The sequence below is a fragment of the Pongo abelii genome, chromosome Y, assembly GCF_028885655.2.
Source record: "Pongo abelii isolate AG06213 chromosome Y, NHGRI_mPonAbe1-v2.0_pri, whole genome shotgun sequence".
NCBI lineage: Eukaryota > Metazoa > Chordata > Mammalia > Primates > Hominidae > Pongo > Pongo abelii.
The window spans coordinates 30873389-31161746 of NC_072009.2; positions in this window are offsets into that span (position 1 = coordinate 30873389).

Sequence of the window (288358 nt, forward strand, 5' to 3'; positions counted from 1 at the left end):
AATTCCATTTCATTCCATTGGATTCCATTCCACTCCACTCCGTTCCATTCCACTCCACTCCGTTCCATTCCACTCCACTCCGTTCCTTTCCTCTTCATTCCATTCCACTCCATTCCACTCTCCTCCACGACACTCCACTCCATTTCACTCCACACCACTACACTCCTCTCCATTCCATTCCATTCCATTCCATTCCATTCCATTCCATTCCATTCCATTCCATTCCAATCCTTTTTTTCCACAGGATTTCATTCCGTCACAAAGGCTGGAGTGCAGTGGAACAATAACAGCTCACATTTCCTTTCAGCAGTCCATTGCATTCCATTCCAACCCATTGCATTCCATTCTATTTCACTCCACGATACTCCACTCCACTCCGTTCCATTCCACTCCGTCCCATTCCATTCGTCTCCATTCGACTCCACTCCACTCCACTCCACTCCATTCCATTCAATTCCATTCCACTCCATTCCCTTTCACTCTATTGCATTCCATTCCTTTCTATCCACAGGATATAACGTGTCACCCAGTCTGGAGTGCAGTGGCACAATCTCAGCTCACACTACATCTCAACTTTCCATTGTATTATATTCTATTACAATGGATTCCATTCCATTCCATTACATTCCACTACTGTCCACTCAATTCTAGGGGATTCAACTCCGTTCAACTCCACTGCACTCCATTCCACTCCATCCCATTCCTTTCCACCCCATTCCACTATAATCCATTCCAACCCACACCACTCCAATTCATGCCATTACGTTCCATTTCATTCCATTCCTCCACATTCCACTCCACTAATGTCCACTCTGTTCCATTCCATTCCACTGCGTTCCATTCCATTCCTTTCTTTTGAGAGTATGACACTCAGTCACCCTGCCTAGAGCACACTGGTAAAATCGCAGCTCCCATTCCATTCCATCCCATTCCATTCCACTCCACTCCAGTCCACTCCATTCTGCTCTGCTCCATTCCAGTCCATTACACTGCACTCCATTCCCTTCCACTACACTCCAATCCACTCCACTCCACTCCACTTCTATCCATTCCATTCCACTCCATTCCATGCCATTCCACTCCACTCCATTCCATTCCTTTCCTCTCCGCTCCACTCAATTCCATTCCACTCCACTTCACTCCAATCCATTCCACTCCTCTCCACTCCACTCCATTCCATTCTATTCCTTTCCATTCCATTCTATTCCATTCCACTCCACTCCATTCCATTCCATTCCACTCCATTCCATTCCATTCCATTTAACTCCATTCCAATCCAGTCCACTAAATTCAATTTCACTCCGTTCCACTCCTTTCCACTTCATTCCATTCCACTCCATTCCACTCCAATCCATAAGACTCCATCCCACTCCTTTCCATTCCTTTCCACTCCACTCCACTCCAATCAACTGCGTTTCTCTCCACTCCATTCCATTTCATTTAATTCCACTCCTATTCACTCCATTCACTTCCACTCCACTCCACACCACGATATTCCATTCAACTGCACTCCACTTCACTCAATTCCATTCCACTCCACTCCCCTCCTCTCCACTCCATTCCATTCCATTCCACTCCACTCTACTCCAATGCATTCCATTCCACTCCACTTATCGCCACTGCATTCCGTTATACTCTACTCCATTCCATTCTATTCCATTCCATTCCACTCCACTACATTCCACTCCAATCCACTTCTTATCATTCCATTCCATTCCACTCCGTTCCATTCCATTGTACTCCATTGAAGTACATTCAGCTCCATTCCACTCCACTCCACACCACTCTACTCCACTCTACTCCTTTCTATTCCTTTCCAATCCACTCCATTGCATTCAATTACACTCCATTCTATGCCAGTCCATTCCATTCCACTCCATTCCACTCTACTTCTTTCCACTCCATGCCATTACAGTCCACTGCATTCCATTTCATTCCACTCCACCCCACTCCACTCCACTGCATTCGCTTCCATTCCACTCCATTCCCTTCCACTCCACTCCATTCCATTTTTTTCCATTCCATTTCACTAAATTGCATTCCATTCACTTCTTACGACAGGATATCACTATGTCACCCTGGCTGGAGTGCAGTGTCACAATCTCAGCTCATATTACATGTCAACTATACATTCCATTGCATTCTATTCCATTGCATTCCATTGCATTCTTTTAATTCCGTTCCATTCAATTCTATTCCTTTCCATTCCATTCCATTCCATTCCATTCCATTCCATTCCATTCCTCTCAATTCCATTCCATTCCACTCCATTTCAGTCCATTCCACTAAATTCCACTACACTACACTCAATTCTAGTCTATTGCACTCCATTCCATTCCACTTGGTTCCATTCCACTCCATTTGATTCCATTCCACTCCACTCCATTCCGCTGCACTCCATTCCATTCTGCTCCATTCCCCTCCTCTCCATTCTATCACATTCCACTCCACTCCACTCCATTCCATTCCACTCCATTTCACTCCACTCCACTACATTTCATTCCACTCCGTTCCTTTCCATTCCATTCCATTCCATTCTATTCCACTCCATTCCTTTCCATTGCATTCCATTCCATTCCACCCTGGCCCACTCCATTCCACTCCACTTCTCTACGTTCCATTACATCCAATTCCATTCCACTGCATTCCTAACCTCTCCTCTCCAGTGCACTCCACTCCTGCCCATTCCACTCCTTTCCATTCCATTCTGCTCCATTCCACTGCAATGCACTCCACTGCACTCCACTGCATTTCATTCAATTCCCTTCCATCCCATTGCATTCTTCATTCCACTCTGCTCCAACTCACTCCATTCCACTCCACTCCACTCCGTTCCATTCCATTCTATGGCATTCCATTCCATTCCTTTATTTCGAGAATATCTCACTCAGTCAGCCAGCCTGGAGTGCAGTGGCCCCATCCCACCTCCCGCTCCATTCCATTCCACTCCGCTCCACTCCTTTCCTATCCGTTCCATCCACTCCACTACTTTCCATTACTTCCGATTCCATTCCACTCCATTGCACTCCTTTTCACTCTACTGCACTCCTCCCTACTCCATTTCACTGCATCTAATTCCATTTCGCTCCATTCCATTGAACTCAACTCCACCACACTCCAGTCCACTTCATTCCATTCCATTCCGTTCCATTCCTCTCCATTCCACTCCAATCCACTTCACTTCATTCCACTCCACTCCAATGCACCCCATTGCATTCCATTCCATTCCACTGCATTCCATTCCATTCCTTTCTTTCGAGAGTATCTCACACTGTCACCCATCCTGGAGCGCAGTGGTACAATCTCAGCTTCCATTGCGTTCCATTCCATTCCATGAGACTCCTCTGCACTCCACTCCATTCCATTCCACTTCACCCATCGTCACTCCACTCCACCCCTTTCCAATCCACTCCACTCCATTGCATTCCACTGTGCTCCATTCCATGCCACTCCGTTCTATTCCTCACCACTCCAATCGACTAGACTCCACTGCATTCCACTACCCTCCATTCCATTCAATTCCATGCCATTCCGATGTATTTCACTCCACTCCACTCCACTCAATTCCTGTCCATTACCCTCCTCTCAAATACATTCCATTTCAGTAAACTCCATTCGATTAAATTCCACTCCAGTCCACTCCACTCCTCTCCATTCCACTACATTCCATTCCATTTCATTCCATTCCACTCCCCTCCCTTCCATTCGTTTCCACACCATTCCACTCCACTCCATTCCATTCCAATCCACTCTAATCCACTCTACTCCACTCCTTTCCACTTCTTTCGATTCCTCTACTTTCAACTCCACTCCACTCCCTTCCACTCCAATCCAATCCAATCCATTCCATTCCATATAATTACACTCCCTTCCACTCTACTCCATCCGCTGTATTCCAATCCACTGCTGTTAACTCCACTCTGCTCCCCTCCATTCCAATCCACTCCATACTACTCTACTTCTCTCCATTCCATTCCTTTCCACTTCATTCCAATCTTCTCCATTGCATTCCACTCCACTCCATTCCACTCCTTTCACACATTTCCACTCCATTCCATTCCTCTCCACTCCACTCCACTCCATTCCACTCAATTCCATTGCATTCCATTCCCCTCCATTCCACTCTACTCCATTCCATGCCATTCCTTTCCAAACTATTCCACGTCACTCCATTCCATTGCATTCCAATCCATTCTACTCCACTCCACTCCCTTTCCAATCCACTCCATTCCTTTCCATTCCTTTCCATTCCATTCCATTCTACTCCATTCCTCTTCCCTCCACTCCACTCCACTCCATTCTATTCCACTCCATTCCACTGCACTCCAATCTTTCCCACTCCAATCCATTCCATTCTATTCCATTCCATTCCGTTCCACTCCATTCCATTCTACTCCTTTCCACTCCACTCCATTCTTTGCATTCCATTCCCTTCCACTGCTTTCCATTCCATTACTTTCAATTCTATTCTATTCTCCTCCGTTCCACTCAACTCTACTCCACTCCACTACATTCCATTACATCCAAATCCATTCCACTCCATTCCACTCCTCCACTTTGCTGCAATGCTCTCCTCTCAATTCCACTCCTTCTCATTCCATCCCGCTCCATTCCACTGCTATCCTCTCCACCTCAATCAACTCCGGTTCATTCCATTCCATTCCATCCCATTCCATCTCTCTCCATTCCATTCCACTCCACTCCACTTCACTCCAATCCACTCCATTCCATTCCATTCTACTCCATTCTATTCCATTCCATTCCATTCCATTCCATGCCGTTCTGTTGTACTCCATTGCATTCTTTTCCTTTCTTTCGAGAGTATCTCACTCTGTCACTCAGCATGGAGTGCAGTGGCACAGTCTCAGCTCCCGTTCTGTTCTGTTCCTTTTCTTTCCGTTCCACTCCATTCAGCTCTGCTAGGCTCTGCTCCGTTCCATTTCCTTCCATTCTACTCCAGTCCACTCCACTACATTGCGTTACATCCAATTGCATTCCACTGCTTTACACTCCTCTACACTTAACGGCATTCCACTCCACTCCATTTCACGCCATCCCCTTGCATTCATCTCCATTGCACTGTATTCCCCTCCCCCTCACTCCGCTCCATTTCAATCCATTCCATTCCATCTCATTCCAGTTCTCTCCATTCCAGGCCACTCCACTTCACTCCACTCTGTTCCCATGCAGTCCACTCCATTCCATTCCATTCCATTCCTTTCTTTCAATGTTATCTCACTCTGTCACATAGCCTGGAGCACAGTCGCACTATCTCCGCTTCTGTTCCATTCCATTCCATGCCATTCCATTCCATTCCACTACACTCCATTCCACTAAAATCTACTCCACTGCATTCCACTCCACTCCACTCCATTCTATTGCACTTCAATCCACTCCATTCAATTCCATTCAATTCCATTCCTTTCCACTTCACTCCACTCCACTACATGCCACTCCATTCCTCTCCATTCCATTCTGTTCCATTCCTTTCCACCCCACTCCACACCGTTCCACTCCACTCCATTCCATTCCATTTCGGTCCACTACACTCATCTCCACTCCAGTCCACTCCATTCCACTGCACTATACTCCATTTTATTCCACTCCCCGCCATTCCACTGCACTCCAATCCTTTCCATTTAATTTCAATCCACTCCATTCCATTCCTTTCCACTACATTCCATTCCATTCCCTTCCATTCCACTCCATTCCACTCCTCTGCAACCCACTCCATTCTACTCCACTCCATTCCACTCCATTCCATTCCACTCCATTCCAATCCACTCCTTTTCATTCCACTCCATTACCTTCCACTCCATTCCACTCCACTTAACTCCATTCCATGCCATTCCATTCCTTTCCTCTCGACTCCACATCACTCCACTCCTTTCATCTCCACTCCCCTCCACACAATTGCACTTCCCTCCTTTCGATTCCATTCCATTCTCTTCCTCTTACTCCCCTCCATTCCACTCCACTCCACTCCATTCCTCTCCATTCCACTCCATTCCATTTTATTCCATTACATTCCACTCCATTGCATTCCCTTCCACTTCATTCCATTCCATGCCACTCCACTCCACTCCACTCCAATCTGCTTCATTCAATTCCTATCCACTTGTCTCCATTCCCTTCCATTCCACTCCATTCCATTCATTTCCACTCCATTCCACTCCACTCCACTCCTCTCCATTTCACTCCATTCAATTCCATTGCAGTCCATTCCGTTCCACTTCATTCCATCCCTCTCCATTCCAGTTCATTCCAATCCAATCCACTCCACTCCATTCCATTCCTCTCCATTCCACTCATCTCCCTTCCTTCCACTCCACTCTACTCCACTCCATTCCGTGCCATTCCATTCCATTTGGTTCCATTCCATTCCACTCCACTAGACTCCACTCCACTCCTTTAGATTCCATAGTTCTCCATTTCACTGCTTTCCAATCCACACCACTGCGTTCCGTTGCATTCCCTTCCATTCCATTCCACTCCTCTCCATTCCACTCCACTCCACTCCACTCCATTCCAATCCATTGGATTCCATTTCACTCCATTCCATTCCATTCCACTCCATGCCACTCCACTCACCTCCACTCCCCTCCACTCCACTGCATTCTGTTCCATTCTATTCCATTCCAGTCCACTCTACTCCTTCCACTCCTGTCCACTCCATTCCATTCCACTCCACTGCACTCCACTACATTCCATTGCATTCCACTCCCTTCCACTCCACTCCACTCCATTGCAGTGCACTCCTCTCTATTCCACTCCACTCCATTCCATTCCATTCCATTGCATTCCACTCCATTCTATTCTGTATCACTCCATTCCACTCTACTCCACTGTACTACATTCCCTTCCATTCCACTCCTTTGAAATCAGTTCTTTCCTTCCACAGAATCTCTCTCGGTCACTAAGGCTGGAGTGTAGTCACACAATCTAAGCTCACATTTCTCTTCTCCATTCCATTACATTCCATTCCATCTCATTCCATTTCTTTCTATTTCACTCCACTCCACTGCATTCCATTCCACTGCATCCCAATCCATTCCACTCTGTTCCTCTTCACTCCACTCCATTCTCCTCCTGTCCACTACATTCCATTCCATTTCACACCACTGCATTCCACTCCATTCTTTCGACACGATATCACTGTGTCAAACAGCCTGGAGAGCTTAGGCACAATCTCAGCTCACATTACATGTCAACTCTCTATTGAACTGCATTCTATTGCATTAAATTCCATTGCATCGCATTCCATTCCTTTGCTTTCCATTACATTCAATTCCATTCCATTCCACTCCTTTCCACTCCACTCCACTCCAGTACGTTCCTTTACATCCGATTCCATTCCACGCCATTGCACTCCTCTCCACTCCACTGCACTGCACTCCACTCCACACCATCCCATTACTTTCTGCTCCATTCCACAGCACTACACTCCTCACCACTCCACTCCACATCACTCCATTCCTTTACATCCGATTCCATTCCATTCCATTCCTCTCCATTCCACTGCACTCTACTTCAGTCCACTCGAATCCACCCAATTAAAAATTCTTTCCATTCCATTTCTTTCTTTCAAGAGTATCTCACTCTGTCACCCAGCGTGGAGTGCAGTGGCACAATCTCAGCTCACATATCATTTCATCATTCCATTACATTCCATTGCATTCCATTCCATTCCAGTGCACTCCACTCCACTCAATTCCACTCCACTCCACTCCAATACGTTCCATTCCATTCCATTCCAATCCCTTCCATTCCACTCTGTTTTATCGACAGGATCTCCCTCTGTCACGCAGGCTCCAGCGCAGTGGCCAAATCACTGCACATATTTCTTCATTCCATTCGATTCAATTCCATTTCATTCCATTGGATTCCATTCCACTCCACTCCGTTCCATTCCACTCCACTCCGTTCCATTCCACTCCACTCCGTTCCTTTCCTCTTCATTCCATTCCACTCCATTCCACTCTCCTCCACGACACTCCACTCCATTTCACTCCACACCACTACACTCCTCTCCATTCCATTCCATTCCATTCCATTCCATTCCATTCCATTCCATTCCAATCCTTTTTTTCCACAGGATTTCATTCCGTCACAAAGGCTGGAGTGCAGTGGAACAATAACAGCTCACATTTCCTTTCAGCAGTCCATTGCATTCCATTCCAACCCATTGCATTCCATTCTATTTCACTCCACGATACTCCACTCCACTCCGTTCCATTCCACTCCGTCCCATTCCATTCGTCTCCATTCGACTCCACTCCACTCCACTCCACTCCATTCCATTCAATTCCATTCCACTCCATTCCATTTCACTCTATTGCATTCCATTCCTTTCTATCCACAGGATATAACGTGTCACCCAGTCTGGAGTGCAGTGGCACAATCTCAGCTCACACTACATCTCAACTTTCCATTGTATTATATTCTATTACAATGGATTTCATTCCATTCCATTACATTCCACTACTGTCCACTCAATTCTAGGCCATTCAACTCCGTTCAACTCCACTGCACTCCATTCCACTCCATCCCATTCCTTTCCACCCCATTCCACTATAATCCATTCCAACCCACACCACTCCAATTCATGCCATTACGTTCCATTTCATTCCATTCCTCCACATTCCACTCCACTAATGTCCACTCTGTTCCATTCCATTCCACTGCGTTCCATTCCATTCCTTTCTTTTGAGAGTATGACACTCAGTCACCCTGCTTAGAGCACACTGGTAAAATCGCAGCTCCCATTCCATTCCATCCCATTCCATTCCACTCCACTCCAGTCCACTCCATTCTGCTCTGCTCCATTCCAGTCCATTACACTGCACTCCATTCCCTTGCACTACACTCCAATCCACTCCACTCCACTCCACTTCTATCCATTCCATTCCACTCCATTCCATGCCATTCCACTCCACTCCATTCCATTCCTTTCCTCTCCGCTCCACTCAATTCCATTCCACTCCACTTCACTCCAATCCATTCCACTCCTCTCCACTCCACTCCATTCCATTCTATTCCATTCCATTCCATTCTATTCCATTCCACTCCACTCCATTCCATTCCATTCCACTCCATTCCATTCCATTCCATTTAACTCCATTCCACTCCAGTCCACTAAATTCAATTTCACTCCGTTCCACTCCTTTCCACTTCATTCCATTCCACTCCATTCCACTCCAATCCATAAGACTCCATCCCACTCCTTTCCATTCCTTTCCACTCCACTCCACTCCAATCAACTGCGTTTCTCTCCACTCCATTCCATTTCATTTAATTCCACTCCTATTCACTCCATTCACTTCCACTCCACTCCACACCACGATATTCCATTCAACTGCACTCCACTTCACTCAATTCCATTCCACTCCACTCCCCTCCTCTCCACTCCATTCCATTCCATTCCACTCCACTCTACTCCAATGCATTCCATTCCACTCCACTTATCGCCACTGCATTCCGTTACACTCTACTCCATTCCATTCTATTCCATTCCATTCCACTCCACTACATTCCACTCCAATCCACCTCATATCATTCCATTCCATTCCACTCCGTTCCATTCCATTGTACTCCATTGAAGTACATTCAGCTCCATTCCACTCCACTCCACACCACTCTACTCCACTCTACTCCTTTCTATTCCTTTCCAATCCACTCCATTGCATTCAATTACACTCCATTCTATGCCAGTCCATTCCATTCCACTCCATTCCACTCTACTTCTTTCCACTCCATGCCATTACAGTCCACTGCATTCCATTTCATTCCACTCCACCCCGCTCCACTCCACTGCATTCGCTTCCATTCCACTCCATTCCCTTCCACTCCACTCCATTCCATTTCTTTCCATTCCATTTCACTCCATTGCATTCCATTCACTTCTTACGACAGGATATCACTATGTCACCCTGGCTGGAGTGCAGTGTCACAATCTCAGCTCATATTACATGTCAACTATACATTCCATTGCATTCTATTCCATTGCATTCCATTGCATTCTTTTAATTCCGTTCCATTCAATTCTATTCCTTTCCATTCCATTCCATTCCATTCCACTCAATTTCAGTCCATTCCACTAAATTCCACTACACTACACTCAATTCTAGTCTATTGCACTCCATTCCATTCCACTTGGTTCCATTCCACTCCAATTGATTCCATTCCACTCCACTCCATTCCGCTGCACTCCATTCCATTCTGCTCCATTCCCCTCCTCTCCATTCTATCACATTCCACTCCACTCCACTCCATTCCATTCCACTCCATTTCACTCCACTCCACTACATTTCATTCCACTCCGTTCCTTTCCATTCCATTCCATTCCATTCTATTCCACTCCATTCCTTTCCATTGCATTCCATTCCATTCCACCCTGGCCCACTCCATTCCACTCCACTTCTCTACGTTCCATTACATCCAATTCCATTCCACTGCATTCCTAACCTCTCCTCTCCAGTGCACTCCACTCCTGCCCATTCCACTCCTTTCCATTCCATTCTGCTCCATTCCACTGCAATGCACTCCACTGCACTCCACTGCATTTCATTCAATTCCCTTCCATCCCATTGCATTCTTCATTCCACTCTGCTCCAACTCACTCCATTCCACTCCACTCCACTCCGTTCCATTCCATTCTATGGCATTCCATTCCATTCCTTTATTTCGAGAATATCTCACTCAGTCAGCCAGCCTGGAGTGCAGTGGCCCCATCCCACCTCCCGCTCCATTCCATTCCACTCCGCTCCACTCCTTTCCTATCCGTTCCATCCACTCCACTACTTTCCATTACTTCCGATTCCATTCCACTCCATTGCACTCCTTTTCACTCTACTGCACTCCTCCCTACTCCATTTCACTGCATCTGATTCCATTTCGCTCCATTCCATTGAACTCAACTCCACCCCACTCCAGTCCACTTCATTCCATTCCATTCCGTTCCATTCCTCTCCATTCCACTCCAATCCACTTCACTTCATTCCACTCCACTCCAATGCACCCCATTGCATTCCATTCCATTCCACTGCATTCCATTCCATTCCTTTCTTTCGAGAGTATCACACACTGTCACCCATCCTGGAGCGCAGTGGTACAATCTCAGCTTCCATTGCGTTCCATTCCATTCCATGAGACTCCTCTGCACTCCACTCCATTCCATTCCACTTCACCCATCGTCACTCCACTCCACCCCTTTCCAATCCACTCCACTCCATTGCATTCCACTGTGCTCCATTCCATGCCACTCCGTTCTATTCCTCACCACTCCAATCGACTAGACTCCACTGCATTCCACTACCCTCCATTCCATTCAATTCCATGCCATTCCGATGTATTTCACTCCACTCCACTCCACTCAATTCCTGTCCATTACCCTCCTCTCAAATACATTCCACTTCAGTAAACTCCATTCGATTAAATTCCACTCCAGTCCACTCCACTCCTCTCCATTCCACTACATTCCATTCCATTTCGTTCCATTCCACTCCCCTCCCTTCCATTCGTTTCCACACCATTCCACTCCACTCCATTCCATTCCAATCCACTCTAATCCACTCTACTCCACTCCTTTCCACTTCTTTCGATTCCTCTACTTTCAACTCCACTCCACTCCCTTCCACTCCAATCCAATCCAATCCATTCCATTCCATATAATTACACTCCCTTCCACTCTACTCCATCCGCTGTATTCCAATCCACTGCTGTTAACTCCACTCTGCTCCCCTCCATTCCAATCCACTCCATACTACTCTACTTCTCTCCATTCCATTCCTTTCCACTTCATTCCAATCTACTCCATTGCATTCCACTCCACTCCATTCCACTCCTTTCACACATTTCCACTCCATTCCATTCCTCTCCACTCCACTCCACTCCACTCCATTCCACTCAATTCCATTGCATTCCATTCCCCTCCATTCCACTCTACTCCATTCCATGCCATTCCTTTCCAAACTATTCCACGTCACTCCATTCCATTGCATTCCAATCCATTCTACTCCACTCCACTCCCTTTCCAATCCACTCCATTCCTTTCCATTCCTTTCCATTCCATTCCATTCTACTCCATTCCTCTTCCCTCCACTCCACTCCACTCCATTCTATTCCACTCCATTCCACTGCACTCCAATCTTTCCCACTCCAATCCATTCCATTCTATTCCATTCCATTCCGTTCCACTCCATTCCATTCTACTCCTTTCCACTCCACTCCATTCTTTGCATTCCATTCCCTTCCACTGCTTTCCATTCCATTACTTTCAATTCTATTCTATTCTCCTCCGTTCCACTCAACTCTACTCCACTCCACTACATTCCATTACATCCAAATCCATTCCACTCCATTCCACTCCTCCACTTTGCTGCAATGCTCTCCTCTCAATTCCACTCCTTCTCATTCCATTCCGCTCCATTCCACTGCTATCCTCTCCACCTCAATCAACTCCGGTTCATTCCATTCCATTCCATCCCATTCCATTTCTCTCCATTCCATTCCACTCCACTCCACTTCACTCCAATCCACTCCATTCCATTCCATTCTACTCCATTCTATTCCATTCCATTCCATTCCATTCCATGCCGTTCTGTTGTACTCCATTGCATTCTTTTCCTTTCTTTCGAGAGTATCTCACTCTGTCACTCAGCATGGAGTGCAGTGGCACAGTCTCAGCTCCCGTTCTGTTCTGTTCCTTTTCTTTCCGTTCCACTCCATTCAGCTCTGCTAGGCTCTGCTCCGTTCCATTTCCTTCCATTCTACTCCAGTCCACTCCACTACATTGCGTTACATCCAATTGCATTCCACTGCTTTACACTCCTCTACACTTAACGGCATTCCACTCCACTCCATTTCACGCCATCCCCTTGCATTCATCTCCATTGCACTGTATTCCCCGCCCCCTCACTCCGCTCCATTTCAATCCATTCCATTACATCTCATTCCAGTTCTCTCCATTCCAGGCCACTCCACTTCACTCCACTCTGTTCCCATGCAGTCCACTCCATTCCATTCCATTCCATTCCTTTCTTTCAATGTTATCTCACTCTGTCACATAGCCTGGAGCACAGTCGCACTATCTCCGCTTCTGTTCCATTCCATTCCATGCCATTCCATTCCATTCCACTACACTCCATTCCACTAAAATCTACTCCACTGCATTCCACTCCACTCCACTCCATTCTATTGCACTTCAATCCACTCCATTCAATTCCATTCAATTCCATTCCTTTCCACTTCACTCCACTCCACTACATGCCACTCCATTCCTCTCCATTCCATTCTGTTCCATTCCTTTCCACCCCACTCCACACCGTTCCACTCCACTCCATTCCATTCCATTTCGGTCCACTACACTCATCTCCACTCCAGTCCACTCCATTCCACTGCACTATACTCCATTTTATTCCACTCCCCTCCATTCCACTGCACTCCAATCCTTTCCATTTAATTTCAATCCACTCCATTCCATTCCTTTCCACTACATTCCATTCCATTCCCTTCCATTCCACTCCATTCCACTCCTCTGCAACCCACTCCATTCTACTCCACTCCATTCCACTCCATTCCATTCCACTCCATTCCAATCCACTCCTTTTCATTCCACTCCATTACCTTCCACTCCATTCCACTCCACTTAACTCCATTCCATGCCATTCCATTCCTTTCCTCTCGACTCCACATCACTCCACTCCTTTCATCTCCACTCCCCTCCACACAATTGCACATCCCTCCTTTCGATTCCATTCCATTCTCTTCCTCTTACTCCCCTCCATTCCACTCCACTCCACTCCATTCCTCTCCATTCCACTCCATTCCATTTTATTCCATTACATTCCACTCCATTGCTTTCCCTTCCACTTCATTCCATTCCATGCCACTCCACTCCACTCCACTCCAATCTGCTTCATTCAATTCCTATCCACTTGTCTCCATTCCCTTCCATTCCACTCCATTCCATTCATTTCCACTCCATTCCACTCCACTCCACTCCTCTCCATTTCACTCCATTCAATTCCATTGCAGTCCATTCCGTTCCACTTCATTCCATCCCTCTCCATTCCAGTTCATTCCAATCCAATCCACTCCACTCCATTCCATTCCTCTCCATTCCACTCATCTCCCTTCCTTCCACTCCACTCTACTCCACTCCATTCCGTGCCATTCCATTCCATTTGGTTCCATTCCATTCCACTCCACTAGACTCCACTCCACTCCTTTAGATTCCATAGTACTCCATTTCACTGCTTTCCAATCCACACCACTGCGTTCCGTTGCATTCCCTTCCATTCCATTCCACTCCTCTCCATTCCACTCCACTCCACTCCACTCCATTCCAATCCATTGGATTCCATTTCACTCCATTCCATTCCATTCCACTCCATGCCACTCCACTCACCTCCACTCCCCTCCACTACACTGCATTCTGTTCCATTCTATTCCATTCCAGTCCACTCTACACCTTCCAATCCTGTCCACTCCATTCCATTCCACTCCACTGCACTCCACTACATTCCATTGCATTCCACTCCCTTCCACTCCACTCCACTCCATTGCAGTGCACTCCTCTCTATTCCACTCCACTCCATTCCATTCCATTCCATTGCATTCCACTCCATTCTATTCTGTATCACTCCATTCCACTCTACTCCACTGTACTACATTCCCTTCCATTCCACTCCTTTGAAATCAGTTCTTTCCTTCCACAGAATCTCTCTCGGTCACTAAGGCTGGAGTGTAGTCACACAATCTCAGCTCACATTTCTCTTCTCCATTCCATTGCATTCCATTCCATCCCATTCCATTTCTTTCTATTTCACTCCACTCCACTGCATTCCATTCCACTGCATCCCATTCCATTCCACTCTGTTCCTCTTCACTCCACTCCATTCTCCTCCTGTCCACTACATTCCATTCCATTTCACACCACTGCATTCCACTCCATTCTTTCGACACGATATCACTGTGTCAAACAGCCTGGAGAGCTTAGGCACAATCTCAGCTCACATTACATGTCAACTCTCTATTGAACTGCATTCTATTGCATTAAATTCCATTGCATCGCATTCCATTCCTTTGCTTTCCATTACATTCAATTCCATTCCATTCCACTCCTTTCCACTCCACTCCACTCCAGTACGTTCCTTTACATCCGATTCCATTCCACGCCATTGCACTCCTCTCCACTCCACTGCACTGCACTCCACTCCACACCATCCCATTACTTTCTGCTCCATTCCACAGCACTACACTCCTCACCACTCCACTCCACATCACTCCATTCCTTTACATCCGATTCCATTCCATTCCATTCCTCTCCATTCCACTGCACTCTACTTCAGTCCACTCGAATCCACCCAATTAAAAATTCTTTCCATTCCATTTCTTTCTTTCAAGAGTATCTCACTCTGTCACCCAGCGTGGAGTGCAGTGGCACAATCTCAGCTCACATATCATTTCATCATTCCATTACATTCCATTGCATTCCATTCCATTCCAGTGCACTCCACTCCACTCAATTCCACTCCACTCCACTCCAATACGTTCCATTCCATTCCATTCCAATCCCTTCCATTCCACTCTGTTTTATCGACAGGATCTCCCTCTGTCACGCAGGCTCCAGCGCAGTGGCCAAATCACTGCACATATTTCTTCATTCCATTCGATTCAATTCCATTTCATTCCATTGGATTCCATTCCACTCCACTCCGTTCCATTCCACTCCACTCCGTTCCATTCCACTCCACTCCGTTCCTTTCCTCTTCATTCCATTCCACTCCATTCCACTCTCCTCCACGACACTCCACTCCATTTCACTCCACACCACTACACTCCTCTCCATTCCATTCCATTCCATTCCATTCCATTCCATTCCATTCCATTCCAATCCTTTTTTTCCACAGGATTTCATTCCGTCACAAAGGCTGGAGTGCAGTGGAACAATAACAGCTCACATTTCCTTTCAGCAGTCCATTGCATTCCATTCCAACCCATTGCATTCCATTCTATTTCACTCCACGATACTCCACTCCACTCCGTTCCATTCCACTCCGTCCCATTCCATTCGTCTCCATTCGACTCCACTCCACTCCACTCCACTCCATTCCATTCAATTCCATTCCACTCCATTCCCTTTCACTCTATTGCATTCCATTCCTTTCTATCCACAGGATATAACGTGTCACCCAGTCTGGAGTGCAGTGGCACAATCTCAGCTCACACTACATCTCAACTTTCCATTGTATTATATTCTATTACAATGGATTCCATTCCATTCCATTACATTCCACTACTGTCCACTCAATTCTAGGCCATTCAACTCCGTTCAACTCCACTGCACTCCATTCCACTCCATCCCATTCCTTTCCACCCCATTCCACTATAATCCATTCCAACCCACACCACTCCAATTCATGCCATTACGTTCCATTTCATTCCATTCCTCCACATTCCACTCCACTAATGTCCACTCTGTTCCATTCCATTCCACTGCGTTCCATTCCATTCCTTTCTTTTGAGAGTATGACACTCAGTCACCCTGCTTAGAGCACACTGGTAAAATCGCAGCTCCCATTCCATTCCATCCCATTCCATTCCACTCCACTCCAGTCCACTCCATTCTGCTCTGCTCCATTCCAGTCCATTACACTGCACTCCATTCCCTTGCACTACACTCCAATCCACTCCACTCCACTCCACTTCTATCCATTCCATTCCACTCCATTCCATGCCATTCCACTCCACTCCATTCCATTCCTTTCCTCTCCGCTCCACTCAATTCCATTCCACTCCACTTCACTCCAATCCATTCCACTCCTCTCCACTCCACTCCATTCCATTCTATTCCATTCCATTCCATTCTATTCCATTCCACTCCACTCCATTCCATTCCATTCCACTCCATTCCATTCCATTCCACTCCATTCCATTCCATTCCATTTAACTCCATTCCACTCCAGTCCACTAAATTCAATTTCACTCCGTTCCACTCCTTTCCACTTCATTCCATTCCACTCCATTCCACTCCAATCCATAAGACTCCATCCCACTCCTTTCCATTCCTTTCCACTCCACTCCACTCCAATCAACTGCGTTTCTCTCCACTCCATTCCATTTCATTTAATTCCACTCCTATTCACTCCATTCACTTCCACTCCACTCCACACCACGATATTCCATTCAACTGCACTCCACTTCACTCAATTCCATTCCACTCCACTCCCCTCCTCTCCACTCCATTCCATTCCATTCCACTCCACTCTACTCCAATGCATTCCATTCCACTCCACTTATCGCCACTGCATTCCGTTACACTCTACTCCATTCCATTCTATTCCATTCCATTCCACTCCACTACATTCCACTCCAATCCACCTCATATCATTCCGTTCCATTCCACTCCGTTCCATTCCATTGTACTCCATTGAAGTACATTCAGCTCCATTCCACTCCACTCCACACCACTCTACTCCACTCTACTCCTTTCTATTCCTTTCCAATCCACTCCATTGCATTCAATTACACTCCATTCTATGCCAGTCCATTCCATTCCACTCCATTCCACTCTACTTCTTTCCACTCCATGCCATTACAGTCCACTGCATTCCATTTCATTCCACTCCACCCCGCTCCACTCCACTGCATTCGCTTCCATTCCACTCCATTCCCTTCCACTCCACTCCATTCCATTTCTTTCCATTCCATTTCACTCCATTGCATTCCATTCACTTCTTACGACAGGATATCACTATGTCACCCTGGCTGGAGTGCAGTGTCACAATCTCAGCTCATATTACATGTCAACTATACATTCCATTGCATTCTATTCCATTGCATTCCATTGCATTCTTTTAATTCCGTTCCATTCAATTCTATTCCTTTCCATTCCATTCCATTCCATTCCATTCCTCTCAATTCCATTCCATTCCACTCCATTTCAGTCCATTCCACTAAATTCCACTACACTACACTCAATTCTAGTCTATTGCACTCCATTCCATTCCACTTGGTTCCATTCCACTCCATTTGATTCCATTCCACTCCACTCCATTCCGCTGCACTCCATTCCATTCTGCTCCATTCCCCTCCTCTCCATTCTATCACATTCCACTCCACTCCACTCCATTCCATTCCACTGCATTTCACTGCACTCCACTACATTTCATTCCACTCCGTTCCTTTCCATTCCATTCCATTCCATTCTATTCCACTCCATTCCTTTCCATTGCATTCCATTCCATTCCACTCTGGCCCACTCCATTCCACTCCACTTCCCTACGTTCCATTACATCCAATTCCATTCCACTGCATTCCTAACCTCTCCTCTCCAGTGCACTCCACTCCTGCCCATTCCACTCCTTTCCATTCAATTCTGCTCCATTCCACTGCAATGCACTCCACTGCATTTCATTCAATTCCCTTCCATCCCATTGCATTCTTCATTCCACTCTGCTCCAACTCACTCCATTCCACTCCACTCCACTTCGTTCCATTCCATTCTATGGCATTCCATTCCATTCCTTTATTTCGAGAATGTCTCACTCAGTCAGCCAGCCTGGAGTGCAGTGGCCCCATCCCACCTCCCGCTCCATTCCATTCCACTCCGCTCCACTCCTTTCCTATCCGTTCCATCCACTCCACTACTTTCCATTACTTCCGATTCCATTCCACTCCATTGCACTCCTTTTCACTCTACTGCACTCCTCCCTACTCCATTTCACTGCATCTGATTCCATTTCGCTCCATTCCATTGAACTCAACTCCACCCCACTCCAGTCCACTTCATTCCATTCCATTCCGTTCCATTCCTCTCCATTCCACTCCAATCCACTTCACTTCATTCCACTCCACTCCAATGCACCCCATTGCATTCCATTCCATTCCACTGCATTCCATTCCATTCCTTTCTTTCGAGAGTATCACACTCTGTCACCCATCCTGGAGCGCAGTGGTACAATCTCAGCTTCCATTGCGTTCCATTCCATTCCATGAGACTCCTCTGCACTCCACTCCATTCCATTCCACTTCACCCATCGTCACTCCACTCCACCCCTTTCCAATCCACTCCACTCCATTGCATTCCACTGTGCTCCATTCCATGCCACTCCGTTCTATTCCTCACCACTCCAATCGACTAGACTCCACTGCATTCCACTACCCTCCATTCCATTCAATTCCATGCCATTCCGATGTATTTCACTCCACTCCACTCCACTCAATTCCTGTCCATTACCCTCCTCTCAAATACATTCCACTTCAGTAAACTCCATTCGATTAAATTCCACTCCAGTCCACTCCACTCCTCTCCATTCCACTACATTCCATTCCATTTCGTTCCATTCCACTCCCCTCCCTTTCATTCGTTTCCACACCATTCCACTCCACTCCATTCCATTCCAATCCACTCTAATCCACTCTACTCCACTCCTTTCCACTTCTTTCGATTCCTCTACTTTCAACTCCACTCCACTCCCTTCCACTCCAATCCAATCCAATCCATTCCATTCCATATAATTACACTCCCTTCCACTCTACTCCATCCGCTGTATTCCAATCCACTGCTGTTAACTCCACTCTGCTCCCCTCCATTCCAATCCACTCCATTCTACTCTACTTCTCTCCATTCCATTCCTTTCCACTTCATTCCAATCTACTCCATTGCATTCCACTCCACTCCATTCCACTCCTTTCACACCTTTCCACTCCATTCCATTCCTCTCCACTCCACTCCACTCCACTCCATTCCACTCAATTCCATTGCATTCCATTCCCCTCCATTCCACTCTACTCCATTCCATGCCATTCCTTTCCAAACTATTCCACGTCACTCCATTCCATTGCATTCCAATCCATTCTACTCCACTCCACTCCCTTTCCAATCCACTCCATTCCTTTCCATTCCTTTCCATTCCATTCCATTCTACTCCATTCCTCTTCCCTCCACTCCACTCCACTCCATTCTATTCCACTCCATTCCACTGCACTCCAATCTTTCCCACTCCAATCCATTCCATTCTATTCCATTCCATTCCGTTCCACTCCATTCCATTCTACTCCTTTCCACTCCACTCCATTCTTTGCATTCCATTCCCTTCCACTGCTTTCCATTCCATTACTTTCAATTCTATTCTATTCTCCTCCGTTCCACTCAACTCTACTCCACTCCACTACATTCCATTACATCCAAATCCATTCCACTCCATTCCACTCCTCCACTTTGCTGCAATGCTCTCCTCTCAATTCCACTCCTTCTCATTCCATTCCGCTCCATTCCACTGCTATCCTCTCCACCTCAATCAACTCCGGTTCATTCCATTCCATTCCATCCCATTCCATTTCTCTCCATTCCATTCCACTCCACTCCACTTCACTCCAATCCACTCCATTCCATTCCATTCTACTCCATTCTATTCCATTCCATTCCATTCCATTCCATGCCGTTCTGTTGTACTCCATTGCATTCTTTTCCTTTCTTTCGAGAGTATCTCACTCTGTCACTCAGCATGGAGTGCAGTGGCACAGTCTCAGCTCCCGTTCTGTTCTGTTCCTTTTCTTTCCGTTCCACTCCATTCAGCTCTGCTAGGCTCTGCTCCGTTCCATTTCCTTCCATTCTACTCCAGTCCACTCCACTACATTGCGTTACATCCAATTGCATTCCACTGCTTTACACTCCTCTACACTTAACGGCATTCCACTCCACTCCATTTCACGCCATCCCCTTGCATTCATCTCCATTGCACTGTATTCCCCTCCCCCTCACTCCGCTCCATTTCAATCCATTCCATTCCATCTCATTCCAGTTCTCTCCATTCCAGGCCACTCCACTTCACTCCACTCTGTTCCCATGCAGTCCACTCCATTCCATTCCATTCCATTCCTTTCTTTCAATGTTATCTCACTCTGTCACATAGCCTGGAGCACAGTCGCACTATCTCCGCTTCTGTTCCATTCCATTCCATGCCATTCCATGCCATTCCACTACACTCCATTCCACTAAAATCTACTCCACTGCATTCCACTCCACTCCACTCCATTCTATTGCACTTCAATCCACTCCATTCAATTCCATTCAATTCCATTCCTTTCCACTTCACTCCACTCCACTACATGCCACTCCATTCCTCTCCATTCCATTCTGTTCCATTCCTTTCCACCCCACTCCACACCGTTCCACTCCACTCCATTCCATTCCATTTCGGTCCACTACACTCATCTCCACTCCAGTCCACTCCATTCTACTGCACTATACTCCATTTTATTCCACTCCCCTCCATTCCACTGCACTCCAATCCTTTCCATTTAATTTCAATCCACTCCATTCCATTCCTTTCCACTACATTCCATTCCATTCCCTTCCATTCCACTCCATTCAACTCCTCTGCAACCCACTCCATTCTACTCCACTCCATTCCACTCCATTCCATTCCACTCCATTCCAATCCACTCCTTTTCATTCCACTCCATTACCTTCCACTCCATTCCACTCCACTTAACTACATTCCATGCCATTCCATTCCTTTCCTCTCGACTCCACATCACTCCACTCCTTTCATCTCCACTCCCCTCCACACAATTGCACATCCCTCCTTTCGATTCCATTCCATTCTCTTCCTCTTACTCCCCTCCATTCCACTCCACTCCACTCCATTCCTCTCCATTCCACTCCATTCCATTTTATTCCATTACATTCCACTCCATTGCATTCCCTTCCACTTCATTCCATTCCATGCCACTCCACTCCACTCCACTCCAATCTGCTTCATTCAATTCCTATCCACTTGTCTCCATTCCCTTCCATTCCACTCCATTCCATTCATTTCCACTCCATTCCACTCCACTCCACTCCTCTCCATTTCACTCCATTCAATTCCATTGCAGTCCATTCCGTTCCACGGCATTCCATCCCTCTCCATTCCAGTTAATTCCTATCCAATCCTCTCCACTCCATTCCATTCCTCTCCATTTTACTCATCTCCCTTCCTTCCCACTCCACTCTACTCCACTCCATTCCGTGCCATTCCATTCCATTTGGTTCCATTCCATTCCACTCCACTAGACTCCACTCCACTCCTTTAGATTCCATAGTACTCCATTTCACTGCTTTCCAATCCACACCACTGCGTTCCGTTGCATTCCCTTCCATTCCATTCCACTCCTCTCCATTCCACTCCACTCCACTCCACTCCATTCCAATCCATTGGACTCCATTTCACTCCATTCCATTCCATTCCACTCCATGCCACTCCACTCACCTCCACTCCCCTCCACTCCACTGCATTCTGTTCCATTCTATTCCATTCCAGTCCACTCTACACCTTCCAATCCTGTCCACTCCATTCCATTCCACTCCACTGCACTCCACTACATTCCATTGCATTCCACTCCCTTCCACTCCACTCCACTCCATTGCAGTGCACTCCTCTCTATTCCACTCCACTCCATTCCATTCCATTCCATTGCATTCCACTCCATTCTATTCTGTTTCACTCCATTCCACTCTACTCCACTGTACTACATTCCCTTCCATTCCACTCCTTTGAAATCAGTTCTTTCCTTCCACAGAATCTCTCTCGGTCACTAAGGCTGGAGTGTAGTCACACAATCTAAGCTCACATTTCTCTTCTCCATTCCATTACATTCCATTCCATCCCATTCCATTTCTTTCTATTTCACTCCACTCCACTGCATTCCATTCCACTGCATCCCATTCCATTCCACTCTGTTCCTCTTCACTCCACTCCATTCTCCTCCTGTCCACTACATTCCATTCCATTTCACACCACTGCATTCCACTCCATTCTTTCGACACGATATCACTGTGTCAAACAGCCTGGAGAGCTTAGGCACAATCTCAGCTCACATTACATGTCAACTCTCTATTGAACTGCATTCTATTGCATTAAATTCCATTGCATCGCATTCCATTCCTTTGCTTTGCATTACATTCAATTCCATTCCATTCCACTCCTTTCCACTCCACCCCACTCCAGTACGTTCCTTTACATCCGATTCCATTCCACGCCATTGCACTCCTCTCCACTCCACTGCACTGCACTCCACTCCACACCATCCCATTACTTTCTGCTCCATTCCACAGCACTACACTCCTCACCACTCCACTCCACATCACTCCATTCCTTTACATCCGATTCCATTCCATTCCATTCCTCTCCATTCCACTGCACTCTACTTCAGTCCACTCGAATCCACCCAATTAAAAATTCTTTCCATTCCATTTCTTTCTTTCAAGAGTATCTCACTCTGTCACCCAGCGTGGAGTGCAGTGGCACAATCTCAGCTCACATATCATTTCATCATTCCATTACATTCCTTTGCATTCCATTCCATTCCAGTGCACTCCACTCAACTCAATTCCACTCCACTCCACTCCAATACGTTCCATTCCATTCCATTGCAATCCCTTCCATTCCACTCTGTTTTATCGACAGGATCTCCCTCTGTCACGCAGGCTCCAGCGCAGTGGCCAAATCACTGCACATATTTCTTCATTCCATTCGATTCAATTCCATTTCATTCCATTGGATTCCATTCCACTCCACTCCGTTCCATTCCACTCCACTCCGTTCCATTCCACTCCACTCCGTTCCTTTCCTCTTCATTCCATTCCACTCCATTCCACTCTCCTCCACGACACTCCACTCCATTTCACTCCACACCACTACACTCCTCTCCATTCCATTCCATTCCATTCCATTCCATTCCATTCCATTCCATTCCATTCCATTCCATTCCATTCCAATCCTTTTTTTCCACAGGATTTCATTCCGTCACAAAGGCTGGAGTGCAGTGGAACAATAACAGCTCACATTTCCTTTCAGCAGTCCATTGCATTCCATTCCAACCCATTGCATTCCATTCTATTTCACTCCACGATACTCCACTCCACTCCGTTCCATTCCACTCCGTCCCATTCCATTCGTCTCAATTCGACTCCACTCCACTCCACTCCACTCCATTCCATTCAATTCCATTCCACTCCATTTGATTTCACTCTATTGCATTCCATTCCTTTCTATCCACAGGATATAACGTGTCACCCAGTCTGGAGTGCAGTGGCACAATCTCAGCTCACACTACATCTCAACTTTCCATTGTATTATATTCTATTACAATGGATTCCATTCCATTCCATTACATTCCACTACTGTCCACTCAATTCTAGGCCATTCAACTCCGTTCAACTCCACTGCACTCCATTCCACTCCATCCCATTCCTTTCCACCCCATTCCACTATAATCCATTCCAACCCACACCACTCCAATTCATGCCATTACGTTCCATTTCATTCCATTCCTCCACATTCCACTCCACTAATGTCCACTCTGTTCCATTCCATTCCACTGCGTTCCATTCCATTCTTTTCTTTTGAGAGTATGACACTCAGTCACCCTGCTTAGAGCACACTGGTAAAATCGCAGCTCCCATTCCATTCCATCCCATTCCATTCCACTCCACTCCAGTCCACTCCATTCTGCTCTGCTCCATTCCAGTCCATTACACTGCACTCCATTCCCTTGCACTACACTCCAATCCACTCCACTCCACTCCACTTCTATCCATTCCATTCCACTCCATTCCATGCCATTCCACTCCACTCCATTCCATTCCTTTCCTCTCCGCTCCACTCAATTCCATTCCACTCCACTTCACTCCAATCCATTCCACTCCTCTCCACTCCACTCCATTCCATTCTATTCCATTCCATTCCATTCTATTCCATTCCACTCCACTCCATTCCATTCCATTCCACTCCATTCCATTCCATTCCATTTAACTCCATTCCACTCCAGTCCACTAAATTCAATTTCACTCCGTTCCACTCCTTTCCACTTCATTCCATTCCACTCCATTCCACTCCAATCCATAAGACTCCATCCCACTCCTTTCCATTCCTTTCCACTCCACTCCACTCCAATCAACTGCGTTTCTCTCCACTCCATTCCATTTCATTTAATTCCACTCCTATTCACTCCATTCACTTCCACTCCACTCCACACCACGATATTCCATTCAACTGCACTCCACTTCACTCAATTCCATTCCACTCCACTCCCCTCCTCTCCACTCCATTCCATTCCATTCCACTCCACTCTACTCCAATGCATTCCATTCCACTCCACTTATCGCCACTGCATTCCGTTACACTCTACTCCATTCCATTCTATTCCATTCCATTCCACTCCACTACATTCCACTCCAATCCACCTCATATCATTCCATTCCATTCCACTCCGTTCCATTCCATTGTACTCCATTGAAGTACATTCAGCTCCATTCCACTCCACTCCACACCACTCTACTCCACTCTACTCCTTTCTATTCCTTTCCAATCCACTCCATTGCATTCAATTACACTCCATTCTATGCCAGTCCATTCCATTCCACTCCATTCCACTCTACTTCTTTCCACTCCATGCCATTACAGTCCACTGCATTCCATTTCATTCCACTCCACCCCGCTCCACTCCACTGCATTCGCTTCCATTCCACTCCATTCCCTTCCACTCCACTCCATTCCATTTCTTTCCATTCCATTTCACTCCATTGCATTCCATTCACTTCTTACGACAGGATATCACTATGTCACCCTGGCTGGAGTGCAGTGTCACAATCTCAGCTCATATTACATGTCAACTATACATTCCATTGCATTCTATTCCATTGCATTCCATTGCATTCTTTTAATTCCGTTCCATTCAATTCTATTCCTTTCCATTCCATTCCATTCCATTCCACTCAATTTCAGTCCATTCCACTAAATTCCACTACACTACACTCAATTCTAGTCTATTGCACTCCATTCCATTCCACTTGGTTCCATTCCACTCCATTTGATTCCATTCCACTCCACTCCATTCCGCTGCACTCCATTCCATTCTGCTCCATTCCCCTCCTCTCCATTCTATCACATTCCACTCCACTCCACTCCATTCCATTCCACTCCATTTCACTCCACTCCACTACATTTCATTCCACTCCGTTCCTTTCCATTCCATTCCATTCCATTCTATTCCACTCCATTCCTTTCCATTGCATTCCATTCCATTCCACCCTGGCCCACTCCATTCCACTCCACTTCTCTACGTTCCATTACATCCAATTCCATTCCACTGCATTCCTAACCTCTCCTCTCCAGTGCACTCCACTCCTGCCCATTCCACTCCTTTCCATTCCATTCTGCTCCATTCCACTGCAATGCACTCCACTGCACTCCACTGCATTTCATTCAATTCCCTTCCATCCCATTGCATTCTTCATTCCACTCTGCTCCAACTCACTCCATTCCACTCCACTCCACTCCGTTCCATTCCATTCTATGGCATTCCATTCCATTCCTTTATTTCGAGAATATCTCACTCAGTCAGCCAGCCTGGAGTGCAGTGGCCCCATCCCACCTCCCGCTCCATTCCATTCCACTCCGCTCCACTCCTTTCCTATCCGTTCCATCCACTCCACTACTTTCCATTACTTCCGATTCCATTCCACTCCATTGCACTCCTTTTCACTCTACTGCACTCCTCCCTACTCCATTTCACTGCATCTGATTCCATTTCGCTCCATTCCATTGAACTCAACTCCACCCCACTCCAGTCCACTTCATTCCATTCCATTCCGTTCCATTCCTCTCCATTCCACTCCAATCCACTTCACTTCATTCCACTCCACTCCAATGCACCCCATTGCATTCCATTCCATTCCACTGCATTCCATTCCATTCCTTTCTTTCGAGAGTATCACACTCTGTCACCCATCCTGGAGCGCAGTGGTACAATCTCAGCTTCCATTGCGTTCCATTCCATTCCATGAGACTCCTCTGCACTCCACTCCATTCCATTCCACTTCACCCATCGTCACTCCAATCCACCCCTTTCCAATCCACTCCACTCCATTGCATTCCACTGTGCTCCATTCCATGCCACTCCGTTCTATTCCTCACCACTCCAATCGACTAGACTCCACTGCATTCCACTACCCTCCATTCCATTCAATTCCATGCCATTCCGATGTATTTCACTCCACTCCACTCCACTCAATTCCTGTCCATTACCCTCCTCTCAAATACATTCCACTTCAGTAAACTCCATTCGATTAAATTCCACTCCAGTCCACTCCACTCCTCTCCATTCCACTACATTCCATTCCATTTCGTTCCATTCCACTCCCCTCCCTTCCATTCGTTTCCACACCATTCCACTCCACTCCATTCCATTCCAATCCACTCTAATCCACTCTACTCCACTCCTTTCCACTTCTTTCGATTCCTCTACTTTCAACTCCACTCCACTCCCTTCCACTCCAATCCAATCCAATCCATTCCATTCCATATAATTACACTCCCTTCCACTCTACTCCATCCGCTGTATTCCAATCCACTGCTGTTAACTCCACTCTGCTCCCCTCCATTCCAATCCACTCCATTCTACTCTACTTCTCTCCATTCCATTCCTTTCCACTTCATTCCAATCTACTCCATTGCATTCCACTCCACTCCATTCCACTCCTTTCACACCTTTCCACTCCATTCCATTCCTCTCCACTCCACTCCACTCCACTCCATTCCACTCAATTCCATTGCATTCCATTCCCCTCCATTCCACTCTACTCCATTCCATGCCATTCCTTTCCAAACTATTCCACGTCACTCCATTCCATTGCATTCCAATCCATTCTACTCCACTCCACTCCCTTTCCAATCCACTCCATTCCTTTCCATTCCTTTCCATTCCATTCCATTCTACTCCATTCCTCTTCCCTCCACTCCACTCCACTCCATTCTATTCCACTCCATTCCACTGCACTCCAATCTTTCCCACTCCAATCCATTCCATTCTATTCCATTCCATTCCGTTCCACTCCATTCCATTCTACTCCTTTCCACTCCACTCCATTCTTTGCATTCCATTCCCTTCCACTGCTTTCCATTCCATTACTTTCAATTCTATTCTATTCTCCTCCGTTCCACTCAACTCTACTCCACTCCACTACATTCCATTACATCCAAATCCATTCCACTCCATTCCACTCCTCCACTTTGCTGCAATGCTCTCCTCTCAATTCCACTCCTTCTCATTCCATTCCGCTCCATTCCACTGCTATCCTCTCCACCTCAATCAACTCCGGTTCATTCCATTCCATTCCATCCCATTCCATTTCTCTCCATTCCATTCCACTCCACTCCACTTCACTCCAATCCACTCCATTCCATTCCATTCTACTCCATTCTATTCCATTCCATTCCATTCCATTCCATGCCGTTCTGTTGTACTCCATTGCATTCTTTTCCTTTCTTTCGAGAGTATCTCACTCTGTCACTCAGCATGGAGTGCAGTGGCACAGTCTCAGCTCCCGTTCTGTTCTGTTCCTTTTCTTTCCGTTCCACTCCATTCAGCTCTGCTAGGCTCTGCTCCGTTCCATTTCCTTCCATTCTACTCCAGTCCACTCCACTACATTGCGTTACATCCAATTGCATTCCACTGCTTTACACTCCTCTACACTTAACGGCATTCCACTCCACTCCATTTCACGCCATCCCCTTGCATTCATCTCCATTGCACTGTATTCCGCTCCACCTCACTCCGCTCCATTTCAATCCATTCCATTCCATCTCATTCCAGTTCTCTCCATTCCAGGCCACTCCACTTGACTCCACTCTGTTCCCATGCAGTCCACTCCATTCCATTCCATTCCATTCCTTTCTTTCAATGTTATCTCACTCTGTCACATAGCCTGGAGCACAGTCGCACTATCTCCGCTTCTGTTCCATTCCATTCCATGCCATTCCATTCCATTCCACTACACTCCATTCCACTAAAATCTACTCCACTGCATTCCACTCCACTCCACTCCATTCTATTGCACTCCAATCCACTCCATTCAATTCCATTCAATTCCATTCCTTTCCACTTCACTCCACTCCACTACATGCCACTCCATTCCTCTCCATTCCATTCTGTTCCATTCCTTTCCACCCCACTCCACACCGTTCCACTCCACTCCATTCCATTCCATTTCGGTCCACTACACTCATCTCCACTCCAGTCCACTCCATTCCACTGCACTATACTCCATTTTATTCCACTACCCTCCATTCCACTGCACTCCAATCCTTTCCATTTAATTTCAATCCACTCCATTCCATTCCTTTCCACTACATTCCATTCCATTCCCTACCATTCCACTCCATTCCACTCCTCTGCAACCCACTCCATTCTACTCCACTCCATTCCACTCCATTCCATTCCACTCCATTCCAATCCACTCCTTTTCATTCCACTCCATTACCTTCCACTCCATTCCACTCCACTTAACTCCATTCCATGCCATTCCATTCCTTTCCTCTCGACTCCACATCACTCCACTCCTTTCATCTCCACTCCACTCCACACAATTGCACTTCCCTCCTTTCGATTCCATTCCATTCTCTTCCTCTTACTCCCCTCCATTCCACTCCACTCCACTCCATTCCTCTCCATTCCACTCCATTCCATTTTATTCCATTACATTCCACTCCATTGCATTCCCTTCCACTTCATTCCATTCCATGCCACTCCACTCCACTCCACTCCAATCTGCTTCATTCAATTCCTATCCACTTGTCTCCATTCCCTTCCATTCCACTCCATTCCATTCATTTCCACTCCATTCCACTCCACTCCACTCCTCTCCATTTCACTCCATTCAATTCCATTGCAGTCCATTCCGTTCCACTTCATTCCATCCCTCTCCATTCCAGTTCATTCCAATCCAATCCACTCCACTCCATTCCATTCCTCTCCATTCCACTCATCTCACTTCCTTCCCACTCCACTCTACTCCACTCCATTCCGTGCCATTCCATTCCATTTGGTTCCATTCCATTCCACTCCACTAGACTCCACTCCACTCCTTTAGATTCCATAGTACTCCATTTCACTGCTTTCCAATCCACACCACTGCGTTCCGTTGCATTCCCTTCCATTCCATTCGACTCCTCTCCATTACACTCCACTCCATTCCACTCCATTCCAATCCATTGGATTCCATTTCTCTCCATTCCATTCCATTCCACTCCATGCCACTCCACTCACCTCCACTCCCCTCCACTACACTGCATTCTGTTCCATTCTATTCCATTCCAGTCCACCCTACACCTTCCAATCCTGTCCACTCCATTCCATTCCACTCCACTGCACTCCACTACATTCCATTGCATTCCACTCCCTTCCACTCCACTCCACTCCATTGCAGTGCACTCCTCTCTATTCCACTCCACTCCATTCCATTCCATTCCATTGCATTCCACTCCATTCTATTCTGTTTCACTCCATTCCACTCTACTCCACTGTACTACATTCCCTTCCATTCCACTCCTTTGAAATCAGTTCTTTCCTTCCACAGAATCTCTCTCGGTCACTAAGGCTGGAGTGTAGTCACACAATCTCAGCTCACATTTCTCTTCTCCATTCCATTGCATTCCATTCCATCCCATTCCATTTCTTTCTATTTCACTCCACTCCACTGCATTCCATTCCACTGCATCCCATTCCATTCCACTCTGTTCCTCTTCACTCCACTCCATTCTCCTCCTGTCCACTACATTCCATTCCATTTCACACCACTGCATTCCACTCCATTCTTTCGACACGATATCACTGTGTCAAACAGCCTGGAGAGCTTAGGCACAATCTCAGCTCACATTACATGTCAACTCTCTATTGAACTGCATTCTATTGCATTAAATTCCATTGCATCGCATTCCATTCCTTTGCTTTGCATTACATTCAATTCCATTCCATTCCACTCCTTTCCACTCCACTCCACTCCAGTACGTTCCTTTACATCCGATTCCATTCCACGCCATTGCACTCCTCTCCACTCCACTGCACTGCACTCCACTCCACACCATCCCATTACTTTCTGCTCCATTCCACAGCACTACACTCCTCACCACTCCACTCCACATCACTCCATTCCTTTACATCCGATTCCATTCCATTCCATTCCTCTCCATTCCACTGCACTCTACTTCAGTCCACTCGAATCCACCCAATTAAAAATTCTTTCCATTCCATTTCTTTCTTTCAAGAGTATCTCACTCTGTCACCCAGCGTGGAGTGCAGTGGCACAATCTCAGCTCACATATCATTTCATCATTCCATTACATTCCATTGCATTCCATTCCATTCCAGTGCACTCCACTCCACTCAATTCCACTCCACTCCACTCCAATACGTTCCATTCCATTCCATTCCAATCCCTTCCATTCCACTCTGTTTTATCGACAGGATCTCCCTCTGTCACGCAGGCTCCAGCGCAGTGGCCAAATCACTGCACATATTTCTTCATTCCATTCGATTCAATTCCATTTCATTCCATTGGATTCCATTCCACTCCACTCCGTTCCATTCCACTCCACTCCGTTCCATTCCACTCCACTCCGTTCCTTTCCTCTTCATTCCATTCCACTCCATTCCACTCTCCTCCACGACACTCCACTCCATTTTACTCCACACCACTACACTCCTCTCCATTCCATTCCATTCCATTCCATTCCATTCCATTCCATTCCATTCCATTCCATTCCATTCCAATCCTTTTTTTCCACAGGATTTCATTCCGTCACAAAGGCTGGAGTGCAGTGGAACAATAACAGCTCACATTTCCTTTCAGCAGTCCATTGCATTCCATTCCAACCCATTGCATTCCATTCTATTTCACTCCACGATACTCCACTCCACTCCGTTCCATTCCACTCCGTCCCATTCCATTCGTCTCCATTCGACTCCACTCCACTCCACTCCACTCCATTCCATTCAATTCCATTCCACTCCATTCCCTTTCACTCTATTGCATTCCATTCCTTTCTATCCACAGGATATAACGTGTCACCCAGTCTGGAGTGCAGTGGCACAATCTCAGCTCACACTACATCTCAACTTTCCATTGTATTATATTCTATTACAATGGATTCCATTCCATTCCATTACATTCCACTACTGTCCACTCAATTCTAGGGGATTCAACTCCGTTCAACTCCACTGCACTCCATTCCACTCCATCCCATTCCTTTCCACCCCATTCCACTATAATCCATTCCAACCCACACCACTCCAATTCATGCCATTACGTTCCATTTCATTCCATTCCTCCACATTCCACTCCACTAATGTCCACTCTGTTCCATTCCATTCCACTGCGTTCCATTCCATTCCTTTCTTTTGAGAGTACGACACTCAGTCACCCTGCCTAGAGCACACTGGTAAAATCGCAGCTCCCATTCCATTCCATCCCATTCCATTCCACTCCACTACAGTCCACTCCATTCTGCTCTGCTCCATTCCAGTCCATTACACTGCACTCCATTCCCTTCCACTACACTCCAATCCACTCCACTCCACTCCACTTCTATCCATTCCATTCCACTCCATTCCATGCCATTCCACTCCACTCCATTCCATTCCTTTCCTCTCCGCTCCACTCAATTCCATTCCACTCCACTTCACTCCAATCCATTCCACTCCTCTCCACTCCACTCCATTCCATTCTATTCCTTTCCATTCCATTCTATTCCATTCCACTCCACTCCATTCCATTCCATTCCACTCCATTCCATTCCATTCCATTCCATTTAACTCCATTCCACTCCAGTCCACTAAATTCAATTTCACTCCGTTCCACTCCTTTCCACTTCATTCCATTCCACTCCATTCCACTCCAATCCATAAGACTCCATCCCACTCCTTTCCATTCCTTTCCACTCCACTCCACTCCAATCAACTGCGTTTCTCTCCACTCCATTCCATTTCATTTAATTCCACTCCTATTCACTCCATTCACTTCCACTCCACTCCACACCACGATATTCCATTCAACTGCACTCCACTTCACTCAATTCCATTCCACTCCACTCCCCTCCTCTCCACTCCATTCCATTCCATTCCACTCCTCTCTACTCCAATGCATTCCATTCCACTCCACTTATCGCCACTGCATTCCGTTATACTCTACTCCATTCCATTCTATTCCATTCCATTCCACTCCACTACATTCCACTCCAATCCACTTCTTATCATTCCATTCCATTCCACTCCGTTCCATTCCATTGTACTCCATTGAAGTACATTCAGCTCCATTCCACTCCACTCCACACCACTCTACTCCACTCTACTCCTTTCTATTCCTTTCCAATCCACTCCATTGCATTCAATTACACTCCATTCTATGCCAGTCCATTCCATTCCACTCCATTCCACTCTACTTCTTTCCACTCCATGCCATTACAGTCCACTGCATTCCATTTCATTCCACTCCACCCCACTCCACTCCACTGCATTCGCTTCCATTCCACTCCATTCCCTTCCACTCCACTCCATTCCATTTTTTTCCATTCCATTTCACTAAATTGCATTCCATTCACTTCTTACGACAGGATATCACTATGTCACCCTGGCTGGAGTGCAGTGTCACAATCTCAGCTCATATTACATGTCAACTATACATTCCATTGCATTCTATTCCATTGCATTCCATTGCATTCTTTTAATTCCGTTCCATTCAATTCTATTCCTTTCCATTCCATTCCATTCCATTCCATTCCATTCCATTCCTCTCAATTCCATTCCATTCCACTCCATTTCAGTCCATTCCACTAAATTCCACTACACTACACTCAATTCTAGTCTATTGCACTCCATTCCATTCCACTTGGTTCCATTCCACTCCATTTGATTCCATTCCACTCCACTCCATTCCGCTGCACTCCATTCCATTCTGCTCCATTCCCCTCCTCTCCATTCTATCACATTCCACTCCACTCCACTCCATTCCATTCCACTCCATTTCACTCCACTCCACTACATTTCATTCCACTCCGTTCCTTTCCATTCCATTCCATTCCATTCTATTCCACTCCATTCCTTTCCATTGCATTCCATTCCATTCCACCCTGGCCCACTCCATTCCACTCCACTTCTCTACGTTCCATTACATCCAATTCCATTCCACTGCATTCCTAACCTCTCCTCTCCAGTGCACTCCAGTCCTGCCCATTCCAATCCTTTCCATTCCATTCTGCTCCATTCCACTGCAATGCACTCCACTGCACTCCACTGCATTTCATTCAATTCCCTTCCATCCCATTGCATTCTTCATTCCACTCTGCTCCAACTCACTCCATTCCACTCCACTCCACTCCGTTCCATTCCATTCTATGGCATTCCATTCCATTCCTTTATTTCGAGAATATCTCACTCAGTCAGCCAGCCTGGAGTGCAGTGGCCCCATCCCACCTCCCGCTCCATTCCATTCCACTCCGCTCCACTCCTTTCCTATCCGTTCCATCCACTCCACTACTTTCCATTACTTCCGATTCCATTCCACTCCATTGCACTCCTTTTCACTCTACTGCACTCCTCCCTACTCCATTTCACTGCATCTGATTCCATTTCGCTCCATTCCATTGAACTCAACTCCACCCCACTCCAGTCCACTTCATTCCATTCCATTCCGTTCCATTCCTCTCCATTCCACTCCAATCCACTTCACTTCATTCCACTCCACTCCAATGCACCCCATTGCATTCCATTCCATTCCACTGCATTCCATTCCATTCCTTTCTTTCGAGAGTATCACACACTGTCACCCATCCTGGAGCGCAGTGGTACAATCTCAGCTTCCATTGCGTTCCATTCCATTCCATGAGACTCCTCTGCACTCCACTCCATTCCATTCCACTTCACCCATCGTCACTCCACTCCACCCCTTTCCAATCCACTCCACTCCATTGCATTCCACTGTGCTCCATTCCATGCCACTCCGTTCTATTCCTCACCACTCCAATCGACTAGACTCCACTGCATTCCACTACCCTCCATTCCATTCAATTCCATGCCATTCCGATGTATTTCACTCCACTCCACTCCACTCAATTCCTGTCCATTACCCTCCTCTCAAATACATTCCACTTCAGTAAACTCCATTCGATTAAATTCCACTCCAGTCCACTCCACTCCTCTCCATTCCACTACATTCCATTCCATTTCGTTCCATTCCACTCCCCTCCCTTCCATTCATTTCCACACCATTCCACTCCACTCCATTCCATTCCAATCCACTCTAATCCACTCTACTCCACTCCTTTCCACTTCTTTCGATTCCTCTACTTTCAACTCCACTCCACTCCCTTCCACTCCAATCCAATCCAATCCATTCCATTCCATATAATTACACTCCCTTCCACTCTACTCCATCCGCTGTATTCCAATCCACTGCTGTTAACTCCACTCTGCTCCCCTCCATTCCAATCCACTCCATTCTACTCTACTTCTCTCCATTCCATTCCTTTCCACTTCATTCCAATCTACTCCATTGCATTCCACTCCACTCCATTCCACTCCTTTCACACATTTCCACTCCATTCCATTCCTCTCCACTCCACTCCACTCCACTCCATTCCACTCAATTCCATTGCATTCCATTCCCCTCCATTCCACTCTACTCCATTCCATGCCATTCCTTTCCAAACTATTCCACGTCACTCCATTCCATTGCATTCCAATCCATTCTACTCCACTCCACTCCCTTTCCAATCCACTCCATTCCTTTCCATTCCTTTCCATTCCATTCCATTCTACTCCATTCCTCTTCCCTCCACTCCACTCCACTCCATTCTATTCCACTCCATTCCACTGCACTCCAATCTTTCCCACTCCAATCCATTCCATTCTATTCCATTCCATTCCGTTCCACTCCATTCCATTCTACTCCTTTCCACTCCACTCCATTCTTTGCATTCCATTCCCTTCCACTGCTTTCCATTCCATTACTTTCAATTCTATTCTATTCTCCTCCGTTCCACTCAACTCTACTCCACTCCACTACATTCCATTACATCCAAATCCATTCCACTCCATTCCACTCCTCCACTTTGCTGCAATGCTCTCCTTTCAATTCCACTCCTTCTCATTCCATTCCGCTCCATTCCACTGCTATCCTCTCCACCTCAATCAACTCCGGTTCATTCCATTCCATTCCATCCCATTCCATTTCTCTCCATTCCATTCCACTCCACTCCACTTCACTCCAATCCACTCCATTCCATTCCATTCTACTCCATTCTATTCCATTCCATTCCATTCCATTCCATGCCGTTCTGTTGTACTCCATTGCATTCTTTTCCTTTCTTTCGAGAGTATCTCACTCTGTCACTCAGCATGGAGTGCAGTGGCACAGTCTCAGCTCCCGTTCTGTTCTGTTCCTTTTCTTTCCGTTCCACTCCATTCAGCTCTGCTAGGCTCTGCTCCGTTCCATTCCCTTCCATTCTACTCCAGTCCACTCCACTACATTGCGTTACATCCAATTGCATTCCACTGCTTTACACTCGTCTACACTTAACGGCATTCCACTCCACTCCATTTCACGCCATCCCCTTGCATTCATCTCCATTGCACTGTATTCCCCTCCCCCTCACTCCGCTCCATTTCAATCCATTCCATTACATCTCATTCCAGTTCTCTCCATTCCAGGCCACTCCACTTCACTCCACTCTGTTCCCATGCAGTCCACTCCATTCCATTCCATTCCATTCCTTTCTTTCAATGTTATCTCACTCTGTCACATAGCCTGGAGCACAGTCGCACTATCTCCGCTTCTGTTCCATTCCATTCCATGCCATTCCATTCCATTCCACTACACTCCATTCCACTAAAATCTACTCCACTGCATTCCACTCCACTCCACTCCATTCTATTGCACTTCAATCCACTCCATTCAATTCCATTCAATTCCATTCCTTTCCACTTCACTCCACTCCACTACATGCCACTCCATTCCTCTCCATTCCATTCTGTTCCATTCCTTTCCACCCCACTCCACACCGTTCCACTCCACTCCATTCCATTCCATTTCGGTCCACTACACTCATCTCCACTCCAGTCCACTCCATTCCACTGCACTATACTCCATTTTATTCCACTCCCCTCCATTCCACTGCACTCCAATCCTTTCCATTTAATTTCAATCCACTCCATTCCATTCCTTTCCACTACATTCTTTTCCGTTCCCTTCCATTCCACTCCATTCCACTCCTCTGCAACCCACTCCATTCTACTCCACTCCATTCCACTCCATTCCATTCCACTCCATTCCAATCCACTCCTTTTCATTCCACTCCATTACCTTCCACTCCATTCCACTCCACTTAACTCCATTCCATGCCATTCCATTCCTTTCCTCTCGACTCCACATCACTCCACTCCTTTCATCTCCACTCCCCTCCACACAATTGCACATCCCTCCTTTCGATTCCATTCCATTCTCTTCCTCTTACTCCCCTCCATTCCACTCCACTCCACTCCATTCCTCTCCATTCCACTCCATTCCATTTTATTCCATTACATTCCACTCCATTGCATTCCCTTCCACTTCATTCCATTCCATGCCACTCCACTCCACTCCACTCCAATCTGCTTCATTCAATTCCTATCCACTTGTCTCCATTCCCTTCCATTCCACTCCATTCCATTCATTTCCACTCCATTCCACTCCACTCCACTCCTCTCCATTTCACTCCATTCAATTCCATTGCAGTCCATTCCGTTCCACTTCATTCCATCCCTCTCCATTCCAGTTCATTCCAATCCAATCCACTCCACTCCATTCCATTCCTCTCCATTCCACTCATCTCCCTTCCTTCCACTCCACTCTACTCCACTCCATTCCGTGCCATTCCATTCCATTTGGTTCCATTCCATTCCACTCCACTAGACTCCACTCCACTCCTTTAGATTCCATAGTACTCCATTTCACTGCTTTCCAATCCACACCACTGCGTTCCGTTGCATTCCCTTCCATTCCATTCCACTCCTCTCCATTCCACTCCACTCCACTCCACTCCATTCCAATCCATTGGATTCCATTTCACTCCATTCCATTCCATTCCACTCCATGCCACTCCACTCACCTCCACTCCCCTCCACTACACTGCATTCTGTTCCATTCTATTCCATTCCAGTCCACTCTACACCTTCCAATCCTGTCCACTCCATTCCATTCCACTCCACTGCACTCCACTACATTCCATTGCATTCCACTCCCTTCCACTCCACTCCACTCCATTGCAGTGCACTCCTCTCTATTCCACTCCACTCCATTCCATTCCATTCCATTGCATTCCACTCCATTCTATTCTGTATCACTCCATTCCACTCTACTCCACTGTACTACATTCCCTTCCATTCCACTCCTTTGAAATCAGTTCTTTCCTTCCACAGAATCTCTCTCGGTCACTAAGGCTGGAGTGTAGTCACACAATCTAAGCTCACATTTCTCTTCTCCATTCCATTCCATTCCATTCCATCCCATTCCATTTCTTTCTATTTCACTCCACTCCACTGCATTCCATTCCACTGCATCCCATTCCATTCCACTCTGTTCCTCTTCACTCCACTCCATTCTCCTCCTGTCCACTACATTCCATTCCATTTCACACCACTGCATTCCACTCCATTCTTTCGACACGATATCACTGTGTCAAAGAGCCTGGAGAGCTTAGGCACAATCTCAGCTCACATTACATGTCAACTCTCTATTGAACTGCATTCTATTGCATTAAATTCCATTGCATCGCATTCCATTCCTTTGCTTTCCATTACATTCAATTCCATTCCATTCCACTCCTTTCCACTCCACTCCACTCCAGTACGTTCCTTTACATCAGATTCCATTCCACGCCATTGCACTCCTCTCCACTCCACTGCACTGCACTCCACTCCACACCATCCCATTACTTTCTGCTCCATTCCACAGCACTACACTCCTCACCACTCCACTCCACATCACTCCATTCCTTTACATCCGATTCCATTCCATTCCATTCCTCTCCATTCCACTGCACTCTACTTCAGTCCACTCGAATCCACCCAATTAAAAATTCTTTCCATTCCATTTCTTTCTTTCAAGCGTATCTCACTCTGTCACCCAGCGTGGAGTGCAGTGGCACAATCTCAGCTCACATATCATTTCATCATTCCATTACATTCCATTGCATTCCATTCCATTCCAGTGCACTCCACTCCACTCAATTCCACTCCACTCCACTCCAATACGTTCCATTCCATTCCATTCCAATCCCTTCCATTCCACTCTGTTTTATCGACAGGATCTCCCTCTGTCACGCAGGCTCCAGCGCAGTGGCCAAATCACTGCACATATTTCTTCATTCCATTCGATTCAATTCCATTTCATTCCATTGGATTCCATTCCACTCCACTCCGTTCCATTCCACTCCACTCCGTTCCATTCCACTCCACTCCGTTCCTTTCCTCTTCATTCCATTCCACTCCATTCCACTCTCCTCCACGACACTCCACTCCATTTCACTCCACACCACTACACTCCTCTCCATTCCATTCCATTCCATTCCATTCCATTCCATTCCATTCCAATCCTTTTTTTCCACAGGATTTCATTCCGTCACAAAGGCTGGAGTGCAGTGGAACAATAACAGCTCACATTTCCTTTCAGCAGTCCATTGCATTCCATTCCAACCCATTGCATTCCATTCTATTTCACTCCACGATACTCCACTCCACTCCGTTCCATTCCACTCCGTCCCATTCCATTCGTCTCCATTCGACTCCACTCCACTCCACTCCACTCCATTCCATTCAATTCCATTCCACTCCATTCCATTTCACTCTATTGCATTCCATTCCTTTCTATCCACAGGATATAACGTGTCACCCAGTCTGGAGTGCAGTGGCACAATCTCAGCTCACACTACATCTCAACTTTCCATTGTATTATATTCTATTACAATGGATTCCATTCCATTCCATTACATTCCACTACTGTCCACTCAATTCTAGGCCATTCAAATCCGTTCAACTCCACTGCACTCCATTCCACTCCATCCCATTCCTTTCCACCCCATTCCACTATAATCCATTCCAACCCACATCACTCCAATTCATGCCATTACGTTCCATTTCATTCCATTCCTCCACATTCCACTCCACTAATGTCCACTCTGTTCCATTCCATTCCACTGCGTTCCATTCCATTCCTTTCTTTTGAGAGTATGACACTCAGTTACACTGCCTAGAGCACACTGCTAAAATCGCAGCTCCCATTCCATTCTATCCCATTCCATTCCACTCCACTCCAGTCCACTCCATTCTGCTCTGCTCCATTCCAGTCCATTACACTGCACTCCATTCCCTTCCACTACACTCCAATCCACTCCACTCCACTCCACTTCTATCCATTCCATTCCACTCCATTCCATGCCATTCCACTCCACTCCATTCCATTCCTTTCCTCTCCGCTCCACTCTATTCCATTCCACTCCACTTCACTCCAATCCATTCCACTCCTCTCCACTCCACTCCATTCCATTCTATTCCATTCCATTCCATTCTATTCCATTCCACTCCACTCCATTCCATTCCATTCCACTCCACTCCATTCCATTCCATTCCACTCCATTCCATTCCATTCCATTTAACTCCATTCCACTCCAGTCCACTAAATTCAATTTCACTCCGTTCCACTCCTTTCCACTTCATTCCATTCCACTCCATTCCACTCCAATCCATAAGACTCCATCCCACTCCTTTCCATTCCTTTCCACTCCACTCCACTCCAATCAACTGCGTTTCTCTCCACTGCATTCCATTTCATTTAATTCCACTCCTATTCACTCCATTCACTTCCACTCCACTCCACACCACGATATTCCATTCAACTGCACTGCACTTCACTCAATTCCATTCCACTCCACTCCCCTCCTCTCCACTCCATTCCATTCCATTCCACTCCACTCTACTCCAATGCATTCCATTCCACTCCACTTATCGCCACTGCATTCCGTTACACTCTACTCCATTCCATTCTATTCCATTCCATTCCACTCCACTACATTCCACTCCAATCCACCTCATATCATTCCATTCCATTCCACTCCGTTCCATTCCATTGTACTCCATTGAAGTACATTCAGCTCCATTCCACTCCACTCCACACCACTCTACTCCACTCTACTCCTTTCTATTCCTTTCCAATCCACTCCATTGCATTCAATTACACTCCATTCTATGCCAGTCCATTCCATTCCACTCCATTCCACTCTACTTCTTTCCACTCCATGCCATTACAGTCCACTGCATTCCATTTCATTCCACTCCACCCCGCTCCACTCCACTGCATTCGCTTCCATTCCACTCCATTCCCTTCCACTCCACTCCATTCCATTTCTTTCCATTCCATTTCACTCCATTGCATTCCATTCACTTCTTACGACAGGATATCACTATGTCACCCTGGCTGGAGTGCAGTGTCCCAATCTCAGCTCATATTACATGTCAACTATACATTCCATTGCATTCTATTCCATTGCATTCCATTGCATTCTTTTAATTCCGTTCCATTCAATTCTATTCCTTTCCATTCCATTCCATTCCATTCCATTCCTCTCAATTCCATTCCATTCCACTCCATTTCAGTCCATTCCACTAAATTCCACTACACTACACTCAATTCTAGTCTATTGCACTCCATTCCATTCCACTTGGTTCCATTCCACTCCATTTGATTCCATTCCACTCCACTCCATTCCGCTGCACTCCATTCCATTCTGCTCCATTCCCCTCCTCTCCATTCTATCACATTCCACTCCACTCCACTCCATTCCATTCCACTGCATTTCACTGCACTCCACTACATTTCATTCCACTCCGTTCCTTTCCATTCCATTCCATTCCATTCTATTCCACTCCATTCCTTTCCATTGCATTCCATTCCATTCCACTCTGGCCCACTCCATTCCACTCCACTTCTCTACGTTCCATTACATCCAATTCCATTCCACTGCATTCCTAACCTCTCCTCTCCAGTGCACTCCACTCCTGCCCATTCCACTCCTTTCCATTCAATTCTGCTCCATTCCACTGCAATGCACTCCACTGCATTTCATTCAATTCCCTTCCATCCCATTGCATTCTTCATTCCACTCTGCTCCAACTCACTCCATTCCACTCCACTCCACTTCGTTCCATTCCATTCTATGGCATTCCATTCCATTCCTTTATTTCGAGAATGTCTCACTCAGTCAGCCAGCCTGGAGTGCAGTGGCCCCATCCCACCTCCCGCTCCATTCCATTCCACTCCGCTCCACTCCTTTCCTATCCGTTCCATCCACTCCACTACTTTCCATTACTTCCGATTCCATTCCACTCCATTGCACTCCTTTTCACTCTACTGCACTCCTCCCTACTCCATTTCACTGCATCTGATTCCATTTCGCTCCATTCCATTGAACTCAACTCCACCCCACTCCAGTCCACTTCATTCCATTCCATTCCGTTCCATTCCTCTCCATTCCACTCCAATCCACTTCACTTCATTCCACTCCACTCCAATGCACCCCATTGCATTCCATTCCATTCCACTGCATTCCATTCCATTCCTTTCTTTCGAGAGTATCACACTCTGTCACCCATCCTGGAGCGCAGTGGTACAATCTCAGCTTCCATTGCGTTCCATTCCATTCCATGAGACTCCTCTGCACTCCACTCCATTCCATTCCACTTCACCCATCGTCACTCCACTCCACCCCTTTCCAATCCACTCCACTCCATTGCATTCCACTGTGCTCCATTCCATGCCACTCCGTTCTATTCCTCACCACTCCAATCGACTAGACTCCACTGCATTCCACTACCCTCCATTCCATTCAATTCCATGCCATTCCGATGTATTTCACTCCACTCCACTCCACTCAATTCCTGTCCATTACCCTCCTCTCAAATACATTCCACTTCAGTAAACTCCATTCGATTAAATTCCACTCCAGTCCACTCCACTCCTCTCCATTCCACTACATTCCATTCCATTTCGTTCCATTCCACTCCCCTCCCTTCCATTCGTTTCCACACCATTCCACTCCACTCCATTCCATTCCAATCCACTCTAATCCACTCTACTCCACTCCTTTCCACTTCTTTCGATTCCTCTACTTTCAACTCCACTCCACTCCCTTCCACTCCAATCCAATCCAATCCATTCCATTCCATATAATTACACTCCCTTCCACTCTACTCCATCCGCTGTATTCCAATCCACTGCTGTTAACTCCACTCTGCTCCCCTCCATTCCAATCCACTCCATTCTACTCTACTTCTCTCCATTCCATTCCTTTCCACTTCATTCCAATCTACTCCATTGCATTCCACTCCACTCCATTCCACTCCTTTCACACCTTTCCACTCCATTCCATTCCTCTCCACTCCACTCCACTCCACTCCATTCCACTCAATTCCATTGCATTCCATTCCCCTCCATTCCACTCTACTCCATTCCATGCCATTCCTTTCCAAACTATTCCACGTCACTCCATTCCATTGCATTCCAATCCATTCTACTCCACTCCACTCCCTTTCCAATCCACTCCATTCCTTTCCATTCCTTTCCATTCCATTCCATTCTACTCCATTCCTCTTCCCTCCACTCCACTCCACTCCATTCTATTCCACTCCATTCCACTGCACTCCAATCTTTCCCACTCCAATCCATTCCATTCTATTCCATTCCATTCCGTTCCACTCCATTCCATTCTACTCCTTTCCACTCCACTCCATTCTTTGCATTCCATTCCCTTCCACTGCTTTCCATTCCATTACTTTCAATTCTATTCTATTCTCCTCCGTTCCACTCAACTCTACTCCACTCCACTACATTCCATTACATCCAAATCCATTCCACTCCATTCCACTCCTCCACTTTGCTGCAATGCTCTCCTCTCAATTCCACTCCTTCTCATTCCATCCCGCTCCATTCCACTGCTATCCTCTCCACCTCAATCAACTCCGGTTCATTCCATTCCATTCCATCCCATTCCATCTCTCTCCATTCCATTCCACTCCACTCCACTTCACTCCAATCCACTCCATTCCATTCCATTCTACTCCATTCTATTCCATTCCATTCCATTCCATTCCATGCCGTTCTGTTGTACTCCATTGCATTCTTTTCCTTTCTTTCGAGAGTATCTCACTCTGTCACTCAGCATGGAGTGCAGTGGCACAGTCTCAGCTCCCGTTCTGTTCTGTTCCTTTTCTTTCCGTTCCACTCCATTCAGCTCTGCTAGGCTCTGCTCCGTTCCATTTCCTTCCATTCTACTCCAGTCCACTCCACTACATTGCGTTACATCCAATTGCATTCCACTGCTTTACACTCCTCTACACTTAACGGCATTCCACTCCACTCCATTTCACGCCATCCCCTTGCATTCATCTCCATTGCACTGTATTCCCCTCCCCCTCACTCCGCTCCATTTCAATCCATTCCATTACATCTCATTCCAGTTCTCTCCATTCCAGGCCACTCCACTTCACTCCACTCTGTTCCCATGCAGTCCACTCCATTCCATTCCATTCCATTCCTTTCTTTCAATGTTATCTCACTCTGTCACATAGCCTGGAGCACAGTCGCACTATCTCCGCTTCTGTTCCATTCCATTCCATGCCATTCCATTCCATTCCACTACACTCCATTCCACTAAAATCTACTCCACTGCATTCCACTCCACTCCACTCCATTCTATTGCACTTCAATCCACTCCATTCAATTCCATTCAATTCCATTCCTTTCCACTTCACTCCACTCCACTACATGCCACTCCATTCCTCTCCATTCCATTCTGTTCCATTCCTTTCCACCCCACTCCACACCGTTCCACTCCACTCCATTCCATTCCATTTCGGTCCACTACACTCATCTCCACTCCAGTCCACTCCATTCCACTGCACTATACTCCATTTTATTCCACTCCCCGCCATTCCACTGCACTCCAATCCTTTCCATTTAATTTCAATCCACTCCATTCCATTCCTTTCCACTACATTCCATTCCATTCCCTTCCATTCCACTCCATTCCACTCCTCTGCAACCCACTCCATTCTACTCCACTCCATTCCACTCCATTCCATTCCACTCCATTCCAATCCACTCCTTTTCATTCCACTCCATTACCTTCCACTCCATTCCACTCCACTTAACTCCATTCCATGCCATTCCATTCCTTTCCTCTCGACTCCACATCACTCCACTCCTTTCATCTCCACTCCCCTCCACACAATTGCACTTCCCTCCTTTCGATTCCATTCCATTCTCTTCCTCTTACTCCCCTCCATTCCACTCCACTCCACTCCATTCCTCTCCATTCCACTCCATTCCATTTTATTCCATTACATTCCACTCCATTGCATTCCCTTCCACTTCATTCCATTCCATGCCACTCCACTCCACTCCACTCCAATCTGCTTCATTCAATTCCTATCCACTTGTCTCCATTCCCTTCCATTCCACTCCATTCCATTCATTTCCACTCCATTCCACTCCACTCCACTCCTCTCCATTTCACTCCATTCAATTCCATTGCAGTCCATTCCGTTCCACTTCATTCCATCCCTCTCCATTCCAGTTCATTCCAATCCAATCCACTCCACTCCATTCCATTCCTCTCCATTCCACTCATCTCCCTTCCTTCCACTCCACTGTACTCCACTCCATTCCGTGCCATTCCATTCCATTTGGTTCCATTCCATTCCACTCCACTAGACTCCACTCCACTCCTTTAGATTCCATAGTTCTCCATTTCACTGCTTTCCAATCCACACCACTGCGTTCCGTTGCATTCCCTTCCATTCCATTCCACTCCTCTCCATTCCACTCCACTCCACTCCACTCCATTCCAATCCATTGGATTCCATTTCACTCCATTCCATTCCATTCCACTCCATGCCACTCCACTCACCTCCACTCCCCTCCACTCCACTGCATTCTGTTCCATTCTATTCCATTCCAGTCCACTCTACTCCTTCCACTCCTGTCCACTCCATTCCATTCCACTCCACTGCACTCCACTACATTCCATTGCATTCCACTCCCTTCCACTCCACTCCACTCCATTGCAGTGCACTCCTCTCTATTCCACTCCACTCCATTCCATTCCATTCCATTGCATTCCACTCCATTCTATTCTGTATCACTCCATTCCACTCTACTCCACTGTACTACATTCCCTTCCATTCCACTCCTTTGAAATCAGTTCTTTCCTTCCACAGAATCTCTCTCGGTCACTAAGGCTGGAGTGTAGTCACACAATCTAAGCTCACATTTCTCTTCTCCATTCCATTACATTCCATTCCATCTCATTCCATTTCTTTCTATTTCACTCCACTCCACTGCATTCCATTCCACTGCATCCCATTCCATTCCACTCTGTTCCTCTTCACTCCACTCCATTCTCCTCCTGTCCACTACATTCCATTCCATTTCACACCACTGCATTCCACTCCATTCTTTCGACACGATATCACTGTGTCAAACAGCCTGGAGAGCTTAGGCACAATCTCAGCTCACATTACATGTCAACTCTCTATTGAACTGCATTCTATTGCATTAAATTCCATTGCATCGCATTCCATTCCTTTGCTTTCCATTACATTCAATTCCATTCCATTCCACTCCTTTCCACTCCACTCCACTCCAGTACGTTCCTTTACATCCGATTCCATTCCACGCCATTGCACTCCTCTCCACTCCACTGCACTGCACTCCACTCCACACCATCCCATTACTTTCTGCTCCATTCCACAGCACTACACTCCTCACCACTCCACTCCACATCACTCCATTCCTTTACATCCGATTCCATTCCATTCCATTCCTCTCCATTCCACTGCACTCTACTTCAGTCCACTCGAATCCACCCAATTAAAAATTCTTTCCATTCCATTTCTTTCTTTCAAGAGTATCTCACTCTGTCACCCAGCGTGGAGTGCAGTGGCACAATCTCAGCTCACATATCATTTCATCATTCCATTACATTCCATTGCATTCCATTCCATTCCAGTGCACTCCACTCCACTCAATTCCACTCCACTCCACTCCAATACGTTCCATTCCATTCCATTCCAATCCCTTCCATTCCACTCTGTTTTATCGACAGGATCTCCCTCTGTCACGCAGGCTCCAGCGCAGTGGCCAAATCACTGCACATATTTCTTCATTCCATTCGATTCAATTCCATTTCATTCCATTGGATTCCATTCCACTCCACTCCGTTCCATTCCACTCCACTCCGTTCCATTCCACTCCACTCCGTTCCTTTCCTCTTCATTCCATTCCACTCCATTCCACTCTCCTCCACGACACTCCACTCCATTTCACTCCACACCACTACACTCCTCTCCATTCCATTCCATTCCATTCCATTCCATTCCATTCCATTCCATTCCAATCCTTTTTTTCCACAGGATTTCATTCCGTCACAAAGGCTGGAGTGCAGTGGAACAATAACAGCTCACATTTCCTTTCAGCAGTCCATTGCATTCCATTCCAACCCATTGCATTCCATTCTATTTCACTCCACGATACTCCACTCCACTCCGTTCCATTCCACTCCGTCCCATTCCATTCGTCTCCATTCGACTCCACTCCACTCCACTCCACTCCATTCCATTCAATTCCATTCCACTCCATTCCATTTCACTCTATTGCATTCCATTCCTTTCTATCCACAGGATATAACGTGTCACCCAGTCTGGAGTGCAGTGGCACAATCTCAGCTCACACTACATCTCAACTTTCCATTGTATTATATTCTATTACAATGGATTTCATTCCATTCCATTACATTCCACTACTGTCCACTCAATTCTAGGCCATTCAACTCCGTTCAACTCCACTGCACTCCATTCCACTCCATCCCATTCCTTTCCACCCCATTCCACTATAATCCATTCCAACCCACACCACTCCAATTCATGCCATTACGTTCCATTTCATTCCATTCCTCCACATTCCACTCCACTAATGTCCACTCTGTTCCATTCCATTCCACTGCGTTCCATTCCATTCCTTTCTTTTGAGAGTATGACACTCAGTCACCCTGCTTAGAGCACACTGGTAAAATCGCAGCTCCCATTCCATTCCATCCCATTCCATTCCACTCCACTCCAGTCCACTCCATTCTGCTCTGCTCCATTCCAGTCCATTACACTGCACTCCATTCCCTTGCACTACACTCCAATCCACTCCACTCCACTCCACTTCTATCCATTCCATTCCACTCCATTCCATGCCATTCCACTCCACTCCATTCCATTCCTTTCCTCTCCGCTCCACTCAATTCCATTCCACTCCACTTCACTCCAATCCATTCCACTCCTCTCCACTCCACTCCATTCCATTCTATTCCATTCCATTCCATTCTATTCCATTCCACTCCACTCCATTCCATTCCATTCCACTCCATTCCATTCCATTCCATTTAACTCCATTCCACTCCAGTCCACTAAATTCAATTTCACTCCGTTCCACTCCTTTCCACTTCATTCCATTCCACTCCATTCCACTCCAATCCATAAGACTCCATCCCACTCCTTTCCATTCCTTTCCACTCCACTCCACTCCAATCAACTGCGTTTCTCTCCACTCCATTCCATTTCATTTAATTCCACTCCTATTCACTCCATTCACTTCCACTCCACTCCACACCACGATATTCCATTCAACTGCACTCCACTTCACTCAATTCCATTCCACTCCACTCCCCTCCTCTCCACTCCATTCCATTCCATTCCACTCCACTCTACTCCAATGCATTCCATTCCACTCCACTTATCGCCACTGCATTCCGTTACACTCTACTCCATTCCATTCTATTCCATTCCATTCCACTCCACTACATTCCACTCCAATCCACCTCATATCATTCCATTCCATTCCACTCCGTTCCATTCCATTGTACTCCATTGAAGTACATTCAGCTCCATTCCACTCCACTCCACACCACTCTACTCCACTCTACTCCTTTCTATTCCTTTCCAATCCACTCCATTGCATTCAATTACACTCCATTCTATGCCAGTCCATTCCATTCCACTCCATTCCACTCTACTTCTTTCCACTCCATGCCATTACAGTCCACTGCATTCCATTTCATTCCACTCCACCCCGCTCCACTCCACTGCATTCGCTTCCATTCCACTCCATTCCCTTCCACTCCACTCCATTCCATTTCTTTCCATTCCATTTCACTCCATTGCATTCCATTCACTTCTTACGACAGGATATCACTATGTCACCCTGGCTGGAGTGCAGTGTCACAATCTCAGCTCATATTACATGTCAACTATACATTCCATTGCATTCTATTCCATTGCATTCCATTGCATTCTTTTAATTCCGTTCCATTCAATTCTATTCCTTTCCATTCCATTCCATTCCATTCCACTCAATTTCAGTCCATTCCACTAAATTCCACTACACTACACTCAATTCTAGTCTATTGCACTCCATTCCATTCCACTTGGTTCCATTCCACTCCAATTGATTCCATTCCACTCCACTCCATTCCGCTGCACTCCATTCCATTCTGCTCCATTCCCCTCCTCTCCATTCTATCACATTCCACTCCACTCCACTCCATTCCATTCCACTCCATTTCACTCCACTCCACTACATTTCATTCCACTCCGTTCCTTTCCATTCCATTCCATTCCATTCTATTCCACTCCATTCCTTTCCATTGCATTCCATTCCATTCCACCCTGGCCCACTCCATTCCACTCCACTTCTCTACGTTCCATTACATCCAATTCCATTCCACTGCATTCCTAACCTCTCCTCTCCAGTGCACTCCACTCCTGCCCATTCCACTCCTTTCCATTCCATTCTGCTCCATTCCACTGCAATGCACTCCACTGCACTCCACTGCATTTCATTCAATTCCCTTCCATCCCATTGCATTCTTCATTCCACTCTGCTCCAACTCACTCCATTCCACTCCACTCCACTCCGTTCCATTCCATTCTATGGCATTCCATTCCATTCCTTTATTTCGAGAATATCTCACTCAGTCAGCCAGCCTGGAGTGCAGTGGCCCCATCCCACCTCCCGCTCCATTCCATTCCACTCCGCTCCACTCCTTTCCTATCCGTTCCATCCACTCCACTACTTTCCATTACTTCCGATTCCATTCCACTCCATTGCACTCCTTTTCACTCTACTGCACTCCTCCCTACTCCATTTCACTCCATCTGATTCCATTTCGCTCCATTCCATTGAACTCAACTCCACCCCACTCCAGTCCACTTCATTCCATTCCATTCCGTTCCATTCCTCTCCATTCCACTCCAATCCACTTCACTTCATTCCACTCCACTCCAATGCACCCCATTGCATTCCATTCCATTCCACTGCATTCCATTCCATTCCTTTCTTTCGAGAGTATCACACACTGTCACCCATCCTGGAGCGCAGTGGTACAATCTCAGCTTCCATTGCGTTCCATTCCATTCCATGAGACTCCTCTGCACTCCACTCCATTCCATTCCACTTCACCCATCGTCACTCCACTCCACCCCTTTCCAATCCACTCCACTCCATTGCATTCCACTGTGCTCCATTCCATGCCACTCCGTTCTATTCCTCACCACTCCAATCGACTAGACTCCACTGCATTCCACTACCCTCCATTCCATTCAATTCCATGCCATTCCGATGTATTTCACTCCACTCCACTCCACTCAATTCCTGTCCATTACCCTCCTCTCAAATACATTCCACTTCAGTAAACTCCATTCGATTAAATTCCACTCCAGTCCACTCCACTCCTCTCCATTCCACTACATTCCATTCCATTTCGTTCCATTCCACTCCCCTCCCTTCCATTCGTTTCCACACCATTCCACTCCACTCCATTCCATTCCAATCCACTCTAATCCACTCTACTCCACTCCTTTCCACTTCTTTCGATTCCTCTACTTTCAACTCCACTCCACTCCCTTCCACTCCAATCCAATCCAATCCATTCCATTCCATATAATTACACTCCCTTCCACTCTACTCCATCCGCTGTATTCCAATCCACTGCTGTTAACTCCACTCTGCTCCCCTCCATTCCAATCCACTCCATACTACTCTACTTCTCTCCATTCCATTCCTTTCCACTTCATTCCAATCTACTCCATTGCATTCCACTCCACTCCATTCCACTCCTTTCACACATTTCCACTCCATTCCATTCCTCTCCACTCCACTCCACTCCACTCCATTCCACTCAATTCCATTGCATTCCATTCCCCTCCATTCCACTCTACTCCATTCCATGCCATTCCTTTCCAAACTATTCCACGTCACTCCATTCCATTGCATTCCAATCCATTCTACTCCACTCCACTCCCTTTCCAATCCACTCCATTCCTTTCCATTCCTTTCCATTCCATTCCATTCTACTCCATTCCTCTTCCCTCCACTCCACTCCACTCCATTCTATTCCACTCCATTCCACTGCACTCCAATCTTTCCCACTCCAATCCATTCCATTCTATTCCATTCCATTCCGTTCCACTCCATTCCATTCTACTCCTTTCCACTCCACTCCATTCTTTGCATTCCATTCCCTTCCACTGCTTTCCATTCCATTACTTTCAATTCTATTCTATTCTCCTCCGTTCCACTCAACTCTACTCCACTCCACTACATTCCATTACATCCAAATCCATTCCACTCCATTCCACTCCTCCACTTTGCTGCAATGCTCTCCTCTCAATTCCACTCCTTCTCATTCCATTCCGCTCCATTCCACTGCTATCCTCTCCACCTCAATCAACTCCGGTTCATTCCATTCCATTCCATCCCATTCCATTTCTCTCCATTCCATTCCACTCCACTCCACTTCACTCCAATCCACTCCATTCCATTCCATTCTACTCCATTCTATTCCATTCCATTCCATTCCATTCCATGCCGTTCTGTTGTACTCCATTGCATTCTTTTCCTTTCTTTCGAGAGTATCTCACTCTGTCACTCAGCATGGAGTGCAGTGGCACAGTCTCAGCTCTCGTTCTGTTCTGTTCCTTTTCTTTCCGTTCCACTCCATTCAGCTCTGCTAGGCTCTGCTCCGTTCCATTTCCTTCCATTCTACTCCAGTCCACTCCACTACATTGCGTTACATCCAATTGCATTCCACTGCTTTACACTCCTCTACACTTAACGGCATTCCACTCCACTCCATTTCACGCCATCCCCTTGCATTCATCTCCATTGCACTGTATTCCCCTCCCCCTCACTCCGCTCCATTTCAATCCATTCCATTACATCTCATTCCAGTTCTCTCCATTCCAGGCCACTCCACTTCACTCCACTCTGTTCCCATGCAGTCCACTCCATTCCATTCCATTCCATTCCTTTCTTTCAATGTTATCTCACTCTGTCACATAGCCTGGAGCACAGTCGCACTATCTCCGCTTCTGTTCCATTCCATTCCATGCCATTCCATTCCATTCCACTACACTCCATTCCACTAAAATCTACTCCACTGCATTCCACTCCACTCCACTCCATTCTATTGCACTTCAATCCACTCCATTCAATTCCATTCAATTCCATTCCTTTCCACTTCACTCCACTCCACTACATGCCACTCCATTCCTCTCCATTCCATTCTGTTCCATTCCTTTCCACCCCACTCCACACCGTTCCACTCCACTCCATTCCATTCCATTTCGGTCCACTACACTCATCTCCACTCCAGTCCACTCCATTCCACTGCACTATACTCCATTTTATTCCACTCCCCTCCATTCCACTGCACTCCAATCCTTTCCATTTAATTTCAATCCACTCCATTCCATTCCTTTCCACTACATTCCATTCCATTCCCTTCCATTCCACTCCATTCCACTCCTCTGCAACCCACTCCATTCTACTCCACTCCATTCCACTCCATTCCATTCCACTCCATTCCAATCCACTCCTTTTCATTCCACTCCATTACCTTCCACTCCATTCCACTCCACTTAACTCCATTCCATGCCATTCCATTCCTTTCCTCTCGACTCCACATCACTCCACTCCTTTCATCTCCACTCCCCTCCACACAATTGCACATCCCTCCTTTCGATTCCATTCCATTCTCTTCCTCTTACTCCCCTCCATTCCACTCCACTCCACTCCATTCCTCTCCATTCCACTCCATTCCATTTTATTCCATTACATTCCACTCCATTGCATTCCCTTCCACTTCATTCCATTCCATGCCACTCCACTCCACTCCACTCCAATCTGCTTCATTCAATTCCTATCCACTTGTCTCCATTCCCTTCCATTCCACTCCATTCCATTCATTTCCACTCCATTCCACTCCACTCCACTCCTCTCCATTTCACTCCATTCAATTCCATTGCAGTCCATTCCGTTCCACTTCATTCCATCCCTCTCCATTCCAGTTCATTCCAATCCAATCCACTCCACTCCATTCCATTCCTCTCCATTCCACTCATCTCCCTTCCTTCCACTCCACTCTACTCCACTCCATTCCGTGCCATTCCATTCCATTTGGTTCCATTCCATTCCACTCCACTAGACTCCACTCCACTCCTTTAGATTCCATAGTACTCCATTTCACTGCTTTCTAATCCACACCACTGCGTTCCGTTGCATTCCCTTCCATTCCATTCCACTCCTCTCCATTCCACTCCACTCCACTCCACTCCATTCCAATCCATTGGATTCCATTTCACTCCATTCCATTCCATTCCACTCCATGCCACTCCACTCACCTCCACTCCCCTCCACTACACTGCATTCTGTTCCATTCTATTCCATTCCAGTCCACTCTACACCTTCCAATCCTGTCCACTCCATTCCATTCCACTCCACTGCACTCCACTACATTCCATTGCATTCCACTCCCTTCCACTCCACTCCACTCCATTGCAGTGCACTCCTCTCTATTCCACTCCACTCCATTCCATTCCATTCCATTGCATTCCACTCCATTCTATTCTGTATCACTCCATTCCACTCTACTCCACTGTACTACATTCCCTTCCATTCCACTCCTTTGAAATCAGTTCTTTCCTTCCACAGAATCTCTCTCGGTCACTAAGGCTGGAGTGTAGTCACACAATCTCAGCTCACATTTCTCTTCTCCATTCCATTGCATTCCATTCCATCCCATTCCATTTCTTTCTATTTCACTCCACTCCACTGCATTCCATTCCACTGCATCCCATTCCATTCCACTCTGTTCCTCTTCACTCCACTCCATTCTCCTCCTGTCCACTACATTCCATTCCATTTCACACCACTGCATTCCACTCCATTCTTTCGACACGATATCACTGTGTCAAACAGCCTGGAGAGCTTAGGCACAATCTCAGCTCACATTACATGTCAACTCTCTATTGAACTGCATTCTATTGCATTAAATTCCATTGCATCGCATTCCATTCCTTTGCTTTCCATTACATTCAATTCCATTCCATTCCACTCCTTTCCACTCCACTCCACTCCAGTACGTTCCTTTACATCCGATTCCATTCCACGCCATTGCACTCCTCTCCACTCCACTGCACTGCACTCCACTCCACACCATCCCATTACTTTCTGCTCCATTCCACAGCACTACACTCCTCACCACTCCACTCCACATCACTCCATTCCTTTACATCCGATTCCATTCCATTCCATTCCTCTCCATTCCACTGCACTCTACTTCAGTCCACTCGAATCCACCCAATTAAAAATTCTTTCCATTCCATTTCTTTCTTTCAAGAGTATCTCACTCTGTCACCCAGCGTGGAGTGCAGTGGCACAATCTCAGCTCACATATCATTTCATCATTCCATTACATTCCATTGCATTCCATTCCATTCCAGTGCACTCCACTCCACTCAATTCCACTCCACTCCACTCCAATACGTTCCATTCCATTCCATTCCAATCCCTTCCATTCCACTCTGTTTTATCGACAGGATCTCCCTCTGTCACGCAGGCTCCAGCGCAGTGGCCAAATCACTGCACATATTTCTTCATTCCATTCGATTCAATTCCATTTCATTCCATTGGATTCCATTCCACTCCACTCCGTTCCATTCCACTCCACTCCGTTCCATTCCACTCCACTCCGTTCCTTTCCTCTTCATTCCATTCCACTCCATTCCACTCTCCTCCACGACACTCCACTCCATTTCACTCCACACCACTACACTCCTCTCCATTCCATTCCATTCCATTCCATTCCATTCCATTCCATTCCATTCCAATCCTTTTTTTCCACAGGATTTCATTCCGTCACAAAGGCTGGAGTGCAGTGGAACAATAACAGCTCACATTTCCTTTCAGCAGTCCATTGCATTCCATTCCAACCCATTGCATTCCATTCTATTTCACTCCACGATACTCCACTCCACTCCGTTCCATTCCACTCCGTCCCATTCCATTCGTCTCCATTCGACTCCACTCCACTCCACTCCACTCCATTCCATTCAATTCCATTCCACTCCATTCCATTTCACTCTATTGCATTCCATTCCTTTCTATCCACAGGATATAACGTGTCACCCAGTCTGGAGTGCAGTGGCACAATCTCAGCTCACACTACATCTCAACTTTCCATTGTATTATATTCTATTACAATGGATTCCATTCCATTCCATTACATTCCACTACTGTCCACTCAATTCTAGGCCATTCAACTCCGTTCAACTCCACTGCACTCCATTCCACTCCATCCCATTCCTTTCCACCCCATTCCACTATAATCCATTCCAACCCACACCACTCCAATTCATGCCATTACGTTCCATTTCATTCCATTCCTCCACATTCCACTCCACTAATGTCCACTCTGTTCCATTCCATTCCACTGCGTTCCATTCCATTCCTTTCTTTTGAGAGTATGACACTCAGTCACCCTGCTTAGAGCACACTGGTAAAATCGCAGCTCCCATTCCATTCCATCCCATTCCATTCCACTCCACTCCAGTCCACTCCATTCTGCTCTGCTCCATTCCAGTCCATTACACTGCACTCCATTCCCTTGCACTACACTCCAATCCACTCCACTCCACTCCACTTCTATCCATTCCATTCCACTCCATTCCATGCCATTCCACTCCACTCCATTCCATTCCTTTCCTCTCCGCTCCACTCAATTCCATTCCACTCCACTTCACTCCAATCCATTCCACTCCTCTCCACTCCACTCCATTCCATTCTATTCCATTCCATTCCATTCTATTCCATTCCACTCCACTCCATTCCATTCCATTCCACTCCATTCCATTCCATTCCATTTAACTCCATTCCACTCCAGTCCACTAAATTCAATTTCACTCCGTTCCACTCCTTTCCACTTCATTCCATTCCACTCCATTCCACTCCAATCCATAAGACTCCATCCCACTCCTTTCCATTCCTTTCCACTCCACTCCACTCCAATCAACTGCGTTTCTCTCCACTCCATTCCATTTCATTTAATTCCACTCCTATTCACTCCATTCACTTCCACTCCACTCCACACCACGATATTCCATTCAACTGCACTCCACTTCACTCAATTCCATTCCACTCCACTCCCCTCCTCTCCACTCCATTCCATTCCATTCCACTCCACTCTACTCCAATGCATTCCATTCCACTCCACTTATCGCCACTGCATTCCGTTACACTCTACTCCATTCCATTCTATTCCATTCCATTCCACTCCACTACATTCCACTCCAATCCACCTCATATCATTCCATTCCATTCCACTCCGTTCCATTCCATTGTACTCCATTGAAGTACATTCAGCTCCATTCCACTCCACTCCACACCACTCTACTCCACTCTACTCCTTTCTATTCCTTTCCAATCCACTCCATTGCATTCAATTACACTCCATTCTATGCCAGTCCATTCCATTCCACTCCATTCCACTCTACTTCTTTCCACTCCATGCCATTACAGTCCACTGCATTCCATTTCATTCCACTCCACCCCGCTCCACTCCACTGCATTCGCTTCCATTCCACTCCATTCCCTTCCACTCCACTCCATTCCATTTCTTTCCATTCCATTTCACTCCATTGCATTCCATTCACTTCTTACGACAGGATATCACTATGTCACCCTGGCTGGAGTGCAGTGTCACAATCTCAGCTCATATTACATGTCAACTATACATTCCATTGCATTCTATTCCATTGCATTCCATTGCATTCTTTTAATTCCGTTCCATTCAATTCTATTCCTTTCCATTCCATTCCATTCCATTCCATTCCTCTCAATTCCATTCCATTCCACTCCATTTCAGTCCATTCCACTAAATTCCACTACACTACACTCAATTCTAGTCTATTGCACTCCATTCCATTCCACTTGGTTCCATTCCACTCCATTTGATTCCATTCCACTCCACTCCATTCCGCTGCACTCCATTCCATTCTGCTCCATTCCCCTCCTCTCCATTCTATCACATTCCACTCCACTCCACTCCATTCCATTCCACTGCATTTCACTGCACTCCACTACATTTCATTCCACTCCGTTCCTTTCCATTCCATTCCATTCCATTCTATTCCACTCCATTCCTTTCCTTTGCATTCCATTCCATTCCACTCTGGCCCACTCCATTCCACTCCACTTCTCTACGTTCCATTACATCCAATTCCATTCCACTGCATTCCTAACCTCTCCTCTCCAGTGCACTCCACTCCTGCCCATTCCACTCCTTTCCATTCAATTCTGCTCCATTCCACTGCAATGCACTCCACTGCATTTCATTCAATTCCCTTCCATCCCATTGCATTCTTCATTCCACTCTGCTCCAACTCACTCCATTCCACTCCACTCCACTTCGTTCCATTCCATTCTATGGCATTCCATTCCATTCCTTTATTTCGAGAATGTCTCACTCAGTCAGCCAGCCTGGAGTGCAGTGGCCCCATCCCACCTCCCGCTCCATTCCATTCCACTCCGCTCCACTCCTTTCCTATCCGTTCCATCCACTCCACTACTTTCCATTACTTCCGATTCCATTCCACTCCATTGCACTCCTTTTCACTCTACTGCACTCCTCCCTACTCCATTTCACTGCATCTGATTCCATTTCGCTCCATTCCATTGAACTCAACTCCACCCCACTCCAGTCCACTTCATTCCATTCCATTCCGTTCCATTCCTCTCCATTCCACTCCAATCCACTTCACTTCATTCCACTCCACTCCAATGCACCCCATTGCATTCCATTCCATTCCACTGCATTCCATTCCATTCCTTTCTTTCGAGAGTATCACACTCTGTCACCCATCCTGGAGCGCAGTGGTACAATCTCAGCTTCCATTGCGTTCCATTCCATTCCATGAGACTCCTCTGCACTCCACTCCATTCCATTCCACTTCACCCATCGTCACTCCACTCCACCCCTTTCCAATCCACTCCACTCCATTGCATTCCACTGTGCTCCATTCCATGCCACTCCGTTCTATTCCTCACCACTCCAATCGACTAGACTCCACTGCATTCCACTACCCTCCATTCCATTCAATTCCATGCCATTCCGATGTATTTCACTCCACTCCACTCCACTCAATTCCTGTCCATTACCCTCCTCTCAAATACATTCCACTTCAGTAAACTCCATTCGATTAAATTCCACTCCAGTCCACTCCACTCCTCTCCATTCCACTACATTCCATTCCATTTCGTTCCATTCCACTCCCCTCCCTTTCATTCGTTTCCACACCATTCCACTCCACTCCATTCCATTCCAATCCACTCTAATCCACTCTACTCCACTCCTTTCCACTTCTTTCGATTCCTCTACTTTCAACTCCACTCCACTCCCTTCCACTCCAATCCAATCCAATCCATTCCATTCCATATAATTACACTCCCTTCCACTCTACTCCATCCGCTGTATTCCAATCCACTGCTGTTAACTCCACTCTGCTCCCCTCCATTCCAATCCACTCCATTCTACTCTACTTCTCTCCATTCCATTCCTTTCCACTTCATTCCAATCTACTCCATTGCATTCCACTCCACTCCATTCCACTCCTTTCACACCTTTCCACTCCATTCCATTCCTCTCCACTCCACTCCACTCCACTCCATTCCACTCAATTCCATTGCATTCCATTCCCCTCCATTCCACTCTACTCCATTCCATGCCATTCCTTTCCAAACTATTCCACGTCACTCCATTCCATTGCATTCCAATCCATTCTACTCCACTCCACTCCCTTTCCAATCCACTCCATTCCTTTCCATTCCTTTCCATTCCATTCCATTCTACTCCATTCCTCTTCCCTCCACTCCACTCCACTCCATTCTATTCCACTCCATTCCACTGCACTCCAATCTTTCCCACTCCAATCCATTCCATTCTATTCCATTCCATTCCGTTCCACTCCATTCCATTCTACTCCTTTCCACTCCACTCCATTCTTTGCATTCCATTCCCTTCCACTGCTTTCCATTCCATTACTTTCAATTCTATTCTATTCTCCTCCGTTCCACTCAACTCTACTCCACTCCACTACATTCCATTACATCCAAATCCATTCCACTCCATTCCACTCCTCCACTTTGCTGCAATGCTCTCCTCTCAATTCCACTCCTTCTCATTCCATTCCGCTCCATTCCACTGCTATCCTCTCCACCTCAATCAACTCCGGTTCATTCCATTCCATTCCATCCCATTCCATTTCTCTCCATTCCATTCCACTCCACTCCACTTCACTCCAATCCACTCCATTCCATTCCATTCTACTCCATTCTATTCCATTCCATTCCATTCCATTCCATGCCGTTCTGTTGTACTCCATTGCATTCTTTTCCTTTCTTTCGAGAGTATCTCACTCTGTCACTCAGCATGGAGTGCAGTGGCACAGTCTCAGCTCCCGTTCTGTTCTGTTCCTTTTCTTTCCGTTCCACTCCATTCAGCTCTGCTAGGCTCTGCTCCGTTCCATTTCCTTCCATTCTACTCCAGTCCACTCCACTACATTGCGTTACATCCAATTGCATTCCACTGCTTTACACTCCTCTACACTTAACGGCATTCCACTCCACTCCATTTCACGCCATCCCCTTGCATTCATCTCCATTGCACTGTATTCCCCTCCCCCTCACTCCGCTCCATTTCAATCCATTCCATTCCATCTCATTCCAGTTCTCTCCATTCCAGGCCACTCCACTTCACTCCACTCTGTTCCCATGCAGTCCACTCCATTCCATTCCATTCCATTCCTTTCTTTCAATGTTATCTCACTCTGTCACATAGCCTGGAGCACAGTCGCACTATCTCCGCTTCTGTTCCATTCCATTCCATGCCATTCCATTCCATTCCACTACACTCCATTCCACTAAAATCTACTCCACTGCATTCCACTCCACTCCACTCCATTCTATTGCACTTCAATCCACTCCATTCAATTCCATTCAATTCCATTCCTTTCCACTTCACTCCACTCCACTACATGCCACTCCATTCCTCTCCATTCCATTCTGTTCCATTCCTTTCCACCTCACTCCACACCGTTCCACTCCACTCCATTCCATTCCATTTCGGTCCACTACACTCATCTCCACTCCAGTCCACTCCATTCTACTGCACTATACTCCATTTTATTCCACTCCCCTCCATTCCACTGCACTCCAATCCTTTCCATTTAATTTCAATCCACTCCATTCCATTCCTTTCCACTACATTCCATTCCATTCCCTTCCATTCCACTCCATTCAACTCCTCTGCAACCCACTCCATTCTACTCCACTCCATTCCACTCCATTCCATTCCACTCCATTCCAATCCACTCCTTTTCATTCCACTCCATTACCTTCCACTCCATTCCACTCCACTTAACTACATTCCATGCCATTCCATTCCTTTCCTCTCGACTCCACATCACTCCACTCCTTTCATCTCCACTCCCCTCCACACAATTGCACATCCCTCCTTTCGATTCCATTCCATTCTCTTCCTCTTACTCCCCTCCATTCCACTCCACTCCACTCCATTCCTCTCCATTCCACTCCATTCCATTTTATTCCATTACATTCCACTCCATTGCATTCCCTTCCACTTCATTCCATTCCATGCCACTCCACTCCACTCCACTCCAATCTGCTTCATTCAATTCCTATCCACTTGTCTCCATTCCCTTCCATTCCACTCCATTCCATTCATTTCCACTCCATTCCACTCCACTCCACTCCTCTCCATTTCACTCCATTCAATTCCATTGCAGTCCATTCCGTTCCACGGCATTCCATCCCTCTCCATTCCAGTTAATTCCAATCCAATCCTCTCCACTCCATTCCATTCCTCTCCATTTTACTCATCTCCCTTCCTTCCCACTCCACTCTACTCCACTCCATTCCGTGCCATTCCATTCCATTTGGTTCCATTCCATTCCACTCCACTAGACTCCACTCCACTCCTTTAGATTCCATAGTACTCCATTTCACTGCTTTCCAATCCACACCACTGCGTTCCGTTGCATTCCCTTCCATTCCATTCCACTCCTCTCCATTCCACTCCACTCCACTCCACTCCATTCCAATCCATTGGACTCCATTTCACTCCATTCCATTCCATTCCACTCCATGCCACTCCACTCACCTCCACTCCCCTCCACTCCACTGCATTCTGTTCCATTCTATTCCATTCCAGTCCACTCTACACCTTCCAATCCTGTCCACTCCATTCCATTCCACTCCACTGCACTCCACTACATTCCATTGCATTCCACTCCCTTCCACTCCACTCCACTCCATTGCAGTGCACTCCTCTCTATTCCACTCCACTCCATTCCATTCCATTCCATTGCATTCCACTCCATTCTATTCTGTTTCACTCCATTCCACTCTACTCCACTGTACTACATTCCCTTCCATTCCACTCCTTTGAAATCAGTTCTTTCCTTCCACAGAATCTCTCTCGGTCACTAAGGCTGGAGTGTAGTCACACAATCTAAGCTCACATTTCTCTTCTCCATTCCATTACATTCCATTCCATCCCATTCCATTTCTTTCTATTTCACTCCACTCCACTGCATTCCATTCCACTGCATCCCATTCCATTCCACTCTGTTCCTCTTCACTCCACTCCATTCTCCTCCTGTCCACTACATTCCATTCCATTTCACACCACTGCATTCCACTCCATTCTTTCGACACGATATCACTGTGTCAAACAGCCTGGAGAGCTTAGGCACAATCTCAGCTCACATTACATGTCAACTCTCTATTGAACTGCATTCTATTGCATTAAATTCCATTGCATCGCATTCCATTCCTTTGCTTTGCATTACATTCAATTCCATTCCATTCCACTCCTTTCCACTCCACCCCACTCCAGTACGTTCCTTTACATCCGATTCCATTCCACGCCATTGCACTCCTCTCCACTCCACTGCACTGCACTCCACTCCACACCATCCCATTACTTTCTGCTCCATTCCACAGCACTACACTCCTCACCACTCCACTCCACATCACTCCATTCCTTTACATCCGATTCCATTCCATTCCATTCCTCTCCATTCCACTGCACTCTACTTCAGTCCACTCGAATCCACCCAATTAAAAATTCTTTCCATTCCATTTCTTTCTTTCAAGAGTATCTCACTCTGTCACCCAGCGTGGAGTGCAGTGGCACAATCTCAGCTCACATATCATTTCATCATTCCATTACATTCCTTTGCATTCCATTCCATTCCAGTGCACTCCACTCAACTCAATTCCACTCCACTCCACTCCAATACGTTCCATTCCATTCCATTCCAATCCCTTCCATTCCACTCTGTTTTATCGACAGGATCTCCCTCTGTCACGCAGGCTCCAGCGCAGTGGCCAAATCACTGCACATATTTCTTCATTCCATTCGATTCAATTCCATTTCATTCCATTGGATTCCATTCCACTCCACTCCGTTCCATTCCACTCCACTCCGTTCCATTCCACTCCACTCCGTTCCTTTCCTCTTCATTCCATTCCACTCCATTCCACTCTCCTCCACGACACTCCACTCCATTTCACTCCACACCACTACACTCCTCTCCATTCCATTCCATTCCATTCCATTCCATTCCATTCCATTCCATTCCATTCCATTCCATTCCATTCCAATCCTTTTTTTCCACAGGATTTCATTCCGTCACAAAGGCTGGAGTGCAGTGGAACAATAACAGCTCACATTTCCTTTCAGCAGTCCATTGCATTCCATTCCAACCCATTGCATTCCATTCTATTTCACTCCACGATACTCCACTCCACTCCGTTCCATTCCACTCCGTCCCATTCCATTCGTCTCAATTCGACTCCACTCCACTCCACTCCACTCCATTCCATTCAATTCCATTCCACTCCATTTGATTTCACTCTATTGCATTCCATTCCTTTCTATCCACAGGATATAACGTGTCACCCAGTCTGGAGTGCAGTGGCACAATCTCAGCTCACACTACATCTCAACTTTCCATTGTATTATATTCTATTACAATGGATTCCATTCCATTCCATTACATTCCACTACTGTCCACTCAATTCTAGGCCATTCAACTCCGTTCAACTCCACTGCACTCCATTCCACTCCATCCCATTCCTTTCCACCCCATTCCACTATAATCCATTCCAACCCACACCACTCCAATTCATGCCATTACGTTCCATTTCATTCCATTCCTCCACATTCCACTCCACTAATGTCCACTCTGTTCCATTCCATTCCACTGCGTTCCATTCCATTCTTTTCTTTTGAGAGTATGACACTCAGTCACCCTGCTTAGAGCACACTGGTAAAATCGCAGCTCCCATTCCATTCCATCCCATTCCATTCCACTCCACTCCAGTCCACTCCATTCTGCTCTGCTCCATTCCAGTCCATTACACTGCACTCCATTCCCTTGCACTACACTCCAATCCACTCCACTCCACTCCACTTCTATCCATTCCATTCCACTCCATTCCATGCCATTCCACTCCACTCCATTCCATTCCTTTCCTCTCCGCTCCACTCAATTCCATTCCACTCCACTTCACTCCAATCCATTCCACTCCTCTCCACTCCACTCCATTCCATTCTATTCCATTCCATTCCATTCTATTCCATTCCACTCCACTCCATTCCATTCCATTCCACTCCATTCCATTCCATTCCATTTAACTCCATTCCACTCCAGTCCACTAAATTCAATTTCACTCCGTTCCACTCCTTTCCACTTCATTCCATTCCACTCCATTCCACTCCAATCCATAAGACTCCATCCCACTCCTTTCCATTCCTTTCCACTCCACTCCACTCCAATCAACTGCGTTTCTCTCCACTGCATTCCATTTCATTTAATTCCACTCCTATTCACTCCATTCACTTCCACTCCACTCCACACCACGATATTCCATTCAACTGCACTCCACTTCACTCAATTCCATTCCACTCCACTCCCCTCCTCTCCACTCCATTCCATTCCATTCCACTCCACTCTACTCCAATGCATTCCATTCCACTCCACTTATCGCCACTGCATTCCGTTACACTCTACTCCATTCCATTCTATTCCATTCCATTCCACTCCACTACATTCCACTCCAATCCACTTCTTATCATTCCATTCCATTCCACTCCGTTCCATTCCATTGTACTCCATTGAAGTACATTCAGCTCCATTCCACTCCACTCCACACCACTCTACTCCACTCTACTCCTTTCTATTCCTTTCCAATCCACTCCATTGCATTCAATTACACTCCATTCTATGCCAGTCCATTCCATTCCACTCCATTCCACTCTACTTCTTTCCACTCCATGCCATTACAGTCCACTGCATTCCATTTCATTCCACTCCACCCCACTCCACTCCACTGCATTCGCTTCCATTCCACTCCATTCCCTTCCACTCCACTCCATTCCATTTTTTTCCATTCCATTTCACTAAATTGCATTCCATTCACTTCTTACGACAGGATATCACTATGTCACCCTGGCTGGAGTGCAGTGTCACAATCTCAGCTCATATTACATGTCAACTATACATTCCATTGCATTCTATTCCATTGCATTCCATTGCATTCTTTTAATTCCGTTCCATTCAATTCTATTCCTTTCCATTCCATTCCATTCCATTCCATTCCATTCCATTCCTCTCAATTCCATTCCATTCCACTCCATTTCAGTCCATTCCACTAAATTCCACTACACTACACTCAATTCTAGTCTATTGCACTCCATTCCATTCCACTTGGTTCCATTCCACTCCATTTGATTCCATTCCACTCCACTCCATTCCGCTGCACTCCATTCCATTCTGCTCCATTCCCCTCCTCTCCATTCTATCACATTCCACTCCACTCCACTCCATTCCATTCCACTCCATTTCACTCCACTCCACTACATTTCATTCCACTCCGTTCCTTTCCATTCCATTCCATTCCATTCTATTCCACTCCATTCCTTTCCATTGCATTCCATTCCATTCCACCCTGGCCCACTCCATTCCACTCCACTTCTCTACGTTCCATTACATCCAATTCCATTCCACTGCATTCCTAACCTCTCCTCTCCAGTGCACTCCAGTCCTGCCCATTCCAATCCTTTCCATTCCATTCTGCTCCATTCCACTGCAATGCACTCCACTGCACTCCACTGCATTTCATTCAATTCCCTTCCATCCCATTGCATTCTTCATTCCACTCTGCTCCAACTCACTCCATTCCACTCCACTCCACTCCGTTCCATTCCATTCTATGGCATTCCATTCCATTCCTTTATTTCGAGAATATCTCACTCAGTCAGCCAGCCTGGAGTGCAGTGGCCCCATCCCACCTCCCGCTCCATTCCATTCCACTCCGCTCCACTCCTTTCCTATCCGTTCCATCCACTCCACTACTTTCCATTACTTCCGATTCCATTCCACTCCATTGCACTCCTTTTCACTCTACTGCACTCCTCCCTACTCCATTTCACTGCATCTGATTCCATTTCGCTCCATTCCATTGAACTCAACTCCACCCCACTCCAGTCCACTTCATTCCATTCCATTCCGTTCCATTCCTCTCCATTCCACTCCAATCCACTTCACTTCATTCCACTCCACTCCAATGCACCCCATTGCATTCCATTCCATTCCACTGCATTCCATTCCATTCCTTTCTTTCGAGAGTATCACACACTGTCACCCATCCTGGAGCGCAGTGGTACAATCTCAGCTTCCATTGCGTTCCATTCCATTCCATGAGACTCCTCTGCACTCCACTCCATTCCATTCCACTTCACCCATCGTCACTCCACTCCACCCCTTTCCAATCCACTCCACTCCATTGCATTCCACTGTGCTCCATTCCATGCCACTCCGTTCTATTCCTCACCACTCCAATCGACTAGACTCCACTGCATTCCACTACCCTCCATTCCATTCAATTCCATGCCATTCCGATGTATTTCACTCCACTCCACTCCACTCAATTCCTGTCCATTACCCTCCTCTCAAATACATTCCACTTCAGTAAACTCCATTCGATTAAATTCCACTCCAGTCCACTCCACTCCTCTCCATTCCACTACATTCCATTCCATTTCGTTCCATTCCACTCCCCTCCCTTCCATTCATTTCCACACCATTCCACTCCACTCCATTCCATTCCAATCCACTCTAATCCACTCTACTCCACTCCTTTCCACTTCTTTCGATTCCTCTACTTTCAACTCCACTCCACTCCCTTCCACTCCAATCCAATCCAATCCATTCCATTCCATATAATTACACTCCCTTCCACTCTACTCCATCCGCTGTATTCCAATCCACTGCTGTTAACTCCACTCTGCTCCCCTCCATTCCAATCCACTCCATTCTACTCTACTTCTCTCCATTCCATTCCTTTCCACTTCATTCCAATCTACTCCATTGCATTCCACTCCACTCCATTCCACTCCTTTCACACATTTCCACTCCATTCCATTCCTCTCCACTCCACTCCACTCCACTCCATTCCACTCAATTCCATTGCATTCCATTCCCCTCCATTCCACTCTACTCCATTCCATGCCATTCCTTTCCAAACTATTCCACGTCACTCCATTCCATTGCATTCCAATCCATTCTACTCCACTCCACTCCCTTTCCAATCCACTCCATTCCTTTCCATTCCTTTCCATTCCATTCCATTCTACTCCATTCCTCTTCCCTCCACTCCACTCCACTCCATTCTATTCCACTCCATTCCACTGCACTCCAATCTTTCCCACTCCAATCCATTCCATTCTATTCCATTCCATTCCGTTCCACTCCATTCCATTCTACTCCTTTCCACTCCACTCCATTCTTTGCATTCCATTCCCTTCCACCGCTTTCCATTCCATTACTTTCAATTCTATTCTATTCTCCTCCGTTCCACTCAACTCTACTCCACTCCACTACATTCCATTACATCCAAATCCATTCCACTCCATTCCACTCCTCCACTTTGCTGCAATGCTCTCCTTTCAATTCCACTCCTTCTCATTCCATTCCGCTCCATTCCACTGCTATCCTCTCCACCTCAATCAACTCCGGTTCATTCCATTCCATTCCATCCCATTCCATTTCTCTCCATTCCATTCCACTCCACTCCACTTCACTCCAATCCACTCCATTCCATTCCATTCTACTCCATTCTATTCCATTCCATTCCATTCCATTCCATGCCGTTCTGTTGTACTCCATTGCATTCTTTTCCTTTCTTTCGAGAGTATCTCACTCTGTCACTCAGCATGGAGTGCAGTGGCACAGTCTCAGCTCCCGTTCTGTTCTGTTCCTTTTCTTTCCGTTCCACTCCATTCAGCTCTGCTAGGCTCTGCTCCGTTCCATTCCCTTCCATTCTACTCCAGTCCACTCCACTACATTGCGTTACATCCAATTGCATTCCACTGCTTTACACTCGTCTACACTTAACGGCATTCCACTCCACTCCATTTCACGCCATCCCCTTGCATTCATCTCCATTGCACTGTATTCCCCTCCCCCTCACTCCGCTCCATTTCAATCCATTCCATTACATCTCATTCCAGTTCTCTCCATTCCAGGCCACTCCACTTCACTCCACTCTGTTCCCATGCAGTCCACTCCATCCCATTCCATTCCATTCCTTTCTTTCAATGTTATCTCACTCTGTCACATAGCCTGGAGCACAGTCGCACTATCTCCGCTTCTGTTCCATTCCATTCCATGCCATTCCATTCCATTCCACTACACTCCATTCCACTAAAATCTACTCCACTGCATTCCACTCCACTCCACTCCATTCTATTGCACTTCAATCCACTCCATTCAATTCCATTCAATTCCATTCCTTTCCACTTCACTCCACTCCACTACATGCCACTCCATTCCTCTCCATTCCATTCTGTTCCATTCCTTTCCACCCCACTCCACACCGTTCCACTCCACTCCATTCCATTCCATTTCGGTCCACTACACTCATCTCCACTCCAGTCCACTCCATTCCACTGCACTATACTCCATTTTATTCCACTCCCCTCCATTCCACTGCACTCCAATCCTTTCCATTTAATTTCAATCCACTCCATTCCATTCCTTTCCACTACATTCTTTTCCGTTCCCTTCCATTCCACTCCATTCCACTCCTCTGCAACCCACTCCATTCTACTCCACTCCATTCCACTCCATTCCATTCCACTCCATTCCAATCCACTCCTTTTCATTCCACTCCATTACCTTCCACTCCATTCCACTCCACTTAACTCCATTCCATGCCATTCCATTCCTTTCCTCTCGACTCCACATCACTCCACTCCTTTCATCTCCACTCCCCTCCACACAATTGCACATCCCTCCTTTCGATTCCATTCCATTCTCTTCCTCTTACTCCCCTCCATTCCACTCCACTCCACTCCATTCCTCTCCATTCCACTCCATTCCATTTTATTCCATTACATTCCACTCCATTGCATTCCCTTCCACTTCATTCCATTCCATGCCACTCCACTCCACTCCACTCCAATCTGCTTCATTCAATTCCTATCCACTTGTCTCCATTCCCTTCCATTCCACTCCATTCCATTCATTTCCACTCCATTCCACTCCACTCCACTCCTCTCCATTTCACTCCATTCAATTCCATTGCAGTCCATTCCGTTCCACTTCATTCCATCCCTCTCCATTCCAGTTCATTCCAATCCAATCCACTCCACTCCATTCCATTCCTCTCCATTCCACTCATCTCCCTTCCTTCCACTCCACTCTACTCCACTCCATTCCGTGCCATTCCATTCCATTTGGTTCCATTCCATTCCACTCCACTAGACTCCACTCCACTCCTTTAGATTCCATAGTACTCCATTTCACTGCTTTCCAATCCACACCACTGCGTTCCGTTGCATTCCCTTCCATTCCATTCCACTCCTCTCCATTCCACTCCACTCCACTCCACTCCATTCCAATCCATTGGATTCCATTTCACTCCATTTCATTCCATTCCACTCCATGCCACTCCACTCACCTCCACTCCCCTCCACTACACTGCATTCTGTTCCATTCTATTCCATTCCAGTCCACTCTACACCTTCCAATCCTGTCCACTCCATTCCATTCCACTCCACTGCACTCCACTACATTCCATTGCATTCCACTCCCTTCCACTCCACTCCACTCCATTGCAGTGCACTCCTCTCTATTCCACTCCACTCCATTCCATTCCATTCCATTGCATTCCACTCCATTCTATTCTGTATCACTCCATTCCACTCTACTCCACTGTACTACATTCCCTTCCATTCCACTCCTTTGAAATCAGTTCTTTCCTTCCACAGAATCTCTCTCGGTCACTAAGGCTGGAGTGTAGTCACACAATCTAAGCTCACATTTCTCTTCTCCATTCCATTCCATTCCATTCCATCCCATTCCATTTCTTTCTATTTCACTCCACTCCACTGCATTCCATTCCACTGCATCCCATTCCATTCCACTCTGTTCCTCTTCACTCCACTCCATTCTCCTCCTGTCCACTACATTCCATTCCATTTCACACCACTGCATTCCACTCCATTCTTTCGACACGATATCACTGTGTCAAACAGCCTGGAGAGCTTAGGCACAATCTCAGCTCACATTACATGTCAACTCTCTATTGAACTGCATTCTATTGCATTAAATTCCATTGCATCGCATTCCATTCCTTTGCTTTCCATTACATTCAATTCCATTCCATTCCACTCCTTTCCACTCCACTCCACTCCAGTACGTTCCTTTACATCCGATTCCATTCCACGCCATTGCACTCCTCTCCACTCCACTGCACTGCACTCCACTCCACACCATCCCATTACTTTCTGCTCCATTCCACAGCACTACACTCCTCACCACTCCACTCCACATCACTCCATTCCTTTACATCCGATTCCATTCCATTCCATTCCTCTCCATTCCACTGCACTCTACTTCAGTCCACTCGAATCCACCCAATTAAAAATTCTTTCCATTCCATTTCTTTCTTTCAAGAGTATCTCACTCTGTCACCCAGCGTGGAGTGCAGTGGCACAATCTCAGCTCACATATCATTTCATCATTCCATTACATTCCATTGCATTCCATTCCATTCCAGTGCACTCCACTCCACTCAATTCCACTCCACTCCACTCCAATACGTTCCATTCCATTCCATTCCAATCCCTTCCATTCCACTCTGTTTTATCGACAGGATCTCCCTCTGTCACGCAGGCTCCAGCGCAGTGGCCAAATCACTGCACATATTTCTTCATTCCATTCGATTCAATTCCATTTCATTCCATTGGATTCCATTCCACTCCACTCCGTTCCATTCCACTCCACTCCGTTCCATTCCACTCCACTCCGTTCCTTTCCTCTTCATTCCATTCCACTCCATTCCACTCTCCTCCACGACACTCCACTCCATTTCACTCCACACCACTACACTCCTCTCCATTCCATTCCATTCCATTCCATTCCATTCCATTCCATTCCAATCCTTTTTTTCCACAGGATTTCATTCCGTCACAAAGGCTGGAGTGCAGTGGAACAATAACAGCTCACATTTCCTTTCAGCAGTCCATTGCATTCCATTCCAACCCATTGCATTCCATTCTATTTCACTCCACGATACTCCACTCCACTCCGTTCCATTCCACTCCGTCCCATTCCATTCGTCTCCATTCGACTCCACTCCACTCCACTCCACTCCATTCCATTCAATTCCATTCCACTCCATTCCATTTCACTCTATTGCATTCCATTCCTTTCTATCCACATGATATAACGTGTCACCCAGTCTGGAGTGCAGTGGCACAATCTCAGCTCACACTACATCTCAACTTTCCATTGTATTATATTCTATTACAATGGATTCCATTCCATTCCATTACATTCCACTACTGTCCACTCAATTCTAGGCCATTCAAATCCGTTCAACTCCACTGCACTCCATTCCACTCCATCCCATTCCTTTCCACCCCATTCCACTATAATCCATTCCAACCCACATCACTCCAATTCATGCCATTACGTTCCATTTCATTCCATTCCTCCACATTCCACTCCACTAATGTCCACTCTGTTCCATTCCATTCCACTGCGTTCCATTCCATTCCTTTCTTTTGAGAGTATGACACTCAGTTACACTGCCTAGAGCACACTGCTAAAATCGCAGCTCCCATTCCATTCTATCCCATTCCATTCCACTCCACTCCAGTCCACTCCATTCTGCTCTGCTCCATTCCAGTCCATTACACTGCACTCCATTCCCTTCCACTACACTCCAATCCACTCCACTCCACTCCACTTCTATCCATTCCATTCCACTCCATTCCATGCCATTCCACTCCACTCCATTCCATTCCTTTCCTCTCCGCTCCACTCTATTCCATTCCACTCCACTTCACTCCAATCCATTCCACTCCTCTCCACTCCACTCCATTCCATTCTATTCCATTCCATTCCATTCTATTCCATTCCACTCCACTCCATTCCATTCCATTCCACTCCACTCCATTCCATTCCATTCCACTCCATTCCATTCCATTCCATTTAACTCCATTCCACTCCAGTCCACTAAATTCAATTTCACTCCGTTCCACTCCTTTCCACTTCATTCCATTCCACTCCATTCCACTCCAATCCATAAGACTCCATCCCACTCCTTTCCATTCCTTTCCACTCCACTCCACTCCAATCAACTGCGTTTCTCTCCACTGCATTCCATTTCATTTAATTCCACTCCTATTCACTCCATTCACTTCCACTCCACTCCACACCACGATATTCCATTCAACTGCACTGCACTTCACTCAATTCCATTCCACTCCACTCCCCTCCTCTCCACTCCATTCCATTCCATTCCACTCCACTCTACTCCAATGCATTCCATTCCACTCCACTTATCGCCACTGCATTCCGTTACACTCTACTCCATTCCATTCTATTCCATTCCATTCCACTCCACTACATTCCACTCCAATCCACCTCATATCATTCCATTCCATTCCACTCCGTTCCATTCCATTGTACTCCATTGAAGTACATTCAGCTCCATTCCACTCCACTCCACACCACTCTACTCCACTCTACTCCTTTCTATTCCTTTCCAATCCACTCCATTGCATTCAATTACACTCCATTCTATGCCAGTCCATTCCATTCCACTCCATTCCACTCTACTTCTTTCCACTCCATGCCATTACAGTCCACTGCATTCCATTTCATTCCACTCCACCCCGCTCCACTCCACTGCATTCGCTTCCATTCCACTCCATTCCCTTCCACTCCACTCCATTCCATTTCTTTCCATTCCATTTCACTCCATTGCATTCCATTCACTTCTTACGACAGGATATCACTATGTCACCCTGGCTGGAGTGCAGTGTCCCAATCTCAGCTCATATTACATGTCAACTATACATTCCATTGCATTCTATTCCATTGCATTCCATTGCATTCTTTTAATTCCGTTCCATTCAATTCTATTCCTTTCCATTCCATTCCATTCCATTCCATTCCTCTCAATTCCATTCCATTCCACTCCATTTCAGTCCATTCCACTAAATTCCACTACACTACACTCAATTCTAGTCTATTGCACTCCATTCCATTCCACTTGGTTCCATTCCACTCCATTTGATTCCATTCCACTCCACTCCATTCCGCTGCACTCCATTCCATTCTGCTCCATTCCCCTCCTCTCCATTCTATCACATTCCACTCCACTCCACTCCATTCCATTCCACTGCATTTCACTGCACTCCACTACATTTCATTCCACTCCGTTCCTTTCCATTCCATTCCATTCCATTCTATTCCACTCCATTCCTTTCCATTGCATTCCATTCCATTCCACTCTGGCCCACTCCATTCCACTCCACTTCTCTACGTTCCATTACATCCAATTCCATTCCACTGCATTCCTAACCTCTCCTCTCCAGTGCACTCCACTCCTGCCCATTCCACTCCTTTCCATTCAATTCTGCTCCATTCCACTGCAATGCACTCCACTGCATTTCATTCAATTCCCTTCCATCCCATTGCATTCTTCATTCCACTCTGCTCCAACTCACTCCATTCCACTCCACTCCACTTCGTTCCATTCCATTCTATGGCATTCCATTCCATTCCTTTATTTCGAGAATGTCTCACTCAGTCAGCCAGCCTGGAGTGCAGTGGCCCCATCCCACCTCCCGCTCCATTCCATTCCACTCCGCTCCACTCCTTTCCTATCCGTTCCATCCACTCCACTACTTTCCATTACTTCCGATTCCATTCCACTCCATTGCACTCCTTTTCACTCTACTGCACTCCTCCCTACTCCATTTCACTGCATCTGATTCCATTTCGCTCCATTCCATTGAACTCAACTCCACCCCACTCCAGTCCACTTCATTCCATTCCATTCCGTTCCATTCCTCTCCATTCCACTCCAATCCACTTCACTTCATTCCACTCCACTCCAATGCACCCCATTGCATTCCATTCCATTCCACTGCATTCCATTCCATTCCTTTCTTTCGAGAGTATCACACTCTGTCACCCATCCTGGAGCGCAGTGGTACAATCTCAGCTTCCATTGCGTTCCATTCCATTCCATGAGACTCCTCTGCACTCCACTCCATTCCATTCCACTTCACCCATCGTCACTCCACTCCACCCCTTTCCAATCCACTCCACTCCATTGCATTCCACTGTGCTCCATTCCATGCCACTCCGTTCTATTCCTCACCACTCCAATCGACTAGACTCCACTGCATTCCACTACCCTCCATTCCATTCAATTCCATGCCATTCCGATGTATTTCACTCCACTCCACTCCACTCAATTCCTGTCCATTACCCTCCTCTCAAATACATTCCACTTCAGTAAACTCCATTCGATTAAATTCCACTCCAGTCCACTCCACTCCTCTCCATTCCACTACATTCCATTCCATTTCGTTCCATTCCACTCCCCTCCCTTCCATTCGTTTCCACACCATTCCACTCCACTCCATTCCATTCCAATCCACTCTAATCCACTCTACTCCACTCCTTTCCACTTCTTTCGATTCCTCTACTTTCAACTCCACTCCACTCCCTTCCACTCCAATCCAATCCAATCCATTCCATTCCATATAATTACACTCCCTTCCACTCTACTCCATCCGCTGTATTCCAATCCACTGCTGTTAACTCCACTCTGCTCCCCTCCATTCCAATCCACTCCATTCTACTCTACTTCTCTCCATTCCATTCCTTTCCACTTCATTCCAATCTACTCCATTGCATTCCACTCCACTCCATTCCACTCCTTTCACACCTTTCCACTCCATTCCATTCCTCTCCACTCCACTCCACTCCACTCCATTCCACTCAATTCCATTGCATTCCATTCCCCTCCATTCCACTCTACTCCATTCCATGCCATTCCTTTCCAAACTATTCCACGTCACTCCATTCCATTGCATTCCAATCCATTCTACTCCACTCCACTCCCTTTCCAATCCACTCCATTCCTTTCCATTCCTTTCCATTCCATTCCATTCTACTCCATTCCTCTTCCCTCCACTCCACTCCACTCCATTCTATTCCACTCCATTCCACTGCACTCCAATCTTTCCCACTCCAATCCATTCCATTCTATTCCATTCCATTCCGTTCCACTCCATTCCATTCTACTCCTTTCCACTCCACTCCATTCTTTGCATTCCATTCCCTTCCACTGCTTTCCATTCCATTACTTTCAATTCTATTCTATTCTCCTCCGTTCCACTCAACTCTACTCCACTCCACTACATTCCATTACATCCAAATCCATTCCACTCCATTCCACTCCTCCACTTTGCTGCAATGCTCTCCTCTCAATTCCACTCCTTCTCATTCCATTCCGCTCCATTCCACTGCTATCCTCTCCACCTCAATCAACTCCGGTTCATTCCATTCCATTCCATCCCATTCCATTTCTCTCCATTCCATTCCACTCCACTCCACTTCACTCCAATCCACTCCATTCCATTCCATTCTACTCCATTCTATTCCATTCCATTCCATTCCATTCCATGCCGTTCTGTTGTACTCCATTGCATTCTTTTCCTTTCTTTCGAGAGTATCTCACTCTGTCACTCAGCATGGAGTGCAGTGGCACAGTCTCAGCTCCCGTTCTGTTCTGTTCCTTTTCTTTCCGTTCCACTCCATTCAGCTCTGCTAGGCTCTGCTCCGTTCCATTTCCTTCCATTCTACTCCAGTCCACTCCACTACATTGCGTTACATCCAATTGCATTCCACTGCTTTACACTCCTCTACACTTAACGGCATTCCACTCCACTCCATTTCACGCCATCCCCTTGCATTCATCTCCATTGCACTGTATTCCCCTCCCCCTCACTCCGCTCCATTTCAATCCATTCCATTCCATCTCATTTCAGTTCTCTCCATTCCAGGCCACTCCACTTCACTCCACTCTGTTCCCATGCAGTCCACTCCATTCCATTCCATTCCATTCCTTTCTTTCAATGTTATCTCACTCTGTCACATAGCCTGGAGCACAGTCGCACTATCTCCGCTTCTGTTCCATTCCATTCCATGCCATTCCATTCCATTCCACTACACTCCATTCCACTAAAATCTACTCCACTGCATTCCACTCCACTCCACTCCATTCTATTGCACTCCAATCCACTCCATTCAATTCCATTCAATTCCATTCCTTTCCACTTCACTCCACTCCACTACATGCCACTCCATTCCTCTCCATTCCATTCTGTTCCATTCCTTTCCACCCCACTCCACACCGTTCCACTGCACTCCATTCCATTCCATTTCGGTCCACTACACTCATCTCCACTCCAGTCCACTCCATTCCACTGCACTATACTCCATTTTATTCCACTCCCCTCCATTCCACTGCACTCCAATCCTTTCCATTTAATTTCAATCCACTCCATTCCATTCCTTTCCACTACATTCCATTCCATTCCCTTCCATTCCACTCCATTCCACTCCTCTGCAACCCACTCCATTCTACTCCACTCCATTCCACTCCATTCCATTCCACTCCATTCCAATCCACTCCTTTTCATTCCACTCCATTACCTTCCACTCCATTCCACTCCACTTAACTCCATTCCATGCCATTCCATTCCTTTCCTCTCGACTCCACATCACTCCACTCCTTTCATCTCCACTCCCCTCCACACAATTGCACATCCCTCCTTTCGATTCCATTCCATTCTCTTCCTCTTACTCCCCTCCATTCCACTCCACTCCACTCCATTCCTCTCCATTCCACTCCATTCCATTTTATTCCATTACATTCCACTCCATTGCATTCCCTTCCACTTCATTCCATTCCATGCCACTCCACTCCACTCCACTCCAATCTGCTTCATTCAATTCCTATCCACTTGTCTCCATTCCCTTCCATTCCACTCCATTCCATTCATTTCCACCCCATTCCACTCCACTCCACTCCTCTCCATTTCACTCCATTCAATTCCATTGCAGTCCATTCCGTTCCACGGCATTCCATCCCTCTCCATTCCAGTTCATTCCAATCCAATCCACTCCACTCCATTCCATTCCTCTCCATTTTACTCATCTCCCTTCCTTCCCACTCCACTCTACTCCACTCCATTCCGTGCCATTCCATTCCATTTGGTTCCATTCCATTCCACTCCACTAGACTCCACTCCACTCCTTTAGATTCCATAGTACTCCATTTCACTGCTTTCCAATCCACACCACTGCGTTCCGTTGCATTCCCTTCCATTCCATTCCACTCCTCTCCATTCCACTCCACTCCACTCCACTCCATTCCAATCCATTGGACTCCATTTCACTCCATTCCATTCCATTCCACTCCATGCCACTCCACTCACCTCCACTCCCCTCCACTCCACTGCATTCTGTTCCATTCTATTCCATTCCAGTCCACTCTACACCTTCCAATCCTGTCCACTCCATTCCATTCCACTCCACTGCACTCCACTACATTCCATTGCATTCCACTCCTTTCCACTCCACTCCACTCCATTGCAGTGCACTCCTCTCTATTCCACTCCACTCCATTCCATTCCATTCCATTGCATTCCACTCCATTCTATTCTGTTTCACTCCATTCCACTCTACTCCACTGTACTACATTCCCTTCCATTCCACTCCTTTGAAATCAGTTCTTTCCTTCCACAGAATCTCTCTCGGTCACTAAGGCTGGAGTGTAGTCACACAATCTAAGCTCACATTTCTCTTCTCCATTCCATTACATTCCATTCCATCCCATTCCATTTCTTTCTATTTCACTCCACTCCACTGCATTCCATTCCACTGCATCCCATTCCATTCCACTCTGTTCCTCTTCACTCCACTCCATTCTACTCCTGTCCACTACATTCCATTCCATTTCACACCACTGCATTCCACTCCATTCTTTCGACACGATATCACTGTGTCAAACAGCCTGGAGAGCTTAGGCACAATCTCAGCTCACATTACATGTCAACTCTCTATTGAACTGCATTCTATTGCATTAAATTCCATTGCATCGCATTCCATTCCTTTGCTTTCCATTACATTCAATTCCATTCCATTCCACTCCTTTCCACTCCACTCCACTCCAGTACGTTCCTTTACATCCGATTCCATTCCACGCCATTGCACTCCTCTCCACTCCACTGCACTGCACTCCACTCCACACCATCCCATTACTTTCTGCTCCATTCCACAGCACTACACTCCTCACCACTCCACTCCACATCACTCCATTCCTTTACATCCGATTCCATTCCATTCCATTCCTCTCCATTCCACTGCACTCTACTTCAGTCCACTCGAATCCACCCAATTAAAAATTCTTTCCATTCCATTTCTTTCTTTCAAGAGTATCTCACTCTGTCACCCAGCGTGGAGTGCAGTGGCACAATCTCAGCTCACATATCATTTCATCATTCCATTACATTCCATTGCATTCCATTCCATTCCAGTGCACTCCACTCCACTCAATTCCACTCCACTCCACTCCAATACGTTCCATTCCATTCCATTCCAATCCCTTCCATTCCACTCTGTTTTATCGACAGGATCTCCCTCTGTCACGCAGGCTCCAGCGCAGTGGCCAAATCACTGCACATATTTCTTCATTCCATTCGATTCAATTCCATTTCATTCCATTGGATTCCATTCCACTCCACTCCGTTCCATTCCACTCCACTCCGTTCCATTCCACTCCACTCCGTTCCTTTCCTCTTCATTCCATTCCACTCCATTCCACTCTCCTCCACGACACTCCACTCCATTTTACTCCACACCACTACACTCCTCTCCATTCCATTCCATTCCATTCCATTCCATTCCATTCCATTCCATTCCATTCCATTCCAATCCTTTTTTTCCACAGGATTTCATTCCGTCACAAAGGCTGGAGTGCAGTGGAACAATAACAGCTCACATTTCCTTTCAGCAGTCCATTGCATTCCATTCCAACCCATTGCATTCCATTCTATTTCACTCCACGATACTCCACTCCACTCCGTTCCATTCCACTCCGTCCCATTCCATTCGTCTCCATTCGACTCCACTCCACTCCACTCCACTCCATTCCATTCAATTCCATTCCACTCCATTCCCTTTCACTCTATTGCATTCCATTCCTTTCTATCCACAGGATATAACGTGTCACCCAGTCTGGAGTGCAGTGGCACAATCTCAGCTCACACTACATCTCAACTTTCCATTGTATTATATTCTATTACAATGGATTCCATTCCATTCCATTACATTCCACTACTGTCCACTCAATTCTAGGGGATTCAACTCCGTTCAACTCCACTGCACTCCATTCCACTCCATCCCATTCCTTTCCACCCCATTCCACTATAATCCATTCCAACCCACACCACTCCAATTCATGCCATTACGTTCCATTTCATTCCATTCCTCCACATTCCACTCCACTAATGTCCACTCTGTTCCATTCCATTCCACTGCGTTCCATTCCATTCCTTTCTTTTGAGAGTACGACACTCAGTCACCCTGCCTAGAGCACACTGGTAAAATCGCAGCTCCCATTCCATTCCATCCCATTCCATTCCACTCCACTACAGTCCACTCCATTCTGCTCTGCTCCATTCCAGTCCATTACACTGCACTCCATTCCCTTCCACTACACTCCAATCCACTCCACTCCACTCCACTTCTATCCATTCCATTCCACTCCATTCCATGCCATTCCACTCCACTCCATTCCATTCCTTTCCTCTCCGCTCCACTCAATTCCATTCCACTCCACTTCACTCCAATCCATTCCACTCCTCTCCACTCCACTCCATTCCATTCTATTCCTTTCCATTCCATTCTATTCCATTCCACTCCACTCCATTCCATTCCATTCCACTCCATTCCATTCCATTCCATTCCATTTAACTCCATTCCACTCCAGTCCACTAAATTCAATTTCACTCCGTTCCACTCCTTTCCACTTCATTCCATTCCACTCCATTCCACTCCAATCCATAAGACTCCATCCCACTCCTTTCCATTCCTTTCCACTCCACTCCACTCCAATCAACTGCGTTTCTCTCCACTCCATTCCATTTCATTTAATTCCACTCCTATTCACTCCATTCACTTCCACTCCACTCCACACCACGATATTCCATTCAACTGCACTCCACTTCACTCAATTCCATTCCACTCCACTCCCCTCCTCTCCACTCCATTCCATTCCATTCCACTCCTCTCTACTCCAATGCATTCCATTCCACTCCACTTATCGCCACTGCATTCCGTTATACTCTACTCCATTCCATTCTATTCCATTCCATTCCACTCCACTACATTCCACTCCAATCCACTTCTTATCATTCCATTCCATTCCACTCCGTTCCATTCCATTGTACTCCATTGAAGTACATTCAGCTCCATTCCACTCCACTCCACACCACTCTACTCCACTCTACTCCTTTCTATTCCTTTCCAATCCACTCCATTGCATTCAATTACACTCCATTCTATGCCAGTCCATTCCATTCCACTCCATTCCACTCTACTTCTTTCCACTCCATGCCATTACAGTCCACTGCATTCCATTTCATTCCACTCCACCGCACTCCACTCCACTGCATTCGCTTCCATTCCACTCCATTCCCTTCCACTCCACTCCATTCCATTTTTTTCCATTCCATTTCACTAAATTGCATTCCATTCACTTCTTACGACAGGATATCACTATGTCACCCTGGCTGGAGTGCAGTGTCACAATCTCAGCTCATATTACATGTCAACTATACATTCCATTGCATTCTATTCCATTGCATTCCATTGCATTCTTTTAATTCCGTTCCATTCAATTCTATTCCTTTCCATTCCATTCCATTCCATTCCATTCCATTCCATTCCTCTCAATTCCATTCCATTCCACTCCATTTCAGTCCATTCCACTAAATTCCACTACACTACACTCAATTCTAGTCTATTGCACTCCATTCCATTCCACTTGGTTCCATTCCACTCCATTTGATTCCATTCCACTCCACTCCATTCCGCTGCACTCCATTCCATTCTGCTCCATTCCCCTCCTCTCCATTCTATCACATTCCACTCCACTCCACTCCATTCCATTCCACTCCATTTCACTCCACTCCACTACATTTCATTCCACTCCGTTCCTTTCCATTCCATTCCATTCCATTCTATTCCACTCCATTCCTTTCCATTGCATTCCATTCCATTCCACCCTGGCCCACTCCATTCCACTCCACTTCTCTACGTTCCATTACATCCAATTCCATTCCACTGCATTCCTAACCTCTCCTCTCCAGTGCACTCCAGTCCTGCCCATTCCAATCCTTTCCATTCCATTCTGCTCCATTCCACTGCAATGCACTCCACTGCACTCCACTGCATTTCATTCAATTCCCTTCCATCCCATTGCATTCTTCATTCCACTCTGCTCCAACTCACTCCATTCCACTCCACTCCACTCCGTTCCATTCCATTCTATGGCATTCCATTCCATTCCTTTATTTCGAGAATATCTCACTCAGTCAGCCAGCCTGGAGTGCAGTGGCCCCATCCCACCTCCCGCTCCATTCCATTCCACTCCGCTCCACTCCTTTCCTATCCGTTCCATCCACTCCACTACTTTCCATTACTTCCGATTCCATTCCACTCCATTGCACTCCTTTTCACTCTACTGCACTCCTCCCTACTCCATTTCACTGCATCTGATTCCATTTCGCTCCATTCCATTGAACTCAACTCCACCCCACTCCAGTCCACTTCATTCCATTCCATTCCGTTCCATTCCTCTCCATTCCACTCCAATCCACTTCACTTCATTCCACTCCACTCCAATGCACCCCATTGCATTCCATTCCATTCCACTGCATTCCATTCCATTCCTTTCTTTCGAGAGTATCACACACTGTCACCCATCCTGGAGCGCAGTGGTACAATCTCAGCTTCCATTGCGTTCCATTCCATTCCATGAGACTCCTCTGCACTCCACTCCATTCCATTCCACTTCACCCATCGTCACTCCACTCCACCCCTTTCCAATCCACTCCACTCCATTGCATTCCACTGTGCTCCATTCCATGCCACTCCGTTCTATTCCTCACCACTCCAATCGACTAGACTCCACTGCATTCCACTACCCTCCATTCCATTCAATTCCATGCCATTCCGATGTATTTCACTCCACTCCACTCCACTCAATTCCTGTCCATTACCCTCCTCTCAAATACATTCCACTTCAGTAAACTCCATTCGATTAAATTCCACTCCAGTCCACTCCACTCCTCTCCATTCCACTACATTCCATTCCATTTCGTTCCATTCCACTCCCCTCCCTTCCATTCATTTCCACACCATTCCACTCCACTCCATTCCATTCCAATCCACTCTAATCCACTCTACTCCACTCCTTTCCACTTCTTTCGATTCCTCTACTTTCAACTCCACTCCACTCCCTTCCACTCCAATCCAATCCAATCCATTCCATTCCATATAATTACACTCCCTTCCACTCTACTCCATCCGCTGTATTCCAATCCACTGCTGTTAACTCCACTCTGCTCCCCTCCATTCCAATCCACTCCATTCTACTCTACTTCTCTCCATTCCATTCCTTTCCACTTCATTCCAATCTACTCCATTGCATTCCACTCCACTCCATTCCACTCCTTTCACACATTTCCACTCCATTCCATTCCTCTCCACTCCACTCCACTCCACTCCATTCCACTCAATTCCATTGCATTCCATTCCCCTCCATTCCACTCTACTCCATTCCATGCCATTCCTTTCCAAACTATTCCACGTCACTCCATTCCATTGCATTCCAATCCATTCTACTCCACTCCACTCCCTTTCCAATCCACTCCATTCCTTTCCATTCCTTTCCATTCCATTCCATTCTACTCCATTCCTCTTCCCTCCACTCCACTCCACTCCATTCTATTCCACTCCATTCCACTGCACTCCAATCTTTCCCACTCCAATCCATTCCATTCTATTCCATTCCATTCCGTTCCACTCCATTCCATTCTACTCCTTTCCACTCCACTCCATTCTTTGCATTCCATTCCCTTCCACTGCTTTCCATTCCATTACTTTCAATTCTATTCTATTCTCCTCCGTTCCACTCAACTCTACTCCACTCCACTACATTCCATTACATCCAAATCCATTCCACTCCATTCCACTCCTCCACTTTGCTGCAATGCTCTCCTTTCAATTCCACTCCTTCTCATTCCATTCCGCTCCATTCCACTGCTATCCTCTCCACCTCAATCAACTCCGGTTCATTCCATTCCATTCCATCCCATTCCATTTCTCTCCATTCCATTCCACTCCACTCCACTTCACTCCAATCCACTCCATTCCATTCCATTCTACTCCATTCTATTCCATTCCATTCCATTCCATTCCATGCCGTTCTGTTGTACTCCATTGCATTCTTTTCCTTTCTTTCGAGAGTATCTCACTCTGTCACTCAGCATGGAGTGCAGTGGCACAGTCTCAGCTCCCGTTCTGTTCTGTTCCTTTTCTTTCCGTTCCACTCCATTCAGCTCTGCTAGGCTCTGCTCCGTTCCATTCCCTTCCATTCTACTCCAGTCCACTCCACTACATTGCGTTACATCCAATTGCATTCCACTGCTTTACACTCGTCTACACTTAACGGCATTCCACTCCACTCCATTTCACGCCATCCCCTTGCATTCATCTCCATTGCACTGTATTCCCCTCCCCCTCACTCCGCTCCATTTCAATCCATTCCATTACATCTCATTCCAGTTCTCTCCATTCCAGGCCACTCCACTTCACTCCACTCTGTTCCCATGCAGTCCACTCCATTCCATTCCATTCCATTCCTTTCTTTCAATGTTATCTCACTCTGTCACATAGCCTGGAGCACAGTCGCACTATCTCCGCTTCTGTTCCATTCCATTCCATGCCATTCCATTCCATTCCACTACACTCCATTCCACTAAAATCTACTCCACTGCATTCCACTCCACTCCACTCCATTCTATTGCACTTCAATCCACTCCATTCAATTCCATTCAATTCCATTCCTTTCCACTTCACTCCACTCCACTACATGCCACTCCATTCCTCTCCATTCCATTCTGTTCCATTCCTTTCCACCCCACTCCACACCGTTCCACTCCACTCCATTCCATTCCATTTCGGTCCACTACACTCATCTCCACTCCAGTCCACTCCATTCCACTGCACTATACTCCATTTTATTCCACTCCCCTCCATTCCACTGCACTCCAATCCTTTCCATTTAATTTCAATCCACTCCATTCCATTCCTTTCCACTACATTCTTTTCCGTTCCCTTCCATTCCACTCCATTCCACTCCTCTGCAACCCACTCCATTCTACTCCACTCCATTCCACTCCATTCCATTCCACTCCATTCCAATCCACTCCTTTTCATTCCACTCCATTACCTTCCACTCCATTCCACTCCACTTAACTCCATTCCATGCCATTCCATTCCTTTCCTCTCGACTCCACATCACTCCACTCCTTTCATCTCCACTCCCCTCCACACAATTGCACATCCCTCCTTTCGATTCCATTCCATTCTCTTCCTCTTACTCCCCTCCATTCCACTCCACTCCACTCCATTCCTCTCCATTCCACTCCATTCCATTTTATTCCATTACATTCCACTCCATTGCATTCCCTTCCACTTCATTCCATTCCATGCCACTCCACTCCACTCCACTCCAATCTGCTTCATTCAATTCCTATCCACTTGTCTCCATTCCCTTCCATTCCACTCCATTCCATTCATTTCCACTCCATTCCACTCCACTCCACTCCTCTCCATTTCACTCCATTCAATTCCATTGCAGTCCATTCCGTTCCACTTCATTCCATCCCTCTCCATTCCAGTTCATTCCAATCCAATCCACTCCACTCCATTCCATTCCTCTCCATTCCACTCATCTCCCTTCCTTCCACTCCACTCTACTCCACTCCATTCCGTGCCATTCCATTCCATTTGGTTCCATTCCATTCCACTCCACTAGACTCCACTCCACTCCTTTAGATTCCATAGTACTCCATTTCACTGCTTTCCAATCCACACCACTGCGTTCCGTTGCATTCCCTTCCATTCCATTCCACTCCTCTCCATTCCACTCCACTCCACTCCACTCCATTCCAATCCATTGGATTCCATTTCACTCCATTCCATTCCATTCCACTCCATGCCACTCCACTCACCTCCACTCCCCTCCACTACACTGCATTCTGTTCCATTCTATTCCATTCCAGTCCACTCTACACCTTCCAATCCTGTCCACTCCATTCCATTCCACTCCACTGCACTCCACTACATTCCATTGCATTCCACTCCCTTCCACTCCACTCCACTCCATTGCAGTGCACTCCTCTCTATTCCACTCCACTCCATTCCATTCCATTCCATTGCATTCCACTCCATTCTATTCTGTATCACTCCATTCCACTCTACTCCACTGTACTACATTCCCTTCCATTCCACTCCTTTGAAATCAGTTCTTTCCTTCCACAGAATCTCTCTCGGTCACTAAGGCTGGAGTGTAGTCACACAATCTAAGCTCACATTTCTCTTCTCCATTCCATTCCATTCCATTCCATCCCATTCCATTTCTTTCTATTTCACTCCACTCCACTGCATTCCATTCCACTGCATCCCATTCCATTCCACTCTGTTCCTCTTCACTCCACTCCATTCTCCTCCTGTCCACTACATTCCATTCCATTTCACACCACTGCATTCCACTCCATTCTTTCGACACGATATCACTGTGTCAAACAGCCTGGAGAGCTTAGGCACAATCTCAGCTCACATTACATGTCAACTCTCTATTGAACTGCATTCTATTGCATTAAATTCCATTGCATCGCATTCCATTCCTTTGCTTTCCATTACATTCAATTCCATTCCATTCCACTCCTTTCCACTCCACTCCACTCCAGTACGTTCCTTTACATCCGATTCCATTCCACGCCATTGCACTCCTCTCCACTCCACTGCACTGCACTCCACTCCACACCATCCCATTACTTTCTGCTCCATTCCACAGCACTACACTCCTCACCACTCCACTCCACATCACTCCATTCCTTTACATCCGATTCCATTCCATTCCATTCCTCTCCATTCCACTGCACTCTACTTCAGTCCACTCGAATCCACCCAATTAAAAATTCTTTCCATTCCATTTCTTTCTTTCAAGAGTATCTCACTCTGTCACCCAGCGTGGAGTGCAGTGGCACAATCTCAGCTCACATATCATTTCATCATTCCATTACATTCCATTGCATTCCATTCCATTCCAGTGCACTCCACTCCACTCAATTCCACTCCACTCCACTCAAATACGTTCCATTCCATTCCATTCCAATCCCTTCCATTCCACTCTGTTTTATCGACAGGATCTCCCTCTGTCACGCAGGCTCCAGCGCAGTGGCCAAATCACTGCACATATTTCTTCATTCCATTCGATTCAATTCCATTTCATTCCATTGGATTCCATTCCACTCCACTCCGTTCCATTCCACTCCACTCCGTTCCATTCCACTCCACTCCGTTCCTTTCCTCTTCATTCCATTCCACTCCATTCCACTCTCCTCCACGACACTCCACTCCATTTCACTCCACACCACTACACTCCTCTCCATTCCATTCCATTCCATTCCATTCCATTCCATTCCATTCCAATCCTTTTTTTCCACAGGATTTCATTCCGTCACAAAGGCTGGAGTGCAGTGGAACAATAACAGCTCACATTTCCTTTCAGCAGTCCATTGCATTCCATTCCAACCCATTGCATTCCATTCTATTTCACTCCACGATACTCCACTCCACTCCGTTCCATTCCACTCCGTCCCATTCCATTCGTCTCCATTCGACTCCACTCCACTCCACTCCACTCCATTCCATTCAATTCCATTCCACTCCATTCCATTTCACTCTATTGCATTCCATTCCTTTCTATCCACAGGATATAACGTGTCACCCAGTCTGGAGTGCAGTGGCACAATCTCAGCTCACACTACATCTCAACTTTCCATTGTATTATATTCTATTACAATGGATTCCATTCCATTCCATTACATTCCACTACTGTCCACTCAATTCTAGGCCATTCAAATCCGTTCAACTCCACTGCACTCCATTCCACTCCATCCCATTCCTTTCCACCCCATTCCACTATAATCCATTCCAACCCACATCACTCCAATTCATGCCATTACGTTCCATTTCATTCCATTCCTCCACATTCCACTCCACTAATGTCCACTCTGTTCCATTCCATTCCACTGCGTTCCATTCCATTCCTTTCTTTTGAGAGTATGACACTCAGTTACACTGCCTAGAGCACACTGCTAAAATCGCAGCTCCCATTCCATTCTATCCCATTCCATTCCACTCCACTCCAGTCCACTCCATTCTGCTCTGCTCCATTCCAGTCCATTACACTGCACTCCATTCCCTTCCACTACACTCCAATCCACTCCACTCCACTCCACTTCTATCCATTCCATTCCACTCCATTCCATGCCATTCCACTCCACTCCATTCCATTCCTTTCCTCTCCGCTCCACTCTATTCCATTCCACTCCACTTCACTCCAATCCATTCCACTCCTCTCCACTCCACTCCATTCCATTCTATTCCATTCCATTCCATTCTATTCCATTCCACTCCACTCCATTCCATTCCATTCCACTCCACTCCATTCCATTCCATTCCACTCCATTCCATTCCATTCCATTTAACTCCATTCCACTCCAGTCCACTAAATTCAATTTCACTCCGTTCCACTCCTTTCCACTTCATTCCATTCCACTCCATTCCACTCCAATCCATAAGACTCCATCCCACTCCTTTCCATTCCTTTCCACTCCACTCCACTCCAATCAACTGCGTTTCTCTCCACTGCATTCCATTTCATTTAATTCCACTCCTATTCACTCCATTCACTTCCACTCCACTCCACACCACGATATTCCATTCAACTGCACTGCACTTCACTCAATTCCATTCCACTCCACTCCCCTCCTCTCCACTCCATTCCATTCCATTCCACTCCACTCTACTCCAATGCATTCCATTCCACTCCACTTATCGCCACTGCATTCCGTTACACTCTACTCCATTCCATTCTATTCCATTCCATTCCACTCCACTACATTCCACTCCAATCCACCTCATATCATTCCATTCCATTCCACTCCGTTCCATTCCATTGTACTCCATTGAAGTACATTCAGCTCCATTCCACTCCACTCCACACCACTCTACTCCACTCTACTCCTTTCTATTCCTTTCCAATCCACTCCATTGCATTCAATTACACTCCATTCTATGCCAGTCCATTCCATTCCACTCCATTCCACTCTACTTCTTTCCACTCCATGCCATTACAGTCCACTGCATTCCATTTCATTCCACTCCACCCCGCTCCACTCCACTGCATTCGCTTCCATTCCACTCCATTCCCTTCCACTCCACTCCATTCCATTTCTTTCCATTCCATTTCACTCCATTGCATTCCATTCACTTCTTACGACAGGATATCACTATGTCACCCTGGCTGGAGTGCAGTGTCCCAATCTCAGCTCATATTACATGTCAACTATACATTCCATTGCATTCTATTCCATTGCATTCCATTGCATTCTTTTAATTCCGTTCCATTCAATTCTATTCCTTTCCATTCCATTCCATTCCATTCCATTCCTCTCAATTCCATTCCATTCCACTCCATTTCAGTCCATTCCACTAAATTCCACTACACTACACTCAATTCTAGTCTATTGCACTCCATTCCATTCCACTTGGTTCCATTCCACTCCATTTGATTCCATTCCACTCCACTCCATTCCGCTGCACTCCATTCCATTCTGCTCCATTCCCCTCCTCTCCATTCTATCACATTCCACTCCACTCCACTCCATTCCATTCCACTGCATTTCACTGCACTCCACTACATTTCATTCCACTCCGTTCCTTTCCATTCCATTCCATTCCATTCTATTCCACTCCATTCCTTTCCATTGCATTCCATTCCATTCCACTCTGGCCCACTCCATTCCACTCCACTTCTCTACGTTCCATTACATCCAATTCCATTCCACTGCATTCCTAACCTCTCCTCTCCAGTGCACTCCACTCCTGCCCATTCCACTCCTTTCCATTCAATTCTGCTCCATTCCACTGCAATGCACTCCACTGCATTTCATTCAATTCCCTTCCATCCCATTGCATTCTTCATTCCACTCTGCTCCAACTCACTCCATTCCACTCCACTCCACTTCGTTCCATTCCATTCTATGGCATTCCATTCCATTCCTTTATTTCGAGAATGTCTCACTCAGTCAGCCAGCCTGGAGTGCAGTGGCCCCATCCCACCTCCCGCTCCATTCCATTCCACTCCGCTCCACTCCTTTCCTATCCGTTCCATCCACTCCACTACTTTCCATTACTTCCGATTCCATTCCACTCCATTGCACTCCTTTTCACTCTACTGCACTCCTCCCTACTCCATTTCACTGCATCTGATTCCATTTCGCTCCATTCCATTGAACTCAACTCCACCCCACTCCAGTCCACTTCATTCCATTCCATTCCGTTCCATTCCTCTCCATTCCACTCCAATCCACTTCACTTCATTCCACTCCACTCCAATGCACCCCATTGCATTCCATTCCATTCCACTGCATTCCATTCCATTCCTTTCTTTCGAGAGTATCACACTCTGTCACCCATCCTGGAGCGCAGTGGTACAATCTCAGCTTCCATTGCGTTCCATTCCATTCCATGAGACTCCTCTGCACTCCACTCCATTCCATTCCACTTCACCCATCGTCACTCCACTCCACCCCTTTCCAATCCACTCCACTCCATTGCATTCCACTGTGCTCCATTCCATGCCACTCCGTTCTATTCCTCACCACTCCAATCGACTAGACTCCACTGCATTCCACTACCCTCCATTCCATTCAATTCCATGCCATTCCGATGTATTTCACTCCACTCCACTCCACTCAATTCCTGTCCATTACCCTCCTCTCAAATACATTCCACTTCAGTAAACTCCATTCGATTAAATTCCACTCCAGTCCACTCCACTCCTCTCCATTCCACTACATTCCATTCCATTTCGTTCCATTCCACTCCCCTCCCTTCCATTCGTTTCCACACCATTCCACTCCACTCCATTCCATTCCAATCCACTCTAATCCACTCTACTCCACTCCTTTCCACTTCTTTCGATTCCTCTACTTTCAACTCCACTCCACTCCCTTCCACTCCAATCCAATCCAATCCATTCCATTCCATATAATTACACTCCCTTCCACTCTACTCCATCCGCTGTATTCCAATCCACTGCTGTTAACTCCACTCTGCTCCCCTCCATTCCAATCCACTCCATTCTACTCTACTTCTCTCCATTCCATTCCTTTCCACTTCATTCCAATCTACTCCATTGCATTCCACTCCACTCCATTCCACTCCTTTCACACCTTTCCACTCCATTCCATTCCTCTCCACTCCACTCCACTCCACTCCATTCCACTCAATTCCATTGCATTCCATTCCCCTCCATTCCACTCTACTCCATTCCATGCCATTCCTTTCCAAACTATTCCACGTCACTCCATTCCATTGCATTCCAATCCATTCTACTCCACTCCACTCCCTTTCCAATCCACTCCATTCCTTTCCATTCCTTTCCATTCCATTCCATTCTACTCCATTCCTCTTCCCTCCACTCCACTCCACTCCATTCTATTCCACTCCATTCCACTGCACTCCAATCTTTCCCACTCCAATCCATTCCATTCTATTCCATTCCATTCCGTTCCACTCCATTCCATTCTACTCCTTTCCACTCCACTCCATTCTTTGCATTCCATTCCCTTCCACTGCTTTCCATTCCATTACTTTCAATTCTATTCTATTCTCCTCCGTTCCACTCAACTCTACTCCACTCCACTACATTCCATTACATCCAAATCCATTCCACTCCATTCCACTCCTCCACTTTGCTGCAATGCTCTCCTCTCAATTCCACTCCTTCTCATTCCATTCCGCTCCATTCCACTGCTATCCTCTCCACCTCAATCAACTCCGGTTCATTCCATTCCATTCCATCCCATTCCATTTCTCTCCATTCCATTCCACTCCACTCCACTTCACTCCAATCCACTCCATTCCATTCCATTCTACTCCATTCTATTCCATTCCATTCCATTCCATTCCATGCCGTTCTGTTGTACTCCATTGCATTCTTTTCCTTTCTTTCGAGAGTATCTCACTCTGTCACTCAGCATGGAGTGCAGTGGCACAGTCTCAGCTCCCGTTCTGTTCTGTTCCTTTTCTTTCCGTTCCACTCCATTCAGCTCTGCTAGGCTCTGCTCCGTTCCATTTCCTTCCATTCTACTCCAGTCCACTCCACTACATTGCGTTACATCCAATTGCATTCCACTGCTTTACACTCCTCTACACTTAACGGCATTCCACTCCACTCCATTTCACGCCATCCCCTTGCATTCATCTCCATTGCACTGTATTCCCCTCCCCCTCACTCCGCTCCATTTCAATCCATTCCATTCCATCTCATTTCAGTTCTCTCCATTCCAGGCCACTCCACTTCACTCCACTCTGTTCCCATGCAGTCCACTCCATTCCATTCCATTCCATTCCTTTCTTTCAATGTTATCTCACTCTGTCACATAGCCTGGAGCACAGTCGCACTATCTCCGCTTCTGTTCCATTCCATTCCATGCCATTCCATTCCATTCCACTACACTCCATTCCACTAAAATCTACTCCACTGCATTCCACTCCACTCCACTCCATTCTATTGCACTCCAATCCACTCCATTCAATTCCATTCAATTCCATTCCTTTCCACTTCACTCCACTCCACTACATGCCACTCCATTCCTCTCCATTCCATTCTGTTCCATTCCTTTCCACCCCACTCCACACCGTTCCACTGCACTCCATTCCATTCCATTTCGGTCCACTACACTCATCTCCACTCCAGTCCACTCCATTCCACTGCACTATACTCCATTTTATTCCACTCCCCTCCATTCCACTGCACTCCAATCCTTTCCATTTAATTTCAATCCACTCCATTCCATTCCTTTCCACTACATTCCATTCCATTCCCTTCCATTCCACTCCATTCCACTCCTCTGCAACCCACTCCATTCTACTCCACTCCATTCCACTCCATTCCATTCCACTCCATTCCAATCCACTCCTTTTCATTCCACTCCATTACCTTCCACTCCATTCCACTCCACTTAACTCCATTCCATGCCATTCCATTCCTTTCCTCTCGACTCCACATCACTCCACTCCTTTCATCTCCACTCCCCTCCACACAATTGCACATCCCTCCTTTCGATTCCATTCCATTCTCTTCCTCTTACTCCCCTCCATTCCACTCCACTCCACTCCATTCCTCTCCATTCCACTCCATTCCATTTTATTCCATTACATTCCACTCCATTGCATTCCCTTCCACTTCATTCCATTCCATGCCACTCCACTCCACTCCACTCCAATCTGCTTCATTCAATTCCTATCCACTTGTCTCCATTCCCTTCCATTCCACTCCATTCCATTCATTTCCACCCCATTCCACTCCACTCCACTCCTCTCCATTTCACTCCATTCAATTCCATTGCAGTCCATTCCGTTCCACGGCATTCCATCCCTCTCCATTCCAGTTCATTCCAATCCAATCCACTCCACTCCATTCCATTCCTCTCCATTTTACTCATCTCCCTTCCTTCCCACTCCACTCTACTCCACTCCATTCCGTGCCATTCCATTCCATTTGGTTCCATTCCATTCCACTCCACTAGACTCCACTCCACTCCTTTAGATTCCATAGTACTCCATTTCACTGCTTTCCAATCCACACCACTGCGTTCCGTTGCATTCCCTTCCATTCCATTCCACTCCTCTCCATTCCACTCCACTCCACTCCACTCCATTCCAATCCATTGGACTCCATTTCACTCCATTCCATTCCATTCCACTCCATGCCACTCCACTCACCTCCACTCCCCTCCACTCCACTGCATTCTGTTCCATTCTATTCCATTCCAGTCCACTCTACACCTTCCAATCCTGTCCACTCCATTCCATTCCACTCCACTGCACTCCACTACATTCCATTGCATTCCACTCCTTTCCACTCCACTCCACTCCATTGCAGTGCACTCCTCTCTATTCCACTCCACTCCATTCCATTCCATTCCATTGCATTCCACTCCATTCTATTCTGTTTCACTCCATTCCACTCTACTCCACTGTACTACATTCCCTTCCATTCCACTCCTTTGAAATCAGTTCTTTCCTTCCACAGAATCTCTCTCGGTCACTAAGGCTGGAGTGTAGTCACACAATCTAAGCTCACATTTCTCTTCTCCATTCCATTACATTCCATTCCATCCCATTCCATTTCTTTCTATTTCACTCCACTCCACTGCATTCCATTCCACTGCATCCCATTCCATTCCACTCTGTTCCTCTTCACTCCACTCCATTCTACTCCTGTCCACTACATTCCATTCCATTTCACACCACTGCATTCCACTCCATTCTTTCGACACGATATCACTGTGTCAAACAGCCTGGAGAGCTTAGGCACAATCTCAGCTCACATTACATGTCAACTCTCTATTGAACTGCATTCTATTGCATTAAATTCCATTGCATCGCATTCCATTCCTTTGCTTTCCATTACATTCAATTCCATTCCATTCCACTCCTTTCCACTCCACTCCACTCCAGTACGTTCCTTTACATCCGATTCCATTCCACGCCATTGCACTCCTCTCCACTCCACTGCACTGCACTCCACTCCACACCATCCCATTACTTTCTGCTCCATTCCACAGCACTACACTCCTCACCACTCCACTCCACATCACTCCATTCCTTTACATCCGATTCCATTCCATTCCATTCCTCTCCATTCCACTGCACTCTACTTCAGTCCACTCGAATCCACCCAATTAAAAATTCTTTCCATTCCATTTCTTTCTTTCAAGAGTATCTCACTCTGTCACCCAGCGTGGAGTGCAGTGGCACAATCTCAGCTCACATATCATTTCATCATTCCATTACATTCCATTGCATTCCATTCCATTCCAGTGCACTCCACTCCACTCAATTCCACTCCACTCCACTCCAATACGTTCCATTCCATTCCATTCCAATCCCTTCCATTCCACTCTGTTTTATCGACAGGATCTCCCTCTGTCACGCAGGCTCCAGCGCAGTGGCCAAATCACTGCACATATTTCTTCATTCCATTCGATTCAATTCCATTTCATTCCATTGGATTCCATTCCACTCCACTCCGTTCCATTCCACTCCACTCCGTTCCATTCCACTCCACTCCGTTCCTTTCCTCTTCATTCCATTCCACTCCATTCCACTCTCCTCCACGACACTCCACTCCATTTCACTCCACACCACTACACTCCTCTCCATTCCATTCCATTCCATTCCATTCCATTCCATTCCATTCCAATCCTTTTTTTCCACAGGATTTCATTCCGTCACAAAGGCTGGAGTGCAGTGGAACAATAACAGCTCACATTTCCTTTCAGCAGTCCATTGCATTCCATTCCAACCCATGCATTCCATTCTATTTCACTCCACGATACTCCACTCCACTCCGTTCCATTCCACTCCGTCCCATTCCATTCGTCTCCATTCGACTCCACTCCACTCCACTCCACTCCATTCCATTCAATTCCATTCCACTCCATTCCATTTCACTCTATTGCATTCCATTCCTTTCTATCCACAGGATATAACGTGTCACCCAGTCTGGAGTGCAGTGGCACAATCTCAGCTCACACTACATCTCAACTTTCCATTGTATTATATTCTATTACAATGGATTCCATTCCATTCCATTACATTCCACTACTGTCCACTCAATTCTAGGCCATTCAACTCCGTTCAACTCCACTGCACTCCATTCCACTCCATCCCATTCCTTTCCACCCCATTCCACTATAATCCATTCCAACCCACACCACTCCAATTCATGCCATTACGTTCCATTTCATTCCATTCCTCCACATTCCACTCCACTAATGTCCACTCTGTTCCATTCCATTCCACTGCGTTCCATTCCATTCCTTTCTTTTGAGAGTATGACACTCAGTTACACTGCCTAGAGCACACTGCTAAAATCGCAGCTCCCATTCCATTCTATCCCATTCCATTCCACTCCACTCCAGTCCACTCCATTCTGCTCTGCTCCATTCCAGTCCATTACACTGCACTCCATTCCCTTCCACTACACTCCAATCCACTCCACTCCACTCCACTTCTATCCATTCCATTCCACTCCATTCCATGCCATTCCACTCCACTCCATTCCATTCCTTTCCTCTCCGCTCCACTCTATTCCATTCCACTCCACTTCACTCCAATCCATTCCACTCCTCTCCACTCCACTCCATTCCATTCTATTCCATTCCATTCCATTCCATTCCACTCCACTCCATTCCATTCCATTCCACTCCACTCCATTCCATTCCATTCCACTCCATTCCATTCCATTCCATTTAACTCCATTCCACTCCAGTCCACTAAATTCAATTTCACTCCGTTCCACTCCTTTCCACTTCATTCCATTCCACTCCATTCCACTCCAATCCATAAGACTCCATCCCACTCCTTTCCATTCCTTTCCACTCCACTCCACTCCAATCAACTGCGTTTCTCTCCACTGCATTCCATTTCATTTAATTCCACTCCTATTCACTCCATTCATTTCCACTCCACTCCACACCACGATATTCCATTCAACTGCACTGCACTTCACTCAATTCCATTCCACTCCACTCCCCTCCTCTCCACTCCATTCCATTCCATTCCACTCCTCTCTACTCCAATGCATTCCATTCCACTCCACTTATCGCCACTGCATTCCGTTACACTCTACTCCATTCCATTCTATTCCATTCCATTCCACTCCACTACATTCCACTCCAATCCACCTCATATCATTCCATTCCATTCCACTCCGTTCCATTCCATTGTACTCCATTGAAGTACATTCAGCTCCATTCCACTCCACTCCACACCACCCTACTCCACTCTACTCCTTTCTATTCCTTTCCAATCCACTCCATTGCATTCATTTACACTCCATTCTATGCCAGTCCATTCCATTCCACTCCATTCCACTCTACTTCTTTCCACTCCATGCCATTACAGTCCACTGCATTCCATTTCATTCCACTCCACCCCGCTCCACTCCACTGCATTCGCTTCCATTCCACTCCATTCCCTTCCACTCCACTCCATTCCATTTCTTTCCATTCCATTTCACTCCATTGCATTCCATTCACTTCTTACGACAGGATATCACTATGTCACCCTGGCTGGAGTGCAGTGTCCCAATCTCAGCTCATATTACATGTCAACTATACATTCCATTGCATTCTATTCCATTGCATTCCATTGCATTCTTTTAATTCCGTTCCATTCAATTCTATTCCTTTCCATTCCATTCCATTCCATTCCATTCCTCTCAATTCCATTCCATTCCACTCCATTTCAGTCCATTCCACTAAATTCCACTACACTACACTCAATTCTAGTCTATTGCACTCCATTCCATTCCACTTGGTTCCATTCCACTCCATTTGATTCCATTCCACTCCACTCCATTCCGCTGCACTCCATTCCATTCTGCTCCATTCCCCTCCTCTCCATTCTATCACATTCCACTCCACTCCACTCCATTCCATTCCACTGCATTTCACTGCACTCCACTACATTTCATTCCACTCCGTTCCTTTCCATTCCATTCCATTCCATTCTATTCCACTCCATTCCTTTCCATTGCATTCCATTCCATTCCACTCTGGCCCACTCCATTCCACTCCAGTTCTCTACGTTCCATTACATCCAATTCCATTCCACTGCATTCCTAACCTCTCCTCTCCAGTGCACTCCACTCCTGCCCATTCCACTCCTTTCCATTCAATTCTGCTCCATTCCACTGCAATGCACTCCACTGCATTTCATTCAATTCCCTTCCATCCCATTGCATTCTTCATTCCACTCTGCTCCAACTCACTCCATTCCACTCCACTCCACTTCGTTCCATTCCATTCTATGGCATTCCATTCCATTCCTTTATTTCGAGAATGTCTCACTCAGTCAGCCAGCCTGGAGTGCAGTGGCCCCATCCCACCTCCCGCTCCATTCCATTCCACTCCGCTCCACTCCTTTCCTATCCGTTCCATCCACTCCACTACTTTCCATTACTTCCGATTCCATTACACTCCATTGCACTCCTTTTCACTCTACTGCACTCCTCCCTACTCCATTTCACTGCATCTGATTCCATTTCGCTCCATTCCATTGAACTCAACTCCACCCCACTCCAGTCCACTTCATTCTATTCCATTCCGTTCCATTCCTCTCCATTCCACTCCAATCCACTTCACTTCATTCCACTCCACTCCAATGCACCCCATTGCATTCCATTCCATTCCACTGCATTCCATTCCATTCCTTTCTTTCGAGAGTATCACACTCTGTCACCCATCCTGGAGCGCAGTGGTACAATCTCAGCTTCCATTGCGTTCCATTCCATTCCATGAGACTCCTCTGCACTCCACTCCATTCCATTCCACTTCACCCATCGTCACTCCACTCCACCCCTTTCCAATCCACTCCACTCCATTGCATTCCACTGTGCTCCATTCCATGCCACTCCGTTCTATTCCTCACCACTCCAATCGACTAGACTCCACTGCATTCCACTACCCTCCATTCCATTCAATTCCATGCCATTCCGATGTATTTCACTCCACTCCACTCCACTCAATTCCTGTCCATTACCCTCCTCTCAAATACATTCCACTTCAGTAAACTCCATTCGATTAAATTCCACTCCAGTCCACTCCACTCCTCTCCATTCCACTACATTCCATTCCATTTCGTTCCATTCCACTCCCCTCCCTTCCATTCGTTTCCACACCATTCCACTCCACTCCATTCCATTCCAATCCACTCTAATCCACTCTACTCCACTCCTTTCCACTTCTTTCGATTCCTCTACTTTCAACTCCACTCCACTCCCTTCCACTCCAATCCAATCCAATCCATTCCATTCCATATAATTACACTCCCTTCCACTCTACTCCATCCGCTGTATTCCAATCCACTGCTGTTAACTCCACTCTGCTCCCCTCCATTCCAATCCACTCCATTCTACTCTACTTCTCTCCATTCCATTCCTTTCCACTTCATTCCAATCTACTCCATTGCATTCCACTCCACTCCATTCCACTCCTTTCACACCTTTCCACTCCATTCCATTCCTCTCCACTCCACTCCACTCCACTCCATTCCACTCAATTCCATTGCATTCCATTCCCCTCCATTCCACTCTACTCCATTCCATGCCATTCCTTTCCAAACTATTCCACGTCACTCCATTCCATTGCATTCCAATCCATTCTACTCCACTCCACTCCCTTTCCAATCCACTCCATTCCTTTCCATTCCTTTCCATTCCATTCCATTCTACTCCATTCCTCTTCCCTCCACTCCACTCCACTCCATTCTATTCCACTCCATTCCACTGCACTCCAATCTTTCCCACTCCAATCCATTCCATTCTATTCCATTCCATTCCGTTCCACTCCATTCCATTCTACTCCTTTCCACTCCACTCCATTCTTTGCATTCCATTCCCTTCCACTGCTTTCCATTCCATTACTTTCAATTCTATTCTATTCTCCTCCGTTCCACTCAACTCTACTCCACTCCACTACATTCCATTACATCCAAATCCATTCCACTCCATTCCACTCCTCCACTTTGCTGCAATGCTCTCCTCTCAATTCCACTCCTTCTCATTCCATTCCGCTCCATTCCACTGCTATCCTCTCCACCTCAATCAACTCCGGTTCATTCCATTCCATTCCATCCCATTCCATTTCTCTCCATTCCATTCCACTCCACTCCACTTCACTCCAATCCACTCCATTCCATTCCATTCTACTCCATTCTATTCCATTCCATTCCATTCCATTCCATGCCGTTCTGTTGTACTCCATTGCATTCTTTTCCTTTCTTTCGAGAGTATCTCACTCTGTCACTCAGCATGGAGTGCAGTGGCACAGTCTCAGCTCCCGTTCTGTTCTGTTCCTTTTCTTTCCGTTCCACTCCATTCAGCTCTGCTAGGCTCTGCTCCGTTCCATTTCCTTCCATTCTACTCCAGTCCACTCCACTACATTGCGTTACATCCAATTGCATTCCACTGCTTTACACTCCTCTACACTTAACGGCATTCCACTCCACTCCATTTCACGCCATCCCCTTGCATTCATCTCCATTGCACTGTATTCCCCTCCCCCTCACTCCGCTCCATTTCAATCCATTCCATTCCATCTCATTCCAGTTCTCTCCATTCCAGGCCACTCCACTTCACTCCACTCTGTTCCCATGCAGTCCACTCCATTCCATTCCATTCCATTCCTTTCTTTCAATGTTATCTCACTCTGTCACATAGCCTGGAGCACAGTCGCACTATCTCCGCTTCTGTTCCATTCCATTCCATGCCATTCCATTCCATTCCACTACACTCCATTCCACTAAAATCTACTCCACTGCATTCCACTCCACTCCACTCCATTCTATTGCACTTCAATCCACTCCATTCAATTCCATTCAATTCCATTCCTTTCCACTTCACTCCACTCCACTACATGCCACTCCATTCCTCTCCATTCCATTCTGTTCCATTCCTTTCCACCCCACTCCACACCGTTCCACTCCACTCCATTCCATTCCATTTCGGTCCACTACACTCATCTCCACTCCAGTCCACTCCATTCCACTGCACTATACTCCATTTTATTCCACTCCCCTCCATTCCACTGCACTCCAATCCTTTCCAGTTAATTTCAATCCACTCCATTCCATTCCTTTCCACTACATTCCATTCCATTCCCTTCCATTCCACTCCATTCCACTCCTCTGCAACACACTCCATTCTACTCCACTCCATTCCACTCCATTCCATTCCACTCCATTCCAATCCACTCCTTTTCATTCCACTCCATTACCTTCCACTCCATTCCACTCCACTTAACTCCATTCCATGCCATTCCATTCCTTTCCTCTCGACTCCACATCACTCCACTCCTTTCATCTCCACTCCCCTCCACACAATTGCACATCCCTCCTTTCGATTCCATTCCATTCTCTTCCTCTTACTCCCCTCCATTCCACTCCACTCCACTCCATTCCTCTCCATTCCACTCCATTCCATTTTATTCCATTACATTCCACTCCATTGCATTCCCTTCCACTTCATTCCATTCCATGCCACTCCACTCCACTCCACTCCAATCTGCTTCATTCAATTCCTATCCACTTGTCTCCATTCCCTTCCATTCCACTCCATTCCATTCATTTCCACTCCATTCCACTCCACTCCACTCCTCTCCATTTCACTCCATTCAATTCCATTGCAGTCCATTCCGTTCCACGTCATTCCATCCCTCTCCATTCCAGTTCATTCCAATCCAATCCACTCCACTCCATTCCATTCCTCTCCATTCCACTCATCTCCCTTCCTTCCCACTCCACTCTACTCCACTCCATTCCGTGCCATTCCATTCCATTTGGTTCCATTCCATTCCACTCCACTAGACTCCACTCCACTCCTTTAGATTCCATAGTACTCCATTTCACTGCTTTCCAATCCACACCACTGCGTTCCGTTGCATTCCCTTCCATTCCATTCGACTCCTCTCCATTCCACTCCACTCCACTCCACTCCATTCCAATCCATTGGACTCCATTTCACTCCATTCCATTCCATTCCACTCCATGCCACTCCACTCACCTCCACTCCCCTCCACTCCACTGCATTCTGTTCCATTCTATTCCATTCCAGTCCACTCTACACCTTCCAATCCTGTCCACTCCATTCCATTCCACTCCACTGCACTCCACTACATTCCATTGCATTCCACTCCCTTCCACTCCACTCCACTCCATTGCAGTGCCCTCCTCTCTATTCCACTCCACTCCATTCCATTCCATTCCATTGCATTCCACTCCATTCTATTCTGTTTCACTCCATTCCACTCTACTCCACTGTACTACATTCCCTTCCATTCCACTCCTTTGAAATCAGTTCTTTCCTTCCACAGAATCTCTCTCGGTCACTAAGGCTGGAGTGTAGTCACACAATCTAAGCTCACATTTCTCTTCTCCATTCCATTACATTCCATTCCATCCCATTCCATTTCTTTCTATTTCACTCCACTCCACTGCATTCCATTCCACTGCATCCCATTCCATTCCACTCTGTTCCTCTTCACTCCACTCCATTCTACTCCTGTCCACTACATTCCATTCCATTTCACACCACTGCATTCCACTCCATTCTTTCGACACGATATCACTGTGTCAAACAGCCTGGAGAGCTTAGGCACAATCTCAGCTCACATTACATGTCAACTCTCTATTGAACTGCATTCTATTGCATTAAATTCCATTGCATCGCATTCCATTCCTTTGCTTTCCATTACATTCAATTCCATTCCATTCCACTCCTTTCCACTCCACTCCACTCCAGTACGTTCCTTTACATCCGATTCCATTCCACGCCATTGCACTCCTCTCCACTCCACTGCACTGCACTCCACTCCACACCATCCCATTACTTTCTGCTCCATTCCACAGCACTACACTCCTCACCACTCCACTCCACATCACTCCATTCCTTTACATCCGATTCCATTCCATTCCATTCCTCTCCATTCCACTGCACTCTACTTCAGTCCACTCGAATCCACCCAATTAAAAATTCTTTCCATTCCATTTCTTTCTTTCAAGAGTATCTCACTCTGTCACCCAGCGTGGAGTGCAGTGGCACAATCTCAGCTCACATATCATTTCATCATTCCATTACATTCCATTGCATTCCATTCCATTCCAGTGCACTCCACTCCACTCAATTCCACTCCACTCCACTCCAATACGTTCCATTCCATTCCATTCCAATCCCTTCCATTCCACTCTGTTTTATCGACAGGATCTCCCTCTGTCACGCAGGCTCCAGCGCAGTGGCCAAATCACTGCACATATTTCTTCATTCCATTCGATTCAATTCCATTTCATTCCATTGGATTCCATTCCACTCCACTCCGTTCCATTCCACTCCACTCCGTTCCATTCCACTCCACTCCGTTCCTTTCCTCTTCATTCCATTCCACTCCATTCCACTCTCCTCCACGACACTCCACTCCATTTCACTCCACACCACTACACTCCTCTCCATTCCATTCCATTCCATTCCATTCCATTCCAATCCTTTTTTTCCACAGGATTTCATTCCGTCACAAAGGCTGGAGTGCAGTGGAACAATAACAGCTCACATTTCCTTTCAGCAGTCCATTGCATTCCATTCCAACCCATTGCATTCCATTCTATTTCACTCCACGATACTCCACTCCACTCCGTTCCATTCCACTCCGTCCCATTCCATTCGTCTCCATTCGACTCCACTCCACTCCACTCCACTCCATTCCATTCAATTCCATTCCACTCCATTCCATTTCACTCTATTGCATTCCATTCCTTTCTATCCACAGGATATAACGTGTCACCCAGTCTGGAGTGCAGTGGCACAATCTCAGCTCACACTACATCTCAACTTTCCATTGTATTATATTCTATTACAATGGATTCCATTCCATTCCATTACATTCCACTACTGTCCACTCAATTCTAGGCCATTCAACTCCGTTCAACTCCACTGCACTCCATTCCACTCCATCCCATTCCTTTCCACCCCATTCCACTATAATCCATTCCAACCCACACCACTCCAATTCATGCCATTACGTTCCATTTCATTCCATTCCTCCACATTCCACTCCACTAATGTCCACTCTGTTCCATTCCATTCCACTGCGTTCCATTCCATTCCTTTCTTTTGAGAGTATGACACTCAGTTACACTGCCTAGAGCACACTGCTAAAATCGCAGCTCCCATTCCATTCTATCCCATTCCATTCCACTCCACTCCAGTCCACTCCATTCTGCTCTGCTCCATTCCAGTCCATTACACTGCACTCCATTCCCTTCCACTACACTCCAATCCACTCCACTCCACTCCACTTCTATCCATTCCATTCCACTCCATTCCATGCCATTCCACTCCACTCCATTCCATTCCTTTCCTCTCCGCTCCACTCTATTCCATTCCACTCCACTTCACTCCAATCCATTCCACTCCTCTCCACTCCACTCCATTCCATTCTATTCCATTCCATTCCATTCTATTCCATTCCACTCCACTCCATTCCATTCCATTCCACTCCACTCCATTCCATTCCATTCCACTCCATTCCATTCCATTCCATTTAACTCCATTCCACTCCAGTCCACTAAATTCAATTTCACTCCGTTCCACTCCTTTCCACTTCATTCCATTCCACTCCATTCCACTCCAATCCATAAGACTCCATCCCACTCCTTTCCATTCCTTTCCACTCCACTCCACTCCAATCAACTGCGTTTCTCTCCACTGCATTCCATTTCATTTAATTCCACTCCTATTCACTCCATTCATTTCCACTCCACTCCACACCACGATATTCCATTCAACTGCACTGCACTTCACTCAATTCCATTCCACTCCACTCCCCTCCTCTCCACTCCATTCCATTCCATTCCACTCCTCTCTACTCCAATGCATTCCATTCCACTCCACTTATCGCCACTGCATTCCGTTACACTCTACTCCATTCCATTCTATTCCATTCCATTCCACTCCACTACATTCCACTCCAATCCACCTCATATCATTCCATTCCATTCCACTCCGTTCCATTCCATTGTACTCCATTGAAGTACATTCAGCTCCATTCCACTCCACTCCACACCACTCTACTCCACTCTACTCCTTTCTATTCCTTTCCAATCCACTCCATTGCATTCATTTACACTCCATTCTATGCCAGTCCATTCCATTCCACTCCATTCCACTCTACTTCTTTCCACTCCATGCCATTACAGTCCACTGCATTCCATTTCATTCCACTCCACCCCGCTCCACTCCACTGCATTCGCTTCCATTCCACTCCATTCCCTTCCACTCCACTCCATTCCATTTCTTTCCATTCCATTTCACTCCATTGCATTCCATTCACTTCTTACGACAGGATATCACTATGTCACCCTGGCTGGAGTGCAGTGTCCCAATCTCAGCTCATATTACATGTCAACTATACATTCCATTGCATTCTATTCCATTGCATTCCATTGCATTCTTTTAATTCCGTTCCATTCAATTCTATTCCTTTCCATTCCATTCCATTCCATTCCATTCCTCTCAATTCCATTCCATTCCACTCCATTTCAGTCCATTCCACTAAATTCCACTACACTACACTCAATTCTAGTCTATTGCACTCCATTCCATTCCACTTGGTTCCATTCCACTCCATTTGATTCCATTCCACTCCACTCCATTCCGCTGCACTCCATTCCATTCTGCTCCATTCCCCTCCTCTCCATTCTATCACATTCCACTCCACTCCACTCCATTCCATTCCACTGCATTTCACTGCACTCCACTACATTTCATTCCACTCCGTTCCTTTCCATTCCATTCCATTCCATTCTATTCCACTCCATTCCTTTCCTTTGCATTCCATTCCATTCCACTCTGGCCCACTCCATTCCACTCCACTTCTCTACGTTCCATTACATCCAATTCCATTCCACTGCATTCCTAACCTCTCCTCTCCAGTGCACTCCACTCCTGCCCATTCCACTCCTTTCCATTCAATTCTGCTCCATTCCACTGCAATGCACTCCACTGCATTTCATTCAATTCCCTTCCATCCCATTGCATTCTTCATTCCACTCTGCTCCAACTCACTCCATTCCACTCCACTCCACTTCGTTCCATTCCATTCTATGGCATTCCATTCCATTCCTTTATTTCGAGAATGTCTCACTCAGTCAGCCAGCCTGGAGTGCAGTGGCCCCATCCCACCTCCCGCTCCATTCCATTCCACTCCGCTCCACTCCTTTCCTATCCGTTCCATCCACTCCACTACTTTCCATTACTTCCGATTCCATTCCACTCCATTGCACTCCTTTTCACTCTACTGCACTCCTCCCTACTCCATTTCACTGCATCTGATTCCATTTCGCTCCATTCCATTGAACTCAACTCCACCCCACTCCAGTCCACTTCATTCCATTCCATTCCGTTCCATTCCTCTCCATTCCACTCCAATCCACTTCACTTCATTCCACTCCACTCCAATGCACCCCATTGCATTCCATTCCATTCCACTGCATTCCATTCCATTCCTTTCTTTCGAGAGTATCACACTCTGTCACCCATCCTGGAGCGCAGTGGTACAATCTCAGCTTCCATTGCGTTCCATTCCATTCCATGAGACTCCTCTGCACTCCACTCCATTCCATTCCACTTCACCCATCGTCACTCCACTCCACCCCTTTCCAATCCACTCCACTCCATTGCATTCCACTCTGCTCCATTCCATGCCACTCCGTTCTATTCCTCACCACTCCAATCGACTAGACTCCACTGCATTCCACTACCCTCCATTCCATTCAATTCCATGCCATTCCGATGTATTTCACTCCACTCCACTCCACTCAATTCCTGTCCATTACCCTCCTCTCAAATACATTCCACTTCAGTAAACTCCATTCGATTAAATTCCACTCCAGTCCACTCCACTCCTCTCCATTCCACTACATTCCATTCCATTTCGTTCCATTCCACTCCCCTCCCTTTCATTCGTTTCCACACCATTCCACTCCACTCCATTCCATTCCAATCCACTCTAATCCACTCTACTCCACTCCTTTCCACTTCTTTCGATTCCTCTACTTTCAACTCCACTCCACTCCCTTCCACTCCAATCCAATCCAATCCATTCCATTCCATATAATTACACTCCCTTCCACTCTACTCCATCCGCTGTATTCCAATCCACTGCTGTTAACTCCACTCTGCTCCCCTCCATTCCAATCCACTCCATTCTACTCTACTTCTCTCCATTCCATTCCTTTCCACTTCATTCCAATCTACTCCATTGCATTCCACTCCACTCCATTCCACTCCTTTCACACCTTTCCACTCCATTCCATTCCTCTCCACTCCACTCCACTCCACTCCATTCCACTCAATTCCATTGCATTCCATTCCCCTCCATTCCACTCTACTCCATTCCATGCCATTCCTTTCCAAACTATTCCACGTCACTCCATTCCATTGCATTCCAATCCATTCTACTCCACTCCACTCCCTTTCCAATCCACTCCATTCCTTTCCATTCCTTTCCATTCCATTCCATTCTACTCCATTCCTCTTCCCTCCACTCCACTCCACTCCATTCTATTCCACTCCATTCCACTGCACTCCAATCTTTCCCACTCCAATCCATTCCATTCTATTCCATTCCATTCCGTTCCACTCCATTCCATTCTACTCCTTTCCACTCCACTCCATTCTTTGCATTCCATTCCCTTCCACTGCTTTCCATTCCATTACTTTCAATTCTATTCTATTCTCCTCCGTTCCACTCAACTCTACTCCACTCCACTACATTCCATTACATCCAAATCCATTCCACTCCATTCCACTCCTCCACTTTGCTGCAATGCTCTCCTCTCAATTCCACTCCTTCTCATTCCATTCCGCTCCATTCCACTGCTATCCTCTCCACCTCAATCAACTCCGGTTCATTCCATTCCATTCCATCCCATTCCATTTCTCTCCATTCCATTCCACTCCACTCCACTTCACTCCAATCCACTCCATTCCATTCCATTCTACTCCATTCTATTCCATTCCATTCCATTCCATTCCATGCCGTTCTGTTGTACTCCATTGCATTCTTTTCCTTTCTTTCGAGAGTATCTCACTCTGTCACTCAGCATGGAGTGCAGTGGCACAGTCTCAGCTCCCGTTCTGTTCTGTTCCTTTTCTTTCCGTTCCACTCCATTCAGCTCTGCTAGGCTCTGCTCCGTTCCATTTCCTTCCATTCTACTCCAGTCCACTCCACTACATTGCGTTACATCCAATTGCATTCCACTGCTTTACACTCCTCTACACTTAACGGCATTCCACTCCACTCCATTTCACGCCATCCCCTTGCATTCATCTCCATTGCACTGTATTCCCCTCCCCCTCACTCCGCTCCATTTCAATCCATTCCATTCCATCTCATTCCAGTTCTCTCCATTCCAGGCCACTCCACTTCACTCCACTCTGTTCCCATGCAGTCCACTCCATTCCATTCCATTCCATTCCTTTCTTTCAATGTTATCTCACTCTGTCACATAGCCTGGAGCACAGTCGCACTATCTCCGCTTCTGTTCCATTCCATTCCATGCCATTCCATTCCATTCCACTACACTCCATTCCACTAAAATCTACTCCACTGCATTCCACTCCACTCCACTCCATTCTATTGCACTTCAATCCACTCCATTCAATTCCATTCAATTCCATTCCTTTCCACTTCACTCCACTCCACTACATGCCACTCCATTCCTCTCCATTCCATTCTGTTCCATTCCTTTCCACCCCACTCCACACCGTTCCACTCCACTCCATTCCATTCCATTTCGGTCCACTACACTCATCTCCACTCCAGTCCACTCCATTCCACTGCACTATACTCCATTTTATTCCACTCCCCTCCATTCCACTGCACTCCAATCCTTTCCATTTAATTTCAATCCACTCCATTCCATTCCTTTCCACTACATTCCATTCCATTCCCTTCCATTCCACTCCATTCCACTCCTCTGCAACCCACTCCATTCTACTCCACTCCATTCCACTCCATTCCATTCCACTCCATTCCAATCCACTCCTTTTCATTCCACTCCATTACCTTCCACTCCATTCCACTCCACTTAACTCCATTCCATGCCATTCCATTCCTTTCCTCTCGACTCCACATCACTCCACTCCTTTCATCTCCACTCCCCTCCACACAATTGCACATCCCTCCTTTCGATTCCATTCCATTCTCTTCCTCTTACTCCCCTCCATTCCACTCCACTCCACTCCATTCCTCTCCATTCCACTCCATTCCATTTTATTCCATTACATTCCACTCCATTGCATTCCCTTCCACTTCATTCCATTCCATGCCACTCCACTCCACTCCACTCCAATCTGCTTCATTCAATTCCTATCCACTTGTCTCCATTCCCTTCCATTCCACTCCATTCCATTCATTTCCACTCCATTCCACTCCACTCCACTCCTCTCCATTTCACTCCATTCAATTCCATTGCAGTCCATTCCGTTCCACTTCATTCCATCCCTCTCCATTCCAGTTCATTCCAATCCAGTCCACTCCACTCCATTCCATTCCTCTCCATTCCACTCATCTCCCTTCCTTCCACTCCACTCTACTCCACTCCATTCCGTGCCATTCCATTCCATTTGGTTCCATTCCATTCCACTCCACTAGACTCCACTCCACTCCTTTAGATTCCATAGTACTCCATTTCACTGCTTTCCAATCCACACCACTGCGTTCCGTTGCATTCCCTTCCATTCCATTCCACTCCTCTCCATTCCACTCCACTCCACTCCACTCCATTCCAATCCATTGGATTCCATTTCACTCCATTCCATTCCATTCCACTCCATGCCACTCCACTCACCTCCACTCCCCTCCACTACACTGCATTCTGTTCCATTCTATTCCATTCCAGTCCACTCTACACATTCCAATCCTGTCCACTCCATTCCATTCCACTCCACTGCACTCCACTACATTCCATTGCATTCCACTCCCTTCCACTCCACTCCACTCCATTGCAGTGCACTCCTCTCTATTCCACTCCACTCCATTCCATTCCATTCCATTGCATTCCACTCCATTCTATTCTGTATCACTCCATTCCACTCTACTCCACTGTACTACATTCCCTTCCATTCCACACCTTTGAAATCAGTTCTTTCCTTCCACAGAATCTCTCTCGGTCACTAAGGCTGGAGTGTAGTCACACAATCTAAGCTCACATTTCTCTTCTCCATTCCATTACATTCCATTCCATCCCATTCCATTTCTTTCTATTTCACTCCACTCCACTGCATTCCATTCCACTGCATCCCATTCCATTCCACTCTGTTCCTCTTCACTCCACTCCATTCTCCTCCTGTCCACTACATTCCATTCCATTTCACACCACTGCATTCCACTCCATTCTTTCGACACGATATCACTGTGTCAAACAGCCTGGAGAGCTTAGGCACAATCTCAGCTCACATTACATGTCAACTCTCTATTGAACTGCATTCTATTGCATTAAATTCCATTGCATCGCATTCCATTCCTTTGCTTTCCATTACATTCAATTCCATTCCATTCCACTCCTTTCCACTCCACTCCACTCCAGTACGTTCCTTTACATCCGATTCCATTCCACGCCATTGCACTCCTCTCCACTCCACTGCACTGCACTCCACTCCACACCATCCCATTACTTTCTGCTCCATTCCACAGCACTACACTCCTCACCACTCCACTCCACATCACTCCATTCCTTTACATCCGATTCCATTCCATTCCATTCCTCTCCATTCCACTGCACTCTACTTCAGTCCACTCGAATCCACCCAATTAAAAATTCTTTCCATTCCATTTCTTTCTTTCAAGAGTATCTCACTCTGTCACCCAGCGTGGAGTGCAGTGGCACAATCTCAGCTCACATATCATTTCATCATTCCATTACATTCCATTGCATTCCATTCCATTCCAGTGCACTCCACTCCACTCAATTCCACTCCACTCCACTCCAATACGTTCCATTCCATTCCATTCCAATCCCTTCCATTCCACTCTGTTTTATCGACAGGATCTCCCTCTGTCACGCAGGCTCCAGCGCAGTGGCCAAATCACTGCACATATTTCTTCATTCCATTCGATTCAATTCCATTTCATTCCATTGGATTCCATTCCACTCCACTCCGTTCCATTCCACTCCACTCCGTTCCATTCCACTCCTCTCCGTTCCATTCCACTCCACTCCGTTCCTTTCCTCTTCATTCCATTCCACTCCATTCCACTCTCCTCCACGACACTCCACTCCATTTCACTCCACACCACTACACTCCTCTCCATTCCATTCCATTCCATTCCATTCCATTCCATTCCATTCCATTCCATTCCATTCCATTCCATTCCATTCCAATCCTTTTTTTCCACAGGATTTCATTCCGTCACAAAGGCTGGAGTGCAGTGGAACAATAACAGCTCACATTTCCTTTCAGCAGTCCATTGCATTCCATTCCAACCCATTGCATTCCATTCTATTTCACTCCACGATACTCCACTCCACTCCGTTCCATTCCACTCCGTCCCATTCCATTCGTCTCCATTCGACTCCACTCCACTCCACTCCACTCCATTCCATTCAATTCCATTCCACTCCATTCCATTTCACTCTATTGCATTCCATTCCTTTCTATCCACAGGATATAACGTGTCACCCAGTCTGGAGTGCAGTGGCACAATCTCAGCTCACACTACATCTCAACTTTCCATTGTATTATATTCTATTACAATGGATTCCATTCCATTCCATTACATTCCACTACTGTCCACTCAATTCTAGGCCATTCAACTCCGTTCAACTCCACTGCACTCCATTCCACTCCATCCCATTCCTTTCCACCCCATTCCACTATAATCCATTCCAACCCACACCACTCCAATTCATGCCATTACGTTCCATTTCATTCCATTCCTCCACATTCCACTCCACTAATGTCCACTCTGTTCCATTCCATTCCACTGCGTTCCATTCCATTCCTTTCTTTTGAGAGTATGACACTCAGTTACACTGCCTAGAGCACACTGCTAAAATCGCAGCTCCCATTCCATTCTATCCCATTCCATTCCACTCCACTCCAGTCCACTCCATTCTGCTCTGCTCCATTCCAGTCCATTACACTGCACTCCATTCCCTTCCACTACACTCCAATCCACTCCACTCCACTCCACTTCTATCCATTCCATTCCACTCCATTCCATGCCATTCCACTCCACTCCATTCCATTCCTTTCCTCTCCGCTCCACTCTATTCCATTCCACTCCACTTCACTCCAATCCATTCCACTCCTCTCCACTCCACTCCATTCCATTCTATTCCATTCCATTCCATTCTATTCCATTCCACTCCACTCCATTCCATTCCATTCCACTCCACTCCATTCCATTCCATTCCACTCCATTCCATTCCATTCCATTTAACTCCATTCCACTCCAGTCCACTAAATTCAATTTCACTCCGTTCCACTCCTTTCCACTTCATTCCATTCCACTCCATTCCACTCCAATCCATAAGACTCCAGCCCACTCCTTTCCATTCCTTTCCACTCCACTCCACTCCAATCAACTGCGTTTCTCTCCACCGCATTCCATTTCATTTAACTCCACTCCTATTCACTCCATTCATTTCCACTCCACTCCACACCACGATATTCCATTCAACTGCACTACACTTCACTCAATTCCATTCCACTCCACTCCCCTCCTCTCCACTCCATTCCATTCCATTCCACTCCTCTCTACTCCAATGCATTCCATTCCACTCCACTTATCGCCACTGCATTCCGTTACACTCTACTCCATTCCATTCTATTCCATTCCATTCCACTCCACTACATTCCACTCCAATCCACCTCATATCATTCCATTCCATTCCACTCCGTTCCATTCCATTGTACTCCATTGAAGTACATTCAGCTCCATTCCACTCCACTCCACACCACTCTACTCCACTCTACTCCTTTCTATACCTTTCCAATCCACTCCATTGCATTCATTTACACTCCATTCTATGCCAGTCCATTCCATTCCACTCCATTCCACTCTACTTCTTTCCACTCCATGCCATTACAGTCCACTGCATTCCATTTCATTCCACTCCACCCCGCTCCACTCCACTGCATTCGCTTCCATTCCACTCCATTCCCTTCCACTCCACTCCATTCCATTTCTTTCCATTCCATTTCACTCCATTGCATTCCATTCACTTCTTACGACAGGATATCACTATGTCACCCTGGCTGGAGTGCAGTGTCCCAATCTCAGCTCATATTACATGTCAACTATACATTCCATTGCATTCTATTCCATTGCATTCCATTGCATTCTTTTAATTCCGTTCCATTCAATTCTATTCCTTTCCATTCCATTCCATTCCATTCCATTCCTCTCAATTCCATTCCATTCCACTCCATTTCAGTCCATTCCACTAAATTCCACTACACTACACTCAATTCTAGTCTATTGCACTCCATTCCATTCCACTTGGTTCCATTCCACTCCATTTGATTCCATTCCACTCCACTCCATTCCGCTGCACTCCATTCCATTCTGCTCCATTCCCCTCCTCTCCATTCTATCACATTCCACTCCACTCCACTCCATTCCATTCCACTGCATTTCACTGCACTCCACTACATTTCATTCCACTCCGTTCCTTTCCATTCCATTCCATTCCATTCTATTCCACTCCATTCCTTTCCTTTGCATTCCATTCCATTCCACTCTGGCCCACTCCATTCCACTCCACTTCTCTACGTTCCATTACATCCAATTCCATTCCACTGCATTCCTAACCTCTCCTCTCCAGTGCACTCCACTCCTGCCCATTCCACTCCTTTCCATTCAATTCTGCTCCATTCCACTGCAATGCACTCCACTGCATTTCATTCAATTCCCTTCCATCCCATTGCATTCTTCATTCCACTCTGCTCCAACTCACTCCATTCCACTCCACTCCACTTCGTTCCATTCCATTCTATGGCATTCCATTCCATTCCTTTATTTCGAGAATGTCTCACTCAGTCAGCCAGCCTGGAGTGCAGTGGCCCCATCCCACCTCCCGCTCCATTCCATTCCACTCCGCTCCACTCCTTTCCTATCCGTTCCATCCACTCCACTACTTTCCATTACTTCCGATTCCATTCCACTCCATTGCACTCCTTTTCACTCTACTGCACTCCTCCCTACTCCATTTCACTGCATCTGATTCCATTTCGCTCCATTCCATTGAACTCAACTCCACCCCACTCCAGTCCACTTCATTCCATTCCATTCCGTTCCATTCCTCTCCATTCCACTCCAATCCACTTCACTTCATTCCACTCCACTCCAATGCACCCCATTGCATTCCATTCCATTCCACTGCATTCCATTCCATTCCTTTCTTTCGAGAGTATCACACTCTGTCACCCATCCTGGAGCGCAGTGGTACAATCTCAGCTTCCATTGCGTTCCATTCCATTCCATGAGACTCCTCTGCACTCCACTCCATTCCATTCCACTTCACCCATCGTCACTCCACTCCACCCCTTTCCAATCCACTCCACTCCATTGCATTCCACTGTGCTCCATTCCATGCCACTCCGTTCTATTCCTCACCACTCCAATCGACTAGACTCCACTGCATTCCACTACCCTCCATTCCATTCAATTCCATGCCATTCCGATGTATTTCACTCCACTCCACTCCACTCAATTCCTGTCCATTACCCTCCTCTCAAATACATTCCACTTCAGTAAACTCCATTCGATTAAATTCCACTCCAGTCCACTCCACTCCTCTCCATTCCACTACATTCCATTCCATTTCGTTCCATTCCACTCCCCTCCCTTTCATTCGTTTCCACACCATTCCACTCCACTCCATTCCATTCCAATCCACTCTAATCCACTCTACTCCACTCCTTTCCACTTCTTTCGATTCCTCTACTTTCAACTCCACTCCACTCCCTTCCACTCCAATCCAATCCAATCCATTCCATTCCATATAATTACACTCCCTTCCACTCTACTCCATCCGCTGTATTCCAATCCACTGCTGTTAACTCCACTCTGCTCCCCTCCATTCCAATCCACTCCATTCTACTCTACTTCTCTCCATTCCATTCCTTTCCACTTCATTCCAATCTACTCCATTGCATTCCACTCCACTCCATTCCACTCCTTTCACACCTTTCCACTCCATTCCATTCCTCTCCACTCCACTCCACTCCACTCCATTCCACTCAATTCCATTGCATTCCATTCCCCTCCATTCCACTCTACTCCATTCCATGCCATTCCTTTCCAAACTATTCCACGTCACTCCATTCCATTGCATTCCAATCCATTCTACTCCACTCCACTCCCTTTCCAATCCACTCCATTCCTTTCCATTCCTTTCCATTCCATTCCATTCTACTCCATTCCTCTTCCCTCCACTCCACTCCACTCCATTCTATTCCACTCCATTCCACTGCACTCCAATCTTTCCCACTCCAATCCATTCCATTCTATTCCATTCCATTCCGTTCCACTCCATTCCATTCTACTCCTTTCCACTCCACTCCATTCTTTGCATTCCATTCCCTTCCACTGCTTTCCATTCCATTACTTTCAATTCTATTCTATTCTCCTCCGTTCCACTCAACTCTACTCCACTCCACTACATTCCATTACATCCAAATCCATTCCACTCCATTCCACTCCTCCACTTTGCTGCAATGCTCTCCTCTCAATTCCACTCCTTCTCATTCCATTCCGCTCCATTCCACTGCTATCCTCTCCACCTCAATCAACTCCGGTTCATTCCATTCCATTCCATCCCATTCCATTTCTCTCCATTCCATTCCACTCCACTCCACTTCACTCCAATCCACTCCATTCCATTCCATTCTACTCCATTCTATTCCATTCCATTCCATTCCATTCCATGCCGTTCTGTTGTACTCCATTGCATTCTTTTCCTTTCTTTCGAGAGTATCTCACTCTGTCACTCAGCATGGAGTGCAGTGGCACAGTCTCAGCTCCCGTTCTGTTCTGTTCCTTTTCTTTCCGTTCCACTCCATTCAGCTCTGCTAGGCTCTGCTCCGTTCCATTTCCTTCCATTCTACTCCAGTCCACTCCACTACATTGCGTTACATCCAATTGCATTCCACTGCTTTACACTCCTCTACACTTAACGGCATTCCACTCCACTCCATTTCACGCCATCCCCTTGCATTCATCTCCATTGCACTGTATTCCCCTCCCCCTCACTCCGCTCCATTTCAATCCATTCCATTCCATCTCATTCCAGTTCTCTCCATTCCAGGCCACTCCACTTCACTCCACTCTGTTCCCATGCAGTCCACTCCATTCCATTCCATTCCATTCCTTTCTTTCAATGTTATCTCACTCTGTCACATAGCCTGGAGCACAGTCGCACTATCTCCGCTTCTGTTCCATTCCATTCCATGCCATTCCATTCCATTCCACTACACTCCATTCCACTAAAATCTACTCCACTGCATTCCACTCCACTCCACTCCATTCTATTGCACTTCAATCCACTCCATTCAATTCCATTCAATTCCATTCCTTTCCACTTCACTCCACTCCACTACATGCCACTCCATTCCTCTCCATTCCATTCTGTTCCATTCCTTTCCACCCCACTCCACACCGTTCCACTCCACTCCATTCCATTCCATTTCGGTCCACTACACTCATCTCCACTCCAGTCCACTCCATTCCACTGCACTATACTCCATTTTATTCCACTCCCCTCCATTCCACTGCACTCCAATCCTTTCCATTTAATTTCAATCCACTCCATTCCATTCCTTTCCACTACATTCCATTCCATTCCCTTCCATTCCACTCCATTCCACTCCTCTGCAACCCACTCCATTCTACTCCACTCCATTCCACTCCATTCCATTCCACTCCATTCCAATCCACTCCTTTTCATTCCACTCCATTACCTTCCACTCCATTCCACTCCACTTAACTCCATTCCATGCCATTCCATTCCTTTCCTCTCGACTCCACATCACTCCACTCCTTTCATCTCCACTCCCCTCCACACAATTGCACATCCCTCCTTTCGATTCCATTCCATTCTCTTCCTCTTACTCCCCTCCATTCCACTCCACTCCACTCCATTCCTCTCCATTCCACTCCATTCCATTTTATTCCATTACATTCCACTCCATTGCATTCCCTTCCACTTCATTCCATTCCATGCCACTCCACTCCACTCCACTCCAATCTGCTTCATTCAATTCCTATCCACTTGTCTCCATTCCCTTCCATTCCACTCCATTCCATTCATTTCCACTCCATTCCACTCCACTCCACTCCTCTCCATTTCACTCCATTCAATTCCATTGCAGTCCATTCCGTTCCACGTCATTCCATCCCTCTCCATTCCAGTTCATTCCAATCCAATCCACTCCACTCCATTCCATTCCTCTCCATTCCACTCATCTCCCTTCCTTCCCACTCCACTCTACTCCACTCCATTCCGTGCCATTCCATTCCATTTGGTTCCATTCCATTCCACTCCACTAGACTCCACTCCACTCCTTTAGATTCCATAGTACTCCATTTCACTGCTTTCCAATCCACACCACTGCGTTCCGTTGCATTCCCTTCCATTCCATTCGACTCCTCTCCATTCCACTCCACTCCACTCCACTCCATTCCAATCCATTGGACTCCATTTCACTCCATTCCATTCCATTCCACTCCATGCCACTCCACTCCCCTCCACTCCCCTCCACTCCACTGCATTCTGTTCCATTCTATTCCATTCCAGTCCACTCTACACCTTCCAATCCTGTCCACTCCATTCCATTCCACTCCACTGCACTCCACTACATTCCATTGCATTCCACTCCCTTCCACTCCACTCCACTCCATTGCAGTGCACTCCTCTCTATTCCACTCCACTCCATTCCATTCCATTCCATTGCATTCCACTCCATTCTATTCTGTTTCACTCCATTCCACTCTACTCCACTGTACTACATTCCCTTCCATTCCACTCCTTTGAAATCAGTTCTTTCCTTCCACAGAATCTCTCTCGGTCACTAAGGCTGGAGTGTAGTCACACAATCTAAGCTCACATTTCTCTTCTCCATTCCATTACATTCCATTCCATCCCATTCCATTTCTTTCTATTTCACTCCACTCCACTGCATTCCATTCCACTGCATCCCATTCCATTCCACTCTGTTCCTCTTCACTCCACTCCATTCTACTCCTGTCCACTACATTCCATTCCATTTCACACCACTGCATTCCACTCCATTCTTTCGACACGATATCACTGTGTCAAACAGCCTGGAGAGCTTAGGCACAATCTCAGCTCACATTACATGTCAACTCTCTATTGAACTGCATTCTATTGCATTAAATTCCATTGCATCGCATTCCATTCCTTTGCTTTGCATTACATTCAATTCCATTCCATTCCACTCCTTTCCACTCCACTCCACTCCAGTACGTTCCTTTACATCCGATTCCATTCCACGCCATTGCACTCCTCTCCACTCCACTGCACTGCACTCCACTCCACACCATCCCATTACTTTCTGCTCCATTCCACAGCACTACACTCCTCACCACTCCACTCCACATCACTCCATTCCTTTACATCCGATTCCATTCCATTCCATTCCTCTCCATTCCACTGCACTCTACTTCAGTCCACTCGAATCCACCCAATTAAAAATTCTTTCCATTCCATTTCTTTCTTTCAAGAGTATCTCACTCTGTCACCCAGCGTGGAGTGCAGTGGCACAATCTCAGCTCACATATCATTTCATCATTCCATTACATTCCATTGCATTCCATTCCATTCCAGTGCACTCCACTCCACTCAATTCCACTCCACTCCACTCCAATACGTTCCATTCCATTCCATTCCAATCCCTTCCATTCCACTCTGTTTTATCGACAGGATCTCCCTCTGTCACGCAGGCTCCAGCGCAGTGGCCAAATCACTGCACATATTTCTTCATTCCATTCGATTCAATTCCATTTCATTCCATTGGATTCCATTCCACTCCACTCCGTTCCATTCCACTCCACTCCGTTCCATTCCACTCCACTCCGTTCCATTCCACTCCACTCCGTTCCTTTCCTCTTCATTCCATTCCACTCCATTCCACTCTCCTCCACGACACTCCACTCCATTTCACTCCACACCACTACACTCCTCTCCATTCCATTCCATTCCATTCCATTCCATTCCATTCCATTCCATTCCATTCCATTCCAATCCTTTTTTTCCACAGGATTTCATTCCGTCACAAAGGCTGGAGTGCAGTGGAACAATAACAGCTCACATTTCCTTTCAGCAGTCCATTGCATTCCATTCCAACCCATTGCATTCCATTCTATTTCACTCCACGATACTCCACACCACTCCGTTCCATTCCACTCCGTCCCATTCCATTCATCTCCATTCGACTACACTCCACTCCACTCCACTCCATTCCATTCAATTCCATTCCACTCCATTCCCTTTCACTCTATTGCATTCCATTCCTTTCTATCCACAGGATATAACGTGTCACCCAGTCTGGAGTGCAGTGGCACAATCTCAGCTCACACTACATCTCAACTTTCCATTGTATTATATTCTATTACAATGGATTCCATTCCATTCCATTACATTCCACTACTGTCCACTCAATTCTAGGCCATTCAACTCCGTTCAACTCCACTGCACTCCATTCCACTCCATCCCATTCCTTTCCACCCCATTCCACTATAATCCATTCCAACCCACACCACTCCAATTCATGCCATTACGTTCCATTTCATTCCATTCCTCCACATTCCACTCCACTAATGTCCACTCTGTTCCATTCCATTCCACTGCGTTCCATTCCATTCCTTTCTTTTGAGAGTATGACACTCAGTCACCCTGCCTAGAGCACACTGGTAAAATCGCAGCTCCCATTCCATTCCATCCCATTCCATTCCACTCCACTCCAGTCCACTCCATTCTGCTCTGCTCCATTCCAGTCCATTACACTGCACTCCATTCCCTTCCACTACACTCCAATCCACTCCACTCCACTCCACTTCTATCCATTCCATTCCACTCCATTCCATGCCATTCCACTCCACTCCATTCCATTCCTTTCCTCTCCGCTCCACTCAATTCCATTCCACTCCACTTCACTCCAATCCATTCCACTCCTCTCCACTCCACTCCATTCCATTCTATTCCTTTCCATTCCATTCTATTCCATTCCACTCCACTCCATTCCATTCCATTCCACTCCATTCCATTCCATTCCATTTAACTCCATTCCACTCCAGTCCACTAAATTCAATTTCACTCCGTTCCACTCCTTTCCACTTCATTCCATTCCACTCCATTCCACTCCAATCCATACGACTCCATCCCACTCCTTTCCATTCCTTTCCACTCCACTCCACTCCAATCAACTGCGTTTCTCTCCACTCCATTCCATTTCATTTAATTCCACTCCTATTCACTCCATTCACTTCCACTCCACTCCACACCACGATATTCCATTCAACTGCACTCCACTTCACTCAATTCCATTCCACTCCACTCCCCTCCTCTCCACTCCATTCCATTCCATTCCACTCCACTCTACTCCAATGCATTCCATTCCACTCCACTTATCGCCACTGCATTCCGTTACACTCTACTCCATTCCATTCTATTCCATTCCATTCCACTCCACTACATTCCACTCCAATCCACCTCATATCATTCCATTCCATTCCACTCCGTTCCATTCCATTGTACTCCACTGAAGTACATTCAGCTCCATTCCACTCCACTCCACACCACTCTACTCCACTCTACTCCTTTCTATTCCTTTCCAATCCACTCCATTGCATTCAATTACACTCCATTCTATGCCAGTCCATTCCATTCCACTCCATTCCACTCTACTTCTTTCCACTCCATGCTATTACAGTCCACTGCATTCCATTTCATTCCACTCCACCCCACTCCACTCCACTGCATTCGCTTCCATTCCACTCCATTCCCTTCCACTCCACTCCATTCCATTTTTTTCCATTCCATTTCACTAAATTGCATTCCATTCACTTCTTACGACAGGATATCACTATGTCACCCTGGCTGGAGTGCAGTGTCACAATCTCAGCTCATATTACATGTCAACTATACATTCCATTGCATTCTATTCCATTGCATTCCATTGCATTCTTTTAATTCCGTTCCATTCAATTCTATTCCTTTCCATTCCATTCCATTCCATTCCATTCCTCTCAATTCCATTCCATTCCACTCCATTTCAGTCCATTCCACTAAATTCCACTACACTACACTCAATTCTAGTCTATTGCACTCCATTCCATTCCACTTGGTTCCATTCCACTCCATTTGATTCCATTCCACTCCACTCCATTCCGCTGCACTCCATTCCATTCTGCTCCATTCCCCTCCTCTCCATTCTATCACATTCCACTCCACTCCACTCCATTCCATTCCACTCCATTTCACTCCACTCCACTACATTTCATTCCACTCCGTTCCTTTCCATTCCATTCCATTCCATTCTATTCCACTCCATTCCTTTCCATTGCATTCCATTCCATTCCACCCTGGCCCACTCCATTCCACTCCACTTCTCTACGTTCCATTACATCCAATTCCATTCCACTGCATTCCTAACCTCTCCTCTCCAGTGCACTCCACTCCTGCCCATTCCACTCCTTTCCATTCCATTCTGCTCCATTCCACTGCAATGCACTCCACTGCACTCCACTGCATTTCATTCAATTCCCTTCCATCCCATTGCATTCTTCATTCCACTCTGCTCCAACTCACTCCATTCCACTCCACTCCACTCCGTTCCATTCCATTCTATGGCATTCCATTCCATTCCTTTATTTCGAGAATATCTCACTCAGTCAGCCAGCCTGGAGTGCAGTGGCCCCATCCCACCTCCCGCTCCATTCCATTCCACTCCGCTCCACTCCTTTCCTATCCGTTCCATCCACTCCACTACTTTCCATTACTTCCGATTCCATTCCACTCCATTGCACTCCTTTTCACTCTACTGCACTCCTCCCTACTCCATTTCACTGCATCTGATTCCATTTCGCTCCATTCCATTGAACTCAACTCCACCCCACTCCAGTCCACTTCATTCCATTCCATTCCGTTCCATTCCTCTCCATTCCACTCCAATCCACTTCACTTCATTCCACTCCACTCCAATGCACCCCATTGCATTCCATTCCATTCCACTGCATTCCATTCCATTCCTTTCTTTCGAGAGTATCACACTCTGTCACCCATCCTGGAGCGCAGTGGTACAATCTCAGCTTCCATTGCGTTCCATTCCATTCCATGAGACTCCTCTGCACTCCACTCCATTCCATTCCACTTCACCCATCGTCACTCCACTCCACCCCTTTCCAATCCACTCCACTCCATTGCATTCCACTGTGCTCCATTCCATGCCACTCCGTTCTATTCCTCACCACTCCAATCGACTAGACTCCACTGCATTCCACTACCCTCCATTCCATTCAATTCCATGCCATTCCGATGTATTTCACTCCACTCCACTCCACTCAATTCCTGTCCATTACCCTCCTCTCAAATACATTCCACTTCAGTAAACTCCATTCGATTAAATTCCACTCCAGTCCACTCCACTCCTCTCCATTCCACTACATTCCATTCCATTTCGTTCCATTCCACTCCCCTCCCTTCCATTCGTTTCCACACCATTCCACTCCACTCCATTCCATTCCAATCCACTCTAATCCACTCTACTCCACTCCTTTCCACTTCTTTCGATTCCTCTACTTTCAACTCCACTCCACTCCCTTCCACTCCAATCCAATCCAATCCATTCCATTCCATATAATTACACTCCCTTCCACTCTACTCCATCCGCTGTATTCCAATCCACTGCTGTTAACTCCACTCTGCTCCCCTCCATTCCAATCCACTCCATTCTACTCTACTTCTCTCCATTCCATTCCTTTCCACTTCATTCCAATCTACTCCATTGCATTCCACTCCACTCCATTCCACTCCTTTCACACCTTTCCACTCCATTCCATTCCTCTCCACTCCACTCCACTCCACTCCATTCCACTCAATTCCATTGCATTCCATTCCCCTCCATTCCACTCTACTCCATTCCATGCCATTCCTTTCCAAACTATTCCACGTCACTCCATTCCATTGCATTCCAATCCATTCTACTCCACTCCACTCCCTTTCCAATCCACTCCATTCCTTTCCATTCCTTTCCATTCCATTCCATTCTACTCCATTCCTCTTCCCTCCACTCCACTCCACTCCATTCTATTCCACTCCATTCCACTGCACTCCAATCTTTCCCACTCCAATCCATTCCATTCTATTCCATTCCATTCCGTTCCACTCCATTCCATTCTACTCCTTTCCACTCCACTCCATTCTTTGCATTCCATTCCCTTCCACTGCTTTCCATTCCATTACTTTCAATTCTATTCTATTCTCCTCCGTTCCACTCAACTCTACTCCACTCCACTACATTCCATTACATCCAAATCCATTCCACTCCATTCCACTCCTCCACTTTGCTGCAATGCTCTCCTCTCAATTCCACTCCTTCTCATTCCATTCCGCTCCATTCCACTGCTATCCTCTCCACCTCAATCAACTCCGGTTCATTCCATTCCATTCCATCCCATTCCATTTCTCTCCATTCCATTCCACTCCACTCCACTTCACTCCAATCCACTCCATTCCATTCCATTCTACTCCATTCTATTCCATTCCATTCCATTCCATTCCATGCCGTTCTGTTGTACTCCATTGCATTCTTTTCCTTTCTTTCGAGAGTATCTCACTCTGTCACTCAGCATGGAGTGCAGTGGCACAGTCTCAGCTCCCGTTCTGTTCTGTTCCTTTTCTTTCCGTTCCACTCCATTCAGCTCTGCTAGGCTCTGCTCCGTTCCATTTCCTTCCATTCTACTCCAGTCCACTCCACTACATTGCGTTACATCCAATTGCATTCCACTGCTTTACACTCCTCTACACTTAACGGCATTCCACTCCACTCCATTTCACGCCATCCCCTTGCATTCATCTCCATTGCACTGTATTCCCCTCCCCCTCACTCCGCTCCATTTCAATCCATTCCATTCCATCTCATTCCAGTTCTCTCCATTCCAGGCCACTCCACTTCACTCCACTCTGTTCCCATGCAGTCCACTCCATTCCATTCCATTCCATTCCTTTCTTTCAATGTTATCTCACTCTGTCACATAGCCTGGAGCACAGTCGCACTATCTCCGCTTCTGTTCCATTCCATTCCATGCCATTCCATTCCATTCCACTACACTCCATTCCACTAAAATCTACTCCACTGCATTCCACTCCACTCCACTCCATTCTATTGCACTTCAATCCACTCCATTCAATTCCATTCAATTCCATTCCTTTCCACTTCACTCCACTCCACTACATGCCACTCCATTCCTCTCCATTCCATTCTGTTCCATTCCTTTCCACCCCACTCCACACCGTTCCACTCCACTCCATTCCATTCCATTTCGGTCCACTACACTCATCTCCACTCCAGTCCACTCCATTCCACTGCACTATACTCCATTTTATTCCACTCCCCTCCATTCCACTGCACTCCAATCCTTTCCATTTAATTTCAATCCACTCCATTCCATTCCTTTCCACTACATTCCATTCCATTCCCTTCCATTCCACTCCATTCCACTCCTCTGCAACCCACTCCATTCTACTCCACTCCATTCCACTCCATTCCATTCCACTCCATTCCAATCCACTCCTTTTCATTCCACTCCATTACCTTCCACTCCATTCCACTCCACTTAACTCCATTCCATGCCATTCCATTCCTTTCCTCTCGACTCCACATCACTCCACTCCTTTCATCTCCACTCCCCTCCACACAATTGCACATCCCTCCTTTCGATTCCATTCCATTCTCTTCCTCTTACTCCCCTCCATTCCACTCCACTCCACTCCATTCCTCTCCATTCCACTCCATTCCATTTTATTCCATTACATTCCACTCCATTGCATTCCCTTCCACTTCATTCCATTCCATGCCACTCCACTCCACTCCACTCCAATCTGCTTCATTCAATTCCTATCCACTTGTCTCCATTCCCTTCCATTCCACTCCATTCCATTCATTTCCACTCCATTCCACTCCACTCCACTCCTCTCCATTTCACTCCATTCAATTCCATTGCAGTCCATTCCGTTCCACGGCATTCCATCCCTCTCCATTTAAGTTCATTCCAATCCAATCCACTCCACTCCATTCCATTCCTCTCCATTCCACTCATCTCCCTTCCTTCCCACTCCACTCTACTCCACTCCATTCCGTGCCATTCCATTCCATTTGGTTCCATTCCATTCCACTCCACTAGACTCCACTCCACTCCTTTAGATTCCATAGTACTCCATTTCACTGCTTTCCAATCCACACCACTGCGTTCCGTTGCATTCCCTTCCATTCCATTCGACTCCTCTCCATTCCACTCCACTCCACTCCACTCCATTCCAATCCATTGGACTCCATTTCACTCCATTCCATTCCATTCCACTCCATGCCACTCCACTCCCCTCCACTCCCCTCCACTCCACTGCATTCTGTTCCATTCTATTCCATTCCAGTCCACTCTACACCTTCCAATCCTGTCCACTCCATTCCATTCCACTCCACTGCACTCCACTACATTCCATTGCATTCCACTCCCTTCCACTCCACTCCACTCCATTGCAGTGCACTCCTCTCTATTCCACTCCACTCCATTCCATTCCATTCCATTGCATTCCACTCCATTCTATTCTGTTTCACTCCATTCCACTCTACTCCACTGTACTACATTCCCTTCCATTCCACTCCTTTGAAATCAGTTCTTTCCTTCCACAGAATCTCTCTCGGTCACTAAGGCTGGAGTGTAGTCACACAATCTAAGCTCACATTTCTCTTCTCCATTCCATTACATTCCATTCCATCCCATTCCATTTCTTTCTATTTCACTCCACTCCACTGCATTCCATTCCACTGCATCCCATTCCATTCCACTCTGTTCCTCTTCACTCCACTCCATTCTACTCCTGTCCACTACATTCCATTCCATTTCACACCACTGCATTCCACTCCATTCTTTCGACACGATATCACTGTGTCAAACAGCCTGGAGAGCTTAGGCACAATCTCAGCTCACATTACATGTCAACTCTCTATTGAACTGCATTCTATTGCATTAAATTCCATTGCATCGCATTCCATTCCTTTGCTTTCCATTACATTCAATTCCATTCCATTCCACTCCTTTCCACTCCACTCCACTCCAGTACGTTCCTTTACATCCGATTCCATTCCACGCCATTGCACTCCTCTCCACTCCACTGCACTGCACTCCACTCCACACCATCCCATTACTTTCTGCTCCATTCCACAGCACTACACTCCTCACCACTCCACTCCACATCACTCCATTCCTTTACATCCGATTCCATTCCATTCCATTCCTCTCCATTCCACTGCACTCTACTTCAGTCCACTCGAATCCACCCAATTAAAAATTCTTTCCATTCCATTTCTTTCTTTCAAGAGTATCTCACTCTGTCACCCAGCGTGGAGTGCAGTGGCACAATCTCAGCTCACATATCATTTCATCATTCCATTACATTCCATTGCATTCCATTCCATTCCAGTGCACTCCACTCCACTCAATTCCACTCCACTCCACTCCAATACGTTCCATTCCATTCCATTCCAATCCCTTCCATTCCACTCTGTTTTATCGACAGGATCTCCCTCTGTCACGCAGGCTCCAGCGCAGTGGCCAAATCACTGCACATATTTCTTCATTCCATTCGATTCAATTCCATTTCATTCCATTGGATTCCATTCCACTCCACTCCGTTCCATTCCACTCCACTCCGTTCCATTCCACTCCACTCCGTTCCTTTCCTCTTCATTCCATTCCACTCCATTCCACTCTCCTCCACGACACTCCACTCCATTTCACTCCACACCACTACACTCCTCTCCATTCCATTCCATTCCATTCCATTCCATTCCATTCCATTCCATTCCATTCCATTCCATTCCAATCCTTTTTTTCCACAGGATTTCATTCCGTCACAAAGGCTGGAGTGCAGTGGAACAATAACAGCTCACATTTCCTTTCAGCAGTCCATTGCATTCCATTCCAACCCATTGCATTCCATTCTATTTCACTCCACGATACTCCACACCACTCCGTTCCATTCCACTCCGTCCCATTCCATTCATCTCCATTCGACTACACTCCACTCCACTCCACTCCATTCCATTCAATTCCATTCCACTCCATTCCCTTTCACTCTATTGCATTCCATTCCTTTCTATCCACAGGATATAACGTGTCACCCAGTCTGGAGTGCAGTGGCACAATCTCAGCTCACACTACATCTCAACTTTCCATTGTATTATATTCTATTACAATGGATTCCATTCCATTCCATTACATTCCACTACTGTCCACTCAATTCTAGGCCATTCAACTCCGTTCAACTCCACTGCACTCCATTCCACTCCATCCCATTCCTTTCCACCCCATTCCACTATAATCCATTCCAACCCACACCACTCCAATTCATGCCATTACGTTCCATTTCATTCCATTCCTCCACATTCCACTCCACTAATGTCCACTCTGTTCCATTCCATTCCACTGCGTTCCATTCCATTCCTTTCTTTTGAGAGTATGACACTCAGTCACCCTGCCTAGAGCACACTGGTAAAATCGCAGCTCCCATTCCATTCCATCCCATTCCATTCCACTCCACTCCAGTCCACTCCATTCTGCTCTGCTCCATTCCAGTCCATTACACTGCACTCCATTCCCTTCCACTACACTCCAATCCACTCCACTCCACTCCACTTCTATCCATTCCATTCCACTCCATTCCATGCCATTCCACTCCACTCCATTCCATTCCTTTCCTCTCCGCTCCACTCAATTCCATTCCACTCCACTTCACTCCAATCCATTCCACTCCTCTCCACTCCACTCCATTCCATTCTATTCCTTTCCATTCCATTCTATTCCATTCCACTCCACTCCATTCCATTCCATTCCACTCCATTCCATTCCATTCCATTTAACTCCATTCCACTCCAGTCCACTAAATTCAATTTCACTCCGTTCCACTCCTTTCCACTTCATTCCATTCCACTCCATTCCACTCCAATCCATACGACTCCATCCCACTCCTTTCCATTCCTTTCCACTCCACTCCACTCCAATCAACTGCGTTTCTCTCCACTCCATTCCATTTCATTTAATTCCACTCCTATTCACTCCATTCACTTCCACTCCACTCCACACCACGATATTCCATTCAACTGCACTCCACTTCACTCAATTCCATTCCACTCCACTCCCCTCCTCTCCACTCCATTCCATTCCATTCCACTCCACTCTACTCCAATGCATTCCATTCCACTCCACTTATCGCCACTGCATTCCGTTACACTCTACTCCATTCCATTCTATTCCATTGCATTCCACTCCACTACATTCCACTCCAATCCACCTCATATCATTCCATTCCATTCCACTCCGTTCCATTCCATTGTACTCCACTGAAGTACATTCAGCTCCATTCCACTCCACTCCACACCACTCTACTCCACTCTACTCCTTTCTATTCCTTTCCAATCCACTCCATTGCATTCAATTACACTCCATTCTATGCCAGTCCATTCCATTCCACTCCATTCCACTCTACTTCTTTCCACTCCATGCTATTACAGTCCACTGCATTCCATTTCATTCCACTCCACCCCACTCCACTCCACTGCATTCGCTTCCATTCCACTCCATTCCCTTCCACTCCACTCCATTCCATTTTTTTCCATTCCATTTCACTAAATTGCATTCCATTCACTTCTTACGACAGGATATCACTATGTCACCCTGGCTGGAGTGCAGTGTCCCAATCTCAGCTCATATTACATGTCAACTATACATTCCATTGCATTCTATTCCATTGCATTCCATTGCATTCTTTTAATTCCGTTCCATTCAATTCTATTCCTTTCCATTCCATTCCATTCCATTCCATTCCTCTCAATTCCATTCCATTCCACTCCATTTCAGTCCATTCCACTAAATTCCACTACACTACACTCAATTCTAGTCTATTGCACTCCATTCCATTCCACTTGGTTCCATTCCACTCCATTTGATTCCATTCCACTCCACTCCATTCCGCTGCACTCCATTCCATTCTGCTCCATTCCCCTCCTCTCCATTCTATCACATTCCACTCCACTCCACTCCATTCCATTCCACTCCATTTCACTCCACTCCACTACATTTCATTCCACTCCGTTCCTTTCCATTCCATTCCATTCCATTCTATTCCACTCCATTCCTTTCCATTGCATTCCATTCCATTCCACCCTGGCCCACTCCATTCCACTCCACTTCTCTACGTTCCATTACATCCAATTCCATTCCACTGCATTCCTAACCTCTCCTCTCCAGTGCACTCCACTCCTGCCCATTCCACTCCTTTCCATTCCATTCTGCTCCATTCCACTGCAATGCACTCCACTGCACTCCACTGCATTTCATTCAATTCCCTTCCATCCCATTGCATTCTTCATTCCACTCTGCTCCAACTCACTCCATTCCACTCCACTCCACTCCGTTCCATTCCATTCTATGGCATTCCATTCCATTCCTTTATTTCGAGAATATCTCACTCAGTCAGCCAGCCTGGAGTGCAGTGGCCCCATCCCACCTCCCGCTCCATTCCATTCCACTCCGCTCCACTCCTTTCCTATCCGTTCCATCCACTCCACTACTTTCCATTACTTCCGATTCCATTCCACTCCATTGCACTCCTTTTCACTCTACTGCACTCCTCCCTACTCCATTTCACTGCATCTGATTCCATTTCGCTCCATTCCATTGAACTCAACTCCACCCCACTCCAGTCCACTTCATTCCATTCCATTCCGTTCCATTCCTCTCCATTCCACTCCAATCCACTTCACTTCATTCCACTCCACTCCAATGCACCCCATTGCATTCCATTCCATTCCACTGCATTCCATTCCATTCCTTTCTTTCGAGAGTATCACACTCTGTCACCCATCCTGGAGCGCAGTGGTACAATCTCAGCTTCCATTGCGTTCCATTCCATTCCATGAGACTCCTCTGCACTCCACTCCATTCCATTCCACTTCACCCATCGTCACTCCACTCCACCCCTTTCCAATCCACTCCACTCCATTGCATTCCACTGTGCTCCATTCCATGCCACTCCGTTCTATTCCTCACCACTCCAATCGACTAGACTCCACTGCATTCCACTACCCTCCATTCCATTCAATTCCATGCCATTCCGATGTATTTCACTCCACTCCACTCCACTCAATTCCTGTCCATTACCCTCCTCTCAAATACATTCCACTTCAGTAAACTCCATTCGATTAAATTCCACTCCAGTCCACTCCACTCCTCTCCATTCCACTACATTCCATTCCATTTCGTTCCATTCCACTCCCCTCCCTTCCATTCGTTTCCACACCATTCCACTCCACTCCATTCCATTCCAATCCACTCTAATCCACTCTACTCCACTCCTTTCCACTTCTTTCGATTCCTCTACTTTCAACTCCACTCCACTCCCTTCCACTCCAATCCAATCCAATCCATTCCATTCCATATAATTACACTCCCTTCCACTCTACTCCATCCGCTGTATTCCAATCCACTGCTGTTAACTCCACTCTGCTCCCCTCCATTCCAATCCACTCCATTCTACTCTACTTCTCTCCATTCCATTCCTTTCCACTTCATTCCAATCTACTCCATTGCATTCCACTCCACTCCATTCCACTCCTTTCACACCTTTCCACTCCATTCCATTCCTCTCCACTCCACTCCACTCCACTCCATTCCACTCAATTCCATTGCATTCCATTCCCCTCCATTCCACTCTACTCCATTCCATGCCATTCCTTTCCAAACTATTCCACGTCACTCCATTCCATTGCATTCCAATCCATTCTACTCCACTCCACTCCCTTTCCAATCCACTCCATTCCTTTCCATTCCTTTCCATTCCATTCCATTCTACTCCATTCCTCTTCCCTCCACTCCACTCCACTCCATTCTATTCCACTCCATTCCACTGCACTCCAATCTTTCCCACTCCAATCCATTCCATTCTATTCCATTCCATTCCGTTCCACTCCATTCCATTCTACTCCTTTCCACTCCACTCCATTCTTTGCATTCCATTCCCTTCCACTGCTTTCCATTCCATTACTTTCAATTCTATTCTATTCTCCTCCGTTCCACTCAACTCTACTCCACTCCACTACATTCCATTACATCCAAATCCATTCCACTCCATTCCACTCCTCCACTTTGCTGCAATGCTCTCCTCTCAATTCCACTCCTTCTCATTCCATTCCGCTCCATTCCACTGCTATCCTCTCCACCTCAATCAACTCCGGTTCATTCCATTCCATTCCATCCCATTCCATTTCTCTCCATTCCATTCCACTCCACTCCACTTCACTCCAATCCACTCCATTCCATTCCATTCTACTCCATTCTATTCCATTCCATTCCATTCCATTCCATGCCGTTCTGTTGTACTCCATTGCATTCTTTTCCTTTCTTTCGAGAGTATCTCACTCTGTCACTCAGCATGGAGTGCAGTGGCACAGTCTCAGCTCCCGTTCTGTTCTGTTCCTTTTCTTTCCGTTCCACTCCATTCAGCTCTGCTAGGCTCTGCTCCGTTCCATTTCCTTCCATTCTACTCCAGTCCACTCCACTACATTGCGTTACATCCAATTGCATTCCACTGCTTTACACTCCTCTACACTTAACGGCATTCCACTCCACTCCATTTCACGCCATCCCCTTGCATTCATCTCCATTGCACTGTATTCCCCTCCCCCTCACTCCGCTCCATTTCAATCCATTCCATTCCATCTCATTCCAGTTCTCTCCATTCCAGGCCACTCCACTTCACTCCACTCTGTTCCCATGCAGTCCACTCCATTCCATTCCATTCCATTCCTTTCTTTCAATGTTATCTCACTCTGTCACATAGCCTGGAGCACAGTCGCACTATCTCCGCTTCTGTTCCATTCCATTCCATGCCATTCCATTCCATTCCACTACACTCCATTCCACTAAAATCTACTCCACTGCATTCCACTCCACTCCACTCCATTCTATTGCACTTCAATCCACTCCATTCAATTCCATTCAATTCCATTCCTTTCCACTTCACTCCACTCCACTACATGCCACTCCATTCCTCTCCATTCCATTCTGTTCCATTCCTTTCCACCCCACTCCACACCGTTCCACTCCACTCCATTCCATTCCATTTCGGTCCACTACACTCATCTCCACTCCAGTCCACTCCATTCCACTGCACTATACTCCATTTTATTCCACTCCCCTCCATTCCACTGCACTCCAATCCTTTCCATTTAATTTCAATCCACTCCATTCCATTCCTTTCCACTACATTCCATTCCATTCCCTTCCATTCCACTCCATTCCACTCCTCTGCAACCCACTCCATTCTACTCCACTCCATTCCACTCCATTCCATTCCACTCCATTCCAATCCACTCCTTTTCATTCCACTCCATTACCTTCCACTCCATTCCACTCCACTTAACTCCATTCCATGCCATTCCATTCCTTTCCTCTCGACTCCACATCACTCCACTCCTTTCATCTCCACTCCCCTCCACACAATTGCACATCCCTCCTTTCGATTCCATTCCATTCTCTTCCTCTTACTCCCCTCCATTCCACTCCACTCCACTCCATTCCTCTCCATTCCACTCCATTCCATTTTATTCCATTACATTCCACTCCATTGCATTCCCTTCCACTTCATTCCATTCCATGCCACTCCACTCCACTCCACTCCAATCTGCTTCATTCAATTCCTATCCACTTGTCTCCATTCCCTTCCATTCCACTCCATTCCATTCATTTCCACTCCATTCCACTCCACTCCACTCCTCTCCATTTCACTCCATTCAATTCCATTGCAGTCCATTCCGTTCCACGGCATTCCATCCCTCTCCATTTAAGTTCATTCCAATCCAATCCACTCCACTCCATTCCATTCCTCTCCATTCCACTCATCTCCCTTCCTTCCCACTCCACTCTACTCCACTCCATTCCGTGCCATTCCATTCCATTTGGTTCCATTCCATTCCACTCCACTAGACTCCACTCCACTCCTTTAGATTCCATAGTACTCCATTTCACTGCTTTCCAATCCACACCACTGCGTTCCGTTGCATTCCCTTCCATTCCATTCGACTCCTCTCCATTCCACTCCACTCCACTCCACTCCATTCCAATCCATTGGACTCCATTTCACTCCATTCCATTCCATTCCACTCCATGCCACTCCACTCCCCTCCACTCCCCTCCACTCCACTGCATTCTGTTCCATTCTATTCCATTCCAGTCCACTCTACACCTTCCAATCCTGTCCACTCCATTCCATTCCACTCCACTGCACTCCACTACATTCCATTGCATTCCACTCCCTTCCACTCCACTCCACTCCATTGCAGTGCACTCCTCTCTATTCCACTCCACTCCATTCCATTCCATTCCATTGCATTCCACTCCATTCTATTCTGTTTCACTCCATTCCACTCTACTCCACTGTACTACATTCCCTTCCATTCCACTCCTTTGAAATCAGTTCTTTCCTTCCACAGAATCTCTCTCGGTCACTAAGGCTGGAGTGTAGTCACACAATCTAAGCTCACATTTCTCTTCTCCATTCCATTACATTCCATTCCATCCCATTCCATTTCTTTCTATTTCACTCCACTCCACTGCATTCCATTCCACTGCATCCCATTCCATTCCACTCTGTTCCTCTTCACTCCACTCCATTCTACTCCTGTCCACTACATTCCATTCCATTTCACACCACTGCATTCCACTCCATTCTTTCGACACGATATCACTGTGTCAAACAGCCTGGAGAGCTTAGGCACAATCTCAGCTCACATTACATGTCAACTCTCTATTGAACTGCATTCTATTGCATTAAATTCCATTGCATCGCATTCCATTCCTTTGCTTTCCATTACATTCAATTCCATTCCATTCCACTCCTTTCCACTCCACTCCACTCCAGTACGTTCCTTTACATCCGATTCCATTCCACGCCATTGCACTCCTCTCCACTCCACTGCACTGCACTCCACTCCACACCATCCCATTACTTTCTGCTCCATTCCACAGCACTACACTCCTCACCACTCCACTCCACATCACTCCATTCCTTTACATCCGATTCCATTCCATTCCATTCCTCTCCATTCCACTGCACTCTACTTCAGTCCACTCGAATCCACCCAATTAAAAATTCTTTCCATTCCATTTCTTTCTTTCAAGAGTATCTCACTCTGTCACCCAGCGTGGAGTGCAGTGGCACAATCTCAGCTCACATATCATTTCATCATTCCATTACATTCCATTGCATTCCATTCCATTCCAGTGCACTCCACTCCACTCAATTCCACTCCACTCCACTCCAATACGTTCCATTCCATTCCATTCCAATCCCTTCCATTCCACTCTGTTTTATCGACAGGATCTCCCTCTGTCACGCAGGCTCCAGCGCAGTGGCCAAATCACTGCACATATTTCTTCATTCCATTCGATTCAATTCCATTTCATTCCATTGGATTCCATTCCACTCCACTCCGTTCCATTCCACTCCACTCCGTTCCATTCCACTCCACTCCGTTCCATTCCACTCCACTCCGTTCCTTTCCTCTTCATTCCATTCCACTCCATTCCACTCTCCTCCACGACACTCCACTCCATTTCACTCCACACCACTACACTCCTCTCCATTCCATTCCATTCCATTCCATTCCATTCCATTCCATTCCATTCCATTCCATTCCATTCCATTCCATTCCATTCCATTCCATTCCATTCCAATCCTTTTTTTCCACAGGATTTCATTCCGTCACAAAGGCTGGAGTGCAGTGGAACAATAACAGCTCACATTTCCTTTCAGCAGTCCATTGCATTCCATTCCAACCCATTGCATTCCATTCTATTTCACTCCACGATACTCCACACCACTCCGTTCCATTCCACTCCGTCCCATTCCATTCATCTCCATTCGACTACACTCCACTCCACTCCACTCCATTCCATTCAATTCCATTCCACTCCATTCCCTTTCACTCTATTGCATTCCATTCCTTTCTATCCACAGGATATAACGTGTCACCCAGTCTGGAGTGCAGTGGCACAATCTCAGCTCACACTACATCTCAACTTTCCATTGTATTATATTCTATTACAATGGATTCCATTCCATTCCATTACATTCCACTACTGTCCACTCAATTCTAGGCCATTCAACTCCGTTCAACTCCACTGCACTCCATTCCACTCCATCCCATTCCTTTCCACCCCATTCCACTATAATCCATTCCAACCCACACCACTCCAATTCATGCCATTACGTTCCATTTCATTCCATTCCTCCACATTCCACTCCACTAATGTCCACTCTGTTCCATTCCATTCCACTGCGTTCCATTCCATTCCTTTCTTTTGAGAGTATGACACTCAGTCACCCTGCCTAGAGCACACTGGTAAAATCGCAGCTCCCATTCCATTCCATCCCATTCCATTCCACTCCACTCCAGTCCACTCCATTCTGCTCTGCTCCATTCCAGTCCATTACACTGCACTCCATTCCCTTCCACTACACTCCAATCCACTCCACTCCACTCCACTTCTATCCATTCCATTCCACTCCATTCCATGCCATTCCACTCCACTCCATTCCATTCCTTTCCTCTCCGCTCCACTCAATTCCATTCCACTCCACTTCACTCCAATCCATTCCACTCCTCTCCACTCCACTCCATTCCATTCTATTCCTTTCCATTCCATTCTATTCCATTCCACTCCACTCCATTCCATTCCATTCCACTCCATTCCATTCCATTCCATTTAACTCCATTCCACTCCAGTCCACTAAATTCAATTTCACTCCGTTCCACTCCTTTCCACTTCATTCCATTCCACTCCATTCCACTCCAATCCATACGACTCCATCCCACTCCTTTCCATTCCTTTCCACTCCACTCCACTCCAATCAACTGCGTTTCTCTCCACTCCATTCCATTTCATTTAATTCCACTCCTATTCACTCCATTCACTTCCACTCCACTCCACACCACGATATTCCATTCAACTGCACTCCACTTCACTCAATTCCATTCCACTCCACTCCCCTCCTCTCCACTCCATTCCATTCCATTCCACTCCACTCTACTCCAATGCATTCCATTCCACTCCACTTATCGCCACTGCATTCCGTTACACTCTACTCCATTCCATTCTATTCCATTCCATTCCACTCCACTACATTCCACTCCAATCCACCTCATATCATTCCATTCCATTCCACTCCGTTCCATTCCATTGTACTCCACTGAAGTACATTCAGCTCCATTCCACTCCACTCCACACCACTCTACTCCACTCTACTCCTTTCTATTCCTTTCCAATCCACTCCATTGCATTCAATTACACTCCATTCTATGCCAGTCCATTCCATTCCACTCCATTCCACTCTACTTCTTTCCACTCCATGCTATTACAGTCCACTGCATTCCATTTCATTCCACTCCACCCCACTCCACTCCACTGCATTCGCTTCCATTCCACTCCATTCCCTTCCACTCCACTCCATTCCATTTTTTTCCATTCCATTTCACTAAATTGCATTCCATTCACTTCTTACGACAGGATATCACTATGTCACCCTGGCTGGAGTGCAGTGTCCCAATCTCAGCTCATATTACATGTCAACTATACATTCCATTGCATTCTATTCCATTGCATTCCATTGCATTCTTTTAATTCCGTTCCATTCAATTCTATTCCTTTCCATTCCATTCCATTCCATTCCATTCCTCTCAATTCCATTCCATTCCACTCCATTTCAGTCCATTCCACTAAATTCCACTACACTACACTCAATTCTAGTCTATTGCACTCCATTCCATTCCACTTGGTTCCATTCCACTCCATTTGATTCCATTCCACTCCACTCCATTCCGCTGCACTCCATTCCATTCTGCTCCATTCCCCTCCTCTCCATTCTATCACATTCCACTCCACTCCACTCCATTCCATTCCACTCCATTTCACTCCACTCCACTACATTTCATTCCACTCCGTTCCTTTCCATTCCATTCCATTCCATTCTATTCCACTCCATTCCTTTCCATTGCATTCCATTCCATTCCACCCTGGCCCACTCCATTCCACTCCACTTCTCTACGTTCCATTACATCCAATTCCATTCCACTGCATTCCTAACCTCTCCTCTCCAGTGCACTCCACTCCTGCCCATTCCACTCCTTTCCATTCCATTCTGCTCCATTCCACTGCAATGCACTCCACTGCACTCCACTGCATTTCATTCAATTCCCTTCCATCCCATTGCATTCTTCATTCCACTCTGCTCCAACTCACTCCATTCCACTCCACTCCACTCCGTTCCATTCCATTCTATGGCATTCCATTCCATTCCTTTATTTCGAGAATATCTCACTCAGTCAGCCAGCCTGGAGTGCAGTGGCCCCATCCCACCTCCCGCTCCATTCCATTCCACTCCGCTCCACTCCTTTCCTATCCGTTCCATCCACTCCACTACTTTCCATTACTTCCGATTCCATTCCACTCCATTGCACTCCTTTTCACTCTACTGCACTCCTCCCTACTCCATTTCACTGCATCTGATTCCATTTCGCTCCATTCCATTGAACTCAACTCCACCCCACTCCAGTCCACTTCATTCCATTCCATTCCGTTCCATTCCTCTCCATTCCACTCCAATCCACTTCACTTCATTCCACTCCACTCCAATGCACCCCATTGCATTCCATTCCATTCCACTGCATTCCATTCCATTCCTTTCTTTCGAGAGTATCACACTCTGTCACCCATCCTGGAGCGCAGTGGTACAATCTCAGCTTCCATTGCGTTCCATTCCATTCCATGAGACTCCTCTGCACTCCACTCCATTCCATTCCACTTCACCCATCGTCACTCCACTCCACCCCTTTCCAATCCACTCCACTCCATTGCATTCCACTGTGCTCCATTCCATGCCACTCCGTTCTATTCCTCACCACTCCAATCGACTAGACTCCACTGCATTCCACTACCCTCCATTCCATTCAATTCCATGCCATTCCGATGTATTTCACTCCACTCCACTCCACTCAATTCCTGTCCATTACCCTCCTCTCAAATACATTCCACTTCAGTAAACTCCATTCGATTAAATTCCACTCCAGTCCACTCCACTCCTCTCCATTCCACTACATTCCATTCCATTTCGTTCCATTCCACTCCCCTCCCTTCCATTCGTTTCCACACCATTCCACTCCACTCCATTCCATTCCAATCCACTCTAATCCACTCTACTCCACTCCTTTCCACTTCTTTCGATTCCTCTACTTTCAACTCCACTCCACTCCCTTCCACTCCAATCCAATCCAATCCATTCCATTCCATATAATTACACTCCCTTCCACTCTACTCCATCCGCTGTATTCCAATCCACTGCTGTTAACTCCACTCTGCTCCCCTCCATTCCAATCCACTCCATTCTACTCTACTTCTCTCCATTCCATTCCTTTCCACTTCATTCCAATCTACTCCATTGCATTCCACTCCACTCCATTCCACTCCTTTCACACCTTTCCACTCCATTCCATTCCTCTCCACTCCACTCCACTCCACTCCATTCCACTCAATTCCATTGCATTCCATTCCCCTCCATTCCACTCTACTCCATTCCATGCCATTCCTTTCCAAACTATTCCACGTCACTCCATTCCATTGCATTCCAATCCATTCTACTCCACTCCACTCCCTTTCCAATCCACTCCATTCCTTTCCATTCCTTTCCATTCCATTCCATTCTACTCCATTCCTCTTCCCTCCACTCCACTCCACTCCATTCTATTCCACTCCATTCCACTGCACTCCAATCTTTCCCACTCCAATCCATTCCATTCTATTCCATTCCATTCCGTTCCACTCCATTCCATTCTACTCCTTTCCACTCCACTCCATTCTTTGCATTCCATTCCCTTCCACTGCTTTCCATTCCATTACTTTCAATTCTATTCTATTCTCCTCCGTTCCACTCAACTCTACTCCACTCCACTACATTCCATTACATCCAAATCCATTCCACTCCATTCCACTCCTCCACTTTGCTGCAATGCTCTCCTCTCAATTCCACTCCTTCTCATTCCATTCCGCTCCATTCCACTGCTATCCTCTCCACCTCAATCAACTCCGGTTCATTCCATTCCATTCCATCCCATTCCATTTCTCTCCATTCCATTCCACTCCACTCCACTTCACTCCAATCCACTCCATTCCATTCCATTCTACTCCATTCTATTCCATTCCATTCCATTCCATTCCATGCCGTTCTGTTGTACTCCATTGCATTCTTTTCCTTTCTTTCGAGAGTATCTCACTCTGTCACTCAGCATGGAGTGCAGTGGCACAGTCTCAGCTCCCGTTCTGTTCTGTTCCTTTTCTTTCCGTTCCACTCCATTCAGCTCTGCTAGGCTCTGCTCCGTTCCATTTCCTTCCATTCTACTCCAGTCCACTCCACTACATTGCGTTACATCCAATTGCATTCCACTGCTTTACACTCCTCTACACTTAACGGCATTCCACTCCACTCCATTTCACGCCATCCCCTTGCATTCATCTCCATTGCACTGTATTCCCCTCCCCCTCACTCCGCTCCATTTCAATCCATTCCATTCCATCTCATTCCAGTTCTCTCCATTCCAGGCCACTCCACTTGACTCCACTCTGTTCCCATGCAGTCCACTCCATTCCATTCCATTCCATTCCTTTCTTTCAATGTTATCTCACTCTGTCACATAGCCTGGAGCACAGTCGCACTATCTCCGCTTCTGTTCCATTCCATTCCATGCCATTCCATTCCATTCCACTACACTCCATTCCACTAAAATCTACTCCACTGCATTCCACTCCACTCCACTCCATTCTATTGCACTTCAATCCACTCCATTCAATTCCATTCAATTCCATTCCTTTCCACTTCACTCCACTCCACTACATGCCACTCCATTCCTCTCCATTCCATTCTGTTCCATTCCTTTCCACCCCACTCCACACCGTTCCACTCCACTCCATTCCATTCCATTTCGGTCCACTACACTCATCTCCACTCCAGTCCACTCCATTCCACTGCACTATACTCCATTTTATTCCACTCCCCTCCATTCCACTGCACTCCAATCCTTTCCATTTAATTTCAATCCACTCCATTCCATTCCTTTCCACTACATTCCATTCCATTCCCTTCCATTCCACTCCATTCCACTCCTCTGCAACCCACTCCATTCTACTCCACTCCATTCCACTCCATTCCATTCCACTCCATTCCAATCCACTCCTTTTCATTCCACTCCATTACCTTCCACTCCATTCCACTCCACTTAACTCCATTCCATGCCATTCCATTCCTTTCCTCTCGACTCCACATCACTCCACTCCTTTCATCTCCACTCCCCTCCACACAATTGCACATCCCTCCTTTCGATTCCATTCCATTCTCTTCCTCTTACTCCCCTCCATTCCACTCCACTCCACTCCATTCCTCTCCATTCCACTCCATTCCATTTTATTCCATTACATTCCACTCCATTGCATTCCCTTCCACTTCATTCCATTCCATGCCACTCCACTCCACTCCACTCCAATCTGCTTCATTCAATTCCTATCCACTTGTCTCCATTCCCTTCCATTCCACTCCATTCCATTCATTTCCACTCCATTCCACTCCACTCCACTCCTCTCCATTTCACTCCATTCAATTCCATTGCAGTCCATTCCGTTCCACGTCATTCCATCCCTCTCCATTCCAGTTCATTCCAATCCAATCCACTCCACTCCATTCCATTCCTCTCCATACCACTCATCTCCCTTCCTTCCCACTCCACTCTACTCCACTCCATTCCGTGCCATTCCATTCCATTTGGTTCCATTCCATTCCACTCCACTAGACTCCACTCCACTCCTTTAGATTCCATAGTACTCCATTTCACTGCTTTCCAATCCACACCACTGCGTTCCGTTGCATTCCCTTCCATTCCATTCGACTCCTCTCCATTCCACTCCACTCCACTCCACTCCATTCCAATCCATTGGACTCCATTTCACTCCATTCCATTCCATTCCACTCCATGCCACTCCACTCACCTCCACTCCCCTCCACTCCACTGCATTCTGTTCCATTCTATTCCATTCCAGTCCACTCTACACCTTCCAATCCTGTCCACTCCATTCCATTCCACTCCACTGCACTCCACTACATTCCATTGCATTCCACTCCCTTCCACTCCACTCCACTCCATTGCAGTGCCCTCCTCTCTATTCCACTCCACTCCATTCCATTCCATTCCATTGCATTCCACTCCATTCTATTCTGTTTCACTCCATTCCACTCTACTCCACTGTACTACATTCCCTTCCATTCCACTCCTTTGAAATCAGTTCTTTCCTTCCACAGAATCTCTCTCGGTCACTAAGGCTGGAGTGTAGTCACACAATCTAAGCTCACATTTCTCTTCTCCATTCCATTACATTCCATTCCATCCCATTCCATTTCTTTCTATTTCACTCCACTCCACTGCATTCCATTCCACTGCATCCCATTCCATTCCACTCTGTTCCTCTTCACTCCACTCCATTCTCCTCCTGTCCACTACATTCCATTCCATTTCACACCACTGCATTCCACTCCATTCTTTCGACACGATATCACTGTGTCAAACAGCCTGGAGAGCTTAGGCACAATCTCAGCTCACATTACATGTCAACTCTCTATTGAACTGCATTCTATTGCATTAAATTCCATTGCATCGCATTCCATTCCTTTGCTTTCCATTACATTCAATTCCATTCCATTCCACTCCTTTCCACTCCACTCCACTCCAGTACGTTCCTTTACATCCGATTCCATTCCACGCCATTGCACTCCTCTCCACTCCACTGCACTGCACTCCACTCCACACCATCCCATTACTTTCTGCTCCATTCCACAGCACTACACTCCTCACCACTCCACTCCACATCACTCCATTCTTTTACATCCGATTCCATTCCATTCCATTCCTCTCCATTCCACTGCACTCTACTTCAGTCCACTCGAATCCACCCAATTAAAAATTCTTTCCATTCCATTTCTTTCTTTCAAGAGTATCTCACTCTGTCACCCAGCGTGGAGTGCAGTGGCACAATCTCAGCTCACATATCATTTCATCATTCCATTACATTCCTTTGCATTCCATTCCATTCCAGTGCACTCCACTCAACTCAATTCCACTCCACTCCACTCCAATACGTTCCATTCCATTCCATTCCAATCCCTTCCATTCCACTCTGTTTTATCGACAGGATCTCCCTCTGTCACGCAGGCTCCAGCGCAGTGGCCAAATCACTGCACATATTTCTTCATTCCATTCGATTCAATTCCATTTCATTCCATTGGATTCCATTCCACTCCACTCCGTTCCATTCCACTCCACTCCGTTCCATTCCACTCCACTCCGTTCCTTTCCTCTTCATTCCATTCCACTCCATTCCACTCTCCTCCACGACACTCCACTCCATTTCACTCCACACCACTACACTCCTCTCCATTCCATTCCATTCCATTCCATTCCATTCCATTCCATTCCATTCCATTCCATTCCATTCCATTCCATTCCAATCCTTTTTTTCCACAGGATTTCATTCCGTCACAAAGGCTGGAGTGCAGTGGAACAATAACAGCTCACATTTCCTTTCAGCAGTCCATTGCATTCCATTCCAACCCATTGCATTCCATTCTATTTCACTCCACGATACTCCACTCCACTCCGTTCCATTCCACTCCGTCCCATTCCATTCGTCTCAATTCGACTCCACTCCACTCCACTCCACTCCATTCCATTCAATTCCATTCCACTCCATTTCATTTCACTGTATTGCATTCCATTCCTTTCTATCCACAGGATATAACGTGTCACCCAGTCTGGAGTGCAGTGGCACAATCTCAGCTCACACTACATCTCAACTTTCCATTGTATTATATTCTATTACAATGGATTCCATTCCATTCCATTACATTCCACTACTGTCCACTCAATTCTAGGCCATTCAACTCCGTTCAACTCCACTGCACTCCATTCCACTCCATCCCATTCCTTTCCACCCCATTCCACTATAATCCATTCCAACCCACACCACTCCAATTCATGCCATTACGTTCCATTTCTTTCCATTCCTCCACATTCCACTCCACTAATGTCCACTCTGTTCCATTCCATTCCACTGCGTTCCATTCCATTCCTTTCTTTTGAGAGTATGACACTCAGTCACCCTGCTTAGAGCACACTGGTAAAATCGCAGCTCCCATTCCATTCCATCCCATTCCATTCCACTCCACTCCAGTCCACTCCATTCTGCTCTGCTCCATTCCAGTCCATTACACTGCACTCCATTCCCTTGCACTACACTCCAATCCACTCCACTCCACTCCACTTCTATCCATTCCATTCCACTCCATTCCATGCCATTCCACTCCACTCCATTCCATTCCTTTCCTCTCCGCTCCACTCAATTCCATTCCACTCCACTTCACTCCAATCCATTCCACTCCTCTCCACTCCACTCCATTCCATTCTATTCCATTCCATTCCATTCTATTCCATTCCACTCCACTCCATTCCATTCCATTCCACTCCATTCCATTCCATTCAATTTAACTCCATTCCACTCCAGTCCACTAAATTCAATTTCACTCCGTTCCACTCCTTTCCACTTCATTCCATTCCACTCCATTCCACTCCAATCCATAAGACTCCATCCCACTCCTTTCCATTCCTTTCCACTCCACTCCACTCCAATCAACTGCGTTTCTCTCCACTCCATTCCATTTCATTTAATTCCACTCCTATTCACTCCATTCACTTCCACTCCACTCCACACCACGATATTCCATTCAACTGCACTCCACTTCACTCAATTCCATTCCACTCCACTCCCCTCCTCTCCACTCCATTCCATTCCATTCCACTCCACTCTACTCCAATGCATTCCATTCCACTCCACTTATCGCCACTGCATTCCGTTACACTCTACTCCATTCCATTCTATTCCATTCCATTCCACTCCACTACATTCCACTCCAATCCACCTCATATCATTCCATTCCATTCCACTCCGTTCCATTCCATTGTACTCCATTGAAGTACATTCAGCTCCATTCCACTCCACTCCACACCACTCTACTCCACTCTACTCCTTTCTATTCCTTTCCAATCCACTCCATTGCATTCAATTACACTCCATTCTATGCCAGTCCATTCCATTCCACTCCATTCCACTCTACTTCTTTCCACTCCATGCCATTACAGTCCACTGCATTCCATTTCATTCCACTCCACCCCGCTCCACTCCACTGCATTCGCTTCCATTCCACTCCATTCCCTTCCACTCCACTCCATTCCATTTCTTTCCATTCCATTTCACTCCATTGCATTCCATTCACTTCTTACGACAGGATATCACTATGTCACCCTGGCTGGAGTGCAGTGTCACAATCTCAGCTCATATTACATGTCAACTATACATTCCATTGCATTCTATTCCATTACATTCCATTGCATTCTTTTAATTCCGTTCCATTCAATTCTATTCCTTTCCATTCCATTCCATTCCATTCCACTCCATTTCAGTCCATTCCACTAAATTCCACTACACTACACTCAATTCTAGTCTATTGCACTCCATTCCATTCCACTTGGTTCCATTCCACTCCATTTGATTCCATTCCACTCCACTCCATTCCGCTGCACTCCATTCCATTCTGCTCCATTCCCCTCCTCTCCATTCTATCACATTCCACTCCACTCCACTCCATTCCATTCCACTCCATTTCACTCCACTCCACTACATTTCATTCCACTACGTTCCTTTCCATTCCATTCCATTCCATTCTATTCCACTCCATTCCTTTCCATTGCATTCCATTCCATTCCACCCTGGCCCACTCCATTCCACTCCACTTCTCTACGTTCCATTACATCCAATTCCATTCCACTGCATTCCTAACCTCTCCTCTCCAGTGCACTCCACTCCTGCCCATTCCACTCCTTTCCATTCCATTCTGCTCCATTCCACTGCAATGCACTCCACTGCACTCCACTGCATTTCATTCAATTCCCTTCCATCCCATTGCATTCTTCATTCCACTCTGCTCCAACTCACTCCATTCCACTCCACTCCACTCCGTTCCATTCCATTCTATGGCATTCCATTCCATTCCTTTATTTCGAGAATATCTCACTCAGTCAGCCAGCCTGGAGTGCAGTGGCCCCATCCCACCTCCCGCTCCATTCCATTCCACTCCGCTCCACTCCTTTCCTATCCGTTCCATCCACTCCACTACTTTCCATTACTTCCGATTCCATTCCACTCCATTGCACTCCTTTTCACTCTACTGCACTCCTCCCTACTCCATTTCACTGCATCTGATTCCATTTCCCTCCATTCCATTGAACTCAACTCCACCCCACTCCAGTCCACTTCATTCCATTCCATTCCGTTCCATTCCTCTCCATTCCACTCCAATCCACTTCACTTCATTCCACTCCACTCCAATGCACCCCATTGCATTCCATTCCATTCCACTGCATTCCATTCCATTCCTTTCTTTCGAGAGTATCACACTCTGTCACCCATCCTGGAGCGCAGTGGTACAATCTCAGCTTCCATTGCGTTCCATTCCATTCCATGAGACTCCTCTGCACTCCACTCCATTCCATTCCACTTCACCCATCGTCACTCCACTCCACCCCTTTCCAATCCACTCCACTCCATTGCATTCCACTGTGCTCCATTCCATGCCACTCCGTTCTATTCCTCACCACTCCAATCGACTAGACTCCACTGCATTCCACTACCCTCCATTCCATTCAATTCCATGCCATTCCGATGTATTTCACTCCACTCCACTCCACTCAATTCCTGTCCATTACCCTCCTCTCAAATACATTCCACTTCAGTAAACTCCATTCGATTAAATTCCACTCCAGTCCACTCCACTCCTCTCCATTCCACTACATTCCATTCCATTTCGTTCCATTCCACTCCCCTCCCTTCCATTCGTTTCCACACCATTCCACTCCACTCCATTCCATTCCAATCCACTCTAATCCACTCTACTCCACTCCTTTCCACTTCTTTCGATTCCTCTACTTTCAACTCCACTCCACTCCCTTCCACTCCAATCCAATCCAATCCATTCCATTCCATATAATTACACTCCCTTCCACTCTACTCCATCCGCTGTATTCCAATCCACTGCTGTTAACTCCACTCTGCTCCCCTCCATTCCAATCCACTCCATTCTACTCTACTTCTCTCCATTCCATTCCTTTCCACTTCATTCCAATCTACTCCATTGCATTCCACTCCACTCCATTCCACTCCTTTCACACCTTTCCACTCCATTCCATTCCTCTCCACTCCACTCCACTCCACTCCATTCCACTCAATTCCATTGCATTCCATTCCCCTCCATTCCACTCTACTCCATTCCATGCCATTCCTTTCCAAACTATTCCACGTCACTCCATTCCATTGCATTCCAATCCATTCTACTCCACTCCACTCCCTTTCCAATCCACTCCATTCCTTTCCATTCCTTTCCATTCCATTCCATTCTACTCCATTCCTCTTCCCTCCACTCCACTCCACTCCATTCTATTCCACTCCATTCCACTGCACTCCAATCTTTCCCACTCCAATCCATTCCATTCTATTCCATTCCATTCCGTTCCACTCCATTCCATTCTACTCCTTTCCACTCCACTCCATTCTTTGCATTCCATTCCCTTCCACTGCTTTCCATTCCATTACTTTCAATTCTATTCTATTCTCCTCCGTTCCACTCAACTCTACTCCACTCCACTACATTCCATTACATCCAAATCCATTCCACTCCATTCCACTCCTCCACTTTGCTGCAATGCTCTCCTCTCAATTCCACTCCTTCTCATTCCATTCCGCTCCATTCCACTGCTATCCTCTCCACCTCAATCAACTCCGGTTCATTCCATTCCATTCCATCCCATTCCATTTCTCTCCATTCCATTCCACTCCACTCCACTTCACTCCAATCCACTCCATTCCATTCCATTCTACTCCATTCTATTCCATTCCATTCCATTCCATTCCATGCCGTTCTGTTGTACTCCAGTGCATTCTTTTCCTTTCTTTCGAGAGTATCTCACTCTGTCACTCAGCATGGAGTGCAGTGGCACAGTCTCAGCTCCCGTTCTGTTCTGTTCCTTTTCTTTCCGTTCCACTCCATTCAGCTCTGCTAGGCTCTGCTCCGTTCCATTTCCTTCCATTCTACTCCAGTCCACTCCACTACATTGCGTTACATCCAATTGCATTCCACTGCTTTACACTCCTCTACACTTAACGGCATTCCACTCCACTCCATTTCACGCCATCCCCTTGCATTCATCTCCATTGCACTGTATTCCGCTCCACCTCACTCCGCTCCATTTCAATCCATTCCATTCCATCTCATTCCAGTTCTCTCCATTCCAGGCCACTCCACTTGACTCCACTCTGTTCCCATGCAGTCCACTCCATTCCATTCCATTCCATTCCTTTCTTTCAATGTTATCTCACTCTGTCACATAGCCTGGAGCACAGTCGCACTATCTCCGCTTCTGTTCCATTCCATTCCATGCCATTCCATTCCATTCCACTACACTCCATTCCACTAAAATCTACTCCACTGCATTCCACTCCACTCCACTCCATTCTATTGCACTCCAATCCACTCCATTCAATTCCATTCAATTCCATTCCTTTCCACTTCACTCCACTCCACTACATGCCACTCCATTCCTCTCCATTCCATTCTGTTCCATTCCTTTCCACCCCACTCCACACCGTTCCACTCCACTCCATTCCATTCCATTTCGGTCCACTACACTCATCTCCACTCCAGTCCACTCCATTCCACTGCACTATACTCCATTTTATTCCACTACCCTCCATTCCACTGCACTCCAATCCTTTCCATTTAATTTCAATCCACTCCATTCCATTCCTTTCCACTACATTCCATTCCATTCCCTACCATTCCACTCCATTCCACTCCTCTGCAACCCACTCCATTCTACTCCACTCCATTCCACTCCATTCCATTCCACTCCATTCCAATCCACTCCTTTTCATTCCACTCCATTACCTTCCACTCCATTCCACTCCACTTAACTCCATTCCATGCCATTCCATTCCTTTCCTCTCGACTCCACATCACTCCACTCCTTTCATCTCCACTCCACTCCACACAATTGCACTTCCCTCCTTTCGATTCCATTCCATTCTCTTCCTCTTACTCCCCTCCATTCCACTCCACTCCACTCCATTCCTCTCCATTCCACTCCATTCCATTTTATTCCATTACATTCCACTCCATTGCATTCCCTTCCACTTCATTCCATTCCATGCCACTCCACTCCACTCCACTCCAATCTGCTTCATTCAATTCCTATCCACTTGTCTCCATTCCCTTCCATTCCACTCCATTCCATTCATTTCCACTCCATTCCACTCCACTCCACTCCTCTCCATTTCACTCCATTCAATTCCATTGCAGTCCATTCCGTTCCACTTCATTCCATCCCTCTCCATTCCAGTTCATTCCAATCCAATCCACTCCACTCCATTCCATTCCTCTCCATTCCACTCATCTCCCTTCCTTCCCACTCCACTCTACTCCACTCCATTCCGTGCCATTCCATTCCATTTGGTTCCATTCCATTCCACTCCACTAGACTCCACTCCACTCCTTTAGATTCCATAGTACTCCATTTCACTGCTTTCCAATCCACACCACTGCGTTCCGTTGCATTCCCTTCCATTCCATTCGACTCCTCTCCATTCCACTCCACTCCATTCCACTCCATTCCAATCCATTGGATTCCATTTCACTCCATTCCATTCCATTCCACTCCATGCCACTCCACTCACCTCCACTCCCCTCCACTACACTGCATTCTGTTCCATTCTATTCCATTCCAGTCCACTCTACACCTTCCAATCCTGTCCACTCCATTCCATTCCACTCCACTGCACTCCACTACATTCCATTGCATTCCACTCCCTTCCACTCCACTCCACTCCATTGCAGTGCACTCCTCTCTATTCCACTCCACTCCATTCCATTCCATTCCATTGCATTCCACTCCATTCTATTCTGTTTCACTCCATTCCACTCTACTCCACTGTACTACATTCCCTTCCATTCCACTCCTTTGAAATCAGTTCTTTCCTTCCACAGAATCTCTCTCGGTCACTAAGGCTGGAGTGTAGTCACACAATCTCAGCTCACATTTCTCTTCTCCATTCCATTGCATTCCATTCCATCCCATTCCATTTCTTTCTATTTCACTCCACTCCACTGCATTCCATTCCAATGCATCCCATTCCATTCCACTCTGTTCCTCTTCACTCCACTCCATTCTCCTCCTGTCCACTACATTCCATTCCATTTCACACCACTGCATTCCACTCCATTCTTTCGACACGATATCACTGTGTCAAACAGCCTGGAGAGCTTAGGCACAATCTCAGCTCACATTACATGTCAACTCTCTATTGAACTGCATTCTATTGCATTAAATTCCATTGCATCGCATTCCATTCCTTTGCTTTGCATTACATTCAATTCCATTCCATTCCACTCCTTTCCACTCCACTCCACTCCAGTACGTTCCTTTACATCCGATTCCATTCCACGCCATTGCACTCCTCTCCACTCCACTGCACTGCACTCCACTCCACACCATCCCATTACTTTCTGCTCCATTCCACAGCACTACACTCCTCACCACTCCACTCCACATCACTCCATTCCTTTACATCCGATTCCATTCCATTCCATTCCTCTCCATTCCACTGCACTCTACTTCAGTCCACTCGAATCCACCCAATTAAAAATTCTTTCCATTCCATTTCTTTCTTTCAAGAGTATCTCACTCTGTCACCCAGCGTGGAGTGCAGTGGCACAATCTCAGCTCACATATCATTTCATCATTCCATTACATTCCATTGCATTCCATTCCATTCCAGTGCACTCCACTCCACTCAATTCCACTCCACTCCACTCCAATACGTTCCATTCCATTCCATTCCAATCCCTTCCATTCCACTCTGTTTTATCGACAGGATCTCCCTCTGTCACGCAGGCTCCAGCGCAGTGGCCAAATCACTGCACATATTTCTTCATTCCATTCGATTCAATTCCATTTCATTCCATTGGATTCCATTCCACTCCACTCCGTTCCATTCCACTCCACTCCGTTCCTTTCCTCTTCATTCCATTCCACTCCATTCCACTCTCCTCCACGACACTCCACTCCATTTCACTCCACACCACTACACTCCTCTCCATTCCATTCCATTCCATTCCATTCCATTCCATTCCATTCCATTCCAATCCTTTTTTTCCACAGGATTTCATTCCGTCACAAAGGCTGGAGTGCAGTGGAACAATAACAGCTCACATTTCCTTTCAGCAGTCCATTGCATTCCATTCCAACCCATTGCATTCCATTCTATTTCACTCCACGATACTCCACTCCACTCCGTTCCATTCCACTCCGTCCCATTCCATTCGTCTCCATTCGACTCCACTCCACTCCACTCCACTCCATTCCATTCAATTCCATTCCACTCCATTCCCTTTCACTCTATTGCATTCCATTCCTTTCTATCCACAGGATATAACGTGTCACCCAGTCTGGAGTGCAGTGGCACAATCTCAGCTCACACTACATCTCAACTTTCCATTGTATTATATTCTATTACAATGGATTCCATTCCATTCCATTACATTCCACTACTGTCCACTCAATTCTAGGGGATTCAACTCCGTTCAACTCCACTGCACTCCATTCCACTCCATCCCATTCCTTTCCACCCCATTCCACTATAATCCATTCCAACCCACACCACTCCAATTCATGCCATTACGTTCCATTTCATTCCATTCCTCCACATTCCACTCCACTAATGTCCACTCTGTTCCATTCCATTCCACTGCGTTCCATTCCATTCCTTTCTTTTGAGAGTATGACACTCAGTCACCCTGCCTAGAGCACACTGGTAAAATCGCAGCTCCCATTCCATTCCATCCCATTCCATTCCACTCCACTACAGTCCACTCCATTCTGCTCTGCTCCATTCCAGTCCATTACACTGCACTCCATTCCCTTCCACTACACTCCAATCCACTCCACTCCACTCCACTTCTATCCATTCCATTCCACTCCATTCCATGCCATTCCACTCCACTCCATTCCATTCCTTTCCTCTCCGCTCCACTCAATTCCATTCCACTCCACTTCACTCCAATCCATTCCACTCCTCTCCACTCCACTCCATTCCATTCTATTCCTTTCCATTCCATTCTATTCCATTCCACTCCACTCCATTCCATTCCATTCCACTCCATTCCATTCCATTCCATTTAACTCCATTCCACTCCAGTCCACTAAATTCAATTTCACTCCGTTCCACTCCTTTCCACTTCATTCCATTCCACTCCATTCCACTCCAATCCATAAGACTCCATCCCACTCCTTTCCATTCCTTTCCACTCCACTCCACTCCAATCAACTGCGTTTCTCTCCACTCCATTCCATTTCATTTAATTCCACTCCTATTCACTCCATTCACTTCCACTCCTCTCCACACCACGATATTCCATTCAACTGCACTCCACTTCACTCAATTCCATTCCACTCCACTCCCCTCCTCTCCACTCCATTCCATTCCATTCCACTCCACTCTACTCCAATGCATTCCATTCCACTCCACTTATCGCCACTGCATTCCGTTATACTCTACTCCATTCCATTCTATTCCATTCCATTCCACTCCACTACATTCCACTCTAATCCACTTCTTATCATTCCATTCCATTCCACTCCGTTCCATTCCATTGTACTCCATTGAAGTACATTCAGCTCCATTCCACTCCACTCCACACCACTCTACTCCACTCTACTCCTTTCTATTCCTTTCCAATCCACTCCATTGCATTCAATTACACTCCATTCTATGCCAGTCCATTCCATTCCACTCCATTCCACTCTACTTCTTTCCACTCCATGCCATTACAGTCCACTGCATTCCATTTCATTCCACTCCACCCCACTCCACTCCACTGCATTCGCTTCCATTCCACTCCATTCCCTTCCACTCCACTCCATTCCATTTTTTTCCATTCCATTTCACTAAATTGCATTCCATTCACTTCTTACGACAGGATATCACTATGTCACCCTGGCTGGAGTGCAGTGTCACAATCTCAGCTCATATTACATGTCAACTATACATTCCATTGCATTCTATTCCATTGCATTCCATTGCATTCTTTTAATTCCGTTCCATTCAATTCTATTCCTTTCCATTCCATTCCATTCCATTCCACTCAATTTCAGTCCATTCCACTAAATTCCACTACACTACACTCAATTCTAGTCTATTGCACTCCATTCCATTCCACTTGGTTCCATTCCACTCCATTTGATTCCATTCCACTCCACTCCATTCCGCTGCACTCCATTCCATTCTGCTCCATTCCCCTCCTCTCCATTCTATCACATTCCACTCCACTCCACTCCATTCCATTCCACTCCATTTCACTCCACTCCACTACATTTCATTCCACTCCGTTCCTTTCCATTCCATTCCATTCCATTCTATTCCACTCCATTCCTTTCCATTGCATTCCATTCCATTCCACCCTGGCCCACTCCATTCCACTCCACTTCTCTACGTTCCATTACATCCAATTCCATTCCACTGCATTCCTAACCTCTCCTCTCCAGTGCACTCCACTCCTGCCCATTCCACTCCTTTCCATTCCATTCTGCTCCATTCCACTGCAATGCACTCCACTGCACTCCACTGCATTTCATTCAATTCCCTTCCATCCCATTGCATTCTTCATTCCACTCTGCTCCAACTCACTCCATTCCACTCCACTCCACTCCGTTCCATTCCATTCTATGGCATTCCATTCCATTCCTTTATTTCGAGAATATCTCACTCAGTCAGCCAGCCTGGAGTGCAGTGGCCCCATCCCACCTCCCGCTCCATTCCATTCCACTCCGCTCCACTCCTTTCCTATCCGTTCCATCCACTCCACTACTTTCCATTACTTCCGATTCCATTCCACTCCATTGCACTCCTTTTCACTCTACTGCACTCCTCCCTACTCCATTTCACTGCATCTGATTCCATTTCGCTCCATTCCATTGAACTCAACTCCACCCCACTCCAGTCCACTTCATTCCATTCCATTCCGTTCCATTCCTCTCCATTCCACTCCAATCCACTTCACTTCATTCCACTCCACTCCAATGCACCCCATTGCATTCCATTCCATTCCACTGCATTCCATTCCATTCCTTTCTTTCGAGAGTATCACACTCTGTCACCCATCCTGGAGCGCAGTGGTACAATCTCAGCTTCCATTGCGTTCCATTCCATTCCATGAGACTCCTCTGCACTCCACTCCATTCCATTCCACTTCACCCATCGTCACTCCACTCCACCCCTTTCCAATCCACTCCACTCCATTGCATTCCACTGTGCTCCATTCCATGCCACTCCGTTCTATTCCTCACCACTCCAATCGACTAGACTCCACTGCATTCCACTACCCTCCATTCCATTCAATTCCATGCCATTCCGATGTATTTCACTCCACTCCACTCCACTCAATTCCTGTCCATTACCCTCCTCTCAAATACATTCCACTTCAGTAAACTCCATTCGATTAAATTCCACTCCAGTCCACTCCACTCCTCTCCATTCCACTACATTCCATTCCATTTCGTTCCATTCCACTCCCCTCCCTTCCATTCGTTTCCACACCATTCCACTCCACTCCATTCCATTCCAATCCACTCTAATCCACTCTACTCCACTCCTTTCCACTTCTTTCGATTCCTCTACTTTCAACTCCACTCCACTCCCTTCCACTCCAATCCAATCCAATCCATTCCATTCCATATAATTACACTCCCTTCCACTCTACTCCATCCGCTGTATTCCAATCCACTGCTGTTAACTCCACTCTGCTCCCCTCCATTCCAATCCACTCCATTCTACTCTACTTCTCTCCATTCCATTCCTTTCCACTTCATTCCAATCTACTCCATTGCATTCCACTCCACTCCATTCCACTCCTTTCACACCTTTCCACTCCATTCCATTCCTCTCCACTCCACTCCACTCCACTCCATTCCACTCAATTCCATTGCATTCCATTCCCCTCCATTCCACTCTACTCCATTCCATGCCATTCCTTTCCAAACTATTCCACGTCACTCCATTCCATTGCATTCCAATCCATTCTACTCCACTCCACTCCCTTTCCAATCCACTCCATTCCTTTCCATTCCTTTCCATTCCATTCCATTCTACTCCATTCCTCTTCCCTCCACTCCACTCCACTCCATTCTATTCCACTCCATTCCACTGCACTCCAATCTTTCCCACTCCAATCCATTCCATTCTATTCCATTCCATTCCGTTCCACTCCATTCCATTCTACTCCTTTCCACTCCACTCCATTCTTTGCATTCCATTCCCTTCCACTGCTTTCCATTCCATTACTTTCAATTCTATTCTATTCTCCTCCGTTCCACTCAACTCTACTCCACTCCACTACATTCCATTACATCCAAATCCATTCCACTCCATTCCACTCCTCCACTTTGCTGCAATGCTCTCCTCTCAATTCCACTCCTTCTCATTCCATTCCGCTCCATTCCACTGCTATCCTCTCCACCTCAATCAACTCCGGTTCATTCCATTCCATTCCATCCCATTCCATTTCTCTCCATTCCATTCCACTCCACTCCACTTCACTCCAATCCACTCCATTCCATTCCATTCTACTCCATTCTATTCCATTCCATTCCATTCCATTCCATGCCGTTCTGTTGTACTCCATTGCATTCTTTTCCTTTCTTTCGAGAGTATCTCACTCTGTCACTCAGCATGGAGTGCAGTGGCACAGTCTCAGCTCCCGTTCTGTTCTGTTCCTTTTCTTTCCGTTCCACTCCATTCAGCTCTGCTAGGCTCTGCTCCGTTCCATTTCCTTCCATTCTACTCCAGTCCACTCCACTACATTGCGTTACATCAAATTGCATTCCACTGCTTTACACTCCTCTACACTTAACGGCATTCCACTCCACTCCATTTCACGCCATCCCCTTGCATTCATCTCCATTGCACTGTATTCCGCTCCACCTCACTCCGCTCCATTTCAATCCATTCCATTCCATCTCATTCCAGTTCTCTCCATTCCAGGCCACTCCACTTCACTCCACTCTGTTCCCATGCAGTCCACTCCATTCCATTCCATTCCATTCCTTTCTTTCAATGTTATCTCACTCTGTCACATAGCCTGGAGCACAGTCGCACTATCTCCGCTTCTGTTCCATTCCATTCCATGCCATTCCATTCCATTCCACTACACTCCATTCCACTAAAATCTACTCCACTGCATTCCACTCCACTCCACTCCATTCTATTGCACTCCAATCCACTCCATTCAATTCCATTCAATTCCATTCCTTTCCACTTCACTCCACTCCACTACATGCCACTCCATTCCTCTCCATTCCATTCTGTTCCATTCCTTTCCACCCCACTCCACACCGTTCCACTCCACTCCATTCCATTCCATTTCGGTCCACTACACTCATCTCCACTCCAGTCCACTCCATTCCACTGCACTATACTCCATTTTATTCCACTCCCCTCCATTCCACTGCACTCCAATCCTTTCCATTTAATTTCAATCCACTCCATTCCATTCCTTTCCACTACATTCCATTCCATTCCCTTCCATTCCACTCCATTCCACTCCTCTGCAACCCACTCCATTCTACTCCACTCCATTCCACTCCATTCCATTCCACTCCATTCCAATCCACTCCTTTTCATTCCACTCCATTACCTTCCACTCCATTCCACTCCACTTAACTCCATTCCATGCCATTCCATTCCTTTCCTCTCGACTCCACATCACTCCACTCCTTTCATCTCCACTCCACTCCACACAATTGCACTTCCCTCCTTTCGATTCCATTCCATTCTCTTCCTCTTACTCCCCTCCATTCCACTCCACTCCACTCCATTCCTCTCCATTCCACTCCATTCCATTTTATTCCATTACATTCCACTCCATTGCATTCCCTTCCACTTCATTCCATTCCATGCCACTCCACTCCACTCCACTCCAATCTGCTTCATTCAATTCCTATCCACTTGTCTCCATTCCCTTCCATTCCACTCCATTCCATTCATTTCCACTCCATTCCACTCCACTCCACTCCTCTCCATTTCACTCCATTCAATTCCATTGCAGTCCATTCCGTTCCACTTCATTCCATCCCTCTCCATTCCAGTTCATTCCAATCCAATCCACTCCACTCCATTCCATTCCTCTCCATTCCACTCATCTCCCTTCCTTCCCACTCCACTCTACTCCACTCCATTCCGTGCCATTCCATTCCATTTGGTTCCATTCCATTCCACTCCACTAGACTCCACTCCACTCCTTTAGATTCCATAGTACTCCATTTCACTGCTTTCCAATCCACACCACTGCGTTCCGTTGCATTCCCTTCCATTCCATTCGACTCCTCTCCATTCCACTCCACTCCATTCCACTCCATTCCAATCCATTGGATTCCATTTCACTCCATTCCATTCCATTCCACTCCATGCCACTCCACTCACCTCCACTCCCCTCCACTACACTGCATTCTGTTCCATTCTATTCCATTCCAGTCCACTCTACACCTTCCAATACTGTCCACTCCATTCCATTCCACTCCACTGCACTCCACTACATTCCATTGCATTCCACTCCCTTCCACTCCACTCCACTCCATTGCAGTGCACTCCTCTCTATTCCACTCCACTCCATTCCATTCCATTCCATTGCATTCCACTCCATTCTATTCTGTTTCACTCCATTCCACTCTACTCCACTGTACTACATTCCCTTCCATTCCACTCCTTTGAAATCAGTTCTTTCCTTCCACAGAATCTCTCTCGGTCACTAAGGCTGGAGTGTAGTCACACAATCTCAGCTCACATTTCTCTTCTCCATTCCATTGCATTCCATTCCATCCCATTCCATTTCTTTCTATTTCACTCCACTCCACTGCATTCCATTCCACTGCATCCCATTCCATTCCACTCTGTTCCTCTTCACTCCACTCCATTCTCCTCCTGTCCACTACATTCCATTCCATTTCACACCACTGCATTCCACTCCATTCTTTCGACACGATATCACTGTGTCAAACAGCCTGGAGAGCTTAGGCACAATCTCAGCTCACATTACATGTCAACTCTCTATTGAACTGCATTCTATTGCATTAAATTCCATTGCATCGCATTCCATTCCTTTGCTTTGCATTACATTCAATTCCATTCCATTCCACTCCTTTCCACTCCACTCCACTCCAGTACGTTCCTTTACATCCGATTCCATTCCACGCCATTGCACTCCTCTCCACTCCACTGCACTGCACTCCACTCCACACCATCCCATTACTTTCTGCTCCATTCCACAGCACTACACTCCTCACCACTCCACTCCACATCACTCCATTCCTTTACATCCGATTCCATTCCATTCCATTCCTCTCCATTCCACTGCACTCTACTTCAGTCCACTCGAATCCACCCAATTAAAAATTCTTTCCATTCCATTTCTTTCTTTCAAGAGTATCTCACTCTGTCACCCAGCGTGGAGTGCAGTGGCACAATCTCAGCTCACATATCATTTCATCATTCCATTACATTCCATTGCATTCCATTCCATTCCAGTGCACTCCACTCCACTCAATTCCACTCCACTCCACTCCAATACGTTCCATTCCATTCCATTCCAATCCCTTCCATTCCACTCTGTTTTATCGACAGGATCTCCCTCTGTCACGCAGGCTCCAGCGCAGTGGCCAAATCACTGCACATATTTCTTCATTCCATTCGATTCAATTCCATTTCATTCCATTGGATTCCATTCCACTCCACTCCGTTCCATTCCACTCCACTCCGTTCCATTCCACTCCACTCCGTTCCTTTCCTCTTCATTCCATTCCACTCCATTCCACTCTCCTCCACGACACTCCACTCCATTTCACTCCACACCACTACACTCCTCTCCATTCCATTCCATTCCATTCCATTCCATTCCATTCCATTCCATTCCATTCCATTCCAATCCTTTTTTTCCACAGGATTTCATTCCGTCACAAAGGCTGGAGTGCAGTGGAACAATAACAGCTCACATTTCCTTTCAGCAGTCCATTGCATTCCATTCCAACCCATTGCATTCCATTCTATTTCACTCCACGATACTCCACTCCACTCCGTTCCATTCCACTCCGTCCCATTCCATTCGTCTCCATTCGACTCCACTCCACTCCACTCCACTCCATTCCATTCAATTCCATTCCACTCCATTCCCTTTCACTCTATTGCATTCCATTCCTTTCTATCCACAGGATATAACGTGTCACCCAGTCTGGAGTGCAGTGGCACAATCTCAGCTCACACTACATCTCAACTTTCCATTGTATTATATTCTATTACAATGGATTCCATTCCATTCCATTACATTCCACTACTGTCCACTCAATTCTAGGGGATTCAGCTCCGTTCAACTCCACTGCACTCCATTCCACTCCATCCCATTCCTTTCCACCCCATTCCACTATAATCCATTCCAACCCACACCACTCCAATTCATGCCATTACGTTCCATTTCATTCCATTCCTCCACATTCCACTCCACTAATGTCCACTCTGTTCCATTCCATTCCACTGCGTTCCATTCCATTCCTTTCTTTTGAGAGTATGACACTCAGTCACCCTGCCTAGAGCACACTGGTAAAATCGCAGCTCCCATTCCATTCCATCCCATTCCATTCCACTCCACTACAGTCCACTCCATTCTGCTCTGCTCCATTCCAGTCCATTACACTGCACTCCATTCCCTTCCACTACACTCCAATCCACTCCACTCCACTCCACTTCTATCCATTCCATTCCACTCCATTCCATGCCATTCCACTCCACTCCATTCCATTCCTTTCCTCTCCGCTCCACTCAATTCCATTCCACTCCACTTCACTCCAATCCATTCCACTCCCCTCCACTCCACTCCATTCCATTCTATTCCTTTCCATTCCATTCTATTCCATTCCACTCCACTCCATTCCATTCCATTCCACTCCATTCCATTCCATTCCATTTAACTCCATTCCACTCCAGTCCACTAAATTCAATTTCACTCCGTTCCACTCCTTTCCACTTCATTCCATTCCACTCCATTCCACTCCAATCCATAAGACTCCATCCCACTCCTTTCCATTCCTTTCCACTCCACTCCACTCCAATCAACTGCGTTTCTCTCCACTCCATTCCATTTCATTTAATTCCACTCCTATTCACTCCATTCACTTCCACTCCACTCCACACCACGATATTCCATTCAACTGCACTCCACTTCACTCAATTCCATTCCACTCCACTCCCCTCCTCTCCACTCCATTCCATTCCATTCCACTCCACTCTACTCCAATGCATTCCATTCCACTCCACTTATCGCCACTGCATTCCGTTATACTCTACTCCATTCCATTCTATTCCATTCCATTCCACTCCACTACATTCCACTCCAATCCACTTCTTATCATTCCATTCCATTCCACTCCGTTCCATTCCATTGTACTCCATTGAAGTACATTCAGCTCCATTCCACTCCACTCCACACCACTCTACTCCACTCTACTCCTTTCTATTCCTTTCCAATCCACTCCATTGCATTCAATTACACTCCATTCTATGCCAGTCCATTCCATTCCACTCCATTCCACTCTACTTCTTTCCACTCCATGCCATTACAGTCCACTGCATTCCATTTCATTCCACTCCACCCCACTCCACTCCACTGCATTCGCTTCCATTCCACTCCATTCCCTTCCACTCCACTCCATTCCATTTTTTTCAATTCCATTTCACTAAATTGCATTCCATTCACTTCTTACGACAGGATATCACTATGTCACCCTGGCTGGAGTGCAGTGTCACAATCTCAGCTCATATTACATGTCAACTATACATTCCATTGCATTCTATTCCATTGCATTCCATTGCATTCTTTTAATTCCGTTCCATTCAATTCTATTCCTTTCCATTCCATTCCATTCCATTCCACTCAATTTCAGTCCATTCCACTAAATTCCACTACACTACACTCAATTCTAGTCTATTGCACTCCATTCCATTCCACTTGGTTCCATTCCACTCCATTTGATTCCATTCCACTCCACTCCATTCCGCTGCACTCCATTCCATTCTGCTCCATTCCCCTCCTCTCCATTCTATCACATTCCACTCCACTCCACTCCATTCCATTCCACTCCATTTCACTCCACTCCACTACATTTCATTCCACTCCGTTCCTTTCCATTCCATTCCATTCCATTCTATTCCACTCCATTCCTTTCCATTGCATTCCATTCCATTCCACCCTGGCCCACTCCATTCCACTCCACTTCTCTACGTTCCATTACATCCAATTCCATTCCACTGCATTCCTAACCTCTCCTCTCCAGTGCACTCCACTCCTGCCCATTCCACTCCTTTCCATTCCATTCTGCTCCATTCCACTGCAATGCACTCCACTGCACTCCACTGCATTTCATTCAATTCCCTTCCATCCCATTGCATTCTTCATTCCACTCTGCTCCAACTCACTCCATTCCACTCCACTCCACTCCGTTCCATTCCATTCTATGGCATTCCATTCCATTCCTTTATTTCGAGAATATCTCACTCAGTCAGCCAGCCTGGAGTGCAGTGGCCCCATCCCACCTCCCGCTCCATTCCATTCCACTCCGCTCCACTCCTTTCCTATCCGTTCCATCCACTCCACTACTTTCCATTACTTCCGATTCCATTCCACTCCATTGCACTCCTTTTCACTCTACTGCACTCCTCCCTACTCCATTTCACTGCATCTGATTCCATTTCGCTCCATTCCATTGAACTCAACTCCACCCCACTCCAGTCCACTTCATTCCATTCCATTCCGTTCCATTCCTCTCCATTCCACTCCAATCCACTTCACTTCATTCCACTCCACTCCAATGCACCCCATTGCATTCCATTCCATTCCACTGCATTCCATTCCATTCCTTTCTTTCGAGAGTATCACACTCTGTCACCCATCCTGGAGCGCAGTGGTACAATCTCAGCTTCCATTGCGTTCCATTCCATTCCATGAGACTCCTCTGCACTCCACTCCATTCCATTCCACTTCACCCATCGTCACTCCACTCCACCCCTTTCCAATCCACTCCACTCCATTGCATTCCACTGTGCTCCATTCCATGCCACTCCGTTCTATTCCTCACCACTCCAATCGACTAGACTCCACTGCATTCCACTACCCTCCATTCCATTCAATTCCATGCCATTCCGATGTATTTCACTCCACTCCACTCCACTCAATTCCTGTCCATTACCCTCCTCTCAAATACATTCCACTTCAGTAAACTCCATTCGATTAAATTCCACTCCAGTCCACTCCACTCCTCTCCATTCCACTACATTCCATTCCATTTCGTTCCATTCCACTCCCCTCCCTTCCATTCGTTTCCACACCATTCCACTCCACTCCATTCCATTCCAATCCACTCTAATCCACTCTACTCCACTCCTTTCCACTTCTTTCGATTCCTCTACTTTCAACTCCACTCCACTCCCTTCCACTCCAATCCAATCCAATCCATTCCATTCCATATAATTACACTCCCTTCCACTCTACTCCATCCGCTGTATTCCAATCCACTGCTGTTAACTCCACTCTGCTCCCCTCCATTCCAATCCACTCCATTCTACTCTACTTCTCTCCATTCCATTCCTTTCCACTTCATTCCAATCTACTCCATTGCATTCCACTCCACTCCATTCCACTCCTTTCACACCTTTCCACTCCATTCCATTCCTCTCCACTCCACTCCACTCCACTCCATTCCACTCAATTCCATTGCATTCCATTCCCCTCCATTCCACTCTACTCCATTCCATGCCATTCCTTTCCAAACTATTCCACGTCACTCCATTCCATTGCATTCCAATCCATTCTACTCCACTCCACTCCCTTTCCAATCCACTCCATTCCTTTCCATTCCTTTCCATTCCATTCCATTCTACTCCATTCCTCTTCCCTCCACTCCACTCCACTCCATTCTATTCCACTCCATTCCACTGCACTCCAATCTTTCCCACTCCAATCCATTCCATTCTATTCCATTCCATTCCGTTCCACTCCATTCCATTCTACTCCTTTCCACTCCACTCCATTCTTTGCATTCCATTCCCTTCCACTGCTTTCCATTCCATTACTTTCAATTCTATTCTATTCTCCTCCGTTCCACTCAACTCTACTCCACTCCACTACATTCCATTACATCCAAATCCATTCCACTCCATTCCACTCCTCCACTTTGCTGCAATGCTCTCCTCTCAATTCCACTCCTTCTCATTCCATTCCGCTCCATTCCACTGCTATCCTCTCCACCTCAATCAACTCCGGTTCATTCCATTCCATTCCATCCCATTCCATTTCTCTCCATTCCATTCCACTCCACTCCACTTCACTCCAATCCACTCCATTCCATTCCATTCTACTCCATTCTATTCCATTCCATTCCATTCCATTCCATGCCGTTCTGTTGTACTCCATTGCATTCTTTTCCTTTCTTTCGAGAGTATCTCACTCTGTCACTCAGCATGGAGTGCAGTGGCACAGTCTCAGCTCCCGTTCTGTTCTGTTCCTTTTCTTTCCGTTCCACTCCATTCAGCTCTGCTAGGCTCTGCTCCGTTCCATTTCCTTCCATTCTACTCCAGTCCACTCCACTACATTGCGTTACATCCAATTGCATTCCACTGCTTTACACTCCTCTACACTTAACGGCATTCCACTCCACTCCATTTCACGCCATCCCCTTGCATTCATCTCCATTGCACTGTATTCCCCTCCCCCTCACTCCGCTCCATTTCAATCCATTCCATTCCATCTCATTCCAGTTCTCTCCATTCCAGGCCACTCCACTTCACTCCACTCTGTTCCCATGCAGTCCACTCCATTCCATTCCATTCCATTCCTTTCTTTCAATGTTATCTCACTCTGTCACATAGCCTGGAGCACAGTCGCACTATCTCCGCTTCTGTTCCATTCCATTCCATGCCATTCCATTCCATTCCACTACACTCCATTCCACTAAAATCTACTCCACTGCATTCCACTCCACTCCACTCCATTCTATTGCACTTCAATCCACTCCATTCAATTCCATTCAATTCCATTCCTTTCCACTTCACTCCACTCCACTACATGCCACTCCATTCCTCTCCATTCCATTCTGTTCCATTCCTTTCCACCCCACTCCACACCGTTCCACTCCACTCCATTCCATTCCATTTCGGTCCACTACACTCATCTCCACTCCAGTCCACTCCATTCCACTGCACTATACTCCATTTTATTCCACTCCCCTCCATTCCACTGCACTCCAATCCTTTCCATTTAATTTCAATCCACTCCATTCCATTCCTTTCCACTACATTCCATTCCATTCCCTTCCATTCCACTCCATTCCACTCCTCTGCAACCCACTCCATTCTACTCCACTCCATTCCACTCCATTCCATTCCACTCCATTCCAATCCACTCCTTTTCATTCCACTCCATTACCTTCCACTCCATTCCACTCCACTTAACTCCATTCCATGCCATTCCATTCCTTTCCTCTCGACTCCACATCACTCCACTCCTTTCATCTCCACTCCCCTCCACACAATTGCACATCCCTCCTTTCGATTCCATTCCATTCTCTTCCTCTTACTCCCCTCCATTCCACTCCACTCCACTCCATTCCTCTCCATTCCACTCCATTCCATTTTATTCCATTACATTCCACTCCATTGAATTCCCTTCCACTTCATTCCATTCCATGCCACTCCACTCCACTCCACTCCAATCTGCTTCATTCAATTCCTATCCACTTGTCTCCATTCCCTTCCATTCCACTCCATTCCATTCATTTCCACTCCATTCCACTCCACTCCACTCCTCTCCATTTCACTCCATTCAATTCCATTGCAGTCCATTCCGTTCCACGTCATTCCATCCCTCTCCATTCCAGTTCATTCCAATCCAATCCACTCCACTCCATTCCATTCCTCTCCATACCACTCATCTCCCTTCCTTCCCACTCCACTCTACTCCACTCCATTCCGTGCCATTCCATTCCATTTGGTTCCATTCCATTCCACTCCACTAGACTCCACTCCACTCCTTTAGATTCCATAGTACTCCATTTCACTGCTTTCCAATCCACACCACTGCGTTCCGTTGCATTCCCTTCCATTCCATTCGACTCCTCTCCATTCCACTCCACTCCACTCCACTCCATTCCAATCCATTGGACTCCATTTCACTCCATTCCATTCCATTCCACTCCATGCCACTCCACTCACCTCCACTCCCCTCCACTCCACTGCATTCTGTTCCATTCTATTCCATTCCAGTCCACTCTACACCTTCCAATCCTGTCCACTCCATTCCATTCCACTCCACTGCACTCCACTACATTCCATTGCATTCCACTCCCTTCCACTCCACTCCACTCCATTGCAGTGCCCTCCTCTCTATTCCACTCCACTCCATTCCATTCCATTCCATTGCATTCCACTCCATTCTATTCTGTTTCACTCCATTCCACTCTACTCCACTGTACTACATTCCCTTCCATTCCACTCCTTTGAAATCAGTTCTTTCCTTCCACAGAATCTCTCTCGGTCACTAAGGCTGGAGTGTAGTCACACAATCTAAGCTCACATTTCTCTTCTCCATTCCATTACATTCCATTCCATCCCATTCCATTTCTTTCTATTTCACTCCACTCCACTGCATTCCATTCCACTGCATCCCATTCCATTCCACTCTGTTCCTCTTCACTCCACTCCATTCTCCTCCTGTCCACTACATTCCATTCCATTTCACACCACTGCATTCCACTCCATTCTTTCGACACGATATCACTGTGTCAAACAGCCTGGAGAGCTTAGGCACAATCTCAGCTCACATTACATGTCAACTCTCTATTGAACTGCATTCTATTGCATTAAATTCCATTGCATCGCATTCCATTCCTTTGCTTTCCATTACATTCAATTCCATTCCATTCCACTCCTTTCCACTCCACTCCACTCCAGTACGTTCCTTTACATCCGATTCCATTCCACGCCATTGCACTCCTCTCCACTCCACTGCACTGCACTCCACTCCACACCATCCCATTACTTTCTGCTCCATTCCACAGCACTACACTCCTCACCACTCCACTCCACATCACTCCATTCTTTTACATCCGATTCCATTCCATTCCATTCCTCTCCATTCCACTGCACTCTACTTCAGTCCACTCGAATCCACCCAATTAAAAATTCTTTCCATTCCATTTCTTTCTTTCAAGAGTATCTCACTCTGTCACCCAGCGTGGAGTGCAGTGGCACAATCTCAGCTCACATATCATTTCACCATTCCATTACATTCCTTTGCATTCCATTCCATTCCAGTGCACTCCACTCAACTCAATTCCACTCCACTCCACTCCAATACGTTCCATTCCATTCCATTCCAATCCCTTCCATTCCAGTCTGTTTTATCGACAGGATCTCCCTCTGTCACGCAGGCTCCAGCGCAGTGGCCAAATCACTGCACATATTTCTTCATTCCATTCGATTCAATTCCATTTCATTCCATTGGTTTCCATTCCACTCCACTCCGTTCCATTCCACTCCACTCCGTTCCATTCCACTCCACTCCGTTCCTTTCCTCTTCATTCCATTCCACTCCATTCCACTCTCCTCCACGACACTCCACTCCATTTCACTCCACACCACTACACTCCTCTCCATTCCATTCCATTCCATTCCATTCCATTCCATTCCATTCCATTCCATTCCATTCCATTCCAATCCTTTTTTTCCACAGGATTTCATTCCGTCACAAAGGCTGGAGTGCAGTGGAACAATAACAGCTCACATTTCCTTTCAGCAGTCCATTGCATTCCATTCCAACCCATTGCATTCCATTCTATTTCACTCCACGATACTCCACTCCACTCCGTTCCATTCCACTCCGTCCCATTCCATTCGTCTCAATTCGACTCCACTCCACTCCACTCCACTCCATTCCATTCAATTCCATTCCACTCCATTTTATTTCACTGTATTGCATTCCATTCCTTTCTATCCACAGGATATAACGTGTCACCCAGTCTGGAGTGCAGTGGCACAATCTCAGCTCACACTACATCTCAACTTTCCATTGTATTATATTCTATTACAATGGATTCCATTCCATTCCATTACATTCCACTACTGTCCACTCAATTCTAGGCCATTCAACTCCGTTCAACTCCACTGCACTCCATTCCACTCCATCCCATTCCTTTCCACCCCATTCCACTATAATCCATTCCAACCCACACCACTCCAATTCATGCCATTACGTTCCATTTCTTTCCATTCCTCCACATTCCACTCCACTAATGTCCACTCTGTTCCATTCCATTCCACTGCGTTCCATTCCATTCCTTTCTTTTGAGAGTATGACACTCAGTCACCCTGCTTAGAGCACACTGGTAAAATCGCAGCTCCCATTCCATTCCATCCCATTCCATTCCACTCCACTCCAGTCCACTCCATTCTGCTCTGCTCCATTCCAGTCCATTACACTGCACTCCATTCCCTTGCACTACACTCCAATCCACTCCACTCCACTCCACTTCTATCCATTCCATTCCACTCCATTCCATGCCATTCCACTCCACTCCATTCCATTCCTTTCCTCTCCGCTCCACTCAATTCCATTCCACTCCACTTCACTCCAATCCATTCCACTCCTCTCCACTCCACTCCATTCCATTCTATTCCATTCCATTCCATTCTATTCCATTCCACTCCACTCCATTCCATTCCATTCCACTCCATTCCATTCCATTCCATTTAACTCCATTCCACTCCAGTCCACTAAATTCAATTTCACTCCGTTCCACTCCTTTCCACTTCATTCCATTCCACTCCATTCCACTCCAATCCATAAGACTCCATCCCACTCCTTTCCATTCCTTTCCACTCCACTCCACTCCAATCAACTGCGTTTCTCTCCACTCCATTCCATTTCATTTAATTCCACTCCTATTCACTCCATTCACTTCCACTCCACTCCACACCACGATATTCCATTCAACTGCACTCCACTTCACTCAATTCCATTCCACTCCACTCCCCTCCTCTCCACTCCATTCCATTCCATTCCACTCCACTCTACTCCAATGCATTCCATTCCACTCCACTTATCGCCACTGCATTCCGTTACACTCTACTCCATTCCATTCTATTCCATTCCATTCCACTCCACTACATTCCACTCCAATCCACCTCATATCATTCCATTCCATTCCACTCCGTTCCATTCCATTGTACTCCATTGAAGTACATTCAGCTCCATTCCACTCCACTCTACACCACTCTACTCCACTCTACTCCTTTCTATTCCTTTCCAATCCACTCCATTGCATTCAATTACACTCCATTCTATGCCAGTCCATTCCATTCCACTCCATTCCACTCTACTTCTTTCCACTCCATGCCATTACAGTCCACTGCATTCCATTTCATTCCACTCCACCCCGCTCCACTCCACTGCATTCGCTTCCATTCCACTCCATTCCCTTCCACTCCACTCCATTCCATTTCTTTCCATTCCATTTCACTCCATTGCATTCCATTCACTTCTTACGACAGGATATCACTATGTCACCCTGGCTGGAGTGCAGTGTCACAATCTCAGCTCATATTACATGTCAACTATACATTCCATTGCATTCTATTCCATTGCATTCCATTGCATTCTTTTAATTCCGTTCCATTCAATTCTATTCCTTTCCATTCCATTCCATTCCATTCCACTCCATTTCAGTCCATTCCACTAAATTCCACTACACTACACTCAATTCTAGTCTATTGCACTCCATTCCATTCCACTTGGTTCCATTCCACTCCATTTGATTCCATTCCACTCCACTCCATTCCGCTGCACTCCATTCCATTCTGCTCCATTCCCCTCCTCTCCATTCTATCACATTCCACTCCACTCCACTCCATTCCATTCCACTCCATTTCACTCCACTCCACTACATTTCATTCCACTCCGTTCCTTTCCATTCCATTCCATTCCATTCTATTCCACTCCATTCCTTTCCATTGCATTCCATTCCATTCCACCCTGGCCCACTCCATTCCACTCCACTTCTCTACGTTCCATTACATCCAATTCCATTCCACTGCATTCCTAACCTCTCCTCTCCAGTGCACTCCACTCCTGCCCATTCCACTCCTTTCCATTCCATTCTGCTCCATTCCACTGCAATGCACTCCACTGCACTCCACTGCATTTCATTCAATTCCCTTCCATCCCATTGCATTCTTCATTCCACTCTGCTCCAACTCACTCCATTCCACTCCACTCCACTCCGTTCCATTCCATTCTATGGCATTCCATTCCATTCCTTTATTTCGAGAATATCTCACTCAGTCAGCCAGCCTGGAGTGCAGTGGCCCCATCCCACCTCCCGCTCCATTCCATTCCACTCCGCTCCACTCCTTTCCTATCCGTTCCATCCACTCCACTACTTTCCATTACTTCCGATTCCATTCCACTCCATTGCACTCCTTTTCACTCTACTGCACTCCTCCCTACTCCATTTCACTGCATCTGATTCCATTTCGCTCCATTCCATTGAACTCAACTCCACCCCACTCCAGTCCACTTCATTCCATTCCATTCCGTTCCATTCCTCTCCATTCCACTCCAATCCACTTCACTTCATTCCACTCCACTCCAATGCACCCCATTGCATTCCATTCCATTCCACTGCATTCCATTCCATTCCTTTCTTTCGAGAGTATCACACTCTGTCACCCATCCTGGAGCGCAGTGGTACAATCTCAGCTTCCATTGCGTTCCATTCCATTCCATGAGACTCCTCTGCACTCCACTCCATTCCATTCCACTTCACCCATCGTCACTCCACTCCACCCCTTTCCAATCCACTCCACTCCATTGCATTCCACTGTGCTCCATTCCATGCCACTCCGTTCTATTCCTCACCACTCCAATCGACTAGACTCCACTGCATTCCACTACCCTCCATTCCATTCAATTCCATGCCATTCCGATGTATTTCACTCCACTCCACTCCACTCAATTCCTGTCCATTACCCTCCTCTCAAATACATTCCACTTCAGTAAACTCCATTCGATTAAATTCCACTCCAGTCCACTCCACTCCTCTCCATTCCACTACATTCCATTCCATTTCGTTCCATTCCACTCCCCTCCCTTCCATTCGTTTCCACACCATTCCACTCCACTCCATTCCATTCCAATCCACTCTAATCCACTCTACTCCACTCCTTTCCACTTCTTTCGATTCCTCTACTTTCAACTCCACTCCACTCCCTTCCACTCCAATCCAATCCAATCCATTCCATTCCATATAATTACACTCCCTTCCACTCTACTCCATCCGCTGTATTCCAATCCACTGCTGTTAACTCCACTCTGCTCCCCTCCATTCCAATCCACTCCATTCTACTCTACTTCTCTCCATTCCATTCCTTTCCACTTCATTCCAATCTACTCCATTGCATTCCACTCCACTCCATTCCACTCCTTTCACACCTTTCCACTCCATTCCATTCCTCTCCACTCCACTCCACTCCACTCCATTCCACTCAATTCCATTGCATTCCATTCCCCTCCATTCCACTCTACTCCATTCCATGCCATTCCTTTCCAAACTATTCCACGTCACTCCATTCCATTGCATTCCAATCCATTCTACTCCACTCCACTCCCTTTCCAATCCACTCCATTCCTTTCCATTCCTTTCCATTCCATTCCATTCTACTCCATTCCTCTTCCCTCCACTCCACTCCACTCCATTCTATTCCACTCCATTCCACTGCACTCCAATCTTTCCCACTCCAATCCATTCCATTCTATTCCATTCCATTCCGTTCCACTCCATTCCATTCTACTCCTTTCCACTCCACTCCATTCTTTGCATTCCATTCCCTTCCACTGCTTTCCATTCCATTACTTTCAATTCTATTCTATTCTCCTCCGTTCCACTCAACTCTACTCCACTCCACTACATTCCATTACATCCAAATCCATTCCACTCCATTCCACTCCTCCACTTTGCTGCAATGCTCTCCTCTCAATTCCACTCCTTCTCATTCCATTCCGCTCCATTCCACTGCTATCCTCTCCACCTCAATCAACTCCGGTTCATTCCATTCCATTCCATCCCATTCCATTTCTCTCCATTCCATTCCACTCCACTCCACTTCACTCCAATCCACTCCATTCCATTCCATTCTACTCCATTCTATTCCATTCCATTCCATTCCATTCCATGCCGTTCTGTTGTACTCCAGTGCATTCTTTTCCTTTCTTTCGAGAGTATCTCACTCTGTCACTCAGCATGGAGTGCAGTGGCACAGTCTCAGCTCCCGTTCTGTTCTGTTCCTTTTCTTTCCGTTCCACTCCATTCAGCTCTGCTAGGCTCTGCTCCGTTCCATTTCCTTCCATTCTACTCCAGTCCACTCCACTACATTGCGTTACATCCAATTGCATTCCACTGCTTTACACTCCTCTACACTTAACGGCATTCCACTCCACTCCATTTCACGCCATCCCCTTGCATTCATCTCCATTGCACTGTATTCCGCTCCACCTCACTCCGCTCCATTTCAATCCATTCCATTCCATCTCATTCCAGTTCTCTCCATTCCAGGCCACTCCACTTGACTCCACTCTGTTCCCATGCAGTCCACTCCATTCCATTCCATTCCATTCCTTTCTTTCAATGTTATCTCACTCTGTCACATAGCCTGGAGCACAGTCGCACTATCTCCGCTTCTGTTCCATTCCATTCCATGCCATTCCATTCCATTCCACTACACTCCATTCCACTAAAATCTACTCCACTGCATTCCACTCCACTCCACTCCATTCTATTGCACTCCAATCCACTCCATTCAATTCCATTCAATTCCATTCCTTTCCACTTCACTCCACTCCACTACATGCCACTCCATTCCTCTCCATTCCATTCTGTTCCATTCCTTTCCACCCCACTCCACACCGTTCCACTCCACTCCATTCCATTCCATTTCGGTCCACTTCACTCATCTCCACTCCAGTCCACTCCATTCCACTGCACTATACTCCATTTTATTCCACTCCCCTCCATTCCACTGCACTCCAATCCTTTCCATTTAATTTCAATCCACTCCATTCCATTCCTTTCCACTACATTCCATTCCATTCCCTACCATTCCACTCCATTCCACTCCTCTGCAACCCACTCCATTCTACTCCACTCCATTCCACTCCATTCCATTCCACTCCATTCCAATCCACTCCTTTTCATTCCACTCCATTACCTTCCACTCCATTCCACTCCACTTAACTCCATTCCATGCCATTCCATTCCTTTCCTCTCGACTCCACATCACTCCACTCCTTTCATCTCCACTCCACTCCACACAATTGCACTTCCCTCCTTTCGATTCCATTCCATTCTCTTCCTCTTACTCCCCTCCATTCCACTCCACTCCACTCCATTCCTCTCCATTCCACTCCATTCCATTTTATTCCATTACATTCCACTCCATTGCATTCCCTTCCACTTCATTCCATTCCATGCCACTCCACTCCACTCCACTCCAATCTGCTTCATTCAATTCCTATCCACTTGTCTCCATTCCCTTCCATTCCACTCCATTCCATTCATTTCCACTCCATTCCACTCCACTCCACTCCTCTCCATTTCACTCCATTCAATTCCATTGCAGTCCATTCCGTTCCACTTCATTCCATCCCTCTCCATTCCAGTTCATTCCAATCCAATCCACTCCACTCCATTCCATTCCTCTCCATTCCACTCATCTCCCTTCCTTCCCACTCCACTCTACTCCACTCCATTCCGTGCCATTCCATTCCATTTGGTTCCATTCCATTCCACTCCACTAGACTCCACTCCACTCCTTTAGATTCCATAGTACTCCATTTCACTGCTTTCCAATCCACACCACTGCGTTCCGTTGCATTCCCTTCCATTCCATTCGACTCCTCTCCATTCCACTCCACTCCATTCCACTCCATTCCAATCCATTGGATTCCATTTCACTCCATTCCATTCCATTCCACTCCATGCCACTCCACTCACCTCCACTCCCCTCCACTACACTGCATTCTGTTCCATTCTATTCCATTCCAGTCCACTCTACACCTTCCAATCCTGTCCACTCCATTCCATTCCACTCCACTGCACTCCACTACATTCCATTGCATTCCACTCCCTTCCACTCCACTCCACTCCATTGCAGTGCACTCCTCTCTATTCCACTCCACTCCATTCCATTCCATTCCATTGCATTCCACTCCATTCTATTCTGTTTCACTCCATTCCACTCTACTCCACTGTACTACATTCCCTTCCATTCCACTCCTTTGAAATCAGTTCTTTCCTTCCACAGAATCTCTCTCGGTCACTAAGGCTGGAGTGTAGTCACACAATCTCAGCTCACATTTCTCTTCTCCATTCCATTGCATTCCATTCCATCCCATTCCATTTCTTTCTATTTCACTCCACTCCACTGCATTCCATTCCACTGCATCCCATTCCATTCCACTCTGTTCCTCTTCACTCCACTCCATTCTCCTCCTGTCCACTACATTCCATTCCATTTCACACCACTGCATTCCACTCCATTCTTTCGACACGATATCACTGTGTCAAACAGCCTGGAGAGCTTAGGCACAATCTCAGCTCACATTACATGTCAACTCTCTATTGAACTGCATTCTATTGCATTAAATTCCATTGCATCGCATTCCATTCCTTTGCTTTGCATTACATTCAATTCCATTCCATTCCACTCCTTTCCACTCCACTCCACTCCAGTACGTTCCTTTACATCCGATTCCATTCCACGCCATTGCACTCCTCTCCACTCCACTGCACTGCACTCCACTCCACACCATCCCATTACTTTCTGCTCCATTCCACAGCACTACACTCCTCACCACTCCACTCCACATCACTCCATTCCTTTACATCCGATTCCATTCCATTCCATTCCTCTCCATTCCACTGCACTCTACTTCAGTCCACTCGAATCCACCCAATTAAAAATTCTTTCCATTCCATTTCTTTCTTTCAAGAGTATCTCACTCTGTCACCCAGCGTGGAGTGCAGTGGCACAATCTCAGCTCACATATCATTTCATCATTCCATTACATTCCATTGCATTCCATTCCATTCCAGTGCACTCCACTCCACTCAATTCCACTCCACTCCACTCCAATACGTTCCATTCCATTCCATTCCAATCCCTTCCATTCCACTCTGTTTTATCGACAGGATCTCCCTCTGTCACGCAGGCTCCAGCGCAGTGGCCAAATCACTGCACATATTTCTTCATTCCATTCGATTCAATTCCATTTCATTCCATTGGATTCCATTCCACTCCACTCCGTTCCATTCCACTCCACTCCGTTCCTTTCCTCTTCATTCCATTCCACTCCATTCCACTCTCCTCCACGACACTCCACTCCATTTCACTCCACACCACTACACTCCTCTCCATTCCATTCCATTCCATTCCATTCCATTCCATTCCATTCCATTCCAATCCTTTTTTTCCACAGGATTTCATTCCGTCACAAAGGCTGGAGTGCAGTGGAACAATAACAGCTCACATTTCCTTTCAGCAGTCCATTGCATTCCATTCCAACCCATTGCATTCCATTCTATTTCACTCCACGATACTCCACTCCACTCCGTTCCATTCCACTCCGTCCCATTCCATTCGTCTCCATTCGACTCCACTCCACTCCACTCCACTCCATTCCATTCAATTCCATTCCACTCCATTCCCTTTCACTCTATTGCATTCCATTCCTTTCTATCCACAGGATATAACGTGTCACCCAGTCTGGAGTGCAGTGGCACAATCTCAGCTCACACTACATCTCAACTTTCCATTGTATTATATTCTATTACAATGGATTCCATTCCATTCCATTACATTCCACTACTGTCCACTCAATTCTAGGGGATTCAACTCCGTTCAACTCCACTGCACTCCATTCCACTCCATCCCATTCCTTTCCACCCCATTCCACTATAATCCATTCCAACCCACACCACTCCAATTCATGCCATTACGTTCCATTTCATTCCATTCCTCCGCATTCCACTCCACTAATGTCCACTCTGTTCCATTCCATTCCACTGCGTTCCATTCCATTCCTTTCTTTTGAGAGTATGACACTCAGTCACCCTGCCTAGAGCACACTGGTAAAATCGCAGCTCCCATTCCATTCCATCCCATTCCATTCCACTCCACTACAGTCCACTCCATTCTGCTCTGCTCCATTCCAGTCCATTACACTGCACTCCATTCCCTTCCACTACACTCCAATCCACTCCACTCCACTCCACTTCTATCCATTCCATTCCACTCCATTCCATGCCATTCCACTCCACTCCATTCCATTCCTTTCCTCTCCGCTCCACTCAATTCCATTCCACTCCACTTCACTCCAATCCATTCCACTCCTCTCCACTCCACTCCATTCCATTCTATTCCTTTCCATTCCATTCTATTCCATTCCACTCCACTCCATTCCATTCCATTCCACTCCATTCCATTCCATTCCATTTAACTCCATTCCACTCCAGTCCACTAAATTCAATTTCACTCCGTTCCACTCCTTTCCACTTCATTCCATTCCACTCCATTCCACTCCAATCCATAAGACTCCATCCCACTCCTTTCCATTCCTTTCCACTCCACTCCACTCCAATCAACTGCGTTTCTCTCCACTCCATTCCATTTCATTTAATTCCACTCCTATTCACTCCATTCACTTCCACTCCTCTCCACACCACGATATTCCATTCAACTGCACTCCACTTCACTCAATTCCATTCCACTCCACTCCCCTCCTCTCCACTCCATTCCATTCCATTCCACTCCACTCTACTCCAATGCATTCCATTCCACTCCACTTATCGCCACTGCATTCCGTTATACTCTACTCCATTCCATTCTATTCCATTCCATTCCACTCCACTACATTCCACTCCAATCCACTTCTTATCATTCCATTCCATTCCACTCCGTTCCATTCCATTGTACTCCATTGAAGTACATTCAGCTCCATTCCACTCCACTCCACACCACTCTACTCCACTCTACTCCTTTCTATTCCTTTCCAATCCACTCCATTGCATTCAATTACACTCCATTCTATGCCAGTCCATTCCATTCCACTCCATTCCACTCTACTTCTTTCCACTCCATGCCATTACAGTCCACTGCATTCCATTTCATTCCACTCCACCCCACTCCACTCCACTGCATTCGCTTCCATTCCACTCCATTCCCTTCCACTCCACTCCATTCCATTTTTTTCCATTCCATTTCACTAAATTGCATTCCATTCACTTCTTACGACAGGATATCACTATGTCACCCTGGCTGGAGTGCAGTGTCACAATCTCAGCTCATATTACATGTCAACTATACATTCCATTGCATTCTATTCCATTGCATTCCATTGCATTCTTTTAATTCCGTTCCATTCAATTCTATTCCTTTCCATTCCATTCCATTCCATTCCACTCAATTTCAGTCCATTCCACTAAATTCCACTACACTACACTCAATTCTAGTCTATTGCACTCCATTCCATTCCACTTGGTTCCATTCCACTCCATTTGATTCCATTCCACTCCACTCCATTCCGCTGCACTCCATTCCATTCTGCTCCATTCCCCTCCTCTCCATTCTATCACATTCCACTCCACTCCACTCCATTCCATTCCACTCCATTTCACTCCACTCCACTACATTTCATTCCACTCCGTTCCTTTCCATTCCATTCCATTCCATTCTATTCCACTCCATTCCTTTCCATTGCATTCCATTCCATTCCACCCTGGCCCACTCCATTCCACTCCACTTCTCTACGTTCCATTACATCCAATTCCATTCCACTGCATTCCTAACCTCTCCTCTCCAGTGCACTCCACTCCTGCCCATTCCACTCCTTTCCATTCCATTCTGCTCCATTCCACTGCAATGCACTCCACTGCACTCCACTGCATTTCATTCAATTCCCTTCCATCCCATTGCATTCTTCATTCCACTCTGCTCCAACTCACTCCATTCCACTCCACTCCACTCCGTTCCATTCCATTCTATGGCATTCCATTCCATTCCTTTATTTCGAGAATATCTCACTCAGTCAGCCAGCCTGGAGTGCAGTGGCCCCATCCCACCTCCCGCTCCATTCCATTCCACTCCGCTCCACTCCTTTCCTATCCGTTCCATCCACTCCACTACTTTCCATTACTTCCGATTCCATTCCAGTCCATTGCACTCCTTTTCACTCTACTGCACTCCTCCCTACTCCATTTCACTGCATCTGATTCCATTTCGCTCCATTCCATTGAACTCAACTCCACCCCACTCCAGTCCACTTCATTCCATTCCATTCCGTTCCATTCCTCTCCATTCCACTCCAATCCACTTCACTTCATTCCACTCCACTCCAATGCACCCCATTGCATTCCATTCCATTCCACTGCATTCCATTCCATTCCTTTCTTTCGAGAGTATCACACTCTGTCACCCATCCTGGAGCGCAGTGGTACAATCTCAGCTTCCATTGCGTTCCATTCCATTCCATGAGACTCCTCTGCACTCCACTCCATTCCATTCCACTTCACCCATCGTCACTCCACTCCACCCCTTTCCAATCCACTCCACTCCATTGCATTCCACTGTGCTCCATTCCATGCCACTCCGTTCTATTCCTCACCACTCCAATCGACTAGACTCCACTGCATTCCACTACCCTCCATTCCATTCAATTCCATGCCATTCCGATGTATTTCACTCCACTCCACTCCACTCAATTCCTGTCCATTACCCTCCTCTCAAATACATTCCACTTCAGTAAACTCCATTCGATTAAATTCCACTCCAGTCCACTCCACTCCTCTCCATTCCACTACATTCCATTCCATTTCGTTCCATTCCACTCCCCTCCCTTCCATTCGTTTCCACACCATTCCACTCCACTCCATTCCATTCCAATCCACTCTAATCCACTCTACTCCACTCCTTTCCACTTCTTTCGATTCCTCTACTTTCAACTCCACTCCACTCCCTTCCACTCCAATCCAATCCAATCGATTCCATTCCATATAATTACACTCCCTTCCACTCTACTCCATCCGCTGTATTCCAATCCACTGCTGTTAACTCCACTCTGCTCCCCTCCATTCCAATCCACTCCATTCTACTCTACTTCTCTCCATTCCATTCCTTTCCACTTCATTCCAATCTACTCCATTGCATTCCACTCCACTCCATTCCACTCCTTTCACACCTTTCCACTCCATTCCATTCCTCTCCACTCCACTCCACTCCACTCCATTCCACTCAATTCCATTGCATTCCATTCCCCTCCATTCCACTCTACTCCATTCCATGCCATTCCTTTCCAAACTATTCCACGTCACTCCATTCCATTGCATTCCAATCCATTCTACTCCACTCCACTCCCTTTCCAATCCACTCCATTCCTTTCCATTCCTTTCCATTCCATTCCATTCTACTCCATTCCTCTTCCCTCCACTCCACTCCACTCCATTCTATTCCACTCCATTCCACTGCACTCCAATCTTTCCCACTCCAATCCATTCCATTCTATTCCATTCCATTCCGTTCCACTCCATTCCATTCTACTCCTTTCCACTCCACTCCATTCTTTGCATTCCATTCCCTTCCACTGCTTTCCATTCCATTACTTTCAATTCTATTCTATTCTCCTCCGTTCCACTCAACTCTACTCCACTCCACTACATTCCATTACATCCAAATCCATTCCACTCCATTCCACTCCTCCACTTTGCTGCAATGCTCTCCTCTCAATTCCACTCCTTCTCATTCCATTCCGCTCCATTCCACTGCTATCCTCTCCACCTCAATCAACTCCGGTTCATTCCATTCCATTCCATCCCATTCCATTTCTCTCCATTCCATTCCACTCCACTCCACTTCACTCCAATCCACTCCATTCCATTCCATTCTACTCCATTCTATTCCATTCCATTCCATTCCATTCCATGCCGTTCTGTTGTACTCCATTGCATTCTTTTCCTTTCTTTCGAGAGTATCTCACTCTGTCACTCAGCATGGAGTGCAGTGGCACAGTCTCAGCTCCCGTTCTGTTCTGTTCCTTTTCTTTCCGTTCCACTCCATTCAGCTCTGCTAGGCTCTGCTCCGTTCCATTTCCTTCCATTCTACTCCAGTCCACTCCACTACATTGCGTTACATCAAATTGCATTCCACTGCTTTACACTCCTCTACACTTAACGGCATTCCACTCCACTCCATTTCACGCCATCCCCTTGCATTCATCTCCATTGCACTGTATTCCGCTCCACCTCACTCCGCTCCATTTCAATCCATTCCATTCCATCTCATTCCAGTTCTCTCCATTCCAGGCCACTCCACTTCACTCCACTCTGTTCCCATGCAGTCCACTCCATTCCATTCCATTCCATTCCTTTCTTTCAATGTTATCTCACTCTGTCACATAGCCTGGAGCACAGTCGCACTATCTCCGCTTCTGTTCCATTCCATTCCATGCCATTCCATTCCATTCCACTACACTCCATTCCACTAAAATCTACTCCACTGCATTCCACTCCACTCCACTCCATTCTATTGCACTCCAATCCACTCCATTCAATTCCATTCAATTCCATTCCTTTCCACTTCACTCCACTCCACTACATGCCACTCCATTCCTCTCCATTCCATTCTGTTCCATTCCTTTCCACCCCACTCCACACCGTTCCACTCCACTCCATTCCATTCCATTTCGGTCCACTACACTCATCTCCACTCCAGTCCACTCCATTCCACTGCACTATACTCCATTTTATTCCACTCCCCTCCATTCCACTGCACTCCAATCCTTTCCATTTAATTTCAATCCACTCCATTCCATTCCTTTCCACTACATTCCATTCCATTCCCTTCCATTCCACTCCATTCCACTCCTCTGCAACCCACTCCATTCTACTCCACTCCATTCCACTCCATTCCATTCCACTCCATTCCAATCCACTCCTTTTCATTCCACTCCATTACCTTCCACTCCATTCCACTCCACTTAACTCCATTCCATGCCATTCCATTCCTTTCCTCTCGACTCCACATCACTCCACTCCTTTCATCTCCACTCCACTCCACACAATTGCACTTCCCTCCTTTCGATTCCATTCCATTCTCTTCCTCTTACTCCCCTCCATTCCACTCCACTCCACTCCATTCCTCTCCATTCCACTCCATTCCATTTTATTCCATTACATTCCACTCCATTGCATTCCCTTCCACTTCATTCCATTCCATGCCACTCCACTCCACTCCACTCCAATCTGCTTCATTCAATTCCTATCCACTTGTCTCCATTCCCTTCCATTCCACTCCATTCCATTCATTTCCACTCCATTCCACTCCACTCCACTCCTCTCCATTTCACTCCATTCAATTCCATTGCAGTCCATTCCGTTCCACTTCATTCCATCCCTCTCCATTCCAGTTCATTCCAATCCAATCCACTCCACTCCATTCCATTCCTCTCCATTCCACTCATCTCCCTTCCTTCCCACTCCACTCTACTCCACTCCATTCCGTGCCATTCCATTCCATTTGGTTCCATTCCATTCCACTCCACTAGACTCCACTCCACTCCTTTAGATTCCATAGTACTCCATTTCACTGCTTTCCAATCCACACCACTGCGTTCCGTTGCATTCCCTTCCATTCCATTCGACTCCTCTCCATTCCACTCCACTCCATTCCACTCCATTCCAATCCATTGGATTCCATTTCACTCCATTCCATTCCATTCCACTCCATGCCACTCCACTCACCTCCACTCCCCTCCACTACACTGCATTCTGTTCCATTCTATTCCATTCCAGTCCACTCTACACCTTCCAATCCTGTCCACTCCATTCCATTCCACTCCACTGCACTCCACTACATTCCATTGCATTCCACTCCCTTCCACTCCACTCCACTCCATTGCAGTGCACTCCTCTCTATTCCACTCCACTCCATTCCATTCCATTCCATTGCATTCCACTCCATTCTATTCTGTTTCACTCCATTCCACTCTACTCCACTGTACTACATTCCCTTCCATTCCACTCCTTTGAAATCAGTTCTTTCCTTCCACAGAATCTCTCTCGGTCACTAAGGCTGGAGTGTAGTCACACAATCTCAGCTCACATTTCTCTTCTCCATTCCATTGCATTCCATTCCATCCCATTCCATTTCTTTCTATTTCACTCCACTCCACTGCATTCCATTCCACTGCATCCCATTCCATTCCACTCTGTTCCTCTTCACTCCACTCCATTCTCCTCCTGTCCACTACATTCCATTCCATTTCACACCACTGCATTCCACTCCATTCTTTCGACACGATATCACTGTGTCAAACAGCCTGGAGAGCTTAGGCACAATCTCAGCTCACATTACATGTCAACTCTCTATTGAACTGCATTCTATTGCATTAAATTCCATTGCATCGCATTCCATTCCTTTGCTTTGCATTACATTCAATTCCATTCCATTCCACTCCTTTCCACTCCACTCCACTCCAGTACGTTCCTTTACATCCGATTCCATTCCACGCCATTGCACTCCTCTCCACTCCACTGCACTGCACTCCACTCCACACCATCCCATTACTTTCTGCTCCATTCCACAGCACTACACTCCTCACCACTCCACTCCACATCACTCCATTCCTTTACATCCGATTCCATTCCATTCCATTCCTCTCCATTCCACTGCACTCTACTTCAGTCCACTCGAATCCACCCAATTAAAAATTCTTTCCATTCCATTTCTTTCTTTCAAGAGTATCTCACTCTGTCACCCAGCGTGGAGTGCAGTGGCACAATCTCAGCTCACATATCATTTCATCATTCCATTACATTCCATTGCATTCCATTCCATTCCAGTGCACTCCACTCCACTCAATTCCACTCCACTCCACTCCAATACGTTCCATTCCATTCCATTCCAATCCCTTCCATTCCACTCTGTTTTATCGACAGGATCTCCCTCTGTCACGCAGGCTCCAGCGCAGTGGCCAAATCACTGCACATATTTCTTCATTCCATTCGATTCAATTCCATTTCATTCCATTGGATTCCATTCCACTCCACTCCGTTCCATTCCACTCCACTCCGTTCCATTCCACTCCACTCCGTTCCTTTCCTCTTCATTCCATTCCACTCCATTCCACTCTCCTCCACGACACTCCACTCCATTTCACTCCACACCACTACACTCCTCTCCATTCCATTCCATTCCATTCCATTCCATTCCATTCCATTCCATTCCATTCCATTCCAATCCTTTTTTTCCACAGGATTTCATTCCGTCACAAAGGCTGGAGTGCAGTGGAACAATAACAGCTCACATTTCCTTTCAGCAGTCCATTGCATTCCATTCCAACCCATTGCATTCCATTCTATTTCACTCCACGATACTCCACTCCACTCCGTTCCATTCCACTCCGTCCCATTCCATTCGTCTCCATTCGACTCCACTCCACTCCACTCCACTCCATTCCATTCAATTCCATTCCACTCCATTCCCTTTCACTCTATTGCATTCCATTCCTTTCTATCCACAGGATATAACGTGTCACCCAGTCTGGAGTGCAGTGGCACAATCTCAGCTCACACTACATCTCAACTTTCCATTGTATTATATTCTATTACAATGGATTCCATTCCATTCCATTACATTCCACTACTGTCCACTCAATTCTAGGGGATTCAGCTCCGTTCAACTCCACTGCACTCCATTCCACTCCATCCCATTCCTTTCCACCCCATTCCACTATAATCCATTCCAACCCACACCACTCCAATTCATGCCATTACGTTCCATTTCATTCCATTCCTCCACATTCCACTCCACTAATGTCCACTCTGTTCCATTCCATTCCACTGCGTTCCATTCCATTCCTTTCTTTTGAGAGTATGACACTCAGTCACCCTGCCTAGAGCACACTGGTAAAATCGCAGCTCCCATTCCATTCCATCCCATTCCATTCCACTCCACTACAGTCCACTCCATTCTGCTCTGCTCCATTCCAGTCCATTACACTGCACTCCATTCCCTTCCACTACACTCCAATCCACTCCACTCCACTCCACTTCTATCCATTCCATTCCACTCCATTCCATGCCATTCCACTCCACTCCATTCCATTCCTTTCCTCTCCGCTCCACTCAATTCCATTCCACTCCACTTCACTCCAATCCATTCCACTCCTCTCCACTCCACTCCATTCCATTCTATTCCTTTCCATTCCATTCTATTCCATTCCACTCCACTCCATTCCATTCCATTCCACTCCATTCCATTCCATTCCATTTAACTCCATTCCACTCCAGTCCACTAAATTCAATTTCACTCCGTTCCACTCCTTTCCACTTCATTCCATTCCACTCCATTCCACTCCAATCCATAAGACTCCATCCCACTCCTTTCCATTCCTTTCCACTCCACTCCACTCCAATCAACTGCGTTTCTCTCCACTCCATTCCATTTCATTTAATTCCACTCCTATTCACTCCATTCACTTCCACTCCACTCCACACCACGATATTCCATTCAACTGCACTCCACTTCACTCAATTCCATTCCACTCCACTCCCCTCCTCTCCACTCCATTCCATTCCATTCCACTCCACTCTACTCCAATGCATTCCATTCCACTCCACTTATCGCCACTGCATTCCGTTATACTCTACTCCATTCCATTCTATTCCATTCCATTCCACTCCACTACATTCCACTCCAATCCACTTCTTATCATTCCATTCCATTCCACTCCGTTCCATTCCATTGTACTCCATTGAAGTACATTCAGCTCCATTCCACTCCACTCCACACCACTCTACTCCACTCTACTCCTTTCTATTCCTTTCCAATCCACTCCATTGCATTCAATTACACTCCATTCTATGCCAGTCCATTCCATTCCACTCCATTCCACTCTACTTCTTTCCACTCCATGCCATTACAGTCCACTGCATTCCATTTCATTCCACTCCACCCCACTCCACTCCACTGCATTCGCTTCCATTCCACTCCATTCCCTTCCACTCCACTCCATTCCATTTTTTTCCATTCCATTTCACTAAATTGCATTCCATTCACTTCTTACGACAGGATATCACTATGTCACCCTGGCTGGAGTGCAGTGTCACAATCTCAGCTCATATTACATGTCAACTATACATTCCATTGCATTCTATTCCATTGCATTCCATTGCATTCTTTTAATTCCGTTCCATTCAATTCTATTCCTTTCCATTCCATTCCATTCCATTCCACTCAATTTCAGTCCATTCCACTAAATTCCACTACACTACACTCAATTCTAGTCTATTGCACTCCATTCCATTCCACTTGGTTCCATTCCACTCCATTTGATTCCATTCCACTCCACTCCATTCCGCTGCACTCCATTCCATTCTGCTCCATTCCCCTCCTCTCCATTCTATCACATTCCACTCCACTCCACTCCATTCCATTCCACTCCATTTCACTCCACTCCACTACATTTCATTCCACTCCGTTCCTTTCCATTCCATTCCATTCCATTCTATTCCACTCCATTCCTTTCCATTGCATTCCATTCCATTCCACCCTGGCCCACTCCATTCCACTCCACTTCTCTACGTTCCATTACATCCAATTCCATTCCACTGCATTCCTAACCTCTCCTCTCCAGTGCACTCCACTCCTGCCCATTCCACTCCTTTCCATTCCATTCTGCTCCATTCCACTGCAATGCACTCCACTGCACTCCACTGCATTTCATTCAATTCCCTTCCATCCCATTGCATTCTTCATTCCACTCTGCTCCAACTCACTCCATTCCACTCCACTCCACTCCGTTCCATTCCATTCTATGGCATTCCATTCCATTCCTTTATTTCGAGAATATCTCACTCAGTCAGCCAGCCTGGAGTGCAGTGGCCCCATCCCACCTCCCGCTCCATTCCATTCCACTCCGCTCCACTCCTTTCCTATCCGTTCCATCCACTCCACTACTTTCCATTACTTCCGATTCCATTCCACTCCATTGCACTCCTTTTCACTCTACTGCACTCCTCCCTACTCCATTTCACTGCATCTGATTCCATTTCGCTCCATTCCATTGAACTCAACTCCACCCCACTCCAGTCCACTTCATTCCATTCCATTCCGTTCCATTCCTCTCCATTCCACTCCAATCCACTTCACTTCATTCCACTCCACTCCAATGCACCCCATTGCATTCCATTCCATTCCACTGCATTCCATTCCATTCCTTTCTTTCGAGAGTATCACACTCTGTCACCCATCCTGGAGCGCAGTGGTACAATCTCAGCTTCCATTGCGTTCCATTCCATTCCATGAGACTCCTCTGCACTCCACTCCATTCCATTCCACTTCACCCATCGTCACTCCACTCCACCCCTTTCCAATCCACTCCACTCCATTGCATTCCACTGTGCTCCATTCCATGCCACTCCGTTCTATTCCTCACCACTCCAATCGACTAGACTCCACTGCATTCCACTACCCTCCATTCCATTCAATTCCATGCCATTCCGATGTATTTCACTCCACTCCACTCCACTCAATTCCTGTCCATTACCCTCCTCTCAAATACATTCCACTTCAGTAAACTCCATTCGATTAAATTCCACTCCAGTCCACTCCACTCCTCTCCATTCCACTACATTCCATTCCATTTCGTTCCATTCCACTCCCCTCCCTTCCATTCGTTTCCACACCATTCCACTCCACTCCATTCCATTCCAATCCACTCTAATCCACTCTACTCCACTCCTTTCCACTTCTTTCGATTCCTCTACTTTCAACTCCACTCCACTCCCTTCCACTCCAATCCAATCCAATCCATTCCATTCCATATAATTACACTCCCTTCCACTCTACTCCATCCGCTGTATTCCAATCCACTGCTGTTAACTCCACTCTGCTCCCCTCCATTCCAATCCACTCCATTCTACTCTACTTCTCTCCATTCCATTCCTTTCCACTTCATTCCAATCTACTCCATTGCATTCCACTCCACTCCATTCCACTCCTTTCACACCTTTCCACTCCATTCCATTCCTCTCCACTCCACTCCACTCCACTCCATTCCACTCAATTCCATTGCATTCCATTCCCCTCCATTCCACTCTACTCCATTCCATGCCATTCCTTTCCAAACTATTCCACGTCACTCCATTCCATTGCATTCCAATCCATTCTACTCCACTCCACTCCCTTTCCAATCCACTCCATTCCTTTCCATTCCTTTCCATTCCATTCCATTCTACTCCATTCCTCTTCCCTCCACTCCACTCCACTCCATTCTATTCCACTCCATTCCACTGCACTCCAATCTTTCCCACTCCAATCCATTCCATTCTATTCCATTCCATTCCGTTCCACTCCATTCCATTCTACTCCTTTCCACTCCACTCCATTCTTTGCATTCCATTCCCTTCCACTGCTTTCCATTCCATTACTTTCAATTCTATTCTATTCTCCTCCGTTCCACTCAACTCTACTCCACTCCACTACATTCCATTACATCCAAATCCATTCCACTCCATTCCACTCCTCCACTTTGCTGCAATGCTCTCCTCTCAATTCCACTCCTTCTCATTCCATTCCGCTCCATTCCACTGCTATCCTCTCCACCTCAATCAACTCCGGTTCATTCCATTCCATTCCATCCCATTCCATTTCTCTCCATTCCATTCCACTCCACTCCACTTCACTCCAATCCACTCCATTCCATTCCATTCTACTCCATTCTATTCCATTCCATTCCATTCCATTCCATGCCGTTCTGTTGTACTCCATTGCATTCTTTTCCTTTCTTTCGAGAGTATCTCACTCTGTCACTCAGCATGGAGTGCAGTGGCACAGTCTCAGCTCCCGTTCTGTTCTGTTCCTTTTCTTTCCGTTCCACTCCATTCAGCTCTGCTAGGCTCTGCTCCGTTCCATTTCCTTCCATTCTACTCCAGTCCACTCCACTACATTGCGTTACATCCAATTGCATTCCACTACTTTACACTCCTCTACACTTAACGGCATTCCACTCCACTCCATTTCACGCCATCCCCTTGCATTCATCTCCATTGCACTGTATTCCGCTCCACCTCACTCCGCTCCATTTCAATCCATTCCATTCCATCTCATTCCAGTTCTCTCCATTCCAGGCCACTCCACTTCACTCCACTCTGTTCCCATGCAGTCCACTCCATTCCATTCCATTCCATTCCTTTCTTTCAATGTTATCTCACTCTGTCACATAGCCTGGAGCACAGTCGCACTATCTCCGCTTCTGTTCCATTCCATTCCATGCCATTCCATTCCATTCCACTACACTCCATTCCACTAAAATCTACTCCACTGCATTCCACTCCACTCCACTCCATTCTATTGCACTCCAATCCACTCCATTCAATTCCATTCAATTCCATTCCTTTCCACTTCACTCCACTCCACTACATGCCACTCCATTCCTCTCCATTCCATTCTGTTCCATTCCTTTCCACCCCACTCCACACCGTTCCACTCCACTCCATTCCATTCCATTTCGGTCCACTACACTCATCTCCACTCCAGTCCACTCCATTCCACTGCACTATACTCCATTTTATTCCACTACCCTCCATTCCACTGCACTCCAATCCTTTCCATTTAATTTCAATCCACTCCATTCCATTCCTTTCCACTACATTCCATTCCATTCCCTACCATTCCACTCCATTCCACTCCTCTGCAACCCACTCCATTCTACTCCACTCCATTCCACTCCATTCCATTCCACTCCATTCCAATCCACTCCTTTTCATTCCACTCCATTACCTTCCACTCCATTCCACTCCACTTAACTCCATTCCATGCCATTCCATTCCTTTCCTCTCGACTCCACATCACTCCACTCCTTTCATCTCCACTCCACTCCACACAATTGCACTTCCCTCCTTTCGATTCCATTCCATTCTCTTCCTCTTACTCCCCTCCATTCCACTCCACTCCACTCCATTCCTCTCCATTCCACTCCATTCCATTTTATTCCATTACATTCCACTCCATTGCATTCCCTTCCACTTCATTCCATTCCATGCCACTCCACTCCACTCCACTCCAATCTGCTTCATTCAATTCCTATCCACTTGTCTCCATTCCCTTCCATTCCACTCCATTCCATTCATTTCCACTCCATTCCACTCCACTCCACTCCTCTCCATTTCACTCCATTCAAATCCATTGCAGTCCATTCCGTTCCAGTTCATTCCATCCCTCTCCATTCCAGTTCATTCCAATCCAATCCACTCCATTCCATTCCATTCCTCTCCATTCCACTCATCTCCCTTCCTTCCCACTCCACTCTACTCCACTCCATTCCGTGCCATTCCATTCCATTTGGTTCCATTCCATTCCACTCCACTAGACTCCACTCCACTCCTTTAGATTCCATAGTACTCCATTTCACTGCTTTCCAATCCACACCACTGCGTTCCGTTGCATTCCCTTCCATTCCATTCGACTCCTCTCCATTCCACTCCACTCCATTCCACTCCATTCCAATCCATTGGATTCCATTTCACTCCATTCCATTCCATTCCACTCCATGCCACTCCACTCACCTCCACTCCCCTCCACTACACTGCATTCTGTTCCATTCTATTCCATTCCAGTCCACTCTACACCTTCCAATCCTGTCCACTCCATTCCATTCCACTCCACTGCACTCCACTACATTCCATTGCATTCCACTCCCTTCCACTCCACTCCACTCCATTGCAGTGCACTCCTCTCTATTCCACTCCACTCCATTCCATTCCATTCCATTGCATTCCACTCCATTCTATTCTGTTTCACTCCATTCCACTCTACTCCACTGTACTACATTCCCTTCCATTCCACTCCTTTGAAATCAGTTCTTTCCTTCCACAGAATCTCTCTCGGTCACTAAGGCTGGAGTGTAGTCACACAATCTCAGCTCACATTTCTCTTCTCCATTCCTTTGCATTCCATTCCATCCCATTCCATTTCTTTCTATTTCACTCCACTCCACTGCATTCCATTCCACTGCATCCCATTCCATTCCACTCTGTTCCTCTTCACTCCACTCCATTCTCCTCCTGTCCACTACATTCCATTCCATTTCACACCACTGCATTCCACTCCATTCTTTCGACACGATATCACTGTGTCAAACAGCCTGGAGAGCTTAGGCACAATCTCAGCTCACATTACATGTCAACACTCTATTGAACTGCATTCTATTGCATTAAATTCCATTGCATCGCATTCCATTCCTTTGCTTTGCATTACATTCAATTCCATTCCATTCCACTCCTTTCCACTCCACTCCACTCCAGTACGTTCCTTTACATCCGATTCCATTCCACGCCATTGCACTCCTCTCCACTCCACTGCACTGCACTCCACTCCACACCATCCCATTACTTTCTGCTCCATTCCACAGCACTACACTCCTCACCACTCCACTCCACATCACTCCATTCCTTTACATCCGATTCCATTCCATTCCATTCCTCTCCATTCCACTGCACTCTACTTCAGTCCACTCGAATCCACCCAATTAAAAATTCTTTCCATTCCATTTCTTTCTTTCAAGAGTATCTCACTCTGTCACCCAGCGTGGAGTGCAGTGGCACAATCTCAGCTCACATATCATTTCATCATTCCATTACATTCCATTGCATTCCATTCCATTCCAGTGCACTCCACTCCACTCAATTCCACTCCACTCCACTCCAATACGTTCCATTCCATTCCATTCCAATCCCTTCCATTCCACTCTGTTTTATCGACAGGATCTCCCTCTGTCACGCAGGCTCCAGCGCAGTGGCCAAATCACTGCACATATTTCTTCATTCCATTCGATTCAATTCCATTTCATTCCATTGGATTCCATTCCACTCCACTCCGTTCCATTCCACTCCACTCCGTTCCATTCCACTCCACTCCGTTCCTTTCCTCTTCATTCCATTCCACTCCATTCCACTCTCCTCCACGACACTCCACTCCATTTCACTCCACACCACTACACTCCTCTCCATTCCATTCCATTCCATTCCATTCCATTCCATTCCATTCCAATCCTTTTTTTCCACAGGATTTCATTCCGTCACAAAGGCTGGAGTGCAGTGGAACAATAACAGCTCACATTTCCTTTCAGCAGTCCATTGCATTCCATTCCAACCCATTGCATTCCATTCTATTTCACTCCACGATACTCCACTCCACTCCGTTCCATTCCACTCCGTCCCATTCCATTCGTCTCCATTCGACTCCACTCCACTCCACTCCACTCCATTCCATTCAATTCCATTCCACTCCATTCCCTTTCACTCTATTGCATTCCATTCCTTTCTATCCACAGGATATAACGTGTCACCCAGTCTGGAGTGCAGTGGCACAATCTCAGCTCACACTACATCTCAACTTTCCATTGTATTATATTCTATTACAATGGATTCCATTCCATTCCATTACATTCCACTACTGTCCACTCAATTCTAGGGGATTCAACTCCGTTCAACTCCACTGCACTCCATTCCACTCCATCCCATTCCTTTCCACCCCATTCCACTATAATCCATTCCAACCCACACCACTCCAATTCATGCCATTACGTTCCATTTCATTCCATTCCTCCACATTCCACTCCACTAATGTCCACTCTGTTCCATTCCATTCCACTGCGTTCCATTCCATTCCTTTCTTTTGAGAGTATGACACTCAGTCACCCTGCCTAGAGCACACTGGTAAAATCGCAGCTCCCATTCCATTCCATCCCATTCCATTCCACTCCACTCCAGTCCACTCCATTCTGCTCTGCTCCATTCCAGTCCATTACACTGCACTCCATTCCCTTCCACTACACTCCAATCCACTCCACTCCACTCCACTTCTATCCATTCCATTCCACTCCATTCCATGCCATTCCACTCCACTCCATTCCATTCCTTTCCTCTCCGCTCCACTCAATTCCATTCCACTCCACTTCACTCCAATCCATTCCACTCCTCTCCACTCCACTCCATTCCATTCTATTCCTTTCCATTCCATTCTATTCCATTCCACTCCACTCCATTCCATTCCATTCCACTCCATTCCATTCCATTCCATTTAACTCCATTCCACTCCAGTCCACTAAATTCAATTTCACTCCGTTCCACTCCTTTCCACTTCATTCCATTCCACTCCATTCCACTCCAATCCATAAGACTCCATCCCACTCCTTTCCATTCCTTTCCACTCCACTCCACTCCAATCAACTGCGTTTCTCTCCACTCCATTCCATTTCATTTAATTCCACTCCTATTCACTCCATTCACTTCCACTCCACTCCACACCACGATATTCCATTCAACTGCACTCCACTTCACTCAATTCCATTCCACTCCACTCCCCTCCTCTCCACTCCATTCCATTCCATTCCACTCCACTCTACTCCAATGCATTCCATTCCACTCCACTTATCGCCACTGCATTCCGTTATACTCTACTCCATTCCATTCTATTCCATTCCATTCCACTCCACTACATTCCACTCCAATCCACTTCTTATCATTCCATTCCATTCCACTCCGTTCCATTCCATTGTACTCCATTGAAGTACATTCAGCTCCATTCCACTCCACTCCACACCACTCTACTCCACTCTACTCCTTTCTATTCCTTTCCAATCCACTCCATTGCATTCAATTACACTCCATTCTATGCCAGTCCATTCCATTCCACTCCATTCCACTCTACTTCTTTCCACTCCATGCCATTACAGTCCACTGCATTCCATTTCATTCCACTCCACCCCACTCCACTCCACTGCATTCGCTTCCATTCCACTCCATTCCCTTCCACTCCACTCCATTCCATTTTTTTCCATTCCATTTCACTAAATTGCATTCCATTCACTTCTTACGACAGGATATCACTATGTCACCCTGGCTGGAGTGCAGTGTCACAATCTCAGCTCATATTACATGTCAACTATACATTCCATTGCATTCTATTCCATTGCATTCCATTGCATTCTTTTAATTCCGTTCCATTCAATTCTATTCCTTTCCATTCCATTCCATTCCATTCCACTCGATTTCAGTCCATTCCACTAAATTCCACTACACTACACTCAATTCTAGTCTATTGCACTCCATTCCATTCCACTTGGTTCCATTCCACTCCATTTGATTCCATTCCACTCCACTCCATTCCGCTGCACTCCATTCCATTCTGCTCCATTCCCCTCCTCTCCATTCTATCACATTCCACTCCACTCCACTCCATTCCATTCCACTCCATTTCACTCCACTCCACTACATTTCATTCCACTCCGTTCCTTTCCATTCCATTCCATTCCATTCTATTCCACTCCATTCCTTTCCATTGCATTCCATTCCATTCCACCCTGGCCCACTCCATTCCACTCCACTTCTCTACGTTCCATTACATCCAATTCCATTCCACTGCATTCCCAACCTCTCCTCTCCAGTGCACTCCACTCCTGCCCATTCCACTCCTTTCCATTCCATTCTGCTCCATTCCACTGCAATGCACTCCACTGCACTCCACTGCATTTCATTCAATTCCCTTCCATCCCATTGCATTCTTCATTCCACTCTGCTCCAACTCACTCCATTCCACTCCACTCCACTCCGTTCCATTCCATTCTATGGCATTCCATTCCATTCCTTTATTTCGAGAATATCTCACTCAGTCAGCCAGCCTGGAGTGCAGTGGCCCCATCCCACCTCCCGCTCCATTCCATTCCACTCCGCTCCACTCCTTTCCTATCCGTTCCATCCACTCCACTACTTTCCATTACTTCCGATTCCATTCCACTCCATTGCACTCCTTTTCACTCTACTGCACTCCTCCCTACTCCATTTCACTGCATCTGATTCCATTTCGCTCCATTCCATTGAACTCAACTCCACCCCACTCCAGTCCACTTCATTCCATTCCATTCCGTTCCATTCCTCTCCATTCCACTCCAATCCACTTCACTTCATTCCACTCCACTCCAATGCACCCCATTGCATTCCATTCCATTCCACTGCATTCCATTCCATTCCTTTCTTTCGAGAGTATCACACTCTGTCACCCATCCTGGAGCGCAGTGGTACAATCTCAGCTTCCATTGCGTTCCATTCCATTCCATGAGACTCCTCTGCACTCCACTCCATTCCATTCCACTTCACCCATCGTCACTCCACTCCACCCCTTTCCAATCCACTCCACTCCATTGCATTCCACTGTGCTCCATTCCATGCCACTCCGTTCTATTCCTCACCACTCCAATCGACTAGACTCCACTGCATTCCACTACCCTCCATTCCATTCAATTCCATGCCATTCCGATGTATTTCACTCCACTCCACTCCACTCAATTCCTGTCCATTACCCTCCTCTCAAATACATTCCACTTCAGTAAACTCCATTCGATTAAATTCCACTCCAGTCCACTCCACTCCTCTCCATTCCACTACATTCCATTCCATTTCGTTCCATTCCACTCCCCTCCCTTCCATTCGTTTCCACACCATTCCACTCCACTCCATTCCATTCCAATCCACTCTAATCCACTCTACTCCACTCCTTTCCACTTCTTTCGATTCCTCTACTTTCAACTCCACTCCACTCCCTTCCACTCCAATCCAATCCAATCCATTCCATTCCATATAATTACACTCCCTTCCACTCTACTCCATCCGCTGTATTCCAATCCACTGCTGTTAACTCCACTCTGCTCCCCTCCATTCCAATCCACTCCATTCTACTCTACTTCTCTCCATTCCATTCCTTTCCACTTCATTCCAATCTACTCCATTGCATTCCACTCCACTCCATTCCACTCCTTTCACACCTTTCCACTCCATTCCATTCCTCTCCACTCCACTCCACTCCACTCCATTCCACTCAATTCCATTGCATTCCATTCCCCTCCATTCCACTCTACTCCATTCCATGCCATTCCTTTCCAAACTATTCCACGTCACTCCATTCCATTGCATTCCAATCCATTCTACTCCACTCCACTCCCTTTCCAATCCACTCCATTCCTTTCCATTCCTTTCCATTCCATTCCATTCTACTCCATTCCTCTTCCCTCCACTCCACTCCACTCCATTCTATTCCACTCCATTCCACTGCACTCCAATCTTTCCCACTCCAATCCATTCCATTCTATTCCATTCCATTCCGTTCCACTCCATTCCATTCTACTCCTTTCCACTCCACTCCATTCTTTGCATTCCATTCCCTTCCACTGCTTTCCATTCCATTACTTTCAATTCTATTCTATTCTCCTCCGTTCCACTCAACTCTACTCCACTCCACTACATTCCATTACATCCAAATCCATTCCACTCCATTCCACTCCTCCACTTTGCTGCAATGCTCTCCTCTCAATTCCACTCCTTCTCATTCCATTCCGCTCCATTCCACTGCTATCCTCTCCACCTCAATCAACTCCGGTTCATTCCATTCCATTCCATCCCATTCCATTTCTCTCCATTCCATTCCACTCCACTCCACTTCACTCCAATCCACTCCATTCCATTCCATTCTACTCCATTCTATTCCATTCCATTCCATTCCATTCCATGCCGTTCTGTTGTACTCCATTGCATTCTTTTCCTTTCTTTCGAGAGTATCTCACTCTGTCACTCAGCATGGAGTGCAGTGCACAGTCTCAGCTCCCGTTCTGTTCTGTTCCTTTTCTTTCCGTTCCACTCCATTCAGCTCTGCTAGGCTCTGCTCCGTTCCATTTCCTTCCATTCTACTCCAGTCCACTCCACTACATTGCGTTACATCCAATTGCATTCCACTGCTTTACACTCCTCTACACTTAACGGCATTCCACTCCACTCCATTTCACGCCATCCCCTTGCATTCATCTCGATTGCACTGTATTCCGCTCCACCTCACTCCGCTCCATTTCAATCCATTCCATTCCATCTTATTCCAGTTCTCTCCATTCCAGGCCACTCCACTTCACTCCACTCTGTTCCCATGCAGTCCACTCCATTCCATTCCATTCCATTCCTTTCTTTCAATGTTATCTCACTCTGTCACATAGCCTGGAGCACAGTCGCACTATCTCCGCTTCTGTTCCATTCCATTCCATGCCATTCCATTCCATTCCACTACACTCCATTCCACTAAAATCTACTCCACTGCATTCCACTCCACTCCACTCCATTCTATTGCACTCCAATCCACTCCATTCAATTCCATTCAATTCCATTCCTTTCCACTTCACTCCACTCCACTACATGCCACTCCATTCCTCTCCATTCCATTCTGTTCCATTCCTTTCCACCCCACTCCACACCGTTCCACTCCACTCCATTCCATTCCATTTCGGTCCACTACACTCATCTCCACTCCAGTCCACTCCATTCCACTGCACTATACTCCATTTTATTCCACTACCCTCCATTCCACTGCACTCCAATCCTTTCCATTTAATTTCAATCCACTCCATTCCATTCCTTTCCACTACATTCCATTCCATTCCCTACCATTCCACTCCATTCCACTCCTCTGCAACCCACTCCATTCTACTCCACTCCATTCCACTCCATTCCATTCCACTCCATTCCAATCCACTCCTTTTCATTCCACTCCATTACCTTCCACTCCATTCCACTCCACTTAACTCCATTCCATGCCATTCCATTCCTTTCCTCTCGACTCCACATCACTCCACTCCTTTCATCTCCACTCCACTCCACACAATTGCACTTCCCTCCTTTCGATTCCATTCCATTCTCTTCCTCTTACTCCCCTCCATTCCACTCCACTCCACTCCATTCCTCTCCATTCCACTCCATTCCATTTTATTCCATTACATTCCACTCCATTGCATTCCCTTCCACTTCATTCCATTCCATGCCACTCCACTCCACTCCACTCCAATCTGCTTCATTCAATTCCTATCCACTTGTCTCCATTCCCTTCCATTCCACTCCATTCCATTCATTTCCACTCCATTCCACTCCACTCCACTCCTCTCCATTTCACTCCATTCAATTCCATTGCAGTCCATTCCGTTCCACGTCATTCCATCCCTCTCCATTCCAGTTCATTCCAATCCAATCCACTCCATTCCATTCCATTCCTCTCCATTCCACTCATCTCCCTTCCTTCCCACTCCACTCTACTCCACTCCATTCCGTGCCATTCCATTCCATTTGGTTCCATTCCATTCCACTCCACTAGACTCCACTCCACTCCTTTAGATTCCATAGTACTCCATTTCACTGCTTTCCAATCCACACCACTGCGTTCCGTTGCATTCCCTTCCATTCCATTCGACTCCTCTCCATTCCACTCCACTCCATTCCACTCCATTCCAATCCATTGGATTCCATTTCACTCCATTCCATTCCATTCCACTCCATGCCACTCCACTCACCTCCACTCCCCTCCACTACACTGCATTCTGTTCCATTCTATTCCATTCCAGTCCACTCTACACCTTCCAATCCTGTCCACTCCATTCCATTCCACTCCACTGCACTCCACTACATTCCATTGCATTCCACTCCCTTCCACTCCACTCCACTCCATTGCAGTGCACTCCTCTCTATTCCACTCCACTCCATTCCATTCCATTCCATTGCATTCCACTCCATTCTATTCTGTTTCACTCCATTCCACTCTACTCCACTGTACTACATTCCCTTCCATTTCACTCCTTTGAAATCAGTTCTTTCCTTCCACAGAATCTCTCTCGGTCACTAAGGCTGGAGTGTAGTCACACAATCTCAGCTCACATTTCTCTTCTCCATTCCATTGCATTCCATTCCATCCCATTCCATTTCTTTCTATTTCACTCCACTCCACTGCATTCCATTCCACTGCATCCCATTCCATTCCACTCTGTTCCTCTTCACTCCACTCCATTCTCCTCCTGTCCACTACATTCCATTCCATTTCACACCACTGCATTCCACTCCATTCTTTCGACACGATATCACTGTGTCAAACAGCCTGGAGAGCTTAGGCACAATCTCAGCTCACATTACATGTCAACTCTCTATTGAACTGCATTCTATTGCATTAAATTCCATTGCATCGCATTCCATTCCTTTGCTTTGCATTACATTCAATTCCATTCCATTCCACTCCTTTCCACTCCACTCCACTCCAGTACGTTCCTTTACATCCGATTCCATTCCACGCCATTGCACTCCTCTCCACTCCACTGCACTGCACTCCACTCCACACCATCCCATTACTTTCTGCTCCATTCCACAGCACTACACTCCTCACCACTCCACTCCACATCACTCCATTCCTTTACATCCGATTCCATTCCATTCCATTCCTCTCCATTCCACTGCACTCTACTTCAGTCCACTCGAATCCACCCAATTAAAAATTCTTTCCATTCCATTTCTTTCTTTCAAGAGTATCTCACTCTGTCACCCAGCGTGGAGTGCAGTGGCACAATCTCAGCTCACATATCATTTCATCATTCCATTACATTCCATTGCATTCCATTCCATTCCAGTGCACTCCACTCCACTCAATTCCACTCCACTCCACTCCAATACGTTCCATTCCATTCCATTCCAATCCCTTCCATTCCACTCTGTTTTATCGACAGGATCTCCCTCTGTCACGCAGGCTCCAGCGCAGTGGCCAAATCACTGCACATATTTCTTCATTCCATTCGATTCAATTCCATTTCATTCCATTGGATTCCATTCCACTCCACTCCGTTCCATTCCACTCCACTCCGTTCCATTCCACTCCACTCCGTTCCTTTCCTCTTCATTCCATTCCACTCCATTCCACTCTCCTCCACGACACTCCACTCCATTTCACTCCACACCACTACACTCCTCTCCATTCCATTCCATTCCATTCCATTCCATTCCATTCCATTCCATTCCATTCCATTCCATTCCAATCCTTTTTTTCCACAGGATTTCATTCCGTCACAAAGGCTGGAGTGCAGTGGAACAATAACAGCTCACATTTCCTTTCAGCAGTCCATTGCATTCCATTCCAACCCATTGCATTCCATTCTATTTCACTCCACGATACTCCACTCCACTCCGTTCCATTCCACTCCGTCCCATTCCATTCGTCTCCATTCGACTCCACTCCACTCCACTCCACTCCATTCCATTCAATTCCATTCCACTCCATTCCCTTTCACTCTATTGCATTCCATTCCTTTCTATCCACAGGATATAACGTGTCACCCAGTCTGGAGTGCAGTGGCACAATCTCAGCTCACACTACATCTCAACTTTCCATTGTATTATATTCTATTACAATGGATTCCATTCCATTCCATTACATTCCACTACTGTCCACTCAATTCTAGGGGATTCAACTCCGTTCAACTCCACTGCACTCCATTCCACTCCATCCCATTCCTTTCCACCCCATTCCACTATAATCCATTCCAACCCACACCACTCCAATTCATGCCATTACGTTCCATTTCATTCCATTCCTCCACATTCCACTCCACTAATGTCCACTCTGTTCCATTCCATTCCACTGCGTTCCATTCCATTCCTTTCTTTTGAGAGTATGACACTCAGTCACCCTGCCTAGAGCACACTGGTAAAATCGCAGCTCCCATTCCATTCCATCCCATTCCATTCCACTCCACTACAGTCCACTCCATTCTGCTCTGCTCCATTCCAGTCCATTACACTGCACTCCATTCCCTTCCACTACACTCCAATCCACTCCACTCCACTCCACTTCTATCCATTCCATTCCACTCCATTCCATGCCATTCCACTCCACTCCATTCCATTCCTTTCCTCTCCGCTCCACTCAATTCCATTCCACTCCACTTCACTCCAATCCATTCCACTCCTCTCCACTCCACTCCATTCCATTCTATTCCTTTCCATTCCATTCTATTCCATTCCACTCCACTCCATTCCATTCCATTCCACTCCATTCCATTCCATTCCATTTAACTCCATTCCACTCCAGTCCACTAAATTCAATTTCACTCCGTTCCACTCCTTTCCACTTCATTCCATTCCACTCCATTCCACTCCAATCCATAAGACTCCATCCCACTCCTTTCCATTCCTTTCCACTCCACTCCACTCCAATCAACTGCGTTTCTCTCCACTCCATTCCATTTCATTTAATTCCACTCCTATTCACTCCATTCACTTCCACTCCACTACACACCACGATATTCCATTCAACTGCACTCCACTTCACTCAATTCCATTCCACTCCACTCCCCTCCTCTCCACTCCATTTCATTCCATTCCACTCCACTCTACTCCAATGCATTCCATTCCACTCCACTTATCGCCACTGCATTCCGTTATACTCTACTCCATTCCATTCTATTCCATTCCATTCCACTCCACTACATTCCACTCCAATCCACTTCTTATCATTCCATTCCATTCCACTCCGTTCCATTCCATTGTACTCCATTGAAGTACATTCAGCTCCATTCCACTCCACTCCACACCACTCTACTCCACTCTACTCCTTTCTATTCCTTTCCAATCCACTCCATTGCATTCAATTACACTCCATTCTATGCCAGTCCATTCCATTCCACTCCATTCCACTCTACTTCTTTCCACTCCATGCCATTACAGTCCACTGCATTCCATTTCATTCCACTCCACCCCACTCCACTCCACTGCATTCGCTTCCATTCCACTCCATTCCCTTCCACTCCACTCCATTCCATTTTTTTCCATTCCATTTCACTAAATTGCATTCCATTCACTTCTTACGACAGGATATCACTATGTCACCCTGGCTGGAGCGCAGTGTCACAATCTCAGCTCATATTACATGTCAACTATACATTCCATTGCATTCTATTCCATTGCATTCCATTGCATTCTTTTAATTCCGTTCCATTCAATTCTATTCCTTTCCATTCCATTCCATTCCATTCCATTCCTCTCAATTCCATTCCATTCCACTCCATTTCAGTCCATTCCACTAAATTCCACTACACTACACTCAATTCTAGTCTATTGCACTCCATTCCATTCCACTTGGTTCCATTCCACTCCATTTGATTCCATTCCACTCCACTCCATTCCGCTGCACTCCATTCCATTCTGCTCCATTCCCCTCCTCTCCATTCTATCACATTCCACTCCACTCCACTCCATTCCATTCCACTCCATTTCACTCCACTACATTTCATTCCACTCCGTTCCTTTCCATTCCATTCCATTCCATTCTATTCCACTCCATTCCTTTCCATTGCATTCCATTCCATTCCACCCTGGCCCACTCCATTCCACTCCACTTCTCTACGTTCCATTACATCCAATTCCATTCCACTGCATTCCTAACCTCTCCTCTCCAGTGCACTCCACTCCTGCCCATTCCACTCCTTTCCATTCCATTCTGCTCCATTCCACTGCAATGCACTCCACTGCACTCCACTGCATTTCATTCAATTCCCTTCCATCCCATTGCATTCTTCATTCCACTCTGCTCCAACTCACTCCATTCCACTCCACTCCACTCCGTTCCATTCCATTCTATGGCATTCCATTCCATTCCTTTATTTCGAGAATATCTCACTCAGTCAGCCAGCCTGGAGTGCAGTGGCCCCATCCCACCTCCCGCTCCATTCCATTCCACTCCGCTCCACTCCTTTCCTATCCGTTCCATCCACTCCACTACTTTCCATTACTTCCGATTCCATTCCACTCCATTGCACTCCTTTTCACTCTACTGCACTCCTCCCTACTCCATTTCACTGCATCTGATTCCATTTCGCTCCATTCCATTGAACTCAACTCCACCCCACTCCAGTCCACTTCATTCCATTCCATTCCGTTCCATTCCTCTCCATTCCACTCCAATCCACTTCACTTCATTCCACTCCACTCCAATGCACCCCATTGCATTCCATTCCATTCCACTGCATTCCATTCCATTCCTTTCTTTCGAGAGTATCACACACTGTCACCCATCCTGGAGCGCAGTGGTACAATCTCAGCTTCCATTGCGTTCCATTCCATTCCATGAGACTCCTCTGCACTCCACTCCATTCCATTCCACTTCACCCATCGTCACTCTACTCCACCCCTTTCCAATCCACTCCACTCCATTGCATTCCACTGTGCTCCATTCCATGCCACTCCGTTCTATTCCTCACCACTCCAATCGACTAGACTCCACTGCATTCCACTACCCTCCATTCCATTCAATTCCATGCCATTCCGATGTATTTCACTCCACTCCACTCCACTCAATTCCTGTCCATTACCCTCCTCTCAAATACATTCCACTTCAGTAAACTCCATTCGATTAAATTCCACTCCAGTCCACTCCACTCCTCTCCATTCCACTACATTCCATTCCATTTCGTTCCATTCCACTCCCCTCCCTTCCATTCGTTTCCACACCATTCCACTCCACTCCATTCCATTCCAATCCACTCTAATCCACTCTACTCCACTCCTTTCCACTTCTTTCGATTCCTCTACTTTCAACTCCACTCCACTCCCTTCCACTCCAATCCAATCCAATCCATTCCATTCCATATAATTACACTCCCTTCCACTCTACTCCATCCGCTGTATTCCAATCCACTGCTGTTAACTCCACTCTGCTCCCCTCCATTCCAATCCACTCCATACTACTCTACTTCTCTCCATTCCATTCCTTTCCACTTCATTCCAATCTACTCCATTGCATTCCACTCCACTCCATTCCACTCCTTTCACACATTTCCACTCCATTCCATTCCTCTCCACTCCACTCCACTCCACTCCATTCCACTCAATTCCATTGCATTCCATTCCCCTCCATTCCACTCTACTCCATTCCATGCCATTCCTTTCCAAACTATTCCACGTCACTCCATTCCATTGCATTCCAATCCATTCTAATCCACTCCACTCCCTTTCCAATCCACTCCATTCCTTTCCATTCCTTTCCATTCCATTCCATTCTACTCCATTCCTCTTCCCTCCACTCCTCTCCACTCCATTCTATTCCACTCCATTCCACTGCACTCCAATCTTTCCCACTCCAATCCATTCCATTCTATTCCATTCCATTCCGTTCCACTCCATTCCATTCTACTCCTTTCCACTCCACTCCATTCTTTGCATTCCATTCCCTTCCACTGCTTTCCATTCCATTACTTTCAATTCTATTCTATTCTCCTCCGTTCCACTCAACTCTACTCCACTCCACTACATTCCATTACATCCAAATCCATTCCACTCCATTCCACTCCTCCACTTTGCTGCAATGCTCTCCTCTCAATTCCACTCCTTCTCATTCCATTCCGCTCCATTCCACTGCTATCCTCTCCACCTCAATCAACTCCGGTTCATTCCATTCCATTCCATCCCATTCCATTTCTCTCCATTCCATTCCACTCCACTCCACTTCACTCCAATCCACTCCATTCCATTCCATTCTACTCCATTCTATTCCATTCCATTCCATTCCATTCCATGCCGTTCTGTTGTACTCCATTGCATTCTTTTCCTTTCTTTCGAGAGTATCTCACTCTGTCACTCAGCATGGAGTGCAGTGGCACAGTCTCAGCTCCCGTTCTGTTCTGTTCCTTTTCTTTCCGTTCCACTTCTTTCAGCTCTGCTAGGCTCTGCTCCGTTCCATTTCCTTCCATTCTACTCCAGTCCACTCCACTACATTGCGTTACATCCAATTGCATTCCACTGCTTTACACTCCTCTACACTTAACGGCATTCCACTCCACTCCATTTCACGCCATCCCCTTGCATTCATCTCCATTGCACTGTATTCCCCTCCCCCTCACTCCGCTCCATTTCAATCCATTCCATTACATCTCATTCCAGTTCTCTCCATTCCAGGCCACTCCACTTCACTCCACTCTGTTCCCATGCAGTCCACTCCATTCCATTCCATTCCATTCCTTTCTTTCAATGTTATCTCACTCTGTCACATAGCCTGGAGCACAGTCGCACTATCTCCGCTTCTGTTCCATTCCATTCCATGCCATTCCATTCCATTCCACTACACTCCATTCCACTAAAATCTACTCCACTGCATTCCACTCCACTCCACTCCATTCTATTGCACTTCAATCCACTCCATTCAATTCCATTCAATTCCATTCCTTTCCACTTCACTCCACTCCACTACATGCCACTCCATTCCTCTCCATTCCATTCTGTTCCATTCCTTTCCACCCCACTCCACACCGTTCCACTCCACTCCATTCCATTCCATTTCGGTCCACTACACTCATCTCCACTCCAGTCCACTCCATTCCACTACACTATACTCCATTTTATTCCACTCCCCTCCATTCCACTGCACTCCAATCCTTTCCATTTAATTTCAATCCACTCCATTCCATTCCTTTCCACTACATTCCATTCCATTCCCTTCCATTCCACTCCATTCCACTCCTCTGCAACCCAGTCCATTCTACTCCACTCCATTCCACTCCATTCCATTCCACTCCATTCCAATCCACTCCTTTTCATTCCACTCCATTACCTTCCACTCCATTCCACTCCACTTAACTCCATTCCATGCCATTCCATTCCTTTCCTCTCGACTCCACATCACTCCACTCCTTTCATCTCCACTCCCCTCCACACAATTGCACATCCCTCCTTTCGATTCCATTCCATTCTCTTCCTCTTACTCCCCTCCATTCCACTCCACTCCACTCCATTCCTCTCCATTCCACTCCATTCCATTTTATTCCATTACATTCCACTCCATTGCATTCCCTTCCACTTCATTCCATTCCATGCCACTCCACTCCACTCCACTCCAATCTGCTTCATTCAATTCCTATCCACTTGTCTCCATTCCCTTCCATTCCACTCCATTCCATTCATTTCCACTCCATTCCACTCCACTCCACTCCTCTCCATTTCACTCCATTCAATTCCATTGCAGTCCATTCCGTTCCACTTCATTCCATCCCTCTCCATTCCAGTTCATTCCAATCCAATCCACTCCACTCCATTCCATTCCTCTCCATTCCACTCATCTCCCTTCCTTCCACTCCACTCTACTCCACTCCATTCCGTGCCATTCCATTCCATTTGGTTCCATTCCATTCCACTCCACTAGACTCCACTCCACTCCTTTAGATTCCATAGTACTCCATTTCACTGCTTTCCAATCCACACCACTGCGTTCCGTTGCATTCCCTTCCATTCCATTCCACTCCTCTCCATTCCACTCCACTCCACTCCACTCCATTCCAATCCATTGGATTCCATTTCACTCCATTCCATTCCATTCCACTCCATGCCACTCCACTCACCTCCACTCCCCTCCACTACACTGCATTCTGTTCCATTCTATTCCATTCCAGTCCACTCTACACCTTCCAATCCTGTCCACTCCATTCCATTCCACTCCACTGCACTCCACTACATTCCATTGCATTCCACTCCCTTCCACTCCACTCCACTCCATTGCAGTGCACTCCTCTCTATTCCACTCCACTCCATTCCATTCCATTCCATTGCATTCCACTCCATTCTATTCTGTATCACTCCATTCCACTCTACTCCACTGTACTACATTCCCTTCCATTCCACACCTTTGAAATCAGTTCTTTCCTTCCACAGAATCTCTCTCGGTCACTAAGGCTGGAGTGTAGTCACACAATCTAAGCTCACATTTCTCTTCTCCATTCCATTACATTCCATTCCATCCCATTCCATTTCTTTCTATTTCACTCCACTCCACTGCATTCCATTCCACTGCATCCCATTCCATTCCACTCTGTTCCTCTTCACTCCACTCCATTCTCCTCCTGTCCACTACATTCCATTCCATTTCACACCACTGCATTCCACTCCATTCTTTCGACACGATATCACTGTGTCAAACAGCCTGGAGAGCTTAGGCACAATCTCAGCTCACATTACATGTCAACTCTCTATTGAACTGCATTCTATTGCATTAAATTCCATTGCATCGCATTCCATTCCTTTGCTTTCCATTACATTCAATTCCATTCCATTCCACTCCTTTCCACTCCACTCCACTCCAGTACGTTCCTTTACATCCGATTCCATTCCACGCCATTGCACTCCTCTCCACTCCACTGCACTGCACTCCACTCCACACCATCCCATTACTTTCTGCTCCATTCCACAGCACTACACTCCTCACCAATCCACTCCACATCACTCCATTCCTTTACATCCGATTCCATTCCATTCCATTCCTCTCCATTCCACTGCACTCTACTTCAGTCCACTCGAATCCACCCAATTAAAAATTCTTTCCATTCCATTTCTTTCTTTCAAGAGTATCTCACTCTGTCACCCAGCGTGGAGTGCAGTGGCACAATCTCAGCTCACATATCATTTCATCATTCCATTACATTCCATTGCATTCCATTCCATTCCAGTGCACTCCACTCCACTCAATTCCACTCCACTCCACTCCAATACGTTCCATTCCATTCCATTCCAATCCCTTCCATTCCACTCTGTTTTATCGACAGGATCTCCCTCTGTCACGCAGGCTCCAGCGCAGTGGCCAAATCACTGCACATATTTCTTCATTCCATTCGATTCAATTCCATTTCATTCCATTGGATTCCATTCCACTCCACTCCGTTCCATTCCACTCCACTCCGTTCCATTCCACTCCACTCCGTTCCTTTCCTCTTCATTCCATTCCACTCCATTCCACTCTCCTCCACGACACTCCACTCCATTTCACTCCACACCACTACACTCCTCTCCATTCCATTCCATTCCATTCCATTCCATTCCATTCCATTCCATTCCAATCCTTTTTTTCCACAGGATTTCATTCCGTCACAAAGGCTGGAGTGCAGTGGAACAATAACAGCTCACATTTCCTTTCAGCAGTCCATTGCATTCCATTCCAACCCATTGCATTCCATTCTATTTCACTCCACGATACTCCACTCCACTCCGTTCCATTCCACTCCGTCCCATTCCATTCGTCTCCATTCGACTCCACTCCACTCCACTCCACTCCATTCCATTCAATTCCATTCCACTCCATTCCATTTCACTCTATTGCATTCCATTCCTTTCTATCCACAGGATATAACGTGTCACCCAGTCTGGAGTGCAGTGGCACAATCTCAGCTCACACTACATCTCAACTTTCCATTGTATTATATTCTATTACAATGGATTCCATTCCATTCCATTACATTCCACTACTGTCCACTCAATTCTAGGCCATTCAACTCCGTTCAACTCCACTGCACTCCATTCCACTCCATCCCATTCCTTTCCACCCCATTCCACTATAATCCATTCCAACCCACACCACTCCAATTCATGCCATTACGTTCCATTTCATTCCATTCCTCCACATTCCACTCCACTAATGTCCACTCTGTTCCATTCCATTCCACTGCGTTCCATTCCATTCCTTTCTTTTGAGAGTATGACACTCAGTCACCCTGCTTAGAGCACACTGGTAAAATCGCAGCTCCCATTCCATTCCATCCCATTCCATTCCACTCCACTCCAGTCCACTCCATTCTGCTCTGCTCCATTCCAGTCCATTACACTGCACTCCATTCCCTTGCACTACACTCCAATCCACTCCACTCCACTCCACTTCTATCCATTCCATTCCACTCCATTCCATGCCATTCCACTCCACTCCATTCCATTCCTTTCCTCTCCGCTCCACTCAATTCCATTCCACTCCACTTCACTCCAATCCATTCCACTCCTCTCCACTCCACTCCATTCCATTCTATTCCATTCCATTCCATTCTATTCCATTCCACTCCACTCCATTCCATTCCATTCCACTCCATTCCATTCCATTCCATTTAACTCCATTACACTCCAGTCCACTAAATTCAATTTCACTCCGTTCCACTCCTTTCCACTTCATTCCATTCCACTCCATTCCACTCCAATCCATAAGACTCCATCCCACTCCTTTCCATTCCTTTCCACTCCACTCCACTCCAATCAACTGCGTTTCTCTCCACTGCATTCCATTTCATTTAATTCCACTCCTATTCACTCCATTCACTTCCACTCCACTCCACACCACGATATTCCATTCAACTGCACTGCACTTCACTCAATTCCATTCCACTCCACTCCCCTCCTCTCCACTCCATTCCATTCCATTCCACTCCACTCTACTCCAATGCATTCCATTCCACTCCACTTATCGCCACTGCATTCCGTTACACTCTACTCCATTCCATTCTATTCCATTCCATTCCACTCCACTACATTCCACTCCAATCCACCTCATATCATTCCATTCCATTCCACTCCGTTCCATTCCATTGTACTCCATTGAAGTACATTCAGCTCCATTCCACTCCACTCCACACCACTCTACTCCACTCTACTCCTTTCTATTCCTTTCCAATCCACTCCATTGCATTCAATTACACTCCATTCTATGCCAGTCCATTCCATTCCACTCCATTCCACTCTACTTCTTTCCACTCCATGCCATTACAGTCCACTGCATTCCATTTCATTCCACTCCACCCCGCTCCACTCCACTGCATTCGCTTCCATTCCACTCCATTCCCTTCCACTCCACTCCATTCCATTTCTTTCCATTCCATTTCACTCCATTGCATTCCATTCACTTCTTACGACAGGATATCACTATGTCACCCTGGCTGGAGTGCAGTGTCCCAATCTCAGCTCATATTACATGTCAACTATACATTCCATTGCATTCTATTCCATTGCATTCCATTGCATTCTTTTAATTCCGTTCCATTCAATTCTATTCCTTTCCATTCCATTCCATTCCATTCCATTCCTCTCAATTCCATTCCATTCCACTCCATTTCAGTCCATTCCACTAAATTCCACTACACTACACTCAATTCTAGTCTATTGCACTCCATTCCATTCCACTTGGTTCCATTCCACTCCATTTGATTCCATTCCACTCCACTCCATTCCGCTGCACTCCATTCCATTCTGCTCCATTCCCCTCCTCTCCATTCTATCACATTCCACTCCACTCCACTCCATTCCATTCCACTGCATTTCACTGCACTCCACTACATTTCATTCCACTCCGTTCCTTTCCATTCCATTCCATTCCATTCTATTCCACTCCATTCCTTTCCATTGCATTCCATTCCATTCCACTCTGGCCCACTCCATTCCACTCCACTTCTCTACGTTCCATTACATCCAATTCCATTCCACTGCATTCCTAACCTCTCCTCTCCAGTGCACTCCACTCCTGCCCATTCCACTCCTTTCCATTCAATTCTGCTCCATTCCACTGCAATGCACTCCACTGCATTTCATTCAATTCCCTTCCATCCCATTGCATTCTTCATTCCACTCTGCTCCAACTCACTCCATTCCACTCCACTCCACTTCGTTCCATTCCATTCTATGGCATTCCATTCCATTCCTTTATTTCGAGAATGTCTCACTCAGTCAGCCAGCCTGGAGTGCAGTGGCCCCATCCCACCTCCCGCTCCATTCCATTCCACTCCGCTCCACTCCTTTCCTATCCGTTCCATCCACTCCACTACTTTCCATTACTTCCGATTCCATTACACTCCATTGCACTCCTTTTCACTCTACTGCACTCCTCCCTACTCCATTTCACTGCATCTGATTCCATTTCGCTCCATTCCATTGAACTCAACTCCACCCCACTCCAGTCCACTTCATTCCATTCCATTCCGTTCCATTCCTCTCCATTCCACTCCAATCCACTTCACTTCATTCCACTCCACTCCAATGCACCCCATTGCATTCCATTCCATTCCACTGCATTCCATTCCATTCCTTTCTTTCGAGAGTATCACACACTGTCACCCATCCTGGAGCGCAGTGGTACAATCTCAGCTTCCATTGCGTTCCATTCCATTCCATGAGACTCCTCTGCACTCCACTCCATTCCATTCCACTTCACCCATCGTCACTCCACTCCACCCCTTTCCAATCCACTCCACTCCATTGCATTCCACTGTGCTCCATTCCATGCCACTCCGTTCTATTCCTCACCACTCCAATCGACTAGACTCCACTGCATTCCACTACCCTCCATTCCATTCAATTCCATGCCATTCCGATGTATTTCACTCCACTTCACTCCACTCAATTCCTGTCCATTACCCTCCTCTCAAATACATTCCACTTCAGTAAACTCCATTCGATTAAATTCCACTCCAGTCCACTCCACTCCTCTCCATTCCACTACATTCCATTCCATTTCGTTCCATTCCACTCCCCTCCCTTTCATTCGTTTCCACACCATTCCACTCCACTCCATTCCATTCCAATCCACTCTAATCCACTCTACTCCACTCCTTTCCACTTCTTTCGATTCCTCTACTTTCAACTCCACTCCACTCCCTTCCACTCCAATCCAATCCAATCCATTCCATTCCATATAATTACACTCCCTTCCACTCTACTCCATCCGCTGTATTCCAATCCACTGCTGTTAACTCCACTCTGCTCCCCTCCATTCCAATCCACTCCATTCTACTCTACTTCTCTCCATTCCATTCCTTTCCACTTCATTCCAATCTACTCCATTGCATTCCACTCCACTCCATTCCACTCCTTTCACACCTTTCCACTCCATTCCATTCCTCTCCACTCCACTCCACTCCACTCCATTCCACTCAATTCCATTGCATTCCATTCCCCTCCATTCCACTCTACTCCATTCCATGCCATTCCTTTCCAAACTATTCCACGTCACTCCATTCCATTGCATTCCAATCCATTCTACTCCACTCCACTCCCTTTCCAATCCACTCCATTCCTTTCCATTCCTTTCCATTCCATTCCATTCTACTCCATTCCTCTTCCCTCCACTCCACTCCACTCCATTCTATTCCACTCCATTCCACTGCACTCCAATCTTTCCCACTCCAATCCATTCCATTCTATTCCATTCCATTCCGTTCCACTCCATTCCATTCTACTCCTTTCCACTCCACTCCATTCTTTGCATTCCATTCCCTTCCACTGCTTTCCATTCCATTACTTTCAATTCTATTCTATTCTCCTCCGTTCCACTCAACTCTACTCCACTCCACTACATTCCATTACATCCAAATCCATTCCACTCCATTCCACTCCTCCACTTTGCTGCAATGCTCTCCTCTCAATTCCACTCCTTCTCATTCCATTCCGCTCCATTCTACTGCTATCCTCTCCACCTCAATCAACTCCGGTTCATTCCATTCCATTCCATCCCATTCCATTTCTCTCCATTCCATTCCACTCCACTCCACTTCACTCCAATCCACTCCATTCCATTCCATTCTACTCCATTCTATTCCATTCTATTCCATTCCATTCCATTCCATTCCATTCCGTTCTGTTGTACTCCATTGCATTCTTTTCCTTTCTTTCGAGAGTATCTCACTCTGTCACTCAGCATGGAGTGCAGTGGCACAGTCTCAGCTCCCGTTCTGTTCTGTTCCTTTTCTTTCCGTTCCACTCCATTCAGCTCTGCTAGGCTCTGCTCCGTTCCATTTCCTTCCATTCTACTCCAGTCCACTCCACTACATTGCGTTACATCCAATTGCATTCCACTGCTTTACACTCCTCTACACTTAACGGCATTCCACTCCACTCCATTTCACGCCATCTCCTTGCATTCATCTCCATTGCACTGTATTCCCCTCCCCCTCACTCCGCTCCATTTCAATCCATTCCATTACATCTCATTCCAGTTCTCTCCATTCCAGGCCACTCCACTTCACTCCACTCTGTTCCCATGCAGTCCACTCCATTCCATTCCATTCCATTCCTTTCTTTCAATGTTATCTCTCTCTGTCACATAGCCTGGAGCACAGTCGCACTATCTCCGCTTCTGTTCCATTCCATTCCATGCCATTCCATTCCATTCCACTACACTCCATTCCACTAAAATCTACTCCACTGCATTCCACTCCACTCCACTCCATTCTATTGCACTTCAATCCACTCCATTCAATTCCATTCAATTCCATTCCTTTCCACTTCACTCCACTCCACTACATGCCACTCCATTCCTCTCCATTCCATTCTGTTCCATTCCTTTCCACCCCACTCCACACCGTTCCACTCCACTCCATTCCATTCCATTTCGGTCCACTACACTCATCTCCACTCCAGTCCACTCCATTCCACTGCACTATACTCCATTTTATTCCACTCCCCTCCATTCCACTGCACTCCAATCCTTTCCATTTAATTTCAATCCACTCCATTCCATTCCTTTCCACTACATTCCATTCCATTCCCTTCCATTCCACTCCATTCCACTCCTCTGCAACCCACTCCATTCTACTCCACTCCATTCCACTCCATTCCATTCCACTCCATTCCAATCCACTCCTTTTCATTCCACTCCATTACCTTCCACTCCATTCCACTCCACTTAACTCCATTCCATGCCATTCCATTCCTTTCCTCTCGACTCCACATCACTCCACTCCTTTCATCTCCACTCCCCTCCACACAATTGCACATCCCTCCTTTCGATTCCATTCCATTCTCTTCCTCTTACTCCCCTCCATTCCACTCCACTCCACTCCATTCCTCTCCATTCCACTCCATTCCATTTTATTCCATTACATTCCACTCCATTGCATTCCCTTCCACTTCATTCCATTCCATGCCACTCCACTCCACTCCACTCCAATCTGCTTCATTCAATTCCTATCCACTTGTCTCCATTCCCTTCCATTCCACTCCATTCCATTCATTTCCACTCCATTCCACTCCACTCCACTCCTCTCCATTTCACTCCATTCAATTCCATTGCAGTCCATTCCGTTCCACGGCATTCCATCCCTCTCCATTCCAGTTCATTCCAATCCAATCCACTCCACTCCATTCCATTCCTCTCCATTTTACTCATCTCCCTTCCTTCCCACTCCACTCTACTCCACTCCATTCCGTGCCATTCCATTCCATTTGGTTCCATTCCATTCCACTCCACTAGACTCCACTCCACTCCTTTAGATTCCATAGTACTCCATTTCACTGCTTTCCAATCCACACCACTGCGTTCCGTTGCATTCCCTTCCATTCCATTCGACTCCTCTCCATTCCACTCCACTCCACTCCACTCCATTCCAATCCATTGGACTCCATTTCACTCCATTCCATTCCATTCCACTCCATGCCACTCCACTCACCTCCACTCCCCTCCACTCCACTGCATTCTGTTCCATTCTATTCCATTCCAGTCCACTCTACACCTTCCAATCCTGTCCACTCCATTCCATTCCACTCCACTGCACTCCACTACATTCCATTGCATTCCACTCCCTTCCACTCCACTCCACTCCATTGCAGTGCACTCCTCTCTATTCCACTCCACTCCATTCCATTCCATTCCATTGCATTCCACTCCATTCTATTCTGTTTCACTACATTCCACTCTACTCCACTGTACTACATTTCCTTCCATTCCACTCCTTTGAAATCAGTTCTTTCCTTCCACAGAATCTCTCTCGGTCACTAAGGCTGGAGTGTAGTCACACAATCTAAGCTCACATTTCTCTTCTCCATTCCATTACATTCCATTCCATCCCATTCCATTTCTTTCTATTTCACTCCACTCCACTGCATTCCATTCCACTGCATCCCATTCCATTCCACTCTGTTCCTCTTCACTCCACTCCATTCTCCTCCTGTCCACTACATTCCATTCCATTTCACACCACTGCATTCCACTCCATTCTTTCGACACGATATCACTGTGTCAAACAGCCTGGAGAGCTTAGGCACAATCTCAGCTCACATTACATGTCAACTCTCTATTGAACTGCATTCTATTGCATTAAATTCCATTGCATCGCATTCCATTCCTTTGCTTTCCATTACATTCAATTCCATTCCATTCCACTCCTTTCCACTCCACTCCACTCCAGTACGTTCCTTTACATCCGATTCCATTCCACGCCATTGCACTCCTCTCCACTCCACTGCACTGCACTCCACTCCACACCATCCCATTACTTTCTGCTCCATTCCACAGCACTACACTCCTCACCACTCCACTCCACATCACTCCATTCCTTTACATCCGATTCCATTCCATTCCATTCCTCTCCATTCCACTGCACTCTACTTCAGTCCACTCGAATCCACCCAATTAAAAATTCTTTCCATTCCATTTCTTTCTTTCAAGAGTATCTCACTCTGTCACCCAGCGTGGAGTGCAGTGGCACAATCTCAGCTCACATATCATTTCATCATTCCATTACATTCCTTTGCATTCCATTCCATTCCAGTGCACTCCACTCAACTCAATTCCACTCCACTCCACTCCAATACGTTCCATTCCATTCCATTCCAATCCCTTCCATTCCACTCTGTTTTATCGACAGGATCTCCCTCTGTCACGCAGGCTCCAGCGCAGTGGCCAAATCACTGCACATATTTCTTCATTCCATTCGATTCAATTCCATTTCATTCCATTGGATTCCATTCCACTCCACTCCGTTCCATTCCACTCCACTCCGTTCCATTCCACTCCACTCCGTTCCTTTCCTCTTCATTCCATTCCACTCCATTCCACTCTCCTCCACGACACTCCACTCCATTTCACTCCACACCACTACACTCCTCTCCATTCCATTCCATTCCATTCCATTCCATTCCATTCCATTCCATTCCATTCCATTCCATTCCAATCCTTTTTTTCCACAGGATTTCATTCCGTCACAAAGGCTGGAGTGCAGTGGAACAATAACAGCTCACATTTCCTTTCAGCAGTCCATTGCATTCCATTCCAACCCATTGCATTCCATTCTATTTCACTCCACGATACTCCACTCCACTCCGTTCCATTCCACTCCGTCCCATTCCATTCGTCTCAATTCGACTCCACTCCACTCCACTCCACTCCATTCCATTCAATTCCATTCCACTCCATTTCATTTCACTCTATTGCATTCCATTCCTTTCTATCCACAGGATATAACGTGTCACCCAGTCTGGAGTGCAGTGGCACAATCTCAGCTCACACTACATCTCAACTTTCCATTGTATTATATTCTATTACAATGGATTCCATTCCATTCCATTACATTCCACTACTGTCCACTCAATTCTAGGCCATTCAACTCCGTTCAACTCCACTGCACTCCATTCCACTCCATCCCATTCCTTTCCACCCCATTCCACTATAATCCATTCCAACCCACACCACTCCAATTCATGCCATTACGTTCCATTTCATTCCATTCCTCCACATTCCACTCCACTAATGTCCACTCTGTTCCATTCCATTCCACTGCGTTCCATTCCATTCCTTTCTTTTGAGAGTATGACACTCAGTCACCCTGCTTAGAGCACACTGGTAAAATCGCAGCTCCCATTCCATTCCATCCCATTCCATTCCACTCCACTCCAGTCCACTCCATTCTGCTCTGCTCCATTCCAGTCCATTACACTGCACTCCATTCCCTTGCACTACACTCCAATCCACTCCACTCCACTCCACTTCTATCCATTCCATTCCACTCCATTCCATGCCATTCCACTCCACTCCATTCCATTCCTTTCCTCTCCGCTCCACTCAATTCCATTCCACTCCACTTCACTCCAATCCATTCCACTCCTCTCCACTCCACTCCATTCCATTCTATTCCATTCCATTCCATTCTATTCCATTCCACTCCACTCCATTCCATTCCATTCCACTCCATTCCATTCCATTCCATTTAACTCCATTCCACTCCAGTCCACTAAATTCAATTTCACTCCGTTCCACTCCTTTCCACTTCATTCCATTCCACTCCATTCCACTCCAATCCATAAGACTCCATCCCACTCCTTTCCATTCCTTTCCACTCCACTCCACTCCAATCAACTGCGTTTCTCTCCACTCCATTCCATTTCATTTAATTCCACTCCTATTCACTCCATTCACTTCCACTCCACTCCACACCACGATATTCCATTCAACTGCACTCCACTTCACTCAATTCCATTCCACTCCACTCCCCTCCTCTCCACTCCATTCCATTCCATTCCACTCCACTCTACTCCAATGCATTCCATTCCACTCCACTTATCGCCACTGCATTCCGTTACACTCTACTCCATTCCATTCTATTCCATTCCATTCCACTCCACTACATTCCACTCCAATCCACCTCATATCATTCCATTCCATTCCACTCCGTTCCATTCCATTGTACTCCATTGAAGTACATTCAGCTCCATTCCACTCCACTCCACACCACTCTACTCCACTCTACTCCTTTCTATTCCTTTCCAATCCACTCCATTGCATTCAATTACACTCCATTCTATGCCAGTCCATTCCATTCCACTCCATTCCACTCTACTTCTTTCCACTCCATGCCATTACAGTCCACTGCATTCCATTTCATTCCACTCCACCCCGCTCCACTCCACTGCATTCGCTTCCATTCCACTCCATTCCCTTCCACTCCACTCCATTCCATTTCTTTCCATTCCATTTCACTCCATTGCATTCCATTCACTTCTTACGACAGGATATCACTATGTCACCCTGGCTGGAGTGCAGTGTCACAATCTCAGCTCATATTACATGTCAACTATACATTCCATTGCATTCTATTCCATTGCATTCCATTGCATTCTTTTAATTCCGTTCCATTCAATTCTATTCCTTTCCATTCCATTCCATTCCATTCCACTCAATTTCAGTCCATTCCACTAAATTCCACTACACTACACTCAATTCTAGTCTATTGCACTCCATTCCATTCCACTTGGTTCCATTCCACTCCATTTGATTCCATTCCACTCCACTCCATTCCGCTGCACTCCATTCCATTCTGCTCCATTCCCCTCCTCTCCATTCTATCACATTCCACTCCACTCCACTCCATTCCATTCCACTCCATTTCACTCCACTCCACTACATTTCATTCCACTCCGTTCCTTTCCATTCCATTCCATTCCATTCTATTCCACTCCATTCCTTTCCATTGCATTCCATTCCATTCCACCCTGGCCCACTCCATTCCACTCCACTTCTCTACGTTCCATTACATCCAATTCCATTCCACTGCATTCCTAACCTCTCCTCTCCAGTGCACTCCACTCCTGCCCATTCCACTCCTTTCCATTCCATTCTGCTCCATTCCACTGCAATGCACTCCACTGCACTCCACTGCATTTCATTCAATTCCCTTCCATCCCATTGCATTCTTCATTCCACTCTGCTCCAACTCACTCCATTCCACTCCACTCCACTCCGTTCCATTCCATTCTATGGCATTCCATTCCATTCCTTTATTTCGAGAATATCTCACTCAGTCAGCCAGCCTGGAGTGCAGTGGCCCCATCCCACCTCCCGCTCCATTCCATTCCACTCCGCTCCACTCCTTTCCTATCCGTTCCATCCACTCCACTACTTTCCATTACTTCCGATTCCATTCCACTCCATTGCACTCCTTTTCACTCTACTGCACTCCTCCCTACTCCATTTCACTGCATCTGATTCCATTTCGCTCCATTCCATTGAACTCAACTCCACCCCACTCCAGTCCACTTCATTCCATTCCATTCCGTTCCATTCCTCTCCATTCCACTCCAATCCACTTCACTTCATTCCACTCCACTCCAATGCACCCCATTGCATTCCATTCCATTCCACTGCATTCCATTCCATTCCTTTCTTTCGAGAGTATCACACTCTGTCACCCATCCTGGAGCGCAGTGGTACAATCTCAGCTTCCATTGCGTTCCATTCCATTCCATGAGACTCCTCTGCACTCCACTCCATTCCATTCCACTTCACCCATCGTCACTCCACTCCACCCCTTTCCAATCCACTCCACTCCATTGCATTCCACTGTGCTCCATTCCATGCCACTCCGTTCTATTCCTCACCACTCCAATCGACTAGACTCCACTGCATTCCACTACCCTCCATTCCATTCAATTCCATGCCATTCCGATGTATTTCACTCCACTCCACTCCACTCAATTCCTGTCCATTACCCTCCTCTCAAATACATTCCACTTCAGTAAACTCCATTCGATTAAATTCCACTCCAGTCCACTCCACTCCTCTCCATTCCACTACATTCCATTCCATTTCGTTCCATTCCACTCCCCTCCCTTCCATTCGTTTCCACACCATTCCACTCCACTCCATTCCATTCCAATCCACTCTAATCCACTCTACTCCACTCCTTTCCACTTCTTTCGATTCCTCTACTTTCAACTCCACTCCACTCCCTTCCACTCCAATCCAATCCAATCCATTCCATTCCATATAATTACACTCCCTTCCACTCTACTCCATCCGCTGTATTCCAATCCACTGCTGTTAACTCCACTCTGCTCCCCTCCATTCCAATCCACTCCATTCTACTCTACTTCTCTCCATTCCATTCCTTTCCACTTCATTCCAATCTACTCCATTGCATTCCACTCCACTCCATTCCACTCCTTTCACACCTTTCCACTCCATTCCATTCCTCTCCACTCCACTCCACTCCACTCCATTCCACTCAATTCCATTGCATTCCATTCCCCTCCATTCCACTCTACTCCATTCCATGCCATTCCTTTCCAAACTATTCCACGTCACTCCATTCCATTGCATTCCAATCCATTCTACTCCACTCCACTCCCTTTCCAATCCACTCCATTCCTTTCCATTCCTTTCCATTCCATTCCATTCTACTCCATTCCTCTTCCCTCCACTCCACTCCACTCCATTCTATTCCACTCCATTCCACTGCACTCCAATCTTTCCCACTCCAATCCATTCCATTCTATTCCATTCCATTCCGTTCCACTCCATTCCATTCTACTCCTTTCCACTCCACTCCATTCTTTGCATTCCATTCCCTTCCACTGCTTTCCATTCCATTACTTTCAATTCTATTCTATTCTCCTCCGTTCCACTCAACTCTACTCCACTCCACTACATTCCATTACATCCAAATCCATTCCACTCCATTCCACTCCTCCACTTTGCTGCAATGCTCTCCTCTCAATTCCACTCCTTCTCATTCCATTCCGCTCCATTCCACTGCTATCCTCTCCACCTCAATCAACTCCGGTTCATTCCATTCCATTCCATCCCATTCCATTTCTCTCCATTCCATTCCACTCCACTCCACTTCACTCCAATCCACTCCATTCCATTCCATTCTACTCCATTCTATTCCATTCCATTCCATTCCATTCCATGCCGTTCTGTTGTACTCCATTGCATTCTTTTCCTTTCTTTCGAGAGTATCTCACTCTGTCACTCAGCATGGAGTGCAGTGGCACAGTCTCAGCTCCCGTTCTGTTCTGTTCCTTTTCTTTCCGTTCCACTCCATTCAGCTCTGCTAGGCTCTGCTCCGTTCCATTTCCTTCCATTCTACTCCAGTCCACTCCACTACATTGCGTTACATCCAATTGCATTCCACTGCTTTACACTCCTCTACACTTAACGGCATTCCACTCCACTCCATTTCACGCCATCCCCTTGCATTCATCTCCATTGCACTGTATTCCGCTCCACCTCACTCCGCTCCATTTCAATCCATTCCATTCCATCTCATTCCAGTTCTCTCCATTCCAGGCCACTCCACTTGACTCCACTCTGTTCCCATGCAGTCCACTCCATTCCATTCCATTCCATTCCTTTCTTTCAATGTTATCTCACTCTGTCACATAGCCTGGAGCACAGTCGCACTATCTCCGCTTCTGTTCCATTCCATTCCATGCCATTCCATTCCATTCCACTACACTCCATTCCACTAAAATCTACTCCACTGCATTCCACTCCACTCCACTCCATTCTATTGCACTCCAATCCACTCCATTCAATTCCATTCAATTCCATTCCTTTCCACTTCACTCCACTCCACTACATGCCACTCCATTCCTCTCCATTCCATTCTGTTCCATTCCTTTCCACCCCACTCCACACCGTTCCACTCCACTCCATTCCATTCCATTTCGGTCCACTACACTCATCTCCACTCCAGTCCACTCCATTCCACTGCACTATACTCCATTTTATTCCACTCCCCTCCATTCCACTGCACTCCAATCCTTTCCATTTAATTTCAATCCACTCCATTCCATTCCTTTCCACTGCATTCCATTCCATTCCCTACCATTCCACTCCATTCCACTCCTCTGCAACCCACTCCATTCTACTCCACTCCATTCCACTCCATTCCATTCCACTCCATTCCAATCCACTCCTTTTCATTCCACTCCATTACCTTCCACTCCATTCCACTCCACTTAACTCCATTCCATGCCATTCCATTCCTTTCCTCTCGACTCCACATCACTCCACTCCTTTCATCTCCACTCCACTCCACACAATTGCACTTCCCTCCTTTCGATTCCATTCCATTCTCTTCCTCTTACTCCCCTCCATTCCACTCCACTCCACTCCATTCCTCTCCATTCCACTCCATTCCATTTTATTCCATTACATTCCACTCCATTGCATTCCCTTCCACTTCATTCCATTCCATGCCACTCCACTCCACTCCACTCCAATCTGCTTCATTCAATTCCTATCCACTTGTCTCCATTCCCTTCCATTCCACTCCATTCCATTCATTTCCACTCCATTCCACTCCACTCCACTCCTCTCCATTTCACTCCATTCAATTCCATTGCAGTCCATTCCGTTCCACTTCATTCCATCCCTCTCCATTCCAGTTCATTCCAATCCAATCCACTCCACTCCATTCCATTCCTCTCCATTCCACTCATCTCCCTTCCTTCCCACTCCACTCTACTCCACTCCATTCCGTGCCATTCCATTCCATTTGGTTCCATTCCATTCCACTCCACTAGACTCCACTCCACTCCTTTAGATTCCATAGTACTCCATTTCACTGCTTTCCAATCCACACCACTGCGTTCCGTTGCATTCCCTTCCATTCCATTCGACTCCTCTCCATTCCACTCCACTCCATTCCACTCCATTCCAATCCATTGGATTCCATTTCACTCCATTCCATTCCATTCCACTCCATGCCACTCCACTCACCTCCACTCCCCTCCACTACACTGCATTCTGTTCCATTCTATTCCATTCCAGTCCACTCTACACCTTCCAATCCTGTCCACTCCATTCCATTCCACTCCACTGCACTCCACTACATTCCATTGCATTCCACTCCCTTCCACTCCACTCCACTCCATTGCAGTGCACTCCTCTCTATTCCACTCCACTCCCTTCCATTCCATTCCATTGCATTCCACTCCATTCTATTCTGTTTCACTCCATTCCACTCTACTCCACTGTACTACATTCCCTTCCATTCCACTCCTTTGAAATCAGTTCTTTCCTTCCACAGAATCTCTCTCGGTCACTAAGGCTGGAGTGTAGTCACACAATCTAAGCTCACATTTCTCTTCTCCATTCCATTGCATTCCATTCCATCCCATTCCATTTCTTTCTATTTCACTCCACTCCACTGCATTCCATTCCACTGCATCCCATTCCATTCCACTCTGTTCCTCTTCACTCCACTCCATTCTCCTCCTGTCCACTACATTCCATTCCATTTCACACCACTGCATTCCACTCCATTCTTTCGACACGATATCACTGTGTCAAACAGCCTGGAGAGCTTAGGCACAATCTCAGCTCACATTACATGTCAACTCTCTATTGAACTGCATTCTATTGCATTAAATTCCATTGCATCGCATTCCATTCCTTTGCTTTGCATTACATTCAATTCCATTCCATTCCACTCCTTTCCACTCCACTCCACTCCAGTACGTTCCTTTACATCCGATTCCATTCCACGCCATTGCACTCCTCTCCACTCCACTGCACTGCACTCCACTCCACACCATCCCATTACTTTCTGCTCCATTCCACAGCACTACACTCCTCACCACTCCACTCCACATCACTCCATTCCTTTACATCCGATTCCATTCCATTCCATTCCTCTCCATTCCACTGCACTCTACTTCAGTCCACTCGAATCCACCCAATTAAAAATTCTTTCCATTCCATTTCTTTCTTTCAAGAGTATCTCACTCTGTCACCCAGCGTGGAGTGCAGTGGCACAATCTCAGCTCACATATCATTTCATCATTCCATTACATTCCATTGCATTCCATTCCATTCCAGTGCACTCCACTCCACTCAATTCCACTCCACTCCACTCCAATACGTTCCATTCCATTCCATTCCAATCCCTTCCATTCCACTCTGTTTTATCGACAGGATCTCCCTCTGTCACGCAGGCTCCAGCGCAGTGGCCAAATCACTGCACATATTTCTTCATTCCATTCGATTCAATTCCATTTCATTCCATTGGATTCCATTCCACTCCACTCCGTTCCATTCCACTCCACTCCGTTCCATTCCACTCCACTCCGTTCCATTCCACTCCACTCCGTTCCTTTCCTCTTCATTCCATTCCACTCCATTCCACTCTCCTCCACGACACTCCACTCCATTTCACTCCACACCACTACACTCCTCTCCATTCCATTCCATTCCATTCCATTCCATTCCATTCCATTCCAATCCTTTTTTTCCACAGGATTTCATTCCGTCACAAAGGCTGGAGTGCAGTGGAACAATAACAGCTCACATTTCCTTTCAGCAGTCCATTGCATTCCATTCCAACCCATTGCATTCCATTCTATTTCACTCCACGATACTCCACTCCACTCCGTTCCATTCCACTCCGTCCCATTCCATTCGTCTCCATTCGACTCCACTCCACTCCACTCCACTCCATTCCATTCAATTCCATTCCACTCCATTCCATTTCACTCTATTGCATTCCATTCCTTTCTATCCACAGGATATAACGTGTCACCCAGTCTGGAGTGCAGTGGCACAATCTCAGCTCACACTACATCTCAACTTTCCATTGTATTATATTCTATTACAATGGATTCCATTCCATTCCATTACATTCCACTACTGTCCACTCAATTCTAGGCCATTCAACTCCGTTCAACTCCACTGCACTCCATTCCACTCCATCCCATTCCTTTCCACCCCATTCCACTATAATCCATTCCAACCCACATCACTCCAATTCATGCCATTACGTTCCATTTCATTCCATTCCTCCACATTCCACTCCACTAATGTCCACTCTGTTCCATTCCATTCCACTGCGTTCCATTCCATTCCTTTCTTTTGAGAGTATGACACTCAGTTACACTGCCTAGAGCACACTGCTAAAATCGCAGCTCCCATTCCATTCTATCCCATTCCATTCCACTCCACTCCAGTCCACTCCATTCTGCTCTGCTCCATTCCAGTCCATTACACTGCACTCCATTCCCTTCCACTACACTCCAATCCACTCCACTCCACTCCACTTCTATCCATTCCATTCCACTCCATTCCATGCCATTCCACTCCACTCCATTCCATTCCTTTCCTCTCCGCTCCACTCTATTCCATTCCACTCCACTTCACTCCAATCCATTCCACTCCTCTCCACTCCACTCCATTCCATTCTATTCCATTCCATTCCATTCTATTCCATTCCACTCCACTCCATTCCATTCCATTCCACTCCACTCCATTCCATTCCATTCCACTCCATTCCATTCCATTCCATTTAACTCCATTCCACTCCAGTCCACTAAATTCAATTTCACTCCGTTCCACTCCTTTCCACTTCATTCCATTCCACTCCATTCCACTCCAATCCATAAGACTCCATCCCACTCCTTTCCATTCCTTTCCACTCCACTCCACTCCAATCAACTGCGTTTCTCTCCACTGCATTCCATTTCATTTAATTCCACTCCTATTCACTCCATTCACTTCCACTCCACTCCACACCTCGATATTCCATTCAACTGCACTGCACTTCACTCAATTCCATTCCACTCCACTCCCCTCCTCTCCACTCCATTCCATTCCATTCCACTCCACTCTACTCCAATGCATTCCATTCCACTCCACTTATCGCCACTGCATTCCGTTACACTCTACTCCATTCCATTCTATTCCATTCCATTCCACTCCACTACATTCCACTCCAATCCACCTCATATCATTCCATTCCATTCCACTCCGTTCCATTCCATTGTACTCCATTGAAGTACATTCAGCTCCATTCCACTCCACTCCACACCACTCTACTCCACTCTACTCCTTTCTATTCCTTTCCAATCCACTCCATTGCATTCAATTACACTCCATTCTATGCCAGTCCATTCCATTCCACTCCATTCCACTCTACTTCTTTCCACTCCATGCCATTACAGTCCACTGCATTCCATTTCATTCCACTCCACCCCGCTCCACTCCACTGCATTCGCTTCCATTCCACTCCATTCCCTTCCACTCCACTCCATTCCATTTCTTTCCATTCCATTTCACTCCATTGCATTCCATTCACTTCTTACGACAGGATATCACTATGTCACCCTGGCTGGAGTGCAGTGTCCCAATCTCAGCTCATATTACATGTCAACTATACATTCCATTGCATTCTATTCCATTGCATTCCATTGCATTCTTTTAATTCCGTTCCATTCAATTCTATTCCTTTCCATTCCATTCCATTCCATTCCATTCCTCTCAATTCCATTCCATTCCACTCCATTTCAGTCCATTCCACTAAATTCCACTACACTACACTCAATTCTAGTCTATTGCACTCCATTCCATTCCACTTGGTTCCATTCCACTCCATTTGATTCCATTCCACTCCACTCCATTCCGCTGCACTCCATTCCATTCTGCTCCATTCCCCTCCTCTCCATTCTATCACATTCCACTCCACTCCACTCCATTGAATTCCACTGCATTTCACTGCACTCCACTACATTTCATTCCACTCCGTTCCTTTCCATTCCATTCCATTCCATTCTATTCCACTCCATTCCTTTCCATTGCATTCCATTCCATTCCACTCTGGCCCACTCCATTCCACTCCACTTCTCTACGTTCCATTACATCCAATTCCATTCCACTGCATTCCTAACCTCTCCTCTCCAGTGCACTCCACTCCTGCCCATTCCACTCCTTTCCATTCAATTCTGCTCCATTCCACTGCAATGCACTCCACTGCATTTCATTCAATTCCCTTCCATCCCATTGCATTCTTCATTCCACTCTGCTCCAACTCACTCCATTCCACTCCACTCCACTTCGTTCCATTCCATTCTATGGCATTCCATTCCATTCCTTTATTTCGAGAATGTCTCACTCAGTCAGCCAGCCTGGAGTGCAGTGGCCCCATCCCACCTCCCGCTCCATTCCATTCCACTCCGCTCCACTCCTTTCCTATCCGTTCCATCCACTCCACTACTTTCCATTACTTCCGATTCCATTCCACTCCATTGCACTCCTTTTCACTCTACTGCACTCCTCCCTACTCCATTTCACTGCATCTGATTCCATTTCGCTCCATTCCATTGAACTCAACTCCACCCCACTCCAGTCCACTTCATTCCATTCCATTCCGTTCCATTCCTCTCCATTCCACTCCAATCCACTTCACTTCATTCCACTCCACTCCAATGCACCCCATTGCATTCCATTCCATTCCACTGCATTCCATTCCATTCCTTTCTTTCGAGAGTATCACACACTGTCACCCATCCTGGAGCGCAGTGGTACAATCTCAGCTTCCATTGCGTTCCATTCCATTCCATGAGACTCCTCTGCACTCCACTCCATTCCATTCCACTTCACCCATCGTCACTCCACTCCACCCCTTTCCAATCCACTCCACTCCATTGCATTCCACTGTGCTCCATTCCATGCCACTCCGTTCTATTCCTCACCACTCCAATCGACTAGACTCCACTGCATTCCACTACCCTCCATTCCATTCAATTCCATGCCATTCCGATGTATTTCACTCCACTCCACTCCACTCAATTCCTGTCCATTACCCTCCTCTCAAATACATTCCACTTCAGTAAACTCCATTCGATTAAATTCCACTCCAGTCCACTCCACTCCTCTCCATTCCACTACATTCCATTCCATTTCGTTCCATTCCACTCCCCTCCCTTCCATTCGTTTCCACACCATTCCACTCCACTCCATTCCATTCCAATCCACTCTAATCCACTCTACTCCACTCCTTTCCACTTCTTTCGATTCCTCTACTTTCAACTCCACTCCACTCCCTTCCACTCCAATCCAATCCAATCCATTCCATTCCATATAATTACACTCCCTTCCACTCTACTCCATCCGCTGTATTCCAATCCACTGCTGTTAACTCCACTCTGCTCCCCTCCATTCCAATCCACTCCATTCTACTCTACTTCTCTCCATTCCATTCCTTTCCACTTCATTCCAATCTACTCCATTGCATTCCACTCCACTCCATTCCACTCCTTTCACACCTTTCCACTCCATTCCATTCCTCTCCACTCCACTCCACTCCACTCCATTCCACTCAATTCCATTGCATTCCATTCCCCTCCATTCCACTCTACTCCATTCCATGCCATTCCTTTCCAAACTATTCCACGTCACTCCATTCCATTGCATTCCAATCCATTCTACTCCACTCCACTCCCTTTCCAATCCACTCCATTCCTTTCCATTCCTTTCCATTCCATTCCATTCTACTCCATTCCTCTTCCCTCCACTCCACTCCACTCCATTCTATTCCACTCCATTCCACTGCACTCCAATCTTTCCCACTCCAATCCATTCCATTCTATTCCATTCCATTCCGTTCCACTCCATTCCATTCTACTCCTTTCCACTCCACTCCATTCTTTGCATTCCATTCCCTTCCACTGCTTTCCATTCCATTACTTTCAATTCTATTCTATTCTCCTCCGTTCCACTCAATTCTACTCCACTCCACTACATTCCATTACATCCAAATCCATTCCACTCCATTCCACTCCTCCACTTTGCTGCAATGCTCTCCTCTCAATTCCACTCCTTCTCATTCCATTCCGCTCCATTCCACTGCTATCCTCTCCACCTCAATCAACTCCGGTTCATTCCATTCCATTCCATCCCATTCCATTTCTCTCCATTCCATTCCACTCCACTCCACTTCACTCCAATCCACTCCATTCCATTCCATTCTACTCCATTCTATTCCATTCCATTCCATTCCATTCCATGCCGTTCTGTTGTACTCCATTGCATTCTTTTCCTTTCTTTCGAGAGTATCTCACTCTGTCACTCAGCATGGAGTGCAGTGGCACAGTCTCAGCTCCCGTTCTGTTCTGTTCCTTTTCTTTCCGTTCCACTCCATTCAGCTCTGCTAGGCTCTGCTCCGTTCCATTTCCTTCCATTCTACTCCAGTCCACTCCACTACATTGCGTTACATCCAATTGCATTCCACTGCTTTACACTCCTCTACACTTAACGGCATTCCACTCCACTCCATTTCACGCCATCCCCTTGCATTCATCTCCATTGCACTGTATTCCCCTCCCCCTCACTCCGCTCCATTTCAATCCATTCCATTCCATCTCATTTCAGTTCTCTCCATTCCAGGCCACTCCACTTCACTCCACTCTGTTCCCATGCAGTCCACTCCATTCCATTCCATTCCATTCCTTTCTTTCAATGTTATCTCACTCTGTCACATAGCCTGGAGCACAGTCGCACTATCTCCGCTTCTGTTCCATTCCATTCCATGCCATTCCATTCCATTCCACTACACTCCATTCCACTAAAATCTACTCCACTGCATTCCACTCCACTCCACTCCATTCTATTGCACTTCAATCCACTCCATTCAATTCCATTCAATTCCATTCCTTTCCACTTCACTCCACTCCACTACATGCCACTCCATTCCTCTCCATTCCATTCTGTTCCATTCCTTTCCACCCCACTCCACACCGTTCCACTGCACTCCATTCCATTCCATTTCGGTCCACTACACTCATCTCCACTCCAGTCCACTCAATTCCACTGCACTATACTCCATTTTATTCCACTCCCCTCCATTCCACTGCACTCCAATCCTTTCCATTTAATTTCAATCCACTCCATTCCATTCCTTTCCACTACATTCCATTCCATTCCCTTCCATTCCACTCCATTCCACTCCTCTGCAACCCACTCCATTCTACTCCACTCCATTCCACTCCATTCCATTCCACTCCATTCCAATCCACTCCTTTTCATTCCACTCCATTACCTTCCACTCCATTCCACTCCACTTAACTCCATTCCATGCCATTCCATTCCTTTCCTCTCGACTCCACATCACTCCACTCCTTTCATCTCCACTCCCCTCCACACAATTGCACATCCCTCCTTTCGATTCCATTCCATTCTCTTCCTCTTACTCCCCTCCATTCCACTCCACTCCACTCCATTCCTCTCCATTCCACTCCATTCCATTTTATTCCATTACATTCCACTCCATTGCATTCCCTTCCACTTCATTCCATTCCATGCCACTCCACTCCACTCCACTCCAATCTGCTTCATTCAATTCCTATCCACTTGTCTCCATTCCCTTCCATTCCACTCCATTCCATTCATTTCCACTCCATTCCACTCCACTCCACTCCTCTCCATTTCACTCCATTCAATTCCATTGCAGTCCATTCCGTTCCACGGCATTCCATCCCTCTCCATTCCAGTTCATTCCAATCCAATCCACTCCACTCCATTCCATTCCTCTCCATTTTACTCATCTCCCTTCCTTCCCACTCCACTCTACTCCACTCCATTCCGTGCCATTCCATTCCATTTGGTTCCATTCCATTCCACTCCACTAGACTCCACTCCACTCCTTTAGATTCCATAGTACTCCATTTCACTGCTTTCCAATCCACACCACTGCGTTCCGTTGCATTCCCTTCCATTCCATTCGACTCCTCTCCATTCCACTCCACTCCACTCCACTCCATTCCAATCCATTGGACTCCATTTCACTCCATTCCATTCCATTCCACTCCATGCCACTCCACTCACCTCCACTCCCCTCCACTCCACTGCATTCTGTTCCATTCTATTCCATTCCAGTCCACTCTACACCTTCCAATCCTGTCCACTCCATTCCATTCCACTCCACTGCACTCCACTACATTCCATTGCATTCCACTCCCTTCCACTCCACTCCACTCCATTGCAGTGCACTCCTCTCTATTCCACTCCACTCCATTCCATTCCATTCCATTGCATTCCACTCCATTCTATTCTGTTTCACTCCATTCCACTCTACTCCACTGTACTACATTCCCTTCCATTCCACTCCTTTGAAATCAGTTCTTTCCTTCCACAGAATCTCTCTCGGTCACTAAGGCTGGAGTGTAGTCACACAATCTAAGCTCACATTTCTCTTCTCCATTCCATTACATTCCATTCCATCCCATTCCATTTCTTTCTATTTCACTCCACTCCACTGCATTCCATTCCACTGCATCCCATTCCATTCCACTCTGTTCCTCTTCACTCCACTCCATTCTCCTCCTGTCCACTACATTCCATTCCATTTCACACCACTGCATTCCACTCCATTCTTTCGACACGATATCACTGTGTCAAACAGCCTGGAGAGCTTAGGCACAATCTCAGCTCACATTACATGTCAACTCTCTATTGAACTGCATTCTATTGCATTAAATTCCATTGCATCGCATTCCATTCCTTTGCTTTCCATTACATTCAATTCCATTCCATTCCACTCCTTTCCACTCCACTCCACTCCAGTACGTTCCTTTACATCCGATTCCATTCCACGCCATTGCACTCCTCTCCACTCCACTGCACTGCACTCCACTCCACACCATCCCATTACTTTCTGCTCCATTCCACAGCACTACACTCCTCACCACTCCACTCCACATCACTCCATTCCTTTACATCCGATTCCATTCCATTCCATTCCTCTCCATTCCACTGCACTCTACTTCAGTCCACTCGAATCCACCCAATTAAAAATTCTTTCCATTCCATTTCTTTCTTTCAAGAGTATCTCACTCTGTCACCCAGCGTGGAGTGCAGTGGCACAATCTCAGCTCACATATCATTTCATCATTCCATTACATTCCATTGCATTCCATTCCATTCCAGTGCACTCCACTCCACTCAATTCCACTCCACTCCACTCCAATACGTTCCATTCCATTCCATTCCAATCCCTTCCATTCCACTCTGTTTTATCGACAGGATCTCCCTCTGTCACGCAGGCTCCAGCGCAGTGGCCAAATCACTGCACATATTTCTTCATTCCATTCGATTCAATTCCATTTCATTCCATTGGATTCCATTCCACTCCACTCCGTTCCATTCCACTCCACTCCGTTCCATTCCACTCCACTCCGTTCCTTTCCTCTTCATTCCATTCCACTCCATTCCACTCTCCTCCACGACACTCCACTCCATTTCACTCCACACCACTACACTCCTCTCCATTCCATTCCATTCCATTCCATTCCATTCCATTCCATTCCAATCCTTTTTTTCCACAGGATTTCATTCCGTCACAAAGGCTGGAGTGCAGTGGAACAATAACAGCTCACATTTCCTTTCAGCAGTCCATTGCATTCCATTCCAACCCATTGCATTCCATTCTATTTCACTCCACGATACTCCACTCCACTCCGTTCCATTCCACTCCGTCCCATTCCATTCGTCTCCATTCGACTCCACTCCACTCCACTCCACTCCATTCCATTCAATTCCATTCCACTCCATTCCATTTCACTCTATTGCATTCCATTCCTTTCTATCCACAGGATATAACGTGTCACCCAGTCTGGAGTGCAGTGGCACAATCTCAGCTCACACTACATCTCAACTTTCCATTGTATTATATTCTATTACAATGGATTCCATTCCATTCCATTACATTCCACTACTGTCCACTCAATTCTAGGCCATTCAACTCCGTTCAACTCCACTGCACTCCATTCCACTCCATCCCATTCCTTTCCACCCCATTCCACTATAATCCATTCCAACCCACATCACTCCAATTCATGCCATTACGTTCCATTTCATTCCATTCCTCCACATTCCACTCCACTAATGTCCACTCTGTTCCATTCCATTCCACTGCGTTCCATTCCATTCCTTTCTTTTGAGAGTATGACACTCAGTTACACTGCCTAGAGCACACTGCTAAAATCGCAGCTCCCATTCCATTCTATCCCATTCCATTCCACTCCACTCCAGTCCACTCCATTCTGCTCTGCTCCATTCCAGTCCATTACACTGCACTCCATTCCCTTCCACTACACTCCAATCCACTCCACTCCACTCCACTTCTATCCATTCCATTCCACTCCATTCCATGCCATTCCACTCCACTCCATTCCATTCCTTTCCTCTCCGCTCCACTCTATTCCATTCCACTCCACTTCACTCCAATCCATTCCACTCCTCTCCACTCCACTCCATTCCATTCTATTCCATTCCATTCCATTCTATTCCATTCCACTCCACTCCATTCCATTCCATTCCACTCCACTCCATTCCATTCCATTCCACTCCATTCCATTCCATTCCATTTAACTCCATTCCACTCCAGTCCACTAAATTCAATTTCACTCCGTTCCACTCCTTTCCACTTCATTCCATTCCACTCCATTCCACTCCAATCCATAAGACTCCATCCCACTCCTTTCCATTCCTTTCCACTCCACTCCACTCCAATCAACTGCGTTTCTCTCCACTGCATTCCATTTCATTTAATTCCACTCCTATTCACTCCATTCACTTCCACTCCACTCCACACCTCGATATTCCATTCAACTGCACTGCACTTCACTCAATTCCATTCCACTCCACTCCCCTCCTCTCCACTCCATTCCATTCCATTCCACTCCACTCTACTCCAATGCATTCCATTCCACTCCACTTATCGCCACTGCATTCCGTTACACTCTACTCCATTCCATTCTATTCCATTCCATTCCACTCCACTACATTCCACTCCAATCCACCTCATATCATTCCATTCCATTCCACTCCGTTCCATTCCATTGTACTCCATTGAAGTACATTCAGCTCCATTCCACTCCACTCCACACCACTCTACTCCACTCTACTCCTTTCTATTCCTTTCCAATCCACTCCATTGCATTCAATTACACTCCATTCTATGCCAGTCCATTCCATTCCACTCCATTCCACTCTACTTCTTTCCACTCCATGCCATTACAGTCCACTGCATTCCATTTCATTCCACTCCACCCCGCTCCACTCCACTGCATTCGCTTCCATTCCACTCCATTCCCTTCCACTCCACTCCATTCCATTTCTTTCCATTCCATTTCACTCCATTGCATTCCATTCACTTCTTACGACAGGATATCACTATGTCACCCTGGCTGGAGTGCAGTGTCCCAATCTCAGCTCATATTACATGTCAACTATACATTCCATTGCATTCTATTCCATTGCATTCCATTGCATTCTTTTAATTCCGTTCCATTCAATTCTATTCCTTTCCATTCCATTCCATTCCATTCCATTCCTCTCAATTCCATTCCATTCCACTCCATTTCAGTCCATTCCACTAAATTCCACTACACTACACTCAATTCTAGTCTATTGCACTCCATTCCATTCCACTTGGTTCCATTCCACTCCATTTGATTCCATTCCACTCCACTCCATTCCGCTGCACTCCATTCCATTCTGCTCCATTCCCCTCCTCTCCATTCTATCACATTCCACTCCACTCCACTCCATTGCATTCCACTGCATTTCACTGCACTCCACTACATTTCATTCCACTCCGTTCCTTTCCATTCCATTCCATTCCATTCTATTCCACTCCATTCCTTTCCATTGCATTCCATTCCATTCCACTCTGGCCCACTCCATTCCACTCCACTTCTCTACGTTCCATTACATCCAATTCCATTCCACTGCATTCCTAACCTCTCCTCTCCAGTGCACTCCACTCCTGCCCATTCCACTCCTTTCCATTCAATTCTGCTCCATTCCACTGCAATGCACTCCACTGCATTTCATTCAATTCCCTTCCATCCCATTGCATTCTTCATTCCACTCTGCTCCAACTCACTCCATTCCACTCCACTCCACTTCGTTCCATTCCATTCTATGGCATTCCATTCCATTCCTTTATTTCGAGAATGTCTCACTCAGTCAGCCAGCCTGGAGTGCAGTGGCCCCATCCCACCTCCCGCTCCATTCCATTCCACTCCGCTCCACTCCTTTCCTATCCGTTCCATCCACTCCACTACTTTCCATTACTTCCGATTCCATTCCACTCCATTGCACTCCTTTTCACTCTACTGCACTCCTCCCTACTCCATTTCACTGCATCTGATTCCATTTCGCTCCATTCCATTGAACTCAACTCCACCCCACTCCAGTCCACTTCATTCCATTCCATTCCGTTCCATTCCTCTCCATTCCACTCCAATCCACTTCACTTCATTCCACTCCACTCCAATGCACCCCATTGCATTCCATTCCATTCCACTGCATTCCATTCCATTCCTTTCTTTCGAGAGTATCACACACTGTCACCCATCCTGGAGCGCAGTGGTACAATCTCAGCTTCCATTGCGTTCCATTCCATTCCATGAGACTCCTCTGCACTCCACTCCATTCCATTCCACTTCACCCATCGTCACTCCACTCCACCCCTTTCCAATCCACTCCACTCCATTGCATTCCACTGTGCTCCATTCCATGCCACTCCGTTCTATTCCTCACCACTCCAATCGACTAGACTCCACTGCATTCCACTACCCTCCATTCCATTCAATTCCATGCCATTCCGATGTATTTCACTCCACTCCACTCCACTCAATTCCTGTCCATTACCCTCCTCTCAAATACATTCCACTTCAGTAAACTCCATTCGATTAAATTCCACTCCAGTCCACTCCACTCCTCTCCATTCCACTACATTCCATTCCATTTCGTTCCATTCCACTCCCCTCCCTTCCATTCGTTTCCACACCATTCCACTCCACTCCATTCCATTCCAATCCACTCTAATCCACTCTACTCCACTCCTTTCCACTTCTTTCGATTCCTCTACTTTCAACTCCACTCCACTCCCTTCCACTCCAATCCAATCCAATCCATTCCATTCCATATAATTACACTCCCTTCCACTCTACTCCATCCGCTGTATTCCAATCCACTGCTGTTAACTCCACTCTGCTCCCCTCCATTCCAATCCACTCCATTCTACTCTACTTCTCTCCATTCCATTCCTTTCCACTTCATTCCAATCTACTCCATTGCATTCCACTCCACTCCATTCCACTCCTTTCACACCTTTCCACTCCATTCCATTCCTCTCCACTCCACTCCACTCCACTCCATTCCACTCAATTCCATTGCATTCCATTCCCCTCCATTCCACTCTACTCCATTCCATGCCATTCCTTTCCAAACTATTCCACGTCACTCCATTCCATTGCATTCCAATCCATTCTACTCCACTCCACTCCCTTTCCAATCCACTCCATTCCTTTCCATTCCTTTCCATTCCATTCCATTCTACTCCATTCCTCTTCCCTCCACTCCACTCCACTCCATTCTATTCCACTCCATTCCACTGCACTCCAATCTTTCCCACTCCAATCCATTCCATTCTATTCCATTCCATTCCGTTCCACTCCATTCCATTCTACTCCTTTCCACTCCACTCCATTCTTTGCATTCCATTCCCTTCCACTGCTTTCCATTCCATTACTTTCAATTCTATTCTATTCTCCTCCGTTCCACTCAATTCTACTCCACTCCACTACATTCCATTACATCCAAATCCATTCCACTCCATTCCACTCCTCCACTTTGCTGCAATGCTCTCCTCTCAATTCCACTCCTTCTCATTCCATTCCGCTCCATTCCACTGCTATCCTCTCCACCTCAATCAACTCCGGTTCATTCCATTCCATTCCATCCCATTCCATTTCTCTCCATTCCATTCCACTCCACTCCACTTCACTCCAATCCACTCCATTCCATTCCATTCTACTCCATTCTATTCCATTCCATTCCATTCCATTCCATGCCGTTCTGTTGTACTCCATTGCATTCTTTTCCTTTCTTTCGAGAGTATCTCACTCTGTCACTCAGCATGGAGTGCAGTGGCACAGTCTCAGCTCCCGTTCTGTTCTGTTCCTTTTCTTTCCGTTCCACTCCATTCAGCTCTGCTAGGCTCTGCTCCGTTCCATTTCCTTCCATTCTACTCCAGTCCACTCCACTACATTGCGTTACATCCAATTGCATTCCACTGCTTTACACTCCTCTACACTTAACGGCATTCCACTCCACTCCATTTCACGCCATCCCCTTGCATTCATCTCCATTGCACTGTATTCCCCTCCCCCTCACTCCGCTCCATTTCAATCCATTCCATTCCATCTCATTTCAGTTCTCTCCATTCCAGGCCACTCCACTTCACTCCACTCTGTTCCCATGCAGTCCACTCCATTCCATTCCATTCCATTCCTTTCTTTCAATGTTATCTCACTCTGTCACATAGCCTGGAGCACAGTCGCACTATCTCCGCTTCTGTTCCATTCCATTCCATGCCATTCCATTCCATTCCACTACACTCCATTCCACTAAAATCTACTCCACTGCATTCCACTCCACTCCACTCCATTCTATTGCACTTCAATCCACTCCATTCAATTCCATTCAATTCCATTCCTTTCCACTTCACTCCACTCCACTACATGCCACTCCATTCCTCTCCATTCCATTCTGTTCCATTCCTTTCCACCCCACTCCACACCGTTCCACTGCACTCCATTCCATTCCATTTCGGTCCACTACACTCATCTCCACTCCAGTCCACTCAATTCCACTGCACTATACTCCATTTTATTCCACTCCCCTCCATTCCACTGCACTCCAATCCTTTCCATTTAATTTCAATCCACTCCATTCCATTCCTTTCCACTACATTCCATTCCATTCCCTTCCATTCCACTCCATTCCACTCCTCTGCAACCCACTCCATTCTACTCCACTCCATTCCACTCCATTCCATTCCACTCCATTCCAATCCACTCCTTTTCATTCCACTCCATTACCTTCCACTCCATTCCACTCCACTTAACTCCATTCCATGCCATTCCATTCCTTTCCTCTCGACTCCACATCACTCCACTCCTTTCATCTCCACTCCCCTCCACACAATTGCACATCCCTCCTTTCGATTCCATTCCATTCTCTTCCTCTTACTCCCCTCCATTCCACTCCACTCCACTCCATTCCTCTCCATTCCACTCCATTCCATTTTATTCCATTACATTCCACTCCATTGCATTCCCTTCCACTTCATTCCATTCCATGCCACTCCACTCCACTCCACTCCAATCTGCTTCATTCAATTCCTATCCACTTGTCTCCATTCCCTTCCATTCCACTCCATTCCATTCATTTCCACTCCATTCCACTCCACTCCACTCCTCTCCATTTCACTCCATTCAATTCCATTGCAGTCCATTCCGTTCCACGGCATTCCATCCCTCTCCATTCCAGTTCATTCCAATCCAATCCACTCCACTCCATTCCATTCCTCTCCATTTTACTCATCTCCCTTCCTTCCCACTCCACTCTACTCCACTCCATTCCGTGCCATTCCATTCCATTTGGTTCCATTCCATTCCACTCCACTAGACTCCACTCCACTCCTTTAGATTCCATAGTACTCCATTTCACTGCTTTCCAATCCACACCACTGCGTTCCGTTGCATTCCCTTCCATTCCATTCGACTCCTCTCCATTCCACTCCACTCCACTCCACTCCATTCCAATCCATTGGACTCCATTTCACTCCATTCCATTCCATTCCACTCCATGCCACTCCACTCACCTCCACTCCCCTCCACTCCACTGCATTCTGTTCCATTCTATTCCATTCCAGTCCACTCTACACCTTCCAATCCTGTCCACTCCATTCCATTCCACTCCACTGCACTCCACTACATTCCATTGCATTCCACTCCCTTCCACTCCACTCCACTCCATTGCAGTGCACTCCTCTCTATTCCACTCCACTCCATTCCATTCCATTCCATTGCATTCCACTCCATTCTATTCTGTTTCACTCCATTCCACTCTACTCCACTGTACTACATTCCCTTCCATTCCACTCCTTTGAAATCAGTTCTTTCCTTCCACAGAATCTCTCTCGGTCACTAAGGCTGGAGTGTAGTCACACAATCTAAGCTCACATTTCTCTTCTCCATTCCATTACATTCCATTCCATCCCATTCCATTTCTTTCTATTTCACTCCACTCCACTGCATTCCATTCCACTGCATCCCATTCCATTCCACTCTGTTCCTCTTCACTCCACTCCATTCTCCTCCTGTCCACTACATTCCATTCCATTTCACACCACTGCATTCCACTCCATTCTTTCGACACGATATCACTGTGTCAAACAGCCTGGAGAGCTTAGGCACAATCTCAGCTCACATTACATGTCAACTCTCTATTGAACTGCATTCTATTGCATTAAATTCCATTGCATCGCATTCCATTCCTTTGCTTTCCATTACATTCAATTCCATTCCATTCCACTCCTTTCCACTCCACTCCACTCCAGTACGTTCCTTTACATCCGATTCCATTCCACGCCATTGCACTCCTCTCCACTCCACTGCACTGCACTCCACTCCACACCATCCCATTACTTTCTGCTCCATTCCACAGCACTACACTCCTCACCACTCCACTCCACATCACTCCATTCCTTTACATCCGATTCCATTCCATTCCATTCCTCTCCATTCCACTGCACTCTACTTCAGTCCACTCGAATCCACCCAATTAAAAATTCTTTCCATTCCATTTCTTTCTTTCAAGAGTATCTCACTCTGTCACCCAGCGTGGAGTGCAGTGGCACAATCTCAGCTCACATATCATTTCATCATTCCATTACATTCCATTGCATTCCATTCCATTCCAGTGCACTCCACTCCACTCAATTCCACTCCACTCCACTCCAATACGTTCCATTCCATTCCATTCCAATCCCTTCCATTCCACTCTGTTTTATCGACAGGATCTCCCTCTGTCACGCAGGCTCCAGCGCAGTGGCCAAATCACTGCACATATTTCTTCATTCCATTCGATTCAATTCCATTTCATTCCATTGGATTCCATTCCACTCCACTCCGTTCCATTCCACTCCACTCCGTTCCATTCCACTCCACTCCGTTCCTTTCCTCTTCATTCCATTCCACTCCATTCCACTCTCCTCCACGACACTCCACTCCATTTCACTCCACACCACTACACTCCTCTCCATTCCATTCCATTCCATTCCATTCCATTCCATTCCATTCCAATCCTTTTTTTCCACAGGATTTCATTCCGTCACAAAGGCTGGAGTGCAGTGGAACAATAACAGCTCACATTTCCTTTCAGCAGTCCATTGCATTCCATTCCAACCCATTGCATTCCATTCTATTTCACTCCACGATACTCCACTCCACTCCGTTCCATTCCACTCCGTCCCATTCCATTCGTCTCCATTCGACTCCACTCCACTCCACTCCACTCCATTCCATTCAATTCCATTCCACTCCATTCCATTTCACTCTATTGCATTCCATTCCTTTCTATCCACAGGATATAACGTGTCACCCAGTCTGGAGTGCAGTGGCACAATCTCAGCTCACACTACATCTCAACTTTCCATTGTATTATATTCTATTACAATGGATTCCATTCCATTCCATTACATTCCACTACTGTCCACTCAATTCTAGGCCATTCAACTCCGTTCAACTCCACTGCACTCCATTCCACTCCATCCCATTCCTTTCCACCCCATTCCACTATAATCCATTCCAACCCACACCACTCCAATTCATGCCATTACGTTCCATTTCATTCCATTCCTCCACATTCCACTCCACTAATGTCCACTCTGTTCCATTCCATTCCACTGCGTTCCATTCCATTCCTTTCTTTTGAGAGTATGACACTCAGTTACACTGCCTAGAGCACACTGCTAAAATCGCAGCTCCCATTCCATTCTATCCCATTCCATTCCACTCCACTCCAGTCCACTCCATTCTGCTCTGCTCCATTCCAGTCCATTACACTGCACTCCATTCCCTTCCACTACACTCCAATCCACTCCACTCCACTCCACTTCTATCCATTCCATTCCACTCCATTCCATGCCATTCCACTCCACTCCATTCCATTCCTTTCCTCTCCGCTCCACTCTATTCCATTCCACTCCACTTCACTCCAATCCATTCCACTCCTCTCCACTCCACTCCATTCCATTCTATTCCATTCCATTCCATTCTATTCCATTCCACTCCACTCCATTCCATTCCATTCCACTCCACTCCATTCCATTCCATTCCACTCCATTCCATTCCATTCCATTTAACTCCATTCCACTCCAGTCCACTAAATTCAATTTCACTCCGTTCCACTCCTTTCCACTTCATTCCATTCCACTCCATTCCACTCCAATCCATAAGACTCCATCCCACTCCTTTCCATTCCTTTCCACTCCACTCCACTCCAATCAACTGCGTTTCTCTCCACTGCATTCCATTTCATTTAATTCCACTCCTATTCACTCCATTCACTTCCACTCCACTCCACACCACGATATTCCATTCAACTGCACTGCACTTCACTCAATTCCATTCCACTCCACTCCCCTCCTCTCCACTCCATTCCATTCCATTCCACTCCACTCTACTCCAATGCATTCCATTCCACTCCACTTATCGCCACTGCATTCCGTTACACTCTACTCCATTCCATTCTATTCCATTCCATTCCACTCCACTACATTCCACTCCAATCCACCTCATATCATTCCATTCCTTTCCACTCCGTTCCATTCCATTGTACTCCATTGAAGTACATTCAGCTCCATTCCACTCCACTCCACACCACTCTACTCCACTCTACTCCTTTCTATTCCTTTCCAATCCACTCCATTGCATTCAATTACACTCCATTCTATGCCAGTCCATTCCATTCCACTCCATTCCACTCTAATTCTTTCCACTCCATGCCATTACAGTCCACTGCATTCCATTTCATTCCACTCCACCCCGCTCCACTCCACTGCATTCGCTTCCATTCCACTCCATTCCCTTCCACTCCACTCCATTCCATTTCTTTCCATTCCATTTCACTCCATTGCATTCCATTCACTTCTTACGACAGGATATCACTATGTCACCCTGGCTGGAGTGCAGTGTCCCAATCTCAGCTCATATTACATGTCAACTATACATTCCATTGCATTCTATTCCATTGCATTCCATTGCATTCTTTTAATTCCGTTCCATTCAATTCTATTCCTTTCCATTCCATTCCATTCCATTCCATTCCTCTCAATTCCATTCCATTCCACTCCATTTCAGTCCATTCCACTAAATTCCACTACACTACACTCAATTCTAGTCTATTGCACTCCATTCCATTCCACTTGGTTCCATTCCACTCCATTTGATTCCATTCCACTCCACTCCATTCCGCTGCACTCCATTCCATTCTGCTCCATTCCCCTCCTCTCCATTCTATCACATTCCACTCCACTCCACTCCATTCCATTCCACTGCATTTCACTGCACTCCACTACATTTCATTCCACTCCGTTCCTTTCCATTCCATTCCATTCCATTCTATTCCACTCCATTCCTTTCCATTGCATTCCATTCCATTCCACTCTGGCCCACTCCATTCCACTCCACTTCTCTACGTTCCATTACATCCAATTCCATTCCACTGCATTCCTAACCTCTCCTCTCCAGTGCACTCCACTCCTGCCCATTCCACTCCTTTCCATTCAATTCTGCTCCATTCCACTGCAATGCACTCCACTGCATTTCATTCAATTCCCTTCCATCCCATTGCATTCTTCATTCCACTCTGCTCCAACTCACTCCATTCCACTCCACTCCACTTCGTTCCATTCCATTCTATGGCATTCCATTCCATTCCTTTATTTCGAGAATGTCTCACTCAGTCAGCCAGCCTGGAGTGCAGTGGCCCCATCCCACCTCCCGCTCCATTCCATTCCACTCCGCTCCACTCCTTTCCTATCCGTTCCATCCACTCCACTACTTTCCATTACTTCCGATTCCATTCCACTCCATTGCACTCCTTTTCACTCTACTGCACTCCTCCCTACTCCATTTCACTGCATCTGATTCCATTTCGCTCCATTCCATTGAACTCAACTCCACCCCACTCCAGTCCACTTCATTCCATTCCATTCCGTTCCATTCCTCTCCATTCCACTCCAATCCACTTCACTTCATTCCACTCCACTCCAATGCACCCCATTGCATTCCATTCCATTCCACTGCATTCCATTCCATTCCTTTCTTTCGAGAGTATCACACTCTGTCACCCATCCTGGAGCGCAGTGGTACAATCTCAGCTTCCATTGCGTTCCATTCCATTCCATGAGACTCCTCTGCACTCCACTCCATTCCATTCCACTTCACCCATCGTCACTCCACTCCACCCCTTTCCAATCCACTCCACTCCATTGCATTCCACTGTGCTCCATTCCATGCCACTCCGTTCTATTCCTCACCACTCCAATCGACTAGACTCCACTGCATTCCACTACCCTCCATTCCATTCAATTCCATGCCATTCCGATGTATTTCACTCCACTCCACTCCACTCAATTCCTGTCCATTACCCTCCTCTCAAATACATTCCACTTCAGTAAACTCCATTCGATTAAATTCCACTCCAGTCCACTCCACTCCTCTCCATTCCACTACATTCCATTCCATTTCGTTCCATTCCACTCCCCTCCCTTTCATTCGTTTCCACACCATTCCACTCCACTCCATTCCATTCCAATCCACTCTAATCCACTCTACTCCACTCCTTTCCACTTCTTTCGATTCCTCTACTTTCAACTCCACTCCACTCCCTTCCACTCCAATCCAATCCAATCCATTCCATTCCATATAATTACACTCCCTTCCACTCTACTCCATCCGCTGTATTCCAATCCACTGCTGTTAACTCCACTCTGCTCCCCTCCATTCCAATCCACTCCATTCTACTCTACTTCTCTCCATTCCATTCCTTTCCACTTCATTCCAATCTACTCCATTGCATTCCACTCCACTCCATTCCACTCCTTTCACACCTTTCCACTCCATTCCATTCCTCTCCACTCCACTCCACTCCACTCCATTCCACTCAATTCCATTGCATTCCATTCCCCTCCATTCCACTCTACTCCATTCCATGCCATTCCTTTCCAAACTATTCCACGTCACTCCATTCCATTGCATTCCAATCCATTCTACTCCACTCCACTCCCTTTCCAATCCACTCCATTCCTTTCCATTCCTTTCCATTCCATTCCATTCTACTCCATTCCTCTTCCCTCCACTCCACTCCACTCCATTCTATTCCACTCCATTCCACTGCACTCCAATCTTTCCCACTCCAATCCATTCCATTCTATTCCATTCCATTCCGTTCCACTCCATTCCATTCTACTCCTTTCCACTCCACTCCATTCTTTGCATTCCATTCCCTTCCACTGCTTTCCATTCCATTACTTTCAATTCTATTCTATTCTCCTCCGTTCCACTCAACTCTACTCCACTCCACTACATTCCATTACATCCAAATCCATTCCACTCCATTCCACTCCTCCACTTTGCTGCAATGCTCTCCTCTCAATTCCACTCCTTCTCATTCCATTCCGCTCCATTCCACTGCTATCCTCTCCACCTCAATCAACTCCGGTTCATTCCATTCCATTCCATCCCATTCCATTTCTCTCCATTCCATTCCACTCCACTCCACTTCACTCCAATCCACTCCATTCCATTCCATTCTACTCCATTCTATTCCATTCCATTCCATTCCATTCCATGCCGTTCTGTTGTACTCCATTGCATTCTTTTCCTTTCTTTCGAGAGTATCTCACTCTGTCACTCAGCATGGAGTGCAGTGGCACAGTCTCAGCTCCCGTTCTGTTCTGTTCCTTTTCTTTCCGTTCCACTCCATTCAGCTCTGCTAGGCTCTGCTCCGTTCCATTTCCTTCCATTCTACTCCAGTCCACTCCACTACATTGCGTTACATCCAATTGCATTCCACTGCTTTACACTCCTCTACACTTAACGGCATTCCACTCCACTCCATTTCACGCCATCCCCTTGCATTCATCTCCATTGCACTGTATTCCCCTCCCCCTCACTCCGCTCCATTTCAATCCATTCCATTCCATCTCATTCCAGTTCTCTCCATTCCAGGCCACTCCACTTCACTCCACTCTGTTCCCATGCAGTCCACTCCATTCCATTCCATTCCATTCCTTTCTTTCAATGTTATCTCACTCTGTCACATAGCCTGGAGCACAGTCGCACTATCTCCGCTTCTGTTCCATTCCATTCCATGCCATTCCATTCCATTCCACTACACTCCATTCCACTAAAATCTACTCCACTGCATTCCACTCCACTCCACTCCATTCTATTGCACTTCAATCCACTCCATTCAATTCCATTCAATTCCATTCCTTTCCACTTCACTCCACTCCACTACATGCCACTCCATTCCTCTCCATTCCATTCTGTTCCATTCCTTTCCACCCCACTCCACACCGTTCCACTCCACTCCATTCCATTCCATTTCGGTCCACTACACTCATCTCCACTCCAGTCCACTCCATTCCACTGCACTATACTCCATTTTATTCCACTCCCCTCCATTCCACTGCACTCCAATCCTTTCCATTTAATTTCAATCCACTCCATTCCATTCCTTTCCACTACATTCCATTCCATTCCCTTCCATTCCACTCCATTCCACTCCTCTGCAACCCACTCCATTCTACTCCACTCCATTCCACTCCATTCCATTCCACTCCATTCCAATCCACTCCTTTTCATTCCACTCCATTACCTTCCACTCCATTCCACTCCACTTAACTCCATTCCATGCCATTCCATTCCTTTCCTCTCGACTCCACATCACTCCACTCCTTTCATCTCCACTCCCCTCCACACAATTGCACATCCCTCCTTTCGATTCCATTCCATTCTCTTCCTCTTACTCCCCTCCATTCCACTCCACTCCACTCCATTCCTCTCCATTCCACTCCATTCCATTTTATTCCATTACATTCCACTCCATTGCATTCCCTTCCACTTCATTCCATTCCATGCCACTCCACTCCACTCCACTCCAATCTGCTTCATTCAATTCCTATCCACTTGTCTCCATTCCCTTCCATTCCACTCCATTCCATTCATTTCCACTCCATTCCACTCCACTCCACTCCTCTCCATTTCACTCCATTCAATTCCATTGCAGTCCATTCCGTTCCACGTCATTCCATCCCTCTCCATTCCAGTTCATTCCAATCCAATCCACTCCACTCCATTCCATTCCTCTCCATTCCACTCATCTCCCTTCCTTCCCACTCCACTCTACTCCACTCCATTCCGTGCCATTCCATTCCATTTGGTTCCATTCCATTCCACTCCACTAGACTCCACTCCACTCCTTTAGATTCCATAGTACTCCATTTCACTGCTTTCCAATCCACACCACTGCGTTCCGTTGCATTCCCTTCCATTCCATTCGACTCCTCTCCATTCCACTCCACTCCACTCCACTCCATTCCAATCCATTGGACTCCATTTCACTCCATTCCATTCCATTCCACTCCATGCCACTCCACTCACCTCCACTCCCCTCCACTCCACTGCATTCTGTTCCATTCTATTCCATTCCAGTCCACTCTACACCTTCCAATCCTGTCCACTCCATTCCATTCCACTCCACTGCACTCCACTACATTCCATTGCATTCCACTCCCTTCCACTCCACTCCACTCCATTGCAGTGCACTCCTCTCTATTCCACTCCACTCCATTCCATTCCATTCCATTGCATTCCACTCCATTCTATTCTGTTTCACTCCATTCCACTCTACTCCACTGTACTACATTCCCTTCCATTCCACTCCTTTGAAATCAGTTCTTTCCTTCCACAGAATCTCTCTCGGTCACTAAGGCTGGAGTGTAGTCACACAATCTAAGCTCACATTTCTCTTCTCCATTCCATTACATTCCATTCCATCCCATTCCATTTCCTTCTATTTCACTCCACTCCACTGCATTCCATTCCACTGCATCCCATTCCATTCCACTCTGTTCCTCTTCACTCCACTCCATTCTCCTCCTGTCCACTACATTCCATTCCATTTCACACCACTGCATTCCACTCCATTCTTTCGACACGATATCACTGTGTCAAACAGCCTGGAGAGCTTAGGCACAATCTCAGCTCACATTACATGTCAACTCTCTATTGAACTGCATTCTATTGCATTAAATTCCATTGCATCGCATTCCATTCCTTTGCTTTCCATTACATTCAATTCCATTCCATTCCACTCCTTTCCACTCCACTCCACTCCAGTACGTTCCTTTACATCCGATTCCATTCCACGCCATTGCACTCCTCTCCACTCCACTGCACTGCACTCCACTCCACACCATCCCATTACTTTCTGCTCCATTCCACAGCACTACACTCCTCACCACTCCACTCCACATCACTCCATTCCTTTACATCCGATTCCATTCCATTCCATTCCTCTCCATTCCACTGCACTCTACTTCAGTCCACTCGAATCCACCCAATTAAAAATTCTTTCCATTCCATTTCTTTCTTTCAAGAGTATCTCACTCTGTCACCCAGCGTGGAGTGCAGTGGCACAATCTCAGCTCACATATCATTTCATCATTCCATTACATTCCATTGCATTCCATTCCATTCCAGTGCACTCCACTCCACTCAATTCCACTCCACTCCACTCCAATACGTTCCATTCCATTCCATTCCAATCCCTTCCATTCCACTCTGTTTTATCGACAGGATCTCCCTCTGTCACGCAGGCTCCAGCGCAGTGGCCAAATCACTGCACATATTTCTTCATTCCATTCGATTCAATTCCATTTCATTCCATTGGATTCCATTCCACTCCACTCCGTTCCATTCCACTCCACTCCGTTCCATTCCACTCCACTCCGTTCCTTTCCTCTTCATTCCATTCCACTCCATTCCACTCTCCTCCACGACACTCCACTCCATTTCACTCCACACCACTACACTCCTCTCCATTCCATTCCATTCCATTCCATTCCATTCCATTCCATTCCAATCCTTTTTTTCCACAGGATTTCATTCCGTCACAAAGGCTGGAGTGCAGTGGAACAATAACAGCTCACATTTCCTTTCAGCAGTCCATTGCATTCCATTCCAACCCATTGCATTCCATTCTATTTCACTCCACGATACTCCACTCCACTCCGTTCCATTCCACTCCGTCCCATTCCATTCGTCTCCATTCGACTCCACTCCACTCCACTCCACTCCATTCCATTCAATTCCATTCCACTCCATTCCATTTCACTCTATTGCATTCCATTCCTTTCTATCCACAGGATATAACGTGTCACCCAGTCTGGAGTGCAGTGGCACAATCTCAGCTCACACTACATCTCAACTTTCCATTGTATTATATTCTATTACAATGGATTCCATTCCATTCCATTACATTCCACTACTGTCCACTCAATTCTAGGCCATTCAACTCCGTTCAACTCCACTGCACTCCATTCCACTCCATCCCATTCCTTTCCACCCCATTCCACTATAATCCATTCCAACCCACACCACTCCAATTCATGCCATTACGTTCCATTTCATTCCATTCCTCCACATTCCACTCCACTAATGTCCACTCTGTTCCATTCCATTCCACTGCGTTCCATTCCATTCCTTTCTTTTGAGAGTATGACACTCAGTTACACTGCCTAGAGCACACTGCTAAAATCGCAGCTCCCATTCCATTCTATCCCATTCCATTCCACTCCACTCCAGTCCACTCCATTCTGCTCTGCTCCATTCCAGTCCATTACACTGCACTCCATTCCCTTCCACTACACTCCAATCCACTCCACTCCACTCCACTTCTATCCATTCCATTCCACTCCATTCCATGCCATTCCACTCCACTCCATTCCATTCCTTTCCTCTCCGCTCCACTCTATTCCATTCCACTCCACTTCACTCCAATCCATTCCACTCCTCTCCACTCCACTCCATTCCATTCTATTCCATTCCATTCCATTCTATTCCATTCCACTCCACTCCATTCCATTCCATTCCACTCCACTCCATTCCATTCCATTCCACTCCATTCCATTCCATTCCATTTAACTCCATTCCACTCCAGTCCACTAAATTCAATTTCACTCCGTTCCACTCCTTTCCACTTCATTCCATTCCACTCCATTCCACTCCAATCCATAAGACTCCATCCCACTCCTTTCCATTCCTTTCCACTCCACTCCACTCCAATCAACTGCGTTTCTCTCCACTGCATTCCATTTCATTTAATTCCACTCCTATTCACTCCATTCACTTCCACTCCACTCCACACCACGATATTCCATTCAACTGCACTGCACTTCACTCAATTCCATTCCACTCCACTCCCCTCCTCTCCACTCCATTCCATTCCATTCCACTCCACTCTACTCCAATGCATTCCATTCCACTCCACTTATCGCCACTGCATTCCGTTACACTCTACTCCATTCCATTCTATTCCATTCCATTCCACTCCACTACATTCCACTCCAATCCACCTCATATCATTCCATTCCATTCCACTCCGTTCCATTCCATTGTACTCCATTGAAGTACATTCAGCTCCATTCCACTCCACTCCACACCACTCTACTCCACTCTACTCCTTTCTATTCCTTTCCAATCCACTCCATTGCATTCAATTACACTCCATTCTATGCCAGTCCATTCCATTCCACTCCATTCCACTCTACTTCTTTCCACTCCATGCCATTACAGTCCACTGCATTCCATTTCATTCCACTCCACCCCGCTCCACTCCACTGCATTCGCTTCCATTCCACTCCATTCCCTTCCACTCCACTCCATTCCATTTCTTTCCATTCCATTTCACTCCATTGCATTCCATTCACTTCTTACGACAGGATATCACTATGTCACCCTGGCTGGAGTGCAGTGTCCCAATCTCAGCTCATATTACATGTCAACTATACATTCCATTGCATTCTATTCCATTGCATTCCATTGCATTGTTTTAATTCCGTTCCATTCAATTCTATTCCTTTCCATTCCATTCCATTCCATTCCATTCCTCTCAATTCCATTCCATTCCACTCCATTTCAGTCCATTCCACTAAATTCCACTACACTACACTCAATTCTAGTCTATTGCACTCCATTCCATTCCACTTGGTTCCATTCCACTAAATTTGATTCCATTCCACTCCACTCCATTCCGCTGCACTCCATTCCATTCTGCTCCATTCCCCTCCTCTCCATTCTATCACATTCCACTCCACTCCACTCCATTCCATTCCACTGCATTTCACTGCACTCCACTACATTTCATTCCACTCCGTTCCTTTCCATTCCATTCCATTCCATTCTATTCCACTCCATTCCTTTCCATTGCATTCCATTCCATTCCACTCTGGCCCACTCCATTCCACTCCACTTCTCTACGTTCCATTACATCCAATTCCATTCCACTGCATTCCTAACCTCTCCTCTCCAGTGCACTCCACTCCTGCCCATTCCACTCCTTTCCATTCAATTCTGCTCCATTCCACTGCAATGCACTCCACTGCATTTCATTCAATTCCCTTCCATCCCATTGCATTCTTCATTCCACTCTGCTCCAACTCACTCCATTCCACTCCACTCCACTTCGTTCCATTCCATTCTATGGCATTCCATTCCATTCCTTTATTTCGAGAATGTCTCACTCAGTCAGCCAGCCTGGAGTGCAGTGGCCCCATCCCACCTCCCGCTCCATTCCATTCCACTCCGCTCCACTCCTTTCCTATCCGTTCCATCCACTCCACTACTTTCCATTACTTCCGATTCCATTCCACTCCATTGCACTCCTTTTCACTCTACTGCACTCCTCCCTACTCCATTTCACTGCATCTGATTCCATTTCGCTCCATTCCATTGAACTCAACTCCACCCCACTCCAGTCCACTTCATTCCATTCCATTCCGTTCCATTCCTCTCCATTCCACTCCAATCCACTTCACTTCATTCCACTCCACTCCAATGCACCCCATTGCATTCCATTCCATTCCACTGCATTCCATTCCATTCCTTTCTTTCGAGAGTATCACACTCTGTCACCCATCCTGGAGCGCAGTGGTACAATCTCAGCTTCCATTGCGTTCCATTCCATTCCATGAGACTCCTCTGCACTCCACTCCATTCCATTCCACTTCACCCATCGTCACTCCACTCCACCCCTTTCCAATCCACTCCACTCCATTGCATTCCACTGTGCTCCATTCCATGCCACTCCGTTCTATTCCTCACCACTCCAATCGACTAGACTCCACTGCATTCCACTACCCTCCATTCCATTCAATTCCATGCCATTCCGATGTATTTCACTCCACTTCACTCCACTCAATTCCTGTCCATTACCCTCCTCTCAAATACATTCCACTTCAGTAAACTCCATTCGATTAAATTCCACTCCAGTCCACTCCACTCCTCTCCATTCCACTACATTCCATTCCATTTCGTTCCATTCCACTCCCCTCCCTTTCATTCGTTTCCACACCATTCCACTCCACTCCATTCCATTCCAATCCACTCTAATCCACTCTACTCCACTCCTTTCCACTTCTTTCGATTCCTCTACTTTCAACTCCACTCCACTCCCTTCCACTCCAATCCAATCCAATCCATTCCATTCCATATAATTACACTCCCTTCCACTCTACTCCATCCGCTGTATTCCAATCCACTGCTGTTAACTCCACTCTGCTCCCCTCCATTCCAATCCACTCCATTCTTCTCTACTTCTCTCCATTCCATTCCTTTCCACTTCATTCCAATCTACTCCATTGCATTCCACTCCACTCCATTCCACTCCTTTCACACCTTTCCACTCCATTCCATTCCTCTCCACTCCACTCCACTCCACTCCATTCCACTCAATTCCATTGCATTCCATTCCCCTCCATTCCACTCTACTCCATTCCATGCCATTCCTTTCCAAACTATTCCACGTCACTCCATTCCATTGCATTCCAATCCATTCTACTCCACTCCACTCCCTTTCCAATCCACTCCATTCCTTTCCATTCCTTTCCATTCCATTCCATTCTACTCCATTCCTCTTCCCTCCACTCCACTCCACTCCATTCTATTCCACTCCATTCCACTGCACTCCAATCTTTCCCACTCCAATCCATTCCATTCTATTCCATTCCATTCCGTTCCACTCCATTCCATTCTACTCCTTTCCACTCCACTCCATTCTTTGCATTCCATTCCCTTCCACTGCTTTCCATTCCATTACTTTCAATTCTATTCTATTCTCCTCCGTTCCACTCAACTCTACTCCACTCCACTACATTCCATTACATCCAAATCCATTCCACTCCATTCCACTCCTCCACTTTGCTGCAATGCTCTCCTCTCAATTCCACTCCTTCTCATTCCATTCCGCTCCATTCCACTGCTATCCTCTCCACCTCAATCAACTCCGGTTCATTCCATTCCATTCCATCCCATTCCATTTCTCTCCATTCCATTCCACTCCACTCCACTTCACTCCAATCCACTCCATTCCATTCCATTCTACTCCATTCTATTCCATTCCATTCCATTCCATTCCATGCCGTTCTGTTGTACTCCATTGCATTCTTTTCCTTTCTTTCGAGAGTATCTCACTCTGTCACTCAGCATGGAGTGCAGTGGCACAGTCTCAGCTCCCGTTCTGTTCTGTTCCTTTTCTTTCCGTTCCACTCCATTCAGCTCTGCTAGGCTCTGCTCCGTTCCATTTCCTTCCATTCTACTCCAGTCCACTCCACTACATTGCGTTACATCCAATTGCATTCCACTGCTTTACACTCCTCTACACTTAACGGCATTCCACTCCACTCCATTTCACGCCATCCCCTTGCATTCATCTCCATTGCACTGTATTCCCCTCCCCCTCACTCCGCTCCATTTCAATCCATTCCATTCCATCTCATTCCAGTTCTCTCCATTCCAGGCCACTCCACTTCACTCCACTCTGTTCCCATGCAGTCCACTCCATTCCATTCCATTCCATTCCTTTCTTTCAATGTTATCTCACTCTGTCACATAGCCTGGAGCACAGTCGCACTATCTCCGCTTCTGTTCCATTCCATTCCATGCCATTCCATTCCATTCCACTACACTCCATTCCACTAAAATCTACTCCACTGCATTCCACTCCACTCCACTCCATTCTATTGCACTTCAATCCACTCCATTCAATTCCATTCAATTCCATTCCTTTCCACTTCACTCCACTCCACTACATGCCACTCCATTCCTCTCCATTCCATTCTGTTCCATTCCTTTCCACCCCACTCCACACCGTTCCACTCCACTCCATTCCATTCCATTTCGGTCCACTACACTCATCTCCACTCCAGTCCACTCCATTCCACTGCACTATACTCCATTTTATTCCACTCCCCTCCATTCCACTGCACTCCAATCCTTTCCATTTAATTTCAATCCACTCCATTCCATTCCTTTCCACTACATTCCATTCCATTCCCTTCCATTCCACTCCATTCCACTCCTCTGCAACCCACTCCATTCTACTCCACTCCATTCCACTCCATTCCATTCCACTCCATTCCAATCCACTCCTTTTCATTCCACTCCATTACCTTCCACTCCATTCCACTCCACTTAACTCCATTCCATGCCATTCCATTCCTTTCCTCTCGACTCCACATCACTCCACTCCTTTCATCTCCACTCCCCTCCACACAATTGCACATCCCTCCTTTCGATTCCATTCCATTCTCTTCCTCTTACTCCCCTCCATTCCACTCCACTCCACTCCATTCCTCTCCATTCCACTCCATTCCATTTTATTCCATTACATTCCACTCCATTGCATTCCCTTCCACTTCATTCCATTCCATGCCACTCCACTCCACTCCACTCCAATCTGCTTCATTCAATTCCTATCCACTTGTCTCCATTCCCTTCCATTCCACTCCATTCCATTCATTTCCACTCCATTCCACTCCACTCCACTCCTCTCCATTTCACTCCATTCAATTCCATTGCAGTCCATTCCGTTCCACGGCATTCCATCCCTCTCCATTCCAGTTCATTCCAATCCAATCCACTCCACTCCATTCCATTCCTCTCCATTTTACTCATCTCCCTTCCTTCCCACTCCACTCTACTCCACTCCATTCCGTGCCATTCCATTCCATTTGGTTCCATTCCATTCCACTCCACTAGACTCCACTCCACTCCTTTAGATTCCATAGTACTCCATTTCACTGCTTTCCAATCCACACCACTGCGTTCCGTTGCATTCCCTTCCATTCCATTCGACTCCTCTCCATTCCACTCCACTCCACTCCACTCCATTCCAATCCATTGGACTCCATTTCACTCCATTCCATTCCATTCCACTCCATGCCACTCCACTCACCTCCACTCCCCTCCACTCCACTGCATTCTGTTCCATTCTATTCCATTCCAGTCCACTCTACACCTTCCAATCCTGTCCACTCCATTCCATTCCACTCCACTGCACTCCACTACATTCCATTGCATTCCACTCCCTTCCACTCCACTCCACTCCATTGCAGTGCACTCCTCTCTATTCCACTCCACTCCATTCCATTCCATTCCATTGCATTCCACTCCATTCTATTCTGTTTCACTACATTCCACTCTACTCCACTGTACTACATTTCCTTCCATTCCACTCCTTTGAAATCAGTTCTTTCCTTCCACAGAATCTCTCTCGGTCACTAAGGCTGGAGTGTAGTCACACAATCTAAGCTCACATTTCTCTTCTCCATTCCATTACATTCCATTCCATCCCATTCCATTTCTTTCTATTTCACTCCACTCCACTGCATTCCATTCCACTGCATCCCATTCCATTCCACTCTGTTCCTCTTCACTCCACTCCATTCTCCTCCTGTCCACTACATTCCATTCCATTTCACACCACTGCATTCCACTCCATTCTTTCGACACGATATCACTGTGTCAAACAGCCTGGAGAGCTTAGGCACAATCTCAGCTCACATTACACGTCAACTCTCTATTGAACTGCATTCTATTGCATTAAATTCCATTGCATCGCATTCCATTCCTTTGCTTTCCATTACATTCAATTCCATTCCATTCCACTCCTTTCCACTCCACTCCACTCCAGTACGTTCCTTTACATCCGATTCCATTCCACGCCATTGCACTCCTCTCCACTCCACTGCACTGCACTCCACTCCACACCATCCCATTACTTTCTGCTCCATTCCACAGCACTACACTCCTCACCACTCCACTCCACATCACTCCATTCCTTTACATCCGATTCCATTCCATTCCATTCCTCTCCATTCCACTGCACTCTACTTCAGTCCACTCGAATCCACCCAATTAAAAATTCTTTCCATTCCATTTCTTTCTTTCAAGAGTATCTCACTCTGTCACCCAGCGTGGAGTGCAGTGGCACAATCTCAGCTCACATATCATTTCATCATTCCATTACATTCCTTTGCATTCCATTCCATTCCAGTGCACTCCACTCAACTCAATTCCACTCCACTCCACTCCAATACGTTCCATTCCATTCCATTCCAATCCCTTCCATTCCACTCTGTTTTATCGACAGGATCTCCCTCTGTCACGCAGGCTCCAGCGCAGTGGCCAAATCACTGCACATATTTCTTCATTCCATTCGATTCAATTCCATTTCATTCCATTGGATTCCATTCCACTCCACTCCGTTCCATTCCACTCCACTCCGTTCCATTCCACTCCACTCCGTTCCTTTCCTCTTCATTCCATTCCACTCCATTCCACTCTCCTCCACGACACTCCACTCCATTTCACTCCACACCACTACACTCCTCTCCATTCCATTCCATTCCATTCCATTCCATTCCATTCCATTCCATTCCATTCCATTCCATTCCAATCCTTTTTTTCCACAGGATTTCATTCCGTCACAAAGGCTGGAGTGCAGTGGAACAATAACAGCTCACATTTCCTTTCAGCAGTCCATTGCATTCCATTCCAACCCATTGCATTCCATTCTATTTCACTCCACGATACTCCACTCCACTCCGTTCCATTCCACTCCGTCCCATTCCATTCGTCTCAATTCGACTCCACTCCACTCCACTCCACTCCATTCCATTCAATTCCATTCCACTCCATTTCATTTCACTCTATTGCATTCCATTCCTTTCTATCCACAGGATATAACGTGTCACCCAGTCTGGAGTGCAGTGGCACAATCTCAGCTCACACTACATCTCAACTTTCCATTGTATTATATTCTATTACAATGGATTCCATTCCATTCCATTACATTCCACTACTGTCCACTCAATTCTAGGCCATTCAACTCCGTTCAACTCCACTGCACTCCATTCCACTCCATCCCATTCCTTTCCACCCCATTCCACTATAATCCATTCCAACCCACACCACTCCAATTCATGCCATTACGTTCCATTTCATTCCATTCCTCCACATTCCACTCCACTAATGTCCACTCTGTTCCATTCCATTCCACTGCGTTCCATTCCATTCCTTTCTTTTGAGAGTATGACACTCAGTCACCCTGCTTAGAGCACACTGGTAAAATCGCAGCTCCCATTCCATTCCATCCCATTCCATTCCACTCCACTCCAGTCCACTCCATTCTGCTCTGCTCCATTCCAGTCCATTACACTGCACTCCATTCCCTTGCACTACACTCCAATCCACTCCACTCCACTCCACTTCTATCCATTCCATTCCACTCCATTCCATGCCATTCCACTCCACTCCATTCCATTCCTTTCCTCTCCGCTCCACTCAATTCCATTCCACTCCACTTCACTCCAATCCATTCCACTCCTCTCCACTCCACTCCATTCCATTCTATTCCATTCCATTCCATTCTATTCCATTCCACTCCACTCCATTCCATTCCATTCCACTCCATTCCATTCCATTCCATTTAACTCCATTCCACTCCAGTCCACTAAATTCAATTTCACTCCGTTCCACTCCTTTCCACTTCATTCCATTCCACTCCATTCCACTCCAATCCATAAGACTCCATCCAACTCCTTTCCATTCCTTTCCACTCCACTCCACTCCAATCAACTGCGTTTCTCTCCACTCCATTCCATTTCATTTAATTCCACTCCTATTCACTCCATTCACTTCCACTCCACTCCACACCACGATATTCCATTCAACTGCACTCCACTTCACTCAATTCCATTCCACTCCACTCCCCTCCTCTCCACTCCATTCCATTCCATTCCACTCCACTCTACTCCAATGCATTCCATTCCACTCCACTTATCGCCACTGCATTCCGTTACACTCTACTCCATTCCATTCTATTCCATTCCATTCCACTCCACTACATTCCACTCCAATCCACCTCATATCATTCCATTCCATTCCACTCCGTTCCATTCCATTGTACTCCATTGAAGTACATTCAGCTCCATTCCACTCCACTCCACACCACTCTACTCCACTCTACTCCTTTCTATTCCTTTCCAATCCACTCCATTGCATTCAATTACACTCCATTCTATGCCAGTCCATTCCATTCCACTCCATTCCACTCTACTTCTTTCCACTCCATGCCATTACAGTCCACTGCATTCCATTTCATTCCACTCCACCCCGCTCCACTCCACTGCATTCGCTTCCATTCCACTCCATTCCCTTCCACTCCACTCCATTCCATTTCTTTCCATTCCATTTCACTCCATTGCATTCCATTCACTTCTTACGACAGGATATCACTATGTCACCCTGGCTGGAGTGCAGTGTCACAATCTCAGCTCATATTACATGTCAACTATACATTCCATTGCATTCTATTCCATTGCATTCCATTGCATTCTTTTAATTCCGTTCCATTCAATTCTATTCCTTTCCATTCCATTCCATTCCATTCCACTCAATTTCAGTCCATTCCACTAAATTCCACTACACTACACTCAATTCTAGTCTATTGCACTCCATTCCATTCCACTTGGTTCCATTCCACTCCATTTGATTCCATTCCACTCCACTCCATTCCGCTGCACTCCATTCCATTCTGCTCCATTCCCCTCCTCTCCATTCTATCACATTCCACTCCACTCCACTCCATTCCATTCCACTCCATTTCACTCCACTCCACTACATTTCATTCCACTCCGTTCCTTTCCATTCCATTCCATTCCATTCTATTCCACTCCATTCCTTTCCATTGCATTCCATTCCATTCCACCCTGGCCCACTCCATTCCACTCCACTTCTCTACGTTCCATTACATCCAATTCCATTCCACTGCATTCCTAACCTCTCCTCTCCAGTGCACTCCACTCCTGCCCATTCCACTCCTTTCCATTCCATTCTGCTCCATTCCACTGCAATGCACTCCACTGCACTCCACTGCATTTCATTCAATTCCCTTCCATCCCATTGCATTCTTCATTCCACTCTGCTCCAACTCACTCCATTCCACTCCACTCCACTCCGTTCCATTCCATTCTATGGCATTCCATTCCATTCCTTTATTTCGAGAATATCTCACTCAGTCAGCCAGCCTGGAGTGCAGTGGCCCCATCCCACCTCCCGCTCCATTCCATTCCACTCCGCTCCACTCCTTTCCTATCCGTTCCATCCACTCCACTACTTTCCATTACTTCCGATTCCATTCCACTCCATTGCACTCCTTTTCACTCTACTGCACTCCTCCCTACTCCATTTCACTGCATCTGATTCCATTTCGCTCCATTCCATTGAACTCAACTCCACCCCACTCCAGTCCACTTCATTCCATTCCATTCCGTTCCATTCCTCTCCATTCCACTCCAATCCACTTCACTTCATTCCACTCCACTCCAATGCACCCCATTGCATTCCATTCCATTCCACTGCATTCCATTCCATTCCTTTCTTTCGAGAGTATCACACTCTGTCACCCATCCTGGAGCGCAGTGGTACAATCTCAGCTTCCATTGCGTTCCATTCCATTCCATGAGACTCCTCTGCACTCCACTCCATTCCATTCCACTTCACCCATCGTCACTCCACTCCACCCCTTTCCAATCCACTCCACTCCATTGCATTCCACTGTGCTCCATTCCATGCCACTCCGTTCTATTCCTCACCACTCCAATCGACTAGACTCCACTGCATTCCACTACCCTCCATTCCATTCAATTCCATGCCATTCCGATGTATTTCACTCCACTCCACTCCACTCAATTCCTGTCCATTACCCTCCTCTCAAATACATTCCACTTCAGTAAACTCCATTCGATTAAATTCCACTCCAGTCCACTCCACTCCTCTCCATTCCACTACATTCCATTCCATTTCGTTCCATTCCACTCCCCTCCCTTTCATTCGTTTCCACACCATTCCACTCCACTCCATTCCATTCCAATCCACTCTAATCCACTCTACTCCACTCCTTTCCACTTCTTTCGATTCCTCTACTTTCAACTCCACTCCACTCCCTTCCACTCCAATCCAATCCAATCCATTCCATTCCATATAATTACACTCCCTTCCACTCTACTCCATCCGCTGTATTCCAATCCACTGCTGTTAACTCCACTCTGCTCCCCTCCATTCCAATCCACTCCATTCTACTCTACTTCTCTCCATTCCATTCCTTTCCACTTCATTCCAATCTACTCCATTGCATTCCACTCCACTCCATTCCACTCCTTTCACACCTTTCCACTCCATTCCATTCCTCTCCACTCCACTCCACTCCACTCCATTCCACTCAATTCCATTGCATTCCATTCCCCTCCATTCCACTCTACTCCATTCCATGCCATTCCTTTCCAAACTATTCCACGTCACTCCATTCCATTGCATTCCAATCCATTCTACTCCACTCCACTCCCTTTCCAATCCACTCCATTCCTTTCCATTCCTTTCCATTCCATTCCATTCTACTCCATTCCTCTTCCCTCCACTCCACTCCACTCCATTCTATTCCACTCCATTCCACTGCACTCCAATCTTTCCCACTCCAATCCATTCCATTCTATTCCATTCCATTCCGTTCCACTCCATTCCATTCTACTCCTTTCCACTCCACTCCATTCTTTGCATTCCATTCCCTTCCACTGCTTTCCATTCCATTACTTTCAATTCTATTCTATTCTCCTCCGTTCCACTCAACTCTACTCCACTCCACTACATTCCATTACATCCAAATCCATTCCACTCCATTCCACTCCTCCACTTTGCTGCAATGCTCTCCTCTCAATTCCACTCCTTCTCATTCCATTCCGCTCCATTCCACTGCTATCCTCTCCACCTCAATCAACTCCGGTTCATTCCATTCCATTCCATCCCATTCCATTTCTCTCCATTCCATTCCACTCCACTCCACTTCACTCCAATCCACTCCATTCCATTCCATTCTACTCCATTCTATTCCATTCCATTCCATTCCATTCCATGCCGTTCTGTTGTACTCCATTGCATTCTTTTCCTTTCTTTCGAGAGTATCTCACTCTGTCACTCAGCATGGAGTGCAGTGGCACAGTCTCAGCTCCCGTTCTGTTCTGTTCCTTTTCTTTCCGTTCCACTCCATTCAGCTCTGCTAGGCTCTGCTCCGTTCCATTTCCTTCCATTCTACTCCAGTCCACTCCACTACATTGCGTTACATCCAATTGCATTCCACTGCTTTACACTCCTCTACACTTAACGGCATTCCACTCCACTCCATTTCACGCCATCCCCTTGCATTCATCTCCATTGCACTGTATTCCCCTCCCCCTCACTCCGCTCCATTTCAATCCATTCCATTCCATCTCATTCCAGTTCTCTCCATTCCAGGCCACTCCACTTCACTCCACTCTGTTCCCATGCAGTCCACTCCATTCCATTCCATTCCATTCCTTTCTTTCAATGTTATCTCACTCTGTCACATAGCCTGGAGCACAGTCGCACTATCTCCGCTTCTGTTCCATTCCATTCCATGCCATTCCATTCCATTCCACTACACTCCATTCCACTAAAATCTACTCCACTGCATTCCACTCCACTCCACTCCATTCTATTGCACTTCAATCCACTCCATTCAATTCCATTCAATTCCATTCCTTTCCACTTCACTCCACTCCACTACATGCCACTCCATTCCTCTCCATTCCATTCTGTTCCATTCCTTTCCACCCCACTCCACACCGTTCCACTCCACTCCATTCCATTCCATTTCGGTCCACTACACTCATCTCCACTCCAGTCCACTCCATTCCACTGCACTATACTCCATTTTATTCCACTCCCCTCCATTCCACTGCACTCCAATCCTTTCCATTTAATTTCAATCCACTCCATTCCATTCCTTTCCACTACATTCCATTCCATTCCCTTCCATTCCACTCCATTCCACTCCTCTGCAACCCACTCCATTCTACTCCACTCCATTCCACTCCATTCCATTCCACTCCATTCCAATCCACTCCTTTTCATTCCACTCCATTACCTTCCACTCCATTCCACTCCACTTAACTCCATTCCATGCCATTCCATTCCTTTCCTCTCGACTCCACATCACTCCACTCCTTTCATCTCCACTCCCCTCCACACAATTGCACATCCCTCCTTTCGATTCCATTCCATTCTCTTCCTCTTACTCCCCTCCATTCCACTCCACTCCACTCCATTCCTCTCCATTCCACTCCATTCCATTTTATTCCATTACATTCCACTCCATTGCATTCCCTTCCACTTCATTCCATTCCATGCCACTCCACTCCACTCCACTCCAATCTGCTTCATTCAATTCCTATCCACTTGTCTCCATTCCCTTCCATTCCACTCCATTCCATTCATTTCCACTCCATTCCACTCCACTCCACTCCTCTCCATTTCACTCCATTCAATTCCATTGCAGTCCATTCCGTTCCACGTCATTCCATCCCTCTCCATTCCAGTTCATTCCAATCCAATCCACTCCACTCCATTCCATTCCTCTCCATTCCACTCATCTCCCTTCCTTCCCACTCCACTCTACTCCACTCCATTCCGTGCCATTCCATTCCATTTGGTTCCATTCCATTCCACTCCACTAGACTCCACTCCACTCCTTTAGATTCCATAGTACTCCATTTCACTGCTTTCCAATCCACACCACTGCGTTCCGTTGCATTCCCTTCCATTCCATTCGACTCCTCTCCATTCCACTCCACTCCACTCCACTCCATTCCAATCCATTGGACTCCATTTCACTCCATTCCATTCCATTCCACTCCATGCCACTCCACTCACCTCCACTCCCCTCCACTCCACTGCATTCTGTTCCATTCTATTCCATTCCAGTCCACTCTACACCTTCCAATCCTGTCCACTCCATTCCATTCCACTCCACTGCACTCCACTACATTCCATTGCATTCCACTCCCTTCCACTCCACTCCACTCCATTGCAGTGCACTCCTCTCTATTCCACTCCACTCCATTCCATTCCATTCCATTGCATTCCACTCCATTCTATTCTGTTTCACTCCATTCCACTCTACTCCACTGTACTACATTCCCTTCCATTCCACTCCTTTGAAATCAGTTCTTTCCTTCCACAGAATCTCTCTCGGTCACTAAGGCTGGAGTGTAGTCACACAATCTAAGCTCACATTTCTCTTCTCCATTCCATTACATTCCATTCCATCCCATTCCATTTCCTTCTATTTCACTCCACTCCACTGCATTCCATTCCACTGCATCCCATTCCATTCCACTCTGTTCCTCTTCACTCCACTCCATTCTCCTCCTGTCCACTACATTCCATTCCATTTCACACCACTGCATTCCACTCCATTCTTTCGACACGATATCACTGTGTCAAACAGCCTGGAGAGCTTAGGCACAATCTCAGCTCACATTACATGTCAACTCTCTATTGAACTGCATTCTATTGCATTAAATTCCATTGCATCGCATTCCATTCCTTTGCTTTCCATTACATTCAATTCCATTCCATTCCACTCCTTTCCACTCCACTCCACTCCAGTACGTTCCTTTACATCCGATTCCATTCCACGCCATTGCACTCCTCTCCACTCCACTGCACTGCACTCCACTCCACACCATCCCATTACTTTCTGCTCCATTCCACAGCACTACACTCCTCACCACTCCACTCCACATCACTCCATTCCTTTACATCCGATTCCATTCCATTCCATTCCTCTCCATTCCACTGCACTCTACTTCAGTCCACTCGAATCCACCCAATTAAAAATTCTTTCCATTCCATTTCTTTCTTTCAAGAGTATCTCACTCTGTCACCCAGCGTGGAGTGCAGTGGCACAATCTCAGCTCACATATCATTTCATCATTCCATTACATTCCATTGCATTCCATTCCATTCCAGTGCACTCCACTCCACTCAATTCCACTCCACTCCACTCCAATACGTTCCATTCCATTCCATTCCAATCCCTTCCATTCCACTCTGTTTTATCGACAGGATCTCCCTCTGTCACGCAGGCTCCAGCGCAGTGGCCAAATCACTGCACATATTTCTTCATTCCATTCGATTCAATTCCATTTCATTCCATTGGATTCCATTCCACTCCACTCCGTTCCATTCCACTCCACTCCGTTCCATTCCACTCCACTCCGTTCCTTTCCTCTTCATTCCATTCCACTCCATTCCACTCTCCTCCACGACACTCCACTCCATTTCACTCCACACCACTACACTCCTCTCCATTCCATTCCATTCCATTCCATTCCATTCCATTCCATTCCAATCCTTTTTTTCCACAGGATTTCATTCCGTCACAAAGGCTGGAGTGCAGTGGAACAATAACAGCTCACATTTCCTTTCAGCAGTCCATTGCATTCCATTCCAACCCATTGCATTCCATTCTATTTCACTCCACGATACTCCACTCCACTCCGTTCCATTCCACTCCGTCCCATTCCATTCGTCTCCATTCGACTCCACTCCACTCCACTCCACTCCATTCCATTCAATTCCATTCCACTCCATTCCATTTCACTCTATTGCATTCCATTCCTTTCTATCCACAGGATATAACGTGTCACCCAGTCTGGAGTGCAGTGGCACAATCTCAGCTCACACTACATCTCAACTTTCCATTGTATTATATTCTATTACAATGGATTCCATTCCATTCCATTACATTCCACTACTGTCCACTCAATTCTAGGCCATTCAACTCCGTTCAACTCCACTGCACTCCATTCCACTCCATCCCATTCCTTTCCACCCCATTCCACTATAATCCATTCCAACCCACACCACTCCAATTCATGCCATTACGTTCCATTTCATTCCATTCCTCCACATTCCACTCCACTAATGTCCACTCTGTTCCATTCCATTCCACTGCGTTCCATTCCATTCCTTTCTTTTGAGAGTATGACACTCAGTTACACTGCCTAGAGCACACTGCTAAAATCGCAGCTCCCATTCCATTCTATCCCATTCCATTCCACTCCACTCCAGTCCACTCCATTCTGCTCTGCTCCATTCCAGTCCATTACACTGCACTCCATTCCCTTCCACTACACTCCAATCCACTCCACTCCACTCCACTTCTATCCATTCCATTCCACTCCATTCCATGCCATTCCACTCCACTCCATTCCATTCCTTTCCTCTCCGCTCCACTCTATTCCATTCCACTCCACTTCACTCCAATCCATTCCACTCCTCTCCACTCCACTCCATTCCATTCTATTCCATTCCATTCCATTCTATTCCATTCCACTCCACTCCATTCCATTCCATTCCACTCCACTCCATTCCATTCCATTCCACTCCATTCCATTCCATTCCATTTAACTCCATTCCACTCCAGTCCACTAAATTCAATTTCACTCCGTTCCACTCCTTTCCACTTCATTCCATTCCACTCCATTCCACTCCAATCCATAAGACTCCATCCCACTCCTTTCCATTCCTTTCCACTCCACTCCACTCCAATCAACTGCGTTTCTCTCCACTGCATTCCATTTCATTTAATTCCACTCCTATTCACTCCATTCACTTCCACTCCACTCCACACCACGATATTCCATTCAACTGCACTGCACTTCACTCAATTCCATTCCACTCCACTCCCCTCCTCTCCACTCCATTCCATTCCATTCCACTCCACTCTACTCCAATGCATTCCATTCCACTCCACTTATCGCCACTGCATTCCGTTACACTCTACTCCATTCCATTCTATTCCATTCCATTCCACTCCACTACATTCCACTCCAATCCACCTCATATCATTCCATTCCATTCCACTCCGTTCCATTCCATTGTACTCCATTGAAGTACATTCAGCTCCATTCCACTCCACTCCACACCACTCTACTCCACTCTACTCCTTTCTATTCCTTTCCAATCCACTCCATTGCATTCAATTACACTCCATTCTATGCCAGTCCATTCCATTCCACTCCATTCCACTCTACTTCTTTCCACTCCATGCCATTACAGTCCACTGCATTCCATTTCATTCCACTCCACCCCGCTCCACTCCACTGCATTCGCTTCCATTCCACTCCATTCCCTTCCACTCCACTCCATTCCATTTCTTTCCATTCCATTTCACTCCATTGCATTCCATTCACTTCTTACGACAGGATATCACTATGTCACCCTGGCTGGAGTGCAGTGTCCCAATCTCAGCTCATATTACATGTCAACTATACATTCCATTGCATTCTATTCCATTGCATTCCATTGCATTGTTTTAATTCCGTTCCATTCAATTCTATTCCTTTCCATTCCATTCCATTCCATTCCATTCCTCTCAATTCCATTCCATTCCACTCCATTTCAGTCCATTCCACTAAATTCCACTACACTACACTCAATTCTAGTCTATTGCACTCCATTCCATTCCACTTGGTTCCATTCCACTAAATTTGATTCCATTCCACTCCACTCCATTCCGCTGCACTCCATTCCATTCTGCTCCATTCCCCTCCTCTCCATTCTATCACATTCCACTCCACTCCACTCCATTCCATTCCACTGCATTTCACTGCACTCCACTACATTTCATTCCACTCCGTTCCTTTCCATTCCATTCCATTCCATTCTATTCCACTCCATTCCTTTCCATTGCATTCCATTCCATTCCACTCTGGCCCACTCCATTCCACTCCACTTCTCTACGTTCCATTACATCCAATTCCATTCCACTGCATTCCTAACCTCTCCTCTCCAGTGCACTCCACTCCTGCCCATTCCACTCCTTTCCATTCAATTCTGCTCCATTCCACTGCAATGCACTCCACTGCATTTCATTCAATTCCCTTCCATCCCATTGCATTCTTCATTCCACTCTGCTCCAACTCACTCCATTCCACTCCACTCCACTTCGTTCCATTCCATTCTATGGCATTCCATTCCATTCCTTTATTTCGAGAATGTCTCACTCAGTCAGCCAGCCTGGAGTGCAGTGGCCCCATCCCACCTCCCGCTCCATTCCATTCCACTCCGCTCCACTCCTTTCCTATCCGTTCCATCCACTCCACTACTTTCCATTACTTCCGATTCCATTCCACTCCATTGCACTCCTTTTCACTCTACTGCACTCCTCCCTACTCCATTTCACTGCATCTGATTCCATTTCGCTCCATTCCATTGAACTCAACTCCACCCCACTCCAGTCCACTTCATTCCATTCCATTCCGTTCCATTCCTCTCCATTCCACTCCAATCCACTTCACTTCATTCCACTCCACTCCAATGCACCCCATTGCATTCCATTCCATTCCACTGCATTCCATTCCATTCCTTTCTTTCGAGAGTATCACACTCTGTCACCCATCCTGGAGCGCAGTGGTACAATCTCAGCTTCCATTGCGTTCCATTCCATTCCATGAGACTCCTCTGCACTCCACTCCATTCCATTCCACTTCACCCATCGTCACTCCACTCCACCCCTTTCCAATCCACTCCACTCCATTGCATTCCACTGTGCTCCATTCCATGCCACTCCGTTCTATTCCTCACCACTCCAATCGACTAGACTCCACTGCATTCCACTACCCTCCATTCCATTCAATTCCATGCCATTCCGATGTATTTCACTCCACTTCACTCCACTCAATTCCTGTCCATTACCCTCCTCTCAAATACATTCCACTTCAGTAAACTCCATTCGATTAAATTCCACTCCAGTCCACTCCACTCCTCTCCATTCCACTACATTCCATTCCATTTCGTTCCATTCCACTCCCCTCCCTTTCATTCGTTTCCACACCATTCCACTCCACTCCATTCCATTCCAATCCACTCTAATCCACTCTACTCCACTCCTTTCCACTTCTTTCGATTCCTCTACTTTCAACTCCACTCCACTCCCTTCCACTCCAATCCAATCCAATCCATTCCATTCCATATAATTACACTCCCTTCCACTCTACTCCATCCGCTGTATTCCAATCCACTGCTGTTAACTCCACTCTGCTCCCCTCCATTCCAATCCACTCCATTCTTCTCTACTTCTCTCCATTCCATTCCTTTCCACTTCATTCCAATCTACTCCATTGCATTCCACTCCACTCCATTCCACTCCTTTCACACCTTTCCACTCCATTCCATTCCTCTCCACTCCACTCCACTCCACTCCATTCCACTCAATTCCATTGCATTCCATTCCCCTCCATTCCACTCTACTCCATTCCATGCCATTCCTTTCCAAACTATTCCACGTCACTCCATTCCATTGCATTCCAATCCATTCTACTCCACTCCACTCCCTTTCCAATCCACTCCATTCCTTTCCATTCCTTTCCATTCCATTCCATTCTACTCCATTCCTCTTCCCTCCACTCCACTCCACTCCATTCTATTCCACTCCATTCCACTGCACTCCAATCTTTCCCACTCCAATCCATTCCATTCTATTCCATTCCATTCCGTTCCACTCCATTCCATTCTACTCCTTTCCACTCCACTCCATTCTTTGCATTCCATTCCCTTCCACTGCTTTCCATTCCATTACTTTCAATTCTATTCTATTCTCCTCCGTTCCACTCAACTCTACTCCACTCCACTACATTCCATTACATCCAAATCCATTCCACTCCATTCCACTCCTCCACTTTGCTGCAATGCTCTCCTCTCAATTCCACTCCTTCTCATTCCATTCCGCTCCATTCCACTGCTATCCTCTCCACCTCAATCAACTCCGGTTCATTCCATTCCATTCCATCCCATTCCATTTCTCTCCATTCCATTCCACTCCACTCCACTTCACTCCAATCCACTCCATTCCATTCCATTCTACTCCATTCTATTCCATTCCATTCCATTCCATTCCATGCCGTTCTGTTGTACTCCATTGCATTCTTTTCCTTTCTTTCGAGAGTATCTCACTCTGTCACTCAGCATGGAGTGCAGTGGCACAGTCTCAGCTCCCGTTCTGTTCTGTTCCTTTTCTTTCCGTTCCACTCCATTCAGCTCTGCTAGGCTCTGCTCCGTTCCATTTCCTTCCATTCTACTCCAGTCCACTCCACTACATTGCGTTACATCCAATTGCATTCCACTGCTTTACACTCCTCTACACTTAACGGCATTCCACTCCACTCCATTTCACGCCATCCCCTTGCATTCATCTCCATTGCACTGTATTCCCCTCCCCCTCACTCCGCTCCATTTCAATCCATTCCATTCCATCTCATTCCAGTTCTCTCCATTCCAGGCCACTCCACTTCACTCCACTCTGTTCCCATGCAGTCCACTCCATTCCATTCCATTCCATTCCTTTCTTTCAATGTTATCTCACTCTGTCACATAGCCTGGAGCACAGTCGCACTATCTCCGCTTCTGTTCCATTCCATTCCATGCCATTCCATTCCATTCCACTACACTCCATTCCACTAAAATCTACTCCACTGCATTCCACTCCACTCCACTCCATTCTATTGCACTTCAATCCACTCCATTCAATTCCATTCAATTCCATTCCTTTCCACTTCACTCCACTCCACTACATGCCACTCCATTCCTCTCCATTCCATTCTGTTCCATTCCTTTCCACCCCACTCCACACCGTTCCACTCCACTCCATTCCATTCCATTTCGGTCCACTACACTCATCTCCACTCCAGTCCACTCCATTCCACTGCACTATACTCCATTTTATTCCACTCCCCTCCATTCCACTGCACTCCAATCCTTTCCATTTAATTTCAATCCACTCCATTCCATTCCTTTCCACTACATTCCATTCCATTCCCTTCCATTCCACTCCATTCCACTCCTCTGCAACCCACTCCATTCTACTCCACTCCATTCCACTCCATTCCATTCCACTCCATTCCAATCCACTCCTTTTCATTCCACTCCATTACCTTCCACTCCATTCCACTCCACTTAACTCCATTCCATGCCATTCCATTCCTTTCCTCTCGACTCCACATCACTCCACTCCTTTCATCTCCACTCCCCTCCACACAATTGCACATCCCTCCTTTCGATTCCATTCCATTCTCTTCCTCTTACTCCCCTCCATTCCACTCCACTCCACTCCATTCCTCTCCATTCCACTCCATTCCATTTTATTCCATTACATTCCACTCCATTGCATTCCCTTCCACTTCATTCCATTCCATGCCACTCCACTCCACTCCACTCCAATCTGCTTCATTCAATTCCTATCCACTTGTCTCCATTCCCTTCCATTCCACTCCATTCCATTCATTTCCACTCCATTCCACTCCACTCCACTCCTCTCCATTTCACTCCATTCAATTCCATTGCAGTCCATTCCGTTCCACGGCATTCCATCCCTCTCCATTCCAGTTCATTCCAATCCAATCCACTCCACTCCATTCCATTCCTCTCCATTTTACTCATCTCCCTTCCTTCCCACTCCACTCTACTCCACTCCATTCCGTGCCATTCCATTCCATTTGGTTCCATTCCATTCCACTCCACTAGACTCCACTCCACTCCTTTAGATTCCATAGTACTCCATTTCACTGCTTTCCAATCCACACCACTGCGTTCCGTTGCATTCCCTTCCATTCCATTCGACTCCTCTCCATTCCACTCCACTCCACTCCACTCCATTCCAATCCATTGGACTCCATTTCACTCCATTCCATTCCATTCCACTCCATGCCACTCCACTCACCTCCACTCCCCTCCACTCCACTGCATTCTGTTCCATTCTATTCCATTCCAGTCCACTCTACACCTTCCAATCCTGTCCACTCCATTCCATTCCACTCCACTGCACTCCACTACATTCCATTGCATTCCACTCCCTTCCACTCCACTCCACTCCATTGCAGTGCACTCCTCTCTATTCCACTCCACTCCATTCCATTCCATTCCATTGCATTCCACTCCATTCTATTCTGTTTCACTACATTCCACTCTACTCCACTGTACTACATTTCCTTCCATTCCACTCCTTTGAAATCAGTTCTTTCCTTCCACAGAATCTCTCTCGGTCACTAAGGCTGGAGTGTAGTCACACAATCTAAGCTCACATTTCTCTTCTCCATTCCATTACATTCCATTCCATCCCATTCCATTTCTTTCTATTTCACTCCACTCCACTGCATTCCATTCCACTGCATCCCATTCCATTCCACTCTGTTCCTCTTCACTCCACTCCATTCTCCTCCTGTCCACTACATTCCATTCCATTTCACACCACTGCATTCCACTCCATTCTTTCGACACGATATCACTGTGTCAAACAGCCTGGAGAGCTTAGGCACAATCTCAGCTCACATTACACGTCAACTCTCTATTGAACTGCATTCTATTGCATTAAATTCCATTGCATCGCATTCCATTCCTTTGCTTTCCATTACATTCAATTCCATTCCATTCCACTCCTTTCCACTCCACTCCACTCCAGTACGTTCCTTTACATCCGATTCCATTCCACGCCATTGCACTCCTCTCCACTCCACTGCACTGCACTCCACTCCACACCATCCCATTACTTTCTGCTCCATTCCACAGCACTACACTCCTCACCACTCCACTCCACATCACTCCATTCCTTTACATCCGATTCCATTCCATTCCATTCCTCTCCATTCCACTGCACTCTACTTCAGTCCACTCGAATCCACCCAATTAAAAATTCTTTCCATTCCATTTCTTTCTTTCAAGAGTATCTCACTCTGTCACCCAGCGTGGAGTGCAGTGGCACAATCTCAGCTCACATATCATTTCATCATTCCATTACATTCCTTTGCATTCCATTCCATTCCAGTGCACTCCACTCAACTCAATTCCACTCCACTCCACTCCAATACGTTCCATTCCATTCCATTCCAATCCCTTCCATTCCACTCTGTTTTATCGACAGGATCTCCCTCTGTCACGCAGGCTCCAGCGCAGTGGCCAAATCACTGCACATATTTCTTCATTCCATTCGATTCAATTCCATTTCATTCCATTGGATTCCATTCCACTCCACTCCGTTCCATTCCACTCCACTCCGTTCCATTCCACTCCACTCCGTTCCTTTCCTCTTCATTCCATTCCACTCCATTCCACTCTCCTCCACGACACTCCACTCCATTTCACTCCACACCACTACACTCCTCTCCATTCCATTCCATTCCATTCCATTCCATTCCATTCCATTCCATTCCATTCCATTCCATTCCAATCCTTTTTTTCCACAGGATTTCATTCCGTCACAAAGGCTGGAGTGCAGTGGAACAATAACAGCTCACATTTCCTTTCAGCAGTCCATTGCATTCCATTCCAACCCATTGCATTCCATTCTATTTCACTCCACGATACTCCACTCCACTCCGTTCCATTCCACTCCGTCCCATTCCATTCGTCTCAATTCGACTCCACTCCACTCCACTCCACTCCATTCCATTCAATTCCATTCCACTCCATTTCATTTCACTCTATTGCATTCCATTCCTTTCTATCCACAGGATATAACGTGTCACCCAGTCTGGAGTGCAGTGGCACAATCTCAGCTCACACTACATCTCAACTTTCCATTGTATTATATTCTATTACAATGGATTCCATTCCATTCCATTACATTCCACTACTGTCCACTCAATTCTAGGCCATTCAACTCCGTTCAACTCCACTGCACTCCATTCCACTCCATCCCATTCCTTTCCACCCCATTCCACTATAATCCATTCCAACCCACACCACTCCAATTCATGCCATTACGTTCCATTTCATTCCATTCCTCCACATTCCACTCCACTAATGTCCACTCTGTTCCATTCCATTCCACTGCGTTCCATTCCATTCCTTTCTTTTGAGAGTATGACACTCAGTCACCCTGCTTAGAGCACACTGGTAAAATCGCAGCTCCCATTCCATTCCATCCCATTCCATTCCACTCCACTCCAGTCCACTCCATTCTGCTCTGCTCCATTCCAGTCCATTACACTGCACTCCATTCCCTTGCACTACACTCCAATCCACTCCACTCCACTCCACTTCTATCCATTCCATTCCACTCCATTCCATGCCATTCCACTCCACTCCATTCCATTCCTTTCCTCTCCGCTCCACTCAATTCCATTCCACTCCACTTCACTCCAATCCATTCCACTCCTCTCCACTCCACTCCATTCCATTCTATTCCATTCCATTCCATTCTATTCCATTCCACTCCACTCCATTCCATTCCATTCCACTCCATTCCATTCCATTCCATTTAACTCCATTCCACTCCAGTCCACTAAATTCAATTTCACTCCGTTCCACTCCTTTCCACTTCATTCCATTCCACTCCATTCCACTCCAATCCATAAGACTCCATCCAACTCCTTTCCATTCCTTTCCACTCCACTCCACTCCAATCAACTGCGTTTCTCTCCACTCCATTCCATTTCATTTAATTCCACTCCTATTCACTCCATTCACTTCCACTCCACTCCACACCACGATATTCCATTCAACTGCACTCCACTTCACTCAATTCCATTCCACTCCACTCCCCTCCTCTCCACTCCATTCCATTCCATTCCACTCCACTCTACTCCAATGCATTCCATTCCACTCCACTTATCGCCACTGCATTCCGTTACACTCTACTCCATTCCATTCTATTCCATTCCATTCCACTCCACTACATTCCACTCCAATCCACCTCATATCATTCCATTCCATTCCACTCCGTTCCATTCCATTGTACTCCATTGAAGTACATTCAGCTCCATTCCACTCCACTCCACACCACTCTACTCCACTCTACTCCTTTCTATTCCTTTCCAATCCACTCCATTGCATTCAATTACACTCCATTCTATGCCAGTCCATTCCATTCCACTCCATTCCACTCTACTTCTTTCCACTCCATGCCATTACAGTCCACTGCATTCCATTTCATTCCACTCCACCCCGCTCCACTCCACTGCATTCGCTTCCATTCCACTCCATTCCCTTCCACTCCACTCCATTCCATTTCTTTCCATTCCATTTCACTCCATTGCATTCCATTCACTTCTTACGACAGGATATCACTATGTCACCCTGGCTGGAGTGCAGTGTCACAATCTCAGCTCATATTACATGTCAACTATACATTCCATTGCATTCTATTCCATTGCATTCCATTGCATTCTTTTAATTCCGTTCCATTCAATTCTATTCCTTTCCATTCCATTCCATTCCATTCCACTCAATTTCAGTCCATTCCACTAAATTCCACTACACTACACTCAATTCTAGTCTATTGCACTCCATTCCATTCCACTTGGTTCCATTCCACTCCATTTGATTCCATTCCACTCCACTCCATTCCGCTGCACTCCATTCCATTCTGCTCCATTCCCCTCCTCTCCATTCTATCACATTCCACTCCACTCCACTCCATTCCATTCCACTCCATTTCACTCCACTCCACTACATTTCATTCCACTCCGTTCCTTTCCATTCCATTCCATTCCATTCTATTCCACTCCATTCCTTTCCATTGCATTCCATTCCATTCCACCCTGGCCCACTCCATTCCACTCCACTTCTCTACGTTCCATTACATCCAATTCCATTCCACTGCATTCCTAACCTCTCCTCTCCAGTGCACTCCACTCCTGCCCATTCCACTCCTTTCCATTCCATTCTGCTCCATTCCACTGCAATGCACTCCACTGCACTCCACTGCATTTCATTCAATTCCCTTCCATCCCATTGCATTCTTCATTCCACTCTGCTCCAACTCACTCCATTCCACTCCACTCCACTCCGTTCCATTCCATTCTATGGCATTCCATTCCATTCCTTTATTTCGAGAATATCTCACTCAGTCAGCCAGCCTGGAGTGCAGTGGCCCCATCCCACCTCCCGCTCCATTCCATTCCACTCCGCTCCACTCCTTTCCTATCCGTTCCATCCACTCCACTACTTTCCATTACTTCCGATTCCATTCCACTCCATTGCACTCCTTTTCACTCTACTGCACTCCTCCCTACTCCATTTCACTGCATCTGATTCCATTTCGCTCCATTCCATTGAACTCAACTCCACCCCACTCCAGTCCACTTCATTCCATTCCATTCCGTTCCATTCCTCTCCATTCCACTCCAATCCACTTCACTTCATTCCACTCCACTCCAATGCACCCCATTGCATTCCATTCCATTCCACTGCATTCCATTCCATTCCTTTCTTTCGAGAGTATCACACTCTGTCACCCATCCTGGAGCGCAGTGGTACAATCTCAGCTTCCATTGCGTTCCATTCCATTCCATGAGACTCCTCTGCACTCCACTCCATTCCATTCCACTTCACCCATCGTCACTCCACTCCACCCCTTTCCAATCCACTCCACTCCATTGCATTCCACTGTGCTCCATTCCATGCCACTCCGTTCTATTCCTCACCACTCCAATCGACTAGACTCCACTGCATTCCACTACCCTCCATTCCATTCAATTCCATGCCATTCCGATGTATTTCACTCCACTCCACTCCACTCAATTCCTGTCCATTACCCTCCTCTCAAATACATTCCACTTCAGTAAACTCCATTCGATTAAATTCCACTCCAGTCCACTCCACTCCTCTCCATTCCACTACATTCCATTCCATTTCGTTCCATTCCACTCCCCTCCCTTCCATTCGTTTCCACACCATTCCACTCCACTCCATTCCATTCCAATCCACTCTAATCCACTCTACTCCACTCCTTTCCACTTCTTTCGATTCCTCTACTTTCAACTCCACTCCACTCCCTTCCACTCCAATCCAATCCAATCCATTCCATTCCATATAATTACACTCCCTTCCACTCTACTCCATCCGCTGTATTCCAATCCACTGCTGTTAACTCCACTCTGCTCCCCTCCATTCCAATCCACTCCATTCTACTCTACTTCTCTCCATTCCATTCCTTTCCACTTCATTCCAATCTACTCCATTGCATTCCACTCCACTCCATTCCACTCCTTTCACACCTTTCCACTCCATTCCATTCCTCTCCACTCCACTCCACTCCACTCCATTCCACTCAATTCCATTGCATTCCATTCCCCTCCATTCCACTCTACTCCATTCCATGCCATTCCTTTCCAAACTATTCCACGTCACTCCATTCCATTGCATTCCAATCCATTCTACTCCACTCCACTCCCTTTCCAATCCACTCCATTCCTTTCCATTCCTTTCCATTCCATTCCATTCTACTCCATTCCTCTTCCCTCCACTCCACTCCACTCCATTCTATTCCACTCCATTCCACTGCACTCCAATCTTTCCCACTCCAATCCATTCCATTCTATTCCATTCCATTCCGTTCCACTCCATTCCATTCTACTCCTTTCCACTCCACTCCATTCTTTGCATTCCATTCCCTTCCACTGCTTTCCATTCCATTACTTTCAATTCTATTCTATTCTCCTCCGTTCCACTCAACTCTACTCCACTCCACTACATTCCATTACATCCAAATCCATTCCACTCCATTCCACTCCTCCACTTTGCTGCAATGCTCTCCTCTCAATTCCACTCCTTCTCATTCCATTCCGCTCCATTCCACTGCTATCCTCTCCACCTCAATCAACTCCGGTTCATTCCATTCCATTCCATCCCATTCCATTTCTCTCCATTCCATTCCACTCCACTCCACTTCACTCCAATCCACTCCATTCCATTCCATTCTACTCCATTCTATTCCATTCCATTCCATTCCATTCCATGCCGTTCTGTTGTACTCCATTGCATTCTTTTCCTTTCTTTCGAGAGTATCTCACTCTGTCACTCAGCATGGAGTGCAGTGGCACAGTCTCAGCTCCCGTTCTGTTCTGTTCCTTTTCTTTCCGTTCCACTCCATTCAGCTCTGCTAGGCTCTGCTCCGTTCCATTTCCTTCCATTCTACTCCAGTCCACTCCACTACATTGCGTTACATCCAATTGCATTCCACTGCTTTACACTCCTCTACACTTAACGGCATTCCACTCCACTCCATTTCACGCCATCCCCTTGCATTCATCTCCATTGCACTGTATTCCGCTCCACCTCACTCCGCTCCATTTCAATCCATTCCATTCCATCTCATTCCAGTTCTCTCCATTCCAGGCCACTCCACTTGACTCCACTCTGTTCCCATGCAGTCCACTCCATTCCATTCCATTCCATTCCTTTCTTTCAATGTTATCTCACTCTGTCACATAGCCTGGAGCACAGTCGCACTATCTCCGCTTCTGTTCCATTCCATTCCATGCCATTCCATTCCATTCCACTACACTCCATTCCACTAAAATCTACTCCACTGCATTCCACTCCACTCCACTCCATTCTATTGCACTCCAATCCACTCCATTCAATTCCATTCAATTCCATTCCTTTCCACTTCACTCCACTCCACTACATGCCACTCCATTCCTCTCCATTCCATTCTGTTCCATTCCTTTCCACCCCACTCCACACCGTTCCACTCCACTCCATTCCATTCCATTTCGGTCCACTACACTCATCTCCACTCCAGTCCACTCCATTCCACTGCACTATACTCCATTTTATTCCACTCCCCTCCATTCCACTGCACTCCAATCCTTTCCATTTAATTTCAATCCACTCCATTCCATTCCTTTCCACTGCATTCCATTCCATTCCCTACCATTCCACTCCATTCCACTCCTCTGCAACCCACTCCATTCTACTCCACTCCATTCCACTCCATTCCATTCCACTCCATTCCAATCCACTCCTTTTCATTCCACTCCATTACCTTCCACTCCATTCCACTCCACTTAACTCCATTCCATGCCATTCCATTCCTTTCCTCTCGACTCCACATCACTCCACTCCTTTCATCTCCACTCCACTCCACACAATTGCACTTCCCTCCTTTCGATTCCATTCCATTCTCTTCCTCTTACTCCCCTCCATTCCACTCCACTCCACTCCATTCCTCTCCATTCCACTCCATTCCATTTTATTCCATTACATTCCACTCCATTGCATTCCCTTCCACTTCATTCCATTCCATGCCACTCCACTCCACTCCAATCTGCTTCATTCAATTCCTATCCACTTGTCTCCATTCCCTTCCATTCCACTCCATTCCATTCATTTCCACTCCATTCCACTCCACTCCACTCCTCTCCATTTCACTCCATTCAATTCCATTGCAGTCCATTCCCTTCCACTTCATTCCATCCCTCTCCATTCCAGTTCATTCCAATCCAATCCACTCCACTCCATTCCATTCCTCTCCATTCCACTCATCTCCCTTCCTTCCCACTCCACTCTACTCCACTCCATTCCGTGCCATTCCATTCCATTTGGTTCCATTCCATTCCACTCCACTAGACTCCACTCCACTCCTTTAGATTCCATAGTACTCCATTTCACTGCTTTCCAATCCACACCACTGCGTTCCGTTGCATTCCCTTCCATTCCATTCGACTCCTCTCCATTCCACTCCACTCCATTCCACTCCATTCCAATCCATTGGATTCCATTTCACTCCATTCCATTCCATTCCACTCCATGCCACTCCACTCACCTCCACTCCCCTCCACTACACTGCATTCTGTTCCATTCTATTCCATTCCAGTCCACTCTACACCTTCCAATCCTGTCCACTCCATTCCATTCCACTCCACTGCACTCCACTACATTCCATTGCATTCCACTCCCTTCCACTCCACTCCACTCCATTGCAGTGCACTCCTCTCTATTCCACTCCACTCCCTTCCATTCCATTCCATTGCATTCCACTCCATTCTATTCTGTTTCACTCCATTCCACTCTACTCCACTGTACTACATTCCCTTCCATTCCACTCCTTTGAAATCAGTTCTTTCCTTCCACAGAATCTCTCTCGGTCACTAAGGCTGGAGTGTAGTCACACAATCTAAGCTCACATTTCTCTTCTCCATTCCATTGCATTCCATTCCATCCCATTCCATTTCTTTCTATTTCACTCCACTCCACTGCATTCCATTCCACTGCATCCCATTCCATTCCACTCTGTTCCTCTTCACTCCACTCCATTCTCCTCCTGTCCACTACATTCCATTCCATTTCACACCACTGCATTCCACTCCATTCTTTCGACACGATATCACTGTGTCAAACAGCCTGGAGAGCTTAGGCACAATCTCAGCTCACATTACATGTCAACTCTCTATTGAACTGCATTCTATTGCATTAAATTCCATTGCATCGCATTCCATTCCTTTGCTTTGCATTACATTCAATTCCATTCCATTCCACTCCTTTCCACTCCACTCCACTCCAGTACGTTCCTTTACATCCGATTCCATTCCACGCCATTGCACTCCTCTCCACTCCACTGCACTGCACTCCACTCCACACCATCCCATTACTTTCTGCTCCATTCCACAGCACTACACTCCTCACCACTCCACTCCACATCACTCCATTCCTTTACATCCGATTCCATTCCATTCCATTCCTCTCCATTCCACTGCACTCTACTTCAGTCCACTCGAATCCACCCAATTAAAAATTCTTTCCATTCCATTTCTTTCTTTCAAGAGTATCTCACTCTGTCACCCAGCGTGGAGTGCAGTGGCACAATCTCAGCTCACATATCATTTCATCATTCCATTACATTCCATTGCATTCCATTCCATTCCAGTGCACTCCACTCCACTCAATTCCACTCCACTCCACTCCAATACGTTCCATTCCATTCCATTCCAATCCCTTCCATTCCACTCTGTTTTATCGACAGGATCTCCCTCTGTCACGCAGGCTCCAGCGCAGTGGCCAAATCACTGCACATATTTCTTCATTCCATTCGATTCAATTCCATTTCATTCCATTGGATTCCATTCCACTCCACTCCGTTCCATTCCACTCCACTCCGTTCCATTCCACTCCACTCCGTTCCATTCCACTCCACTCCGTTCCTTTCCTCTTCATTCCATTCCACTCCATTCCACTCTCCTCCACGACACTCCACTCCATTTCACTCCACACCACTACACTCCTCTCCATTCCATTCCATTCCATTCCAATCCTTTTTTTCCACAGGATTTCATTCCGTCACAAAGGCTGGAGTGCAGTGGAACAATAACAGCTCACATTTCCTTTCAGCAGTCCATTGCATTCCATTCCAACCCATTGCATTCCATTCTATTTCACTCCACGATACTCCACTCCACTCCGTTCCATTCCACTCCGTCCCATTCCATTCGTCTCCATTCGACTCCACTCCACTCCACTCCACTCCATTCCATTCAATTCCATTCCACTCCATTCCATTTCACTCTATTGCATTCCATTCCTTTCTATCCACAGGATATAACGTGTCACCCAGTCTGGAGTGCAGTGGCACAATCTCAGCTCACACTACATCTCAACTTTCCATTGTATTATATTCTATTACAATGGATTCCATTCCATTCCATTACATTCCACTACTGTCCACTCAATTCTAGGCCATTCAACTCCGTTCAACTCCACTGCACTCCATTCCACTCCATCCCATTCCTTTCCACCCCATTCCACTATAATCCATTCCAACCCACATCACTCCAATTCATGCCATTACGTTCCATTTCATTCCATTCCTCCACATTCCACTCCACTAATGTCCACTCTGTTCCATTCCATTCCACTGCGTTCCATTCCATTCCTTTCTTTTGAGAGTATGACACTCAGTTACACTGCCTAGAGCACACTGCTAAAATCGCAGCTCCCATTCCATTCTATCCCATTCCATTCCACTCCACTCCAGTCCACTCCATTCTGCTCTGCTCCATTCCAGTCCATTACACTGCACTCCATTCCCTTCCACTACACTCCAATCCACTCCACTCCACTCCACTTCTATCCATTCCATTCCACTCCATTCCATGCCATTCCACTCCACTCCATTCCATTCCTTTCCTCTCCGCTCCACTCTATTCCATTCCACTCCACTTCACTCCAATCCATTCCACTCCTCTCCACTCCACTCCATTCCATTCTATTCCATTCCATTCCATTCTATTCCATTCCACTCCACTCCATTCCATTCCATTCCACTCCACTCCATTCCATTCCATTCCACTCCATTCCATTCCATTCCATTTAACTCCATTCCACTCCAGTCCACTAAATTCAATTTCACTCCGTTCCACTCCTTTCCACTTCATTCCATTCCACTCCATTCCACTCCAATCCATAAGACTCCATCCCACTCCTTTCCATTCCTTTCCACTCCACTCCACTCCAATCAACTGCGTTTCTCTCCACTGCATTCCATTTCATTTAATTCCACTCCTATTCACTCCATTCACTTCCACTCCACTCCACACCTCGATATTCCATTCAACTGCACTGCACTTCACTCAATTCCATTCCACTCCACTCCCCTCCTCTCCACTCCATTCCATTCCATTCCACTCCACTCTACTCCAATGCATTCCATTCCACTCCACTTATCGCCACTGCATTCCGTTACACTCTACTCCATTCCATTCTATTCCATTCCATTCCACTCCACTACATTCCACTCCAATCCACCTCATATCATTCCATTCCATTCCACTCCGTTCCATTCCATTGTACTCCATTGAAGTACATTCAGCTCCATTCCACTCCACTCCACACCACTCTACTCCACTCTACTCCTTTCTATTCCTTTCCAATCCACTCCATTGCATTCAATTACACTCCATTCTATGCCAGTCCATTCCATTCCACTCCATTCCACTCTACTTCTTTCCACTCCATGCCATTACAGTCCACTGCATTCCATTTCATTCCACTCCACCCCGCTCCACTCCACTGCATTCGCTTCCATTCCACTCCATTCCCTTCCACTCCACTCCATTCCATTTCTTTCCATTCCATTTCACTCCATTGCATTCCATTCACTTCTTACGACAGGATATCACTATGTCACCCTGGCTGGAGTGCAGTGTCCCAATCTCAGCTCATATTACATGTCAACTATACATTCCATTGCATTCTATTCCATTGCATTCCATTGCATTCTTTTAATTCCGTTCCATTCAATTCTATTCCTTTCCATTCCATTCCATTCCATTCCATTCCTCTCAATTCCATTCCATTCCACTCCATTTCAGTCCATTCCACTAAATTCCACTACACTACACTCAATTCTAGTCTATTGCACTCCATTCCATTCCACTTGGTTCCATTCCACTCCATTTGATTCCATTCCACTCCACTCCATTCCGCTGCACTCCATTCCATTCTGCTCCATTCCCCTCCTCTCCATTCTATCACATTCCACTCCACTCCACTCCATTGCATTCCACTGCATTTCACTGCACTCCACTACATTTCATTCCACTCCGTTCCTTTCCATTCCATTCCATTCCATTCTATTCCACTCCATTCCTTTCCATTGCATTCCATTCCATTCCACTCTGGCCCACTCCATTCCACTCCACTTCTCTACGTTCCATTACATCCAATTCCATTCCACTGCATTCCTAACCTCTCCTCTCCAGTGCACTCCACTCCTGCCCATTCCACTCCTTTCCATTCAATTCTGCTCCATTCCACTGCAATGCACTCCACTGCATTTCATTCAATTCCCTTCCATCCCATTGCATTCTTCATTCCACTCTGCTCCAACTCACTCCATTCCACTCCACTCCACTTCGTTCCATTCCATTCTATGGCATTCCATTCCATTCCTTTATTTCGAGAATGTCTCACTCAGTCAGCCAGCCTGGAGTGCAGTGGCCCCATCCCACCTCCCGCTCCATTCCATTCCACTCCGCTCCACTCCTTTCCTATCCGTTCCATCCACTCCACTACTTTCCATTACTTCCGATTCCATTCCACTCCATTGCACTCCTTTTCACTCTACTGCACTCCTCCCTACTCCATTTCACTGCATCTGATTCCATTTCGCTCCATTCCATTGAACTCAACTCCACCCCACTCCAGTCCACTTCATTCCATTCCATTCCGTTCCATTCCTCTCCATTCCACTCCAATCCACTTCACTTCATTCCACTCCACTCCAATGCACCCCATTGCATTCCATTCCATTCCACTGCATTCCATTCCATTCCTTTCTTTCGAGAGTATCACACACTGTCACCCATCCTGGAGCGCAGTGGTACAATCTCAGCTTCCATTGCGTTCCATTCCATTCCATGAGACTCCTCTGCACTCCACTCCATTCCATTCCACTTCACCCATCGTCACTCCACTCCACCCCTTTCCAATCCACTCCACTCCATTGCATTCCACTGTGCTCCATTCCATGCCACTCCGTTCTATTCCTCACCACTCCAATCGACTAGACTCCACTGCATTCCACTACCCTCCATTCCATTCAATTCCATGCCATTCCGATGTATTTCACTCCACTCCACTCCACTCAATTCCTGTCCATTACCCTCCTCTCAAATACATTCCACTTCAGTAAACTCCATTCGATTAAATTCCACTCCAGTCCACTCCACTCCTCTCCATTCCACTACATTCCATTCCATTTCGTTCCATTCCACTCCCCTCCCTTCCATTCGTTTCCACACCATTCCACTCCACTCCATTCCATTCCAATCCACTCTAATCCACTCTACTCCACTCCTTTCCACTTCTTTCGATTCCTCTACTTTCAACTCCACTCCACTCCCTTCCACTCCAATCCAATCCAATCCATTCCATTCCATATAATTACACTCCCTTCCACTCTACTCCATCCGCTGTATTCCAATCCACTGCTGTTAACTCCACTCTGCTCCCCTCCATTCCAATCCACTCCATTCTACTCTACTTCTCTCCATTCCATTCCTTTCCACTTCATTCCAATCTACTCCATTGCATTCCACTCCACTCCATTCCACTCCTTTCACACCTTTCCACTCCATTCCATTCCTCTCCACTCCACTCCACTCCACTCCATTCCACTCAATTCCATTGCATTCCATTCCCCTCCATTCCACTCTACTCCATTCCATGCCATTCCTTTCCAAACTATTCCACGTCACTCCATTCCATTGCATTCCAATCCATTCTACTCCACTCCACTCCCTTTCCAATCCACTCCATTCCTTTCCATTCCTTTCCATTCCATTCCATTCTACTCCATTCCTCTTCCCTCCACTCCACTCCACTCCATTCTATTCCACTCCATTCCACTGCACTCCAATCTTTCCCACTCCAATCCATTCCATTCTATTCCATTCCATTCCGTTCCACTCCATTCCATTCTACTCCTTTCCACTCCACTCCATTCTTTGCATTCCATTCCCTTCCACTGCTTTCCATTCCATTACTTTCAATTCTATTCTATTCTCCTCCGTTCCACTCAATTCTACTCCACTCCACTACATTCCATTACATCCAAATCCATTCCACTCCATTCCACTCCTCCACTTTGCTGCAATGCTCTCCTCTCAATTCCACTCCTTCTCATTCCATTCCGCTCCATTCCACTGCTATCCTCTCCACCTCAATCAACTCCGGTTCATTCCATTCCATTCCATCCCATTCCATTTCTCTCCATTCCATTCCACTCCACTCCACTTCACTCCAATCCACTCCATTCCATTCCATTCTACTCCATTCTATTCCATTCCATTCCATTCCATTCCATGCCGTTCTGTTGTACTCCATTGCATTCTTTTCCTTTCTTTCGAGAGTATCTCACTCTGTCACTCAGCATGGAGTGCAGTGGCACAGTCTCAGCTCCCGTTCTGTTCTGTTCCTTTTCTTTCCGTTCCACTCCATTCAGCTCTGCTAGGCTCTGCTCCGTTCCATTTCCTTCCATTCTACTCCAGTCCACTCCACTACATTGCGTTACATCCAATTGCATTCCACTGCTTTACACTCCTCTACACTTAACGGCATTCCACTCCACTCCATTTCACGCCATCCCCTTGCATTCATCTCCATTGCACTGTATTCCCCTCCCCCTCACTCCGCTCCATTTCAATCCATTCCATTCCATCTCATTTCAGTTCTCTCCATTCCAGGCCACTCCACTTCACTCCACTCTGTTCCCATGCAGTCCACTCCATTCCATTCCATTCCATTCCTTTCTTTCAATGTTATCTCACTCTGTCACATAGCCTGGAGCACAGTCGCACTATCTCCGCTTCTGTTCCATTCCATTCCATGCCATTCCATTCCATTCCACTACACTCCATTCCACTAAAATCTACTCCACTGCATTCCACTCCACTCCACTCCATTCTATTGCACTTCAATCCACTCCATTCAATTCCATTCAATTCCATTCCTTTCCACTTCACTCCACTCCACTACATGCCACTCCATTCCTCTCCATTCCATTCTGTTCCATTCCTTTCCACCCCACTCCACACCGTTCCACTGCACTCCATTCCATTCCATTTCGGTCCACTACACTCATCTCCACTCCAGTCCACTCAATTCCACTGCACTATACTCCATTTTATTCCACTCCCCTCCATTCCACTGCACTCCAATCCTTTCCATTTAATTTCAATCCACTCCATTCCATTCCTTTCCACTACATTCCATTCCATTCCCTTCCATTCCACTCCATTCCACTCCTCTGCAACCCACTCCATTCTACTCCACTCCATTCCACTCCATTCCATTCCACTCCATTCCAATCCACTCCTTTTCATTCCACTCCATTACCTTCCACTCCATTCCACTCCACTTAACTCCATTCCATGCCATTCCATTCCTTTCCTCTCGACTCCACATCACTCCACTCCTTTCATCTCCACTCCCCTCCACACAATTGCACATCCCTCCTTTCGATTCCATTCCATTCTCTTCCTCTTACTCCCCTCCATTCCACTCCACTCCACTCCATTCCTCTCCATTCCACTCCATTCCATTTTATTCCATTACATTCCACTCCATTGCATTCCCTTCCACTTCATTCCATTCCATGCCACTCCACTCCACTCCACTCCAATCTGCTTCATTCAATTCCTATCCACTTGTCTCCATTCCCTTCCATTCCACTCCATTCCATTCATTTCCACTCCATTCCACTCCACTCCACTCCTCTCCATTTCACTCCATTCAATTCCATTGCAGTCCATTCCGTTCCACGGCATTCCATCCCTCTCCATTCCAGTTCATTCCAATCCAATCCACTCCACTCCATTCCATTCCTCTCCATTTTACTCATCTCCCTTCCTTCCCACTCCACTCTACTCCACTCCATTCCGTGCCATTCCATTCCATTTGGTTCCATTCCATTCCACTCCACTAGACTCCACTCCACTCCTTTAGATTCCATAGTACTCCATTTCACTGCTTTCCAATCCACACCACTGCGTTCCGTTGCATTCCCTTCCATTCCATTCGACTCCTCTCCATTCCACTCCACTCCACTCCACTCCATTCCAATCCATTGGACTCCATTTCACTCCATTCCATTCCATTCCACTCCATGCCACTCCACTCACCTCCACTCCCCTCCACTCCACTGCATTCTGTTCCATTCTATTCCATTCCAGTCCACTCTACACCTTCCAATCCTGTCCACTCCATTCCATTCCACTCCACTGCACTCCACTACATTCCATTGCATTCCACTCCCTTCCACTCCACTCCACTCCATTGCAGTGCACTCCTCTCTATTCCACTCCACTCCATTCCATTCCATTCCATTGCATTCCACTCCATTCTATTCTGTTTCACTCCATTCCACTCTACTCCACTGTACTACATTCCCTTCCATTCCACTCCTTTGAAATCAGTTCTTTCCTTCCACAGAATCTCTCTCGGTCACTAAGGCTGGAGTGTAGTCACACAATCTAAGCTCACATTTCTCTTCTCCATTCCATTACATTCCATTCCATCCCATTCCATTTCTTTCTATTTCACTCCACTCCACTGCATTCCATTCCACTGCATCCCATTCCATTCCACTCTGTTCCTCTTCACTCCACTCCATTCTCCTCCTGTCCACTACATTCCATTCCATTTCACACCACTGCATTCCACTCCATTCTTTCGACACGATATCACTGTGTCAAACAGCCTGGAGAGCTTAGGCACAATCTCAGCTCACATTACATGTCAACTCTCTATTGAACTGCATTCTATTGCATTAAATTCCATTGCATCGCATTCCATTCCTTTGCTTTCCATTACATTCAATTCCATTCCATTCCACTCCTTTCCACTCCACTCCACTCCAGTACGTTCCTTTACATCCGATTCCATTCCACGCCATTGCACTCCTCTCCACTCCACTGCACTGCACTCCACTCCACACCATCCCATTACTTTCTGCTCCATTCCACAGCACTACACTCCTCACCACTCCACTCCACATCACTCCATTCCTTTACATCCGATTCCATTCCATTCCATTCCTCTCCATTCCACTGCACTCTACTTCAGTCCACTCGAATCCACCCAATTAAAAATTCTTTCCATTCCATTTCTTTCTTTCAAGAGTATCTCACTCTGTCACCCAGCGTGGAGTGCAGTGGCACAATCTCAGCTCACATATCATTTCATCATTCCATTACATTCCATTGCATTCCATTCCATTCCAGTGCACTCCACTCCACTCAATTCCACTCCACTCCACTCCAATACGTTCCATTCCATTCCATTCCAATCCCTTCCATTCCACTCTGTTTTATCGACAGGATCTCCCTCTGTCACGCAGGCTCCAGCGCAGTGGCCAAATCACTGCACATATTTCTTCATTCCATTCGATTCAATTCCATTTCATTCCATTGGATTCCATTCCACTCCACTCCGTTCCATTCCACTCCACTCCGTTCCATTCCACTCCACTCCGTTCCTTTCCTCTTCATTCCATTCCACTCCATTCCACTCTCCTCCACGACACTCCACTCCATTTCACTCCACACCACTACACTCCTCTCCATTCCATTCCATTCCATTCCATTCCATTCCATTCCATTCCAATCCTTTTTTTCCACAGGATTTCATTCCGTCACAAAGGCTGGAGTGCAGTGGAACAATAACAGCTCACATTTCCTTTCAGCAGTCCATTGCATTCCATTCCAACCCATTGCATTCCATTCTATTTCACTCCACGATACTCCACTCCACTCCGTTCCATTCCACTCCGTCCCATTCCATTCGTCTCCATTCGACTCCACTCCACTCCACTCCACTCCATTCCATTCAATTCCATTCCACTCCATTCCATTTCACTCTATTGCATTCCATTCCTTTCTATCCACAGGATATAACGTGTCACCCAGTCTGGAGTGCAGTGGCACAATCTCAGCTCACACTACATCTCAACTTTCCATTGTATTATATTCTATTACAATGGATTCCATTCCATTCCATTACATTCCACTACTGTCCACTCAATTCTAGGCCATTCAACTCCGTTCAACTCCACTGCACTCCATTCCACTCCATCCCATTCCTTTCCACCCCATTCCACTATAATCCATTCCAACCCACACCACTCCAATTCATGCCATTACGTTCCATTTCATTCCATTCCTCCACATTCCACTCCACTAATGTCCACTCTGTTCCATTCCATTCCACTGCGTTCCATTCCATTCCTTTCTTTTGAGAGTATGACACTCAGTTACACTGCCTAGAGCACACTGCTAAAATCGCAGCTCCCATTCCATTCTATCCCATTCCATTCCACTCCACTCCAGTCCACTCCATTCTGCTCTGCTCCATTCCAGTCCATTACACTGCACTCCATTCCCTTCCACTACACTCCAATCCACTCCACTCCACTCCACTTCTATCCATTCCATTCCACTCCATTCCATGCCATTCCACTCCACTCCATTCCATTCCTTTCCTCTCCGCTCCACTCTATTCCATTCCACTCCACTTCACTCCAATCCATTCCACTCCTCTCCACTCCACTCCATTCCATTCTATTCCATTCCATTCCATTCTATTCCATTCCACTCCACTCCATTCCATTCCATTCCACTCCACTCCATTCCATTCCATTCCACTCCATTCCATTCCATTCCATTTAACTCCATTCCACTCCAGTCCACTAAATTCAATTTCACTCCGTTCCACTCCTTTCCACTTCATTCCATTCCACTCCATTCCACTCCAATCCATAAGACTCCATCCCACTCCTTTCCATTCCTTTCCACTCCACTCCACTCCAATCAACTGCGTTTCTCTCCACTGCATTCCATTTCATTTAATTCCACTCCTATTCACTCCATTCACTTCCACTCCACTCCACACCTCGATATTCCATTCAACTGCACTGCACTTCACTCAATTCCATTCCACTCCACTCCCCTCCTCTCCACTCCATTCCATTCCATTCCACTCCACTCTACTCCAATGCATTCCATTCCACTCCACTTATCGCCACTGCATTCCGTTACACTCTACTCCATTCCATTCTATTCCATTCCATTCCACTCCACTACATTCCACTCCAATCCACCTCATATCATTCCATTCCATTCCACTCCGTTCCATTCCATTGTACTCCATTGAAGTACATTCAGCTCCATTCCACTCCACTCCACACCACTCTACTCCACTCTACTCCTTTCTATTCCTTTCCAATCCACTCCATTGCATTCAATTACACTCCATTCTATGCCAGTCCATTCCATTCCACTCCATTCCACTCTACTTCTTTCCACTCCATGCCATTACAGTCCACTGCATTCCATTTCATTCCACTCCACCCCGCTCCACTCCACTGCATTCGCTTCCATTCCACTCCATTCCCTTCCACTCCACTCCATTCCATTTCTTTCCATTCCATTTCACTCCATTGCATTCCATTCACTTCTTACGACAGGATATCACTATGTCACCCTGGCTGGAGTGCAGTGTCCCAATCTCAGCTCATATTACATGTCAACTATACATTCCATTGCATTCTATTCCATTGCATTCCATTGCATTCTTTTAATTCCGTTCCATTCAATTCTATTCCTTTCCATTCCATTCCATTCCATTCCATTCCTCTCAATTCCATTCCATTCCACTCCATTTCAGTCCATTCCACTAAATTCCACTACACTACACTCAATTCTAGTCTATTGCACTCCATTCCATTCCACTTGGTTCCATTCCACTCCATTTGATTCCATTCCACTCCACTCCATTCCGCTGCACTCCATTCCATTCTGCTCCATTCCCCTCCTCTCCATTCTATCACATTCCACTCCACTCCACTCCATTGCATTCCACTGCATTTCACTGCACTCCACTACATTTCATTCCACTCCGTTCCTTTCCATTCCATTCCATTCCATTCTATTCCACTCCATTCCTTTCCATTGCATTCCATTCCATTCCACTCTGGCCCACTCCATTCCACTCCACTTCTCTACGTTCCATTACATCCAATTCCATTCCACTGCATTCCTAACCTCTCCTCTCCAGTGCACTCCACTCCTGCCCATTCCACTCCTTTCCATTCAATTCTGCTCCATTCCACTGCAATGCACTCCACTGCATTTCATTCAATTCCCTTCCATCCCATTGCATTCTTCATTCCACTCTGCTCCAACTCACTCCATTCCACTCCACTCCACTTCGTTCCATTCCATTCTATGGCATTCCATTCCATTCCTTTATTTCGAGAATGTCTCACTCAGTCAGCCAGCCTGGAGTGCAGTGGCCCCATCCCACCTCCCGCTCCATTCCATTCCACTCCGCTCCACTCCTTTCCTATCCGTTCCATCCACTCCACTACTTTCCATTACTTCCGATTCCATTCCACTCCATTGCACTCCTTTTCACTCTACTGCACTCCTCCCTACTCCATTTCACTGCATCTGATTCCATTTCGCTCCATTCCATTGAACTCAACTCCACCCCACTCCAGTCCACTTCATTCCATTCCATTCCGTTCCATTCCTCTCCATTCCACTCCAATCCACTTCACTTCATTCCACTCCACTCCAATGCACCCCATTGCATTCCATTCCATTCCACTGCATTCCATTCCATTCCTTTCTTTCGAGAGTATCACACACTGTCACCCATCCTGGAGCGCAGTGGTACAATCTCAGCTTCCATTGCGTTCCATTCCATTCCATGAGACTCCTCTGCACTCCACTCCATTCCATTCCACTTCACCCATCGTCACTCCACTCCACCCCTTTCCAATCCACTCCACTCCATTGCATTCCACTGTGCTCCATTCCATGCCACTCCGTTCTATTCCTCACCACTCCAATCGACTAGACTCCACTGCATTCCACTACCCTCCATTCCATTCAATTCCATGCCATTCCGATGTATTTCACTCCACTCCACTCCACTCAATTCCTGTCCATTACCCTCCTCTCAAATACATTCCACTTCAGTAAACTCCATTCGATTAAATTCCACTCCAGTCCACTCCACTCCTCTCCATTCCACTACATTCCATTCCATTTCGTTCCATTCCACTCCCCTCCCTTCCATTCGTTTCCACACCATTCCACTCCACTCCATTCCATTCCAATCCACTCTAATCCACTCTACTCCACTCCTTTCCACTTCTTTCGATTCCTCTACTTTCAACTCCACTCCACTCCCTTCCACTCCAATCCAATCCAATCCATTCCATTCCATATAATTACACTCCCTTCCACTCTACTCCATCCGCTGTATTCCAATCCACTGCTGTTAACTCCACTCTGCTCCCCTCCATTCCAATCCACTCCATTCTACTCTACTTCTCTCCATTCCATTCCTTTCCACTTCATTCCAATCTACTCCATTGCATTCCACTCCACTCCATTCCACTCCTTTCACACCTTTCCACTCCATTCCATTCCTCTCCACTCCACTCCACTCCACTCCATTCCACTCAATTCCATTGCATTCCATTCCCCTCCATTCCACTCTACTCCATTCCATGCCATTCCTTTCCAAACTATTCCACGTCACTCCATTCCATTGCATTCCAATCCATTCTACTCCACTCCACTCCCTTTCCAATCCACTCCATTCCTTTCCATTCCTTTCCATTCCATTCCATTCTACTCCATTCCTCTTCCCTCCACTCCACTCCACTCCATTCTATTCCACTCCATTCCACTGCACTCCAATCTTTCCCACTCCAATCCATTCCATTCTATTCCATTCCATTCCGTTCCACTCCATTCCATTCTACTCCTTTCCACTCCACTCCATTCTTTGCATTCCATTCCCTTCCACTGCTTTCCATTCCATTACTTTCAATTCTATTCTATTCTCCTCCGTTCCACTCAATTCTACTCCACTCCACTACATTCCATTACATCCAAATCCATTCCACTCCATTCCACTCCTCCACTTTGCTGCAATGCTCTCCTCTCAATTCCACTCCTTCTCATTCCATTCCGCTCCATTCCACTGCTATCCTCTCCACCTCAATCAACTCCGGTTCATTCCATTCCATTCCATCCCATTCCATTTCTCTCCATTCCATTCCACTCCACTCCACTTCACTCCAATCCACTCCATTCCATTCCATTCTACTCCATTCTATTCCATTCCATTCCATTCCATTCCATGCCGTTCTGTTGTACTCCATTGCATTCTTTTCCTTTCTTTCGAGAGTATCTCACTCTGTCACTCAGCATGGAGTGCAGTGGCACAGTCTCAGCTCCCGTTCTGTTCTGTTCCTTTTCTTTCCGTTCCACTCCATTCAGCTCTGCTAGGCTCTGCTCCGTTCCATTTCCTTCCATTCTACTCCAGTCCACTCCACTACATTGCGTTACATCCAATTGCATTCCACTGCTTTACACTCCTCTACACTTAACGGCATTCCACTCCACTCCATTTCACGCCATCCCCTTGCATTCATCTCCATTGCACTGTATTCCCCTCCCCCTCACTCCGCTCCATTTCAATCCATTCCATTCCATCTCATTTCAGTTCTCTCCATTCCAGGCCACTCCACTTCACTCCACTCTGTTCCCATGCAGTCCACTCCATTCCATTCCATTCCATTCCTTTCTTTCAATGTTATCTCACTCTGTCACATAGCCTGGAGCACAGTCGCACTATCTCCGCTTCTGTTCCATTCCATTCCATGCCATTCCATTCCATTCCACTACACTCCATTCCACTAAAATCTACTCCACTGCATTCCACTCCACTCCACTCCATTCTATTGCACTTCAATCCACTCCATTCAATTCCATTCAATTCCATTCCTTTCCACTTCACTCCACTCCACTACATGCCACTCCATTCCTCTCCATTCCATTCTGTTCCATTCCTTTCCACCCCACTCCACACCGTTCCACTCCACTCCATTCCATTCCATTTCGGTCCACTACACTCATCTCCACTCCAGTCCACTCCATTCCACTGCACTATACTCCATTTTATTCCACTCCCCTCCATTCCACTGCACTCCAATCCTTTCCATTTAATTTCAATCCACTCCATTCCATTCCTTTCCACTACATTCCATTCCATTCCCTTCCATTCCACTCCATTCCACTCCTCTGCAACCCACTCCATTCTACTCCACTCCATTCCACTCCATTCCATTCCACTCCATTCCAATCCACTCCTTTTCATTCCACTCCATTACCTTCCACTCCATTCCACTCCACTTAACTCCATTCCATGCCATTCCATTCCTTTCCTCTCGACTCCACATCACTCCACTCCTTTCATCTCCACTCCCCTCCACACAATTGC